This window comes from Coturnix japonica, chromosome 1, assembly GCF_001577835.2.
Source record: "Coturnix japonica isolate 7356 chromosome 1, Coturnix japonica 2.1, whole genome shotgun sequence".
In the NCBI taxonomy this organism is placed as follows: Eukaryota; Metazoa; Chordata; class Aves; order Galliformes; family Phasianidae; genus Coturnix; species Coturnix japonica.
In genome coordinates this window covers 88,332,678-88,619,397 of record NC_029516.1, presented here as the reverse complement: position 1 = coordinate 88,619,397, position 286,720 = coordinate 88,332,678, and the positions used below count along the sequence as shown (strand labels likewise).

Genomic DNA, 286,720 nt, shown 5'->3' with positions numbered 1-286,720 from the left:
GGTTCTGTTGTGTACAGAGCTCAAAGCAGCTCCTTTGGTATGCTTTTCTCAAGAAAAGCTGTCATTTTTCAGTCATATTTTCATCAGTTCCATCTTACCCCAGCAGCTAATCTTTTTTGTTCCATTTTCAGACTTGGTTACAACAGCTTGCCTACCCTATTTAAAGAATGCTGAACACCAAATGTATCTGATTAAAAAATTAACTCCACTAGCAGAAAGTCTTTTCTATTTCTCCACCCACTCTAACATGTGTGACCCATAACTGTACAGTACAGCTGCCACTCTGCTTTGTGCAGGCACATCCTCACAAACTGTTTGCAGAACAACAAGTTGCAGGTGCCTGTGAACTCGTCAGAGGTGGGTTTTGTTTGAAGCTGAGTAAGACATTACTCATAATTAGTTTTTGCAAGAGCTGCTGACACAGCGGCTTTGGAAGTGTAGCTGAAGGCATGGAAGGGAGTTACCCTCAAGTGCTTCACTGTAACTTCAGAACTGGAAGAAGGAAGCAAAATGCTCTGACCCAGATTTTGAATCTGAAGTACCAAATGCGTTAAGACAGGTTGGTTATGAAGAGAAGGCATAGCAGGGGGAATTGAGGTGACTTGATCAGAAGTCACAATCATCCTCATGAGGAAGAGATCTTTGATAGCTGAAGCTCTTTTATCTGGTAGAAAACAAAAGCATCAAGGCTTTCATCATGATGAACGCACTAGAAGCTGAAGTTGGGTAAATGTGGGTGAGAATCAGGAGGCATTTCATTTCATCTCTTTTTTTTTTTGTTTTGATTATTTTAGTTTATTGTACCGTGATTCATCACCAGCAGAGTTTACACAGAGAAGCTGTGTATGTTTGGTGGGTCTGTTCCGACGCTGACTCACATCCTGGTCCTTTCCCCTTGACACAGTTTTCAACACCTAGGCTTCTGCCTTCATCCCACTCTGACATGTAAACAGTAACATTTATCCAGTAACTGCTGCACATATATGAATTTTAATCAACCACTGACACACTTACATGAAGTGAAGCAAATGATCAGATTTGACAAATGGGATTTTAGCCTGGAAAGGATTTCAGGTTCGTATTAATATTCAGTTCCTCTCTAGGACTCTTTATATCAATGATTTCAGCACTTGTATGGCGATCTTGAGCCTACATGATTATCTCCTATAGCCCAAATGGGGAGCCTATTGTGCTCAGCATATAATAAAAAAACAGCTGCTGTTTCTGATGTCTCAGGCAGAGTGAACAAATAGCTGGTGGATGAGGATGAGGTACATCTGAACTATGCTCAGTAAGGTAAGGGGCACTGTTGATATAGCAGTTGACTAGCTGTTGGAGCCACATAATTGGGGTCAGTTTCACAGACGCAGCACATTTCTGTCTCTGACTGAATCCTCACAATTTGGATCACATGTTTTTAAAAGTTATGCCTGGTTTGTCAGCTAATGCATTTTCCCCTCTTTTCCCTCTGCATTCCTGAATCACTCCTGGACCAAGCTCCCCTCAGGTAAAGGTCTTTGTGCCTTTGATTATTTTATGGCATTTGCTGCAGCTGGGTTTTCATCAGAGGTCTTTCCCGGCAGACTAACAGCCCCATGAATGAAATCAGCAGGGAGGCTCTTCATTATCGCAATTCTGGCAGCGAAGTCTCTATACTTTTATCACTGTACTGGTATCAATTATTTGGAGCCACATTAAATAAATGAAGTCAGTAACATGAAAATGTCATGCCCAATTCATACAAAGGCTCACAAACTCTTTTTTAAAAAGCCCTCTTTTCTATGCCTGCTGCTTCCCTTATGAATTTTTTGTTAGCTTTGACCTTAGACATTTCTCAATCACTGCAAGCATGCCTAGCTCAAGATTGAATACACATCCATTTCATATGGGTTGAGAGGGGCAAAAATCATGAGAAAAGCAGATGGCATTAGGAAAAAATGACTTTTCAAAGAAAGTTCAGTGACCTCCATACAGATACGACTTGTTAAAGTCACTGACTTCTTTTTAACTCAGCACCTGCCTTTATATATTTAGTATTACATAATGCACTTGTAAAGGCAAAGCCTCTTCAGCATTAGATCTACAATATTTATTGTAGAGTTCTGACTCACCTTTCTTGGGTGTAGCCCAGAGTCACCAGTAATGACAATGAAATGGGACCAAATTGGATGGTGCACTTTGGATGTTTGTTGGGTCATAGCAGCAAACTGATTGCTGTTTTCTGCAACTTAAAGACAATCTTATTTATTGATTATGCTGAATCAGAATTAGGCTGGGCAAAGCCTGTTCTTAAAAATAAAATGAAATTAAGAAGTGTCTGAGATTTGGAGTGTTTTTGTATGGCACATCAAACCAAAATTAATGTTTTGTTGTTGTTGTTGTTGTTTTAAACTTATGTAATAAAAATATGTAAATCTCACCAATGCTATTAGTGTCAGAAATCCTAAACATAGCTCATTTTACTTATAATTTAGCTGACCTGTTTAAACAGAGAAGGAAATTTGGGGAACTGTGATAGAAAAGGAGATTTCTTGTGTTCTGCTTTGCACGTATTCAAAATAAAAAAACCCCAAACCCTGGAACCTTTGAGCTTATTGAGGTAAAGTTACAGATAGATGGAAGTAATAATGGATAAATGCTTTGTGGGAATGTTTGCAAACTCTGAAACTCCAATTCAGCCACACTCAAACATGTTTCAACCATTTTTCCACTAACATTAATCAGAGTGGCATTTGTTTAAATGAATACTATAGAAGGGGTAGTCTAAACTCAAATACTCTGGCAAACACGCTTCATTGAAACCTCCCTGAGAAGTGTTTTCTCTGCTTATAACTCATACTGCTGAAAGAATGGCCAATTACACACCCAAAATAAGGAAGAGTAGATAGAGAACATAATTAAAATAAATACTCCTTGTAAATAAGCCCAGTAATAATAACGTCTGATGAAATAATTATCCACCCTTTACCCCATGTTACAACTATTTGCATAGACACTCAATTCTTACACACCCTATTTCTGAAATTCACAGGTAAAAATCCTTTCCCGCTACAGACAGAGAAAATAAAAACAGTGACCTCAGGATATTAGAGTGAATACATCAGTTTATATCTGTGACTTCATTTGGACTGTTAGTAGCATGCAGATCTGAGCAAATGTTTGAGTTTCTGCAAAACTAGAGCCTGCCTTGTAAGAAAAACAACTGAAAAAATTTTGGGGGAAGCTGCCAGAAAATAAAAATATGGGTTGAGTTTGGGGATGAAATTCAAGTTATAGATCTGTAGTCAATGACTAGAAAAGGAAAATAAGCTTTTACCTATAAGAGATCATAATGTTTGGGTGCTTCTTTTAAAACTGATTTCATAAGGACAAAAGTACTGGGAAAGTGATTACTCAGGCACCATCTCTGAAAAAACAAACTTTCTACTGCAAGGTCAGCAACAGTAAGAATTTGGAAGCTTATATCACTTGAGAGTTTCTAAACAGACCATACAAGATGTCAATGCTCTTTGTTCAGGATGCAGAACTGAAGCACAGAGAGGTTCCTTGTCTCAGCCCTATGTCATATGATAACCAACTGGAAGGGCCTGAAATGAGAGACAGCAGTTCCATATTCTGCTTTACCATTCTTGTGTCTCTTGATGGCATTTTTCCTGCCTTCTCTAACCAATGTAACATAAATATGCAATCCATTCATACATTCCAAAGGGGCATTTTGTGATTACTTAGGCCATTTTTCATAGTATTCATACTGAAAAGGTGTCCAACTGCAATGGGACTACCAGTGCAAACCTTTTTTGTTGTTTTCTTGGTAGTCTTCTTTGCATGTGTTGTCTAGTGAGATATGTGCAGGAAGTGTAATAGCCCTTTGTCTAACATGCACTCTGGGCATCATCATGTTATTTCATGAAGTAAGACTGTCAGGTTTATACCACAATGACAAAAGAAAATGACATTTTGCTGCTGTTCAGGGAAGAAAACTAAAGACAGATGAGTCGAGCATGCGGTTCTCTCATAAGAAACTGCAGGTGACTATCCGTTTGGATATACTTCCACATATTCTTAAAATATTTGTTATCATTTTGCAGTGTGATTGCCCTGCAAGTGCTGGTCATTGGTGCAGGGGAAATACTGAAGCCAACCTTTCTGAAATCTATGAATTCAAACAAACAGCTAGATAAATGCAATACTATGCATTAAACATGAAATGGCACATCTGACTCTTGGAACAGGTGAAAAGTATTTCTAGAGAACCTTAGTGCAAGGCAGGCTGCCACCTCCATTTGTTTCTGATTGCTACCGCACTGCACAGATGCAATGATTGAGAATGAAACATGAATTTGGTGCTAGAAGTCCACTGTAACATCAATCACTTGAAATAAAAACGTCACGCTTATGATTCTTTGGAAAATGCTGCACTTAACTTCCAAACTGTTGCTTTTAGAAAAGGCTAATTCAGGGTTGGGTACATTAATGTCAATGTCCTATAAAAGTGCCAGCTAAAAAAAAAAAAAAAATGTCAGCAAAGACATTTTTTAAGCCTGTGTCAGCACAAAAGGGTGCCTCAGTTGTTTCATCTCACAACAGCTGCATGCTTTCATTGACATTTGTTGCCCTTTCTTTGTGCACTCATCCTAACCTCATAGGTTATTTCCTGGCCTCCCTTCCGTGACCTATGACCGATGATGACCTTTAGCTAGAGAATGTGACATTTTGTTCTCCTCTGGCTGACATGTGATGCCCTCATTATTCAAAGGTATGTGAAAATAATGACCTGCACTGACCTCTCAGTTTCCTTTCATTTATTGGTCTACACTAGGTGCTTGTTCAGCAGATTGCTGTGACTAGGTGCTGGGGTGTACAATTTCTTTTGAAGAAGGAAGCCCATGAATTGCACCAGTATTTTAGCTTTCTGTGTCTGCTGTTCCATTTGAGGAGATGAGGTGGTGCATTTGTGAGAAGAGATTATACGATTCAGATCCATTTGGGCACTGGGGCATCTCTGTAAGGCTTGCAGGTGTGACCAAAGAATTGTGCTCTTCTAGAATGAGAGATCAGTCCTGGTCAGGATGCCTACCTGAGGAAATCCCAAAAACCAAAAGCTGGGGAACAAGTTACTGATTCAAACCTCAGTTCTCAGTCATCTGAAAGAATGGATGACTAAATAACCTGAGGAATCCCAAACAGGAATGACTGTAGCTTTCCCAGCACCAATATTTCTAGTCTTTCCTCAGTATGACCACAGCAGAAACATGGTCACAAGAAATACAGTATTTCTTGTAACATGCTAACAGAGCTTTCTTGAGTAAGCCAATTTTACACTGTTCTTCAGAAATGCAAGCCTGACTACATTATTATTATTTTTTTTTTCAAAAAGCAGAAATCTCCTGTGAGGTGAGACATGCCCTCATTGACTGCAGTAAATATTTCCCATGCTGAAAGTCTAAAAGGAGGAACACACCATTTATGTGTGGGAGATTGTGATACCAATTAAGAATGCATTTAAGACTTAGAGCCAGCATGAATATTTAAACCTTTCCTTGAAGAAGGGATGGTTACTGCAGGTCAGAGATGAGGGTATGTATGGAGCAGCATAAGGAACAGATGGCTGCTAGAGACGATTTCTGACTATAAATAGTCCCTATTAAGAATATAGAAATAATCAATTAGGAATTACATTCTGCTTCCTGTTGCATGGGAGCAGAGCAGCAGCAGAAAATGTTAATGCATATGTCAGAGTGTATTCCTGGCTGGGAAAGAGATAGCAGGCTCTTTCCCACTGAAAGGTGGAAGCTGCAGTGGGTCTGGAGGTTAAGATGGAGGACTGTCAACAGTTCTTTAGAAGAGGTTTTAGATATTTGGTATGCAGACCAGGAAATGAATGGAAAATCAGGATCAAGTTTTTAACCTCATTTCAGCACTCTGTGCAGACTAATGCAGAAACTGAGGGCAGAGTCTTTTTGCCCTTATTAGTAAAGATGGAGCATTTCTTACTTCTTGGAGTTTTAAAAGATCTTCATGTGGAAGTATTTCCTCTAAAGCTGTACCAGTTACCAATAACCAGACATGTATGTGTCTGTGTATGTACCAATAACCAGTGTCCAGACATGGGCTTCAGACTTGAAGGTCTGATGTGAGCACAGAGACCTTCAGGTCAGGCATTTATCCTGAACTGCAATCCAGGTGAACAGCCCACTAAAAATTCAATCTACAAGATTGCAGTGGAGTGAAAAGGGGACTCTATGTTTAGATTAGAGATATGAAACACAGTCTATTTTGAGTTCAAACGCAAGAGTACTTATATTTTGATGAAACCTTCTACCTTTCTTGGTAGAAAGTTCTACCTCCAGGTATTTCTGTATGTTTCTATACCCATTAATATAATCTCAAAATTAGTATCTTCTCTCTACTAACATAATCGTTGTTTCACTTGAACACAGCTTTGCTGTATTAATCCCCAAAGCAAGTCTGAGCAGAAGAATGAAACCCAAGAATAGCTTATATAAAAGGGCATACATCACATCCATTTAGCTGGTCATTTCAGAAATGCCCCTGGTATTGCATTTCCAAGGGCTAGCTACTGAAGGACAAATTGAAATAAAAATAAGAGTACATAAGGGGGTCCTTGCTGGTGCCAAGGAGGCCTGCTCCAGCATGACAGTGCTCCAAACCCTGATGCTAAGCAGGGCTGTTACACGAATCCTGTCTTTCCACTTTGGCTGGCAGCAAGTTCTGTATAAGTTATACATGGAACGCTTTTAAAAGGATTCAGCTAACGAAAGAACCCAGTTTTATTTGTGACCCAAGCCCAGATCGGATGTCAGGTTGTTTATGGCCAATCATATGAATGAACTAACCTATCACGGCAACATAAATCAGGGAGGTTTCTTAGAAACCTTATAGAAATATTTTTATCAAGTGCCTGGAAAATTGTGACATGTCAAATCATGAGTTGTTTTTGACTGCTTTGACCAAGCAAACTAACTTGTTTGTACGGCAAGAACATGAGTAAGAGGATAGAGCAAAGGTAAATTTTTAAACCAAGGACATGTTTAGACATCATTGTCTTTGTTTATTTTCCCACAAGCACAGTCTCAGAAATATTCTATTTTTCATACCCTCTGTCTCATTTTCTTCTCATTGTTCAAGAGCTCATATGGCTTCACTCCCCCCAAGATCCATAAATCATATGATTAACTTTCAGTCCAAGACTGTTTTATATGAGCGAAAGAAATCTAATTGGAATACAATCACCCTCCTACTGCTTTTCACAGCTTTCTTTGCATCTCAATGTGATCTGAATTTCAGATATCTCTTTCTATGAGATATTTATTTTCCCCCATCATGTGTTGAACCCTATTGTACTGCTATCTTTTTCTGCCCTTTTAAGCTCTGGCTGTAAATTAACCATTTTCCAGCTGAAATAAATTCCTTTGGAGATCATAAACAGTATTTCAGCACAATAGCTTCCAGGCTTGTAGTACCAGCACAAACTGCCTAATACTCTGAATATGAGGGGTTAACATAAGTTTCATTTTCCCCTTTCTCAACACAGGGGCTTAGGGGAGAAGCTTCCTTCTAAGACAAAGTACAGGGTGAATGAAAGAAGAAGCAGAACTTTGCAGGTGCTGGATGAACTCCAGGTTGGGGAAACTTTTCATTATGCTTAAGGACACTTGTTTTGGTTTATGCTGATGTGCTTTAGCACAACTGAAAAATCCCACTGATTGTTCTTCAATTTACAGGCTTATCCTACTTAAAAAACAAACAAACAAACAAACAAAAAAACCTCAAAATTGTTTGTTACTGCCTCACAAAACAGGCAGTCCAAAACTTCTGAATATTAAGACTCTCCCTTCAATCATACAACCTAAAACAGCAGCAATTTTTTCCTTACTTTCTCCACTCCTACTCCCCATGGCCTTCCATGGGGCAAACAGGGCAGTCTATGGGACATGACTTACCTCTTTTCTCAGATGCTCTTGGTGTGAGGATTTGTTTGTGTATGTATGTGCTGCAGACACAAGCCTATCCTAAAAACAAAACAAAACAAAACAAAACAAAACAAAACTAAACAAAATCCTTGAAATCTAACCACCTTTACATATGCAGATATCAAATGTAAACTATTTAATTATTGTCACATGGCTCTGAATAGACACTGAACACAAAAGGTGTGATTACTGTGATTCCATGAAAACTGCAAGATTATATCTTTCTTTTCATATGCCTCTATCGTTTATACCAGGGATCTCAGAGAGCACTGGCAGTTTCCATCTTCTCTTCTTCCACCCAACGGACACCACAGTGCTGTTTGGACTGGAGTGGAGAGGTGTAGACTGGATTTCATCCTGATGTACAGCTAAGGCAAGAAGCCAGCTCCATGTCCCACAATTTAGACATATCTTGTCAATCCATTCAGCAAGTGAATGTCTTTTAAATAACCACATACCCAGCCCAGCTGGCTGTGAGTCAGTGGCAAAATAATTAATAAAGTTCCAAATAAAAACAAGGAATAAATAGACTTTCTCATTTTCTGGACCACCACATACATTGTTTCACAGTGCTGGAACTTTTCTCACTTAAATTTTTAACAGTCTGAAGGAAAGGAGGATGAGACTGTAGCAGATGGAGAGAAGTTACTGCCACTGACATGGTATGACACTTTTTTGTACTTGTTTTTGTTCAAAACACCTTTTTGTCTCTAAATTTTTAGAAAGTTATTTTCCAGTGTAGTGAAGAATGTACAACGAGGACTAAGACTGTATTTAACTCACCTCATTTCCCAACTCACCCAATCAGTAAAGGCTTCCCTTATAAATTTTTTTAATGGGAAATTCATCTGACAAAATGAAGACTCATGTTTTCCCACTGCTAAATGGAGCCAAAGTCGATTAGCTCAGAGGTAGATATCTACATTTAATCAAATTAATCCCATCCATGAATCTGCCTTCAAATCTTTCTTCTTCACTGACCCCTGTACAGTCACTACGTGACAGTGTCCACACTGGTGCTCTACTAGCTGTACTGGAAGGGACTTTTTGTTCAATATTCTCTTGGTTCTAAGTAATTCATTAAATGGGGTTGCCATGGGGATACAGTCTCTGGGTGGCCTTGCTTTCTTTCTCTCATCCACTTATACACAGTGTGCACTGTACAATACTTTATGCAAATAAGTTCCAAGCAGAGTTGCTTGTCATTAGCACAGACAACTCTAGAAGCGAAAACAAATAGAATTTGTTGGTGAGAAATTTGTCATTAAGGAATTTGTTTGCACCCCTGCAGTGATGCATAGTTCACTTCACTCTTGTCAACCTACCATTTCATATCTTCTTTTGTGCACACAGTGGGAAAATGTCATTTTTGGTACCTTTTCTCCAATTACAGGTTTATTGATATCATACCAGAATGCTGGAAAGCACAAGAGAAGGATTTCCTGTATACAATCTCTGTTCAAACAAGGATAAAGTGTAGCCAAAGAAGGAAAGACAAACAGAAGATTTAAAGTGTTGCTAGAGAAGGAAAGAACTAGATGAGAAACCACAACTGGATGTAATTAAGTGGTAAAACTGGAAAATGGACAACTACCAACACATATGCTCTGCACCAAGAAAACATGCGTACATACAACCTGACTTTGCTGAGCATGCTGTGCTTTAACAAAGTGAGTTTATATGACACAGCATGAAGAGATCTGTGAGTTTGAGTAGATACCCTATACATCTCAGCTGAGTGCTGTCCCACAAGTATTTGGAGACTGTGCTGAGTCTCTTGTACTTCCTTGGTATCTGAACTAGCCTGGACATCTCTATTCTAAAGTGCTGTGTAATGCACAACATGCACTTTCAGTATCTCTCAGTTCCCAGTTTCTTTGTTGGAATTCAAATCTGCTTAATAATTTGCCAGTTCAAGTACTGACCACCCAGCCAATGCTGATTTAGACAAAGTCACTACTAAAGCTCCCACTAGGCCTAGGCAATGTCACATCTGCTGCTTGAAACAGACACATTTTTAAACTGTGGGCAATACAAAGCCCTTGGTTTAATTTCAGCTGATAAAGGAAAGAAAGTATGCTATCCTCCATGACAAATTCAAAGACAGCTTTAAAAACGTTAGCCACACAGAAGTATTTGTGTTATATAAAATGTTCTTCATGAAACAGTGGGAGATCTGTCTGAAATTAGCAAGAATTACAAAACCTCCCACTCTGAAGGTGAAGGGAGAAGCAAGGTTATAATTACATAAACGACTATGGGGGAAACAGTTGTTCTGCATAAAGAGTAGGATCCAAGCAGCATTGAATTCCACTTGGAGACAGCTTTCCTCAAGTTGGTGATTTTTCATTTTTTCCCCCTTGATTTTGTGTCCTAAAGACTTGGTCTCTTCCTTGCAGAGATTTCCACTGTGGGTACTCCCCATCTGAACTCTTAGGGCAAGGGCTTCACTAGTTCTAATGTTAACCTGCTTTAGAGGCATTGCTCTTTTTCACACTCTCTCTACACCTTCAGTCTTTTGCACCCTCACTTTCCTGCTATGACTCTTGAATATGGACTTGTAACACCTGTAACACCTGCAGCAGAACCAGACTGCAGGGTTTATATATTCCGAGGCTCCACAACCATATTTATGCATGACAAACCAGGATTATAGTTCATTTTTCTAGGCCATGTGGCTACAGAAACAAACAAAAAATGACCTTTGAAGTTTTCTAAAATCCAACTGCATCTTACATCAGTTTGCCTTAACTGACTCAAGAAATATACAAACACGTAAAAATATGGCACTTGTGTACAATATTGATTAAATTTCCTAACCCTTCTGAAGTAATCCCTGAATCTTGAATCAACAACAAGTTGAGGGTTTTGTCTTACACCCGGTTTCCCCTACAGATCAAATATTATCTGGTCCCTTACGCTCTTCTACCCTCCCCACATTTACAGCGTTTCCTTTTTCCCATCTGTCCCCAAAAAGGGCACCTCTACTATGAAAGCATTTCCCACTTTTAACTTCTCTTTCCATTTGCATGTCTCTCTCCTTAATCAGTTCATAGTCAGACCAGCTGATCAAGCTCATTTTGTGGCCAAAACATTCCTAGTGCCATGTAAACTGTGGGGACACAGGGCCTGGGCTGAGAGAAGGCAACTTCCTGCAAGGCTGACTTCAGCCCAAGTTGAACCATCCTGAGGCTGTAGAAGATTCTGCTTCTCAGTATATGCCTTAACATCTTACTGTAGACATGTCCACAGTGTTGATCACAGTTGCTATTGGGGAAAACAAAAAACAAAAAACAAACACCATGTTTTTTTCTGTTTTTTTACCTTTGATTTTGTACATCTGAAAATTCAATGGTATGATGCTAGCAAAGACTGGAATAGCACAACAATTACTGCTGCACATTCAGATGAACTGTTAGATGCCTATAGTCTCAGACACTTCAAAGTATAAGCACAAGACAAAATTTGTAAACTATCATAATCACGTGCAATGAATGATCTACTTATTGTAAGGAAAAGCACAGGCCTGCCCTTGGTGCTGCTGGGTTGACATTTAAATAGCAGCCAAAGTAAGACCTGACCATGTAGTGTCTCCATAAGTATCATTAGTCACCTACTCAAACCCACTAAAATCAAATGGGATTGCTCTTTTGTGACTACAGATTTCAGGATCAAGACCTTACTGAGAAAAGAATCTCTCCTGAAGTAAGATCCCACTCAACTCGCACTAAAAGGCGTATTCAATTTCCTTCTATTTTAGCATGACAGAGCTTGTAGCATGTAAACATGAAGTCTGTAATTTTAAGGCACTAAACTGTTATTAAACCAAATATCTGAAGTATTTTAATTTAAAACATCAAAGAATACCTAGCTGGGCAATAAGCATTCTTGCTTTTAGTTAAAATGCAGTTGATGAACAAAAGCACAGCCCATGAAACCATGCAACTGAAAACCCAGAATCTGTGACCCAGCACTCCTTACAGTGGAGCTGGAGGAAACTAAATAGTCTATGAAGCCACGTCTTTCAATCTGCCATATTCTTAAAGGTACATTTCTGCCACCCAACAGCACCCCCCTCCCTCCATTCAAAAACACTTATCATCAGAGATGACCTGTCACCACCTCTGTGAAGTTCGGTGGCTTACCTACTTTTCTTTCTAAGGGATTAAAGAGTGGAAATGTCCTTCATAGAAGCACATATGACTTCAAGATGTTTTGAAGTTTTAAAGAGTTTTAAAGGAGCTATAATGCTTTCTTATGAAAATACATACTACCTGATTATTTTTTTTTTATTATTTTTTATTTTAACAATGTGGACTATATAAATTTGAATTAAGTGACTTTTCAGGACATTGATTATTGATCTGCTAAACTCTAATGGCTAGCCATTGGGATCTATTGTGTAAATAACCATTTTAACAAATGTGTTATGTCATAAAAATTCTTACAAAAGTACTTATGGTACATTTCATGCTGAGTAACCACTTTTCAACAGTAAGCACTTCAGCCAAAAATACATTTTTAAATTAAGCATCTTTTAATTTATATATGATGTAAAAAGAATACTTTTAAACCACTCAGCATATACTTTCTTGTACTTGTGTAATTTTAAAATGACCAAGCCATTTTCTTTTTTTTTTCATTTTTTTATCATTAAGAATTAAAACAATAGTAAAATAGATAACCGAATGGCTGAACTAGGCTTTTCAATGGTTTTCTGTGACAATACTTCTTTTTTGACAGTACTTACTGGCAAACATCTGCCCTTTGAACATGTGTTTAGGTCACTTATTTCCAGCAAAAGGTGAGCTACTGGTTATTTATGTGTGGAGTGACAATGTCAGTAGACAAAAGAGTGACTGCCATAATCTATCTGATGACAAAGGCATTTGACTGTATGGATATCTGTGATTCCATGATTCAAATGCACTTCCATGTCAGGCACCATTTTGTCAGATGGCCCCTCTGCTACCATCTTTCTCTCAGCAACAAAACAGTATAGAATTTTGGTGGGAATTTTTGGGATGACATGTACCAAGATAATGAAATAGGAGGCATTACTTTCAGAGCAGCCTTCGTATGGTTCTGTGATCCCATGAAGCCAGGAAGGATTTGCTGAGTTGGCTCTATACCATGTAGCAAAGAAAGTAGAGGAGTTATTTCCTAACACAAGTGATTGGCCTTGTCCTAGTCAGAGAAAGAAGAAAACAGGGAGGGTAGGGTTGTTTGGGATGAGAGGCACTGACATAGAAGTCTGCATATTCTGGATTTGTTAAAGTCAAGCTGAGTGAGGAGCAAGTGAGAGTACACAGATATGATGCTAAAATATAGCATCTGCATTCAAGTAAGCAGGTGTAAAATGAGGAAGAATGATGCTGGAATCTGGAATGCCACAGATCAGAGTGGAAACCACAGAGTGTAAAGCAGTTATAAGGGTGATACAGATACCATCCACACAAAGGTGTCCCGCGGGCTCACTCATTTTTTACAGCCACTCACCCAAACTGATGCACCAGGAAGAAGGTGTATCAAACATCAGAGAATGTCACAGGGAAATTATTTTAGAAAAGTTACTGCCATGGAACAACAACAACAACAAATCACATGTAGGAATGGTCACAGGGACTGTTCTCTTTAGATGTTTTGGGCATTGCTGCCCTAAAAGGGGTCACACAGCCACATGGACTCCTCACGTGCTTTCCACAGCACCACTGCTTGTGACACAGGGTGACCTCATTGCAGTTGGACCTCTGCCCTTTTTCTGGGGGATGTTCCAACTCTTGAATTTTTGTGTAGAGGTGGAATGTACCTGTATGTCCCTGCAATGACATGGAATGAAGGTCTCTTAATATGAGGCTCTGTGACACTGCACTGCAGGTCCCACTCTAAGGAGTGTATGAAAACAGAGCTCAGAGGATATGGGAAAGACCCCCGGGAAGTGGAATTTGCCCCAGCACTCTCCTTTACTTAAAACTGACTTGACACACTCAGCTAGCACAAACAAGAATGACAGGGAAGAGTAATTGCACTACAAATGCACTGCAAACCACAGTGGGGATGAGTTTCATTAGGATAATAAACTACTGATTGTTGCAGGGGCCAGCATGTACAGAATTAAAAGCAGAGGCGCAGTGTACAACCTGACTGCTTTTATTCCTGTTTTATTAACAGGAATTCAGCACTGCTTTTCTCTGTGATGCCACTCATTACCTGTGCAAGACTTTTTCTACATAGAAGCAGAAGACAAATACTTGCAAAGGGAATACAATTCCCTGTAACTACATACTGCATCTCTCACCACAGTTTTTAATCTCTAACACACTGGGAGCATGTGCCAAACAGCATGTGTACCTTTCAGAGATAACCTGGAGTCAAGGTGTCTCACAAAGCCGCCAGCACAAGCAACATGAACTTCAGCCTCACATGGCCCTTTCCAATTTGCCCACAGTAGCGTACATGTTCCCACAGCAGATGCCAGTGCCTTGTATTTGCTGGCTACACGGATACTCCAAGGGACTGCTTAGGGATGCAGCTACATCCATTTTGGTTTTGTGTAGCTGATGTGTCTGTTGTTATTGCTGTTTTTACTTGTTTGCTTTTGTGAAATAATGGAAATTCCAGTCGTAATTTTGGTGGGAGCTTAGGGCTGTGGTACTATCTGCCAATGCTCAATGCTGTGCTTTTTCTAACTCTCGCAGGCATTAAATGTTGAGAATGTGACTGACTAAACAGAGATGAACGCATCAAAAACTGTTTTAGAGGTATTCGGGAAAAAAGATAAATTTTCCATATGTCTTTACTACATCTGTGCTTGTCCTGCATTTATTTTCCCTTAATCTTCCAGGGGGGGAGGTTCCCTACGAGCATACCAAAACTTGAAATTATTATTTTACTGTGTTTGCAAAAAAAATAGAAAGTGTGGGGAACAGTAAAAGCAAGCCTGCTTTTAGACAGTGAGCTAGACTAAGAGGAGGTACACACATCCACCTAGGAAACAAAAAGAAGACCCCTGGCCCTTCTGTCCAGCAGGTTTAAGAGCGATATGCCCATTACAGATGTCCTGTGAACAAACTAACAGTCAATACTCACAGCAATTGAACATTTCAAACGAGAAATACATTGCTTTGGTCATAGAAGAAAAAGTTCTGGATCATCAAATAAATTATTTCCTATGGGCTATTTGATCATCTGTCATAACAGCATAACATTTTTTGTGCATTTTCATAATCGGTCAGGAATATTGTTCAGTAGTGTTTATGAATGTCTGGTGGATAAAGGGTTCGATACAGTAAAAAGCATATTTGATGCCAGCAGGTGTTCATGAGTAACCTAAGGAAAGGTCATCTCAGTGTCAAAGACTGCAAGAAATGTCACATGCCTTCCCCTAATTAACGCAAGCTTGGAGAGAATCCTCAGGGAGGACCTGAGATCAGAAGGAGGATACAATCATTGTTGTACCAATTATGCCTGCTTATTTGAGCGTCTCTCTCTTTGTGATTACCCCAATTTAACCAAACATGCAATTTCTAAGCCGCATCAGTTTATCATAACTGCTTGGATGAGTGTTCATTCCATATTTAAATATAGATAGACCCATCCTTGCCAGGTGCTGAGTTTGCTCAACTCCTACTGAAATTAGCAGGGGCTCAGCGTTTTGCAAGGATCACTTAGCAGCGCTCAGAATTGGGTTCTTTATGCGTCTTATACATCAAACCCAAATCGGTGCTCCTCTAATGTCCATTTGCAGAGTAACCCATATTTCTTTTCACTCATTTATTTAAAAAAAAAACCAACATATTAAATATCCACTCGGTGTATCTTCTAAATAAATGTTAGTGGCTGTCACTACTAAGATACTTACGCAAATTGAATGTATTCCTATTCCCTTTTGCACCGTACCAATATTATGTGGTGTACTTTAGCTCTCAGCTTTTCCTTATGTGCAGAATATTTATGGTCCATTTTGGAGTTGTCATCCAAGCACTTGGGGTCATTTTCTTATTAAACAGCAGAATATTAAAGCAATGGGGCACAGCAAGTGGTGTGTTTCTGTATATTTTGTCATGCCTCAGGCTGAACTGACATCTTCCATCCCAAACAATGTAACAATGAGTATTTGTACAAGAAAAAAAACACAACAAACAACAACAAATCAGTAAAACCAGATCATTTAGGAAATATAATGTTTCACTGTAAATTCCAAACTTATACAGGGGCATTTTTCTTGTGGGAGCTCTTCAGAGAGACAAAGTGATTGATTTTCATAAAAGTTGGCATGCATGACCAAGGGCAGATGGTGCATAAATTTGGGCCCCAGTTTTACATTCTGCTCTGTGTAGGTGCAACACTCAACTGCTGTGACTGAGAAAAAAGAATACAATTGTGAACAGATGCAAGACTCATGGGTACCAATGATCTGGCTATAGGACTAGGGCCCAGACTTGCATTGCAATAACCATTTTAAAGCCAGCTTTTGGCAACAAATATTCAAGTATACAAGCTATATAATTTTCCTGGCATTTGTGTACTATTGAGAGATAATGCAAAATTGGTGAGATGTCTCTGCTTAAGATATGCTTTGTACTATTATAAACTGTGTGATAGATGTTTATTTCATACACCCTGCTAAATATTACATCCCAACCATCACCATAGCTAAGAAAAACCTACAAAATATACTCCCTAGCTAAACTTAATGCAAGGGTGACTGGAAAGATGACAAAAGAGGAGGAAACAGAGACCTGGGCACTGTAGCAACAAAAAGGACACTTGGGATTCCACCAGAAGATAACCCAGACAATTCCCAGTGTCAGTTGGCTATTAATGGATCCCATGACTTTGTTATTACTGGATCCTTTGCCTTCAACTTTACATTTGCCATGTTCAGGTGGCTTTCTATCACTGTACCAATTAATGCATTGGTTCAAAGCATACTTATTTTGTTTCGGGTGACAATGAAAATATAGCATGCTCCCAGAACTTATGCCACAAAACTAATGGAATACATAAGCAACATGTACACAATTTCTTTATCATTTTGTTATACGTTTACTTACCTCAAGTGTATCCTATATTCATTGGGTAACAAGCCTAGAAACAACCATATTGTTTCTTATTCTTCTTAGGAGCATCAAAATGGTGTGCGATAATGAAGGAAAGGCACAGTGCTGCAAGGAGGGTGGTCAGAAAAAAAGAAGAAGAAGAAGGAAAAAAGAAAGGACAAATAGATGGGAAATGCTCAAAGGAAAATTCCAATGCCCATTGAGAGAGAACACTAAGAAATGTCAGAGAATGAATTTAACAGTCTTGGGACAAGTGGAAAAAGCATATTGTACTACAGATTGGGACTTCTAAATATTTACCAGATTTTTCCTCGAATTTTCAGCAATCAATCAAATATTTCAAAATATAGCAGCAAGTAAATCTCTTTCCTGTCTGATTACCTTGGGGTTACTGACTGTGCCTCTGTAGCAGAGCATAAATTTTCTGCTTAGGATTGGGGAATAATTAAGTACTCAGAATTACACTCTGATATACTATGACTATTTTTAAAGTGTTAGCTGTATGCTTTAATTTCTGTGATTCTCTGTCATAAGCAGCCCCAGAGTGCAGCCTTAACCTGTATTTCAGTTTTACAGGATCCTGCAGCACTTCCAGAAATGCTGAGAGCCTGGGCTATATCTGTCAGCTGCAATGGTAGAAGAAGAAATCCCCATCATACAGCTCATAAATGAAGAGGTCTTGCTGGACTAGATAACTGTACAGAGTGAAGGAAATACTTGATGAAGACTCCACAAATTCCTCATTATTTCTTTGTTTCACCTGCCTTAGGAATATTTGCATGAACAGATTTTGGCTCACACTGGGAGACACCCTCTCATATAAATATCTACGGTAACATAGCAACAAGGGATTTTGTGCATAAAACTATTTTTTTAACTGATACCTCTTAGTTTCTAAAATGATCAGCTCTGGTGGAAAAAAAGATTGAAACAGTTAGTTCATAGTTGAAACCTGAACTCATTTTCTCTCAAACATTTTCAACCGTGATTCTGCACAAGAGTTATTATGGCTTCACTCTTTAGTTATAAATGCTTTGAAAATAATTCATAGTTGACTTGATATTGAAACAATGCCATCTGTAAGATGATCTTCAGGTGGTCACTCTATGGCATGCTGTTTTCTACAATTCGTATTTTAAAATTAATCATGAAATCCTTCCACCATAGATTAAATAAAATATCATAAAGTATAAAAACAAGAGCTGTACCTGAGGCTTGAAAGTTGCTATTCCTGACAGCACTTCATCTTTTTCATACCCGTATTGGCTTTTATCCCGGCCCATCTATTCCTTAATGTAACTGTTATAAATTGATGTAAAGTGCCATTAAATATCATAAACATGAATCAATATTTCTTGGTTAAAAAACTTAGAAATGCTGATGAAGCTCAAGTTTATTATAGATGTCCTGAACCCACAATGTGCCTTTATTTTTTTTTTACCTTCATCATTTTTTCAGGTCTTGAGTTCATGCGCGCATACACATTCACTCTTCACAAATCAAAGAGGCAGTGAAAATTAAAATTACTAATGCAGAGCAAATGAAGCACCTAGCATTTTAACTAATTGTTTTAGGCAGGGTATCCTGTAGGTACATAGCTGTTATGTTGGATATGTATGTCCCAATTCAAACAAATTCCATATGGATCTTGTGAATATTAAGGATGCACACAGCACAGAAAGTTTGGGAATTATTCAGGTACTTGAAGTTAAGCATATGTTTAAATGCTTTGCTGAATCAGGGTTTTAATGAAGAAGCATGGCACGGTAGTGCTATTTGCCATAAAAATTCATCATTGCCACGGAACTCAGCTCGTTAAAGAAGATGCCATGATTTGTGTTTAGAATATGAAAGAAATACGATGCCTGCATGGTGCATTAAATACCCAAGCATACACATGCATTTAAATTCTTACTATCTTTTTAAGAATATTGTTGTGAATTATGTGCTTGTGTATGTGTGAGCATCCTTCATCGTAAAGTGACAGTTCGTTTCCACATCCAGCTGATGCTCTTTACATATTATTAGTATTATTTATTCTCAGTCTGAAGCTAATGATAGATTTCTTTGTCCTCGGTTGGTTTCGTGGCTTCTCCACATGAACCACCATGGGCTGGGATGCAGCCTGACAAGAGCACTTGAAGTCCCTCCCCACAGAAGAGCAAACTCATCCCTTCTCCCCAGCCACAATGGGAGGCTGTGGGCAGCACACAGCACCATGGATAGCCTGGTCCTGTGGGAGGGTGCCCAGGGGTGTCCAGATGGAGATCAGCAGCCTGGGGCTTGCTGCTACCTAAAAGGGATGGGGCTATGCCCCAGCCGGTTCCAGGAGCCTGGTGTGCTTCATGTTAGCTAAGCTAATGTGAAATGCTGACACTGTGGAATCCATCTGACTTGGTCAGTAAGGCAGCCTTCATGAGGACAGCATCCCTGCTCTGTCCTGTCAGCCTTCAGCACAGCTTTCTTCCTCTGCCAGATGCCAACTGAAAGACTGCAATGGACCTGAGCCTCAGGTGGGAATTTAACACCCTTTTTTTGTGGCTGCACTGCATATTAATGCAGAAAGAAACACTGTGACAACAGCAGGGCCTTGACATAGTGCATACCCCTCACACCAGGCTGATTAGAGTTCTGCTTTTCCAGGGAAGGCAGCCATACGGTGCTGGTGCAGCCTTGGGGACTGCCATGTCCCCAAGAGATGGGGCTGGCTGGGGAAAGGACTACCTGGGGGCTGCTGCCAGCCTTGCCTTGCCCTCAGGTCCAGTCTGTAGCCCACCAAGACAGGCACTGCCCTGACCCCATTCTGTTCCTTCCTATCCAGGCCAAGGGCCTCTAGCAGTGCCTGGGGATGGCCAGCCCTGGTCACTGTACTTGACCGATCCTGGCTTGTCCCACCAGGGCTATGGGTAGGGGCTGGTTGGCAAGAGAGGCACTGCAGTCCTTCCATGTTGGCCCAAAAATCTTTTTTAAATGACCTACATCCTGGTAAAACAATACTATTATTTTACATAATAGCAATACTTCTGACTGATTTTTCTGGGGACGGGGAGGCTGTGGCAATGACTTTGGTGCTGACTGAGCAATGATGGCATCTTTGTGTCATGAGACTGCATGTTTAGGCCACGTGTCCACGTCTGGAAATGAGACCCTTGAAGTGGAAGAAAGATAACATGTCTCTAAGTTTCATGTTATTGCATGTTTTTTGAAATCCAGCTATTTATAAATGTGATAGCCCTCTGTTTCTCCTGCCTCTTTCAGCAGCCCAGCAAAGAATGTGTGAAAAGCTCTAATTTCCCTTGAAGAAAAGAGCTAGTGTCTTGTGACTTCAGTTAAAAGCTGTGTTCACACTGTGGTCAATAAACTCCTGTAGACAACTTTTCCCCCTTGGAGTGTTCATATCGTGTTATTTTGTTAGTGCTTGAGAAGAATATTGCAGCTCAGCAAAGGCGTGATGGAAAGCTGTCTTATTTCTTGCAGTTCCACTTCAGAATAAGGATGCCAGAGCTTTAACAGAGTTTCCTGGCATTAAGTTTCCCTTCTCTTTTATGAAAACTTAAATATTCTTAGTTTCCTTCTGACTTGGAGCAAGATCAAATTTCAAAATATCCAAATCCTCCATGAAACAGCATTACATCTTTCTCTAGAGCCCCAGTTGTTGCTTCTTGCACTGATAAATCCCGCTAGTATCACAAAAAGAATTTTTTTTTCATTAAGAAAAGGTTGAAATGTCTCCCTGGACTAAGTTCATAATAACTTCCTTCTTATAGGCAGAAATACAGTTTGAAATACACAAGCTGATACGTTCCTGCCTTGGTGGTTAAACTACTTCTGCATTCACACTCAAAATCTCTGTTAGTTCCCAGTGAAAGGAGGCTGACTTCAGGGACCGCTGCAAGGGAAGGAGCAATTCCAAAGTGTCTCCTGAATGTATCTGCCAAACTATTATCCAGTAAATCGAAAATGACAGGAAGATCATGTACTCTGGAAGTCCAGGGCTCATGCTGATCTTAGCCACATCTCTATATTTCACTGTAGATCTCTTCTAAAGTAGAAATATCCTTCTACTTTAGTGGGCATGATGACAATGGGTCTATGGTTGGACTGGATAATCTTAGCAGTCTTTTCTAACCTTAATGTTTCCATGATTATAGGATTCTGTTTGAAGAATATGTTATTTATAAGAATGCTAGCAAAGAAAAAGCATGATGTTACTGTTCTCTCTGATGATACTATCCACAATGGAGACCATTGTATATATGCCTTTCTGTTGAACATCAGTTATGTCCCATTAGCAGAGGAGTGCCAGTTCACACTGTAAATCATATTTTCTAATATGATTTCAGAAAGTAAACATAACCACCAGTACTCCATCACGCCACTACCGAACAGAACAGCAGAGCAGTTCTGCTCATCTTACTGACCACATAAGACAAGATGGAAAGGAGGACAAAAGAAAAGTGTCTTAGTCTGATGAGAAGTTGCACTCAGATAGTAGCAAAAAATTCAGAGCAGGAACTGTAGCCACAGTGATTAACAAGGAGTTTCCAGAAGTTAATATGCCAGGCAAAAGGGTTGCTCCTTTGGAGGCTGAGCACTGGAGAGTGGAAGTTAAAATGACTTGTGCACCACTGAGCTGGAACAGGCTGCTCCTGGGTCATTGATCTGTTCTGCTCTGGCAGGGCACTGCTGTGGTATTGTTAATTTTCAGCGACATAACGACTTGTATTAGTACAAGAATCAGAATTAAAAGGCCGGAGACTAAAGGGAAGACAAAAGAGAGGCCAGCAGTAAACATGAAGGGTTCCAAAGACTGTGAAGCAAAACCAGAAACAAACAGAGCTCCTGAACAATAAGAAACTCATTGCTTCATGAATCAAATGAGCTAGGCCAGATCCTCAGTTGCCATAAGTTAGAATTCTTTCATATCAGGGAAACAAAGCTCACATCAGCTGGAAGAGTAGTTGAACCACAGTTTACATAGGCAGCGGAGCTGTATATAAGAATGACATTTTTCCCCCTAAAAGGTGAATGCACACAGAATTGTACAATACATTTTTTATAAATATTTAACATCTAAAGCACACTGCCACTGCAATACCTTTTTATGACCCCTACTATAATGATAAGCATGAAAAGGTGCATAAACCTCAAAGAGCTATTCATTTATCAGGAAGAAGGATGCCCATTCTGAAAACGAGGGGTAATATTTTATTGTTTGGATCTTCTGTAATAAACTTGAAATAATGCCCTTAAATTCCAGAATTTTACTGTCAGTGAGATAGTCATTAGTTCTTATGACTGAATTTCCATGCCATAACATTCATCAACATCCTCAAACAGTCTTCCTGTACTTTCTCCCCAGGATATATAGCAGTGGGTACACTGCCCAGGGATCTTAGTGACACATGCACAACCACAGTTGCACTATAGTAGACGTCCTCTTTACGTCTCCACCTCAGCCAGCTTGGGAAGACAGACAACACCTTGCCAGTGCTACATGTAAGCTGTCTGAACTGTGCATGAGGGAAACAAGTTCTGCTGAAATGCCCATCACATTTGGCATTTGATATCATTGCATTTGATAGCTCTTATACACACAGAGAAATAGAGAGCTAGGAAAGGAATTAAGCTCATAGAGAAGCTTTTGCTCACCTATTCTCTGACCAGCTGAGTTAGCAAAGAAGAGAAGTAGGACTGTACTTCTTTCAACATAACAAATGGAGAAAATAAGCTGGCACATACTGGTGGGGGGGGTGGGGGGGGCGTCTCTGGCTTTAGACTTGGCACTGAGTCGTTAAGTTCCTGGGCTTAATATAAAGTAGTAATTGCAGAGAAATAATATTTATTTAAAATATCAACAATCTTTAATTAACTAGAAGAGAGTTGAATGGAAGAATTGGAAGAGGCAGAGTCAGGCAAACTGGAAGAACGCAAAAGTTGCTGCCAGACTGAACTCAGTGGATACAGTGGTCCATCTGATTACAGTCAGTTGTTTAGGACCAAAAGCAAAACTAATCAGCTAGGAAGAGGCAAAAAGGAGTCACTACTTTGCATATAAATGTTAACCTTAGATTTTACTGCCAAAGAAAATCACTAACTCAGTTTTCTGGACTTCAGAAGAGAGACTTTTTTCTTCCCTCACACAGATTTCTGCACTTCCTAATTCCAATCTGTATTCAACACAATGAATGAATGAATAAATAAATAAATAAATAAATGCATTAAGACACTGCTCTGTTTGTTGTTGTTGCTGTTTGTCTGTTTATTTAAACAGGTTAGTATCTTACATGGTGTGAGAAACAGCACAAATCATCAATATCAACTCAACAATAACTTAGTAGCGCAGACTACCTCTCACTTCTAATAGATGAAAAAGAAAATCTGAGTCTTCAAGACCATCTGTAAGATGCCACAGATCTTAGATTCTTTCCTACCAGAAGCTTGAGGGTGATCTTTTACTTGCTGAACAATGGATGAGTGCTTAGTGATGCATAATGAAAAAATGAAGAGATTTTACATTAATAAATGACAGCTTTGCTTTACAGATTTATATGTAAAGCATATGCACTTGCTGAAATTCAGCCAGTTATACTGAGATTCTTTTTCTGACTTTTAATAATATGGAAAAAAAAAAAAAAAAAAAAAAAAGAACAAACCAACCAAAAAACAGAAACTACCCAATCTGGATTTCAATACACAAAAACCATGAAGCATGACAAATTTAGTTTCTATTCTATTGAGAAGTTATTCCAGTACTGCTCTGCAAAATAAAATAAAATAAAATAAAATAAATCCTACATGTAATTTGTTTCAATGATCCTCCTGACTATGTCTAGATATGTAATTTAAGTAGTGTCTGGGCACTGTATCTCAATTTCCTATAATGTTAAATCATTTGAATGTAGCGTGCTTTTTTTTTTTTCTAGGCCAGCTTACATTGTCCCAGACTATTCCCAGACAGATTCTGAGGGTTAGTGTGGGATAGATTGAATTAGCAACTGTCATATCTCACTGAACAGTCTGAATGCAGCCATCTTGCTGCGAAGACTGAGAGAGTACACTAATACGGATACAAGTCACTTCATGTTACTTACCATTGGTGCCAGGAAATGAGGATACAAGTAATCTTTTCGTCCACAGGGCTACTGAAATTGTGAGATATCATCGTAGCAGGCATTGGGGTCCACTGACTAGCTGTTATGGGCATTTTATATCTACGCAGTTAGTTATCTCATCTCCCACTTGTTCTTGTCTTCTGTTATACCTGAAAAGTCTCCATTTCATGTCATCAGCTGGAACAGAGCAGTCCTGTGAATGCAACCTCCAGAATTAGAAAAAAGGAAAATCCTCACTAATTCTCCTAATAACACTTATCTTTTTGTCTAGGTCCTCCTCATCGCCAACAACACATTTAAAGCTGTCCAAGACCAAACATGGCATATCAAAAGAATTATTCTTAGACTGTGTATTAGTAAGAGTCTAGTTGCCATTTTCCTAAAGAACTTGTTTCAGTATTTTCTTTTCTGACAAGAAAGCAAAATCATTCTCTTCAAATACTTTCTCTTCCCCAAATATGTGGAGTCCAACATGTGTTTAATAATAAATTACAATGTCAAAAGAAAATCAGAACCCACAGCTCTTTAGTATTTTGTAGGGTTTCCTGAGGCTGTCCTTCCTGGCTTCTAGCTATCACTCAAGAAAGCTGTAATTCTCCTGCAGATCCTATGTCATATCTGCCAGGCCTGTTGGGAAGTGTTGGGTATCTCAAGAGGCAGTATATGTTTGTGTGTAGGCAGCAGGAATTCAGATGGAGTTCTGATCACAGATAGAACCTGTTAAAATCACAGTGAAATTCATTTTGAAAAACACATCTTTAGTAAAGTCAGGAACAAATATTGAAGTTTCTCTGCAGAGCTGACAATATCCATGCCATACTCGTGTGATAGATTTTTGAACTCTTGTGCCAAGCAGTTCTCAGTCAATGTAGATCTCTCCCTAAATGTGTCTTGGTTTATGTAAAGGAGAACTAAAAATAAAAATTAAAAAAAATAAAATAAAAAAAATTACTTATTGCAGCAACTTCTTGCTTGAATGCTTTAAAATGGCAGATTCTTGGTAAGAGACATCTGCTAGTAATTGTGTTTCCAGAAAGGATTGGTTGTGATTTTACTAAAAAGCTGTGCATAAAACAATCTTGTTTCTAGTACTGATGAAATGCTTCGTTGTTTTACAGGTTCCTAGTAAATATTATGAACCAACATGTGCCTTACCATCTAAAATTAGTGTCTTTTACCTGAGATTTATAGGATTAAATCTGGTCTACTAAAGTCTTTATTTGTGTGACTGCTGCAATATGATTATAAATCTATTCCATCTATTAATAAACCAGCTGAACACTACTAGTTTTGTGAGATAGTAAGATATGTCCTCAAGCTATTCCATGAGATTTGGATAAAAAGGACATCTACGGATGCACTGGATATATAACATTCTTTCCTTGCATCTTGCTGTCACCAAAACTAATCTCCTTGAAAAGCTGAACAGTCATAGCCAAATTATTTATTTGGTGATTTTGCAAATACGAACAGCAGTCAGCACAGAGAGGGTGGGGAGCCAGCTCCTAAGCTTGCATCATTCTCTAAGTCTTCAAGGACATTTGAATTATCCAGCTATCTGAGTGCAAAATCTTTGGATTGCAGTCTATTTTACTATCAGCTGCAGAGAGAAGATTGTCAGTGCTTAAACAATAGGTAATACACCAAATGCTGCATTGAGAGCAGGTATAACTCATGTAGCAGACATCTCTGTAAGGCGCAGCTTTCCATTGCATCAAAAAATGATCAGTCCCTGGACCTAAAATTAGCAATTATATCTGTGTATCTGGTGCCAGAAAACCATTTCGAAATTAGGTGTGTCCATCTATACTTTGAGGCCCCTAGGTTGGAATAAAACACTGGGTTTCATGGTAATACAGTCTTTCTGATTTACACCACATGAGAATTTATTCAAGTTGTATGCTGAGGTAGGCTGTGGCATTTCTAAATATTTAAGTTCAAAAGCCAGCAAGGTCTGGAAATTAATCACAATTCAAAAAGACTACTTAAAGCACATTATCAGAAAGAAAAGGGAGAGAGAAGAGAAGAGAAGAGAAGAGAAGAGAAGAGAAGAGAAGAGAAGAGAAGAGAAGAGAAGAGAAGAGAAGAGAAGAGAAGAGAAGAGAAGAGGATAGGTAAAACAAGGACAAAATAGACAAAAAAAAGGTTGAATGACAACAATATTCAAATGTTGTCATCTGTGTGTTTGAAAGTCATTTGATTATGAAACTGCCAGCTTGCATTCATTTCTTATTTTCCTTTTACTGAAAACAGATTTTTTTGCCCTATGTACAACTTCGGTTAAGAAGAATCCCAGTCAAATATTAGCTGTAAATACAGAACTACTCTAGTTTTTTGATTGGTTTGCTATGAAGGGTTAAAATCTACTCAGACCTTTATTTTTTAGGATTTTCAAACACATAAAAGAGTAGGAGATTCTGATAAGGCCCTACTGTAGTTATCATGTGATATAACTACAGCTAAGGTCATGTCGACCTGCTCTTGTTAGAGTACATCATCTACTTAGGAGAAAAGAAAACAAATTGTGTCACATTTTATTCCATCAACTCTTGTAAATGAAAAGGATATTTTGAGAAACTGAATTAATAATACATTAAAATAAGTAGAAAGAAAGGCTGATAATTAAGCATACTCTGTAATTCAATCCCAGTCCGAGCAATGAATCTACTCTTTTGGTAACAGTTCTTTTTAATTATAGAAGTGACAATTCTGAGTGACTCAAACCTTCTCTGTCATCTTGCACACAGACAAAGCCAATTAAAGTGAAACCAAAGCAAAAATATAGTTTATTCATTTTGCACTCAGTTTACCCGATCACCTTGCTTCTCTTTGAAGAATGTAGAAAGGGGGCAAGACCCAGATCTGGTATATATTTGCTGTGGGTTTTTTTTTTCTTGTTTTGTTTCTTTTTTTCTTTCTGCTTGTTTGTTTTCCTGTTTGTTTGTTTCAGCATGTAAAGCTTTGTTGCTGTTGTTATCTTAAAAGAAGATCTTAAGTCATTTCACAGGCACAAGAATATTCAGTAACAGGATTTTCTTAATATGGTACGGAATCATCACTAACACTTTCAAGTAGCTTCAAGTATTCCTGAAGTTCACATTCTGCTCTATACAAGTAAAATAAAAATTAATGATAGTCACAGTGGCTTATTAGGAATGATTAAAACTTTGGCCATCCAGGTTAATTTAATATAAAGGCATTATACAACATGGAGACAATATATCACAGACCTAAATAAGATTTACTAAAACGTTTCTATTGCAAGTTTCTGGTAAAGTTCTCTATAAAGATCAAAACAATCCATCTTTTTGTCCCTAGAAACCATTGAAATAAAACAAAGTTCTCAATGCAATTCAGTAGAGATATATTTGCATCCATGATGATATATGAAATTACACCACCAGTGGGTAGGGTTTGAAGAATACAGAGAGAAAAAAAACAAAAATGAATCAGAAGTGTATCTTAACTGCTCTCTTGTTGATGACTACTACTAACCATTTGCACCAATGTGTATAACTGCATGTGGATCACTGTTCTGCTTTTCGATGTATCTAGGTATTAATGCTGCTAGTTTAAACTCGGGATTTGGCAGCAAGTTGCAAACTGTTAAATCATTTTAGAAGGACGGTGCTTCCTGGTAATCATTCTACTGACTGACCAAACAACTTTCCTTGAACGGAGGAATTCTCAGTAGTACAGTGGAACCAAAATTTGCAGCTGAAGAAGGGACAAAAAGGTTGAGAATCGGTGGCCAGTCCTTGGTGCACCCTTCTTGCTTGTATTTGTTCAAGTAGGGAGACTTTGAATAAAGCCTTGCTTTTAAACATGCCTAACCTTGACCCCTCACCATTAGATTTAAAGATTAAAACCCGCATATGATGAACAAGATCCATCAAGTTACCGTCTTGGATAATCTGCATCATTATCATATCACATGACTTTATCCTGTAAAAGCACCCTTACATTTCCTGGATAAGCAGCAGCAATTGCTCACCTTCAGTGTGTCTTGTACACAGTACAGAGGCACTCTTCATAGAACTTGGTGATGGCTGCTTCGTGCATGGACTGCAGAAATAAATAACAGGTTGCAGATGAAAGCCCACTTTTCTTATGGTACTCAGGAAAATTCTCTTCATTTGCCTGAATGATTTTTTTCAGCATAGCTGTACATATAATGTTGGATTCATGGAGGGGAAAAAAACAACAACACACTATTTCTTTTTTCTTTCAATTAGAAGAAGAAATTTGGATATAACATCCCATTCTATATATTTTCAAAATCTGATCTTACTTTGTTTGTCAGTAAACAGCAATAGGAATTTTCAGGATATTTTCTGTTTGTTTGTATTGAGAACATGCAAAAAGATTAAAGACTGAGAAAGTTTTCTCATTTCCTTTAGGTAAAATTACTCTAATAACAATTTAAAAAGAAGCCTTTTAAAACCAGAAGCTGGGTTATTTCACATTTAGTGAATGAAAGCTCCATTGTCATAAAGAGCTATTTGACCTAGTCCAGGTGAAGAGAATATTTTATTGCTAGGGTGCAGAAGGGTATTCACACCTTAGGAATGCATACAATATGCTTTAACCAGAAGCTCTGCTGAGCCATATCCTTCCAGAAATTCTTCATGACCTACTAATTGATCCCAAACCACAGTTTTGGAACTAGATTGTAGCAATAACCATTTCTTACTGTACACACATTCCTGATGATGCTGATATAAAGAAAAATCAATCAAGCTTTTAAGAAAGGTCAGGAATAATCCATTGCAGCTGTGGTTTTAGGATACAATACAAGTGCAACAAAGAGGAGCAACACCTCTATCAACATTGTGGATTTCTGGCTGAAACACTTTGTACTGTCTACAACATATTTGTCATTAAGAGGACTGATGTTCCTGGCACCCTCATTTACTGAGATGATACGAAACTAATTAAGCCACCATCACTCTCTGAGAAGAGGTAGGATTCACCGAGGCCCATGGCTCATCAGGTGCCAGCTGGTACCAGTATTTTCAGGGATCACACAATTTCTTTGTTTAAAACTTCCACAGAAATTCAGTCAGGAGTTTTAGCAAAGACTGTTTGTTTAGAGATAGACCAATAAATATCAATATTCTCTGCATATGCAGGAAAGTCAATGATCTGATGTGAGATCATTAGAGCTGGTTCACTAAGATTTGATGGGTGATGATACAGATGCCTATAACAATCACAGTGAATCTAAGTATTTAAAGCCAACAGTAAATTCAAGTTCATATCTTTAACTTACATTCTATTGAGTTTTGGTATGAATGTAAACTATTTTTTGTGCAATACTGTCTCTGCAAGTGGAGCTGTACTGTATGATTCATACGGGGAGGGATATACCACATTATCTTGGACACATACTCTTTGCATTTCAGAAATACTTCTGTCCAGCTACTGAAACCTAAGGAGATATTTTTCAGATAGGGGACTCATGCATTTTATGCTCCTGTTTTTTACTTCTAACTAAAAATACATTCAGTGCCTTCCCACAGCTAAGAACATGATCAAATACATCAATTATCATTTTTGCTACTAGGATTTCTTGTATTAATTAAATGAAAAAAAAATCTATAAAATACATTAGGAAAGCTAAGAATGCAAAGCACAGAAAGAAAAATAATGTCACAGGTTAGCAAAGGGGTAACTGATTTAGGGTTAAACTTTGCAATGATACAAAATGCAGTACAGGACATCAGGAGTGATACAGAATTTTTAGTGTTAGATCACATAATAAGACATAAATAATGGGTACAAAGATAAGTACCTGTGCTACATTTGATCTCATTATTATAATGCATCATTACATTGAATATTTAGTGCGGAATGAAAGGTAAGTAAAAAAATATTCAATGTGATCTGCAATGAATATTACACTTGACCAGCTGATCACTGTAGATGAAAAATCATGAGGACTGATATAACCTTATGTCTTGAACTGAAAATTCTAAAATGCTTTATGAAGGAGGTTAAATGGCCAAGTACAGCCATTTAGAAAAACAGTAAAAGTGACAGGAGAGTAGACTTAAAACCAAGAGAAAGCGATTCCACAGAACAAGTGGAGAATCTTCATTGCCCAGAAAAGGTCTTATATATCCCAACCTAAACTGAGCTGCTTTAATAATTTATTAGCTAAAGAATTATTTCCTGAGAGAGAAAAAACATTTATCTTAAACTAAGCAAAGGAGTTTCATCCCCTTATTTCTGAGATCAACATGCTCAAGGTGAATCCTGACCATTTTGAGTCCCGACTATTACTTTTCACATGGTGATCAACATCCTCAGCACAAGAGCTGCCTCTTTACACAGTAAATATTCAGATGGTGCTGTCAAAAAGATTCTTGTAAGATTTCAATACTGTTTCTAAAATGACTGAATTAACAGGTTTGACTGTAAAAATGGGATGTTCTTTCCCTTCCTGACCTATATCGTATACCTTGTTTTTTGACTGCACTGGGCTTGTGGGTGTAAATTGTAAACTAGGCAGGTTCCAACCTCCAGGGTCAGTGACTGTGCTGCCACCTCATCATGCTATGCAGGTAACTACTAAGTGTTCTTTAGAGGTAGCAACACCACCTCGGCTGAAAATGTGGATGTTTCTCATGCTGTGGTTGGAAAGGAATAGCAGCTACTGGGGATCAAAAGGCTTCTTCACTGTGCAACCTACAAACTACTCCAGTCTGTGAACCACTACACAAACTGAGATGAGTGGGAACTTGCCAACTGCCTGTTACTCGATGTACTGGGTTTGGAGCTTAATTCACCACACTTAGAGCTTTTATAACTCTTCTTATTTGCAAAAAGCAAAGATGTTTTGATTCTTTTCACAGGTGATAATGGAGGTGTTATGGCATAACAGAAAGGAAAAGAGCTTTATCACAGAGGATGAATCGGCTAGTTTTCCATATTAAATATCTATCCTTATCTCCATCTTTTGCTGTTCTACATCTACTTTATATTTTCTACAGATCATGTTATAGTTAAAATCGTATGTCCATGCTCAAGACTTTAAGTGCTTTTTGCCAGGATGTATGCAGTAAAGGAAGGTGAAAGTACTTGACCCCAGGAGATTACACTAGACACGCAAGTCAGTACTAAGATAAGAATCTTCAGAAGCCATCACAGAACTCTAGCTGTATGCAAAATGGCTTTCTGTTCCTGAAAATGCTTGAAATTATGAGGAAATATGTGTAAGACGTTATATTCTAATAATATTCCATAAAACAATGACAGAGGAACACACAAAAAATGCCAATAGCTTGAGGATTCTCTTCTGAAACACTGAAAACCTTAGAAGTGAACCACTGGAGTGCTAAGGACTCACTTTTTGGTGTGTTTTTGGTTACTATAAATTAAACTCACACTGTAGAATTGAACAGATATTTCTTCACCCCCCCACCATAAACCGAGAAAAGTTTCCTGGAGGAGCTGTCATTGAAACAGGTACTTGTTGGCACAAATTTCTGTGACTAGGCACTTCCTGATGAAAAAAAAAATAATAATAATCTTGGTAAGTTTCAAACAAATAAGCTCTGAAATTAGACAAAAAATAAGTGGACTTGGCAAGTGAAATCAGCATTGTTTCCAAGCACAATGCATGGAAAACTGAAGCGCCTACATTTGTTTTAAAGTGAAAGAGTAATTGAATAGCATGTATCTTAATCCAAACAGTATCTTTCTTGCTTTTAATCCACTGGAAGTGGAAATTTATATGCGCAAGCAGTTCTGCCCAAGTAACCAACCTTAAAATGCCTTTGTATTTAAATAGAGTGGCATCTGACATTTCTGTGTCCATGTGTTATCAGACCTCTGTTTACCCTCTGGAAAGTGCCAGCATAAGGAGAGAATAATGGAAAGTGAGAATTTGCCTGCTGGTTAGAGGACAGCTGGAACTCTGATTTACTATGAAAGTTCAGGATGTCCAAATTAAATCAGGACACTTGAGAGATATGAAGACCTAAATGTCCCCCCAAAGCTTTGGTCTAATGTGATTAAGCTGGCTGTTTTTGGTAATGATAGATACAGTCCAAATGGCAAAAAAATGATGAGTAGATATGATACATTTTTACTGTTGTATACTTAGCAGAATGTGCCCCCAGAAGGTTTCTGTTCCCTGCTTCCATTTTCTACTGAATGTCAGACATTTGTAACTTTTGGCACCTATAGTACAATCCTCACTGAGACACACGATGCCCTTAGCTCTCAGGAACACTGTGATCTTTTATTTTTACCCTTTGACTCTTCTGCTACCTTTAAAAAAAAAATAATGAAAAAAACAAAAAAAACAAACCCTGCTTGTTTTTTGTTGAGTGGATAAACATTGTTTATTACATTTATAATAATGACAAAACAAAATATGAAGATGTACAGCACTATGCAGTGCAGTACTGTACAAGTGTGCCATGCAACTGGAGTTTTGAATAGGCAATACAATTTCTCCTAAATATCTGAGTAGGACTGAGTTGGGACAGATAAGAAATTCCTCCCAGCTATTTTTCTTGAGGATTATTGGTAAATGGTAAGAAAATACAACTGTACTGCTTAGCTTCCACAAAGACAAATATTCGTCAAGAAATGAAAGGGCAAATAAAGTGTGCAATCTATAGTGTTGATACAAACTCAAAACAGATGAATAACAGAAAGAAAATCCATTTACAAGCTCATAATTTTTAAATTTCTGTATTTGTCTAATGTTATTTAAATATCACACACACATACACATTTTAAGTCAGTGAAAAGTTACCATTCATGATGAAATGGCTTTCTTTGGCATAATTGCCTCCTTTTCCCTTCCACCATGACAGATTGCATTTAATTGAACAGTTTCTGTTTTAGAAATGCCATTAGAAAGGCATATATTCAGATAGTCTCATTACAGTGTGTTGCCCTTAAAGTTCATTTCCTCCTTTTATGTTGCAGTAAATATTCTTTCGTATTCTAGTTCTGATTTTCCTATAAGGATGGGGTTCTTACCAAGAGTGAAGATTTTTTCCTAAATATGTACTAATCTTGTTATATTGCTTGATAATTTTTTGTTGTTATTTGGAGGTTAGCTTTTGGGAATTTTTTTTTCAGTAGACCTAGTGTCTCTGAGTCCTTGTACTACTGGATTTTCAAGTCTTTGTGGGAAAGTTAAGAGGAAAAGCTTGGATCTGGGTCTTTTTGCTTTTGTTTTTTCCAAAGAGGACTGTAAAAGCAAATTCTTGCCATGAAAATAATTCTGTCCTGAGAGGAGGTAAAAATCTTAAAATTCAATCAAGCAAAAAGAATCCTGATTCCTATTAATAACCTGGGATGGAACCAGCAACACATTGTTGCTATTAAACATTATTTCCTGCCCTGCAGAATTCACTGTTTAAATCTAAAACATTTTAATATCTCCTTTTTTTGCTCTTTTATTTGGTAGTGGAGTGGATCTAGCTACACAACAAATTAAAATTAGAATAGCTAATTATATAAAATAGAGTAACTCTGGAATATGGTAATCCTGGAAGGAGCAGGACAGACCTTTGGCTGCTGGGTGGTGCTGTGATAAATCTACATCTACTGAGAATCTGGCCCATTGTTTCCTGGTGACAAAATCTTCACAAATGTATGTGACTTTTAGCTGTTATGTGTGGATGCCACCATAAAAGTTTTAAAAACTAAGAGAGAAAGGAATGGTTATCATCAGTGACAAATCTAACACTTGGAGTACTCTGGCACTGCTCATTTTTCAGCTGTCTAAATGAGTTGGGATTTTTTTTTGAGATTTTTTTCAGTAATAATGCTATGTATGGAGAAAATATAATTAACATTTCATTACTATTCATCATATGGATCTCAAGAGAAACTTGAGAAGATATACATTATTTACCATCAGCAAACATTTGAAATGAGGTAAAAACAATGACAAAAACAAAGCAAAACAAACAAACAAACAAAAAAAGCACCACTACGCTCTCACTAAATATTCCTCCAGCACACAGATCTAGCAGTGTAAGCTGCATGGGACATAACAACACATTAATCACATAAACCTCAAACTCCTTGCAATTAAGAAGAAAACTGGGAAAGAAAATAGAGGAACAAATGACAGAATATTTGTTTTCTTTTTATGCTAAAACTTCTCCAAAACTTTGAGATACCAACATTAGGAACTGATTCAAGATACAAGAATACAACTGGAGTATTTAAAATCAGAAAGATTCATGGTCATTGATGAAATTTGCACATGACAGAGGTGCCTTTTCTGAGCATAGATGCTATTTGCCATCAACAAATTCTGTGATGTGTTTTCAGTTAAGTAGAGAGCAGTGCCTGACAACTCTTTGTCAGTCCAAGCTTCTACATTTCTCTGGAGCTATGGCAGACAGATAACACTTACAGGAGGAGACCACCATCCCAGTGTCAAAAATGTTAAAATATGTATTGAAGGTTTACATCATAAATGTATCACCATAATATTAAACAGAATCTACAAGTGCATGATTTTCAATTGTCCAGCAGATGCATAATGTGCAACTTTATTTAGATCTTAACACAGACACATCATGATACCTCCGCACCTGAGTTTCTTAAACCAATGCAAGACATTAGATATCAGGACTACCAGTCTAAGCAAATAGAGAGCCACCAATTCTTCCACAACACTGATAACAAAAACAAAACAAAACAAAACAAAACAACAACACACACACACACAAAAAAAAAAAAAAAAAAAAAAAAAAAGGAGAAGAGATTAATAGTGCAAAGGCTTAAAACTGGTAACACATTTGTAGTGTAACAGCACAATCAGTGAAGGTGCAGAGGACATGCTAAGCAGTTGTAATCACATGCTAACGTGGGCTCTGCAAGTGTAATTGTTGGTCAAGGACAAATTGTTGTAAAAATGGTAATAAAAGACAATTTTAGTACCCCTTGCAATGAACCTTCACAAAACCAATATTAGTCATACGTGCCATCTATGCATATTTTGTACAAAGCCAATTAACCTCTTTATTTGGAAACAAGAGCTTCGTTATTGTTGAATACAGCAGATAATACTTTGCAGCAGATAAGTTCCAGGATATGTGAGCAGAATGAGTTGTACTGGCAATGCCTATGTTCTCCCAGCACAGGAAGATTAAATGTTTAATTTTCTAAATGCTGTTATATATGAAGGTCAGGAAATTTTGGTGCTGGAAAACTCAAGACATCATCAAAGTGTTTGCAGTAGATTCTTTTTTTTATTATTATTATTATTTTATTTTATTTTATCTCTTTCCTAACCAGTTTAGCCCTTCCTGATCTGCATAGCTCAGTTTCTATTAAGGCAATAACAACTTTCAACTGGTTTTAAATTAGCACCATATTTGCCCTACCAGCAAAAAGACTGCTAAAAGAAGCAGTCCTTTTTTTATTTAAAAAGGTAACAAAGTTGCTTTGGTAGACAAACTATGCTGAGCCATCAATTCAAAGGATTAAAATATTTCTCTGAGATACGTAATGCAGAACTATACACTTTTCAATGATTTTTTTTTTTCTTATCGTAGTCCTGTCTTTATGATGAAGACTACTTGATGCAACAATTATTCATTATTTATGGTGGCACTGATGAAGATAATTAGGAAGAAATATTATGATCAATTAGGAATAAACATTATAACAGGGGAGTCAGAAGAGACCTACCGAAAAAAACCAAAACACCTTGTTGTAAGAAGATAGATAATAAAGATTATAAAACAAATCATGAGAAGGTAAACCATGCTAGCAAATCCTCCATTCTGGGGCCTGGGCTTAAGATCCATTCTGACAGCACCTCACTTTCAACCTTCTCATCCAAAAGAAGCACTGATTATTGTACTCAGCACAAGCACAGTGAGATGCTGAATGAGACTTAACCTTCTGTTCAGCCCCAACAAGACAGCACTAGCAAACTATAATCTCAACAAGGTACAGAACATTACAAGTGTCTATTATCTCTTTCTTTACTCAAAGAGCAGAAAGCTTCTAATCCCAAGTAATAAACTTAACTTTGAAAACAGACATGTAATTGAGTTCTGTTACACAACACAAAACAGGTAGTGCTCACAGTTACCCCTAAAAGAAAAAGGTCGATATCCAGGGATGTAGACAAAAGCTCCACTTTATTTTCAAGAGCATAAATTTCTTTATGAAAAGTCTGCAGAATAAAAGAACCTCTCCCTTCTGCATTCATAAAGTCCAAATACTATTTTCAGTGGATTAAGCTGTAAACTGAATCTCTTCTGTATTATTATTTTACCTTCCCCACTCTTTTTCCATCTTCAGGCAGATATTTCAGTGAGAACCAGCTGCAGTCAGATCTCCCATCAGTTAACACCTACTTGCTTGGATTTCTCTCTGTATTTATTTGTTTATTTTATGTGTGTGGGTTGTTTTTTTTTTTTTGGTTTTGTTTTGGTTTGGTTTGTTTTTTTAATATTTTATTTCTACTTTGGCCCAAACAATAAAATCTCCTTTCAAATCCTGGGAGAAAAGGAGGATGGGCTGTTAGTATCTTGTAAGTGTTCTCAGCTGCAAGGATGGAGTTTAAAGAGAATTGGCTGATTTCAGTACTGTTTGCAAATTATTTTGGAGTGTCCTTAATATGGTGTTACCAGTGGGGTAAAAGCACAGCGCTGATGTTACTGCATAAATGCAGCAGATTGAAACAACCCAATTAAAATGTCAGGGACTATCAGTTTATATATAAATGAGAACAGGAAAGAAGATGTTTATGAGATGCCAAGATACCATCTTTGCTACTGATAATAATAATACATTTTAGTAGGTGTTAAAAGTGTTTATTTTTTTTAATGTTTGAAATGTAACTCAGAAGTTCAATGTGTTTGTCAGTTACATGAGTGCTACAATATGCACAAAGTTTTAGAACAATATTTTATGTGATTCCCAAGGACCATAGAAGGGAAAAGAAAGCATTTTACGGCTCCTGGAAATTCAAACCATGTCAGAAACGTGTGTGTCCCTTTTAAAGACTTATGCAGACAGACTGATTCATGGGAGCCCAACCTTTTGGCCAACTATATTGAGTCAGAATTGCTTTGAGCCACGTATCAAATGCATAATATTGTTAATGTATATAAGTAACAGAATTTATTTTCCTGTAATTTTTATTAAAAAATATTTAAAAAGAGGGTAACAAAAACATAAAACTAGTGGGATATTTGACCTTGTTTTTATGAAACTAATGCACAAATATCTGATTTGGTGGCACTGGTTGCCGTTCTTAGTGAGGTCTCAAGGTGTTCAGAGATTTTTGATAAAATGTTACTCCTCCTGTCCTTCATCCTTGAAAACAGTTGTTTACAAATGTGTGTACTGCCAAAAAGCAATGACATGAATAAGGCATGACTGTGAAGCGAGGGGTATTTTTATCTGGTAGGACTTATAGAAGTCTAGCAAAGAGACAAGATCAAATTTTTCTTTGAGTTGAATATCTGATTGCAACTCTATACAGTCCATCTGAAAATTAACAGGTAATGCATTTATGTCAACAGAAAAAGGAGTTGCAAATATGTAAAAAATTAACAATTTTTTCAGCAATCTTGAAACATGCATATTTTTTGTTCTTCACAGAACTGCATTTAGCCAGCTCATAAAAATGTGTAAAGTTATTTCTTTATTTTGAGCTTGCCACAATTTAAGTTTCAGAGTTAAAACTGCTCTGCATGCTTTCCTCTACAGCATTTCACCATCACCTTCACACTCTATGTTCAATCCACACACAGTCAACTCAAGAGACATATCTCTAAAAATTCCATAGTAGTATTAAAAGTTTACAACTTTGTGGATCTGTATTACTAGCTGTCCAGGGTTTCATGTACTCTGTGGGCTGTTGATTGGACATGCCTAATTTCTGCCTCTATGTATTTATATGGCTTTACATGCCTCTATTATTAACATATCCGAGCAATGATACCTCCTGAAATGGACAGAGGATTACTCAGGATTTTAGTTGCTTGCTTTCTGAAAACCATCTCCACTTATACTTTGGCTATATCACTGCCATCTACTAAACCTGATATTCAACATCTTTCCAAGAAACAGGTTGTGAAAATAACGTGAAAGCTGATTTCAATTCTCCTCTTCCTTTCACTTACAAAGAAGAGACAGCTGGGTGGGTACCTTCACATGTGCTTTACGTATTGAAGCGAGGTGTTTCTCAGACTAGCCATGTTTTCAGACCCCTGGTTTCCTCTATAATCAGATGAGGTAACCAGAATTTTTCTGAAGTATGTTCAAGCATTAAGTTAAATTGTACACAGGAAGAATCTTTGCTCTCATATTAAAAGCAGCCATAAAAATTACAATTGACTTCCCTTTACAGAAAACAAACAAAACAAACAAATAAACAAACAAAAACCCAACAACAAACAAACAACCTGACATTCGTGATCTTTTCTTGCAAATTGTAGTAGAAAAGCATTCTCCTGTGTAAGTACCACAGATAAAATACATTCACCAGTGTACATTTTACCTTCTTTTATTTAAGTACTTTACAGAACCATTGCTGTGTCTGGACATTACTTACATTTAAAAATGTCCAAATTTTCCAAGCCAGAGAGAGATAATTGGTGTCACCATCTTCAGTTTATAAAAGGAGTTTCAGGACAGAAAGCATAACCACTAAGTCATTTTCTAAAGTTTCGCTGAAGAATGCTCACTGTTGAAATTAACTCATGGAATAAGCCTAAAGCTAACTATTGTCTATGGTTGCTCTACTAAAAATAAAAAAAGTAATGGGAATATGTATTTCTGTTTGTGGTTTCCCTCAGAATCACAAGGTAATCTGCGGTCATCATAAGGCAGATAACATTGATTAATGTTCTCATATTGCAATGGCACCATACATTTATGGACAGATTGGGGAACCTTTGCCAAAGTTCACTAAAAGCAGCTGCAAGGCAGGACTGTCTTTTAACCTCTCCTGTTTAATACAGGAACTTCTTGGCATAAAAACTGTGCTAGTAGCATACAACCTGCAGGGTTAGCATTACAAAAACAGATTCGGCCAGCAGGATATCTTTATTTCCTGAATAAACTCCTAACACACTAGATGAAAGTTATACAAGCATATCTGGAAACTGCAAGACAAAGCAAACAGAAGAATTGAATTGTTAGGGTACTCTAAATACACATATTTTTTCCTTAGTTTCTGATCTGTCAGTCTCCCTATTCATTTGTTACAGGTGATATTATTTGACATGGAAAGTAACTATCTAGTTGTCTACAGTGATGAAAGATGTGCAGATGAATCCTTATTTCTTCAGACAAATTGATCTCTGTACAGTGAGATGGAGATTTTGCTTAGCTAAGAAATGTACTGCTAAGGTACAAGAGAAATATTCTTGTTTTTTGTGGAGTCATTTCTGGTTAAAGCCAGGGTGCCAAGACTATCTTGTCTGTGAGCTGATAAAGAGTTCTGTGGGAGAGAAATGGTATTTTCCTTCTCTTTTAGTGCAGGAAAATGGAGAATTATTTAATAAGGCATGCTCATTAAGGAGGGTGCTTTTTACTCCTCAGAAGGCCTTTATCCATGTCAAATTCCATTTTCTGAGTTCAGTGATATATTATCAGTGTCATTTTCTGGAACAAATGATACTGTAAATAATTCCAGCAAGTGCACTTAATATAGATTTCCTTGCTAAGTGGTGGCGTCTCCCTCCAGGGTTAAAGGTAGAATACAATGCTGTTTATCCTACAGGGAAAAGAAATGACAAGATTTCTTGCTTCCTTTCTTGTCTCTGTATGTGAGCCATTGTGATCCCAGGGCACAAGGTCTATCACATGCCAAAGGGAGGATTCCTGTAAAGGGCCCTTTGTTTCAACAAGGCAGTATCAGTGGTTCATTGTACCATCCATTAATGCACCACCATCATCATTCTGCTTCAAAAGCTTTTTCTTTTTAAACAAACCAGCCTCCTTCTGGAAAAAGTTTTTCTGTGTTCAGCCGTGTAACTGTACTGCAGCGTACCCAGTAACAAGAAGTAAAGGAGTGTAAGCAGATATATATGGAATGTCAGAGCTAGAATAAATGATGTTCACAGAAGAGGCTTCTCATCATTCAGAGAAATCAATGCTGCCAGGGAGGCACTTGGATTGCAGAAGTCTGACTGTCCCCAGATCACTGGAACTGGACTTCCAGAGGTGATACAGCAATGGTCACATGTGCATTTATGCCCCTGGTCTCAAGTTTTTGGAGCTTGGTGCTTACATGTCCCTTCCTTTGGGCTCTTCCAGCCACATCCACTGCTGACGCCTGCTCGGTGTCCCTTCACAGAGCTGCTGTTTCTTCTCCTCAGAAGCAGCTAGGGCAATAGTTGTTGGAGCCTGCACATTTGCTCTTTGATGCTTCCTTCAGTAGGGCAGTAAGTGAGGGGTGTGCAGTCTTCTGGAAGTTTGGGAGAAAGTACTGCTGTCAGACATCAGATGACTGAGTTTCCCAGTCAGCTGAGCTGAATGTCACCATTTTACGGATGAATGAGAAATCAGTCATAGCTATGGTGGTGGTCTTTGAAGTTTATTTTGCTCTTATGCAGCTCTGGTCTAAATCTGATACTTTTGAGAAAGGAGAGAAGATGTGTTAAAATTATTGCTTTTCATTCTACTGAGAGCTTCCAGAAATCCTTTAGATCCCTCTCACAAATCCACGCATACCTTTGGTATTTCATTCCAGGAAAGACAACAGGAGGATCCCTAGGCAGCTGCATGTGAGCATGTACATGTACAGAACCTCACTGCATGATATTTTTGGCGCACAAGATAAAGACGGGAAGCAGATGCTAACTAGCTTAGCTCTGTAAATTACTCGCCAAAAGGATCCAGAAGATTATGGGTCCAGAACATACATTCCTAGCAAAAATATCTCCTGGGTTCAAAAGTGGAAGCTGTTGAAAGCTACTCCACAGAATCATAGAATCCCTAGAGTTGGAAAGGACCCTTAATGGTCATCTAGTCCAACTGCCCCGTAACAAACAGGGACATGCACAGCTAGATCAGGTAGCTCGGAGTTTGACCCAGCCTCACTTTGAAAGTCTCCAGAGATGGGGCATCCACCACATCTCTGGGCAACTTGTTCCAGTGCCTTGCCACCCTCACTGTAAGACTTTTTCCTTATGTCCAACCTAAATCTATCCTCTTTAAGCATCAAAGCAGGAATGTCTATAGATGATTAATCTTTGTATCATTTACAGACAAATGAAATAAAGCTGTGTTACAGAAAGGTTAGGCATTCCTATCACACAGAAGGAATCAGGCTCTTCTGCCTTTGATGCACACTGTTACAACTGCTAGATTTCAAACTGCAACCTTGAATTTTTTTTTGCTTTTCTCTGAAAAGAAACCAGATTTGTGACAGTGACATGAGTGCGCTAACATGGGTAATCTTTCCTAAAACTATTCAAAATTTCAGTAATGCTAACATGCTTTCAAATTCAAAATGTTGGCTTTCTCTGCTATTTGTTGAAAAAAAGTAAACCAACTTTGCTCCCAAGAACTGCTCTTCTGTATCACATCCCCAATTGGATGTAAACGAACAACTTTCAAACAGTGGCTCTAATAGAATCCTCTTCAACAGGCACATTTTAATCGAACACCCTCTTAAAAGGTGACAACCACAGGGAAACTGTCAACTGTGTCCTCTGTGTGAAATACAGGTATGAACATTTGAACAACTTTCACTTGAAAATTCAGCTTGATTACATCAAAATTAATACACAACACACAAAACAGCAGGTAGCCCTGTCTGTACTTCTGGTCTATCTATCCATCTGCCTTTTTTCAAATTATTCATTCTGAAACCATCTGAAATATGCAAGATCCATCAGTGTTGCACTGGGCTTATGCGCATGCATAACTCTGAGGATGTGAATTGGGTTAGTGACTTCACTGAAACTCTTCAACTCTTCACTGGCTTTTAACTTGGCCAGCCTGAATAAACTGCCAAGGCTTTATTTCTCTTCTCTTCTACCCAATGGACCAATTGGATTAATCTTGTTCAGGCTTAAGGTTTTTTGTTTTGTTTTTTTTTGTTGTTGTTGTTGTTGTTTTCTCTCTGATGTAATACCTGTCTTGTCTTCCTTCTAATCCTTTTTTTCTTTTCAACTTTTTATAAGTGTGTAACCTCTTAGGGAAAGTTTCTATACTCCTTAGCAGATTTTAATGGATTACTTTGACTATCTGAGAGTTTTATAGTACACAATTGGGCAATAATCTACAACCAGCACTCATCAGTGCCATCACAATGTGAATAAATATGTTCAACAACAACATCCATAATAAAGTTGAGAGACTATTAGCAGTGTCAAATACTCGTATATGCCCACATCAAAGACGTTTTCTTAATGGCAGCTTCAGGAAGTATGTTTTCATTTTCACTGTAATGAGGAATTAAGTAGTGTACAAAGGAAGTGAGGAAAATATGAAGGTTCTTTTCAGAAATTTTGAAAAGATAGGACTTAAAAATTTGACTGTTTTTCCACATTTCAGCTGCAAGCAAATCTCACTTTCATGCCCATCTAGTAAGTTGTGTGTTCCTCTAGAGTAGCAACCCAATGAGAATGTCTGAACGAAGAGCTGCAAGTATATGCCGTATGACTAGAATGGCAATTAACGTCTAATTAAGGGTATTACCGTAACTTCGGATTGCTCTTACTCCTCCATTATCAATCAAATTTAACTTCTGAGACTTTTTTTCTAACCATTTCAAAATAGACTGACTTTCTATACAAATTACAATTGGAAAATACAAGTGCATGGTGTGGCTAGCACATAAACCTCAGTTGATTCAAACTGGGTGCACTTTATTTCACTCTTAAAAAATAATTCACACTTTCAAAAGTAAAGGAGCTCTGAATAATCCACTTTTTATATAAGCAGTTAGTAAGCAGAGCAGAATAAAGATGCCTTAATTCCATGAAGAATTATGAAAAGATCATATCATACTATGACCTTTAGAAATGCTTCAGTGACCACTGTGTCAGGCTGTAAGTCCACAGTGGGAATTCTTCAGACAAGACTGGGCTTCTGGTTCACTTATATGCCTAATTTTGCCCCATTCATGTTAACATTTTTGTTATTGACTTTAACAAGGGAAGAACAAAGGCTCTGATGTGGAATAAGCTCATGGAAATTAATAGATAGCTATATCTACAATGAAGAACTGAGTTTAGCTGTGCATTTTTACTTCCTGGCGTCTTGATTTTCCAAGGTCATCCTTTAGCATTTGATGTTGGTGCCAATTAGAGAGAAGGTAGAGGTAGAATTTATAGCACTGCCATCAATAAAACTCTTACAGAAGCAAATGGGAAATATGTGCATGAATTTGGCTGAGTATCACTGTGGCAGAAGACAGCCAACCTACTGATTATTTTCAGTTTCTAAATGGGCTAAAAAACTCAAGAAAGCAGCGAAAGAGAAATATCTGCTCAGCAACACTTTAAAATAACATTTTCAAGTGAACTTCTTACAACAACACTCTGCGTAAGATGCAACAGTACAAATCTATAATATTCTTCTGCCATTCAAGGTCATGTTAACCTTCTTGAAGAAGAAGCCAAGAACTCCTTAAGTTAATCATCCTCTACATTGAAGCTGGTGCTTATTTGATTCTGAGGTTTTGTTCAAGACAGAACAAGCATGTGAAAAATTGGTGAAATGCAATATTCCATTTACACAAGGTCAGAGTGACCTAGGTTTCAAGTGAGGTCCAAAGTATTATTGGTCCTTCACGCAAGGAAAGTTTTCTGCGCAGTTCATTTAAATATTTAAGATATCTGTACAAAAGCATGTAAAAGATAATTTTATGCATGCTCTGCTTAGGAAGATCAAATAACTGTTAATACTAGATTAAACTTATGTGAGCATTAGTCTCCAGAACAACCTGGGTAACTTGCAGCATTCTCAATACGCAAGAGATTATTCAATGAGGAAATACATAGACAGCGACCACATCTAGCATAGATACAAACTGTCCAGCTGTGTGCGTTCTGATGTGTCTGCTGCAGACCTGGGTCACTGTTTGCTAAGACAAATAAGTGTACAGAAGACAGACAATTTATATCAACTTTAAAGCTAGAAAAAGGTTTTGAGTATTCAACTTTGCTCAAAATTCAGGTAACTGTATTGAAAAAGGGATCACATCTTGAGTAGAACAACCCTATATCAACTTAAGAAGAAATCTATGTGCTGGTATTAATATCTCACTGACTCAGACTTAAGCAACCAAAGTATGCATAAGTAAGAAAAGACACTGGTTTGAAAATTAACAGCTAATTTTATATTGTTTTCCAGAATAAGAACAGCAGTCCATAACTCTAGCAAACAGCATGATTTACATAATCACATTTAATTATACACTAAGTCTTAAATGTTATTATTAAAAAAGCATGTTAAGCTTCTCTTATTATAAGTATTTTAGCAGTAACATAATGTACTAAATTGTTATGTGTAGCAAGACCTTTTTTCATCATATTCTCCATCTGTCCTACCTGTCAACATGTCAGTAAATAGGAAAGGGACAAAGACTTTAAAGATAAATGGCCAGTTGAGACATCTAGCATGACTGATAACTGCACAAGGCAGAATCAGATTTGAGGTGATCTTTCTGTAAAAAAGCATTACCTACATTGAACCAGTTACTCACTCTTAGCTTTTAAATGTTTGTCAGCTACTGTAATTGAAAGAGGAATACAAGAGTTGTGACAAGCTGTGAGAGTTTTCCCTTAAGCATTTCCATAAGTCAGAGAGAGATGAGAAATCTTCAATGCACAGGTCTTCTAGTATGTTTTTGCTATCTGTGACTTTCCTTGAACTGAAGGTTAGTAGAAAGCTTGAAATCCTAGTTGAAGGAAGTGCTACACTGTGCCTTGAAGGCAGGTCCCTCACCGTGAAGACAGTCTCCATCCCCAGCTTCTTTGGGAGCACAGGTACTCCTGTACACCCGTAGAGCACAGTTTTCTCCACTGGCTAATGCCAGTTTAGAGGAGCCTCTTCAGCAGCTAACCCCAATCCCACACCACCTTGGAAAGGCTTGTGGTGTGAGCCAGCAGCAGCCCTTTCTACTGAAGGTGAATACAAGCTTAGCAGCTGTACTTCCTACTCTGCCTGCTCAGCCACTTGGTGAGCTTTTACTCACAGAGAACCTTGCAGAGAGGCCAAGATGTCTGCATCATTTGCCTTTAAATCCAGGGTTTGTCTTATGGCTGCAAGCCACTATATTATTTATAAAAGGCATACTGCTCTCCTCTTTTTAAATACAGCCCATCCTATTCCAGACACCTCTCCAAATTGAATATTGTCTTATGCACTTTGGTTGTGCGTGGAAATATACTGCTTCAAGGTAAAAGGAGTGGAATTGAATTATTATCCTGAAGGCTGTTTGTACACTTCCATGATCCACCCACTCATCTTACCTTGAGGGCAATGAGAATTGCATGGGCTGGTCAAGAACAGAGCAAAGTACTTGAGTGCTGACTGACAAGGTTGCCCCTCCTAAGTGTTCACTCTGAGCTCTGATCTCAGAGCACTATTGATACTCAGCACTGAAGCAGAACTGCTGACGTTCCCACGGGGTACCATGCAGAAGCCTGAACATCCCCAGAGTATTTGCAAATTGGAGCCAGAGTTCAAGGAAGAAGACTTAAAGCAGGAATTTTTATCTTAAATGAAAGATGTTTTCACTCTGGCTGCTATTCAGTAATGTACTTAAACATGCACCTAACTTTGAACATGAAAACCCTATTGCACACTGGAAGGGTAGAAGTCAGATGTCTGACTGAACTTTACTTGCTGAACTTAGTCCTATATCAAGATAAAAACATCTGAAGCATCTCTCTTTATTAAAAATATATTTTTATCTACCAAGAGCTGATATCTGCCATATATGACAGCAGAATACATTTCTGAATAGCAGTTTCACTATTTCAGTTTCCTAATGATACTGTAAAGCACTGGCTATCACACCAGTTTTAAAGCATGCACATATAGAGTGAAAGCTCCTTTACAAAAACAACTATCACAGTTTGCCTCACAACTCTTCGTATATTTGTATGTATTTAATTGATAAAACACAAAGGGTAGAATTCTGGCACCAGGAAAATGAGTGAGTGCTCTCCCATGCATTTCAGTAGATTTCTCCTCACATTTCTACACAGCAGTTTGACTGTTTACCTAATTTTTCTCAAGATGTGGTTTAAACTTTACCCAGTTCTCGCTTAACATCTTCCTTTACAAAAATGAAATAATAACTACGGTTATAAAATGAAAAACTGCACATTTACATTTACGGCTTCTCTTCATCAACTGGAAATATTTCTTTGCAAGTTTTAAAATCAAATTAGAATATAACCCGTAACTAAAATATTGCATTAAACCTTAGAAATAGTCTTGAAACAACTGACTGTAAAATAATCTGCAAAAGTAATTTTGAAAGAGTCGGTCATTCTTCAGAAGAAAAAAAGAAGAAAAAAGAAGTTATTTTTCACTTGTAATTGTTAAAAGCATTGAGATAGTGAGAGTGGCATGCTTCAAACCATGGAAGGACACACGGTCTCTGTGAGGATTCTTGCAGTTGTCACATGCTGCTGAAATGTAAAGGGACAAATGGGGATGGAGGCACCAAAGATGGTAAATTCAAGGCAATGTTTTAAAAGAAAATGTGGGATGGCTTCCTAACATCCAGCTGGCATGTTGTGTAAATCTTCCTGCCCTTCCTCCAAGTGCATCTCTCAGCAACTGGAGATGTATGTTTAGTGGGAGCGAGTGGCTGGGTCAAGTTGGTTGGAAATGGGGGCAATAAAGAAGTAGATAAGGTGGAACAGGGAATCAGGATTGGAACCATATTTTTCTAAGGGGATGCTATCAAAGGGTGGACTATCACTGCAAGGTCATTTTCTATACCTAATACCTAATAATTTGCTTACAAAAGCAAAGTACTATCCAATCTGATGTGAGGTATACCATGCATGTGGCACAAGTGGGGATATACTGAATAATGCCCATGATGTACAAAGCCTTAGACTCTGAAAATCCTGCACTAGGACTAGGCAAAGACAAGACCTCCCTACCTCTTCTGAAGTCACATTCTACCTCCAGAGTGGCCCGACCACCTTGTGTTATAAATTAATTGAATCAAAAATTCCATGTCTGGGAAAAGTCTCTCAGGGGGTGGGCGTCCTGATCTGCCAGCTAGACCTTTCTGCTGACACTTTCAAACAAGGCACCTTCAAATCCTAGTCTAGACACAGCTTTATGCAAGCACGAGATAAGAATCAGCCCCTGAATGGGTTTTTTGTTATATAACCGATGAAGCACAGGGAGTTAAACATTTGCAGTAGTTGGTAACATTCCTAAAGCATTACGTTTTCTGCAAAGTGGATTATCTTGTCTCACTTTTCTCTGATGAACAATCAACTGTGATCTTGACACATGAATTTATTATGCTTGGGTTAGACAAACTAAGCCTTAATAAGCTTCAGCTAGAAAACTCACTTTGTGTTTGTGGAGGGAAAATTCAGCACTCGGGTTGCCTGACAGGGGTACAAAAATTAAATCAGGCTTCTCTATCCTTATCTAGCGTAGCCTGGATGTCTTTATAGCAAAGATGTGATTTTATTTTATTTCTTTTTTTATAGGTTTTGTTAGATATTTGATTGCTTTGTTGGAACTGTTCCACAGTATCTGACTGAGCTGACCTCCAGATGTATCTCCTCCAGGGCATTATGTTCTGTTTCACATTATCAGCAGCGTGTTCCAAAGGTTAGGTTGTGAGAGCTGGGTGGGGCTTTTAACTCCTTTTTCCAGCTCCAAAGATTACAGCGTGCCTCTTCATATATGCCCGCGTGGTTAATTCTACCCAATAGTGAAAGAAAAGCAATACAAACTCAGCTTGATTTAATAGTTACAGTCATGATTTATGTGCAATGGTGTCGCTTTATTGAACATCGATTTGATAGATAATGGAGGGCATGTGCCCAGCTTATTCTGAAAGTTTATTCACTGCTAGAGATCCTTTGAGGAATGTGCAGAAACTTCTAAATATGTGGAGCAAACTCATCCGGTGTAAATCAGGTGTCTAAATTGACAATGGCAGTAATGGATAAGGCAATAATTAGCATACATAGATATTCTGAGGTTTGCAAAGTAATACAGTTACACTGCTGGAGCATCACTGATTTACACCAGCTGAGAATGCAGCCCCTGGAGCTAACAAGAAATGGTTATGTCTACTAATTACCGAAGTTGCTAATGTATTTCAACCAGAACTAACTGTTTTTATATCAGTGGAAAGTTACAGAAATGCTAGATGTAGGACATGAGTCATCTAGAAGTTTTTGTGATTTTTTTCGGTCAGAAACGTGAGGCTGTGTTGTGCATTGTGGCAGTCCTCATTAACATTAAATCCCAGCCTGACACAGATCAGCCTTACTCTCTGAATTAGATGTCATCACCACAACTCTCAGACTGGGGCAAGATAAGAGGTTGATTTTGTTGTTGTTGTTAAATCTTCTGGCTTATGTATGAACATTCATTCAGGATGTTTTTGAGACAGTTTCAGGCAGTCACACAGAAAGAAGCAATTAGTGACACCATTTTCAAAAGTGAATCTTTTATAAGTAGCAATAGCTGAAAGCTGTACTTTAAACCTGGTGGCTCAGATAGCTTCTGGTTTCTTATTTATGTAGAAGGTATTGAGTGTTGCTGTCTTTTGTTCTGACAGATTCATGTGTTGGATCACTGCAGTCACAGGTATGTCTTTTCAAGGGCTCAAGCCACTGAAGGTAATATCCTCCCAGACACGAGGACTCCAGCGTCTTTCAGAGTGTGGCTAGAAGTTGAGCTAGCATTCTTTCCCAGCTTCTGTTTTTTTCCAGGTTAAGGCTCTTGTCTACTTTAAAGTATAGATTGTATTTTATTTATTTTTTTTATTCCTGGATGCACAGGTTGTTTTTTTTTGTTTTTTGTGGGGTTTTTTTTGATGCATTACTGGTAACTGTTGTTAGTTAGTTGGCCTAACTATTGGTGGGACTTGACCGAGTAAGAACACTCACAGGAGTTTTTAAGAGCTAGGTCTCTGCCCTGCCCTGCTGATATTACTGATGGCAAAATAACAGTGGAACTCTTGGGAATTTTTCAGGCATTTCTCTATGTATTTGATGCTTGACACAGAGCACTGAGATCTTCTGGGAAACAGCTAAATATTATTTACTTCCCTGAGAGGAGGTTCCTTTCGTACAGTTTTGGATTGGAAGAAAAGCAAGTGAACTCAAAACTGTTCGCATTCTTAGAATAACTTGTTTAAACACAAAGCCAGTAATCCTGAAAAACAGATGGTAACGGAATCATGTAGGCAGTTCCTTTGCTCTCCACTCCAATTCAGTTCTAGAGTGCTGGGAGCCACATTACCTCAAGATTTGAATGTAGTTCATACAAATAGAAATAGTATAAAAAACACAGAGTAATATGTCTTTCAGACCAGCACCTAATTGTGACCATTCCTCCTAAATAAAAAGAGTTCTGATCATGTTGTTTTCACATTTTAAGCCAAAACCTGATTTTAGTTGTGTTAGAATCTCTTTATATTCCAAGTGACAAGTGATATCATTTTATAACGTTAATCCATTTTAACAATACAGACAGGATATCCTTGTAAGAACCAGACCTTAAAACTTGCTATTGACCTTTACAGTTTAGTTAGGTTGTTTTCATCATTTCACAGAATCACAGAATGGTATGTATAAAATACACAATCATATAATTTCATCTTGATTACCATCATTTCAGCTATGAAGGGTCACAATAAATTAGGAAAAGAAAAAAAAAAAAATTAGCCTATGCCAAAAAATCTGAGCAGACATTGAGTCTTGTCTTGAGCAGACATTTTCAGTTTTAAATGGCAAGGTTGGTTATAGGTGACTTGTTCTCATATTATTCAGAACTGCTGCGCCTTCCCTTACTAGCTGGAAATAAATCACGAGAGAAGAAAAAGTATTATTTGGTGTTAAGCCAGATTCTTATTTATTTATTTAATTATTTAATTCTTAAATCCATTTCTGTTTATTTCCTTGGTTTTCCTACCCACAGGGTTGGCTGTAACAGCATTGAAGTATCTAATATTTAAAAAACAAGTCATGGCCAAGTTACGGAGGTTGTCCACTAAATTTCTTACATTTTTCATATTTTCACAGAGAAAATAAACATACTAAGCCTGATTCTTCATTGTCTACACAGTGAGTAGTCATGATGTTCGTTTAAAATGAACACAACATGGAGGGGAAAAACCCAGTTTGGTAGCATAATGGATTTGCTTTGATCTCATCACAATAATTACACAAGAAGATGAGTGATGAAGAATCAGACTCATTACTCTTGAGAAGCAACTCTCTTTTAGCTAGTACTGCATATCAGAGACATAAAGCCCCTTGTTTATTACAGTGATTACTATTAGTCTAGTCGCCAATCCAGAAATCATATTCGATTATCTAATGTTCAGCAGAATACTAATCTATTTCCCTTCTTAATTCTTCCTCTGTGCTTGTATAGACAGGTACATTAATCTATTTGCCAACAGCAATCTCTTTATCTATGCAAAACTAACATGATTCTTCACTCTTATCAGTATCTGCATCTGCATATATGTGGAAGATAAAATAAAAATGTTTTCTCACCCCATTTTTTTTATCATTTCTCTGCTTTGAGGGTATAAGGTCATCTTTAATTGCAGAGTGAGCAACAAATATCTGACAGTTAAGTCTGAGTGACTAAGAATTGTACTTTTTGACAGTGCTAATATGTTCTTTTGTTTTATGTCTATCAATTTTTAGGAGTATAAGCATATTAATACGTCACTGAAGAATCATTAAAATGCCTAATTTTAGCAAGATCTAGTGTTGGTCGTTCATCAGGTAGCACCAAGCTGAATTTCTAAACCTGGAAGATACAAAGATACTGGATAAATCATGTTGAACATCCTGGGAAGGTAAATGGTAGTGACAACAGGACAAGTTCTTTGGGAGAAAGTTTGAAAAAGACTATCTGTGCCAATTCAATAGCTTGCTGGCAACAGAAACGGGTGGTCTTGTTCCTCCCCTTCCCTTCCTTCAGGCACTTCTCTGATCTGTCAAGCAGATTAAGAGCAGTAAAAAGGAAGAGTGAATCATCTTCTGGGGACCTAGTGACCTCACCGGAGGAATTTCATCATTATTTCTTGGGAAGGCGGGAACAAGACCACAGGGAGACTTTGAAGTAATTTAGCAATGGGAGAAGAAAGATCTAGAGTTAAATGACCATTAACTTGACTAGCACACTAGGTTTTCATGCATAGATTAAAGAGATTGGAAATTGTGCTTAAATTTTTATTTTGGCAGTGTTTGGCTGTTTGGTTCATTTGGGTGAGGTATCTAGAGCTCCTACTTAAGGGAGCTAAGTAAGTGAATGAAGAGAATTTTCTCATCTATTTGTCAGCCCATGAGTCAGCATGGTGAGAGGATGTGAAGAGTGACTCAAGTGCATCTTTGGATGACATGTTAAAGCAAAGTTCTGATCACTTGTGGTCATTATAGATCCCACTGCAGTAGCTGTATCTGTAAAGTGCAAATTCTGATGACTTTGGCCAGATGCCCAATCTAAAAATTACATTCTTCCTTCCAACATTCCAGTTGTGTTTCAAATGGACACAACAGTCTTCACTGTGTCTCCAAAACAACTATGTTGCTGTAGACCACTAAATTCTATAGTGATGCAGTAGATCAAACAATCGTTGTATGGTTTCTATATCAGCTTGTAAAGGAAGGCAGCACTTTGTGAGATGAAAGGCTGTATAAAAATGTAAACTACTAATACTTTTGAGTCTGCTCACTGCAACTTGAAATTTGGCCAGTGGCAAAAAGTATAGCCAGCTGAGATAGTGTTGAGTGGTTCCATTAACCATAGAAGTGAAACATTTCTCACAGCATGTTCAGTATCACGAATGAATAAGTTTGATGTAAAATTCATATACTTATATAAACTGTGTGTATGGGAAATTGGTTATCAGAGCCTGAACCTCTGATTAATCAGCTGAGGCAAGTGTCAGGTTAGCTGTGTGAGCACAGGTGAGAGTAATTTAGCTGTGCTCCCGGAAGGGGTGGAGCTTGACTCCACCTCCTCTAGACCTCATTTAAGGGCTGACCACCACTAAAGCAGCATCTCTTGGAGATTGCTCCTTGGTGGAGATTGTCTTAGTGCTTCCTAGCAGACTGAAGGCTTCCATACAGGTGAGTTTTTCCTGCAAATAACCCTTTGGCTATTTACTACCATCTTTTCATTATTGTTGTTGTACAATTGTGGTACAGGTTCTGTCTCCTTTTTGGTCAGTTTCTCATCAGATATATGCTGCAAATGTTAGTGGTCCTACAGGAGATGCACTTGTGTTAAGCACAGAAAAGTAAAGCAGTTCTTAGGCTTTTCATGCATGTTCAGTAGCCTACTTTTAGATCAGTCCAGAACAAAAAGGTGCTAGATGAAAACTCATAGGTCTGTCAACTCAACGGTGTGGTTTAGCTAGAAGAATTGCACAGTCTTAAAGGACACAGGATGTGCTGTCTATGTTAAAATAAAGCTGTTCTCTCAGTTGGTGCCAACCTTGAACACTTAGAGAGGGAACATAACAAAAGAGCACACCTATAGCAGTATTTCCCCAGACTCTCCCAGCTTCCAGCAGCATGCAGGTCAGTACACAAAGAAACAGTGCACAGTATGGGTAAACCAGTGGCACAGAGAAATGATATACAGATGTAGCTGATGCTGAAAGTGCAATTTGCATAATATGGTAATGTAGTATTATAGTCCCAACTACATACATGATCAAAGCACTCATTGTAAATGACAATGCAAATTAATTTTAGACTCATTATTATTAATTGAACCCGAATAGAAATCTGATTCAGTAAAAATAGAATAAAGAAACAAACTGAAACTCTGTAGGGAAACAATCATTAATATGATTATTCTCTCTGATTTATAGCTAGATACATGATCCTCATGCTTGTGTTTCTCCTTCTGCATTCCCTGGTATGATTTCAGATACAAATTCTCCATTATTCTGCAGCTCATGCTCTTGGTTTTTCTGTTGATGTTCATGTCACTCTCTCAGCATGCTTTCTCAAATGTATTATTAAGGTCTGCATGGTCTAATAGGTTGCCATTATCATGAGCTTTATTCATCCCTTTTCCAAACTAAATCAAATTTGAGCTTGAATAATGCTGATAGGGACATTTGCCTAAACTAAGTTTGTTACTGCAGTAATGGGGTTGTTTTTGTGAATTAATGGATCATTTATTTTTTTAAAAACAGAACACCAGTACGTTCCTGCTGCTCCTGCCCCTTCTAATAACTTTTTAATGGTGATATTTTGTCCTGATGCAATGGTTTCTAGTTTCTGCAGCAGCTTATTCCTGGAGAAAGGGTGAGGATAAAATACTGGGATCAAGACATTATCTAGCTCTGAAATTTCTGTCCTAAAGAGGACTTTAAATCATTTAATTACATAATGTAATTACTTCCCAATTTGACTAAATGTACTTTAAGCTAGTGAGACAACATTTATTTTTCTTTTTTAGGTTGTATTTGAAAGGGTGCTCTTCAGTGACTACAGAATTATTTAGCACGAGTGACTCTCATTAATAACCATAAGAACTTATAATTAAATCCATCATAAGGATATGAGTATCATTTATTGCACAGAGAATATTTTAGCTTTATCATCAACTTCATTTCAGTATAAGACTGGGTACTGATTGCACACAACTGTGGATGCAAAATAATATTAAATTTCCTCCTAAATTGAGGAAGAAAAAAAGAGAGCAGATAAAATTCATGATCTCATTTATGAGAACATTCCTCTCTGTCTGTCTTTGGTAAGATATTAACAGCTTCATTCTGGCATAATAAAGGAAATACCGTTTTAAGTAATAATTAATATTTTTATTTTTTCCTTATTTTTTTAATTTTCCTTATGATTAACCTTACGATTTGTTTACATGTTACTCTGTAATAAGTATTAATGAAACAGAATACATTATTCTTCCTTGCAATTCATATTGCACTGATACTTGTTCCTGAAATGAAGCAGCACAGAACGTCTCTTTCTATCATAGAGCATACTAGCTGAAAACCAACCACTTACTTTCCCAAAGTCACTTTGGAAAATGTGTTGGAGGGATGTTGTATGTTGTATGGATGTTGTATCACAAAGGTTGCTTTTGAACCAACACAAGCAATATATCATTGATCTAATACATCACCTACAGTAAGCAAAGATGGAATGAAAATGTAAAGACTAAATGGGGTATTTTTGTCCCTCTTTCTTCCTCCTTCCTCACGCTTTTATCCTGATTTATATGAGATGTTCTCGCTCTCTTTCCACAGAGGGAGATACAAGCAAGGAAAACCTGACTCTTTTCCCGTTTTCAAACACAAAAATATTCTGCTTGGGAAGTTCCCACTACTAATTATGCCAGTTGCATGTATGGATACTAATAGCCACAGAGCCTACCCAAAAGATTAATTTTGTTAATTTTATTCATGATAAATGATACATACTCACTGCAGTCAACTAAACTTGAGGCAGAGTACACAGATATTGATTTTTGAATCCCAGATCAAAATCTCCCTCTTTCCACCCCCCACAGATTTTACGCTTTTCAGAAATAGTGGTCACTGTTTCAACAGCTCTAAAACAAGATGCTGCAGGTAACCCTTGACAGATGCAATTTTACTGATGCTATGCAGCACAAGATGTCCAATCTTATTATGTTTCAAGAGATAGGAAATGCAACTTGGTATCTGAATGCACAAGAAGAAAGGAGCCTTTCAAAGTTCAAGGTAAGTGCCATTATTTTTAGATTGTTGTAGCAGGAGAGAGCATTTAATGCTCCTTTACTTAATTTAAAGATGAAAACGTGCTTATCATTTTTTGATGCTTCCTACAAAAGTCAACTGTGGAAACCAGTGCATTCTGAGATATATATATGACAGTCTATAATTAATTTATGTGTTTCTAGCTTTTCCCTCCTTCAAGAATAACACAGTGGAATTAGAGGAGCTCACTTTAAGTACTGTAAGGCTGCAACAAGGTCTTTCCTGAGCCTTTTCTTCTCCAGCCTGTACAGGCTGAGCTCCATCAACCCTTCTTCATGGGAGAGGTTATCAGCTTTCCGATCATTTCTGTGGCCCTCCTTGGGATCCACTTCATGTTTTTATTGTGTTGTGGGCTCCAAACCTGGACAAAGTACTCCAGATGGGGCCTCATAATGACAGAGAAGAGAGGGACAAGCACCTCCCTCGCCCTGCTGGCCATCCCTCTTTTGATGAAATCCAGAATACCATCGGCCTTCTGGGCTGTGAGCGCACACTGCTGGCTGATGTCCAACTTTTCATCCATCAGGACCCCAAAGTCCTTCTCCATAGGGCTACTCTTAACGAGTTCTTCTCCCAGTCTGTGCTCACACCTCAGACTGCCTTGGCCCAAGCACAATACCTTGCATTTTTGGTCTTGCCAAATCTCACTAGGTCCATGTGGACCTACTTATCTGGATTATTCCAATTCTTCTGGATGGCATCCATATTGTATCAGCTGTACCACTCAGCTTAGTGTCATTGTCAAACTTGCTGAGGGTACACTTGATCCCACTGCCTATGTCACTGATAAAGATGTTAAAGAGCACCCAAGATGGACCCTTGAGGGCCACCACTCATGATCAGCCTCTGTCTGAACAGAGACAGCCTTCCACCCAATTACTTGGCAACTGAATAGTCCATTCTTCAAATCCAGATTTCTTCAATTTAGAGATAAAGATTTGGTATAAGGCCATGTCAAAGGCCTTGCATGAGTCCAGATTGATAACATTAATTGCCTTTCCTTTGTCCAGCGATGCTGTTACTTTAGTTTAGAAGGCCACCAGATTGATCAGTCACAATTTGCCTTCAGTGAAGCCATGCTGGATGTCTTGGATCACCTCCTTGTCTTGCATGTGCCTTAACATAGCTTCCAGGAGGATCTGTTCCATGATTTTCCTAGGCATGGATGTGAGAATCACTGAAGTGCCCTGGGTGTTCTCCAGTAGTTTTATGTCCTTCTAATACTGTGGTGCAAGAAACTGCATGCAGTGTTCAAAGTGAGGCCTCACCACCACCCATTGGAGCAGAACAATCCCTTCCCTTGCCTGGCTGGCAGTGCTGGGCCTGATGCATCCCAGGGAGCAGCTGGCCCTTTTGGTTGCCAGCACAAACTACTGACTTACATTTGATTTGTTAGCCAGAATTTCGGATTCCTTTCATGGTGATGCACTCTAGCCTCTTGTTCCCCAATCTGTATTTAGATTAAGGGTTTTCCCACTCCAGACACAGAATCTGACACTTGCACTTGTTGAACTTCATGCAATTGGTGATTGCCCAGACCTCCAATTTGTCAAGATCTCTCTTCAAGGCTTATCTTCCCTCAAGTGAGTCAAAAGCTCCTCCCAACTTAGTGTTACTGCAAACTTGTTTAGTATGTATTCCAGTTCTGCATCCAAGTTATCTGTGAAAATATTAAAGAGAACTGGCCCTAGCAGTGAAGGCCTGCAGAACCCCACAAGTGACTAGGGTCATGAAGACCAAAGGGAAGACAATACAGAGCACAGAAGATGCTATGAGAGGAAAAGTAACTATGCAAAAGACTAAACAAAATAAACATATGTAGAAGAAAAAGCGTATGTTCACTGCCCTCAAAATTAGTCCATTGACCTTGTTTCCTGAGACCATAATTTATGTCAATCATTCAGCAGGATTTAAAAACTACATAAATATTGATGAGGACAACAGCAAACTCCCAAGATAGAAAGGCAGAAGACAGAAGGTTTTTTCAAGTCATACTGGAAAGTATGTACCTTTTTACGTTGTAGGGAATAAACCAGTTCCAGATCATCAAAAGCAGGGAAATTTTTTTCCCTGAGAACACTTGCTTATTCCTTCTTTACTTTCTTGAGCTTTCTCTGAGTTTCTGCTCATTAATGGCATGAGGATGGAGAACACGGGTCACTGGGGTCTGATCCAAAATGGTGATTCCTGTATCTCTACTGAGAATAAATATTAAATAAATAAATAGAGTTCCCTGTGACATGCAAAAGAAAGGAGGAAAGCCCTCCAAAGGTCAGAAAGCCAGAAAGCCCTCACAAGGTTTATTCTTGATTACCCACTCTATTATTTTTTCACATGACTTATTCCTGCATACTTTGACTGTCTCATGCCTTTCAGTCTCACAGGAATTTTTTCAAATAAAATGTGTTTAACCTTAGATTGCAGCATGACAAACTGCAAAGTCTCATGCTAGATATTCAGGTATGTGCTCATATCCTGGTATGATCTCATTTTAAGGAATGTGAGTGTGACTTTTCAGCATTATAAACTGAAATCCGAATCTAGTTGTAGGCTGCTGCGTATCATGTAAATACCATGTCTATGAATTTCAGCTTATGTCAATACATCTTCATAGCCAATGCTGGAAAGCACGACCAATTACTGCAGCTGCTTACAGAGCATAAGAATAGATTATTTAATTTTACCAGCCTCTAAGGATGACAAAGCTGAATTTTAGCTCAAGTTAAAGTTTTGCTGATTACTCTTGACCTTTCCAGGACAAAGCCATGAAGGTCACTGGAGTCACGTTTTTTTTCACATTCTGCTTGTCTTTGTCATTCTCCTAATAGTGCAGAGAACTAGAAACAAGAGCTGGGTGGTGTATTTTTTCCCCCTGCCTGGAAATCTATTTAGATTAGTCACCAGGTTTTCCAGTCTATGGTCATTGAAGGTCATTTGGTTTATAGCTGAAATTCTCAATTGAAACCTCATCTTGTAATCAGAACTTAAAGCCCAAGCGAGGTTTTGTATCTCCTCTGAAAAGGTAGGTTGTTGTATGATTAGCTTCAGAATGTTAAATGGACTGTCTGTGTAATGATGGGTAATTTTGGGGGGGGCTTAAATTGCACTATCAGAAGACTTGTCATGAATAATAAGTATTGGGCTATATAATAAAGAACAGTACTCTAGGCTTCTCCTAAATGCTAATTCTATTACACATTAACATTCTCACTGCTGTAAAATGGCAAAAGGCAAGCCAGCAAGTTTTAAAAATCTTGCACGGTGCATTTTTCTCATAGGCTGTTCTTAAGAGCAAGCTGTTTCCTGAAAATGTCTCTTAAATAAGCATCCACTTAAGGTGGTCATCATTATATTGTCAGCTTTGGCTAATGGCTGATCCACAGTCTCGCTTGCTGTCAAATACAGAGTATTTGTTGTGATCCATGGAGTAATGTGAGTTGGTATATAATCTTTACAGTATTTATAAGAAACAGTTCTTGGCCTTAAGTTCATCACCTCTTACCCCCTATGAAGTATCTCTCACATAGTGTAGGTTCATTCCTAAACGCAGCTCATGAAGTCTGGTGTCTAATATACTCTTTGCAGATGCAGATTAGTACAGAATCTATGAAATCTCCTTTTTATTTTAAACTCTGTTTGGCCAGTATGCAATTATTAACTAAATAAAAGTATATATATTCAGATGTACATCTCACTATACTCACATATGACCAATCCCGAAGACTGTGTGAAAGATTAAACACAGCCCTGCCACAACATTGTTATGAATGTTACTAATTTGTTTTCTTAGGGCAGATCTCCTGACCCATAAGTTTATCTTTGATTTCTTCATTTTCATTAGTCCTTAGGTTCCTGGCTTCAGAGACCATCTCGCTCATACCTTTCGCATTTTCAGCCTCTCTGTTTATCCCAGCTCATGTCTGACTTTCTGTGTGTACATTTGATCTCCACACTGTTGCTTAGATACAAGCAAGAGGTTATCTTGCATAGGAATCAGTGTCAGATACTACCCTGTGTGGTTACATCTCAGTGGATGTCTCCACTTGCCTCGTGGATAGCACACCACAGTCCACCACCAAGACCATCCTAACCTGTGACATCAGCTCATCACCTGCTTTGGAAGGCATTATTGTTGTTCTTTTGACATGTCTGGTTTCAGAACATCTCCATAGGAGCTAGTGGATCCACATCTTGGTTCCATCCATTAAGGAGTCTGAATTACCCTTTGGACGATCCTTTTTGATTTCTCTCTGGGCTTGCAGGACCTGACATAAACTAACTCTTAGGTTTCTCTCCAGAACCGCTAACCTAATGCTAGGTTACCTTTCTCTTTTATTTTCTTAAACCACCATATAAACTGAGCATCTCTTAACTAATAACATCTATATATTCTCTGCATGGATTCTGAAGTTCAGTGAACTCCTTAATACAGTAGATTCCAGCTCAGGAAGCCTGTCAGCATCCCAGAAGTTGCATACATTGCGAACATACACACGCTCCTGCTTTCTACATTTGTAAATTCATGAAGTATTCCAGGATCCAAATTATGACATTGTTGCTTTATGTTTCTCTGATGCAAAGATCATGGAAAACTACTGTGACTGAATATCTGAATGAAATCCATGTAAGGATTCGATACAGTTGAGACTTGTCTGCTTTTCTTTAGTCCCCATTGGCCAAACTATTTCCTGACTACTTTGAAGGACAGAAGAAAACAAAGGAGTTGAACAACTGTCTTTTACTCCAATCTATTTCAGAACACGAACATATTCCAGGGATCTGGGCCTGCACTTCAAATGCAGGTTATTTGGCTGAAACCTGACTGACTCTCAGCTAGCTAAGATCTCAGAAGAAAAGTAGTTTAGCTCACATTTAAAGGGCACCCTTCTAAACAGCCTCCTGCTTCTCTTAGGCTGGCAACCAACCATCAGCATATTAGTGCATGCATTTACTTTTTGATGAAGTACAGACCTTAAAAACCTAAGCTAGATAGAAGGTTCACAACAGACACCAGTCTCACTGAACAGAGAACCATGCAGTTACAGAAAAAGACTGCCTACAATGTACATGCATGACTGAGATATTTTCCTTCTTAACAGGCCAAGTAATTTCTTGGTTGTATGTGTCTATATGGTCATTTCTCTAGAAACAGCACAGGTAGCTGTGTATTCCCTTCTACCATTAGTGATTTAGTTGATGTTCCTGAACCTAATGTACTTTGGCGGCAGGAATGATAATAGCAGACAATTGTTTGTCCCCAGTCACTAAATTTTGTTACAAAGTCAAAATAAGCCTGTCTGCTTGACTAGTCTCATGTGTAACTAAATCAAAATAAGCCCTCACAAAGAATCATTTTCAAGCACTGTCTTAGTTTTTGTCTTAGGCTTGCAAATGGCTTTTCTGTTTTCTGATGTGTCAGATATCATAATGAAAAATAAATAAGCAAGGGAAACGCACAGGGAGATATTCAATGGGTAGTTTGTAATGAAGAAAAAGAATCTTCCGCTGCTTCTTTCACCTCCTTTCTGGTTTGTTTCTCCCTGTGCTTGCAATAGTGTCCTCTTCATAGCATGAGCATGAAACACGTTATGTTAATGCTGTAACACTTTGCAGCATTTTGGAGCCCAGTCACAGCCCAGGACCCCCACTGTGACAGATATTGTGCAGGCAGAACAAAGTCAGCCCTGGCTCTGAGGACAGCCCATCCCACACTCCACCTCTCATGGCCACAAGAGACTAGCATTGTGAGTGTTGATACATTCAACACATCTGCCATGCATGCAGATCATAGAGACAATGACACTGGGTGAGGCATTAGGGGTTTTGCAGAATTGCCTACTAGTTGCTAAAAACATCATTCAAGTGTAACCGCTTTTCAAAAGGTTGGAAGCTCACGTTTGCCACAAGAGGCCCATGTGAATTCGGCTTTGCAGGAAACCTAAGAATGTGCAAAAGGGGGGGGTGGGGAGGACATCTTAGGTCAAATATTTAATAGTCCCCCAGTCACTTAGGAACTCCCAACATTAATTTCAAAAATGAATGGGAATTGGATTTCAAGGACCTAAGAACTTACAACGGTTTTGCAAAGAGGGCTGGATTCTCATTTCACTTCTCAAAATATGACCTTTTCTGTTTAAAAAACATGCTGCCACATACAGACCTGCTACCTGCTAAATAACAGAGAGAAAAAAAAGCAAGAATTTGCAGATTAGTTCAGCACAGTGTCTGCCCATTGGCGATAGCAATACCAGGGTAAGGGAAAGGAAAAAAAAATTCATACTCTTACAACAGAACTTTTTGTTTGTTTGTTTCCTTATAAGCGAGTTGCAATCAAATTTAACTGGAGCAAAGCTAAACTTACAAACAAAATCCTGTCCTCCTGTGATTCTCAACTCTCTCACTGCAGCTTGACTTTACATGGAAATCATCAAAGAAAACTTGAAAATGGCAGAGGACCACTGACGTACCATTTAGCATCACTTTGCAATTTTTTTTCCACAAAAGCAAACTTGTTTGTGTTAGAAATAGCCAGAGGCATTTGTCTCATTTAAATTTGTTTGAATGATTTTTTTTTCTGATCAAAATAAGACATTACTTCTAATTTACTAAAAAAAATTAAAAAAATAAAAAATAATTTTTAAAAAAAAGATTAAAGTTCCTTCCTGATACAAAGTATAATTTCTGTCTTTTAAAGTAAAGATCATAATTAATGGCTGTTATTCCTATCTTCTGTGAAGTTATTTGGGAACTAAGTATATTCTGCAAAGACTTTTTTCCTCTATGAAACTAATTATTGTGTCTCTTAAGAACAGTAGTAACAGAGTGAGTTAACACATCGTAAATGGATAAATAAAACTGTTCTCTTCCTCACATTTTTTGTTGTTCTTGTGTAGGCTTAAGGTAATAATTCCTAACACCTCTTCCAGGGAAACTGTGTTGACCATGGTGAAGGGGCGGTTTAAAAGCAATTCAGACAATGAATGATCCAGCATCCCTGCTAAAAATCCCTCAGAAAATCTCTTGCTTTCCATTTTGTAACTTGCAAAGTCTATTTCTCAAACTGATCTCCATGCTCAGCTGATGCTGGGTTTGTACTCCTACTGTGTGGTGCTCTCCTGTTCTGCAGGTGTTTCCTAGTATCCCAGTATCCCTATAACATATTCCCAGTATCCCTATAACACCCTTGGGTCGCTGCATATGCTTTTGAGATTGTCTCCCAATCCACTAAAATTTACTGAAAATTTATGCACTTTTAATAAATCAGTGGATCCAGCCACAGGAGATTATTTTGCTTGGATGGAATAAGACCATCAAGACCCAGACTTGTATCAACCAGTGAAAATCAACACCACTGCTGATTTCTTGTAGCTGAGGAATTCATTTCCATAAATGTTAAATGCTGCACATTTTGGAACAGCCTCAAACTACTTGTTTCTTATTCAATAGCTGTCACATTGCTTTCCACTGATACCACAGCTACACCTTGCTTGATGGAATCAATTGGTGTTTCCCCAACAATTTCAATACTTCCACATGTAATAAAAATCTGCAGCCACAGAAAAATACCGTGGCATATGAAGTACAATTTTCATTCCTTATCCTTAGCTGGTAGAAATTTGGCATAGCTTCCTTGACTGCATTAAGGTAAAGTCAATATTAACCAGCTGTATATCTGGCCCTACATTTATCATTGAGTACGTTAGCATAGATCAGAAACTATCACATGTGTACATAATTGCATGTGCAGCACAGTCGACAAAGAGAAAATGTGTTTTAAAGAACACTGCAAGAATGCTTAAAAAGCCACAAGACCATTCCTGGCTGTTTTTACAGAGACAAAATTCTGATCTGCTCACCACCTGTGAAGGCAACACTAGTTCCTTTCAGCTGGAAAGGCACCCACTTGGTCTTTGTGTTTATGGCCAAAGATTTCAAGGACACAGCTTGCTTCTTAATTCATTTGATCCTATTGGCTAGCTGTCAACAAAAGTGACAATCCTGTACTTGTAACGTCATAAACTTCTAAGTATGATGTTGTAAACTGAGGACCGTGACTTTGACTTAAGGGCAGGAGCAGATGGCTTGGGCACTTATGATCTTGTTTTCAGGAAGTGAGACCTTGCCATAGTAATACTAAAAAGTTACTTCATTGGAAAAGACGGCAAGAAATCATTTTGCTGAAGTGCCCCTACTGTTTCTCCAAGTCTTCCTGAAAAACATAATTGATTTCTAAGCTCTGTGCAAGACTGCATATTTATTGCACTGAATGAAATATGGATTGCATGAATCCTGTTGGTGTGACTTTCAACCCACTCGAATATTATGAGTTTGACAGTTTGACTCTAACTCAGTTTATTTCCCACTTGAGAGACTGGAAAGGAACAGATGGGGATGTGCGAATGAAGAGGGAGGGGATGAGCATGCAGCAGCTTTAGCCGCTGGGCCTGTGTCAACACACTTCCCTGCAGCTAGGCAGGACTGGTGACCGCCATCCCAAAGTGATTTTCCAGGCATTTGAGCTGCAGAAGTGCACGTAACCCTTTGAGCAGGAATTGGGCAGCCCCAGAAGATAAGGGAAGGCCTGCTGAGTACGGGCTGTGCCAGATTTAGAGCTGGAAGGGAAAAGGTGACAGAGGTCAGCCTCACAGTTCTTGTAGGACGTTGGCTGTCTCTACTGATTGTCAGTGCCATCAGGCCTGTCCCTACACTAGTGCTGAGATAATGGATAACTAGCTGCATCGTTACAATATTTACTCCAACAGTTTGAACACTTTATTTTCACGTTAATAGCATCTCTATTTTTTTAAATGTTTTGTGTATTTTCAAGTCTTTTTGTCTACTTACCACATTTTGTGTCCTTCTTACATAGACTGCTTAGTCATATATTTACTAAAAATTAATGAAGAAGAATACTTGGCACTTCCCAGAGTCAAAATACTTAGCAAACATTAACTAATTAATAATGTATCCCTTATTTTCAGGCATGCTAGCATGCCTGAATGCTGAGTGAAATTCTGCTAAATCATCTCCCTGCATGTCCCTTGCTCCTCTACTAACTCATTACATGGTTCGAGGGACTGATCACTGAGTTGGTTATAGACAGTGAGGCTGATTCAAACTTCTCATAAGCACATGATTTCCGAAATGCCTCTATAATCCACCCCAGGCTTCTAAACAAGGCTCAGTGTGACACACAGCTGTGTCTGAATGCGTGAGGTAAGATTCTAAAATAAGCAGAATGTCTCCTCTCTCACAAAACACAACTACTGCCTGAAGTAGGCCTGGCTTCATGCAGGCAGGGATTTGGTGAGAACTCAGATTTGTTTTCCTGTTGCATATTCTGGTGTAGACCCTGTGCCCAGCACATTGCCTCTGGTGGGCCTAGAGGCCAAGGCCTTTCCCTCAGTGCTTCTACAGCCAGGAGGACTCTGACAGTTTCTGTCAAGATGGAAAATGAAGGCACAAATCTTGTCGTTACTATCAGCCGTGCCCATGCTTTATAGAGCCTTGTAACTAGTTTGGATCAAAGGTGTTTGTTTTCACTGCAGAGTTTACAGAGGCTGTGCCTTTATTTATCCCTGGACACCCTTATAAATGCTGGAGAGCAAGGCTCAGTTACTGCAATCCCCTCCTAGAAGGAGTTCGCCATAACTCAGCTTGTTCACGAGGCTTGCTCGCCGATCTGACAGCTTGACTGATGTTGCTCCCATCTCACTTTCCTTGATTTTTGCCAGCATTTGCATCACGGGCCGCATGCTGTTCATCTCTCCCCGCTGTCATAGCATGTCCCAAGCAGCCATCTCAAAACAAATGCAGGCACTGTGGAAACATTCTATGAAAATATCCCTTCCTGAAACTCCCAACAGAGACATTAAGTCCTCTGCAAGTCCCATTGCCTCTCCGAGAATAAAAGGGAAGAATGCTGGGGTCCATGGATTTGTTTTCATGTTACAAAAGCAGTAAGAGTGCAAAGGCTGCAGAAAAAAATGGATACACTCCACCACCTCTCTCTTAGATCAGGAGCACTGCTCTTATTCAGTACTACACCCAGACAAAATAGCTTTTAAGAATTTGTTTCCTCGAATGAGTGATGCCTTTCTAGGATGTACCATCCACTTACCAAGCACAACAAAAGGTACAGTATGCACATATTCATAGGTAACATTACTGAGGAAGGAACAACTTGTCTCTCCATGAGAGGCTTATCTGAATTCAGTACACCCTCTCCTTTGAATTTGCGATGTTTACAATTTGGTCAGACATTTTTTCTTCTACATTTTCCACCTCACTTGAGTGTTCCAAAGTCTAATATGAGAGCAAGCAGTGTGCTTTTTCTGGTCTACAGAAACCAGCATGTCCTACTTTTCATTTTCCTTAGGAATTTGCTTCTTCAGAGAGCATTCTGCAGCATCACAATGAATCCTCATTTTATGGAAGGTTATACTCCAGAGGTCAATTGATTAATATTCTATATTAATCATTAACGTTCTGATTAGCTCTTGTCATCCCTGACATTATACAACAGTCACTCTGATGATACTCATTGCTGCCTTTGTTCTTCAGGTTATATGAGCAGTTAAGGGCTGAGTCTGAAACTACAAAGATCTAGATAGCAAAATATAATTTAAGAGAACTGCAATGGCATCTAGGCACAGAAACAGCACCTCTCCTATGTCAGGCAGAAATTAAACCTCCTGCCTAAGAACTTATTGCTTCTAGGACTCCCAGACTAGCCCTTATAAATAGCAAACTTGTAAATAGTTTGACAGCCTTCAGAGACTGCTGACCTTGAATTCCCTTCATATGAGTATATCCAAAGATTCTGCAAGCAATCCATGGTAAGCAACTCCTATATTTATAAAACTTATAGAAATGGATAATGTAGCAGACCTGGCTTGGAAGCAGCCGCTGTCCTGACTGTTTTACCATTCTCTAGATGTAACATGGGGAGGAAGGAACAACCATTAGTTCATCCCTGCCCTTAAGGTACATTGCTCCTACAATGCTCCGACAATTACCTTAATGCTTTTTGTCTGTAATCCACTCAACCCCCCAGGACTCATAATCTAGTTTTTACTCCCATGCTACATGTAAAGAAAGGCAGAATACTCAAAAGTAAAGCAATTTTTCAGCATTATTCCCAACCCCAGCTTCTGGATCTATCTGTCCCAGATCCTTGGAGCTGTTTGTCTACCCTAAATGTCAAAGAATCAGACTCCTGCGAGCGCTCTCCTCTTTGGGGACTCTCAGCTGCCGTTCAAATGTCTGCAGGCAAGCAGCGGGGGATGTGACCAGGGTGTGTTTCCTCTATTTAAAGTGAACATAAAGCAGCCCTCTGGGCTTGTTGACAAGTGCCAAGGACTGGATCATAGACCAGAAAACCTAAGCTTTGGATCTCACGCTGACATCTGTGCCTCTTTCCAGATTTCCATAAAGCATCTCAGCTACTGACTTGAAAAAACACGAGCAAATATAACCACGTATGTTCACCCCAGATGTTAATTCAGATTGTTAACATACTTTGGGTCTTTCTCATTACATTAAATATTATCAAGATGTGTGGCTAGAAACTCCACTGATGTAAACTGGAACATTTCAATAAAACTGCTGATTTATAGTGGCAAAGAATTTGGTTATTTCTTTTATGAATGCCGTTAAAAGGAAAATACTACATTTGTCTGTGTTGTCAGCTTAGCACTGAATTGCTCTGGTGAGATACTTATTACTGCTTCTTCAGGCTAACTTTGCAAATGAAGTTTAATAGCAAAATGTATAATATTATCATTCATTTAAAGCAGAAATTATATGTGTTCTACTGGGTCTTGCATTTAAATTTGCCTGGGTCTTGCATTTAAATTTGCCTAATATTCTCCTTAGATAATTTAAAGTATATTTTCCTATGTTTACAGTTGACTGATAAAAGAATAATATTGGGGGGTCAGTGAAACTAGTAGTGGTGAAATTTGCTTGTTTGTAAAATGGAAAGAAGTGCGATGATTAGGTGGAAAATTGAAATTTGTGTTTTGAGCTTCTTGGCTTTTAAGAGTTCTGATTATGCAACATTAATGCCTCCAGCTTAAGCTTAGTGTTTAAATTGATGCATACAAAATAAGGGAATTGAGATCTGCAGTGCATTGCCTAGACTTACTGAGTTAAGACCCTTTCTTTGGGCTCTGAGTAAAAATTGTCTCTGGGATGTCAGGCACTAAAACACAGGGACCCTCCAATTTCCCCGCAGCCTCTTGGACCCCAGCTGCCTAGACAGTGACCCTTCAAGTCACAGCAGCTCCCATACTACCAGATTTCCTTCTCATGGAAAGCAGATAGCAGGCATCCGCATCTAAGCTGAACACACAGCAGGATCTATGAGGAATTGCTCCTGGGCTACTCAATTCAGCGGTAACAGTGCGGTCTGTTCCTGATGTTACAACAGCAAAACCTAAGATGGCAAAATAAGTTCCTCACCAAATAATCTTCATGAAGCTAAATAGTGCTGCTCACAGGACTAAGCATTAATACAAATAATAATGCTGAGGCTCCCACACACCATCAAAAACTATTTGCCAGTCTTAGAACTGCAGCCCAGTAGTACCATGGGAAATGAGGGGAAAACCAGAGCTTTAAAAAGTTGTCTAAGTGCAGCAGCACTTCACCTACTAAGACCAGAAAGACAAAATCTTTCTTGCATTTATATTTCAGATCCAGAGAAACACAGAGCCTTCAGCGGCAGTTAGCTTCACAGTTGCAAGTATGCAGAAAAACCAAATTTACAAGCCTAAAACATTAACAACATTTTTGAAACAGTAGAAATGCAAGAACTGATCCCAAAATGGCCATGGGTTGAGTTATTCTTTTTGGGCTGAACAGAACCTTCCTTCACGGAGGACCATCACTTAAGGACGTTTTGCAGAGGTACTGCAAAGTGGCAGTTGCTTTGTTATCAGTTTTGTTTTATTTCACCAAGTGATACAAAAACAGATGAGACTCTCAGTCCCCACCAGATGTAACAGAGATGGCTGAAGAGGGTACCAGTGCCACCTGCCTGCCCTGTACCTGTCTCAGAAGCAACTGCTACCATCACCAGTCAACAGAGCACAGCAGGCATCACACTGCACCTCCACCACTGGAGTAACGCAGCAGATTAGCTTAACCTGTTTCTTGTGTTAGCTTAGTTTGCCAGGCTTTAATCTGCACAACAGGAAATGCAATGCACCCAAACCACCCTAGGAAAGTGGGCAAAATCCAGCATGGCCCCCTGCTCAGATCTGTAACTTCACCATTTTTCAGAGGCATGTATATTTTACTGTACTATTACATCAACTGCTTATGGGGCTCCCCCTGATTGCACCTGCCTGGGTTTGGTACCAGTAAGAGCTTTTAATTAGAGCTGACATGGAACTTCTATCTGCAAACACGTTTTGTTCGTAACTATCCCTGCCTCAAACCTGAAGATTCCTCCAAAGCAAAGCTGTAATCAAGAAGGGGTTAATTATCCTTCTGAAGAGTAAATGTGCTTTGAGCTGGAAAAGGCTCCAGGAGAGGAAGAAGGAGATGTGAATTTGTCAGATGGGGCGGATTGGATGCATATATTTTAATTGCTGTGATTCAGAAGGGAGGCAGCATTTTGTGTCATGAAAGACACTGTAGGAGCGGAGAGCTGCAGCTTGCCCCAATCTGACATTAATACAGTGCAGAAGGAAAAGCAGAGCAGCCACCGGGATAACTGTCAGCCTCCCGCAGAGCTCCCCTTTGATCATGCTGGGCCCTTGCGGGATGTAGAGCGTTTTATGATGACGCTGCCTGCTCCTCATCCTTACTGAGCGGGAGGCACACTCTGCTCCTTTCCCTCCCTCTCTCCACATTGGCCTTTTGTGCCTCACTGGATGCACCTCCGTTCCTCCGGCACATTTTGCTGTCCTGTCAGTGCTGCCGTGGTTGTTTCTTTAGTGTGTGAGCAAGACTTAAGCACTTATTCAGAGTAATCCTTAATTAGATAAAAATTAGATGCTTCTTGAGCACTGCCATATCCCACTACAGGAATGCCACAACAGATGGATTTATACTGAGATTTGCACTTAGAAATTTCTCTGTACCTTCAAGAATAGGTGCCGTGACTCTGAAGAGCAGCCACCCAACTAGGCATGTAAATTACAAAGCATGTAATTTAAATGCTGAGATGACAAGTAAATCTTCTAATTAAAGGATTCTTAGGTACCTTCAGTGGTTCCTGCTGGAACCACGGGATACTCCTGAGGACACAGATGTCCTGATCCACTTCTTCAACCCTGTCCAGTTCCTGGACCTTCCCCTTGTCATTAATGTGAGCACAACAGAGCGCCTTTGGCTCATTCACATTCAAGGTCTCATGTGACACTCAGGGTTCACCCAAGGACAGAGCTACAGCAGCTTCTCTGTGTTCTCTCTGTGACATCACAGTGGCCACCATGCAACAGGTGTGTAGAAAGAGCCCCTAAAGGCTCCTCATGTCTGCTGTAGTCTTCTTTGCAACAGATCATTTCCATCCGTCTCTCATAGCACAACTTTCTCACTCACCTCTCACTCCTGTTGCTTGCTTTGCTTCGCCCTAAAGCAGATGAGAAGATGGGACACACAAGACACAGTCCATGGAGGCCATCTTTCGCACCCCAGGTATGCTTGCTTTTATGTACAGCTGAGCCAAATGTGAAAGCCAAGGGGAATTTTTGCAAGATCCCAGGCAGAGCTGATGTGGTGAATGTACACCCAGCCAACATTTCAAGTAGGGTCAGGAGCTTTTTCCTCACTCGCTTTACATTTGGGCAACACCAGCTTCTTGTGAGTTGTATTCACTCAGGCTCAGAATAAGACTAAGCTGTAGATACAAAGCTACAAAGATACAAATACAGCATATTCATGCAGCAAAGTTTATCCATTAGTAAAGGACACCGATTTTTTAAGCTTTTCCCCCACAGAATTCATAGGTTATTCTGCTTTTAAAATGCCTGCAACCAAAGTTTTGTTTCAAGCAACTGTATAAATGAAATTGTGGATTGTAAGCTATTATTTAACAATTACATTTTTATACCGTTTGAGTTTACATTTGGTTTTCTCCCTCTTTTTTTTTTTTATTTTTTCTTTTAACACAAGTTTTCTGCTCTGCAGATGTCTGCAAATATTATTCAGCAAAAAGCATTTGAGGGCTTTTTAACCCTCAAAAAGTATTCCATCACAACTTCTATTTGTGAAACTTACCACATATTTAAAAGTATTGGTAGGTCCTGCCGATATTCAAATTCCAACTCAAAATTGTAAAAATATTTTGACATATTTCTGTGAGTAGTCAACCCCGTTAACTTCCACTTAACATGCAATTATTCAGGAATATTACTGATCATTATGTGGCTTTGGGGAAAAATCAGTACAACTTAAGTGTCCATTAGTGAAAGTGAAATGGTAGTAGAACACCTACAAAAGCACATGTGGTATTCCCATGAATATCAAATTAATTCATTATGATAGCAGTGGTAAAATGTTGAACTATTTCCTATTTCATGACACAAGATTTATTTCCCAAGGCTGGAATATAAACACAGTCCAGCAATTGTGTAGGAAAGGGTTTGTCATGGAAAGGCTTGTGGAAGAGATGCTCCTGGCTGTCTGTGTTTTGGTACTGGTGGTGCTCATTTCTTCTGTCTTTGCTGGCATTTGGATAACACTTATCTAACAGATCTTTCTTTACTAAATTCTGCCCTGATAAGAGAGAGTTGCTCTCCTGTTGCTTGGGAGAGCAACACTTGGCTTAAAGTAAGCTGTTCCATGCGCGCAGTTAGTGAGAACAGGCTTACCCCAATGCAGAAGATAAGGACGTACAACAACAGGAGTCAGGGAGCATCTCTTACATTGCAGAGCACACACCAGACTGTGCCTCTCCCCTTCCTGGCAGCCTGCAGGAGACAAGGGAGCAACAGCCTACAGCCCATCCAAGAGAAGCTAACTTGGTTTCCTGAGCTGTCAACACACAGGTCCATGGAGTAGGTGGTTTCTGCCCCATGCTGGGCTTTAAACATGATTCACACAACTGGCTCCTGAGAGCCATGGGTATCTAATGCATTCCCGTGGCACGGCACCATGGCATCTCGGTTCTCGCAAGCCAGAGGCTGCTCTTCAGACGTTTAGAGTTTCTGACCAGGTGTATCCATGTGGCTGAGAGCCATGGAGCAAGCAGGGGAGAAAGACCAGGAATGTGACATTTTGTAACATCTCTCTAGTGTATCATGCCATACCTACCCCTTATGGGCAGATGAATTCTCATCTGTTGCTCACTCATCACAGTTTCACTTTGGAAACCAGAATGGCAATAGGTAAAATCCATATTTCAGGCCAGGGTAGGGCATATGTGGTCACAAGAGACATTCCTTGGAAGAACAGTAAAAAAGTCTGGACACTGATAGTCCACTTTATGATGTCATAATCAGGAAGCAATTGGAAAATAAAGGATTAGGACCTCCTGCCTTGCAATGGATCTCTCAACTAGATCTTCTGCAATGCCTCCTGCTTCCTGATAGACAGGAAAACCTCAGCACGCACATCCTCTCATCTGAAGGTGCCACTGTACCTTCTGAAGCTTCTCCTGAAGGCTTCAGCTGTGCAAAAATTAAAACATGCTTTCAGTCCCACATTATGCTGTCAGAACATGCAATGATGCTTGTCTGAGGCAGGCATTTGCACCGTAACCATGATGACTGAGAGGAGGGAAGTGGATGATTTTGCAAAATACTTTGACCTCAGAGAGTTATTTGCACAGCACAGCTTTCCAAGTTGACACAGCTGATAGCTTTTTATATTGTTTTAATGGATGCTTTCTAACCAAAAGATCAACGTTTTGCATGTCTCCTCAGGTTTCCCAATTTCTATTACCTAACTTGTGGCTCTGTTCAATGAAAACAAAAAGCCATAACCTCTGAATGCACAGTAAGACCTAAAGACATATTTCCAAAAAGTTTGCAAAGATTATAAACTCTAATATAGGGAAAAAAAAAAAAAAAGAAAGAAAGAAATATGTAAGGAGCTTCCTAAGAAAATGTTTTAAGGAGTGTTATTTAAGAAATCTCAACAGTCTCCATTTAAAAGCAAAAAACTTATTTGGGCAGTTTATTCAGGAAGTGAGTATCACACTTCAAGGCACTTGAGGTGTAATCGGCATGGTTCGTATCATGTTCCAGCAATGGTCTGCAGATTGTCCCTTGCTCTCCGCTTGCCCTCCAGTCCATCGCCATTCAGTGACCCATTTAGCTGCTCAGTCACTAATCTCCTCCTTTAGGAAATATCTCCCAGCTGCCAGGGCACTTCACACCCATTACCTGTTGTCATCCCCTGTGACATCTATTCGGTCACCCAGAGCATTCCCCGGTCAAGTGACACCCAACTGATTCATCTCTTCAGTTTTGTAATTAAAAGTTTGCCGGCCTTGCAGGAGGGAGTGCCTTTTGTTTACTTAGGAGCTCAGGGCAATTTCTCCTGTGGGGTCCTGAGACTTTCCCAAGACAGTGGTCTGCAAATGCAATATCCTGCTGGGCAAAGTGTTCCCCAGAGTGGCAATACCCTTGGGGGTATCTTAACCATGATTTTTTTTTCTTTGGGAAGATTTAGGAATTCCCATCCAGGGTCATTAACAATGTTTAGAGAATCTTTATTACTGTTACATCAAAGCCAGCATGTCCCAGACCAAATAAAAAAGAACAATTAGGAAATGGAGAGAAAAACAGCTACAACCTAAACCAACATGGTTACGTATTTGACCTTTGCAAAGTGACACAAATCTCTCACAGCATTCCTTTGGCCAGAAGAGCTCTGCAGGGTCCAAGAAGCTACTTTAAAACCACATACAGCTGTGAAAAACCCCAGATGCTGAAGAAAAATCAAGCACAGAGACTAACCCCATTTAGTACGGCTTAAACATTGATCTAATGAGTTGCTGACAGTACTAAAGAATTAGATGCATTATTATTAATTCAATCATTTATCAGGTTTTAGAGTGTTGTTTGTTTGTTGGTGCATATGTATTTTTTTATTTCCTTGGCTTGGCAGCAGTGGGACATAGGAATGATTACAAATAGGGCAGAAAAACTGCCTTCCCAAATGCAGGTCACATGAGACAACTCTGAACTCTCCCTCTCTGACAAAGTAGATACTTTAGGCAGGCAAAACACAATAAAATTCAACGAGGTAGATTTTAACAATGATTTTCATCTGTTGTCACACAATAAGTTAATCTAAATAAAGCCAGTGTCAGTAGAAATATTGTAGATCTAGTTATGGATGCACTTCAGGAGTGTTAAATTGGGAGATGTGAGGATGCTGGAGAATGGTGCAAGGAAAAGCCTTGAAATCAGCCAGTCTTTCTTTAAGGATCTTGGCTCAAATGTAAGAATGCACAAATGAAATTTGCTGATTGCAATATTAATGTTGAGGTACTGTTAATATAGGGGACTATTAGGATATCACATGGAAAGTAATAAATGACAAATGGAGTAATAGAAATTGGATTAAATTCAATTATACCATCTGCAAGGTCACATGCCCAGGGACAAGTAGCAGAAATCTCTTACAAATAGGGAACTTTCAAGTAGGAACCAGCCGAGTACCCTACAGACTTTGTTACAGTTGTTCTTTATGCATAAATACAAAGCCCTGATATAAGTCAGCCATGAAAAAGCAGAAAGGCAAACTGGAGCCAGGCTGGACAGCCAGAAAGAAAGGAAAGTGAAAACCTCACTTGGCATTCTGTGCATCTGATCATCCGTGTTCAGGAAGGATTACTTCAGATGAAACAGATGTGGACAATGATTGGGGACAGAGAACAGTCATGAGTAGGCTGGAAATCAAAAGAAAATATTTGAATGTAGAACAGAGAAATTCTAGAAAAATCTAGGGCAAAACTGTATCTTCTATTAAACTGATGATCAATCAGCTTATGAAAGGGATTGTATGGCATAACCGTGGTGGTAAAGGATTTGAACACAAGAAACTCACAGCAAAATCCCTAAATTTAATCAGTGGGGCAGGAGAAAATAAGGTCAGGAGAAAAGAAAGAGCTCACCAAATAATTATTGTGAGGGTCTCACTTCGAGGAGAATGGGGAAATACCCGTCTTTGGTTTGTGAAGGTGAACTGCTGTCAGAGGAGTGCAAGAAAAAGTGCTGAAACAACTTGACAAATTAAATTGCAATAAATCACCACGACTGGAGCCTATTCATCTCAAAGTTCTGAAGGAGCTAAACAAAATAGCTGAGCTATTAAACATATGTAATTTATCATTAAAAACAGCTAGTAGATCAGAGATTTGGAGGGGAGCCAGCAGTACTCAAGATCTATAAATTAAACAGGTACCCTGGGTGAGCCTAAGGAGCATTGCTGTGATTTTACCACTGCTGGCCAGGGCAGGAATGCTGCCAGCAGCAATGGTGGGGCTTTCGAGGGGCCACACGCCTCACATGAACCACAGCATCTGGGGTCAAAAACATTGCCTAGCTTAGATCTGGGTTGCATTGAAATACATGAGATGGAGGCTAAGGATGGAAGAATTTACCCTTCTAGAGATGACAAGCTCCCAGCATTAGCCCATGGCATCATGCAGTTCCATGCTATGCCAAGGCTCCCTGTAGAGACTAACTTATGGGCTTCTCTTACATATTGATTTCAGTAAGCCCTACTCACTATCAGAGGGCGGCTAGGATTTTTTGGTACTTCTTTACTGCAGTCTCTTCTATGGATCAGGATACCATTATGCAAAATGTTGTACAAACAGCAAACAGAAAGCACAGAGAGTACTATCCAATTATGTAGCAGAGACAGGAAAAGCCTGGGTAGACAGATGGTACTACACCACCCGGATCAAGAGGATGGGCAGGCAACCCTGAACACACAGTGTTCCCTGAGAGCTGTTCAGTAGTATTTGAGGACTGTACAGGGGTGCATCAAGTGCAAGGGAGATGGGGTTCAAAGCTTTACATGCTCGTTTCCTGTAAGCAAACAATGGTGTGACTGTAAAACAGACAACAATAATCTTTCCAAGATCAGACTTGATTACCTCTCTTTTTTCTTTTTTTTTTTTTGGTTTCACAGAAGTGCTATTACCAGCCCGTGATTTTTTGCCTTTTTTCTTTTTCAAACCATTTAAATATTCCCTGAGAGAGGTGCAGGCAATGCATAGCATATTAAGCCTAAGGGCAACAGGCTTTCTTTTTGAGTTCCTTTCCACAGACCATTTACAAGCAGTTAATGGCTTACAAGTTAAAAACTACCATTTCACACTCTCATGCATAGCAAAGAAGGGGCTGTAGCACAGTGGAAAAGAATCCAAATTTGGCAATTTATATCTTATGAGTATTAGAGCATATGCATTCATAGTTTCGTAGACAGATGACAGTTCTTCTGCTTATACTGGTGAATGCATAGAACTATTCTTGCCCTGGTCCAATTTATAAAAACTTACTCTGGGAAATCACTCTTTTTTTCTTCTTTTTTCTTTTCTCTTTTACATATACAGCTTCAAACATGCTATCTACTAAAGGTAGACATAAGTAACATTGGAGAAGGATGTTAAGTGGTGTGTTTTACAGCAAATACAACCGTGAGAATTTGAAAACAGAACTAGATGGGTCGATGTATCCTGAAAGCTTATCCCAAATCTCTTCTGAAAGAGTTGCATTGAACTGAAGATTAAATAAGCACTGTCAACACTGAATTTATCCTTCAAATGTTGGCAATTTCAGAGCTCTAACATAAAAAGAAATGTAGAGGATGAAGTGGAATTAACAAAGAGTTCAGCTGATGATGGGCTTTGAGACCCCAGGTGCCCTGAGCTGGAGGGCCGTGACTGTAGAAATGATGAACTCCCAGCCAACCCCAAAACAATGAAGGATTTGCTGTTCCACCTAGATGCATGGCCCCAAGGAATCCATCACAAGGTACTGAAGAGAGTTCTCCAGTGTCATTGCAAGACTTCTCTCAATTATTTTTCAATGGTCTTGGGAATCTGGAGAGGTCCCAGTTGACTGGAAGCTGGCAAATGTTGTTCTAATTTTAAGGAAGAGCAAGAAAGATGACAGGGGCAACTATGACCTCTCAGTCTCACTCCAGTGCTTGATAAAATTACGGAGAAAATGATGGTGGGAGTTATGGAAAAACACCTGAAGACAGTGAGGTCGCTGGTTACAACCAACGGGTTCATGAGGGGAAGGTCCTGTTTCACTAACTTAATTTCATTTTATGACAAGGTCACCCATTTGGCTGACCAAGGGAAGCCAGTTGATGTTATCTTTCTGGATTCAGTAGAGCTTTTGATACTGTTTCTCACAACAACCTTCTGGACAGAATGTTCTGCACGCAGTTGGACAAAGACATAATGTGATGGGTGAGCAATTGGCTGACAGCTTGAGCCCAAAGAGCTATAGTTAATGGGGTCACATCAGGCTTGCCATCAGTCACTAGCAGGGTTCCCCAGGGCTCCATTTTAGTGCCAGTTCTCTGTCATGATTCCACCACTGCAGCCTCACTTCGAATACACTGTGCAGTTTTGGGCTTTACTGTAAAGAAAAGGACATAAGTAATAGAGAGTGTGCAAAGGAGGGCTGCAACGATGGGGAAGAATCTGAAGGAGACGACCTATGAGGAGTGGCTGATGTCCCATGGTTCATTCAGCTCAGAGCAGAGGAGGCAGAGGGTGAGCAATGAGAGCTAAGTATGACAGCTGCAATTTAGGAAAAGGGAGATAAGGTAAGCACCTTCTTAGCTTTAACAAGATTGTCAAGCTAATTTCAAATACTATTTTGTACACAACGTCAAAAATAAAAACACCTTTATTCCGGTTGAAAAGATCCCCAACCACCCATGAAGGCAAAGCATGGTTTAAATGTAAGTGAAATGTTATTCTCTGCTCTAGTGGCATCAATGAACTTTTGCTTGAAAGAGAATTTATCCCCTAGCCTGCAAGTTCCGCAGTGCTGATAATTCCTGATGCACAGGCTTGTAAGATTCATTGACCTATTTAAATTCATTTCCCTGTTAAAAGGCCTGATTACCCCAGACCAGCCAAACTAGTCCCACTCAGTATCTAAATGCGACATCATCACTCCAGACTGATCCATTATCATCTGATAAGGATGCCAGGAAGCAGCAAACATACAAAGTGGGGAGGGAATGCAAGTGGGAAATATCTGACATTCAAAGAGGGTGCTTGAAGCTGGCTTAGTGAATGCTAATGAACAGTGAGTTTGGACCATTTCCTGCTTATGCTAATAAGAGTGTTGCTTTATCAGAAATTAACCAGGTTTAAATGCCAGACCTGTGTGAAGCATTAATATGGTTGAAGAATACACCTAAAATCCCTTTTGCTTTAAAAAATGTAGTGCTATTTTGGAACCAGGTCAGGAGACAAGTCTGTTGTAACTGACTCAGTTATAATTATAGTACAGATCAGGCCCTGACTCCACTGTAATTGTATAGTATGACAGGCTCGTGCATGAACGGAGAGTAGGAGTCTTGGCTAGAGTGAAACAAATTCTAATATCATAAGCATAACAGAGAAAATCATAAGTGCAGATTCATAGCTGAGGATGTAACAGGCATGGACTGATGCTGCTGACCTGGGAGGGGCCGGCTCAGCTCCATGCCACAGCTCCACAAAACAGCCTGGCTACAGTCACAGTGTTTGACCAGGATGGCAATGAGTAGTGGTGTGGATTTACCTTTTAGATCACTGGCAACCAGTGGTATTGCACGGGTAGATCTTTTACCTTACCACAGTAGAGAGATAACTGTGAAGGTGGGCAAGCACCCACCTCTCAGAGCTAAAGCCAGTGTTGTGTAGGTACCTCAGTGCTCACACAAAATGTGGGAGAGGTGATCAGCTCCTTAGACTGCGCTTGCATTGTGCTAGGCTCCCACACGCTCTCCTCCTCTGCCTTCCTGGCATAACCTGTGAGGCCCCAGCAGCTAGCAGGAGCCTGCAAAGACTACACCATCAGCACACATCTTCAGCAGCCACCTCCACAATGCAAAACATGACCTACATACATGGTGTGGGACAGGCAGCCACCAGTGACACTGCTTCTCCAGACAGATCCACAGGTTTCCATATATCAGGCTTTGATGCCTCAAGTTTCCATGTACCAGCCTTTGATGCCTCAAGCTTTGGTTCGAAGTACTCAGGGCACCAAGGAGAGAGGGAACTGCAGGGAGCCACCAAGAGCAGGTGTCTTCAGTACCTCACCTTGAACGTCCTTGGCTGCAGAGAGGTAGTGAATGCTCTCCCCAGAGTACATTCTCCTGTTACACCTTTCCTTTGGGATTTGATGATGATATCAGTGCCTTTTATAGAACCGGGCAGTGGTTTAAGTACTTCGATGGACTTCAGGAAACAGAAGTTCAGGGCCCTTCTCAGGTTTATGGATTCACATCTGACCTTTCTCGCTTCCCAGAACAGCATCCTTTAATCACCAAGCTCTAGGCTACAGAGAACAAACGGGTTCTCCACACCCTTCCAGTGCTGTGTGGAAGATACAATTCTCTTTTTTTCACTGTAGTCTTCCAAAAATGAGTGAGGAAGGGAGACATGATTATCCATTTCACATTAAACAGTTACTGGAGTTGACATTTGAGTGTACAACAGAAAAACAACAGATGGGTATTGGCAGATGGAGGAACATGAAGAAACAATGAGACATCTTCAACCACTCTTCTCTGCTTCAGAAACATGTTATTGTTTCCCCTACCATCTCTTTTGACCCTATCCCCATTTTCTAGTGCCACTCCATATGCTTCCTTTCTTTCCCTCCATATGTCTTAAACATGTGAAAAAAAAAAAAAAAAAATCTTAATTCTTCTGGCCCTATTCAGCTAATTTTCTCCCCATTTGCAGTCTGCATTCTGTTTCCACTAGACCATTGAAACAGCTTCCAGCACTACAAGCATCCACCAGCGAGCTCTTCCTCCATTCCATTTTAGGGTGACTGCACTCCCTTCCTGAAAACCACCTGTTCTCCAGCTTTCAGAAACACCTCACATTTCTTGTTTTACTCCATTCCCATGCTATGACACACTTCCACAGCTTCCACTATCTCTCACAAACTCAGCAATTTAACTTCTTCATTTCCACTTTGCCTTGCTAACGAACTTCCTTTACTTCGTCAGCTGAACTTCCTGAATATCCCACTGCAGAAAGTCATATGCCAACAAACTAAATCTCAAGCACTTTAGTTCCTTCTCTTCCTTAATGCTTGTTAAACATACAGGTTTATCATCTATTTTTGACTTACTACTTCTCATCCAACTTCTTCACTGTAGCTCCACCTTAAAATTCACACATCAACGTTTCATCCACCAACTACAACAAAGAAATGTAAGAGTACTTATTAGTTATAAATAAGCCATTTAATCTGTTTTTGCTCCTGATTCTTTACCTAAGACTATTTCTATCTTACGTTTCCCTTGGATCAAATCCCATTCTTCAAGTCCTTTCACTGGCTTTCCTATTAAATTCAAGTCTATTCCCTCACCTCCAAGGACTTGCACAACTTAGTGTTTTTCTGTGTCTCCTCCTAAGACACTTCATTCGCCACTTTCAAAGATCATGCCTTTTCCCTCTCTATTCTTGGAACTGGCTCAATCCATCTAATTTACGCTGGCCCGCCTTTGAGAAGAGCTATAAATCATACCTTCCTTGCTCTCAATATTAGAAATTACTAATAAAGACAAATTGAGGCCAGATGCAAGCAAACTCTCACACTTGTTTACTTACATTTCATTGTTTATTTGAAAAAATCATTTGTAATTATAAGCCGTAATAAGACCTTTGCCTCTCCTGATGTCCCTCCCAGCACCTGGCACATTTTGAAATACATATGAATTACTCTCACAATACTGTGAAACTGAACTAACATGTAAAACTTCTCAAAATTAATTTCCTCCAAAATGTGATACCTAAATTCAGTACTTCATTTGGAGCCTGGCATGCAATATAATTACAGTGGAAGGTGAAGTAAAGAGTAGTATGAACATTTTGTGTACCTGCTATTCACCATCTGTTCTTTGCAGTGACAGAATGATACAGACTCTTTTCACAGAGGGGCCTTTGATTTGATGGAAAAAGAGAGGGGTCTTCTTTTATCAGATATTACAGAACTATTTTTGATTTTTAAGATCTAAATTAAAGGAATACACTTAGCGGGCTGTGGTGTTGTATTAGAGGACTGCTAACGCTGGAATCCATAAATCAGTCTGTCGCTACCACTGAACCACAGGGCTGTCCTAGGATGATCACGAGTTAGTAGCAACAGTCCTTGACCATCCACATTCCTTTCTGGAGTTTTCATAGTATCAGAATCATTAAGGCTGGAAGAGATCATCATCACTAAGATCATCTAATCCACTTGTCCACCTACCACCACTATTGCCCTCTAACCACATCCTTCAGTGTCACATCCACACATTCCTGGAGGTGTTCACTCCAGGGGTGTGACTCCACCACCTCCCTGGGCAGCCTGTTCCACTGCCTGAATACTCTTACAGAATATTTCCTAATGTCCAACCTGAACCTTCCCTGGCACAACTTGAGGCCATTACCTCTCATTCTATGTTTTCTCTGGATTCTGGGCACTGAAACGGGAAGCCAGAAGCACTGGAAGTTATCTTAAAAAGATTATGAAGATGTCAGACAAATAGGGTCAAAGTCATTATGGCAAACACCATTATTGGACTTGCAGTGATCCCGTGAACATTTGCAGTTAGAGGTGGCAGTGGCCCTTGCCTCACATGTGGGCATCCTAACCGGGAGGATGCTGCACCGTGGGATGCTTCCTTTCCTTTACAGCGAGCACCCCCTGCCCCTGCTTGCTTGACACGGGGGCAAAAGCCGAGCGGGTAACCAGTCAGGTGGAGGTCAGCAGCCCGTGTCCCTTCACCTGCCCTCGTAGGGCGACGGCTCCCTGGGGGCATCCACTCGGCCCCCTCCCCGCTCCAAGTGAGCCATACGCCTCCGCCTCCTGCCCCGCCGTTCAGCGGCAGCTTCTATTCCTTTAAAAGCACCCAGCGCGGGGCAGGGGAAGGGTTAACCTCCCGGAGCCAGACGGTCCCCTGCTGATCCGGTAATGAGTAAGCACCGTCGCTGAATGTCAATAGCCGGGCGCGAACTCGGGTAACCCGTCGGCGGGCGGGGGATCGGCCTGACCCCCAGCCCCGGCCGCCCTACGTGCCGCTGGACCAGCGCGGCCCTCCCGCAGCAATGTGCCTGAGTCAGCTGCTGGGGGAAACGCGATCCGCAGCGCTCAATGGCTCCGCGTTGCACAATGTGCGGCCGGCAGAGCCCTGCTAACTTGGGGAGCCACCCAGTCTTTTTAGGATTTCCAGGAAGAGCTCTGGCATCTGACCTTCAACTGTTATTAAAAGAAATCAAAAGGTTGTATAACAGTTTGTCAGAGCTTTGCGTTTCTTGAGAGGAGTTGTGTTTCAGCAAATGCCTCTACATTTCTGAGCTTCCCAGGTTCTTTATTTCTTTACTTGTTTATCCTCTGGTAAGTATTTATTAATGGAAAGACTTATTCCTGCGCCGTACTTGTTTATCTTTCAGGGGTTTTGTTTTGTTTTTCAATTGAGCAGCAGAAGGGTCTCCCACGCATCACATCGCTCTGTCTGCGGGTTTGGGCGCTGCATTGTTGTGATAGCGATCTCCCAGCTGTCCCTTTTTGCCGAGGAATCCCTCCCTTCGGCTGGTTCTGTGCCTTATCACCACACTTTGTGACTGAGGCCATTAATCCACCTGTCCCCCGTAAGAGCAGCTCCGTTGGTGTGCGTACCAGAGGAGCCGGATGGCACGAACCGTAAGCCTGCCATTAATCCCGTTAGTAAGGGATTAAAGCAAAGCCCTGCAAGTAGGAAAGGCTGATTTGATTGTTTGGAACTATAACTTAGCTCTCTCTTATGGAAGCCGTGTTTGCTGCGAGTCACATTTCACGATTTGCATATTTAGTCTCTGAGGAAATCAAGGTTAAATATAGCAAGGAGATTCTGCCGGCTTAAACTGGTAGCACAGCTATGCCACTTCAGCCTGACAGTCGCTGGGATGTCAGGAGCAGAGCCCTTCCTCTTGCCTGGCAGTGGCTGCATCCTATAATGCTTCTTATATTGTTAGCTTATGCTTCACCGGTGACCTTTGCGTGCACTTTGCTGATGTACCAGATAGGCCACATACCTTATTTTAGTAGATGAGAAGCAGCAGAGGAGTTAGGCTAAAATAAATACCTCGCACCACAGTTTTCAGGAAAAGATTTATAAAAGCAAGGCAACAGAAAGCTGAACAGCACCATATATTCCCCGGGTGAGGCTATCGTACAGAGCAACATCAATCTCATTAAAAAAGGTTGATGCCGCCACTGTGTTAGAGCTTAGCATTCTGCTTCTTCCTCAGCCTTAAGAAAAGACCTATAAATTATTAATACTAACATCAGTGCAAGACAACAGATGGTAAAGATTACTTGGAAAAAACCTTCACTTTAGCATATTAGGGCCCTAGTTTCACAGCCCATTGGGGCTGTTTCCTCCCATCCAGTAAGGGAAATCCTGGGCACTGCTATGGGTGGCCTTGTGAGGGTGATGGCATTAGCCATTGGTCATGCCAGGAACAGGACCGAGAAGGAGCAATCCCAGAATTAGGAAGGCCTTCAGACAGCCCACATGCCTTCCTTGCTGAGGTGTGCTGAGCGCTCCGTGCTCCCAGGTGGGATCCACTGTGTTTTCACGCTCTGCACAAAGAAGAAAAATGCATTTATCAGTTTGGAATTGTTCTTGAGCCAGTGTTAGTATGAGAACTGAAGTATTATCTCAAAAATATGTTGCATTATTCAGTAATTTTGCAAGCAATGGAGTTATTGTAATGTTCTCTAAAGCCAGTAAGTGCAACTTCTTTATGTTTACAAATTTGTTAAAACTTATGTCAGGCAAGTAAATGAGGAATTTCAGAGTGCGGGTGTACTGCATTGTTTTTCTAGGTAGTGCTTGCTAACAGCAGAATGTGACCTTCACTCTTGTTCTGGAGCTATCGGCATGTGGCCCTCCTGCCCACAGGGCTGCTCCCTTCAGTTTTGCACAGTTCCGTGTCAGAGCCTCAGATGCTAGAGGACTTACCTCACCTTTTAGATATCTACACAGATGTCTTCTCACGGACCATTACTTCTGCAAATGCATATGCCCTGTGAGTATTTCACTGTGGTTAAATCACGGCTCAAAACACAACCCTCAGGTCCCTCAGTCTCTGGATATTGTGGAAAGTTTTCCACAAAGCTTAAATATTGAAGATGTAAGGTAGAACTTCCATTCCAGATTTATTGCCGTGGGCCCATGTGTGGTCAGCACAGGGCAGTTCTGTTCTTTCTGTAAAATGGGTAGTCAAGCTCTTCATTCATCAGGTTTTTGTCAACAGAATTTGAATCGTCTGCTCTAGAGAGGCCACCAGTTCATGGCTGAGGATGTGATGGGACTGCTGGAAGATTCCTTCAGCATTTGATTTGTACCTGTCTGTTTTCTTAAACTAGTAATATCTATTTTCCTGAATAAATATGGTTAGCTACTTCATATAGATAGATAGATAGATATAGTCATATTTCCTCACAGAATCGTGTGTTACCTTGGCTTTCAACATTCATTGTGAAGAGAAAAATGTCTGTGTTTGCACAGCTGCAAATCCAAAACTGTCCTGGTGACATTACAGTTTCACTCACAGGGACTTCAGCCTTGTTTGATGACCTGAGAAGTTGTAGAGTTGTGCTCTTGAGGAGCAATTCTGTGGTTTATCACAGTCCATGACTCAGGAATGAGATGATGGAAGAGCTGTTGCCAGATTTCAACAAATCATGAAATGATGGATCCTTCCTTCCTTCCTTCCTTCCTTCCTTCCTTCCTTCCTTCCTTCCTTCCTTCCTTCCTTCCTTCCTTCCTTCCTTCCTTCCTTCCTGTCCTTCCTTCCTTCCTTCCTTCCTTCCTTCCTTCCTTCCTTCCTTCCTTCCTTCCTTCCTTCCTTCCTTCCTCCCTTGCCCTTGCCCTTGCCCTTGCCCTATCCTTCTTTTAATGTATTTTAATCTTCTAATAATACAGTCAACAAAACCAAGGTAGTCAGTTCTTGTACTTCATTCTAGAATTATTTTCTCCCCCCAGAATTCCATCTTACAATCCCCTAATTTTGGTTTTAAAAGGAATTCCCCAATGATCTGTCCCATTGCCATTAAAGATGAATTCAACATTCAGATTAATATTAGGCATAGAAAGAGTTCAGATATTAGCATCTGGGAACTCTTAACATTCAAGCAGGAGAGATTTGGGGCTATTTCTTTGCCTCCTGGATGAGTTTCCAGGCTCTCCATCCCATCATTGGTAGCAGAAGGGTGAAATTATGGGCTCCAGAGGCAGAGACTGTTCTCTTCCCCCAGCCTGTGGAGGGTTACTGAGGTTCCCTGGGTGTGAGGGAGAAAAGCAGGAGAGTGTGTGTAAAAGCAAAATGTTGAGATACATGTAAAGGTGATCTTACAAAAGGAGCACTGGCTGTCCTACACTGATTCTCCCTGCTCTAAGCTGCAGCTGGGTGACAAGCTCAAATTCAGAGCTGTGGACTGTGTTAAGTCCCTGTGCATCCAGCCTTCCCCAAATATTTGCAAGTCCTGTTTACACCCAGGAAGGAAGAGGTCTGCAGTTCTTTAAATTATGAGATATAGTCCCTACTGAAGTGGCCTTTTTGATTGATGTGAACCAGTTGGTCTTGGGGAAATCAAACAGTGATGAAGGGCCAGGGAAGCATTTTTGGCCCAGCTGTTAGGTCTTAGGGCTCGAAAGATGATAGGAAGACACTTTGGCATCATGCATATACATATAGAGGGTTTGAAAGTCTCTGCCAAGTTTTTGTAAATATAGGATTAACATAGTTCAAAATAGTGAGTGCCATCTATCTCAAGAAATAATGTGGTACCCATACAGCTCTACATGTTATGCTGCTTGCATGATGTGAACGCTCAAGTTGTGATATGCACTATGTTTTGTCTCTGATCAGCTATAAAGAAATAATGCTGCTACTAAAGAGAACTTTGCAATGAAACAAATATAACTGAATATATTGCTATGTCTGAGATACCAGAAAACAAACAAACAAACAAAAAAAGGCTCAGTAAGATTCCTGAGAAGGGAGGGAAAGTGCTTGTAACTCCATGGAGGCACTAAATATTGAAGGGAGAAGTAGACCTTGGGAGGTAATGAGGTCATAGAGTGTCAGAGCTTGGGCTGGGAGATAGGTAGAGCTTCAAAGGAAGAATGCGAGCAACTGGGATTGTGGGCTGCTTTTACGTCTGTCCTTAAACTGGAAGATGAAAGACTCTGCACTCAAAGGACCTACCTTCCTGTTGCCTTTTACCTGCTGAGCTTATTTGTATCTATGCAAAGGGCATGTATGCTGCCAGGGTTCTTGTGCGCTGGCTTGTTGCCTGGCTGTATTGTATGATCCAGATTATATGCTGGGCCTGACATACATGGGGATTCATTCACCCTACCACATACTGCTGCTGATGCTGTCCACCTGCTGTGCTGGTAAGGGGTGTGAATCTTCTCACTGTCATGGGATCGTGTATGTGTAACACAGTGACCACAAAGGCAAGGGGCTGGAATCCTGTCAGATTTTCACATTTTCCATCATCCTGCCAAGCACCAAGGCATAGTGCAGCTGCCCATCCACCCTTGCAGCAGAACTGAGAACACAAGAACTCCATTGTTAGCCATACAGGTAGCCTTCTGGATGATGAAGGAACTTGTGTGTGGGAATTGGGCAGGAATGGGTGAGAAGGAGGGGTATTCTTTGGGGTCCCCAGTCATAGAATCATAGAACAGTAGAGTCGCAGAATCATAGATCATTAAGGTTGGAAAATACCACTAAGATCATGTAGCCCAACCATCAGCTCATCATCACTGTGCCCACTAAACCATGTCCCTGAATTGCCCAGTCCTTTCCTGAGAGGAAAAATCTAGCTATCAGAAGAGCATGGGAACTGTGTAGGGAAAATGCTGAAGGATGAGGAGTTGGTGGAGAGCTCTGTACAGTGTACTGTGCTTTCTTTCTTTATTATTATTAGTCTCATTTTGCTTGTGGGAGTGTTTATTATGAGGCTGTAGAAATGCTTGGGAATGTCAGCATTATATAGCGTGCATCAGGATTTACTGCAGTTAAACCCCAATTACTCCAAAGGTATTAAAGGGTCCTGTGTGGGTTATTCAGAATTCATCCGCACCTGCTTTAAGGCTTCTTTGTGCAGTCTGAGCAAATGATAACAGACTGTAAATGGAGAAAAGAGAAATGGAAAGGAGGAAAAATTGATATAAAAGAGAAACAAGATTCATATTTGTGGTCCATTACAGCCAAAGGCACAAACACCTAATCTAACCCCTGAGGTTAGTCCTAAATATCAGTGCAGGCAAGTCCCTGGGCAGCTGCCAGAGTCTCAGGGCAGATAACATCAGGACAAGTCGAGAAGAGGTCTCCAGTCTCGCCTGAGTTTTAATATACTATTAAAATAAAATGAGACAGCAATTAGTTTCTCCTCAGCTATTCCACAGCATAACTTCATCGGTCAATTAGTATGAATAAATAAATATAGCTCTTGAATTATTAAAATGCAAATAGAAGCAGCATCTGCACTTAGTATTTCACTGTTCCTTCTCCACTTTGCTTGGAGTTTTGACTCGGTTGGCATTAGAGGAGTGTGATTGTCTATTCTTAACTCTTCCCAAACTTTTAATTCTTCCTTAGGATGAATTTCTTATTCCAATAATACTCTTCTAATCTTGGCTCAAGATATACAGGTCAGATTATCAGAGCATCTGCATTCAGAGAGCAACGACCAAGCCTCCAGGAGCAATGGGGAGGTCAGTGATTTAAAAATAAATAAAACAGGGCGTTTATTTAAGTGCTTCAGTATGGACTTACTAACTTTAGGATCCCACTTACTAACATCTTGGCCTTAATCTTTTGCTGCATGAGCTATAGCAGAGTAAACAATGTCTGATTATCCTACCAGTTAATCCCCTTTCCTAGTACAAGAGGCAGAGACAAGGGTTGATTCGGGGTTAGGATATCTCCTGTGCGTGCCTGAAGGCCCGTAGCTGCCTTGGGTGGAGAGCCACTCAGCCTCTAGATCTGCTCAGGGAGGTGGAGCACCATGGGCTGTAAGATCCAAACCGCTGCCATTCTCACCTTTTGTAAGAATGTGTAATCAACACAGATTTCAGCCACCACCATTGTAGGTTTGGTTGTTTCCAGAAGAACTCTGAGGAAGCAAATTGGAATGTTTCCTAATTTGTTTGACTGAAAATGCCATAATTGGCATCTTTGGTCAGTGGAACTATTTCCTACAGATAACTCACTGCAGTTTTGTAATTTATCAAAGTATATGGTTGTCAGGTTGTTGGGTTGTCCCCTGAGAAAGGTATCAAAGGAACATGTAAAAAAGAACATGTTAAGTATGAAAGCTGCTATGAAAGTAATGACTCATATTTTATTATGTTGGTCCATGATGTCAGAGGTGGATGTAGGTGGTATGGCTGTAGAGATTGAACCTTCTCATAAATGTCCACTTACATTTTGGTGCCATGTGACAGATGGCAGCATAGGGGAAGTCTGACATAACAGTGTCTGACGAAGCAGTGTGTGTGAATCATAGAATCATAGAATATCCCAAGTTGGAAGGAACCCATAAGGATTATTGAGTCCAGCTGGCTCCACACAGGATCACAGGATCATCCCCAAAACTGTATGGCTGAGAGCATTGTCCAAAAGCGCTATTCTCCAGCATCTCATCCCCCAGTTTGTATGTATAGGTGGGGTTTCCCATTCCCAAGTGCAGAATCTGACCCTTGCTCATGTTGAACTTAATGCAGTTGGTGAATGCCCAACTCTCTAATTTTTAGATCCCTCTGCAAGGCCTCTCTACCCTTGACAGAGACAGCAGTTCCTCTCAGTTTAGTATTGTCAGCTAACTTGCCCAAAACACCTTCCAGTCAAATTTATGAAAACATTAAAGAGAACTGGCCCTAAAATGGAGCCCTGGGGAACCCCGCTAGTGACTGATTGCAAGCCTGATGTAACCCCATTTACTATAACCCTTTGGGCCCAACCTATCAGCCAATTGCTCACCCATCACATTATGTTTTTGTCCAGCTGTGTGTCTGCCATTTTTGTCTTTCTGAATCCAGAAAGATAACACCAGCTGGATTCCCTTGGTCAGCCAAATGGGTGACCTTGTCATAAAATGAAATTAAGTTAGTGAAACAGGATCTTCCCCTCATGAACCCGTGCTGGTTGTGACCAGTGACCTCACTGTCTTGAGGTGTTTTTCAATAATTCCCAGCATAATTTTCTCCCTAATTTTTACAGGTGCTGAAGTGAGATTGACAGGCCTCTAATTACCAGGATCTTTTTTTCTTGACCTTCTTGAATATTGGATCATTTACCACTTGACTGGGACCTCTCCAGAGTCCCAAGAGCCTTGAAAAATAGTTGAGAGAATTCTTGTGATGTCGGCCAGTTGAGTAGCCTTAGTACATGGAGCCTCATAAACTTATCTGCATCCAAACAGTGGGTGTGAGCACAGTGAGGTGGTGGGTAGCACATTTCTGCAGTGGTGACAGCAACAGTAGGTCATCCTCACTGGTGTAGATTTTTACAAGCGTGGCATCCAGGCTTTTGTTTATCACTTGTGAAAATGCATAACTAATGATGATGAGTGTACTGAAAAGTAGTGTTTTATAGCTGAGAATGTGCTGTATCAAATAACACTGTTTTGCTCTTTGCATTTGTTGTAGTCTCCATAGAAATAAACAGGAGGCATTACTTTTGGGGCAATCTATGTATTTGATTAGACTATCAATACATACAAAAGGAGTGTATAAGTCTAAAGAAGAAGAGCAACTTTAACTCAGTAAGCAATGGAGGACCTGAAAGCTGTAGAATATTTCTTTCCCTCCTCCTGAGATGCACCTGCACTCTGGTTTTGATTTTGAATTCTCAACGTAATGGCACACTTGCACATGAGAGTGGACTCTTCCCTATCTGCTTCAGGGATGAAAACACACTGTCCATGGCACAGTATCTCTAATGCATGTGGTGGGGACCCCAAAGTTCAGACCCAGGTGAGTAGCACTTTGCAATAAGAGCGGATTTATGAAAACAAGTAGTGCTGTGGATCCAGTACTGCATGGCATGTGCTCTGAGGGCTTCTGTTTCATGCTAGCTCCATCAAACTGACCTTCCGCACGTGCATGTGGACAGTTGGGTGATCTGTTAATCTGAATTAAAGCACTAGATTTTGGTGCACTATGCTTACAGTAGCAAGTTACTGCTGCAGCACAGCCTCCCCCAGAATGGTCCCCCAGCAGTGTTGTCTGCTTTGTAACATGTTGTGGAATGATGGGAAAGCAAGGCTTAGCAGGGCACCAGGGGGAAAAACACAGCTAAGGAGCATAGCCCAAGCTAACAAAGGTTGGTAGTGACCCACATCTGCCCAGGCAGACTCACCTCTGCAGCTACCCAGTCTGTGTTTTCCTACTGCTAAGTCTTCTGTGCTGATGACAATGCTGAGTTGCTTCTGTATGCACTTTTTTCCTCTTTGAAGGTGCTCGAGGCCCTCTTTGTGCTGAGTTTAGCTTTTCGGTTGGATTATGGCAATGGATTTTACAATGTTAATTTCAATGAGATTTATTTTTTCTTTTTCTTCTTTTTTTTTTTTTTTTTTTTTGAATTTGTTTGTTTAAATATTTATTTGCATTTTTCTTGCAAATTTTTTCTTTTTCATTCTTGTTCTGTTATTGCAAGTGTAAGATTTTCTCAGGCTGCAGTTTGGGCATGTTAATAAAACTCTTTCATATTGTACAGCTTTCAGGTAGAAATCATAAATGGGTTATGGCAGCAACCAGGCAAGGATGTGATTTGCAGTCTTGTGCTTGTTTTACAAGTGTTTCTGTCTGATCTGTGCTGGTGTGCAGTGTTTTCTCCTCTCTGCTTAGCTGCTGTGGCACGGGTTACTTGGATGTACCATAAATAGACACGCAGGCATGGCTTTTGCTTAATCTGATAATGAGAATGGGCCTCTAGTTCACTAAGTTCAAGTTATAGGCACATGTTAGTGGAAACTGCTACTTCGGGTTGCTGCAAATAAAGACAGAAGAGCAAATTGCATTTTGCTTGCATTCGCAAACATACCAGAGTTTTTGCTGAGAGCAAGAGGAGGAAGACAAGATTAAACCAGTCCTAGGGCAGGGCATGGAGTGGAACCAGCCTTGCACTTGAAGGTTGAGACCCAATTTTTGTGTCTGCAGGGGTGGGGTAGCCCACAGCATGCAGCCAGGAATACTCCTCTGTTTTCAACATCGAGTAGAAGTGCTCCTTCTCCACCTATGTGGGAAGAAAACCCAAAACATGCAAAAAGTCCTCCTCTGACCTCAAAGCCAATCTGGTGCAAAAACTGCACCATGGCATGCCCTATGGTGCCACATGGGCAGTAGAGGAGCCTGAAAACTGTCCCATGCAATCCCTCAACTGTGTTCATGGCCAAACTAATGTCAGCAGAGGTGAAGCAGAGGGTGATGTAATTCTAATAGCATCTGAAGTAGGTTTACTCTGACTGGAATGCACAGTTCTTACTGTGAGTGGAGAAAACTGCATGTACTTAAGTTGAGAAATTTCTGCATGAAACTGAAGCCTGAATTTTTTTGAGGGTTTTGACAAATTTGAGAGGCCACCAAACCTTTGTCTCCTCGAGCTTGAATGGGAACAAACAATTCCTTCGATGGCAGCTGGAGTCCCAGATAGTTCTGTGGAAGTGTACTGTGCAATGCTGCTTGAATTCTTCATATGTGATTTAAAAGTTGCCTCCTCTTTCTTGAAGAAAATAATATAGACTGTTGCAGAATGTTGTCTGATGGCAAAGGAGAGTTAGTGGTCTGAAACTGAGTGTTTGGCATGTTGAACTTTGGAAAAATATTTTGCTAGATAATAGATATTTTGACTAAGATAGTTTTCTTACTGCATTTATACTCCTCGTCAAGTTTCTCTAAGGAGTGATTAATCTGTCAATTCACAGGTTTTAGAAACCAGAATGGCTGTGACTGCAGGGAGGTATCTTTTTCAGTAGTTAGACTGCAAGAGTTTTCCTCCTCTTTCAGAAGGAAAGGAAATCTGGATAGGAAAGAGACAAGAGAAGATGGAGCCCATGAAAACAGCTAAAAGGAAAGAAAGAGAAGACTTTTAAGAAGGAAAACTTTACTTGTATGGAGATATGTAGGGTAGACTGGCAAGGGGGAAAGAAGCAAAAGTAATAGGTAAAGCAAGTGGAAGGAAAAAAGTGGGAAGATGGAATAAAAGAGTTTATAAAGATAGTTGGAATTGTTAATCTATTAGATGAGCTGTTAAAATATCATTTATTCTTAACTCCTACATTTGAGTCTACATTTTAAAAGTAATTGCTAGGGGAGTTAATATTCATTTTTTGGATGTGATTCAATTGGATTTCTCTGCTGTATATCTGTCAAAATTCTCCAGTATATATCTTCTACTGTTGTGTTGACCCTTTATTCAATCTGCACCCTGCAGAAGAGTAGCAACTGGTCATAAGGAAATGAAACTATTTGGAAATCAAAGTGTTCACAGAACAGAAACATTTTAGAGTTCACTGTTGAAGATGACCCTTTCCAAATGGAGATAGAAACACTGTGTTTCAGTGTGCTTGTATTTTAGGTACGATATGCATGAAGCATATGTAAAATGTAATTAAAATTATTCTTGATAGCAGGCTGATGATAAGTCATCTCCATTAAAGGAAAAGAATTAGGAGGGGAAAACCCCATCACCGTTATTCAGATATATGCTCTTTCTTCAGCTGAAGAGAAATCACTGTGTAGGGCTATGAGACTCATTTGCTGGCTGCGATTACTTCATTAGTATTGTTTCCACTTGTGTTTGATTTATTTGTTACATAGCAGAATTTGCTAAATAGTTTCTGTAACCAATTACTTGTTGTAGGAATGTGATACTCAAAACTAAAGCTACAAGTGAGATGACCCAGAGTAGTTACAGGCTGTGTTTTTGATCCCTGATTGGATTACTAGAAAATGGATTCTGATTCAAGTACATAGATCTAGACTGTTTTGTTTTCAGAAGCAAGGAAAAAAAAGAAAAAAAAAAAATCTACCAACTCTATTTCTTCTCCTAAATGGTCCTATTACTGAAGAAGACCTCTATGCACTGAGAGTGCACGTGCAGTGAGAGAAGTGTTCCTAAGGCAACTGCAAAATGAAATGTGAAATGGCTCTTTGTTTTCATGGTCTGTTTGTGTCCCGATTCAGGAATGTGCCTCCACCAGCCTTCTCAGTTTCTGATACACCTGTGGGCGTGAAACACTTGCAGCAGGGTAGGAGTATGCACTGAAGTTGAGTGCACATCCATTGCTAGGACCTTTTCCTTCTTTGTAAGCAAAGAAGGAAATAATATAATATTATTATTTATTTTTGCTATTAAAATAATATTTTAATAGCAAAGTAGTAACAGACAAGAACTGAGACTAAGGACTTCAGGTCAACATCAGCTGATTTATCCATGGCTCCTTCAAACCCTTGAAAATGTGCAATCTCAGTGAAGTTTGAGAAGTTGCCTTATATTCATAGTAGGTGTGTGTACAAGTAGTTATATATACAAGCCTTGAACCCCACTCCCACACAGCTAAATGAGATGGCTCTGGTAGGTAGCAGCTCTCCAAAAAGTGTTCTCCCAAACACTTGTCTTTTTTGGCAATTGGGTTTTTTTAAAAAGTGTAATAGGTGTGTGAGTGTATGATAAAATGTCCAAGGCATTTTGCAATGAAAATTCTCCCTTGCATGGGAGATCTTCATTCAAAATGCTAAATTAAGTGCAAGTCAAAGTAGTCTGCCTCTTCTATTGGTTCTGTTGTACATGGTCACTAATGGCTCCCTTTTCTTGAAGGACTTAAAAAATTAAAAGTTAAAAAATTTTATCTTTGGCCAGTGTCTGACTTTGCCTTTTTTTTTTTTTTTTTTTTTTTTTTTTTTTCCACCCTAGAATACAATGAGAAATCTCTTTTGAAAGGTTGAGTAGCCAGGTCACATTTCTGTGACCTTTTCTTCTGTTAGTGTTGACTCAAAATGCGGATCTGACATGAAAATGAAAATAGCTTGTCAAGATTTACAGTGGCGTGCAAGGTCTTGGAAATGGGTAAATGTGAGTCAGAAAGAGAGGTTCACATTGACTTAAGGGATTTTTCTTTATCATTGTATGTGATAAAAAGGTGCTGCAGAGCAAGGTATTTTTCTAAAGACACAAACTGTGCTTCCTCTGACAATTCTTTCACTAGATGATGGGAAATACTCTCAGCAAAGAGGAGCTAGCCCTAAACGGACAGTGGGTCAAATCTGTAAGCTTCCTGCTTTGATTGAATACTCAAGGAGCTGTCTGGGGCACTCTTGCCAGGCTAGGAGCAAGCAGGCAATTCTAGTGGGGTTTGTTCCTTATCTGCTGGGGAGTCAGCAGGGAAGACAACCCGAGTCAATATGACAAGACACTGAAACATCATGGGCAGCTATAAGCAGCATGGGATAAACATTAAACCACACAAACAAAAGGGAGAATTGGCTGTTTCCTTCTCTTTCATGGGCATAATTAGGTCTTTTGGTGCCATCCAGATGAATACTGCAGGATAAATCCATCTGTTTTTCTTTATGTATCCATATCCTCATGATCTTTGCTGGATTTGCTACAATATTGGTTGAGTTTTTAACATGGTTTTCTGACCCCAGTATGGATAATGTGTTGTTGAAATCACCTTTCCTAATAATGCTGTTACTTCTGTCACATAAAATGCAGAATATACTTTCTGATGCCCTGAGTATCAGACTCTTTCAAAGAAAGTTGTCCTCTATCTTCTGTAACATATTTGACTCAGCTTATTGCTAGATGCCAGAATTTTCTACACCTAATCGATGACTAAAGCCCTTATCTCCTTCATTTTTTTAATCCCTGCTGCTCGTCACATATGCATCATATCTATTAAGCTACCGCCCTCGCCTTGATGTAAAGGCCTTGAAATCTGCACATGACAAGCTCATTAACACATTAAAACACATTAAAAACTACTTCAGCTGCCCTCCAAGGTCCAGTCAAGCAAGGGACATCCTTGTAGGGATAGCTGTGAGTACGCATATCACACCACTGGACATAATAGCCCAATGTTCAGAGCACAGAAACTAATGAAATTATTGCTGGAATGGAAAATACAAGACTCAAAGGAGCTGAGTGTGGGATGTGTGTCTGCATGTCCTCCATTGGGTATGGTTTATGAACTTGTACTCTTTCTTACCTCGTTTGTCCAACTTCTGTATTTTAAGCACTTCGGATTTGTTTGTACCCTTGCACTGGGGTTAGGTTTGAAAAATGAGAAAACTCATGATGTAATTAAGTTTACTTAAAGATCTGTGTCCATGTTCAACAGCGTCTTTATTGACAGAGTGCACAGTAGCTGCGAGTAGAATAGGCCAGAAAATATAGGAATATTTAAATGGAAGTCAAAAAGATATAGACTGGGAGTGCAAGAGGCACTAGTAGTGTGTAGATAGTAGTGCTGAACTTAAATGATGATGTTTTTCTAGATGAGGTCATCATCTAATACGCCCTCCCCATTACACCAGTGAATGAGTGTATGGCCATGTGTGAATTCTGATGAAATATTTGTCAGTCAGGGGATGTTTCTTATGTTTACTCCTACAAGTACGGAGGCTAAATCACTTGTGTCAGGATGATATGAGTAAACTGAAGGTCACTTTCAGCATGCTTTAGCATGCCTGGGAGGCGCTGCTGATAAGGAAAAAGACAAAGAGGACAAAAGTAAAATTAACTTTTAATTTCCCACCAAACTATGACAGTCAGAAACAAGGAGATGAGTGAAATCTCTTGCAACATTCAGCACAGAACTGTATATAAAGCAACTTATCTGATTCAGCCCATCACTGAGGCAGAGTATGTAATGCTGTTTGTGCAAGTATAAAAATGTATGGATCTTAACATGTAACTCAGAAAAACTTTAGTGACACCTCCTTAGATGAATACATAAATCAGATCTATTCATTTCCTTTTCAGAATGCTTTGGTGGATGCTTACAAAGAAGACTTATTTACATGCTGATAGAAGGTATTACTTAGTAGAATTTAGCAGCAATTTTCTTGTTCTCACATAATTGGCTCCCTTACATGTTATACCTAATTCAGTTATGTAGTTTGCTGCTCTGTATGACTCCCAGGTTTATATCTGGAAAGCTTGGTTTTATCTGTTTTAATTTACAGCTAACCCAAATCCCCACCTGCCAATGTGCTGGTATCAGATAGGCTGCCTGAACCAGCCTCTAAAATGGATGGACCACTTCTAACCAGGGTGGCTAAAGCCAACTGCATCCCAGAGCCCTCCCATCCTCCCTTATTACTGGAGGAGGGCCAAGTGACAAGCGCTTCTGGCCATCCATAGTGGGTAGGTGCATAGCATACCAATCTGCACCCACCATTAATGTGATGGATGTAATGGTACGAGGGGATGGTAGGGTGTTTGTTTGAGTTATTTTTGTTTGGATTTGTTTTTTTGTTTGTTTGTTTGAGAAATGATTAATGCATCCCCTGAAAATAACTGGAAATAATGGTATTTAATGTATGGGATGAATCCATCCTCTTCCTCTTATAAATACATTTGCTAAATATGGATATGAACAAAGGCTCTCAAACTTCAGTAATATGTGTTACCACTAATGACATTGATCTGAGGCTTTAAAAAAACACAAGATTGCATTTTTCTGCTGTGAGTTATGGAAAGCTCATTCACTTACTTTGAGGTTTACCAAAGAACATGTTTGTGTTCAGAATCTGTCCCTCTAGAAAATTAAGTCTTCTGTTTATCCACAGAATGACATAGATGGAAAATGAATTTAAGTCTCCCCTGGCAGTCTTTTGGTTATGTTTGCCTTGGTCTGGTCCTGAGACCACTTTGCCTTTGAGAGCCTCTGGCTTCTTGGATTGTAGTTTTTCTGTAGAGAAGCATGCATAGATACAATAGTGTGGTGGTGGTCTCTGTAATGTAGGTGAGGAATTGCAAGAGACTCACTTACTGAACTGAGATGGCAAATTTTGTTAACACTTATTTAAACAGCCTGTGAACCCTATAGTCACCCTGTTTTACAATCTTGAATTATGAGCTGCTTGAAAATACATAGTATTTTCTGCTTAAATAGTTTTATGTCTGTTTATTCCTTAATTGAAACAGTGTGTATGTACCTGCAAGTACCTTTCATATGAAAGCCATTATTAAATACTGGTATTGCAAATGTGTCTTTAAAATGTATTTTATTGTGTTACAGAGTGTTTGTTGAGAATCTCTCCATTAAACAATTAAGTTTCCACGGCTTTTGGCAGTAACCAGTATAGGTTCTGTTTTGTCAGCAACAAATGGCACGCTGCCTGCCAATTACGGGAAGATCTTGCCTTGAGATGCAGGGGTCAGCCTATGTCTGACAGCAGTCTGAGCTTCACACACACACTTTAAAACTTGATCTCCTGAGGGGTGACTCTTTGTGCAGAAGGTGCTTGGGACACCCAAGCCTTTGCTTGGGTATGAATGGGATTACTTTGAAGAATCAAATACCTGCTTCATCCTAAGATCATGGATCTTATGTAAAAGGATAAAGACAAGTGCTCATATGAACCCAACTGCTGAATTTACTCCCTTTTAAAGGATCATAGAGAAATTTAGGTTGGATGGGATACCAAGAGATCTCCAGCACAGCCTTCAGCTCAAAGTAGGGCCAGCTGTGAGATCAGACCAAGCTACTCAAGGCTTCATCCAGAAAGCTTTTGAAAGTCTTCAGAGACAGAGCCCGCACAGCTTCTCTGGGTGACCTTATCCCCTGCCAACCTGTCCTCATGGGCTAAAGTGCTCCTTACATCCAAGCTTAATTTCTCTTGTTTCAGTTTACAGCCACTGTGTCCCACTACTGCTGAGAGAGTGTGGCTCCAACCCCTAATTCCTGCTCTGCTGGTATGAATGGACAAGCAGGTGGCCATCAGGGCTCTCACAGCCATCCCTTCCCTGCTCTGAGCAAGCCCCAGCCCATCAGCCTCCCCTCAGGAAATTGTCCTGGCTAGGAAATACCACTCTGTTACACTGCAGCTAAAGCCACCTCTTCTACCTTCCCTGCTGCAGCACATGTTTAGTACAGTTGCTTACCCTCAACGCTGTGTGCCCACGATTGTTGAGATGGGAGGAGGTCAGAAGGAAAGTATTAAAAAAATAATAGGACTTCTGTAGTAGAACACCTGTGCCAGCAGGGACAGCTCCTGCAGCTGAGTGGTGTGGAGAACTGGGTGTCCTGGCTTGGGAGCAGAAAGTGCACAGCCTAGCTCTGAAGCCTGAAGTAAGAAATCATTGTTCAAAGCAAACAAGAACTGTGTGCACGCAGCATAGGAATAGAAGTGCAAGATGTAAAGCACCCTCTGCATCACTGTGCTGGGATAGCACAGGAAAGTGCTCTCAGCATATATTAAAGAGCCAATGAAAGGTATAGTGAGTCTCAGCACCACTTGTTCATCCCTTGAACTCTGCTAGAATGCTCTCTAGGTAGGACAGCTGGAACTTCATGATCCTTGAGGTCCCTTCCAACCCGGGTCATTCTGCGACAGTAACTGCAGTGAACCATCATTTCAGATCTGGTAAAAATACCAAAACTTCTTTAGGGGCTAATCGATGGCAGGTATGGCTAATATAAGTTCTGGTAAGTAAAAATTCCTTAGATGCTCCCACAGTGTTTTGATCTCATATTGTTTATTTTGTTGTCATCATTGCTGTTTAGTGGAGTAAATGGTCTTCTCCCTCCCTGTCTATTCTCTTTGTGTACAGAGTACTGGATATGCTGTTACCTTCTCGCCTAAACTACTGTAATGCCATCATCTCCTGATCTACTATGGAATACAGTGTTAGAAAATTTTCATATTCCATTTCCAGGGCACCCTTTTACCCCCTTCTCCTTCATCCATTTTCCCCCCTTTTCTTTTGCTCTTTTCCCCTCACTTCTCTCTCTCTCTTTATTTATTTTTTCTTTTACCCTGGACAAAAAAAAAAAAAAAAAATTCTTTATTATTTTTTTCTTTATTTTTAATTCTTATTCTTTATGGCACTTTCAGTTCAGTGAGTTGTTTTGGCAGTAAAAGCTCTGTTTCAGCAGGAAGGAAAAAAAAAAAAAAAAAAAGGCAGGGCAGGACTGAGTGAGTTAATTTGGGGGGGAAAAAAATATCTTTCTATGGAAGTTTCCTAAAAGGAGCACTGGGGGCTTTGTTTGGTATTTAGGTTCTGAAAACACATGGAAATTATTTGAACTTTAGCTTTTTCCTGGCCCTAAAACCTAGAGGAGTCTGTTTTACACTTTTATCTGTCAACCATGGAAAGATGAGACCAGACAGCCAATTAGCAATGATGCGTATCTGTTGACTAGACATCATGGGACAAAACTATAGGTTGTCTGAAATAGCACAATTCAGTCTGAAATTGCATAATTCCACTGCCTGCCTTCAGTCTTTGTCTGCACTAGATAGGGATACTGCCTCGTTAGTGTATACAATGGACATGTGGGTATAATTACAAGTAGCTTTTGTTTGGAAAAAGAAGACAACTACAGAAACAGAAGCCAAGGCTCTTGCTATCCACAGGCAACAGTCCCATAGGAACTGGGAGAGGCCTTCCCGGAACTATCAAGGAATCCTACTGCTGATCACGCCATAGCTGAGTGCTCTCCCCTCATCTCAGCATTCTCTCTTGTGTACATTCTGAAAATCATCTTTCTCAGAACACCTGAGAAACACCTTAGAAATATGGAAGGATGGAAACTTCATGTAGAAATAATTGTTTGAAAATTCAACTGCTCTCCCTTTTTATTATGAGTTAGTTGTTAACTCTATACACACAGATAAAGACTAAAAAGCCATTTATCTGTTTTTTGCCACCATTGGCTTTTCAACGCAAGGGTCAGGCTACTTTAGCTATAAATTCACCCTAAAATTGCTTCAGAAAATCAGGGATCTTAAATAAAAATGCTGGAATTAGAGAAATGCTGGAATCATAGCAGATGTTTGGGAGTTGCTGCTTTCCAGCATTCCTCTGAGGGCCAGTGAGTCCAAATAACAATGGGAACTGCTTGAATAGAAGACCGCCATTATGCATTTAATTTACATCTTAATGTGTTGTTGTTGTTTTTCCTGCTCAAGTAAACTACTTCTCAGGGTGCACCTGTATAATGAATTTCCACGGGAATAGCCTTTTGTGATTTTCTTTCTTGCTATGTAAACATTAGAGGATCTTCCAGAGATCAGACTTAGATTAAAACAGATGTGGAGAATGGGAGGACTGTAGTGGGACTTTAAGCAGGAATTAGGAGTTTAGGGACCAGACCTCTCCTTTTCTTGGTCTTAAAAAATACACAGAGATTTTGTGTTACATGTGAAGGGTTCAGCTGGTGCATGTATACTCGTGTTGGCTGTGCAGTGACAGCTCAGTAGTGTCACGCAGTGATGTGTGTGTGAGAGAGAGCAATCAAGCCTTGTGTGTATACCCAGCATTGTATCTATCACAGATCCACCTGTGTATATGAGGCTTCCAGCAGTATGCAGACATTCAGACAGCCTTCAGCACTGGGCAGAAAATTGCCTACAGCTCTCAATCCATCAGTGAAATATATGCCAACTGTACCACACCATGCCTATAAGCCTCTGCTCAACTGCTGTGCACTAAACTTGTGAAGTCCTAGGAGAAATCAAGTGAATATGCCTTGTATATGCCAGTGGTGATGACCTTTCCAGCTAACACTGGCTACAGGTCTAACTGACCTTGGCAGCACAAGAGGGTCCTTTTTTGACATGGCTGAACTGTTCTTGAACAATTTATCCAGTGTGCTTGGTACAAACAGTCTTTTCTTCAGTACCAAGCATGCATGTCTTATCTTTCCACCTATTCTTTTTTTTTTTTTTTTTTTTTAAAGAATCTTAGCCATTGTGAAGCAGGCAAGGAAAAACATGTTCTCTGTTTATACTGTTTGTTCTCCTCCGTCTCTGCTATTCGATCGTGGACAATAACATTTCATGAATGCTTGTTTTTACTTACTTGTTGCTCGGATGATTTTAAAGGAGACTCTTCTTCTCTGACACTTTGTCTCAGGGCCTGATCCTGTGATAGAGATGTTGATGAGCCATTTGCAATTGACTGAACTGGGTTCAAACAACATCTACTGTTGTCTTGTGAGTGCAAGAAAAAATATACTTGCTATTCTATTAAAACAGCAGTGCAGTACATGAAAGAAGACAGGATTGAAGGAGAATGCCTAATAAGAGACCTCCCTTCCTCTGTTTTATCTTCTGAGAAAATTCTTCGATGAATACTGGGGAGAGAAGAGATTTCAAGTGCCCAGAATGAAGAATCCAGGCAGGTCTGCATCTTCTTTGTGTAGGGGTCTGTAGTGTCCATGGGGTTTGTTTGTTTGTTGTTGTTTCCTCCAATAGAAGAGGCAAATAATCACAGGAGTTTCAGGATCAAGATGAAGATCAGTGTTTTCTTCTCAGTGAAGAATTAGTGATAGTGTCTAAAACAGATATACTCACCTGAATCAGTTGAGACCAGTGCAGACAGTGACAAATGCCAGTATGTTTACTTGCAAGGTTTCCTTTTTCTTTTTCTTTTTTTATTTAAAAAAAAAAAAAAAAAAAAAAAAAAAGGAAATGTTGTGAAGGTACTGCACACAAAGAATTTCTCTGGGGAAGAAATATATGGTTATGAATATTAAGGGAGAGAATCAACTCATACATGCTCCAAGCTGCTCTCTGTTGCCTTGGCTATTCTCTTGTTTGGGGCTTTTTTCCTATCATTTTACTGTTTCACAAATGGTTTGGGGTGACTCAGAGGCATATATTTTTTTCTTTCTCTCTCTCTCTTTTTTTTTTTTTTGTTTTGTTTGTTTTAGCAGCCATCAGACATTACATTACAAGAGCTTTTAGACCTGTATTGCTTCCTTTTATTTTCTGTCCTTGCTGCTATTTTGAAGTTTTATGTATATTCTTGGTAAGAGAAATAGAAGGTGCACGTATTGTAGACAATAATTTAACCGTGCCATTTTAGGCCACAATCTAACAACGTGTAAAACAATATATAACGCTCATTTCAATAAGGATTTCCATGGAAGACATCTATTTCCAGTGTAGAACTCGAATCTCAGAAGAAATTTACCTGTACAGTCCTATTAGGATGTCCTTGTTTAAAAATCTGGAAAGTAAGGCATAATGCAAATAGAATCAGTTACGTTATGAATAATGTAGGCTATCCATTATTCTTTGTAAAAAGTTGAACGTGCTTCCCAAACCTATCTAGATACATTCCTGTTATGTGATCTCCATTGCAATGACTGCAATGGAAGACAACACTATGTAGCAGAAAGAGAGACTAGGGGGGATTATGTTTGGCTGGAGCGTAGAGACAAAAAGTGTCTGAATTATACCAAAGTGCTTCTGTGTCTTCACACTGATCACCCCCTTCACAAAATACAGCTGCCCAGTGCAGGTGGAGGGGCACAGGGCTTTTGTGTGTCCTTGCTCTGCTTCGCACAGCTGGGCATGCTCCTGGAGAGACTTGCAACTGCATGGCCCGGAGGAGATCTGAACTTGTGTCTCTGGGGACAGAGCTGGTTCACAGTTACCGCAAGCCTATGCCTCTCCATTGTTTCGTTATAAAACAGTCCCTTTGGCTGAGGTCCTGCAAAGATTTATACACATTCTTGATTCTGTACGCTGGGAATAATCTCACTGAACCACAAGCAATGTGCAGTTGTAAGACACTGCAGACTTTGCTTGTGAAAATTAGTGCAAAGATAAAATAGATTTAAATGTGTAGCTAATTATGCAGCCTTCTTATGTGGAGGCTGGGTGAAGGGAAGGGGAGCAGAAACTTTTTCTTCTGCTAAAGCGGAGCTTGAAAATTCTTCTGCAGTAAGTTGTCATTTTGAAACTGGTGTCAGGATCTGGTTTTAAATAAATTCCACTGCAAAACAGATTTGATTATAAAGGTTTCTAGATCGTGGCTTCTCAGTGGTTAGATGTTGAAACCTCAAGCAAACAAACAAAACAACAGCAACAAAACCCCAACACATTATTTCTTTGTGAATTACTGACTTCTTCCTTTCCCACTCAGCTTGGTACAGTTCCACTACCTCCCTGTAAGTTATATGTTGTAGAATCAGACCTTCTGGATCTCTAGAGAAAGTCATCTTTTGAGTAATCTAGGAGCCAGGGAAGGGATTAGAGAAAGCATGCTTTAGCATGGCTAGCACTTCCTTTTGCAGTATGTGCTGTACTGCATAGGGTACCCACTGACCTTGCTGAGATTGTCTTTAGAAGGGAGGAGAAAGATCTCAGTGAGGTGGTTGAAGTTGCATGTGACTGGGAGGCTGCATGGGAATTTTAGAGAGGTGTACTTGAGTATACTGGGTTATGCTTCAGAATGGACCTAAACATTCTTGCTTTCTAGTTACTGGGAAGGGGATTTCCATTGTGCATGTGTAAGTAGTAAAACTAGGACAAGAATGAAAAAGCGAATGTCCCACGTTCCTTTTTGGTTGCATCCTTCCTTTTCTCAGCATCACTTCATTCACACACACTATGCCTTGTAAGCCCTTTTTTCAGAGGGGCTGGTGGAGGTGAAGATATGAGAAGGGAGTTTCCCAGGCTGCTAAAAGAGGCTGCTAACCTCAGTCTTGAGCACTGAAGAGCTTCTGCTGTTAGGCTGTAATCTTTTGTTTCAATGAGACAAACTCTCCGTTACTTAATTGGGCAGAGCTCCCATTGAGTTATGCTTGGTTAACAACTCTGGAATCTGTCTCTGTGCAGTTGTGATGAGCATTTCAGCTCAGCCCAGCCAACAATGATCACCCCAGCTGTTGATTCTCAGAATTTCCCAGCTACTGTCATTGCGCACTATTTGGGGAGGGAAATTTCTCATTGAGCAGCTGCAAAATGTACTACACATACTGAAAGGCAGAGCCATCAGCTGGCAAGTGGGAATGAGCATTAGACAGAAGGCAGAGCACAAACCTCTCTCTTTTCCAGCCCATCTGCAGCATCATTGTCAAGAAAGTTTGTGTTTGGGATTCCTTCCCCTCCCCTCCCCCCCCCCCCCCGCCGCCGCAGCCCGGCGCCCACCTGGCGCCAGGTGCCCCCCGCCATCTTCCCGCAGCCCCTCCGGCCCGCCTATTTTTAATGAGTTTGAGTTGTTTTTGCAGTTGCCTTTGGGTATTTGTACCCTGCAAAAGGTACTGGTATTTGGAATGAGAAAGATCTTCTGTAGATCTGTCTTGATGGTGACAGAAGGTTTGGTTGTGTTTGGGTTTGTTTTTTGTTCGTTTCTAATGGAGCCAACAGACCTTGTTTAATACAGTGTTTAGCATCCCGGGGAGTTAGAGGTGGAGATAGGTGGCAGTGCATCATGGACTTCTGTTGTGAGATACGCTCCTCTCTAAGCTACAGAAGGGTAGAAGAGCACTGAGCTGTGTATATGCTATGGAAAGGGACTGTCTAAAACTATGTTCTCCAGGGAGGCTGGAGGTTTCACCTGATGCCCACTGTGCATGGCTTTCTAATTGTTACATGTACTTGCAAATCTGTATGTCAGACATGTGCAGTACACTGTACTGCTGCTACACCGTTACCATATGCAAGAGTCATTCTGTGCAGACAGCAGGCATTGGGCAGTATGGTCTTTTTAAAACAAACACTGATCTGCTTATCTAATGTGCACTAGCCATTTTTTATTACACTGAACTCAAAGAACACTATTCTTTCAGAAATCAAAATAGTTGAGCTATAAGACAGGAAAAATTAGATACTGCTCAGGCTTTTATTAAAACACCTTTAAAATCCTAGTTAGACTTTGAGATAAAAGAAACAAAACAACAAAACAACAACAAAAGGCCTGCAGGCATCTTGTTAAACTAGGGAGAGGCAATTAATGAACTAGGTGTGAAGATGAACTGAGATGTGTATAAGAGACAGATTATGAAAAGGGTGTTCAAATTACAGAATCCATAATATCTGGCAGAGAGTTTAGGGGTTTTAATTTCATAATCTTGGTTCATTTCTTAAAGAACACATGCGCATAATGAGGAGGAGAAGCTTCCCCTTGTGTAGCACTCTCTCAGTATCTTCTTTTTTTGTGTAAATATGAATTACTTCTGCAAGAAAACGTATTTGGATTTTATCACAGAATTATTAAAGTTATGGCAGATGTAATGCTTACATGTTATGCTTAGTCATTACATCCTCACTGTATATCTCCTTAAAGGTCATTCCATATAAATGGGCTTGAGGTTCAGAGGAACCAATGCTCCATCTGCTCTTCTGTGTTGCTGGTGACATGCTACTATCCTGTTCTCTATCCATGCCTGAGGATTGCCTTTTGAGAAGTGTCAGCCTCATGCTGATTGAAATTACTGTGGGGTAAATATCATTCAGTGAAGGAACATGGATCCTGTCACCCTTTCTATGGACCACAGTGTATTTATGTTCTTAAAAGACAGAAGTACCTATTGCTTGTGCAGCTGCTTTCTGGTCCTCAAAGGTGTAATGAAAGGGCATGACAAACATGTATGAATAGTATGTATAAAAGGCTGACAATATTTTGGGGTCAGAAGGAGATGTATATAAATGGGTTTCTATAGGGCAGATATGTACTTAATTTACTGGGTTCAGGGGGGATGCAGCTAAGGAAGTAATGCCCCCTGGGCATTTTGTTTGTTTGTTTGTTGAAAGAAAAATAAAGCTGTTATTTTGGCTTAGTTATCTGAATTTCAAGAGTTGTACACCATCTGAAGAGTAACTTATTAGAAAAACAAGGAATGCTTTTCCTTTGCTTGAAATCAGTCTCCCCAAATATCCAGCTGTTGTGTAAGTAGAGCCAAAAAGAGCAGATGTGGGAAGAAAAGAAACTGGAGAATGTATCATAAAATACATTATCCCATACTTGGAAACATGCTCCTCACATCTGCTTTTATCTGCTCGATATGCAGCCATCGCCAATTTAGATTATACTTCCTGATACTCTGAGTGGATAGATGTAAGTTCAGGCATAGTTTGGGATGGTCTGATCTCATCTGTGATACCTTTATTTTTATATACATACAGATGCTTTTATTTTTATACGCATACACCTCTGAAGCTGGTCCCCCCTGTGATGCCCTGAAATGTTAAATCAGGCAAAGCAGGATTACTTTAGCACACAAACTGCTACCTCACCCCAGAGACTGCGTGGCTCTGCTCTGTCTGTTCTGTAAGGTACAGTGCCACTTTTACTGGGTAGTAAAGAAGAAAGGGAGGGACAAGCAAATTACAGCAGTGCAGCCACTGGTGCTTTGTAGCTTTTATGGAGCCGCTGTGCCTGGCTGCAAAGGGACTCTTTGCTGCATTTCATTTTACAGCATCCACTTTGCGTCCCACTTTACTGCAGAATTTTAAGGAGTGTTATTCTGTTATCAATGTTGTTCATGAATTGCAGTTTTAATTGATGCAGACCTCATGTGGGGAGAAGAGCTTCTGATGTCTGTGTACATCACTGTTATAATTTTTGGTGCTTTTCTGTAGTAAATCTACTTACACTTCTGACAGTGCAGTTGGAGCAACTGAACAAACTGACTATATTGTAGATTCATACCAGTCTTTCAAAAAGCAAATACATATACATTTCCAAGGGAACACTCTAGTAATTGTTAACTTTTACTGGTAGCCGAAATGGCTCTGAGCTTTAATTATATTAATGCTTTATTATGTATGGAGTCTAGTCTTTGATATCCAGGACATTCCTGGCAGCTAAAGGTAGCTCAAAAAATTCAGGATCTGTCCCTGTATAATTAACTTCTCTACTTCCCAAAAATGAAAAGAAATAATTGGTTTTACCTTATTTACCCTCTTGGAACACTTAAAACAAACAAACATGCAAAAAAACAACACCCCTTAAAACCCTCCTACAGCTCAGTAGGAGGCATAATACAGATTTGCTTCATGTAGTAACCCCTTTGATTTCTTTTTCTTTCATGTGTGGAACTGTCGTTTATAATTCTGGTATTTGTTTGCACGTCTCTGAGAGCAGTGTTTACTCCCAGGAATTGTTTTGTGATGGCTGATTGCCCCAAATCAAGGATGGCTGGATAACCTTGCCTTTAGCTAAAATAGCTTGGTGGGTGTTTTTTGTTTTTTTTTCGCAGACAAAACACACTTATTGATAGAATATAAAAATTAAATGTATTTCTCCCTGCATAGGAAATAAAATGAGATCTGACCTTCAATAACAATTTGTAACATAGCATTCCCTAGCTTGTTCAGAAATCTGATTTTTTGGTTGAAATGGAAACTAAGAATTCATTTGCTTCTAGTTTTTCCCTACTTACAGCATACTTAGGGACCTAGCAGAGTAACGTTAACTTGGAGGACAAAGACCTGATAAAAAACTTGGCTTACAGTTTACTCACCCAAAATTGCAGATTTCCCCAGGCATGTTGATAAAAGTGACAGCTGCCAGAGATGTGACCACTTGTCATACATTACTTTCTGTCATATACATTACTTAATCATCCTCTGGGATATCCTACACTTATACCAAAGACTGTTAGAAGCCAAACGCTTCAATAGGAACCTTCATAAAGCCCCTGGAGACCATAAAAAATAGAGGGAGATTTTGCTGTTAGAGCCTTCTCTAATTTCGTCATGCACATGTGAGTTCCTTGCAGATGTGTTAAATTACCACGTCAGCCTGGTTACTTCTATATTCTACAACTGTTCTTTTATATAAAAAGTGAATGCTGATGCATCACAAAAAACATCCTTCTGTTCAGCTGAGTTTTTGTGCTTTTTGGGAATCTAACAAGTGTGGGAAAAATGTAGTGCTATAAACTGTAACAGCTGATCTCCTATGAGTTTGTGCTGAATATGTGCATTTTCTTGAGTCTTACAAATTAACACTGTATGTTTATGTCTTGTCTTTCTTCCGCCCTACCATCAATAAATGTACAGAAGTTGGTCAGGCTCAATATTGTAACTGCTATCGTTCTGTGAAAACTTCACTTAAATTGCCCTGGAAATGTGAAAGTTATTTAGCAGTGTGGACAAATGAAATGAAGCAGGTGCTTCAATGCATTTGTATAAACCAGCTTCCTTAGGAGGTTGGACCAACTTGCTAAGTCAGCTTCCTTCAACTACTTCAGCTATATATGCCAAACTAGGTACCCCATGCTTCCATTAGTCAATTGGGGGAAGAAGCAAGACAACTCTTTTTATGGCCAAATTTTATTGGATGTAACTCAGAGTCATTGCTCTGTGTCCAGGAGATCACTGAATGAATTTCAGTCAGGGATAGCAGATTGATTTAGTTGAGATTTTCTTCCCTGTTATTTTAAGAACCCAGAAGAATTCAAGAAATGTTTTTTTTATAGCATTAGCTATTATACATCATGAAACAAAAAATAAATATAGTGTATTGACAGGCTTTCCATCCTTCTTTTCCACCCACCAGTAAAACTCAGGGCATTTGAGTTGCTGTGTATCAATTTTTAGTATATATATATATATATATATATATATATATATATATATATATATATATATATATATTTCAGACTGTTGAACTTTCATTGTGGTCAGTATCACTGTAGAAAATATCACTGACGGAATTAGAAATGCAGTGTTTCCTTTTGAAACCTTAAAATGTGTATGCTGTTGGAATTTAGAGAACTTGAAAACATTCCACAGGCAAGAATATGGGCACAATGCTGCCATTCTGGGCAGAGCTCTTTGGATCTGTACTTTTCTAATGACTGGTGGGAAAGTGTGTATTTTATATATATGTGTTATATCTCTATCTATCTATCTATCTATCTATCTATCTATCTATCTATCTATCTATATCTTGATTGTTCCAGTCTCTTTGTGGAACATCTCAGGGGACAAGAGTTGTGCACGCTGAGTGGTTGCCCCTTTTGAATTAATTTCTCTTCCTGGAAGGGAGTATCTGGGCGTCCCAAGAATTTGGGCTATTGGAATTAATGACACTGACAGCATTATCTTCTATATTGACAGTGACTATATACATGTAACTTAAATCTTTAGAATACTTATGACCTGGGCTAAAGGGGCTGGGGATTTGGGTTTATTTTCTTTTTGGTACTATCCTGCTGTATGTATCAGCTGAATTTTCATCCCACTCAGATTATTCCTTCTTTAAAATTGGAAAGCTGGTTTGAGAATCTTCTGGTCTGAATTTTCATCTTTTGTATTCAAACTTCCTTCCAGGTAGCAGTTCCTAGTTGTCCTGACTCCTGGTGCCCCTGGAATGAGCTTGTCTCTGCTCTGCAGGCACAGGGAACAGCTGACAACTGCTCCGAGACTCCCTGGGTGCTCCCTGAAACCTGCCATGATGAATAGCCCAAGTTTCTGCTTGTGGTGACCTTAGGCAACTCTGGGCTCTTTTGGATTTTAGAGCTGCTTAGGGAGCCTCTGGGTCCTCCCTGTGATGCTCTGCTTTAGGCAGTAGCTGATCCATCACAATGTTGCCTTTAGTTCAGACCCATGGAACTGCATCTACATGACAGACTCAGGCAGGCCAGTCTTACTTGGGTGTAGGGATCCAAGTTGTTTGACCAGTGCAGACACAGCTGGAACTTCGTACTGCAGCAGTTTACTGGTAATTGTTTATTGACAGTGGAAAACAGAGGGCAGGGGACACAATAGAAAGGCTTGGTTCTGGCTTGTTCCTCCATTGGTAGATCAGTATTCCTATATCAGGAAGGGGCTATGCTGGTGTCATTTTAGACTGTAGAGTCCTTCCTGAAAGGAATTATCTGGAGAACAGATGTTGATGCTGGGACAGTCTGAGCTGTCCAGGTGCATTTTCTGCACAACAAACAGGTGCTTGTTTCTGGGGGTTGGTTAGATCTGCTATCCCACCTCTCCTCATGTGCAAGAGCACACCAAACCATTGCTGGGCTGGGAGCTTTAATCAGCATTACTTAACTCTGGAGCATGAGGTACCATTCCAGTTTTCATTTTCATCTGGTTGGTTTTGGTTATCCCCAGTGCTTGAATGCTGGAGATGAGAAATACATGGAGCTTTGCAAAGCATCTGCTGGAATATCTTTCTCACCAGACCTAAGCCTTTCAGATGTTTTCCACTGCATTCCTGTCTACTGATCATTCCAGTGAAAGCTTCATCCCTCAATCAGTTAAAACCTTTTCCTGGCTTCGTGTGTGCCTAACCTCAAACATGTCCTAGTCTAGTACAGACTAAAGTACATGTGTATCAACTTACAGTTGCATGTGTAACCCTTCCTGGGAAGCTGGGGAAAGTTCTCTAAAATGGGGATCTCGATGAGGAAAAATAATAAATTAAAAAACAATAGGAAACTTCACTGAGGAGGATAACTAACTGTCCTAGTCAATGACCTCTCTGAGAAGCTTATCAAGCAAATACTAAATAGTCTTTGAACTTGCCCTTAACACGGGAATTGATATAGGACTCATCAGTGCTTCAGAATTACAGTATACTTCAGGGAATTGTTTATCACTGTGATCCTCAAAAATAGCATGACTGGAATGGTTAGAGGCAAATACCAGCTATTTTGTCCTGGCATGGGCTGGGTTTTCAAACACTTGAGAAGATGAAAGCTGTATTCTATTTTGTTTTATGGATGTTACCCTTCCTGCTATTATCTTTAAGCATCTTGGAGACAATATTTGCATTTAGATTTTTGTAAAGATCATTTTCTGCATTTCCTTCTCTCTTTCTCTTTTTTTTTTTTTTTCTTTTTTTTTTTTTTTTTTTTTTTGCTTTTGGCTTTGCATAGGTAAGGTATACCCAAAATGATGTACCTCATGGCTTGGTTGAGGCCTTGAGGCTCTGTGGCTCCAGGTTTTTTCATGTGCTTTACTGAATTCCATAGGCTAAGCTCTTAACTTTGGTCTTCACAGAATCACAGAATTGTAGGGGTTGGAAGGGACCTCTAGAGATCATCGAGTCCAACCCCCGCCCAAAGCAGGCTCCTACACCACGTCACATCAGGTAGGCGTCAGGCTGGGGCGAGTTCCCTTTGGATCGTCTGATTATCTCCAGAGACAAGCGAGACCCACCACCTCGCCTGGCACCCTGTTCCAGTGCCCGTACCCTCACGGCGTATAAGAAGTTCTTGTGCACATTCGTGCGGAACTTCCTATGCTGTACAATGTATGTCTTGGTCTTCTTGGAAACTGACTTCATATTCCACATGTAACTGAATAGTAATAAAAAGAATATTTCACTATTATAACTTGTCTTTGCTTTCAGAGGATCTCAGAAGTTAATTCACTGATTGCTGAATCTATCCGCATCTGGAGTGACACTGCTGCTAAACGATATGCGGAGGCGAAATACTGCTATGCCTGAAGTTCGCACTTACATGTGTGAGACACATCATCGCTTCATGCATCATGGCTAGACCGTTCCAGCATAAAAATAGAAGGAAAAGGAGAAACTAATTGCAAGAGGCAGCATCAGGAGAAGCAGCATCCTCCTTTCTGAAAATGGAGAATTTTAAGTTCTCCCTCCTTCTGTGTGATTACTCATTTGGAGAACAGGTGTTTGCTATGGACTGGGCAGCCTTCCAGCTGTGTGACATTACTGACATGCCCTAATCATCACCCAGATCTGCCTACGGTTTCTGCCTACATGCTTGAAATGCTCATTTTGTCAGTTTTTGCATCAACAAGAGGCTGGAGTCTGTGTGAAAATGAGATGAGTGCACTGCTATATCAAACAAGGCTTGCCATTTTCTTCATTCAGAAGGCTTTCAGTTGAGTTAGCAATGCCAACAAGGGGCTCCCTGGACTCAGGGATCAAGTTGCAATGTGAAGGTATTTTTTTATTGAGCAGTCCTGGGTTAAATCATCTTCAGCAGCTAAAATAAGACTCATATCTTTTTTCAAAAAGGTGGGTTTCTGAGTGCCTGAGTTCTGGTGAGTGACTCAGGGGGAGATTCCACAGATAATCTTAACATTTCTGTGTGGTCTTGTGAAATGATATCTGTAACCCCTTCCCCCTCCAAGGGGTCAGTACATCATCACGTCTTAGTCCAAGGGTTTTTGGAAGGGTTACAAAAATAACTGCATTACGCTCACTGAAACGTGACTGACTCGCTTGGAAATAAAACCTATGCTAAGAAACCATAAGAAACAGATGAGCTATGGCTGTCCCAGATTTTTGGATGTTCTTTTTGGTCTCCCTTTGCACTTCAAAAGCATTATGTAATTGTCAGAATGAATCAATGAGTTACGCGTATACAGAGAAAGCTAGAACAGAAAGGTTAGGAGCTTGGGAGCAAAACTAAAAGATGAATAGAATTTTTTTCTTCTCTCTTTTTTTTTTTTTTTTCCTGTTAGTCCTGCAATAGATGTACTTGACAGAGTTATGCCTTGTTCCCTTCCCTCTTGTTTCCAGAGAAGGGGGAGTCTCCTGGTCCCCAGCACAGAACCATGAGTTGGGGCAGGCTCTCCTTGGAGCAAGGGTACTGAGGTCACAGTTCAAATGAGACTCACGGGCCTTGGGTCTGTGGCACAAGAGTAGCAACATACAGTAATGCAGTGAAAAACAGTGATAAACGTTCAACTCTGGTAATTGGTTGTGCTTTCAGTGTCCCTTTGAAAAATAAGGTTTGAAAGAGTAGCTAAAGACTGGCATATTTAGGTTTTGGTTTCCTCTTAAGTATGATTTTAAAGTATCTTGGTGGCACAGGAGCTGCTTCTGAGAGTTCAAATGTTGCCTGGATAATCGGTGCTCACAGAAAAAGGCCTTTATATTCCCTTAAGGGACAAGACTACCTGCCTAGCTGGGAAACTGATTAATTGTTGCTTGTCTGTAGTTGTAGAGTTATGGCCTGCTGGCTTTTCATGTTAGATCCTCTGCCTTGCCTCTCCTACGAGGCCATGAATGTGAGAGGAGGATACTTGAGTTTATCAGTATGAGGCTGATACAGAGTGAAATGAATGTATACAAATGTACTTCTCCTTTTTAAACTGGTCTGCATCCACAAACAAGCAGATTACAGTAAAGCATGGCGGTAGATCTCTTTATTTTTTTTCATAGACAACAGTAGTCATGAAAAGCAAATTACTTTCCAAAAGGACTGCTTTGCTAAATGTGAAATTTCTATATACACGCCAGTGAGAATCCAACGCTGATATCCTAACAGGGATGGAACAAAATATTTGTCGTCTAATGGTGATGTTTATACTCTGTTCCCACAGTAGCTGCTCAATATGTGGCTCTGCTGATAAGCGTTCAGGTTCTCTTTAGCAAAGGTATATGCTGCATTCTCCCTATGACACAGGATGAGGAAAGCTTTTTTCAAACATTAAGGCTCCTGTGTTCTTAAAAATATTAGGTTTTGATGTTTCATATAGAATTCACATAAGATGATCTCATTATAAAAGGAAAAGAAAGAACCTTATGGCATTATATTAGTTATGTGAAAAGACCCTTCAGAACACTATCTGGTTCTACTCCTCTTTATATGCAGGTCCTGTAGTTGCTGTTTTCTTTTTCTTATTCAGAAAAATCCCCTTCTCTTTATTTCTTATCTAGGCTATGCCCCACATAGGTTAGGCTGTGGTCCTGGCTGTGCTTTATGGTGACATCCAGATGATGATCCCACTGCAGAGTTCAAACTTCCTCAGCTCATAGATATTCTTGGGGACTGATGAAGGCTGTGGGAGCAGGGTAGAGAACTGTCCTCCTCCCCTTGCAGCCACTGGCATTGAAGGAAAGCCTCAGTGCTGTTCTTGTGCTGCAAGGCAAGGCTGATGGAAACACATGCAGTCCTTGTAATGAGACTGCAGATCCTTCAGGCAGATTTGGGAACCAGAGGAGAAACAGGGCCAAAAGGAGAGCGAAAGGATGTAGGAAGCTCTTCCTTCCAACACCTTTTTCTTCCTGGGCATTCACAGGATCTTTGTGCCTGGTGAGCAGAAACTGAAGTAGATGTGGACATCTCATTCTCATTCTTTGGCTGGAGATGAGCAAGATATATTTCCAGCCTGATTTGAAGGCAGGTTTACCCAGAAATGGTAGTGAGCTAAAATAAACCTCATGCTCCATCCAGGCTACCATACTTTAACTCTGCAAATATATCCACAAGGCCAGGAGGGCAGGTGTGGTTCTGCAGCTTTTCCTAGTCATGCGAAAGCCATATGTGCTCTAAAACCACATTCCATTTTTTTTTAATTCTTCCCTTTTTTTTTCTTTTTTTTTTTTCTTTGCAGTAGGTGAGGATAGGAACTGTAATGAGGCATTAACACCAGACACAGGATCCTCATGAAGTGTCTCCCACTCTGAACTTATCTCCTTTCCTATCAATATTTTCTTCTGCATGTCCTTCTTAGCCTGCTCTCCTTACAGCCCAGCTGGTACTATTCATAATTGGCAGGCCATTCGGGGCTTAGGCAAAAATAGATAGAAATTAAAACATGACTGACTGACCACTCTCTCCCCTGCCTTGCACCTTCTGTAGATCATTCCATGTGTGGAAAATGAGTAGGAAATTATATCATTTGGAGCTGGTAAGGATTTATGTATGCTTTGCAGGGATGTAAATGAGCACAGAGAGTATGTGGCTGGAACTCTAGAAACAGAACCAATGGCTTCTGTTAGGATTTGTGCAATGGTTTAAAGCTCTCTGCTTTTTGTATATTTTGTTCATTTAAATTATTTATAATGTTAATAATGCATCAATCTTTTATCGCAGTAGGACACTATCATAAAAGTTAAAAATTAGGTATGTTATTACTCCACCTGCTAACAAAAGGAGACTGATTTTTCTAGATAGTGATATCTGGAAAGTATACTAATAATTTCAGATAGTGACTCACTCAGATAGTGAACTGGAACTGAAAAAGCAGAGGGGTTGTCAGACTATTATGATCTCTGTGACAGCAGTTGCAGAAACCTTAACAGTGATTTAATAATGGAGAAGGCTCTAAAACCATAAAATAAACAGCTTACAACAGTCCCTACCTGTAACAAGACTGATTAATAAAATGCTCATGAAATGTTGATTATTAAGATGAAAGTGTAATAATTGATCTGTTTAATTATCATCCAGCTTTCAGAACTGACCGTACAGCCTTTAACTCTATTTAGAAAGGATGATGGTGAGAGAGAAGGCTGCCATAGAGACCTACCCACCCATCCTTACTGCATAGAAGAATAATGTGAGGGATAAACCCCAGATCCAGCACTATGCCTGAGGGAGTGTCTAATAGGGTCCTACTGAATACACAGATGACATGCTTCAGGTTGACTTGATACACCTTTTCTCCTGAAAAATGGAAAGTTCTGAGAAATTTTCAGCATGATTTTTTTTAAAATCTGTTTTATGTACTGTGAGGTGTTCAGATGTCTGTACCTAGCTAAAAGAGCAAGCAATTCCTTTTCCAGCAGGAGGTTGACAAAGGAGTCCATGTTAAATACTCTAGATTGCCATCCTGTACAGGGTCAAAGCTCCCCTAAGTCTACATTTTGGTAGCACTTCTGCACCGATGGCTTTTCTTAGAACTGACATCCAATTTCTCTTAAATATCTTTAGGTCCAGCTGACCCAGGAGAAAGAAGTCTTAAGAATTTGTCCTTCATCCAACTATTGCAAAAACAAAGTGAAGAACTCAACTCATGCAAGTAAATTGCTGGGTTTGGTATAAATGTCTACAGACATTATGCTCAAAAAGCAACTGAAAGATGTGTGGCCAGACTTGTTCTGATTCTCCCCTCCCTTCTCCTAAGAAATATGGCTTAGAAAAGGATTTGTGGGATGGGCTTTGAATGGCTGTTATCAGAGCTTTCTGTCTTTACACACACACTTTCTCATACATGCTTACTGACATATTTGTTATACTCGCTGCGTAATTGCTGTTCTGTACTGCATGGAGACCTTGATCTGCCACTGAAGCAACTACAGGTCCAGTGTTGAAAGTAGAAGCTTCTTTTTGAAGACTGACATAAAAGATCCTATTTTGCAGAAGGTAATGGATTTCAAAGCCATAAGGAAAGCTGTCAGTAGGATCAGGCTGAATATTGCCCTAAGGCACGCACATATCTTTTTCTTTTCTTTTAACTAATTATTACCGACTAAAGCTTCTCAAAACTTGGAATGTTAGGAATATCCTCGAAGTGGATTTTCTGGCAGGGGCTGGTGTAATGGATCAAAGATGGGTAATAGATTCATTACTGCATGGACCAGCATCAAAGAACTGAGAGACATGTTGTGATGCAGAAATCGGCAACAATGTTTTGATTTGTTGTATAATCTACTTTGAATGCCTGTCAGAGCTCTGCTGTGACTGGCTTTGTTGAGCAGTGCTTACTGCATAGTTGACTGGTTTATCATGAAGTTGAAGGTATATATTTTATGTTTGGCTTATTTTGAACTGAAAAGCCATTTTAACATGGAGTTAGCTTCATAGTCTTTGTTGCAAAGGAGGATGGAAGTTTGAAGATGTGTGCACTTTCAATAGAAAATGAGGGTTCAGTGTGTTTGACAGTAATTCTTTTTACTTGTTTGGAGAGTGTACTGAGTATGATAGATTATTGGACTGAAACAAAGGATAAAGAAGGAATTAGTGTCTGGTGGGGCTCTGTTGTTAAGTTGATGACTGACTTGTTTTGGGACTTGGCTTCCTTACAGTGTTTCTGATGCTGGGGAAACAGTTTTAAATAGTTTCTCTCTCGGTTTGTGCTTAGTGTTCAAGCATGCAGCAACATTTTGAAAGGCAGCTGTAATCCAAACACTTAATAGGATAATTCAGAATGGAGCTGGTACAACCTGAAGAACTTTCACAGAGGAGAGAGGGAGGTGTGTGAGAAAATGGATGAACTAGAGAAAATGCAACAAAATGACTCCTATGTGTTCCTCAACATCGTGTTCTTCTGCCTTTTCTACCTTTTAAGTTGGTTGCCCTTGGTCCTGGTAAACTTACTGGCTTGGTTCCTGCTTTTCCTGCATGCTAGGATGCCTGCAAAAACTATGTTAAATGCGTGAGAGATGGGGAAAATATCTTTGTATTTTTTAGTAGGGGGTGAATACCTGAAGTGACTCCAAGTAAAACACCTTGTAGACTCATCAGTTCACTGCCACACCTGAACTAATTAGCCTCATTCAGATTGTTTTATTTACTGTGAGGAAGTCACCAGAAATTTTAATCTCTGCGTGGGAAAATGTTTAAATTACTCAGGCGACACTTTTCTTGGAGTTATTGTCATCTATTCTGTACATAATGTCAAGAGCAAACTGATAATTGTAATTTTTGTTAACTGTTTGTATGCTCACTTTTTATACATTAAACAATTTATGGTGTTTTACCACAGTCTTATAAATAGGAAACAGCGGCCTAAAGGCAGAAGAGAGATGCTGATTAGAGAATGATAGAAATACAAATTTAAAGCAGCCACAGTAGGGCAGAAAATTCAAACATGAAAAAGTGCATCCCTTTTATTACAACCTAAGTCTTAATTACATAAGCTAAGTCTTTTATTACATCCCAGGTTTAATTGCAGAAAACAGGGGGTGGGAAACCTAAGGCTTCACAGACATATTTGTCAGAAGCTCTGGAATGAGGTTCCTGTTGGGGGAGAAAGTAGGAAGTAAGCTCTCATGAAGAACATGTAAGAGAGACCAGGACATTCTGCCTTGACTGAGAAGAGCCTTGACTTCTCTGTCTACCAGACAGGGCCAGGCAGCAGCACATCAGTGAGAACAGGCCAGAGCTGACTGTTAAGTATGATCTGATGGGGTGCTTTGCTGATTTCTCATTTTGTTTATTTCTTTACTTTCATCAAAGACTAAGTATGATTTGGTTTTCTGTAATTCTGCCTGATAAATGTAGCCTTCAGATAATCTGTCTGAATTATTTGTAAGAGGATGAAGCCTGCTAAACTATGACTGGCCTTTTTATATTTTTATAATGGCATTTTTATTTTGGGGGGTGGATTGGTAGCACTGAATGCCAAGTTTACAGAAGGAGTGGTTTTTTTGTAGGTGTCAGCAGTGCAGAGGGAGAACAGTCATGAATATGCATTGTAACAGGGTCCGAGGAAAAAATCTCTTCTGTTTCTGGTTGGATTTTGCTACCAGTTTGTGGGCCTTGGGAATTCTTACCTTTTTGGCTTCAGAGCCCCTTATTTCATCCCAGACCAATCCTGGCTCTGAGTATGCCTACAAGCAGTGTTTATCTGCAGGTGGGAATTCATGGTTGAGCAGTTTTAGGACTTAAGAAAGAACTAAGAGGTCCTAGTAATTAAAAAACCCAGTTTTTCAAAGCTTTAATCATGTAGGTTTTTGAATTTACAGGGCACGGGACAACAAAAGGGTGCCGAATACAGCTCCTCTCTTCTGAATATTCTTAAATAACATCAGTATTTCTCTTCTATGTATGGGGTCTCTCTCCTGCACAAGGCTTTATCCACAAACTGGCTCCTGCAGGCAGCCCTTTTTTGCTGTAATTTCTCCTCACTCTCCCCACACCTGCCACTGAGGGACATGTTCTGCCTTAGCTAGAGTATAAGGTTTATAATCAGCCGTACTAGTTTAATGTGCTGAATCCTGGCCTTCACTTGTTGTCCAAGCTTATTTTCTTTGCCTCTAAGTCTACTGGATTGCCCAGCTAGTATGAACTGAATCTGTTCTTGTGAGATCACTGAGTCTGAATAATTAACACATCCCTTTTCCCTCTCAACTTAGTATGAATTAAAAAAGAGGGCTTAAATGTACGTTAACTGAAGGGAGATTCCTTAGAATTTCAAGAATAAGGTTGTTGTGTCTGTTGTAGGTTTTGTGCTTGTGTGTGAGTTCTGGATTTTTTCCTCTAACAGTCTTCATTTTATATTTTGAATTCTTGCTCCAAACTTAGCAATCCTATAGAATTTCTGAATAACGTCATTAAGCATTTTGTTTGATTAGCAATATTTTCTAATAACATTCTTTAAAATCCTTGGCTGTTTTGTTGTAAGTTAAAGTATCTATATCTCACAAAAAGGAGTGAGCTGTAGAGGTGATTAGACCTACCTCTTCATATTCCTTATAAAAAGCATCAGGGTCCGTGTTTAGAGAAGAATAGGAGAAAGTCTGGAGGTAGACTTCATTCCTAGGCCTAGCTGATTGGGCCACTCTGCTGTTGTGCTTATGAAATGGATTTGGAAAACTTCAAAGAATTGCAGAATGGTTGGCTTGTGAAGGAACCTTTGGAGGCCATCTAGTCCAGCCTCTTTGTTCATTGTTCAATCAGGGACACCTAATGCAGGCTGCTCAGAGCTATGCCCAGGCAGCTCTTGAATATCTTCAAGGAGGAGACTCCACAATATCTACCTCACCTGCACTTTAAAGAAGCACCTCTTCTCAGAGGAGAAGTTCAGAGGAAACCTCCTGTTCCAGTTTGTGCCTGTTGCCTCTTGTCCTGGCACTGGGTGCCACTGAAAAGAATTTTCTTTGCACCCTCTCATCAGACTTCATTCCATATGCGAAATCTTCCTCTGAATGCTTTTCATCTGCTTCTTCCAATGCAATTTTTATAGAGGTTATTTGTGGTCTCCTTTTGTAGCACCTTGTATAAGGAAGTCCAGAAGGTCACAGGGAGAGACCAACGAGTGACTCAGAAAAACAGTGTATGTGGAAATGGAAGAAGATCTCAACCTTGTGGTTTGCCATGGACTCAGTTCCCAGCTGCCAGGAGTATTAGATGACTGCCCATGCTACTCCAATCCCAGCTGAACTAATGAGGCCAAAAGCTTGCTTGCTTTATTCCCAACTGTCAGTTAAGAAAACAGTTTGTCTCTGCCATCTACTAGTCATCACTGCCATCTACTCCAATTCAGAGGATAGCTGGATTCTCTACCTGTACAGCACCAAAGTTCAGTTATTGGTTTATTATGGATAAGGAAAACGAGAAATCCTTCCGTGTTCATATTACGCAGTTTCTACTTCTTACAAAATGCATTTGCAGCTGCAGCATGGTGAAACTTAGGCGGTTCTCTCATATTTGAAGGCTTCTGCTTTTTTTTTTTTAATGGAATGTATTTTACCCTCAGCACATATCTATTTGCCAGAAATAGTATAAAGCCATCCTGTATTCACCTTGTGAAAAAGGTATGGAGTGAACTTCTGTGTCCTCCCAGACTGGGACACAAAGCAAGACTGGATGACACATTTGAGAAACAAGGCAGTGTTTCCATGTCTCTGTCTCCTTTGCATAATCTGTAATATCTGAATTAAGTTTCATGACATATTAACACTTTGAAGCTGAGCCTAATATGCTGTGTTGTATAATACATTATGCATGACTTGGGCATCAGTTGTGCTGGAGCTTCAGCAGCTACAGACTTGAGAATGTCTCTTTCAGTGACAAAAGTCTTAAATAACACTGAAATCAAATTCTGTTGGCATCATTTTATTTTGTATTCCTTGTCCCATTACAACCGCTTTTACTTACAAACTCATGTTCAAGCCATCTAACTTCCTCTTCTCTCCTCCATGTACTTGTCATAAAGTACCCGTTCCACATCTTTCTTATTACAAATATTCCCATGGTGCTGCATGGTAATTTTAGTTTGTAACATCAGAAGTGTTAGGATTATGTTAGCTTTGCTGAGCCTGAGCACTATGATGTGAAAAAGAACAATGATGAGCATTAACACTTACAATAACAATGTACTATGAAGAAGAGCGAGAAGCAAAGAGAGGCAAACAAACCATGCCATGTTTTTGTTTTTTTTTTTCCTTCTCCTATATTCATATTTCATGCTTCTAAACACAGCTAAGATATAACTTTTTTAATGTATCTGATGTAGCCTTGTAAACTATACATTAGTCTGACATTGGATACAGTATAAATATAGGCAAACTTGCAATCAGAGTTTCATTGTTCTTAATATAAATCATCTTAAGCCCAATCACTTTGTTTTAAAATTAGAATCCCAGAATATATTAATTATGGAGGCATCCCCAGACAACAGGGTTGTCTATGGGGGATTTCTGCCCTTAACTCTGATTAGTGTTAATAGGAGTCATCCATGTAAACTCCTAAAGGACCAGAACAAGAAATCATTTTCTGCTAGTTATATTTTTATTTTGGGGTGTAGAACAATACTGTGTGTGATCTGGAAGTGATTTGGTAGAGGACTCGATAATTCTAGTCTGAAACCTTTCCTGGCTGTGGTGGATTCTGGCTCCAATAAATGTATTAAAACACTGTATATTTTTAAGATTACATATAAACTGACTTGTTGTTGTTAGTTTGTTTTTATTTTTTTACCCCAGTTATGACATTAAGGCATATCTTATTTTTCTGGAATTACTGGGAAAGGGACTGCTGGCGTTACACAAATAAAATCTACATGACCTGGTGTTGTTTGAGCTAATTAACCACTTGTTAGGATTCTCCCACCTCAGATTTACTCCGAAAGACCATCTACCTTGGAATGAGCAACAGGAACAATTATCAGAGAGAGAGGTTGCTTACACTAGAAGTTAGATAAACTTGATAGTTACTGGACTTCTGTTGACTGAGGCTTCTGGGATGGAGTGTAAGCTAAGCATGCAATAATTAAAATAGTTTCTTAGTGATGTAGAATTTATGGCATCTTTTGATAATTCATCTCAGTAGCTAATTATACTTAAAACACTGCTTTTTATCTCCAGATTGAACTTGCAAATATTGGATTCTGTTGCATGTCTGCCCACTAATTTATAGTCTTCTGAAATATCTTCTTGTCTAGTCCCTTAAAGATGATAATCTTCTCTTTGAAGCAAAATACATTTTGTTCAATGTCTTGTTGAAAGGAGACTTCTCTTTTTCCAGAGCTAAATCATTCTTGTTGCTCTTCTCTGCACTCCTTCCAAGTTTGTTTATTTATTTATTTTAATTAAAGGTATTGTAGTTTCCTAAAGGCCTATCTGCTTTGTTCACAGAGATGTTATGTTTTGCTTGACTTCAATCAGATTCATGTCTGTGAATGTCCCCAGCCATGTAAATGGCACACGTCTTTGATCCTGCCCTCACAAAGGTCCAGTGTCCTTGATGAAGGGATGCAAAAAACTGGCAAGCATTAGCCAGAATCTACCAAAGGGCTTTATTGTTTAATATCATTCAGAAACTGTACCCAGAAATAAAGTAGGATCTGTTCCAAATGTTCATCTCTATTCTTAGCAGCAGCTAAACCTCATGATCATCATGGTAGACCCATGTGATGGGAGGGCAGCATTGCAGGGTTGAGGCGAGAAGGTGTGTGAGGTGTAAATGAGGGCACCTTAAGGAGAGGATACTAGTCTGAAACAGCAAAACAATAAGGCATAACATTCTTGTAGTTATGCCAGCTGCTCTGCAGCCACAGAAAGGCTAGTGGTACTGCTATCACAGTATCTACACAAGACAAGTAAATCTGTCAGATTTTGTCAGTCCACTCTGTGAAGTATGCAGATCAAACTCTAGGATTAGATGAGTGATGACGCTTTCAAATTGGTGAACTGAAGTTTGTGGATAAACAAAGGGATCTAAATAGGCAGTCATGGGCTTTGCACAAGGAAGCTCAGAAACTGCACAATCCCAGTTCCAGTTTCATGAAAGAAAACAGTTCAAACTCTCATGACTCAATTCGTTCTTTTCCCTCCTGTCTTTCTACAGTAATTGAAAGTTTCTTTTTTTGTATCGTTCTGTTAACAAAAAGGAAGGAAAGCTGGGTGGGGTGGGGAATATGAAAGAAAAAAAAGGGAAAGAAAAGCCAACCATAGAGGAATGTCAGATGATTCACATTGAAAAGGTGGTGCTGATGAAAAATAGGAATAGTGTTACTGCGATCCCTCCGTCTGTGAATAAATTCTTTCAAACAGGCTGTAACAAATGCTTCTTTGCAGGAAATGGCAGTGTAATTCTAGTATTTGTTTTACTTGAGTTGTATTTGAAAAGTCGTTCAGGAAACCTTTACTTTCTTCATCTTCTTTCTACACCATGTTATTGTGACAGAAAAGATACAGCATTGCATTGGCTGTATCTTCTAATATATTTATGTTCCTAGGTAAGATGCATAAGTACATCTTCTGCTTTTACTTGAGGTGCAGAGTATAGTACTTTGCCCCTCTATTGAGGTCTTCACTTCTGTTTCTGTTCCTGATCAAAGTTTTATGTCAGTGCAGGCTAACAAATGAGTGGCACACAAGTGGAATGCCTTGGATAATTTCTGTGTGGATTTGCCGTCCTGTTTGCGTGTTATCATACTTATGGTACCACGCATACAGGCCATGCATGGGTACTGCTCCAAAGTCAAAGCATGACCAGAAAGTTTTACAACTTCAAATCAGCTGCAGCAGACCTCTGAGAACCCATAACACCTTCGTAAAGTAAGACTAGTCTCTGTGAGAGGGTAGACACTTTCCTACTACTATTTTATTTTTATCTTATTTGTTAAATAAAATAAAACATTGCTGTAGGCTGAATGGCTTTGGTATCATCTCAAGAAGTGATCTCTGTAAAGGCAGGCCCCAGAATATTGCCTACTTTCTGTAATTGCCTCTGCTTATTACAACTGAGTCATTCAGAAGAGCGTGCACAACAAATGTCCACGGTATTCAGAAGGTGCACAAAGTCTAACGTTTGTTGTTTGTGCTTTTTAATAGTTAATGTAACTCTATCAAGCTGGGTGGTGGGCTTTCGGCAGGGAGAGTGGGAGGAGTGGGAGGAACCCCACACTGCGCTTTAAAGCTTCACTAACAAAGAACTTTACTCAAGGAGGAGATGTTAATAAGTAATGAAACAAAGGCTCTGTTATAGAGATTAAATGTGCATGTGTCCAAGTACAAAGTTCATGTGGCAAAGTGCAGCTGTTGCTCCGCTCATGGCCCTTCACAGCCTCCGGACCTTGGGTTCAGAGTCTGCCTGCCTTCCTGTCACAGGGCTGGCTGGGGCACGGCCCGGACGAAGTTCGAAGTTCAGTGTCTGGAGGCCTGCTGGCTCTGTCTGCTCACTGTCTGGCACCACTGAGATGAGCAACGGTTGTTTTAAGATTAAAAGCACAGTCAACAAAAACTTCCCGTTCTTGTTTGGATGTGTCGGATTTTATTAAAGAAGGAACATTTTGGGAAGGAGTGGTTGGATTGTTTAAAATATAATGTGCTGTACAATAGACTGACCTAAACAAAACCCACTGAAGGGACGTTAGTAGAAGGAGGCATACAGGAAGAAGTGCCTGTTTTCATTCTTCTTCTTCCCAAGATTTCTTTACGTGAGGTACAATGAAGCAAAACATCTAATCCTCTGTAGTTAAGGAGACAAAACTGAACTCTTTTTAAAGAGTTTTATTTTGTTTAAAATTAAAAAGGGAATCTGTTGATCCACGGGTTTCCTTCAGATCATGGTAACTGTATTGCACTCCAGGGGTGAAGAGAGCATGGTATCCAGAGATACTCTGCTTACAAATTTCCCCCACTTTTTTTTTTTTTTCTCCTCCTCCAAAGGTGATGCTAACTCAACTTTCTCATTCAGAAGGACTAGATAGGCCCTCTTAAAAAACACATCTATGCAGTTTTCTTCAGGGATCATAGAATGCCTTGGGTTGAAAGGGAGCTCAGCCCCAACCCCTGCCATGAGCAGGGCTGCCCCCCACCAGCTCAGGCTGCCCAGGGCCCCATCCAGCCTGGCCTTGAGCACCTCCAGGGATGGGGCACCACAGCTTCTATGGGCAGCTGTGCCAGTGCATCACTGCCCTCTAAGTAAAAGATTTTCTCCTAACATCTAATCTGAACCTCCCCTCCTTGGGCTTAAAACCATTCCCCCTTGTCCTATCACTATTGATTTATCGGAAAAATTGATTTCTCTGCTGTTTATAATCTCCCTTTTAAAATACTGGAAGGTTGCAATGAGGTGTCCCCAGAGCCTTCTCTTCTTCAAGCTGAGCAAGCCCAGCTCCCTCAGTCTGACTCCGTAGGAGACGTTTTTGATGAGCTGTGATCATATCAAGGTTCTTCTACTCAAGCACATTCCAAGCGAGAATGGAAACCACAGCACTGACACCTGAGAGCAAAGGTTGATACAAATACTCATGAAGGAATACATATTTCATGCAATGCTGTAGCTGTTTTGCAGATGGAGAAAAGTCTTCTATCTGCTGCCATATCCTCTCTCAAGGAAAGGATGGGAAACCATGGGTGGTAAACCATGTCACCAGTGCTCAGTGCCCATGGCATGCTGTAGGCCTGAGCAGACTGCTGCTGTCTCACTGCCCCGAAAGGAACATGGATATTCAGAAAGCTTTCTCTGACAACAGAGGTTAGCCCTGTTTGTACCATAGCTTGTGTTTCTCTGTGTTCAGTACCTGTAACCACTGAGAGCCACAATTAAAACCATGACACAAGGGAAGACCAGAGTAGCCAGAAACATTCTGCACTAAAAAACTTATGTTTAGATATTATGAAGTTTTTCCTTTCCTGCAAATGTTCAGGAGTCTTATCAGATGCCACAGGACAGAGGAGCCAGGTCTAACCTTCCTCTTTTGATCAATTAATTGAGGTTAATCAGAAGCAAAACATTTTCTGATGATTAGGAGCCCATGGTGCTACAGATAACACTCCAGGCTGAGTGTTGCAAGGTTTCAGATGGGCATATGAGCTTAGTGGTGATATTACCTCCATTCCTGGACCTTCCTCCAACATTTGGTAATATTTTTGGCAAGAAAGGGTATGTAGAAGGAGAAACAGCAGGAACTGTACCTCTGCTGTTCCATTCCTATCCTGGGATAAGGAAACCTAGTATTTGTGGTTTTTTTTCCTATTACTTTGTTGTCTCCATACAAACTGAGATCTGAGACTCATAGTAAGTAGGGACTCTTGTGGTTCAAATCCGTAATTAGTTTTGTCTGCACTGATACATATCCTTGACATAGCAACACCTGTGAGTAATGATTTCTGTGGCTGCTACTGCCAAATTTTCACCCTATTCCATTTGTCACATCTTTGGCATCTCTTTGCTAGACTTATTATACCTGGCCTTGAAGACTGTTTACTAAGAAACTCTGACTAGTGTCACTACTCTCCCCAGCACTATAAACTACTGCAAACATGAAAGGCGAGGAGGAGATGGTGAAATTAACAGGTGTAAAGCATGTATATTGCTCACTGCACTATTAGAAGTCCCTTAGATGACACAGTTCTGCTAGATGGTAACTGCAAATTTAATCCTTGGCGGCTTGCCTCTTCCTAAAAGATGGCCCTATCAGGCTATTACCTACTGTGGAGTGAGTTTCTTTCAGTTTTTTTCTCGTGGCATTGGCCACATTTTGTTAAAAATATATGTATAAGGGAAGGTATACTGGGAGGATGAGAAGAGTTAGTTTGTCTAGGGCGGTAGGCTGAAGTTTGGGTAACATAGTTCAAATCGGGCCAAGCAAAACTTTGAAGGGGTTTGCAAGGTAGCAACTATGCTGTTTGTTGGCTCTTCTGAAGTAGATGGGTGAATGTTTGTGCTTCCACCTCTCACCACAGCACCTCCCAGTTTTCATGACCATGCTCATGTCAGTTGGTCGGAAAGAAAAGCTTGAGTTAGAGACATAGTAATGAAGAGGAAAATGATTTGCAGCTTGTTTGCTTTAGTTTGGTTGGTTTTTATTTTGGCCTACTTCTATCTGCTTGTGTTTAAAATTATTTATTTACCTTCTCAGCAGATAGGTAGTTTGAGAATCATTCCATCTATTGCTGGTCTGAACCAGGAACCAGACCCTGGAGTAGGACTTTGCTGGTACTGGTTGGCTGCAGATCTACTGGAATCTTAGCACTGACAGAGAGCTAGTAGGTAAGTAGAAATCAGAATTTATTCAAGGGGCTGAGGCACTTAGCAGAGAGGATTACTTTTGCCACTTGCACATCTCCAAAGAAAATACTCCATGTAAATGGTGCGTGCATGCAAATATGATTTGGGTTTTTTTTTTTTCCTATTTTGAAACTTACTTGCAGTAAGACCATGTGCCTGTCAGCTGCTTTATTTACAGTTTACACACTCTTTTGCCACTTTCCCACCCCTTCAAGTAAGACTGTCAGAAAAGCCCACCTTCAATTTAGCTTCCCTCTTCTCATTTAAATTCAGATGTCTTAACAAAATAAAGAGGAATTTCCTTTGGCATGAATGCTGGTAGAAAACAAACAAGATTAGTGCAAAATAGGATTGGCGCAACTGCCCTTGGGGTGCCATGTTCTATTTGTTTCAAATTTGTTGTTGTTGCTCCTGTTCTTGCTCTCCTCTTCAGAAATATTCCTTTCTGCATGTCTTCTGCTATCAATCTTGTCTGCACTCCACGCTGGCGTGGTGGAGCAAGAGGGCTTGTCTGCAGCTGAAGTTTTACTGCTTTATTTTGCTGGCATAGTGAAGGCAAACCCTCCAACTCCCTTCCCCCCTCTTCACTCCTTTCCCAGTGCAGGTTATGTTATATCAGTAAGGGGCTACTTGTACACATACTTAGGATGCTTTGTAAAGCAAACTGATGTTTATTGTTTGATGCCGTATTTATGCAGTATGACTATACATTAAGACTTTCAGTGAGTTAACTACTTAATTTAATATAAATATATGTATATATAGGATTTTTTAGAAAGATGCTGTCAAGAGAAATACTTGAGTATTTCACTGCTTTATACATTGGTGGCAGTGAAACTAAGAGTGGAGAGCACGTATTTACAAAATCAGAAGAGGAAGTTAAAATTAAGAGGTTCTTATAAGCATACATACATTAACCGTGTAAGAACTTTAACAAACTTCTTTAAATAATTGTTCAATAGCCCTTCCATTCATGATGCACTTTTCACTGTTCAGAACCTCATGTTCTTGTGCTTCAGCCCAATTGCACAGCCTATTCTATGTAAAACAATGACTGCAATATTTCCTTAGAGAAAAAATCCAAAACAAAATAATCAAATTTGTATACAACCTGTTAACTAAGGCGCGATATTGGCAAGAGTTGCAAATCTCTTCATTTCTTGCCAATATTTCTTTTCCCTTATTCTTCCTTTCTTTCTCACTGTTGTACTCTGGGATCGATCCTTTGCTCCCCGGAGTGCTCACTGCTCAGCTGTCAGCATAGTGTTGACCTGTGAAGAATATTCCAACTTTTTAGACATAACTGAAAATTTATGTACTAAGTTCAACTCAATATATTACATGACATATCCACGGCAGTGCAGACGCCATCATGGAGACAGAGAGACTAAGTGTCTGTCTTGCCAAATATCTCAGCAGTCCTAGGACAGAATAAGCTTCCTAATGCATGGACTGTATGACAACGAGATGTGCTGACTATTTGATGTATGTGTGTACAGAGTTCCTATTAAAACCCCTGCCACAGAATGAAAGTTTGATACAGCTGGATATGTACTGTGTTTCTATCATCTGCTAGAGATAGAAGGGAGAGCACTGTGTGCTTGTCAGAGTGTGAGCAAGTGTTTTAACTTTTAAGGCATCTGCTTGCACATGTAGGGTGACTTATAATGCAACTTGAACTAACTAGCTAGCTAGCCTTTGTGCACTTACACAAATTATATATATTTTTTAAATATTTATTGCATTTCAAAACTTAGTACTGTTTCTTACACTGAATGAAGAAAATACCCTTTGGAAATAAACTATAGCATGATTCAATCTGGCTGAGAGTCTTACAGGTGAGCATTATAGAAGCAGTGCGTATTCAGAGTCATTGCTATGGCTAAAATAGCATTTGCTGAAACACACACATAATAATCTCTAGGAATGTATGATAGATTTAAAAATGTGTCTGATTTTTTATTCATATCCACTTTGTAGAACTAATTTAAGTAGTAATTAAATTGTTTTTGTTTATCTGGTTTCAGTTATTGGATAAGGAAGTGGAGTGAGGAGAAAATAATGTGTTAACTTTAGTGTTAAGATGTATCTTTTAACTTAAAAACTAAACAAAGGAGACAATGCCTTGAATTAAATATAAGCCAATTGATTTGTCATGGATTTCATCTGAGCTTTAGGTCAACAAGACTTTGATTTCTTTTTCAAAATACCAGATCAATTTATGTGAAGGATACGCTGTAGGTTTGAATTTTAGTTTCAGTTCTCTATATTGAATATACTTTCTGTGTGGATGATGGTAGCTTGGAATAGCAGTGATGTAGGGCTTGCTTACCTTGGATGGCTGTCACCAGCTGCGGCACAGCTCTTTACTGGCCAGGGGCTTTTTTTTTTTTTTGCTTTTCTGTATTTATATACCACTTTTTCTCCCTAATTTGCTATTGACTTTAGTGGCAAGGAGCTAAAGGAAAGTGTCTCTGAAAAAGCTGTCCAATATTTCTCATGCATCAGTTCAGTTTCTGAGCTGAAAAGCCATTCCAGTATTCCAGATTTTAGCCAAGACAACAGGACAAAACTCCTTCCATTGGGAAGCAGGGAGAAAAAAGGAAGCCATGGGACTTTTAATGATCAAGCAGAGATGATAGGACCTTGGCATATGAAAAACCCTCATGTAGTAAATCAAAGCAGGCTGTCCTGAGTGTAGTAATATTTTTATGCTAATAAATTAGTGTCATATGTGATTTGTCAATAAGATGTAGAATACGCTATCAAAGAAGTCAGACAATATTTTTCTTTCGTGTAGAAAAATAGGATGAGGTCATAGCTAAATCCTCAACAACATTTTTTGAAGATAGTTGCTGTTTGTCTGATTCACAGCATTCTTTCATTCATTTAAATTCTTATCTTTCTTATATACATAAAGCAGATGTAACATTTTAGAATAGTTTAATGACAACTGTTACGGCAAGGAGCTGCTCTGTTGCAGTGGGGAACACATCAGTTCAGGGGCATGGTGCTCCTACAGTGGCTCCAAAATTCAAGAGAAGGCTCACGGCTCATTCTAACCTTTCTTCTCAGAGAGATATGCTTCCCAGCTGCCACTTTTGATTTCTTATGTAGAAGTGCTCGAATTTTGGGTGGGATGGAATTTCAACTTGGGCCTAGGATGTTGTACTATAGGGCTCAGGACAGCTGTGGATCACTCTGCTATTTGGCTGGTTGGTTGGGGCTGTGACAGCCACCTCATCCCATAGTCCCTCCTGTGTGTACAGGCCATAGTCCTTCATGCTGATATGTATGCCATCCCTCACAAAAGCTATTGTACAGTAAGTTGTACTACTGCACACCAGCCCCTCCAACTCCAAGTCTTTCTTTGTTTGTCTTTTTCATCTGTGGCCATACTTCAGCCCCTTAAATCCAGAAAATGCTGCATACTGCCCAGGAGCTGATGAAACATGTGCTGTTTCCCCTCAATCTGATGCAGTCCAACATGACAGAGACTTGTTTCTTTTCCCAAATTCTTTTGTTTCCCAAACCACTTTGTTCCACCAAGAATGTGCAGCTTCTCCAGAGATGACAGCACTTTTGAGGCAGAGAGGCATTCAGGGCCTGGATTTTTCCTGGTCCTTGCATGAACTGTGCGAGGATGGAAAGCTGCCCACATTCATGCGCTAGCAGTCCAGTAGCGTAAAGGTCTCTGACTCAGCAGGATGAAGGCATTAGCCCAAGGTAAAGAAAACTTTTCACTGGGGAAATCCAAAGGGGCAGGATTTATTCTTTATCTATTAATCTGTACTTTTCATGTGGCTGCTGCTCCACACAGACAAAATCACAGATGGAAGTCCAGTCTGACAATTTGGCATTGCTCTCTGCAGTGACAGTCAGCCTTAGGAAGGTCAAAGGCTTATAAAAACTCAGAAGATTCATACTAGTGCAACATTATTTTAATTCATTCCTGCTTTTAAGAGATTCCAAAGATGCATATTAGTAATTAATTTAACAGTGGTATGCAGATATAATGCTCCTAAAACTTGCTGGCTCAGCAGCAGCAGAAAACAGTAGCCTTCTATTATTATCTGTACAACAGGTATAATATAAAGAAAAGTGTTTCTGTGTCTTTCAACACCCAGTCAGTTTGGGTGGGTAGAAAGCTGGTCTGTTTATTTAGAAAGCTGGTCTGTTTTATTTAGAAAATTATTTAGAAAGCTGGTTTGCTTTACTTTTCCTGGAAAGAAGTTCTGCAGTTGCAAGTGTCTTGTTATGGGAAGATACTCTTCCACTGATACTTGTTTTACTGTCCATTTGGATTTCCTTGTAGATATTGGTAAGGTACATAAATATTAACCTGTTTTTTTTTTTGTTGTTGTTGTTTCTTTGTTGTTTTTGTTTGTTTGTTTGTTTGTTTATTGTGTTGTTTTTTTTTTTAATCCTGAAAGGTTTTTAAACTTTTCCACCTCACTCTCAGGCCCATTGTATCCCCTCTCCAAATCATAAGGGCCAAACTGGTTTAACCTAAAATCTGTTATAAGAAATTCTGATGCAGATAGAAGGATTTTTATATGGACTCAGCATTTGCAAGAGAAAGTCCACTGCAGCAGGCTGTCAGGTTTGTGAGAACCAAGGGAAAATGCTCTCACTAGCTCATTGTGCTTGCTGGCTAATGCAGACTGTGCATCCATCAGCACTGGGCTGGTAGACGGCCGACCCATTTGCAGCATGATTAATGCAGATACATACTGCATGTACCATTCACACAGACACATCATCTGCCTCATCTTCGCATTATCCTCTGTATTTGAACTTGGATAAAACCTTCTTCTGTAGCAGTACATTAGGTCCCCAGCAGATGTGATATTTTCAAGGAGTTAGCTGGTGTATGACCACCAGTGACTCAGAAATGGGTCTCTGAGGCATAGCCTGACCACATCCTTTCACACATTGTACTGTACATTTTCAGAACCATCTCTGTTGTGCCCTGTGATCGTACTTCTCATAGGTTTCTAATTTCTGTCCATGATTCCTGGCCGATACTTATTCCTGTCTCTGGCTGCTGACCCTTGGTTTGACTTTCTGATTCCTGGTTTTTGGCCATGAATGTTTGGCTCCTTTCCCAGTTCTGGACACGAGCCCTAACCTTTGGGCTGAATAGCCCATGCTCTGGTCTGTAATCCTAGAAGGCCACCAGGTCATCTGTAGTAGACTGTACTCTATTCTATAACAAATTAAATGTAAAATACTCAATCTGTTAACTTTTTAGGCCATCTTTTTTTACAGTTATGGCTACTTATTTTTAACCTTGTCCTCCACTGGTATTTTACTAGATTGGTAAACATGACTTCTTTTTCTCTCATGTTAATAGCCATTCTTTCTTCAGGGAGAATATGATCATGTATCTGTCAGTAGAGTAGGTGAACAAAACCATCAGTGAGTTTACAAATGTCAGATTGGTGGCTACAAGTCTGATAAGATCCAGAAAGAAAGGCAGTAGTGTCAGTGTATTGTGAACTTCTGTTTTGTTTTGTACATGAAATATTATAAACCTTATTGATATACACTTAGTCCTCTTCTGGAAGTTTGTACAACACACAAAACATAAGAGTTTGAGCATAAACTCAAATGCATAATGTTTGTTATAGCCTTGTCATAGAAAAATCAGTAGGAAAAAAAAAAAGAGAGAGAAAATTGACAAAGTATGAGGGAAAATTCAAGACCAAAGAGGGAGAACTGAAGTCTGTAATGTATGTCAGCGTTCAGGTGGGAGAAGGGTCAAGTTGCTCTGACAAGAGAATTAATGGATCGTGAATGCCAGGCTGGGTTCTAATATGAACTTACGGTTACGGCTTAGCCAGCTTGAAGGTAGCATGGATTAGGCAGCAGAATGGATACAAGTGAAAACACAACTGCTTTTGTAGATGCTAAATATGTTATACACATCTTGGAAGGACTGCATAACATAGGCATACATATATACACACTCTCAACAGAAAATAACAGTTACAAGGTCTGTGTGGCTCATCAGGGATAGAAAACTCCATGTTGATGCAGAGTTTTGCTTTGAAAAGTATTGATAGGTATCTAAATTCAAAGTAATACCTGATCCATCTGCTCTGCTACTGTTTCAATGTATGTGACAGTTGCCAATCTCAGAAAAATATTTGCTGTTTTGCTTTAGCCTAAAAACAAGTTACAATCCCTTGTTTGTCACTGTCTCTAACATATTTCTAGCTTGGTAATATGGTGTTTCCTATTTTAGAGCTCAAGTAAGACCTTTGGATTTGGAGATGTTCAGATGAATTTTTTTTATTCAACTACACAAATGTTCTTGCTTAATATAACTTTTGTTCTTTGACAAGAAGAAATATACCTTATGCGGCTAATTGTCATGGATGTATACATATATTTATTTACTGAAGCAGGCTAGATTAAGTAAGGGATAGTGAGATGTTTGTGGAATTCAGCTAACAGTGACTCACTGGGACTCTGGTTAGTGTAAGAGAAGAGAATGTTGGAAAAAAGCAAGTGCAGTCTATTGCTTTGGTGTGTTTATTCCAAATCTGTTATGTTCATTAGCATGATTTTATATGCTTTGTTACTCTGTCAGTACAGAGTAAGGAATCTGGTGAAATAAAACAAGTTCTTCAATCTGTTGTTCAGTTAAAATTTGTCACTGTAAAAGCTAGAGCAGAACATTAGGGCATAGCTTTTATTTAAACTGAGAATTTTTTACTTGGTGTAAAGCTCCTTAATGGAACTGCCTGTGAACTGGTGTGACATTCACTGTGTGTAATGACATCAGTTTTCTTTTTCTTTTTTCTTTTTTTTTTTTTTTCTTTTTCCTAATGAATTAAAAATGGAAAGTACTTCCAGTACTTCTTGGTAAGTACCAAGAAGTCGGGTCCCTTGGTATTGCAAAGGTCCTTCCTTCATTAGAGGCAGGTAATTTTCCTTACTCATACCGGCTGCCATTTAAAATCCCACCAACTACTTAAATAGCAAGATATTAATGAGGGATGCTACTGGAGTGTCGACTCTTAATTTGATAGTGTTTGATTCATCTGTTTCAAAATCGCAGAGAGTGAAGCTTCCATTATCTTACATCAGAGAGGATTTTTATAGGCAAGAAGATCTAATTCTTGCCTGGTTTCCCTTGATAGCCAATTGCCTTCCTTAAATCTTCACCATTTACTTCTAGGTTAGTTCCCTGGCTTCACTTTAAATACTTTCTCTGATTCCTTGATATTCATACACTGCAGTTAGTTATATATAGACTCTTCTCATACTACCCCCATCCACTTAGCTGGTGAGTAGCCAAGTAATACATATTTAGCACTTTTAATTTTACCTCATAAATCAATCATTTTAGCTCCAAAATCAGCTACTTCTTTTTCTCTTAAAAGCATCATTCAACACAAAGAGTCCATTATGTATGCCTGTGAATAGTATATTAATTGTGCGGTTTCAATTATAAACAATGTGACATAATTAACTTCATAGTATTGCTCACTTTGAAAATTGTACAACTACGATTTCTATAATGGTAGTTACAAGATGACAGCATTAATCTTAGCACTGTTGCTCTGAATTGTTGCCAGTAAAGCAAAGGCCTCTTAACTCTGCAATTACAATAGAGAGAAGGTGTATTCTTTTTTGCAGATTTATTGCTTTAAGTAATTTTTCAATGCTTTTCACCTTGTTTTCCATTGCTGTGCACCAGTTGTATAAGGAAAGGTTTACTTTGGGGAGTAGATTTATTAATATAAAGAGATAACACTATTTTTTTTTCCTTAAAAATAATAATAATAAAAATCTGTGTTATATTCTCTATCAGTTTTTCTTTAAATTACTTCCCTACTGGTTTTGCTCTTTTACAAACGCTGTTCCTTTTCTCTTGGGAGGAAGATAGAGCTGGTGTGAATAGCAGGGTGCGTAAGAAAAGAGAATTCAAGTCAGAACCAAAAGGGAAAATGTGAATACAATGATAATTATTTGTTTCAGATTAGAAGACTGAGCAGACAGAGGTCCAGATTCCATACGTACACACTGTGCCAGAGCTCTGTTGGAGAAACTGGTAGGGAAAGAGCCGAAAAAAGGTATTGCTCTAATTTCCAATCTGCAAAAGTGAAGTGCAGACAGACAAAGCTCTTTTCCCGGTATTACAGAAGTCTGCAGGAGAAGCAGGAGTTTAAGCTCCTGCCTCCCAGCTGAAGCCGATCTACAAGACTGTATTTATTCTATAATCTGTTTTTATGCTCTTATCTATTTAATCTTCCTCTCGCACCAGTTTTTATAAGTATGTCTCCACAGAGAACCTCCAGCACAAGAAATATTTCTGCAGATGAACCCTGATGTTTTATAGTAACGCTGTATAATCACTGCGTGGGAGGCACTCGGAGTTAAAATAGTGCAAAATGCCGTTAGGGGTAAATCGCTTCAGTGCAGGGAAGTCAGGTTAGCTATCTGCTTATTGCTGCCTTTTCATCCTTCGCAGTCAGCAGCAGTGGCTCTTTCAGCATTACATAATGTTACATATGTTGAGCCAGATTGCGGGCTTCTGCCCGGGGAGCAGCAAGCACTGCCCCCTCAGTGGGAGTCAGAGGAAAGCCCTCAGGAGTCCCGCTTGGGATTTTCCAATGCTGCTCTGTGGGCATGAGGAACTTTGGCCTGCTCTCTGTGCCTAGATGCACACATGCACCACCTCCTCCCATAGTGTGCCTCTCCTCTCCATTTTTCCCTTTATTCCTTTCTGAATAGAGGGGATCAGTTTCAGCTGCTGGCTGGCAGGAGGGGATGCATGAACAGCACCGTGCCCTGCAGCCATCCCTCACATTTGCTGCGGGAAAATGCACTGTGGGGGATGTTATTCCATGGCTTACAGCTGCAGTAAGGAAATACACTAAAATTAAAGGCCAGGCATGGGATTGATGGATTTGGTCCTGTGCGACTCACTCGCTCTGTCAGTGAGCATACCAGTTACTTCACGGGTTATTTGTTTAAGCTGAAGATTCCACTTCTGCTTAATTGCACTGTATGTGCACCTCAAAAACGGCTGCAGTTCCAAATTTATAAAACAGCACTATACAGAATATAGGCCTATCAATTTCACAGTCTAGTTTCTGATTAGATTTTACAGCACCTCTGACGAACTGCATAGATTTTCCCCATTAAAAATGATGACAATTCAGTTCTGTCATTTTAAGTGGAATTAAATCCAGCATTGCCAAGAATGATAATATCCTTAAAAAAAAAAAAAAAAATAAAAAATCAACAACCCACGTACAAAAAGAAAACCTTGCAAGATGTTGTTATTTGTGTAAAGGAAAACCTTGCTCTTCAAGGTAGTGCAACTGTTACCTGTCACTGCAGTCAAGAAACTGTGGGTCTTGACATGAGAGATCAGCAGAAACAGTCCATTTAAGCTAGGCAAGTGAAATAATTTTTTCAAGCACAGCTGTGTGATGTGTCTATTGGCAATCAAAATGCCTATGATAACTAGTTCAGAAAGTAGTTACATTAAATATTAAGCTCTTTATGATGTTTATGCGTTGTTTTAGAAGACACTAAAGTGTTTTATTTTAGATGGGGAAAAAAAAATTGCAAACACTGAAACATCCCATTCTTCACCTTTTTTTTTGTTTGTTTTTAGATGCGAACTTAAAAATGGTACGTGGAAACGCCCTGATATGAAACTAACATTTCCGTTTTCCTTACTGTGAATTTTAAACTTGAGGGGAAGGGGCTTATTGCAATTTAAAGCAAAGTCAAAATGTGAAAATAGACATAAAATGACATTCCTGCTGGTGGCATGGCTTTTTTTTTTTTGCATTTGAAGATGCCAATATATCATGTATTATAAATAAATATAATAAATATATTTGCATTTGAAGATGCAAGGTATGTATTCTTTTCAGTTCCTATTTGCTATAGTAATCCTGTTGAATTCTCTTGAAAAGAATGGCATGTTTCCCACTGACTTTCTTAGTGACAGGGCTGGGCCTTGATGCAGTACCTCTTGTCATAGCAGCAAAACTTGTTGCCAACAGACTGTCTCAAGGGAGGAGATTTCCAGTAACTGCTCCCTGAGAACTATTCTAAAAATGCATCTTTTTCTGTCCAGCCACCAGGATAATGATATACTCCATCCCTAAAGAGAGGGGCACTGACTGAACTGCATTGATGGCACCAGAGGTCCCTGCTGGCTTGTTCACTAAACAGAACTGGCAACTGACTCTGAAGATAAAAGTTCTTGACGTTTTTCCAAGCTGGTGGAATGGAGCTGAGTGACACTTAGAAATAAATAAAGGAGGGAATAGAATGATCTTGAATGACAGAGGAGCTTTTATGTGAGGCTTTCATGGGGGAGATGTTGGACGTAGTGTGCCAGACTTGAGTCTAAGGAATTTGCTGGATATTGCTCATTTTTGCTACCAGTGGTAAGAAATATGGAAGAAAACAAGAGGAAAAAATTCCAAATGACTTCTTTATACCCATGTAAAACATTAAATAGATAAATTTATTTTTCCCTTTAAATGACTGCCTGCGCATTGCCAGTCTCTTTGGAAATCTGTTAGAAGAACGTTCTCTCTCCTGATAGGAAAATGTACTTCATGCAAAACATTTGTCATTTGTCTGTTATTATAATTCATGATCTTATCCTTCATTCTCTTACTTCTTTAAGCAAACAGTAATAGTACTTTTAACCTGAGACTTCAAAGGTAAAAATATTGTGAAGGGGTCCACATTCTTTTCCTTCTCGTCTCTGATCTCAGCCAAAGCCTTTGAACATCAAAGCTGCTCAAAGTTTGGGGCAAGTTCTTAAGGATTAGGTTACTAGAAAGAAATTCATTGAATTTTTATGTTCGCATTCAATGTGGATCAGAACAAATATTAATATTCAAGAACAGTTTAATTTAATCACTTACAACAATTAAAACAAGTTGCTGCTTCATCTTTTTGCTCAGTACAAGGAAGCCCACTCATTCCATTGTATTGCTGTGAAAAATCCTCGACTTCTACCACTCAGAAATTGCTTGAAATTTTTCCTAACCTAGGAACTGAAAAGCAATTAGAAGTTTAAAATAAATTCCCCAAACAAAGAATGTTGCCATTTTAATTACAGCATCATGCTGTAATATGAGGCTAGCACTTTAAGAAAAACGGATCTTGTACTCTCAGTCTATTACCACTAAGCAATTCTCGTCTTCGCATTAATTTTTGTAGGTTGTCATCTAAATTAAATACTTCTCAGCCCTGTCAGTTTATCTCTACACATATTCTCATTACAGAAGTCACTAGAGCCAAAGTATTTTAATCTTCAGTATAATCCCTGTAGGACCACATTCTTAGCTACAACTTTAGGGGCTCTACAGTTGGTCTTTTTAGAAGGAGCACTCCTTTGTGCAGTGTATCTTTCCCTTTTAAGGACTTTATATACACACGTAACTTTTGCAGCCTGTTCTGAATAAAAGAGAAAACAATCTTCCTTTTCAGTTTCTAGGCAGTCACAAGTTCTTCTTTTCCCTATTACTCATCTCCTAATTTCTGTGTTCTCAGGAAATGTTCTGACAACACTGTTTGGGTAGGTTTATTTTCGTGGTCATTTAAAGGCAAGTCCTGGGGACAGAACTCTTCAATGTTTTCATTTAAAAAAAAAAAAAAAAAAAAAAAGCATAGGAAAATATTGGTTGTAAAACTAAATCAAGTTAGTGCTGCAACTAAATCCCTCTTCAGATCAGAGCAGATATGTTTGAGTGATTTGAGTGCACAAACTTCAGTGCTTACAAGAATCAGCAGTCAAGTATTCAGCAGATATGTATGCCATCAGTGGGTTAGCAACTCTGCCATGCAACCACTTCTACCTTAGGTTGTGGTATGTTTTCTTATGGAGTGTTTTCACTAACTTCAGTATCACCATTCAAGAAGTAAAGCTTTGAATAAGGTTGACTGATCAAATAGGTTGCTAGGACTACTGTTGTTATTTTTCTGGGGTGGCTTCTGTGTTTGGTTGTTTTAGTTTGATTTTGATTTATTAATGAATAGTCCAGACTCATACAAATAACTGAGAAACAAACAAACAAACAAAAACCCCTGAAACCATCATAGAATTAAATGGCTTCTTAATCCTTGGCAGTTAACAAGCTGACAGCCAAAACACATTAACAAGCAAGAACACATCAGAATACAACACAAATCTGATGTGGCTGTAGCATATTCAGACCACAGCTATAAACTGCCTCTGTTGGTCCTGTTGCTCTGATCACCCTGCTGGAAGGCTCTGTTGGGTCACACATTTGGGCTTCCTTCAGAAGAAACTCAGAGCCTGCAAAGAAATAACACATAAAGCTGGGTTTCCTTTCAATATGAGGAATATAGCCAGGGAGAACAAACATCTGGATCTGGGAGATGAAAAGGGTTCCTGAATCTTCAAGTTTAGATATGCCGACTCTTTCTGAAAAATATACAGATAGCAGAGGCTTAGGATGCCCTCTTGTAAGAGGAAATGAGCAGAAGCCCATCTCCTAGCATTCATGTAACGGCTCCAAGAACATGAGTCGATGCTACATGTCTTTACGTCTGATTTCTTCTGGAGCCAGTGACAAAGCTTCTGTTAACTTATCTTGGTAGGATCAGCCTTGTGATTGGTATCTCTTGATAATATATCAAAGTTCATGGAAAACTTGGTGGGGCAACAGCAGATCCAGCTTAAATAGATTTTGTGGTGTACTAGAAGCTACTGTGAGAGAGCAGCAGAGATGAAGCATGAATTAATTTGTACATAACACTGCACTGGGAAGAGAACTTGCTTTGCAAGATGATATTTGATAATTGGTCTCATTGATAGATCAATAAGCTTGGTATTAAAATAATCTAGTCTAGGGAACATAAAAGCATGAATGAGTAGTAAGCAAAGCACATTTATTTTGACTAATAATAGGAATCCTTAATCTTTTGACTGCAATTCTAAAAGAATTGCTTGCAATCGAAACCTACGTAAGGTTTTTAACCAGTGAAGCTGGGTTGAATTGTAAAGATGGGTTAGAAGTTCAAGTGGATTTGGGTGGATGGCAAGAGTCAGCCATGAACAGCTCTGTTTTGTTTGATTGTGACTGAAGAAAATTGATGCCCATAGAAGCTTCTGTAGCCACTAGCTTGTCAATATGGTAATAGTGTAGTCTGAAATTGCTGGTTGGTTGACAAATAGATCTGTGTCTTGTCGGCATAGAAATGAAAACCAGCATCAAGCCAGTGAATAATCCTGCATACAGGCAGCTTTGGAATGCTGAATATGAACAGGGCCAAAATGGAGCCCTACAGAGTAGAAGAAAAAAATGCTGTAGGAGAAGGACACAAATTACCCTTGAAAATATAATGCAGGTAACTGTTGGATAAATATGATTTAAGCCAATTTAGAACTGTGCCAAAAAGGAAGATAAAGTCCCTCAGGCATTCAAGAAGAACATTAAGATCTAGCAAAATGAGAATAGCTGTAGAATGAGAACCTGTCTTTAGGAGAAGGTTACATCTCATTGCTACGTTGCTGAAAATTTTAAATACAGAAAAACCACCTAAAATAAAGAATTTTATTCTGTACTCACAGAAGAAGCCAATGACAAATCTTTCACTTGTGCCGGTGATGGTCTGTTATAGTGATGTAAAATGAGACAGTAATTCGTTGAAGATCTTTATGTTTTGTGTTGTGCGTGGGCATAGCTCTTTCTACACTATGGCAAACAAATGTGTCACTTAACCTCTGAAGAGATAGCAATGAGTAGATCACAGTAATTGTGTGAAACATTCCAAAAAATTGATTTTTTTTTTTTTAAATTTGGGAAAACATTCCATAGGTTCTTTTTTAATTTCTGGTTTACAGATTTTCTTACTGGAAGCATACTAACAGAATTGGAAAATGTTAATGAACACATTCACTGATATTTCAACTTACAGTAGAAAGACAGAGGAAAGAACAAAGGGAATCTTTCAACACAACCTGTAACAGAGTAGCTGTACAATAAAAACAAAGGTCGAGTGACTTCCTTTTGTTCATGATAAAGACCAGGCAAAACTTACCCTTCAATTTAACTTAAAAATAATGATTTTTTTTTTTTTTTTAATTCACATGCAAGTGAAAACTAGGAAAAATCTGGAGAGTCATGGAAAACAATTATATGGTTTTTTTTGTTTTTTTTTTTTTGTTTTTGTTTTTGTTTTTGTTTTTTTCATGATTTACACTGTAATTTACTCATAAATCCAAGTCCTGGATATGACTGGAATCATGGTAGTCTCCACCACTGGGAAAGAGACTTTCTGTAGGGAGTAGTAAGGGTTATTTCATATTATTATTTTTTTTTTTCTGAATTTTTCTTTCTTCATAATAAGTCTGGAAATCATATGAAGTAGTTGTGTCAGAACAAGCAAAAAAGCACCAAGAATTCACCTAATTTGTTGCACCACTTACTAAAATAATTTATTAGCTTTCTTAAAGCATCCGTATGAGCAACATCAGTCAGATAGCACGAGCAGTATATTACAAAGAGCTGGAACACAAAATGACTTTGGAGAGCTGAAGAAATGTCTATGGATTTAATTAATTTGTCCTATATCAACCTAGCAAATTTAACTGTTAAGTAGTTGTTAAATAATTGTGAAGCATTTGTGTTTTCAAGAGCTGAAATCTGCCCTAGGCAATCCACACACACCCCCTTCTTTTCTTCCAAATATACTTTTGAACTAACATTCTTCTTCATTTCTGCTAGGTATACAACGCTGCTGACTGGTAAAACATTCAAAAGCTATTGGAGATAAAGAATACAACATATTTTTTGGGGTGCCTATAGGGCGTCATCCATATATTCAGTCTTCTACTAAGAAAATTAGCAATAGTGCTGAAGAATAGTGGATTGAGAGTTTAGGTGTCACTGACAGAGTAAATACTTTAGGGAGGGGAGTAATTTTAAATAGCATTTCTCACAAAAAACATTAATCTGCTTGTATTTTGTATGAGATGACAGTATTCTGCTTATACGAAAATAATAGGAAAAATGAGGCACAGCATCAGATTAGACACAGATCAACTTGAAAACACTTGAAATATGTATTCTTCTTCCTGCTTGATCACTTGTTTCTTCAGAGATATATCTAGCAGGCTGGGCTGGAAGGAAGGAGCAGGAATTCTTAGGAGCACAGATTCCTCTTTCCTCTGTAATAGGAGTTTCCATGTTCCTGCTCTTTGGAGCATTGTATAAAGAACAGGATTAAGTCTTCCTACACAAATACACATGAAATGACACAATTTTTTCACAAACTATAATTACCTCCATTTAACATTTTACATTTAAGACGTTGTTTTGGTCATTGTACTGCAGCAAAGATTCAGTCACTTCAAAAGCAGAATTATTTACATATGCTACCTGCTATTTATATACAGAAGTTTTCCGTGATTTTACCCCTTCATTATCAAAGCAAGAGCAATCTTAAGCCAATTCTTTAAAATACATAGAAAAGTAGAAAAAGAAATTTATCACTTCTGTGAAATGAATGTAACTTATGTGTACAACTCTATTGCTATTTGCTTTACAATGAGTTGAATCACCCCTATCCCTCTGCTAGCTTTACATCACATGTGAAACAATATTAGTATGATGATCAACAGCATTAAAACTGAATTTGTGTATCTAACATCTAGTGAAACTAATGTCTCTTGGTGAAACCTTCATATCTGTATGTAAATAAAACACTACAAAATTTGATCAGCTATGAAAGCAGTGATGTAATTTGATAAACTAATTTCACATAATAAATAAAACTGAGAAACCTACATGTGCTTATATGGCCCAGTGAATGGAATTTGTTAAGTTTTTGGATACACAGTTTAATGGATTTTCCTATTAGTCTGTGGCAGGTAAACAGAACCAGTAATCAATTGTCACTAAATCTGTGATATTAGGTAGCTGTGAGGCAATTTTCTTGACACACTTTAATCCTTAGAATTAGGACGGTATTTTAGAGTTACCTTTTAGGTACCTAATTCCGAATTACAGAAACCATTTTATTTTTTTCAGAATCTTAGAGTCTCAGTCATTACTTTTCTGAAGGCTTTTATGAGCGATGTGAGGAAATGTCGGGTAGTTGTTCACATCTTTTCTCTTTCCATCATATTTTTGTGCATTACTGAAAAGCGTTAAGTGGAGGATTTTTTTTTTCTTTTTTTTAAAACTTCATTTTATTATAAAATAAGCGTATGATAAAGGCCTTCTGTACACTTGGGTTCCAGTAATCCTTCCTTCGTTTCCCCCTCCAACTCTCAGATTTACAATAAATAAGTAAATAAAAAATAACCAGCAACTTAAAACAGAAAAAAAGCTCTACAGAAAAATATAAGATAGTACTTTGGCATTTAGAGTTCTGCCGGTGTACTGTTTCATCAGCAAAACTTTCATTCTTCTGCAGTATGAAGTATGTGATTGAACAGTCTGAAGCAACAGCCCATGTGCCATTTCAGAAATGTCCACCACATCCATACAGGGTGGGCAGCTGGGGGAGGCAGGCACAACTGGAGAGGCAGCTCTCTACAACTACCTGAAAGGAGGTTGTAGAATGGGGGGTGTCAGCTTCTTCTCCCAGATAACACTGATAGGTTGAGAGAGGAAATGGCTTTTAGTTGCTCTAGTGCAAGTTCAGGTTAGGAAAAATTTCATTCCTGATTGTTGAGGCACTGGAACAGGCTGCCCAAGGAGGTGGTGGCATCACTGTCCCTGGAAGTGTTCAATAAACATGTTGATGTGACTCTGAGTGACATGGTTTAGAGGGCATGATGGTTTTGGGTTGACAGTTGGACTGGGTGATCTTCTCAAACCTTAATGATTCTAAGGTGTGCAAGATGGTGCTGAGTGCCCGAACTCAGGCTGCTGTACCCCACCTGTCCTTCCCTTGTCTCCAAAGTAAAATGAAAGCAGTTACCTAACAATTAGAACAGAGAGAAAGAACCTTCTCTGTCCTAACCAAAATCAGATAAAATAAATCTGGATTTTCTTGTTAAATAAAATGAATTATATCTTGTTTTTCTTATAAACAGAGAAAAAGAAACAGAAATGAAAACTTTGATTTATTTGCTTAAGCATGTATTCCAAGTTAGTGGTTAGGTCAAACCACAGCTTCAGTTTATTAAAACAAATTCTAGTTTATACTGTTGTCTTTTCAGTAAAGGTCCTCTTGTTCCTAAGCTAGTATATAAGCGAGTGAGTATATTTGATATAAAAACTCAAGAAACACAGTTATCAGTTCAGTTCTACTTGAGTCAGAGCACTTAAGATCATTTGTATTAAAGAAAATTAGAATTGTAAAATGCAATTAAAATCTTAATCTGTTGTAAAAAAAAAAAAAAAAAAAAAAAATAAAATTGCTCAGTACCTGTATTACCATTAAGGGCAAACAGAGGCCACTTTAACTTCTCCTTTTTTGCTGCTTCCTAATGGCCACTTGTAGAATGTTATTCCCTTGCAGTGTGGTGCTGGCTGCCAGTTCCCCATGTGTATAGTTTGTATGTACTCTTAGTTTTATCTTAGAACATATTGTTTCAACAACATGGCTTGTGTCATCATGAGAACTGCAGCAAAGGGTTATCCAGATTTTATGATAGCTGGCCAGAAAAATGGTGCTGTGAAATAACGCTGTTCTGACAGTAGCTTCAAAACACTGAGTTTAAAAGCAGGAAAGATCTGAAAGTTCTTATTCAATTTGTTATTGTTGACATTAGGAACATCTTGGTCAAAGAAAAGAGAGAAAAGCAGGAAAAAATACACTCTGAAAGGAATATACATGCTCAGAGTCCTTCCAGCTACAAGCATTTTCTTCTCAGATGTTACCCTTGCAATGTCAATGACCCACAAGTAGTAACAGTATTTTCACACTGGCTCTTTGATCTGCTGTCCTGGTACTTCCTGGTGTCATCTTGGAAGTGGTAACTGGAAGCTACTTGTTCTCAGGACATACCTTCACACTATCAGTAACGATAGTGACTCATCAGAGTAACATTCTCAAAAGTGCAGTTTTCATTGTGCGTGTGGGATGAAATTGCAGAAAATTCACAAGTACAGGATGTGTTCTTCTGGGTAAAAGCACATGCCTTTAGGTCTGGTAAAATACGAACAATCGGTGTACGGCAGTCATATCAACTTAGTATACACCACTTTGACGCTTCCAGGAAAGGTGTTACAGAGGCTGAAAGCAGTGTTTGTTTCCTGTCAGAAAATATCAGACCCAAAGTGTTAGTTCCTGTTTATGGCTCTAAAATGCACACATGCACCAGAAATGCATATGGGGGAGTAAGCCTAGCCCTAGTTCATGCCTCCAAACAGATACAAGACACTAGAGGCATGGCCGAAACTTACCAGATGCTGCAAGCATATGATTCCGCAATGAGAGCTTATATGGTACAGATGTCCTTAAACGTTTTGGTAATTGAAAAGACTCTAGCATCTGGTCCCTTGCTTATTACTCTTAGATCAAATGGCCACGATCTGAAGTCTACTTCTAATAAGTGCAGGAAAAAAAGAACTCGAGATGCTAAGAATAACTAAGTCAAATGGTCTGCTTTGAAATGCTTGTAAACATATGACTAAACTCTGTGATGTAAAACAAAAACAAAAACAAAAACCAGAAACAGAAAACAACTCTGGTAGGAAATTAAATGAATTTAAATAAGCATACTAATATCTTTGTCGTGTTAAATGTGGACAGATAAAGTATTGTTTTGTGGTACGCACTTTTGATTTATGTGAAGAGTAAATTACTTTTCCCAGCTGGACCCCCAGTGATTGCAGACTTGTGGATGCTGTAAACAAAACAAGGCACACCCTATGGTACAGCCCACAGAAATCATCACTGTATCACAGGTTTTCCTCAGATAACACCGGCGGTGTTCCAGTTGATTTCAGTTTGTCCTAGACAGTACCACAGAAAAAAAGGGAGACTTTTTCCACTTTCCCACTTCTCATTTATGTATGAACACTATTCACACAGAGGAGGAAGTTACAATTGCTATTTAATTAGGGAAACCTCCTTTGAGTTCAATTACTGAATAAATAAGAATCATAGCCATTCTTTTATTTTGTGTGCCTACGCAAGCTCTGGAATATTAGGTGATTTAATCCTCTGTGAAGGGACCTTCTGGGTCCGTGGGTAATCTGACATACTACATGAATTGAATTAGGCTGAGTCAAGGATGGAATCTCATTATTGTCTGTGTAAGGCTGACAAACTATTTCAGAGTAAGACTTGGTCTGTAAATGAATTTCTGTAAAGCTAGCTAGCTTTCCAACCGTGTCCCAAGCCTTTCATATCGTGATTGGATGCCATACAGCAAGGCTTTAATTATTCTGATTGAAAAAGGTACTTTCAGAGCTGTTAGTTCTTTGAGAGGCTGAGAAAAGAAAAATCAAAATAAGAACACTGGTAGCTCACCCAAGCTCTTCAAAGCACTTTCTGTAATTTAAAAATAGGTTAGGATTACCATAAAAATGTTTGGGAATAATGTAGTAGTGTTTTCATTTTTCTTTTTGCAAATAACATGTTTCTTGTTGCTGCATGGCACGGACCTACGTGCTTTGTTTTATCAAAACAAAGTTTAATTACTGGAATTGTAGCTTTGCTCAGCATTTTAAATGCATTGTTGTAACCGTCAAAGTGATAGAATAAAAAGTTGGGGGTAATCAACGATTTATTTGACAGTCACCTGGATTATTTTTGGTACTGCAGGGGTGCAATAGCTACAATTCACTTTGCTTTTGATAGAACTCACAGTAGATCAGAAACACGTATTTCAGTCTTGAGATGTCTGGTTGGCAATTGGAAAGCGTGAATGCGCTTGTGTGTTTGTATGATTGTAGACACTTATATATGTAAACAGTCTGCTGATATTACCAAATGTGAATTTATGCTTCACAAAGGGTGGTAAAAGCTCTGCAGGAACTGCTCGCAATTCTGGGAAATGAGTTCTAATGGAATATGTATTTCTTCCAATGCTGATCCAAAAGCAGCATGTGTTTTCTTGTCATAACTGTCCTTCTGTTTACAGAGAACCTTCTAGCAAAGAATTCCACTCAAAGACAATGATCCTTTTTCTGATGTCTCTAGCAAAGTCAAGTTTTTGGCCCCGCCCCAGCCAGTAAGTAGGCAGATGAATTGGTAGATGCACATCTTTGATGCTCCAAGAGTGAGCGGGTGCTTAAGTTTGGTAGAAGACTGCACAGGCAGAACCAACACGAACACAATGGTACTTTGAAAGCTCTGAGAGACTGATTCCACCGTGTGTGGCCGTATTTCCTTTTCTTGTACAGAGTGTTTATTTCCTAACCTGTTTGAATTCTTATAAGTCAGGTAAATAAGAGTAAGGGGCACAACTGAGTGCAACAGAAATATTAACTGTTGGCGGTAACCTGCTAAATTCATACGTTATAGTGTTTAATACAACCACAGTTGACTGAATCGTATAGAAACTTAATTCCTCAGCTACCTTTATTTCATCTACTCAAAAGTATCTTCAATATTTCACACGGACATTTTTTTTTTCTGTTGCTTGTTCAAGATGCCTCCTTTTGTAGGTCTCTCGTCTGTGCAACGTTCCCTAAGGTTAAGAATGAAAGAGGTCTCTACTACAGACATTCTTGATTGAAATAGCAGCTAAATTGCTGCAGTAATGAGAAAATTTCCTTTCCCCTTGATAATTCAGCTGCTTAACAGTGAAACATTTTTTGAGATAAAGATTTTTAGAGGAATAAAAAATGAAAGATCATTTCTTTACAAACAGAATTTGTTAATGAGGCTCCCGTGGAAAGGAACAGCAGAACTAGTTGTTTTACTGGCAGCATGGTCTGGTGATATGGTGAGACATTCTCCCAGAGAAAAAGAGGCCGTTGTGTATAAAATGTGACACACAGTAGCTTTAGCAAACGCTGCTGCTTTTCTGGAAAAAAAGAAAAAAAGTGGTTAAAAACACATGATGATGAAGTTAACCTAAATCTTTCATTGGCTTAAAAAAATAGGTCAAGTAATACATTAGTAGCTCTGCTGTAAGCGCATACACAATCCACGCATTCCAAAGGAAAAGGGGTTTTCTCCACATTCCTACGTGCACTTCAGCCGTGGTATCTGTGAGCTCAAGCATTTGGCTTTTCACAAACAGGACTCCCTTTTGCTTTCCTTAAGCAGAAACTCGTATGTTCTTTCATGATATCAGCCTGTTACTAAACCACACTTGGGTACGCCACTTATTTTACATGAGTTTCAGAACCAAAATATTGGCATACGTTAGTACAGATATCATCGTGCAGCGTATAAATGATTTGTAAACAAATGTTTCTCCTTGCGATCCTTAACTTCTAAGAGAAGTGTCACAAAGAGTTCTGCACACTGTTTAAGAAATGCTTTACACAGCATCACGGCTCTCTTTAAACACAGGCTCTGCTCTGTCCATGGATGACGTGGCTGAGGTCATGCACTTTCTGTAGTTCGACTAAACAGACAGTCTGGTGTGGATCTACTGACTCTTCGACTATTCTTTGATGGGAACGGAGTCTACAGAAAACCTTGACTGCTAACAGACTCATAAGGTACTTTCTCACAGCACAGTCCTGCGTGGATGCCCTGTGCCAAGATGGAGGACTAGTTCTCTTTGGAGGCCCTGTCCCAGGTTGTTCTCACGACCTGTTCACTTACTGGGGCGTGGGTCACTCCATGTTTTCATAGGCTGCCACAACCCCAATTCTCAACACCTGACAGCAGAGGAGAGGCTGCTTCCATCTGCGTGAAGCCCCTGGCAGTGGAGATGCACAGGCCGCGGGCTGAGGTGTGTGCTCGGAGCTGCGAGGGCCAGGCCGGGGGTCAGCGGGGCCGGGGGCAGGAGAGGAAAAAAAGTTTTACAGTGGAAAGGCTGCAAAAAGAAGCTCTAAAGCGGTAACCACAGGAAGCCTCCCCACGTTATGCTTAACAAGCAAGGGGGGTGGGGGGAGTGGGGAAGAGAAATTAAAAAAGGTGTTATTTCGAAGCTTTTTTTTATTAAATATAGGTCCTGCGGTGAGTTCGCTCCCGGGGCTTCACGAGCGGCCCAGCAGCGGGAAGGCGGCTGACGGCCACCTGCCTGCCCCAGCGCCCGGGAGCGAGAAGGGTTAAGGAACTTGGCGGAGGAGATGAATGGCGAGGGGGGAGGAGGGAGGAGGAGGGGCCGGGCTGCGCCGCGCCGGGCGAGGTGGAAGGCGGGGAAGATCGCGGCTGCGGGTTAGGCTTTGAAAGTCAGCCTCACAGGCATTGCAGCAGAGCCCCGAATCGCGGAGGGGAGCGGCGCAGAGCTCGGCTCGCTGTGTACGTGTTGCGGGGCGAGGGCGCGGGGAGGCTCGGTGCGTCTAATAGTCGGGGACGGGGGGCTCCGAGCTCGGAGCCGCCGCTGTCCGCGCTGCCGGAGCCCCGCTGTCCGCGGTGAGGCGAGGCCGGCGGGTGAGCGCGGCGGGCGGGGACGGGGCGGCGCGGCGCTGCGCTGCCGGGCGGCGGCGGGGAACAATGCCGGGGTGAGCCGGGAGCGGGGTGGTCGCGGCGGGGAGCGCTTCCGGTGGGGCGGGCTGGAAGTTACCCGGCCGCGGGGCTCGGCGAGCCGGAGGGGCGGAAAAGTTAGCGGCGTTTAGCGCGGGGCCGGCCGCAGCGCCGCTCTCCGCTCCTTCTCCCCTCGGCGTGGATTATTTCGGGAGTCGCAGCCGGCCGCGCAGCGCCCGAGGGGTCGGGAGGCGCCGCCCGGGGCAGCGCCGGGACGCGGCCTCGCTGCCCGCCCTCCCGATGGCCGCCGCCTCCCGGCCCCCGCTGCCCCGGTACGGCCGCTGCTCGCTCCACCTCCACCTGCGGGCGCGCAGCTCCCTGCCCGCCGCCACGGGGCTGCGTGCTCAGCGCCGGCGCTCTCGCGGCCCCGCGGGGACGTCGCCGTTCCCCTTCCAGACCAAAGGTTACTGTGCGGGCGTGTGTTGTTGTCCCCGAAGCCCTTTAAAAGGTGATTTCTCCCTGCGGAACGCGCTGTCGGAGGCTGCTCTGTGTAAGTGTCAGCGGGTAATTAACTTGGAACGGAGCGAAAGCTGGGGAAACGTGGTGTCGGAGCGTGGACGGAATAAGAGGAAGCTTCCTCAGTGCACGCAGCCTTGTGTCTGTGCCGCATGTCTGTTTATTATAGGCTCTTAATTTTAAGAAGAGTTAAGCTAAAATGCTTGACACGTGTTGAAGATGTTGGAAGGGAAAATAATATTAATGAAGCAGCGCGATTCCCGTCTTTGGCGGTGCGGTGATGTTGGAGAAGGTGACGTGGAAGTTGTTCTCTTCTGCCTCATCTGTCTGCAATCCAGGAGCCGGGCTGCCCTGGGCTTCCTTCGGAGGGAGCTGGGCGCAGCGCTGGGTGCTCACTGCCGCTGAGTGGAATTTAACTGAGTCATGGCACGGTGCGTGTTTAGAGGTGCTGTACCGCTCCGTTTAACGGAGAGGGCAGATGTGGTCTGCGAGACGCAGGGAGACTCCTTGGAGAGCTGGGGCGTTCCGAGGGGAGCAGCAGACCCACACCGACCTGAGGAGCGCTGCCACGGGCCCGGCTGATCGCTGCCCGGTGGCACATCCAGAGGCCCCGTGGTACGGGCTCACCCGGCTGGGAGCGCTTGTGGCTTAGAGCTGATCCGATGGCATCTGAGTAATTGCTGCTCCGCGGGCAGCAGGAGCAGGCGCTCGGAGAGCAGGAGTTCGCAGTCAGAGCTGCGTTCGAGCAGGGCTCTGGCTCTTGCTGCTGGGACAGCTGTCTTCCTGAGCTTGTGGCTGAGGAAGTCTGCCCTGTTGCGTTATCAGCACTCGTATGGCCTGAGATAGCCTCCAGAATAAAGCAGCTGGTGGCTTTTTTTTGTGTGTGTGCTTTAAATCTGTAGATGGATGGGTGTATGTTTTTGTCAGCAGGAAGGAAGAACTAACAAGTAGGCACTTGTTACCCTTAGCTGTGTGTTTTAGGCAGGGCTGGAAGCTGGCCTCCTGTTGGACTGCCCTGCCTGTAGCTCTTAGTGATCTAACCAGGGGGATCCCGGCAGTGGCTTTTTTGTTTACCATGTGTGCACAGAGTAAAGGAGCTGTCAAATGCCAAACCGTGCTGCATTATTATTATTTACTTAAATAACTTAAGTGTGTGTCCCCTTCCTCCCCCTTCCAAGTAGATATGGGATAAAAAAATATCAAATGAGACACGCCTTCCTCTTTGCTCCACGTTTCTGCTTCTAAAGCCACAGATACACTAAACGCAGCTGGAGAGCAGAAATGACCAACGTTTATTATAGTCATAGAAAATACATTCATAAAGAATTGAAAGCGAACTGATATTTTTTAATTGTAAACAGGTGATTGATAAGGGTTGGTGGTATCACCTTGATGGTCAGTAGTCTGCTGTACGTAGGATGAGTTCTGTAATGTGAAAGACATTAAAGACTTTATATTTTTAAAACTGATTCACTAAAGGTTGTAGAACTCAGATGTGGGTTAGCCTACTGGTAGGTATTTGCTTGTAGCTGTTATTTAACATTGGGCTGTTTTTTAATTCATTGGTAAAAGCTTGTTTACTTGTGTTAAAGCTTATAGCTCACTTTTTTTTTCTCCTTTTTCTTTTTCCCTGTATTTGAACGTTGGCAAAAGGTTTCTGCAGTGCCAGCTGTATTATTGTTAGCCATGAGAGCACTGTTAATTTTACTGGTGACAGTGCAGGACACACTCAAAGATAAACTATGCCTCGCATTGTGTGGAGCACATGTATAAACTTGCCCAGGGCAAAGCTGGGGAGTTACATTTCCCACAGTCAGCTGCCTTACTCAACCCTTGTGCTCCACACCTCATTGCAGGGCTATCATGGAGAGGGCTCTAAGACTGTAATGTCTCGTTAATTTTAGAATAGCTCTTACGGACTGGCCTGAACCTTAAAATCAATTGGTTTGTGCTTTCATTTCTGGATGAGAACATACAAGGAATGCAGAGAGATACTGACGAGAGCACTGAGTGTGGGAGCCCCAACCCTCAGAGCAGGGTTTGGACACATGGGAGTGGTGGCCAGTTGGTCACACATGGGGACCTGAGGGACTCTCCCCAGCTAAGCAGGTTTCCCAGCCACTTGGTGACAGGCTGAGTGCTTGGCCAGGTTACAGGTGATAGGTGGGATAAATATCCTATGGATGTAAAAACAGGATAAATACCCCCTGGGGAAGAGAAGTGTGAATTTTGAAGTATAGATCATTACTGCTCAGCAGGGGTTTAATGACAGGCAAGTGGAAAGAAAGATAATGTAGGTAGGGAATGAAGTCTGAACAGGAGGGAAATTTGAAGGAGAATATGCAGAAATGGATTTAAAATAAATAAATAAATAAACTTGTCAATCTTTCTGAACCATCTTAAACCAGAGATAAAAGGGTAATGTTAATAGCATTTGTGGTTTGCTCTCATTCTGCTAACAGGCCAGCTGATAAGAGCACTAACCACCTGTGTTGGTCTGCCCACAGCACGTGTGAGGGAACTATTTTAAGTGTGATGTGTCTTTTGGGTACTATGGTGTTAGCGTTTTAATAGTTAGATTAGAAAATGATGTGCTGATGTTGGTGAGCAGTGTTTTAAGTGGGCATCTGTGATCACACAAACTTTCTTGAGTTCTTTAGCGGGATGATATGCCTGAAGGAAAATTGGAATAATTCTTTTTGCTTGAGATATATGCATACATTTTAGTGTTTCTGGATTGTTTGTTTCAGATACACTTAGGAATTTGACTAGACCTATATACCATTTGGAAGACTTAATTTCATAATTTGTATGGCTATCTGTTGCAGGTCCCTTGCCTTAATGGTTAAAAGTGATTGGGAGCTGAGTCTCCTGCATATCTGCACACGGAATGGGAAGCAGCAGTTGTTAGCCATCTTATTTTGAGTCAGATTCTCCTGATGTGTTCTTGTACTGAAACTGTTACTGGAATTCACTACTCCTTACTTACCTGCCTGGAGAGGAGTTCTGTTTTCACACAGTTCATATCTAAATATCATTGTCTTTAGTAGAGAACAACCTAGCTAATGGGCAAAATCACATTAAAAGTAACATATTGTCTGTTAGTTACGGTTTTGTAAGAGGTTGAGTATACCATACAGAAAATCAGTGTTGAGAGAATGCTTTGGATGGCATGTTCTTTCTGTTTGTGAGAAGGTAACCACAGTAGATCAAATAGATGCTAGGTGTGAAATGTATTTGAGCCTTGACTGCACCTGTTGTTTAAAAACAAAGAAGGGAATATATAATTGGCCCCAGAAGAACATTTAATGAATTTCTGTCTCACATGGCACAAGAAGTATGTAACAATGCAGGAAAACAGTATTTCTATCCTTTGGGCCTATCCCAGGTGGTTGTTCTGTACTGATTATTAATGTAATTGCATATCACACTTTCCACAACTTACGGTGTTCTTGGTTGTTGCTCTGTGCCCTATTATAAGGTATGCAGTCCAAGTCATCCAGCCATTAACTTTTTGGGAATGATATTCTAGCAAAGCATTTCTCAAATGTCATTGAAGGAATGACATTTTTCCACCAGAAATAACATTCTTTTGCTTTTTTTTTTCTCTAAACACTTATAAACTTAGTAGTAAGGTGGAGCAGTACAAACAGATTGCTTAATGCTGCCCTAAAGGATATTCTTTGTATACATTGAACCTTGATGGCAATACAGTGTTCTTGTTTTTGTTTTGTTTTTAATTTATTGTCTTTTTTTTATGATCTATGTATATATGTGTGTGTGTGTATATATGTGTGTGTATATATATATATATATATATGTAATATTATGTGGTATATAACAAATACTGAAGTGGCCTATTCTTCTGAAGGTGATTTGAGAATATGGGTAAAATACATATATTACTTCTTTCTACTCTAGGGAAGTTCTGCTCGTACTTCTGTTTCTGTTTGTTTTGAATTCATTGATAGCTTAATACTTTATTTTCCTAATTTGATCAGAATGTTGCAGCTTGCTACTGTGCTCTGGTGCAAGTTAGCTTATTTTGTGATGTACTTAGGAAAAGAATCTGAAATAGTCTCTGTTTGTAGTATTTCAGGGTATTTACTTACTTTTCAGCATAATGGATCCACTGCTTTTGTTAGATCTTGACATTGGCTGTAGCCCAGCATACTGCTGTTACCTTTCACTGACCTGGTATCTTTGAATAGGTCTTTTTTTTGGATGATGACCTTTCTATCAACACCTGTATCTTTTTTCTCAGGTAGCACATCACAGTGGCCAGTTAGATGTTGTCTCTAAGCTGGCTTTAGCCCAAGTGGCTTTGTAGAAGAGGGCAATGCTGTGAGCTGCTTGCAAAACTCTCATCTCCCTCTCTACCCCACAGCCCTGGTAGCCGCTTGTGGGAGTCCTCCATTCTGGAGAAGTTTGATGTTTAAAAAGTTTTGTGTATTTTTGTCTGTGGACTTTGTGAGAACAGAAGCTAATGGTGAGGAAAAGAGAGCTCTTCCCTGTGCCTAAAGAGCGAAGGAGAAAGCTCAAAACTGGGAAGAATTCTGTTTTTGTTTTGCTTGTATTTGATTATAGTGAAATTTGACTCATTGCGCTTGTTGAATATGCTTCTCAGGGTGGTAAATTGGTGACAGAGAATTTAATGTGAGCATTGTTCTTGTGACAAGCCTCATTAAAGGTTAAGTAGTACAAATAGCAATGACCTGGCCTACCCATAAGTTTTTATCTTTTAGCACAAGTTACAGGCAGTGGAGAAGTAATGAGGAAAGCATGTAAGGTGGTACTTGTGATGGTTATCAGGTTTGAAAGTGAATATTCTATAGTATTTCATTCCTGAATCTTAAAAGAAAGTTATGTGTTTTTACTTGCTTTAGTTTTTTTCTAACAAATTTTGGGAGGTTGCATGCCACTGTTGTATTGTGGTCTCACCTTTTCCTGTTAAAGGATTCTTAAAAAATCTTGGATTGAGACATGCACAGGTGTGAGTATGAAGTTGTTGCTGGTACATAGAAAGGAAGACATTCATATTGCAGCTTTTTCTTTTGAATGAAGTGAATTAAATACAGAAGTGTGTCTTTTGAATCAAAACTGAATGCAGACTTGCTTCTTGCAGAAATAACTCTCCAGTTACCCAGAAGGTACAAGTCCAGGTTATATTTGATTTGCTAATGCTCCTGTCTGGAAAACTTTGCTGATGTTGGGAGCTGTGTTTTCCTTTTGAGATATGTCTAAAATGAAGCATTACCTTCTTATTACACTAATAGTAAGAAGTCCAATACGGATTGGAAGAAAGGAAATCGGTATGTAGATTTTCCTAAGGTAATTTTTGCTTTTCCTTTCAGATAAAGCATGGAATTGCTGAGGGAGAAAATTAGTGCATCCTTGGACTCCTGAAGGAAGAGCCTTCCTTATGGGACCATTTTCAAGGTAAATAATTTCCTTCAGTTATTTCCTTTTTTTTGTTTGTTTGGTTTGGGTTTCTTCTTTGTCTTGCCAATCTATCATGCAACTTTCTACCTTGCATAGGTCTTCTAGGGTTGCAGTGCTAGATGGTAGATTTTCAAGTTAATCCTTCTGTTTTAATGACATATATATATATATATTTAAAGTATGTGTGCCATTGCAAGAGAAATCACTTCTAGTAGCTTTTTAACTTGTTTTATGGAATTTGCTGGTAAGTCCTGAAGATTCAGCCTACTTGTTTAAAAGGTAGTTGCTGAATAGAGAAGAACCTGGTTTACGTGCAGTTTCAGACTGAAAGAGAAGATTAGATAAAGCTTAGAGCGTTACAGTGTTTCATTTTTTAAATAACACAGATCCAAACTGAGCTTCTGTAGCAAGGGACTGTTACAGTAAAACTATTAGATATTACATTACAGTGGCTTGTAGACATTTAACACTGCTGTCATTTTGTTTGGATGTACTCCCTTGATTCCTATTTTCTAAATCCTATTTTCCTTTGATACTGGAGAATAATTCCCCGAGTGTTGTCCGGTGATTGCTTATGTACATGCACTTTGGTCTGTGAGTAATTTTATTCACTTGAGTAGCCTCACTGTCCTCGGTGGGCCTACAAGCATGCCTAAGAACTTGTGAATGCTGATGAGCATAAAGAATACAATTTGGGCATGTAATGGTTGACAAGCAATTGTTTTGTGTCTGGCCTCTCTTAGGACTCATTTGCATTGCCTCCAGTGGCAACTTTTGGGAACATTAGAAAGGGAAGGTCTAGAATACTGGAGGCAGTCAGATCAATTTCCAGCCTGCAAAATTTCTAGGGTATCCACTGCAATTACACAGATGGCAGATAGAAGGGTGCATTTTCCTTTTAATAAATTTATGTGTTTCTTTACTTCCTTTTGTATGTAGAATTGGTCAGTGTTCTGCAATTTGAGTGTCTTTAACACAGTGAAATATAGCAGAATCCTCAGAAAATGTATTTTATATTGGGAAGCTTTGAGTTTATGCAGAAATCACTGTTCTGGAAGTACTGGGAAATCTAAAAAGATCCTTCCCCCCTCCCCCATAGGCTTCCTATTTCCTATTATTTCTTTCCTAATATCCTCAAAACAATCTAACAGTGTTACAATGCTTCTTACTTGTCTGAGAAATCACATTCATGTGAAAGTCAATTGTGTTTCTTGCTGATCTGAGAATTGGTAAGACAGGCACTTCAGAATTAGAACAAAATTAATAACAATTTATGTCTTAACTGTTGTTGTGGTCAGCAGTTGATGATAGCTTAGGCAGCCCTGCTGGAGTTTCCTAGAGAGTTGCTTTTGTGTCAACAAGGTTTTTAAAGTGTTCCACCTCTTCAAAAATAGTTCTGAGTACATGAAAGCTTTATTTCAAATTGTTACCTGTGTTTAAATCTGATTGCATTCAGAGTTGCCAAAGTGTACGCTCTAAGTAAGGGTCTTATACTCGTATGTCAGCTTGTCAGTGAGGTGGTTAAGCTAAAGATTTGAGAAAGGATTTGTTTCAGTGTACGAGTGGCTGGTAACCTTTCAGAGTTTGCATTCATTTTCCCATTTCTAACCAGCATTATGAAACAGTTATTGTTATATGTGCTGTGGGTTTGGGGGGAGGGGAGTGAGTGGGTGTGGAGTGTCCATGGGTTCATTTATTGTTTATAAACATTGCTCATGGAATACCTGTCTTGATACACAGCTCTGCATTATGTGCCATTGTAAGCAACTATAACGTGGAGGGTCGTAGTTATCTTGACTGAATATTTGTTTTTATTACTAGAACTGGATTTCTTAAGTCAGAACTTCTTGAGATTGTTGTAAAAGTCATGATTGTAGGTCACTTGGATTCCTCCAGAAAGGCACTGCTTTGCAAATGGGACTGTTGGTGCTGTGTTATTTTTTAGAAGCAAGGGTTGCAGGACGGGAAGGTAGTAGCGTTGTCTGAAGCAGAGTATACATAGAAGAAAAAGCTGTAGTGTTGAGCTAAAATTTATGAACTATGTCCTTATTTTAAGTTTATGTAGATCTATATATGTATTTTTGCATTAGAGGTCAAGAGATGCAACTCATGAAATCATACAGATGAGAGTTAAGAACCAGAGTAATTGAAATTATGCTGTCAAAAGAACAAGGTGGTGACTCGGTAGGAAAGCTGGCAGAAGCGGCCTTTAATTGAAGAAGAATTGGTCGCTGTAAACCAATTACACATTATTTTTAATGATAGGTTTCAGAAAACAGCAAATGAGTGTAGTGTGATCTTGACTGATAATATGTTCCTGTCTTGAAAGAAAAAAAAAAAAACCTGAGGATATGAAGTTACGAAGAAAAGTTTCACTTTCCCCTGTAAACAGGGGAAGGCAGAGTATGGAAAGAGGGTCTGCCTTTGCTGTGAAGCATTTGGGCATGTTTTATCTTTGGAAATTAACATAAGCATTGCTTCCATTTTGTCAGGCTAGTGAATTTGGTAAAGGAACCGGTAACTTGAGAGGCAGAGGTGTTCTTCATTCTCTCTGTAACTTGGCAATTCTGTATTTTACAGCAAACTTTTTAGTTTAACATATTTGAACTCGTACTAGATAGGGTTAATAGGCTAGAACAAAAGGTCAGAGCATAAGGCATTAGGCTTAATTAAGGGAGAGCAGGAGTGGCAGGAGTATGTGACAGTTAAATGGGTTTCCCACAGACTAATGTCTGTTACAGTGCAACCATGCCTCAACTTAAGTGGGTTATTTTGTGCGAAGGGCAGCAGTGATTAGCAGTTTGACATGCCAGACGTTTCTGGCCAATCCCATCTGTTTTGGAGGTTAAAAAAGCACACCTTTATGAGCTGATAGATTGATTTGTGTGCCTGTCTGGTAAAGATTAGAAGTCCAAGGCCAGTGCTGTAAATGCCAGTTATAGAATATTGTACTTTCTTAGTTGTTCTTTGTTTAAACTGTCAACTATTTAGTAATGGGGATAACAGCTATAAAAGTGACCGTACAATAAGAAGAACTGCAGAGATTCTGAACCAGAAAGGTCTGAGTGGAATGCTTCCTCTTCAGGTCTGTTATCAATTTTGGCCTGTAAGCCTTGGTCATTTTGTAACGGAGCTTGGAAGGGGAATCTGTCTTCATGTGTTTCTACATAAGGTTCACAGCTTTTCGTTAAAGTGATGGTTATAATGTATTTTTCCAGCCTGACTTAGTACTAGCAGTTTTTCAGTTCCTAGCACAGTTGGAGAAAAGAGGATTTCAGTGCTTTAGAGGATTCAGTGTTTATACCTCACTTTGTTACATCCTGTTTCCTTCCCATTCCATTACTGAACTGTGATGGTATAAGCCTATTTTTTTTTTTTTTTCCTGTTGCTGTTGGTTGTTTTTTTTTTTTTCTTCTCTGTTGCTATCATTCTGTGGGTAGGATGGTTGGATTTTTGTTTTCCTGATTGTCCAGTGAGGTTGCCTTATAAGCTTTAAGTATAATAGATGGCACAGTAAGTCTTGACTGTTTCTTGTCATCTTTATGACTTTGTAAAGTCAAAGTTACATTACTATTAATATGAGACTATTAATAAATCGTTGATGCAATAAAACTGTTTTTGATAACGTTCAAGGTTCATACATAGTTGAAGGTGATTATCCTATTTTAAAATCAAGTAGAGGTTAGACAGTGTTGTAAGATAATGTCTATGGCCCCAAATGATAGCATCATTTCCAGTGGAGTCTTTCTCACTTGAAGTAAATATGTGATTTTTAAATTAAATTGTTAACTGTAAGTGCACTTTATGGTAGCTTGCTGATTAAATGCTGATTCTTTGAGAAGCAGTGATATATAATGTACTTTTTAAGAACTAAAGCTCTCATTTTAAAGAGCTGTTGATTAAGCTTTCCCCCTGTTCTCCATTTAGGCAACGACACGTACCTAAGCTACTGAGAAATAAAACTGCATGAAAATAAGATTTGACATCTTATCTTTATGTTCCTACATTAACTACAAATTAGCCACTTGTCTGAAACTTTTTTCCAACTTGCAAACACCCTTTCCTTTCTCTTAGGTTGTAGTCACCTTTTGGTCTGTTTGTGGCTTATGAAAAACTTGTCCTCGCTTTATCTAGCTTTCTAAGAGCTGCCTTAATATTCCTTTTTGTTCTTGTGAAAGTCTCTTGTTTGAAAAGCCCAGGGATAAGAAGTATTTTCAGTGTCCTTTAGGATGAGGAAGGCATTGTCATTACCTTGCAGTTTATTTAGCAACGTGGAGCCGGAATGGGCATACACAGCTTCATGTTCTCTATGGAATAATATCTATTTAAATGATTTGGATCTAATACATATTTACATGGAAAAACATCTTGCCCTTCTCTGTGGAGAGAGAAGGTGAACAAGCATAAATTTTATAATACTCATTGCTTCCCTTGCACTAAATCATACTTAAATTGCAGAAGGCTGTTGGCTTTAGAGTGGTATAAAAAGTGCTTGGCTAGTAAAGTGAGTGTTCAGGGAGATTTACCTAATTTAATACTAAGAAAATGTCAGCTGTTGTGCATTGATATGTGATTGCTTAAATCCAGAAGCCTTGCTTCAGATTTCCATATACGCATATTTGTAACATTTTCCTGTTCACAACACAAAATAGAACACTGAAATGACCCATTAGTGCAGTGTACATGCATACTATATTTTGGCTAATTGCAATGTTATTGATAGTACCTGACCCATCATGTAGTATTTCGGGACTGAAGGTAGATGCTGTGGCTGATGTTTTGCTCTTTCAGGGGTAGAATGTACCTTATCAAGTTTCTTGTAATGGTAGTTATTAAAATCTTTGTAATTGCTGCCCTTTTATATTTAGCAATTCCTGCCCTAATCGTAGTTCATGCTCCATAAGAAAGGTTGTCAGATAACATGATAAAGATTGTATTTGGGGCTGGAACACAGGATATTTTCTCTCTCCATATCTTAAGTCTAGTTTTGTTGATGAGAATGGAAGTTCAAGCAGTGTTTTTTATTGAGCTTAGGCTTCTCTCTGAATCTTCTCAGTTCATGAAGTACAGTAACATAAAGTCATTGTGGTGGCTTCTCACCTTTGATAGATGTATGCAAAACCATTGGTGTTTATTGATTACAACAGTACACTTTACCAAATATTCTGTAATTGTTGGTGAGTCTTGCATCATTTTAACATCATCTCTTATATTGTGCCTTTCAGTTAAAATACTATAAAATATTTGCGTGACATATTCATACCACATAAAAACAATTTTAAGCTATCCATTGTCTTCAGCTTTGAACTGTCTTAAAAGAGCAAACAAACAAAGCTGTTCTCAGTTGTGAGTGTTTCAGATAACTCATCACAGAACTCTCCCCTTCATTTTTTTCCCTCTCTTGCCATATAACTGATGAAAAGGCAGGCACTTGGTTGGTATCTTTGGCTGGGATAGACTGCGGACTGTGTAGGAAGGATGCTGTACCACATTTGCATGAACTATGGATTTCCCCTTATTTTAGATTTTCATACTCTTTGACCTTGTAGTTGTTGACTTTGGTCTGGAACAATTTCAAAGTCATGTAAATGAATGTAATTAAGGTATTGCTTATCATCTTGGAGGGTTCACACAGAGGCTTATTGGCTAGAAAGGTTTGTTTACTTAATATGGAAGGTTAATATAAGGTTAAATTTTACTCTGTAAAATGGCTTCATAATGTTTTTATTTAGCATCTGAAGAAAATAGTGCTTGAAAAGGCAAATAGTAGTTTTATCTGACCTCCATATGTCTTCTGTAGCTTGCATTATTGGGAAAATTTATCTTCATTGCTTAGTATCATTGCAGTCTTCCTTTCTCTTCATTCTGTGAAAGGAATGTCTCTAGCTTATTTGTCAGCCCTTATGTAGGAAAGGAACTATATTATGGGAAAAACTACAGAAATATTTGACAATAATTGCTATAAGTAGACTGTCCCCTTCAACTTAAGTTTTCTATTTCCCATCCCCCTTCTTACAAGAATGGGATTTATGCTTTGTCCTTCAGGAACTTCTCTTGTTTTATTCCTACTGCTGCCAAAATAAAGGTGAAAAGCAGTATAAAACAAGAGGAAAAGATCATCAAATTCATGGTTTCTGCCTTCTGCTCCGCAGAGAATGGTGCTTAGGCCTATATTCTTGTCTGTACTCTTCAGCTTCATTTGAATAGACTTGCTTTACTTATCACTTACAAAAATAGCATTTGCCTGAGTGTTGCTTTTTTCCCATTCAGTTTTAAGTACTTCTGTGGAGTTAACAAAAAGTTTACATGGCAAGCGTCATGTATGGAGCTCCTTTTTGATACCTTTTTCGTCTCCTGCTTGTGGCCTTTGTTTCTAGCTTATGTGCTTGAGGTGGTTGATGGCAGAACATGCTTGGGTGCTGCAGACCTGTACTGCACTGAGTCCAGGAAGGAAAGATGAAGCTGTGTGAAAATTGGAAACACCTTTTTCAGCATAATTCTTTCTGGAATAATTTAAACAGAGAGAGCTGCTGGCTTGTCTGCTTTATTTTTGTAGAGAACTTCTATCGTTTCTTCCTCCTGTAACAAAAGTAGTACCTGGGCTACTTGCTGTTGAGTCTCCTAGCTTTTTTCTTCTTACTAGAATGCTGTGTGCTAGATTATTCAACAATGAGAGTAATGTCCTTTAAAGGCTGATCAATGCAATGAATGTTGTAACTGTCTATACTTCTAGCTTGTGGATAGCCTATAACTCCCTATAACTAGCCTATAACCCTACCCTATAACTCATACCCAAGTGTTCTAGTCCTTGCTTCCAAAACGTGCATATAATTGCTTAAATTTATTTATCTTAGTTAAATGGAAGCATTGATTTCAATAAGGTTAATATCTCACCTGAATTCTAGAGCTCCCTACATAATGGGCAAGAGATAAATGAGTATGGGATGGGAAGGCAAAAGCAACTGAAAACTGTTCTTTATTTGTTAGTTTGGGTACTATTTATGGAATATAAGGCAGGGATTCATATACTTTGGTCACTTAGTTTTTGCTTAGCTAACATACCAAGAGCAAACCTTTTTTCTAACTTTTCAACAGTAGCCACATAAGAGCACAAAACTCTTTGAAGAGTTTTGAAGAAGAATAATTCTTTGCTGCTGGGAGGTTAAGATGATTTCTTGGGCATCAGTCCTGGACCTCTCAGTTCTGGGCTACCTTAAGTTTTATTCAATGTAAACACTGAACAGGTGCTAGTGAACTCTGGTGATACCATTTTGTAACCTCTCTGTACTCTCTCAAGTAGGTTCAACTGTAGAGATGAAAAGATAACAAGGTTGTGCAGAATCAGGTCTGCGGTGTTTACTCAACACTGATTCGTCTTTGGATTGCAACATAAAACGTGCAAGTTTGGTATCTTTCTTTACGTAACTCTTGAACATAGCCATCTTAAGCTTATTCACCAACCTTTTCTTCTAGCACAGTCTTTTTTGACATGTTCAAGGTCCTCATTACACATGTAAACATAGTCTGATTTTTCACCTGAGGAGGATAGGTGGTCAGTTTCCTGAACTACTTTTTCTGTACATAAAGGCTTATTGCTAGTCATTTTCTACTGTGAGTTCTCATAAAAAGCATGTACTTGCTGTGCTTCTCAAACTTTCCAGCACCACCTAATTTTCTGTTTTACATGACCTAGTTCTGGTTTTTGTTTTCAAAGTACTTTAGTATGCAGTAGAGATGAACGGTATTTGGACATCGCCTACTGACTGGATGGTTTGGTTTATGCTGTGATAAAGTTCTAGTATTTTCAGAGCCTTGTCTAGGCAAATGCTAGCTGTATTTTCTTTTTGCAAAACTGAGGCATTAAAGCAGCTTTTTTAGGTATATTTGCTGATAATTGTACAATTTCTGTGGCTATTACTTTACGACTTTGCTGTTTTTCTTTCTTTTTGAGGAAAATCGGTCTGTGCTTCTCAAGATAGCAGGAGCACAAACAATCAGATTTCCCTTATTGTGGCCTTTTGGGATTATTGTAGAGCATTATGTAGTCTAGCACCTGTAGAGGAATAACTGCATACATCAGTACAGGCTCAGGGATGACCTGCTGGAGAGATTCCTTGTGGGGAAGGACCTAAAACTTAAACATAGGAAGTTCCGTACAAATAGGAGGAAGAACTTCTTTACAGTGAGAGTGATGGAGCACTGGAACTGGCTATCTGGATAGGCTGTAGAGTCTTCTTCTGTGGAGATGTTCAAGCCCCATCAGGATGTCTACCTGTGTAACCTATTATAGGGGGTCTGCTTTAGCAGGGGAGTTTGTTTGACTTAATGTTCTTTTGAGGTCATTTCTGACACCTGTGATTCTGTTCTCCTGCTTAAGTAGATTTACAGCCTCAGATACTGATAACTCTTTGGGTAATATTGTATGAATTTAACATGTAAGCATGCTAGTAGTCTTTTTCTGTCCTCCTTACGTCACTGTACGGGAGAGAAAACACACATAGATCTGCCATCTGATACAGTTCTTGTTAATTTACTCTTTGGTGCTGTGGTAGACAAACTTCTTCTCTCTTTTCTCCTATAGCAGCATGGCAAAATTGAGTTTGCTGTTATCTCCTCACCTGCTGAGGACACTTTCCCATCTGGTTTTGAGAGCATCTGCAGAGTTCTGAGAACTCTGCTGAAATGTGCTCGACTGCAGAAAGAACAATGGTCTTATTTTGTCTTCTCATTTTATACTTTAATTTGAAGAAATACTAAAATAGAGAGGAAAAATCATAATCATATATTTCAGAAGGCGGTGATTTTTTTTTTATTTTTTTATTTTTGAATCAGATCTGAGATTTTACTCTAGTTTAGCCAAAGGAATTTTTGTAAAATCAGTAATCTGTCTCATAGCATCCATTCTATTTAAAATTCAAACCTTCACTGTTAAATAAATGACTCTACTAACCCAGTATTGTATGGAAAGATGTGTTACCATTATCAAAGTAAATTTATCTACTCATTAATTTGTCTAGAGCTGCTGATAGCATGTTCACTGGGAAGTGATTTGAAAGACTGTAGTTACTTTGTTGCTGAAACGTAACTTAAAATATATATGTTTTAACATATTAACAACTCACTGCAATGGTCATGCTTAGTTAAGAACAGCGTCCCTTAAGTACTTCCATTCTGTGTGTTTGTGGTATAAAAGCATTGCTTATAGTAGTAGAAGAGAAATAGGAGTGGGGACTTAGGGATTAAGTTACATTAAATAAATCTGCTTGCAAAAATGGGAATTTCCAAAGATTTTGCAAAGGAGCATGTGGAGTTGAGCGTTGTGTGTGTATGCCTTGCTCTTTCTGTGCATGCATACTGAGTTTAAGAAACGCATTCTGAATTTCTCTGTTCTAGTCATCCTGAAGGGCCCTGAATAGTCGTAGTGTTTGGGCTCTGTGCTCACAGTAAGGTGATGCTAGACTGTGCAAAAACAGAATAAAACCTTGACCTGTCCCCTTGTGAATTGCTGGGATTTAGCTGGCTGCCACACATTAGGAGACTGAGCAAAGGCCACCCAGATTTGAAGACATTTTGCTTTTGGCAGAGAATTTGGTCTTGCTCAGGTTCTTGATTTCTGTCATCAATCTTTAGTCTATGCAGCTGTCTAAACTGTTATCTGCAGTAGGAATTTGTGTATGCAGCATCTGTTCAGTATTCCATGGTCCAGAGTTTTACTCTGAAGACTATAGGAGACCTATCACAAAATATGGGTGTCTTTATGTGAATGAAAGAGCAGAAAATGACTGGCTATTTCCAAATAAAAAAGCCCCTTTGGAAGTATTGATAGGTTATTAATATCTTATTGACTACAATTACCACAGATAAGGGAAGGATCTACTCTAGTTAGCAAGATGTGGCCACTGGAGAAACTGACCAGCCTTGTTCCTTGAAATATAGTAAGACTGTAGTGATGCTTGTTGGCTGACATTGAGAAATGTTGTGTATTTACTGCAAGTGCTTTTAGGGTTGACTGTCTGAACACATTATTCCTTACCTGAGCCTAAGACAACATGTACAGTATAGAATTGAGGGGAATGAAGTAAGTAATGAAGCAGACATAGACTGTTAATTGTATATGCTGGATAAGCAGCTTGAATGTTTAAGGGATGGTCTTTTTGCCTTACTGAGCTGCCAGTAGTTCACAGGATTGCATGGGCTGTAATTGCCAACTATTAATTGCTTGACCAGTAAATTACTTCCTTCAAATACTGTTGTTTGTTTGTTTGTTTTCCTTGGAGAAGTGCATTTTAACATCTATATTCTTGAGATTTTGATTAAAATAATACAGATGTTGAATTTGCTGTGGCCTTCCAATTTTTCATCAGTTCGGGTCTACATGTAATTGTCAGGCTGTATACTAAATACTAGCTTTGCATCTGTTGCTCGGGCTATTATATCACAGTGCTGGCTAGAGGCTTTGTAATGGTATAAGTGGATGCTTAACCCATATTGGGTTTGCAAGGAGCTTCACAAACTACGGTCAGGGTTTAATACAGTTATCTACCATGCTAAGTATTTTTTTCTGTCACTTGAATGTGTTTTTGAAAACCAACAAAACACATTGATTCAGCAGTGTTTAAATGCAAACGATGATATTGATTCCAGTTTGGAAACCTGATATAAGTTGAGTACAGTTCTGTATTGTAATCTTTTATAAAGAAAAAAAAATAAGATTTGTTCCTTTTTTTTTTAAATCTCTGCATCTTAAAAATCTGTCCTAAGCTGTATGAATATGTAAGGTGAACTGCTTGTCTGCTTTCTGTTAAAATGGTAGCATAAAAATATGTTAATGGCAAGGGCCCATAGAGTCGTTTTTCTTCCTTACGTGAACTCATTATGATCAACAATTGGAAGAGCATGTGGAAGGGTAAGTTTGTTTAATATGAAGGTGGTTCCAGTATCAGACCTTCTTGCCATTGGCCATCAGTTAACTTTGGAACTGTGCATTTGAATTAGCTTTGCTTGTTTGTATTAGTGTGGTGTATTCCTAAAATTAGTACTGCTCCTAATCAGTCTTCCCTCGAAGACCAAAAGAGCATGATCTGAGAACTCTCTGGTATCAGATGAATGTTTCAGGCTTTTAAACACACTTTCTTATTAATAATTTAGAGTGACCTGGTCTTGTTCTCCTGTCAGTACAAAGATGACTTGCTTTTTCTGGTCATCTTTCCCTTCCAGCTGGGCATAAGACAAATGCATAGAGACAGAAGTAACAGCAAATGGAGATATGGAACTAGAGGTGATTGGTGTTGGTTTGCTAGCAGTCGAAGTGTTTCATTCAACTTCTTTATAAGTGTTCTGTAACTTGCTGTTTTTCAGGCATGTACAGCCAGCGGTCTCTAAGCCTTCTGGTGCAGGACAAAAAACCAAACAAACTCCAAAACCCATCTACTTAAGGGAGGTTCTATTTCAGAGAAATAAACTCCTTGTGACTTCTGTGTGAAGCTACAAGGTAGCCTATTCTTGAGTCTGCACTTGACTGCTACTATAAAACTGTTTGGAAAGTAGGCAGCTGTCTGTCTGCAAGGGGGACATGGGCGGCAAGAACACACTTGGGCAGTTCTTAGCTGCATTGGCTTCCTTTTGCCTTCTGGGTGCAATTCAAGGTTTTGGCCTTGATTGCTTTCAGGCCATAGTGTGATTTGAGCACTGGCTGAGAGGCTTCCTCCTTTTTTGAAACAACATAACAATTAATGTCAACTGGGATGCTTGACCTAGATCATCCTAGTTTTTAATGTCAAGTAGCCGTTGGCAGGAAGTTCTCTGAGAAGGACTTGTGACCATGGAATGAATTCCCAACCTGGTCTGATGGAATCAGTTTGCTGAAGGGGCTCAGTGCCAGGCCTATCATATTTCTTCGCCTGTGGAGATGAGGGATTGTTCAGTGCTACTCCCGTTTTCCTTTTCCAACGAAGAAAGACAGGCTTTATAGTCGCTACACTGAGACTTTTCACTTGAGCCATATAGGAAGACACACTAAGGATATTTCAGAGAAAACCCAGCATCCTTATGTATATTCACAAAAGGGCTTTTTCCATGAATTTTCTTGAATGTTCTGTGTGGAAGCAAAAGTTGCTTCCTCACAGAGAACAGATTAAAATTATGGTAACTTAAATTTAGGTACATGTTGCTTTTTCTTCAGCTTTGTAGAAGATGCTACAGTTCACTGCCAGTCACAGAAAGCTTCCTTCCTGCTGGGAAAGGAGGTTGGTCAAAGCATTAGAACCATCACTAAATTCTCTAAGCTTAAAGAACCCCCTTTCCCCCCCCCCCCTTCCCAAGCCTCACTACTGAATGGATGGTAATTGGTCTACCTTGCCCTCTGAGAGGCTGTTTGGTACTTATTAATAGCTGTGCAATTTCTAAAGCAGTAGGTCAGTGTAGTGAAAAAAATATTAAGGAACAAGCAATTTTAAGAAGGGCTGGGTGTCTTATATGACAGCTACTGTGCCAGAATATGAGTGAGTTCTTGGATTATAAATGTATTGGTAACTTTGGTCTGGAAAAATTCGCTTCTCATACAACTAGAGTGAAACATGAGTCAAATGCTCTGTAGCTGATCAAGATAACAGTGATTCTAAAGGAATTATGAAGATGTAGAAGAGATAAATTTGACCTTAAAACCTTGAGTTCAAGGACCTGGAACAAATTTTTGATAGTAAAGCTATGCTGTATCTCACTATACTCTGGTGAGAGATTGCATAGTCTTACAGGCTAATAGAATTGAACTTGAATATCTGCTTCAGACATGATAGAAAAAGTCTTACCAGGTTCGATGTGTGGGTTTTTTCTTTCTTTTTTTTTTTTCTTTCTTTTTTTGGATTTTTGTTTTCTGTCTTTTTTCCAGTCTAGTTTCTAGGGAGTTTCTGGAACAATGTCTAGGATAAGAAAGGGGAGGAATTATAAAATGGTTTAAGTTGGAAGCAACCTTAAAGATCTAGTTCCCGCCTCACTGCTGTGGGAAGGGTTGCTGCCAACTAGATTGTGTTGTCCAGGGCCTCATCCAACCTGTCTTCCCAGAATGGGACATTTAAAACTTCTCTGTGCTGCCGACCTTTTCCAGTACCTCGCCACTCTCTGAGTAAAGAATTTCTTCCTAACATCTAACCTAAATTTCCTCTATTTTAATTGAAAGTAATTTTCTCTTGTACACAATCTGTTAGAGAGAACAAACTCAGTCTTCATTCTGTTTGTAAGCTCTGCTCAAGCAGTGGAAGGCTGTAATGAGGTCTTTCCAGAGCCTTTTCTAGTCTAAATGAGCTTAGCTCCCTCAACCTTTCCTCATTAAAAACAGGTGCTCCAGCCCTCCGATCATCCTTGTGGCTTGCCTTGGGACCCGCTCTGTGTCTTTCTTGTGTTTGGGGCCACAGACCTGAATTCATTACTCCAGATGGGGCCTCACTAGGGCAGAGTAGAGGAGGATGAGCACATTTCTTTCTTTGCTGGCCACCCCATGTTCGATGCAGCCCAGCACACAATTTCCCTTCTAGGCTACAAGTGCATGCTGCTGGCTCATGTTCATCAATTTGTCTACCAGAACTCCCAAGCCCCTCTTGAAAGGGCTGCTCTCAGTAAGTTCTTCCAGTCTGTGCTCTTATCTGGAAGTGCCTTTACCCAAGCGTAATACCTTGCCCTTGTTGAACCTCCTCAGGTTCCTGTAGGACCACTTTTCAAGCTTGTCTGGGTCATTCTGGATGGCATTCCTTCATGCTATTGTATCAGCTGTAACATTTAGATTAGTGTTATCTGCAGACTTGCACTAAGTTTGTGTAATTGATAAAGATGTTAAAGAGTTCCAGACCCATGACTGACTGTTTGTGACTGACTTCCACCTGGATGTCACCACAACCCTCTGGCTGCAGTCATCCAATCAATTCTTCATTCACCAAACAGTCTAACCTTCAAATCCTTATCTTTTCAATTTAGAAGTGCAGGACCATGTCAAATGCATTGCTCAAGTCCAAGTACACAATATCAATTGCCCTTCCTTTGTCCACTGATGCTGTCACTGTCATAGAAGACCACCATGCTGGTCAGAAGCAATCCACCCTTGGTAAAGCTGTGCTGACTGTCTCTGATCACCTCCTCATCTCACATGTGCCTTAATATATTTTCCAGGAGGATTTGCTCCATGATGTGAATAGAAGACATTAGAAATGCAGAAATAGGCTTTTTCTAGAAAAGATTAGGAAATAGAGAAGTAGAATTAGATAACTTGAAAATGTTCCTACTTGTAGTTCTTCATGATCCAAATAAACATGAAGGTTGTATAAGGAAAACTAACTGGTAATGCAGATGATCAAACTGTTCAGGTGGCTTGATCCAAAATCCACTGAATACTTTCTATTTTCTGTAGATTTTTAAATACACACACACACACACATATATATTTGTAAAGTAGAACAAAAGGAAAAAATGACTGAAGAGAGGTCTTAAATGGGAAAACTATAAGGAAATAGACCAGAAGAAATTATAAATAAACCTACTAATTAATGTCATGCAACTAAAAGCATTTACAGAGGACTGGTGTTACCTACCCACTAGAAGGTATTTACTGTATTGAGTGGAGAGCTCTGAGAACCTACATGATTAGTTATTTTGTTCCTGATTCTTAAATGGAAATGGAGATGATTATGGTGGAACTGTGACATACCATGGGATTTAATTCTGCTGTCTTAAAGATATCTGTATTTTGAGAGGAGAATTATGGAGAAGACTATATATGTTCAGTGGCAAAGAATGGGAACTGTGTAGAATTTCTAATAGACAGCAGGCAGAAGTGGGAACTTCTGGGGTGTGATTCATTTGACCTCCTTTAGCTACATCCTGTAGGATGACTTCAGTAGAAGAGTCTGGACCTGTTCAGATATTGACACCTACACTGTAAACATCTTTATTTGGTTGAGTGAATTCTGGCTTGGCATCCACATCTGAGGATGGAGGGATGAAGGTGTTCTGTTATTACAGCTTGTGGTTAAATGTCAAATGCCCTCCATCCTAGTTGAGTAAAGACTTGACTCCTTTTCTTAGTGGAAGCTGGTGTTCTGAAGCCTCCAGAGATCAGAGATTTCAGACCCAGGTAGGTCTGAAATTCATGCTGAAACACTTCAAGAGCACTGTCCTTGTGCTGTTTCTTCAGTTTTCCCAGAGAAGGGTAGTGGGGGCAGTAGAAGCAAGCATGCTCTTCTTGAGTTGATGTGTATGAACACCAGCAGTGGATTTTGCTACAGGATTGAGTTTTGCAGAGTAACTGGCATGAAATGAGTGTGCGTGGTTTGCACAGCTTTGGAGCAGGAAACAGCTTCCAAGAGTTGGAAGTTGCAACCTGTTGAAGGATCCTCATCTAGCAGCAACTGATTTATAGGTCTGTGTGCATAGGTGTGATGGGTGGTCAGACTGTAAACTCTACAGGAGCATTATTACTTGAGAGTAGAGCGTATGTACTGGTGACGAGCTTGGAATTTACCTGTAAGTTGCCAAGCATGTTTGGTGGGCCGTGAAATTAAATGACTTATTTAAGCTGGTTCCTAGGTGAATGTAGTTTTGCACTGTGTATTTAAATAGGGTTCCATAAAACACAATAACTCTTGTTTTGCTGTTGATGGAAATGGGTAATTTGACTCAAGTTTTGGACTGTAAGCAATATACAGATGTTACACATCTATCGCTTGTTACTGTCACATCTATGCAAATCTGCTTCAGTAACTTCAGGGCTTTTTAGATTCTTGTTTGTTATTGTGCTGCTGAATACCTAATCTTTATTTTACTTACAAACTGTATTTATTTTTTATCTTGAATTTTTGTGAAAAGCATTCAAGTTAATTTTTTCAGGCAACTTCTGGCAGGGAAGTAAAATCAAAACAATTGTTTTCATTCAAGTTTTATTAAAATCCAGTGCAGTGGAGTAATCCTTTAAGAAAAAGAGCACTAATGTTAGCATTACGGCTTCTGTGAATGATTTTACTTAAGTATGTTTTAAAAGGCAGCCTTGTTGTTTGTAGTAAAAATGAAGAGACTCAGATCATTCTAATTATTACACCTATTTTCTTGGAGCGCTTATTGTCTTCGTGTACGTTCATTTTATAATGTATGCATCTGGTAATGAAAATAATAATTAAATTCTTTCACAATGAAACTGACTGGGGGAAGGGTGGGGATAGAGAAAGCTCAAGTAATACTGGCAGGCAGATTCATATGCAGTAAAGCTGGCCAATTCACTAATAAGGCTGACTCTTCACCTGACGTATTTTTAAGCCTAAAGTTACATTTTCAGTTAGTGGCTCTCATTTTTTAATCAGTGCTCTGTATTTGGAAACACTATTTTTGGTCCGTTTTCTGCTCCCTTCCCCCCAGCTCCTTCCTGCTTCTTCTCCCCACTCTCATGTCTTCTGCCCCATGTTCATGTTTGCTTTCTGACCTTCAGCTATCAAGGAATCTCTCTTATGCTGGGGCTGTAAGCAATCTTGATTTGAAACTGGTTGAAGATGCTTTTGCTGAGAAGTTTGGAGACGTTTGAGGAAATGGCTCTGTTACTCCAGAAAGCGAACAGGGTGGTAAGCTGTTTTGTGGGACAGAAATCTGATCAAGTCTTTCAGTGCGCGGAAAGGTGGCGATGTAATCTTAGAGCTGAGTAGCAAAATCAGCCTGGTGTGGATTGAGATCTTGCTGTTTGGCTGAGGGCGTACGTGCTGACTGAAATGTGGGAAATAACGCAACAGTCATTTTGCAGCATGGCTGATAGAAAATATTTAGATTAAACCTGATTTACTTCTTTATTTCTTAATCTCCCTGTTCTCTGTTTTGTTCTTGCTTACATTTTCATTTATTTAGAATGATGTCCTTTCTTCATGTTCTTTTGGTATAATTTTTTTCCCTGATTCTTTGCCTTCTCTTTTAAACCTGTTACTTTTTGCCAGTTTGATTACTGTTAATTCAAGTAGTACATAAACATTACTTTTGAGGTGCATTCAACCGGGTCTTCGGTTTAAAACTGAACTTAATGTGACAGCATCGAATGTTCTGAGAGCGTAGAACAAACTTCTGATGGCGCCCAAGCTCAGCATAGCCCTTGAGGACTGTATTTGTGTTGTTTTTCAGGCCCAGATTAAATCTGAAATAGTGTTGCAGTTTTGAACTGTGTAACAGTTGTACTTGTGTAACCCCTGGGAGGAGAAAGGATGTGGGACAACTGTCTGTCTGCCACAGACCTGCCTAGGCTTGTGGGTTTCAGCTGCATGGAGTGCTCTTTCTGGGAGGCTTTGCTACGGAAGCCATGTCTGGATCCCTGTGCAGCCTATGTAAAATGTGATTTGGGAGAAGGCTGGTTTGATTCACGTATGAGTGCTGCACACTTGGTTCAATTCTTGATGTGGTGTCAGATTTTTCTTCTTTTGAGATTAATCGTTGTGTTGTTTTAATAAAATGTATGCACAACCTACTTTATTAAAAAGCAGATGGTGTACAGTATTAAAGACCTCAAAGATGCGCTGAAAAGATGGCATGTTAAGGTTTCCCTGTTTTTGAAGCTGCTGCTTTGTTGTTAATTTGGAAACTAATTTTGGTCTTTCTTGAACTCAATTAAACATTTGCTTCAGTCATCACTTGTAGTGGCTTATTCCATTACCCGTAGCCTTAAATACTTTGGCAAGACTTTTTCTTGTATTTTCAATTACTTGCTTTATATAACTCTTAACAACCTGTAAGTCTTTTCAAAGTGTCCTCTTTTCTGATGAGAAACAAACCCTGAATCTTTTGATCTCCTGTTAGGAATTTTCTGAGGTCATATATTATGTTTCTTACCTATTGTTGCCACTTGTACCCTCCTTCAGATCAGAAATGACAACGTGCAGCTTTCTCTGGCTTGTGCCACAAGAGTTGTATCCCTAAGATTGCTTTTTTTGAACATTAGCATGGGTTATTTATCTGGAAGGCAAATGGAGCATGTCTTACCAGAAACTTATCTAAAAAAATAACCAATAAAGGCAAAAAACAAAACAAAACAAAAAAAACCCTCCCAAACCAACAACAAAAACCCAAACCCAAAGTATCTGTAATAGCCAAGTTTGGTATGGCAGGATCTGAGGGGTTGCACCTGCGTATGCCTTCCATGAAAATTTTCTATGGGAGGCAGGGTATTACTGGCACCTGAAGCTCATTGTGAATACATCAAGCTACGTTCTGTAAGAACCTATTTTTTTTTTCCTGAAGTGAGTCATATTTTGAGTGTAAGTAGAAGACTGTCTATTCAGTGTGAAGACCACATTTAATTAAACTTCAGTGGATGTAAACAAAGTATTAAGCAGTATTTGTTGCAAATGCTAAGATCTGAATTACAGTGGGACTTTGATTAATGCATCGAAACACTTAATGTTGGAGTGTGATCCTTCTGAGCCTGCTTGACATACAGCCTTGAACTAGAGATAATCACTATGGGATGATGTGTAAACTTTAAGGATTTAAATCCTTTTCCACAGTGGTGTGTTTTTGTTTGTTGTAAATTGCAACAGTAATGCAACTTGTTGATCTCATTTGCTGAGGAGGATAATTTGCTACAAGTATTCAGGTGTGTTAGAACTATGGTACATACCATCTGATGAAAGGGAAAAATACAATTTCTGAGGACACTATCGAGCTCAGCTTTTATAGGTTGTAAGCCTTAACCATTAAAACCTTGTTAAGGTTACCTTAAGTATGGAAATGCTTTCTTTCAGTAAATTGGGGGAAGAGAGCAGAAACAGAGGACAAGGTATGCATGTGTAGGCTTTGTCTAATTGGTAAGGAAGAAAGAGGCCACCTACTTCTACTGTGTGTCATGACTATATAGCAGTAGACCCAGCAACCAGGCTTCAATTACTTTTAGGTTGGTGCTGTGCTTTTAGTGAGCCCATTACTCTACTGCAGAATCTCTTACTGCCTGTCTGATGGGGGACCTTAAGTGCGTAAGGAAAGGTGAAAACTGATCAGAGATTTTTGGCTCCTTGCAGTGTTTTGTGTGGGAGTTGGTAGTGTGGCCTATATGATGCATGCCTGTTAACATAATCAGTAATTTGTTGCTGGAGAGTGATGTTATGTGTCATGCTAGGGGCTGTAAGAAAGTATGACTTTAAAAGTTGCTCGCATCTGAAGTGATGCAGGAAATAAATCTTAAAGCAAGCAGCAGAGGAAAGTTTTCTTGATGGGTGGATTAAAGGATTTTGTATGTAATCTTAACCATTATGAAAGACTAGTAAATCCTGTTTGCATGTGGGTCTGTAACTTTTAATGAGTAATTAGTCAAGTTTAAGGATGCATTTGGTGTGGGTTTTTTGTCTGTTTGTTTTTGTGTGTTTGTTTTCCCCTGCATCACTGATACTCAGGCTTTCAGAACAAATTATATTCTTGCAGGGCACCTGGTACAGTTCATCTAAAGGAAACACTGGGCAAAGGTTTTAAGTCAGTGCTTTGCCCCCAAAGCACCCTTCGTTCATCTTGAAACGATCCCTTTTCTCCATAAGCTCACTGCCTCCTAATGGATGAGAAGATCCTGTGATGGTTGTAGATGGTTGTTTTCCTTCTTGTAGATCTCGAATTTCCTCTTGAGTTTATGGGCTCAGCTTTGCAAGTTTTGCACGTCCCTTACCTCTCCCCTTGTAACTGATTGATCTACTGGCTTCAGTGCTAGTTAAAGAGGACAGATTTCTTCTGCTCAGGTTTAGTTGATGCTGTTTTTTATACTTACTGATCCATGTGTTAGTTGTAAGGCCTGGTGGAGAATTTCATAGGCTAAATCATTTTTCTCTGTTTTTAATTTTGAAACCTTCTGATTTAAAAACAATAGTAAAACCATGACTAAAAGTTTGCAAGAATGTTATTAGCAATCCTAGTCCTTATATTTTGGAAAAGGTGGTTTGCTTCTTTTACAGTAGGGCAAAAATAATGGAGTGCTTCTACTTGTGTTTTTAACAAAGAAGAATCTACTGAAGATCTTACAGTGACCTGGTTGGAATAGTCAGAACTGTGGTAAAACCAGTTCTACAGAATCAAGTTTTGTTTTTCGTTTTGAAAGAATCAAAGATAAATGTCTTGCATGTTAAGGAGATGAGTTATCATAAGCACATACATGGATAACATGGCAGCGGTCCAAGAGCATTAGTGTGCACAACCTGATGTGGTGGCAGCTAGCAGTCACTCAGTGAATGTTAGTCCATGTGGAGAGTGCTCCTCAGGGGACTGTACCTTTTCTGAAAGGAATCCCACCGCCATCCTTAGTCCTGACACATGAGGCATCTGGTGCCAGTGTTGGCGTGAAAATGGTTAATCTGGAGAATGAGTACCCAGTGCTCAAGGAAACAAAACCTGTTGTAGAGTGTCTGGACCACAGATAATGGTGTCTGTAGATGGGTGGATAACTACATAAGGACAGAGAACATGTGTGTTGTAACAAACATTGTTAGGAAATATGGTCGCGCTGACATAGGACTGGCCATGTTAATAGATACACTTGTTAATGTATGTGAACTTTGCTACGTGAGTTATTGCATGGTAACTTAGGCAGGTTTTTTGGATGGAGTTGATGCTGCAGGGTTTTCATGCAGCACTAGGATGGGAAATAGGATGTGAGAGCAATTCTTCTAATCATTGCCCGCTTCTTTAACTCCTTCTCATATGTATGTAGCCACATGGGAAGGTCTGCAGGCCAGGTCATTTTTTCCACTGGATTGGGTATAGTCTGCATGCTAAAGTTGAGGCTTTCCAGTTTGGTTTACAAAATAAGTAAAGGTTTTACATGAGTTTCTGAACTTGCTTTGAAGTATACAGATGCTTGTTACACTTGAAGACCAGGTTCCAAAAGCCTTTTGGAAGATCTTGCTTTCTTTTTCCATCATTATCTATTTACTCCTTTTGCTTAGGGCAGGAGTTAGATTTCCTGCTTCCTTGCATTATTACATGCTTCTTGCAAGTGTTCAGGCTTTTACTTTATTATCCTTTGGAGACTCTTTCACAAAGAAATGAGCCTTAATGTCAGGTGGCAGTGAGCATGAACATTGCAGAGCCAAATTGCTCCTGCTGTGAGAGCCTTGTAGGAAGAGAATCAAGGGAAGGAAATTTTCCATGAGGTTCTTTCAGATGTTTTGTCTGTGCTCTGTATTCCAATGATGAATGTGGCAGATCAGAGGAGAGTGCTGCTTCATGAGCACGGGAGGTCCTCTGGGAGAATCCAAGGAGTGTAACCACAGTATAGAGCCACCTGTGCAGGCACACACTATGTAAATTTTTTTGGTGGTGTTAGGCTTTTGTGGGCTACTGTAGTGTTTTGCTCTTGCAATTTTGCTCTTCTGAGCTAACAAATTGGCTCTTCTATTTTTTTTTTTTTTTGTTAGTATTTCAGTACTTTGCTTTATACTTGTTACTATTACCCAACACGTTGTACAGAGTAGGGATCTACAGTTTTCTGTCAGTTCTCCCATTGTGTGGTTTCCCATTAACCGCTGAAAATTGAAACAACCTGTAGGAGGACAATTGATACTTGTTATACAATTTTTATAAAAGGTGTAAGTGTAATAAACAAAATGCTCCATCTCCTCTGTCCTTTTAAATATTAGTTTCAGCTTATGTTTTCCCAATATGCCATCTTCTGCTCATCCATGATTTCTCAGTAAATAGTAGCTCTCATCTTTCTGCTGCACAGGTAATAACGTAACAATGCTTTTTCCATTTCTATGGTCTTCGTGTAGATTTCTAATAGCTTAAACCATTTTTGTGACGCTATTGCACGATTTAAAAAGCTAGAAAGAATACTTTTAAGTTGTTTGTTTGAGGAAAATCATTCTTCTCAAAGCACTTTCATTTGGTAAATAAATCTGTGGTTTAGTGTAGCTTTATGCCACTTGAAGAGTGTGTTTCATGTCTGTTTGGCATGCAGACGTATTGTTAGTCATCCATATCTGAAAATAATTGAAAAGCTACAAAGGTCTTGTAAGTGTTTTGGAATCTCCGATGCGTTTAAAAAGGAAAGAAAAAATTTCAGAGAGCTTCATATTTCTGATTGTTTAAATGAATTACCCCTGGGGGTTGTATCACTCCTAAAATACTATGAATTGGGGAAACTTGAATAGGCTGTTTCTTGTTTTGGAAAGGGGAAAAAAAAAGCAAACAAACAAAAAACAAACAAAACCAACAGAGATAATTTTACAGTATGAGGTAAATACTGAACTCCGTGTCTTCTGGAAAAGCAGAGGACTTCAGTGTGGTCTGTGTTTTCCTGAGCTAGTAGTTTTGCAGACCTGCTGTAGTGTAAGATGTTGCAAAGAGTATGGAGCTGTCGTTCATTTGTTGAGGCAATGTGTTTTGTTTTAGGGATTATGTACGCTGTAACACAAACAAAGGGCCTTGTTTCTATAAAGATCAGACTAGCCTTTCTCAGAAAATGGTTGGGTTTTTTTGGGGGGGGATGGGGAGGGAGAATGGGAGGTCTAGTAGGCATGCAGTAAAGTGAGAGTCCCTGGCTGAGTGTAAGGTGAAGAAGTTAAAACCTAAATTTAGAATGTTGTGAAGTTAAAAAACAAAATAGTAAGTGAATGCATCTGCTAGATGTATTTTCAATGCTTTCACTATCTGGAGAGCAGGAACTCGAGGCACAGTATAACCTAGATGTTTGTATCATTGAAGATGAAAATGAAACATATTGGGAGAAAGAAATGCAATTGGTGGCTGAATACTCCAGTGAACTTGATAACCAGGAACCACTGCTGACTCACCTTGGCTTCAGCTATTCTGTTGGACACCTGGCAACAGTGTTGCAGTGTGATCATTGCTGGGACTGTGCAAGTGTGATTCATTCTTTTGTTAGGTTTGTGTGGTTGTCAGCTTCTTTTCTTAAAATGATGTGGAGTACCAGTGGAAGTATGCATGTCTAACTCAGATGGACACATGTGGCAATAAAGCATGTTGTATGCAAGAGAACATTGCCAGACATGTCTGTTTGTTTGTTTGCTTTTTGTAGCTGGGTGTATTTCATGTATTTTTTTACTTCCTAATATTTGAGATTTGAGATGGAGAGGAGTATTTAAACAAGACTGTTTGAAGGCGAGTATTTAATGTAGTGTGTCCGTGACAATAGAAACCAATATCTGAAAACCAGAATACAACATTTCTTACCCTGTGTGTGCAGTATTTCTTTAGCAGCCAAGTGCTGGAGGAAAAAAAAAAAATAAATAAAAAATGCAACAACCAACTCTCACAATAAAAAACAAAAACAAAATAAGTGTCAATTCTGCTCCCTCTCCCGCCTCCTCTATCCTGCACTCTGAAGTATAAGAAAGAAAAAATGTCAGAGAAGACTTGAATAAATTAGCTGGGGTGGTGAAAGATAAGGTCTGAGACCCGGTTATCGTTCTTAACTGTTAAGAAATGTAACATAGCTCTCACTCAAGGTAACTGCTTGCCTACTTTCCACCTTACTTCCCTTGCTTTTGATTAGAAACTTAGAAAAGATTGTGTCTGTCAGAGCAGGGAGAGGAACCTGAGGACCTGATTCTCCACTGGTTGCCTTCAAAGACTGAGAAGTGTGACCTAGACTTTGAGGTGGTAGGAGTTGAACCTAATTTTATATTAGACCTTTCAGATATGGGTGGTGGCTACAGAGACTGAAGGCTAAATTAGAACCTGTTTTTAATAGGGTAGCCGAGTAAAATTATTCACAAACAACTGATAAAGGCAACTTTATACTATTTAAAGATGTTTCCAGACATCACTTTGCTCTTGAATGCACTTTGAAAATAAATAAATAAATAAAAATCTTTTTCTCTGCAGACATCCAAAAAGCTGTGCATGTGAATGCTAAAAATGACCTTGAGCTGGAGAACTCAAAGGTTATTGGTGGTTTTGTACTGAATAAAATGAACCAGCACAGCAATGTGAAAAACCTGCATTAAAGTCCAGGTCCCTGATTTAGCAAGACATACATATATTGTACCTGTTCTTCTGTGAATACCTGTTCTTGATCAGTGTACAAGTTAAATTCTAGAATAAACAGAACTAATGAATGTATGTAATATGAAGTGCTGGTGATATTCTTTGCTGGTTAGCTGAGATTTCTGCAGTAGGAAATGAAACCCCTGAAATGAACAGTACTATCTGTGTGAGTTGTCATCCTTCTTGTGCTGAAGTGCACCTTGTGGACAGGAGTCCTCAGATCTGGATTTGGAAGGTAGTGCTTTTGGCAAAACACCTTGCTTTTTTGTTGTTGTTGTTTTTTAATGTATTTTTTGCTGTGAATGTTGGAAGTTGTTGGGAGAACTGAATTAAAGCTCTGGTTTTGCTAGCTGGGGAGAGAGTGGTAAGCGAACTTAATGTAGAGGGTTGACTAGATGTTAAATGAGATCTTGGTAGAACCAGGTAATTTCCGTTCTACTGACATAAACTTTGATGATCTATTAAGACCTTTTCTTTTCCCCTGTGGATTTGGTAGGAATTGAAACATCCGTAATGTTCAGCACTTCTTGTCCTTAACTGCTACTTTTAAGCAGTAGTTGTACTGTTACGCAGTAGGAAGCTAAGAATATAACTAGTATATACTAGAATAAGGAAGTTATTATCAGTGTATTAGTCTCAAGTATACATAATATGAAGTTTCTCTGCCTTCACTTCTTTATATGTTTTCCATGACTTTAATTACAATGAGTAGAACTTAATTAGGTGTAACTAATGCTTCATAATAGTGCATGTGTGCATTTTCAGGCACATTTTAAAATTTGATTCTAGGATCTGGCCATATTCATGTTTTATCTGTTATTTCAGTACTTAGTTTGTGTCTGTTGATGCTTCTATTTTAATGATGGCACACTTTTTTTTTTTTCTATATTGGTACTACTTAATAGTACTAGCACTGTGATAACCAATTTATCCAATTTTCTGTTTACTCAGGTTACTTAAATATAAGTCGTGCAGATTACCTAATTTGCACTTAACAACGGCAGGAGACATGTGACTTTTCTCCATCACAGTGTATTGAAGTATGATAATTAGAATCATAGCTTACAGCTTCTGTCTCTAGTAGACCCTCTTGTACTGTGCCAGACCTTGGGCTGCTTCTGATACTACAAGGAACACAGGTCAACAACATTGTATGGCATGTTCTTGGGGCAGTTTTACAACTGTTCCTTTTTAATAGTGGTACCAATGCTCCCATGTCATCTTTGCATTAGCGGGTATGGTTTTATTTAATAATAGCGGCTTGGTGATAAAAGATCTGTTTGTATGAAACCCTGACATCTTCTATTTATTTTGGTGCTCAGAGCTACAGTACGTACAGAATAACTGCCTTATGCTTAAGGAATATTAATGTTTAGTCAGAATCAGCACTTAGAAAATTCTAAGATTAAGGCTGTATGTACAACCTGTGCTCAGATTGGGTTTTAAAATGCTGTCCTAGTCCATTACTGAGTTTGCATGGCTACATCTGTGTAAGGAGCCAAGTGGATAGCATTACTTCAGAGAACAATATGCCTCTGTGAAGTAACTGACCATGAGAAGTTGTAGCCACAAAGGCCATTTTTATCAGTAGGTTAGAAGCGTATGACTGTCCACCTTTGTAGTTGTAACAGGGTTATGAGCGCTATTTTCTCTACGTGCAGTTGTGCGCATTACTGCTCAAACTCTTGAGTTGTGGTTGGATGCTGAGTAACCACACTTGCTAACTTTTGTGTGAAGTTCTTAAGACCGTCTGGTTTATGAAGTTTTTTCTGGACTGTTGTGGCTGTGGAAGAAATATGCTAATTTGTATTTTGGGGTTTGGGTTTCTGCTTTTGGCAGAGCCACACAATCTGTCCAATACTTGGCAGCAACTATGACCTGGCTTGGAACCTTTCATTCCATCTTTCAGTCACCCTGTTCAGCTGGAACATTGCAACACTGCTAACTTTGTTTTTTTGTTTTGGGAGTTTTCACACCTGATGTTTGGAAAACCCATCATATGGCTTTGTGTTGCTACATGTTGGAGAAAATTTAAGAAACCACTGATGTTGCATGTTCAGCTGTGCGTGCCATAGAAGTATTTCTTAATGTTTTCTGCAAAACTAACATGTAACATAAACTACCTTAAGTAGGTCTTACCAAATCCCTTTTCCTAGTAATGATGAGGTAAATTGGAAAGTTTTCTAGGAAATACAGTTTAGGACCCAATAATGGAAAAAAAAAAAAAAAAAAAAAAAAAAAAAGTAAAAAATTGTGAAATAGTTCTAAGTGACCAAAGTGGTTTGGTTTGTTTGTTTTAATTTAACTACAACTGGCTGTCTGTATGGTGTTCTGTTATTCAAAGGACACAAAAAGGATACATTTGTGTAGAACAGTCAATATACCACATGTGTGGATCTGATCAATCAATGTTTGCCAGAGGTCCCAAAATGGATGAGAAGGCCTGCATGGTACCCATTCCCATGTGGCTGTGAACCAGAGGCAGTCTGGGCCCTTCCCACAAGGCAAGCCTTGAGAACATTCTGAGTAGTGGCAGAGGTTACTCTGACATGAAAACACTGTGGGAACACCGTGGCTCTCTGTCTAAGCATAATAAACACATTAGAAACCTTGGTAGGGCTATGGAAAGCTTCTGCATTGTAGAAGTTCCTCCTCTGCTGATATAGAAGGTACCGTCACTGGCACTGCTTGAAAACTAATGCTTAAAACGGCTAGTTGTTTAACGTGGTGAATATTTTGTGAGAAGAGCTGTGGTTCTCGGGAATGGTGATGTGAATTGGTTGCAGGAGTAGGTGGAGGATAGTGTTATAACAATTGTCACATAACTGCCGAAACTGTTCCTTCCTCAGCAAGCTTAAATATTTAGTTCTTGTGTAATAGAGCATAATACTTTAAATACCCACTATACAAAAGCAGTCTAACTTGAGCTGCCAGCATTCAACCAGAAAAGAATTAGAACACCCTCTGCTGGTATGAATGGCTCTGTTTTCCAGTTCTCCTCAAGGACTTCAGGCATTTATCAGGCGCTTACCCTGGAAATAGTAAAAGACAGTTTAAACTGTGCTGCTGCCTTCTTTTTATTAACCTGAGATTATTTTTGACTCACTTGTATTTGTTGTTTTCCTCAGAAATTTGATAGTTTGTATAATATTCCTGCTAAAGCAGATGTGAGGAATGAGAATCTATATTGTTTGCTAAGTAGCAATACAGAAAGTTGTTCTTCCTTGTTAGATGTTTCTTATTGGAGTTGGAGGTTGTGTGTGTATGTTTTTGAGAAAGCATCCATGTGTTAACTGTGTTGATAATCCTGTCTGAACGACTCCTCCAAATGCACTGGGCAAGCTTGTGGTTTCATGGAGCAACTATGTGTTCCTAGGCCCTTTCTTAGTGGTTATCTCTGTGCTTCTGCTCAAGCTTTTAGAGAGCCTCTGTGTCACTTGTCAAGTGATGAGCACTCAAGAGGAAAGAGGCTGGCTGACTTTTTTTGTTCCCCTTACACTCATGTTCTGAAACTCTTGCTAGGCCTGACACGTGCTAATATCCTTCCTTACCAGCTCAGGGTGGCTGAGAAGGAAATCACAGGGTAAGATGAGGAGTGGACACCCATAAAACACATCTTACGCATGTCCAAACAATCTTCTGTAGCTCTGTGGGTGCTGCTGCAGACACCCCAAAGCAGTCCTTTGCCCCAGCATTTCCTGAGGGCCCGAAGCTGTGTGGGGCTTCTCGGAGCCGTTCAAGCAGCTTGCAGTGGCATAGAGCTATGGAGAGGGGCAGCTGCTAACACAGAGCCTGCTCAGTATTAATAACAGCACCATTCTTAGTAAATGGTTGCTTACATAATTTTGTTATGAAAGAATGCTGCTGGTTGAACCGCTGAATCTCCGCCACATGTGAAAGCAGCATCCCTTCAGCACTGCCTGCTGCGAGAGAAGGGTTAAGAGCAGACAACATCCAGTCAAAGACCTTGTTTTTAATTTTGCCTCTCACACGGGCACAGATCCGGCTAAGAGCAGCCCAGATTAGTTCGGAAAAACCTTTGAAGAGATTTAAGATGTCCTTCAGCCAGTTTGAAGGTTTTTGTCTTGCAAATCCAGTACAAGGGCGCCTGCAGGCATCTCGACCCTTGCTGTGCTGCTGATGCAGCTCAAGGTCACGCTAACCCGCCCTGTGACATTCAACAACAACAAAAAAATTATGCGGTGAAACTGCTTCAGCGTTCAGCCAACCAACAACTTCCTCAGCTCCTCACTAAAGGAAGAAGGGGGTATATGTCTATATATTTTTTCTTTTCTTTTTCTTTTTCTTTTTTTTTTTTTTTTTTTTTTTTTCTGGCTTCGTAGATTTTTGCTGCAGGAAATAATCCAGGATTTCTGGTGTGTGTGATGACAAGGTCATTTCTTAATTAGAACACATGTAAAGAACAAAGCTAAATGGCTTCAAAACAGCTTTGTAGTTGATGGAGAGGATTTAAATTATTTAAAGAGATAGTCACCCAAGTATGATGGAAACGGAATTCTAAACACATTAACTCTTTCAGTACTCCGCAGCTTCCGTATGATACTGAAAAGAAAATGTCAGATTTGACGAGCAATGCTGCAACTACTGATAAATGAACATATTTTTTTTTGCATCTATTTATAGTTGAGATTGCGTTACGCTCTCCCTTATCTGAGTTGGGAAAGCCAGGTATTTATTCATGACTTAGTTATGGTGAAATATTCTGTGCTGGCCAAGGATTGAGAGGTAGTTATGGGAAACTGCTTCCTAGAGATCAGAGCTTTCGTTTCTAGCATGCTCTATGTTTTAGTGACTGCACTGATGAATACATGCCTGACTTGCAGAGCGAGCATGCATTTGGTATTGCTTCCAAAACACTACTGGAAGAAATTTGGACTATATTAAAAAGGTGGATTTGGGTTTGAAAGGAGAGAATCAACTAAATGGCAACTTCACGTGGCTTCGAAGTATCAATAGCCGTTTGGAAAGCCTGGCCGTGGGAGGGATCTTGGGATTTGAATTTCATTCCTTACATGTTTGACTCAGAGCACCTAAATGCGAAGGTGCTGGTTGAGCTATAGCTTGAGGTGTTTGCCTTTTAACTGTCGATCCCCATAGTTGTTAATCCACGATGTGACGTCGGGGTCTGCTCTATGAGCTTCCCGTGCCTGTGGTCGGCCACTCCGCATGGCACCACCTGCAGGAAGGGTGGCCAGCAGCACTCTCCATGCCTGGCTCTGCAACAGCAGCATGGAGTAGGTAGGGGCTTTGCTGGCAGACTGAATGCGGGCTGTGTTTGCACGCAGAGATGCTGCTGCGTGATGCGTCAGACACCTGAAACGTGGAGGGATAAGTTGTCTTTCTCTAGCCAAAAGTTACACGCACTAATCTGCAAGTTAGCTGTTTCAAGTGTAAATGGCAAAATGGCATCAAGTATACCAAGGTTTTGCCTCTTGTTCTTTTGTTGGTTTTGTGGATTTTCTTTCTTTTTTCTTTCTTTTTTTTTTTTTTTTTTTCCCTGGCTAAATCTTGTGCAGCTGGAGCATGAGGTGCAGTAAATGTCAAATGTCAGGCTGAAACAGAGTATGCTTGCTGCAGATGGATTGCCCTGGCTCCTGGAGCCTCCTTAGGAGAAGGGGGGAAGCTGCACTTGGCAGCACGGTCAGGGAGAGCAGGCACTGCAACTTCTGTCCTCTCTGGGCTGCTGCTTCTCTCTGTCTGCACTGCCCATCTCTTGTGGGAGGGAAACGGTGGAGGATAACAGGCTCCACACAAGAAAAATGGATGGGACAAGACGGATGTGCTGTGTGAAGTCTGTACGCCCTTGCCCTTGCCTGGGGTGTGCTGTGCCCTTAATATTATGGGAGACCTAAGCTCACCTGCTAGTAATTTCTAATTTACTATCCTAATTCATCGATTTGTTATCACTAATTGTACTTCATTTACTTCTGTGTAGTTTCCAGTACCTAAAGGGTTGAAAGGTTGCTGTAATTGGCACCCGCAGCTGCTCTTTCTTTTGACAGGGGATAATTTTGCAGCCAATGCTTTGTGTGACAGCTGCCTAATTGGGCATTCTCCCCTTGTAGCAAGCCTGCCTCCTCCAGCCTCCCTGCTGACAAATGGTGGTGGATTATAGATGAGGACACGCTGACCCGTTCGACCTTGCTGAGACAGCGGGGAGGGGCCTCCTGCTACTTGAGGGAAGCTTTGGGTCATTTAAAGGACAAGGTCATGAGCCAGGTGGGGAAATGACATGATATCACATGACAATAGCCTGATGACATGGTCAGTATGTCAAGGACAAACTCATCAGTATCGATTATGCTGCTTTTTCGTAGCGTATCTGTGAAGCCATTGATATTTCAAAACTATTTTGCTAATTTATTCTAGGTAAAGTGCCAAACGTTATTTTCAGGGTTATTTTTAGGAGTATTTGTACAGTATTTTCTTCTAAGTACTGATCACATACAAAAGCAGTGTTAATAAAACCCTGTCAATAATGACTTAGAGGGTTCAATTTGATGGTTTTAATAAAATGTGCATCTGCAGGGACTGTAAGAAAAATACCAAGAAGGAAGAAAATCTCTGCTTTTAAAATTCAGCCTTTCACTTTCAGTTCCTACTTGGAAGGCATATGTAATGATCTTTGTGATAACATGTGTGTTCACTTGTATGTGGCTGACTGGAACGTGGGGAAAGCCTTTAAATAAAAAGAACCAAAGAGAAAAGCGAAATAGAAATTGGGTGTTTAAAGCACAACTCTTCCACTGGCTCAGGAGTGCTACAGTGAAGATAATGCTTAGCCTATTTTAAGCACTAATACAGTATCCAGCTATGCCAGCCAATAAAAACCTGCTAAGTGGGTTTTAGAAAATATGTTGTGAATACAAGTGACAATATTTTGAGAGCATCTTTGCGTTGTGTTTCGATGCTAATAAACTTGAAGGTAAATGAACAGCTTGTTTGACATTTGCATGTTAGACAATAATAACATGCTTTCTTCAGGAGTAATTAGACTGCTGGGTTGGTTATGTGAAGAGGTGAAGATAAATGCAGTCGAGAAGAAAACTCCCTTGAAGTTGTTGAACTTTAATGGTATAGTTCTGTTTTAGCCCCTGCCCAGCAGTCTGTATTGCACACATGCCTGTGCAGCACACATGCACACACACATGCACCAGCACATAGGCACGTACGGATACACGCAGCAGGAGCAGAGTTTCTGAAACAGACTGCTAAGTATAGAGGAAGTGTTCACTTCAGCACACGGTTTTGCCTTTCTGTGAAATCTGATTTGGTGCTGGATGCTGTTGTGTCTGAATCTCGTCAGTTCACCAGGATGTGATTTTACTCCCCTGAGGTAAAAAGCCGTCAGTGGTAAAGTGTGATAAATTAGTTCACACAAATAGATGCGCGTGCGTGTGTGCGTGTTTAATTCTGACCTTGCTGTGCATGTGTTTAGCTGCTCTCAGTGCCCCAGTCAAGCTTGGTGGAGGTTTAATCCCGTGCCCTTGTACACGTATACTTGATTAGTAGTTGTGGTTATCTCAGCAGAAGACATTCCGCCCTCCTCCTTGTATTGGTCGGGACCCGGGCATTGGGGAGTCAAGTCGAAGGAGAAAGAAAAGGGATTTTTGCATTAGTATTCTATGAAAGCCTTACTGTCTGCAGAACAAATTGATTGCTACAGCGTACCTGTGCTTGGCACCACTGCTGTGAAAGAAAGGTATGGTTGTAATCTGTTTTATTGTATTACATATTGTGACACTCCAGGAATGCTTAACATTCGGCTCTTCTGTGGCACGTGCTAGAAGTCTAAGTAAAGAAAAATATGTGCATGAATGAAAAGTATGTGAGCCTGTCATATCTGCAGCTTTGTTTACTACTAAGAACTCAGTAGCCCCTGCTAACGAGGCAAATTTATTGTATATGCCAATGGCAACATAAGAAGATTGGCAATGGAGTTCTCTGTTTTATTTTCAGTTATAGCTGTGTCAGTAGTCGCTACATGACTATACAGATAAAATTCCTGATAATGCTTTAAGGTGTGTGTGGGGGGGGAAGGGGTTGGTTTAACTTATATTTCTCACTTATCATCTTAATAAATTTGAACATTGATGTGTTTGCCTCTTTAAATGAAAATACCTTTTTTTTTTCTCCCCACTAGATTTTTTTATCAGCTGCACTGGTCCTGCATCTGGGGGCTGGGAGGGAGGAAGGTGGTATGTGAGGGAATGTACAAAGGCAGGAAAATCTTAGATGTGCTGGTGCGATAAGCAGAACTGGAACATAGCTGAGAAAAGTATTAGAGTATTTGAGCCTTCAGTTCTCCCACCACACACCCCAACCATGTAAATATGCACCCATTTTTTTAGCAAGAAAGCCAGTGCTGTTCATTTTCTCAACTCCATTGCAGACTTCACACAATTGATTCCCTGGTTTTATAGACGCTTAGCTGATCTGAGTTGTGTTTGCAAAGTATGAAGTGCTCCGTTAATAAGATTCAGGCTGTTTCATAGAGGGCTGTGATTAGAGCTTCATTCTTGGCATCACTAAGTTGTGTTTGTGATTATTTGGATGTTTGTTTGTGGTCATTCCAAAACATCTGAAGTATTTGCTCTGGTTATGTAGATGTTTCCAACTAATCAAGTTCAGGACAGGTGGCAGACTTGTCCTGGACATTCAAATCTGGATGCGGAACTAACCTAATAACTTGATGAGAAAATGAAAATCTATCTTTCCCAGTGTGTTGTCACTATCTGTAAACCACAGAGGTATCTGTGACATTCTCTCTCTGTTCATTGTCCCAGCAGGTGACAAGTAAATGGGTTCCTTTAAGGAAATGGAAGGCTTGGAAAATGCTGTATGCTGAAGAGCAGTCATGCACTATAATAGTTACTTCCGTTTTATGGCCTTGCAGGCTTAAGATTAACACTTTATAGATGCATGGTATATTTATGAGTTAGTTGCTTGAGCTTACATTTTACACCTCGCAGGGACTGTGAATACAGCCTTATGTATGTAAGTCATTTATCATCTAGATCCTTTGACAGCTAAGGAAATTTCTGAGAATCCCAGATGCTATGCTGTGATTGTTTGTACTCAAATGACTAATTTAATTAAAACTAATTAGTCAAAACTTATTTATTCACAGCAAATATTTTGTGAGTGAGCTGTATTTCCCCCAGAGTTCTTTTGGAAAGCCATGTAAGTGCCTGTTGTTAACACATGGTGATAGAAATAACTACAAAACTTTCACAGCAGATTGTAAAATAAAGGGAATGGGTCATTTTAAACAAAATTTTGAAAGTTAATAACAGCGCTACTGCAGAAACAGCTAAATTGCACCTGAAATTCCACATTCGCTTCTTGCAGACTAACCAGTTAGTGGAAAGTTCTGAAGGAAGTGTTAAATATGGAGCGGTACTGTGTTCCGATGCAATTAACTTTGGTTCGTAAATAATTCAACCTGTGACTTTAAACTAAGGATTGGAGGAAAACAAAATGACGTGATGAAATCCAAGTCCTTGAAAACATTTTTACCAGCCTGTGACTGTTTTGAGACTTCCTATAAATGCTTTTTATTTATTTATTTATTTTTAGTAGATCCAGTTGTGGGTGTTGTGGTTGTATCTCCTCCCCTTCCCTGTAATTTCCCCCCCCATCATTCGTCTATCAGTGGTGATGTGAGGTAGATTCTTTAGTTTGCAGATAAAAGAGGGAAGAGTGTGTTTTTGATATCTCAGTTGTCCTAGTGTTGTGGACTATGTCAGCATGGGTAGCATGTGATTTGTCTGAGTTTATTTTCTTAAAGGGGAAGTAGAAAGCTGTTTGCAGAACGAGAACTTACACTGCCAGCTTTACTGAATCAACATGCTTGAAAACAGTAAAATCTGCATGATGATTTAGGAATACAATGTGCCCTGGAGTGGTCTGCTCTATTAGAATACCACTCTTACGATGGAGGCAGGCAGTTGATTCCACCATTGATTGACTATATAGCACAGTCTTTCCTCTGGAGTTATTTAAACAAGTTTTAAGCAGGAGTTGATGCTTGTGCGTGTTGTTGGGTGGGGCAGATTTTAGTAGATGATTTGGGTTTAGGTGCTTTTTGAACAGTAGCTGTGTCCTCCCTAAGCCTATGAAGTGCCAGTTGCCCACATCCACCCCCTGTCCTTCTGTTAGCATGCTTTTGCATTGGTAAAGAAGAGGAATTTGAGATGTTGCATAACTTTTCTAAGTAAATAGATCATGTGTGTGCAGATATCAAAGACAGTCTTAGTCAGTGCTGTAGCTACCAGATTCCTCTTCATGCTGAAGGCAGTTGTGTAATTAACAGCCTTGTGTACTGAACTGAGACCGCTGCTAAGCCTCTTGAGGGAATCATTTTGTCCCTAAAAATTAAGTGTTGCTGACTTCCCATTAAAGTGATGGGGGAGGATTTTTATAAGTCTTAATAAGATGAATCTGAGCATTATTTTTCTTGACTTCTGTACAAAGCATCTGCAGTAGTGGATGTGGTTTGAGTGATTGATTGAAATGGAACCATTAATAAAAGGGTTGCTTCCAGGGCCAACTGTGCTAAGGTAGGAAAGTGAAAAGCTGTGCTTACAAACACTTTTCTATGTTTTTAAGATGTTCTCTTAATGTAATTGTTGAAAGCGTTGAGACTTGTCCCTGTTACTAGCATGAATACCCTATTGGGGTAACAGTAAATGGTTTAGATTAGATGAGGTGATGAATATTCTTTGCTCCATCTCTTCTTGTGGAAAACTTTGAGCTTGTTAAAGTTCCAAACACTTAACATAATTTTAATTTTATTTTTTTACCCCCTTTGTTTGAATCTTTGCTTCTGCAGCATCAACCTTATTAATTAATAATTAACTAATTAACTGCTTATGAGTAGATACAGGATTTGGAATACTGCTACTCTTCCCAACCTTTGTGTGTTCTGCAAAGCCAGCAGCAGTCATTCAAGGTATTTTCTCTCACTCTCATGCAAAGGGATGCTACAATGGATATCTGAAAATTCTACAAGTGAATTTCCATGGTAACCATGTTTGGGTTTTTTAAGTGATATTAGTCAACTTAGAAACTTCTTGTATGAGTAGAACTTTAAGATCAATTTTAAATGCATGTTCTTTGAAGCCAGTCTTGTTATCTCCAGAGATGGAATTTGAGATTATAAGAACTAGGGGGAGAAATATTAATCTTAGTTATTAAGAGGTGAATATTCTTCCTATCCTTTTGACTCTGTTTAAATGTAAGGCAAACTCATTTTGCCAGGCTGAAGTTCTCGTCACTTGTGCAGTGTCCACAGGAACCTCAATCAAGTTTGGTGTGATTCAGTGTTCCAGAACCTGGGCAGCACTGAGAAGTTCTGTAGCTCTTAAAAAAGACACCTGTGTGAGTTTACTTGCTCTGTCAGCTTCACTCACCTCTCCTTTGCAGCTCTATGGCATGGACTGCCAGAGTTGTGTTTGTTTACTTGTACATGTAAATGAATGCACAACCTGTTTCTAATCCATCAGAGAAATCCAGTGCTGAATGCACTGTTAGGCCCACAAAAAGCAGACTTTGGCAGCTTTCTAACACAGAGAAATAAAAATGGATCTGTTGGGGAAGGAAGTGCTTAAGGAGTTGTATACACATTTATATGTACTTCAGTTTGAAAGGGCCTTGCTTCTGGATAAAAAAGACTTACTGCTCTTGGGTTATCAGCTGCTGCTGCAGCCCTTCTAGCTCCAATAAACAATACATTGGCCACAGTAGACAGATCTCTGAAAAAGAGGAGAAAACTTGTGGAATGTACATTGATATTCGTTAGGTGTTCTGTTTTGGTCAAAAATAGGTGTGTTTTCTTGCACTCTAATAGTACCCACAAGCTTCCAACATGGTTTAGAGGCATAGAGTGCACTTGATGAGAGATTCTGGTGCGCCGTGGAGGAGTGAAATTACTATAGTCAGTGTGCAGCAGCAGCCTAGTATCAGATGTTTAGATGTCAGATGATTGAAATAGGTCTTTGGCAACTGAGATGCTTCTTACTTGTTGTTAGTTTGCTTTTTGTTTGTGAGTGGGCTTTTTCCTATCTTACATGTAGGTAATATAGAATTGAATTTTTTAGTTCACTTTAGTCATGAATAGTTTGGGATTATTTACAGCATGAGCCTGGAAAAAAAAATAGGTAGATCATGAGAATTCGTTTTATAGTTGGGAATGGTGCCTAATGTCTGCAGCTTGATGGTGGAGTATAGTAAAGCTCTTTGTTTTTTAAACGGAGCTCCTAAATTGCAGTTATATTAAAGGAAAAACTACTGCTGAGGATGCTCAGCTTCAGGCACTTTCTTCTCAGCTTTTATTTATTTATTTTACCAGTACTGTCATTTTGAGAAAGAGAAAATCATTTCGTGGAAGGGTAGTTCAGATGCACATTTTCCATAATTTGCAAGTATGGACTCTTGCAGAATTACAGCTGACACGACAATCAGGGAAAACATCTCCTATTAACAGTTCTGTGTTTCTAAGAACACTTCTAGTGCTCTCCAAGGATTATGAAGTCACTATGTCAAGGGGTTCTTAGAGCATCCAGTTAGCTATGTTGGAGTGCAAGGCAATTTGTAATTAAAAATGACTGAGCTTTACTGTGCAAAAATTAAACTCGTGATCAAATTTGCCAGTCAAACAAAGAAAAATGTTTAATGAGAAGTTTTAGTGGCACTACCTGGAAAAGGCAAGATCTTACTTGAATATCTTTACCAAGTAGTTGAAAGTTTGTGCAAAACTGCTGTAAACACTGCTATCTTTCTCATGATTGATCTGTAAGGAATATGGATGGAACTTGCCCTTGAAAAATATTTATTTGCTTTATGGTAATCAAAGGCAGATAAACTGATTAATTGGAAGGAAAAAAAAAGAAATGTATGTTACATTAAGATATATTAGCAAAAGGCTTATGTTGTTCATGCTCCTTTAAACTGTGTTTAATCACACAGTTGACAGAAACAATTTGCTTTCAATGTTCATTTTGCTTCTTATATGTAAAAGCAAATTAGAAGAACAGAGTTTGGTTTATTTAAAATGTTCATTTTGGAATACTTTAGGGGTTACAGTCTGAATATATTTTGGGGGTTGTAGTCTGAATTCACGAATATGTAAGATGTTTTACAATAGTAATTATGGCATACTCTGTATCCCAGCAAATGTCAAGCACAGATGAACCTGCTCCCATAAACCTGGCGGAATATAAAGAATGCAAAGTAGAATTAGCATCCCAGTAGGTTATTTTTGGTAAGCCAAACTGTTCACCTTTAGAAAAGTGCTACAACTGAAATCTTGGGTTATATGATTTAAAGATAAGAACAAAGGAGCTTTGGAAGAAAGAAAGGCTAAGTTTTGTTTGCAGTGAAGCAGAAATCAGACCCAGTAAACCCAATCTCCCTAATTTGATGACTGGGAGGAGAAAGTATGCTTTAAAAAAAGAAATAAATAAATACAGAGCACGTGCAGAAATAAGCCCGCTGTTTGGGTTCACAAGGCTATCTCATTAAGGCAGCTGAGACAGAAAGCTTTCTTTGTTTCATTGAACTAGGTCTTGAGTTTATATTTAACTATTCCTTGGGACAGGTACTTTCTCTGCTTTAAAGTTCCTCTTCAGAAATTTCCGTATTCGTGTTGGCTTTGGCACCAGTCTTTGTTGTGATTAAATAAATAACCAAGTGTTGTCATCCCGATAATCAGTTTTTGCTAGGAGCAGTGCTTCCTTCCCCTGTGCTGGTCTTTCTGGTCAGTCTTCCGTGTGTGCTCACAGGAATGAATACAGCTTGCAACAGGGTAGAGATATCTTTGTTGTACCAGCCAATGAAGGGAAAGAGCTCTTTTTAACATTTTACGAGCAGCAACACAAGAGAAGTGTGTAAAATACACTTTTGCAGTGTATTTTAGCCCTTCCTTACCCCTTTTTCCATATTGTGTATGGTTTTCAATGTTTGGGTTTTTCTTTTTCTTCCAAGGGGAATAGAAAATGTATTTATTCTGGAGACCAGTTCTGTGGCTTCTTCTAATTATTGGCCAGTAGAACTCACATTTTTGATGTGCTTAGCATCTCACAGGTACAGATACATAGATCTTTAAACTTTGTATAAATTATGATGAGGGAAAGAGAACAAATAGAGATGGCCGTGGATTTCTGACGAAAGGCAAGCGGCATGCGTAACCTCTGTTTTGACACATGGTTTGTTGGAGCTACTTCAGTGGAATTTGGTTAATTTTTATTATAATGACTTGTGAAGTGCAAGCCTCGAGAGTGCAGCTGTTTTGGTTTATTGTCATCTGCGGAGCAGTGCAAAAACATAACGGATTTCCTGTGCGAGGGGTGCCTGTGTATTTTGTTAAACAGCTTGTGCAAATATGAGCATGGAAGAAGGACACAGTAAGTGGTTAGGCTGTGTGAGCAGAAATGAAGGGGTTACTAATGCTTGTAGAATTCAAGTGAGACATTTTAGACCACATCTAGTGTAAGAGAAGAACAATTGAACTTGAAGTGAAGGCCTACATGGGCAGGGTCTTGAAGGAAATGATTACAGTAACGACTCTTCTCTGTGTAGTGCAGAATGGTGGTTTGTTGTTTTTATGTAGATGGATGGGGGGTTGAAGACTAAATGCAGGTAACTGTTAAGGAGAAAGGAGAGGATGAGTAACATCTTAGAAAAACAGTGTGCAATGTCAGCCTTGTCATCAGTAAGTGGACAACAGTAATATCAGAATATTTATAGTACCTGATTACTTCTTTTTTTTCTAGGATGGGGTAAGAAAACCCATCACCTCTGTTTTGGCGTGTTACCCCTTACCAGCTTGTTTGACTCTTATACAGTGTTCAAGCTCTGATATTATCAGAAACTAACCCCACAAGTATAACCAATTTTAGAGGAGAACTAAGTCTAGTCTCTTAAAACATCTTTACTTCTAATGGAAGACTTGTTTCTATGAGCTAATAGGAAAGTCATCCATTAACTCCGTTAAAATTGCTCTCCATTTGCCGTTTCTACATTCTGATTTAATGTATTTATTTTTGGCAGGGTGGAGTGAAAAGCAGATTCATAGAGCTCCAGCACTGATGCTTTCAAGGTATGAGTTTCTGACTGTGAACTTGAAAACAAACTTAATACACTGCATTTTTATTTTATTTATTTATTTATTTGTTCTGCTTCACATCTAAATCATGCTAGCTTTGGTCCTTATCCTTCCTAAGAATTCTGAGTCAGGTTATGGTTTATTTCACGTGCCTGGAAAATTTTTGGTCTGAGATTGTTAGGTTGGCATCTGCTGAAAGCATCCCAACAAGCTGAAGACATGATCAACTGACTACTGGAACTTCTGACCTTCTCTTGATAAATGATTTTAAATTGTATTTGGTTGTTTTAGAAGAGTAGGGGCATTTCCCCTCCCTAGACTATTCCTTACTACTTTTCTTTTGTTGCCCTTTTTGACTTGTACCTCTGCTGATCCAGTGTCATTCACTTCTGTTAATTTGGTATTTGTGAGTCATCTATCAGTTCAGTTAGGTTGTGCAGGTATGTGTGAGCTTGAACTTGTGTTGAAAGATACCACATTGATGTTGTCTTTATTAAGTTGTTTGGTATCGTTCACTGGCCAAGTTTAGCAGTGGAGGAAGAATGAAAACCTTTAGCTTTATGGCTTTATTCTTTTAACCACTCTAAAAACAAAACAACATACAATATTTAGTAAGAATGTGTGCAGCCAGTGGAACTTATCTTTTATCTTCTGGTCACTGACAGTGCCTTACTGTATGCTGATTCAGAAAACACTGGAGTTGCTTATTGATGGTATATTGAGCTGGGAAATGATTCTGTCAAGGAAAGATGGCTTTATATAATACAAAGGACATGGGTTGTGACCCATCAGCTGTGCTCAGATCTCTACCAGGGCAGACTAAGTTGAAAATAATATCTAGCCTGATTAGCTAAATTGACAGAGTGGTGGTTTTGTATGCTGTTAAATAATGACTTTATACTATACAGTACATAGGAGACTTCAACTTACATGAACTGTCCTTATTTACTGTGTTTCTGACATAGAGTTGCTATTTCTTTTTTTATGACGGTTTCCTTCTCTCTGTACTTTACCAGTAGGCATTAAGTAAAACAGCCTAAAACTGCAGTTCCAATTCTGGGTTTTTCCTGTATTGTTCCTCACTCCCTCTGCAATGCTAGAAAGGTTTACAGAAAAGAATTAACCATCTTCCCCATATTGCCTTTGTTACTGCTAGCTTAATTTGTTAGGCTTCCAGCATGTGGCAAAACAGATCACCTGCTATGGCAGTTGTGTGTTGAGGAACTGGCAAGCTGGAATAATCATTCTGATCTAGTTTAGAATAGGAAATCTTGTTCTGTGCCCTGAATAATAACTGATTATATTACAGATTGCATTCAAATCTTGAACGTGACAATGCTTTCATTAAGTTGTAGAGCTCCAACTTGACTAGTCAGGGCTCTAATACTGGTGATCTATCACTGTTTTTCAGTATGAAGTATGTCCATTTATCATGTGCCTAATTCTGCAATATTAAGATGTTGCATAGAATTTGATGCCTGTGGTGCAGGGATCTGTATGTGTGCATAACTTTTCCTGTCATTTTGTTGTCCTATTAAAATCTGTGGTTCTAATTTGTCAGTAAAATTAAGTTTATGAAAAGAAAAAAGAGTTGAGTTATTGTTTCACCATTTGTCTAAATGTTATTTCGACTTAAGGAAAAAGTCTAGATTTGAAATTTCACATAAACATGAAAACAGACCTTTTTTGTTTTTAAACTGACATAAAAATAGTGCCTTTATGGATTTAGACACAGCAGCCAGCCAGTGCTTCAAGATGATCAGCTGCTGTGGATTACTTTACTGAGCTGATAAGAAAGAAGCACTCTCTTCATTGTGCCAGCTGACATTTTGGTTTTGTTGTTCTACTGGCTAACTGTTCATTCATTGCAGTTAGTCATTACCCTCTTTTAAAAGACAGCACACACCAAATAGCTTGCATTTACATCTTTAGGCTCTCTTTGCTGAGAGCATTGCCTCTGCCCATTAGAGTCTTCTGAAGGGAAATAGAATAGAATTTTATTTATTTTATTTCAGACATGAAATGTCTATATTGTCACAGCAAAAAAAAAAAAAAAAAAAAGAAGACTAAATCATCCACTGCCCATTGATAGTAGTTTACTTACATCCCTTTGACTTGAAAAGCATACAGTTTGATCCCAAATTCAGAAGTAGCTGAAGCCCCCTGCTCCTGTGGGGACTGTGGGGGGTGAACCTGTATTTAGCAGGAGGAGATTAAAAAAAAAAAAGAGCTGCTGACCTGTTTTAGTTCAGATTAATCTTCGTAAAAAAATCAAGTGGAAAGTTGGTAATATAAGAAAAGGCCGGCTGTGATATTGCAATTGACTTATTTACAAGCTCAATTGAAGTGGAAATAATTTTTGTGCATCAGACTTCTTTGGTGTGCGTTAGACTTCAAATAGGCTTGATTTAAAGTGTTGTTTAACTATACCACGTACAAACAGGTACATTTCTATGAAAGATTTTGGATGTAAGATTGTACATTTTCGTGTGTGTTTAGTTCGCAGAGGAAGTGTCATTAACTTGCAGGTGGTGGGTGAGCCTCTGAAGTTCTTAATCTTTAATCATAATCGTTGCTTGACATTTGTGCATATGTGTATTTTTCTTTCCTCACATTTGAGTACAGTGGCTTTCTTAGCATTTTTAGTGGTGGAAAGGTAAAATTTGCATTTTAATATACCTTCTTCCATGTTGCTCAAAGGGGTTAAAAAAGGGTTAGCAGAATGTTATTGCTTAAGGTCTAAAATTTAACTCAGTTTGATCTTAAACAGAGACTGTTTTAGGGTATCATGGGTCAGTATCAGTGTTAAAACCCCTAAACTGTTGTGCTGAGAAGCTTGCATACCAGGCTTCAGGAGTGGTTTCTGGCTGTGGTAACTCAGGTGATACTGTGGCACGAAAGAGTGGCAATGTAATCTGTGTAAAGAATGTTATTGAAAAGGAGCCTTCTTAAGCTGACATTGTTTTCCTGTCCTATTCCTTTAAGCCCCTTCATTAGTGACTGAGCCAACCCAATCGAATGGCTAATGTCATATTTGTACAGAAAGTAGATGGAGAAATCATTAAATGTGTTAAAACAGAAACATGGTGAAGATGGATGTGTGATGACAATGTTTTACTGCCATGTCTGAGATTCCCATGTAGAAGTTAAGCAGTTTATCCCTAAATGAGTTCCAATAAAAGCTTTATACCAACATGAACAAACCTATTCATAGGCATAGCGCTATCTAAATGTAAACTGCTCCCAGTCATATCTAGATTAACATCAGAGCGGTGCTGGATAAGCCATACTGTTCTTCAGGTTACTAGTTAATAGAAGGAACTCCTCATCTTTGTGATGGTGATGCAGGTTTGAATGTTGTCTGACTTTGTGTTGCTCAGCATGCGTTTTCTTTCTCCTGTTTGTGTCAGAAGGTGTCTGTTGCGCATGACCAGCAAGATAAATATTTTTCAGCACATGCTTCAATCTTGGAGAATGTATTAGTGGGTGAGTGGATGGAGAGGTCATTATATGACTTCTTCCATTTCTATCTGTTCTCACTCAGCTTCTGAGTTTTAATGTTTCTTTTAACTGTTGCTATAGTGTTTAACCTGTTCATTTGCACAGTATTCAGTATTACCTTCCTAACTTCTTTTGTTAATGTAAACAAGCAGAGGTCAGCTGTCCTTAAAGGTAGGGAGTGCTTAAACCTAGGATGCACCAATGTAAAGAAAGCGTAGTGGTATTTCTGGTAAGTATATTAAGAGGGGGGAAAAAACAGCAAACAAGCAGCACCAGGAGCTTTGATCAAATGCCAGCTCTTACATCAGTCCTCTTTGTAATCTTTCTTGCTGATCTGTGACCTTGACCTTGTGCTTGTGTTTCTATGTCAAATCTATTTTAGGGATGGACAAACTAAGTTCAGTTTAGTAGGATTTATACTGCAGCTTCATAGGGTGCCTCGGCATAATACAAAAATACTTTAATTGTTCTATTTGTGTGTATAAATTATGCATACATGTAGATGGGTAATATGCGACTTTGAAATTCTGCTTCGTAAGGGCATCTTCATCTGACCAGTAAAGTTGTCTTTGTTCAAGAAATGGTCTGTCTAGGTTTCTTCTTAGGGAGCCTCAACAGGTGGTAGTGCTTCTGTTGTTTGCTTTTTACTAAAGCGTGGTTTGACTTGAAAAAGTAAGCTGTGTCCTTTGTCCTACACGCTTTTCCAGTAGTCAGATGTCCCCACATGGAGAATAGTGAAGCAGCCGCTGAGTGGTGGCGTTCTGGGAGGTTCATTTGGTGACACTCAGTCCCTTAGTACCACTTGCCCATTAGGAGCTTTCTGTAGGAACACTTGTGTCAGTGGAAGGAAGGTGATGAGCACGCAGCTGAAAGTCCATGGAGTTATGTGCTTTGGCAGCAGCTTCACTCTTAAATTAGGCAAATTTCTATAGAACCATGTTTTTAAATGCATCTAAATGTGCAGCTTCTGAACCAGTCTGTTTTGTGTGTTACTGGATTTAATCATGGTGGCTGAGATTGACTTTTTCCTACAGAATCATGAGACTTGCTAGCAGCAAGATAATGATTTGCTGGTGCTACAAGTGTTCAACAGGGTTCTTGGGCACAGGCTTAATTTTAGACATATGGTAACATTGAAGTGAAGTTGGTTTTGTAACTGGCGTTGTAGGCATATGACTTAGTGAAGTTGTTGGTTTGACATGCACTTTGAAAGGTGGTCCCAAATTAGCTGATGCTTATATTTAAGATGTTGGGATTTTTTAATAAAAAAAACAAACAAACATTTTTTTTTATTAACTTCTTTTCTGCTAGCTATGTTCTTGTATGTAGAAAAACACATACTTTGTTCAAAATGAATTGCACATCTATGTTGTTTTGTGTAGTTTTAATGTGGGTATGTATACTACTTCACTTTTTTTGTCTGGTAATGATAGTCATTTCTTGTTATTTTGCAATTACTTGGTTTATATAGCACTTATGAAAGACAAACCTAAACATGTTAGTAAAACCTCTTTTCTACAATTTCATAACAGCATGGCATCTTTCTGCTTAACATGTTTGTCATTTTTTTTTCAACATAAAATTTGAGAAATAATTTCAAGATGTTTCCCTTTGTATTGAAGGGTAATTGACCATTTCCCCTTGCCAGCATTACACTGTTCTTACAGTGGCTTTTCAGTAGCTATACGAAGTAATAGTTTTCATTGTTTTTTAGCTAAGACAGTATTTTAGTTGTTACAGTTTGACTTGAGGTTTAGGTCAGTGTAACTCGTGGCCTAGGCTGAGTTGTAGCACAATTCCTAAAGTCTGAGAGTGTTGTTAACTAGTCATCTCTATACATCTGTATGACTTAAAAGGCTTTCAGTATTTTAGTTGGAAATCAATATGAGTATTTTCAGATAAACTCTGGCACAGTTTAAAGATGAGGAATTTCTGTGACATTCTTCACAGAATATTGTTAGCTTTTTCTCCCCAAGTTTCACTTAAACTTGTTCTTATGTTATAAAGTCATTTCTGTTGATGCTATTGCTACTTAGGAGAAAAAAAAAAATAAATCAATTCTGTAATTGTAATTGAACTAGAAAAAAACCTTATAGTTAATGCAGGCTTTTCCTTTTCCACTTAGCTGAAATTATATGAGCCTTTTTTGTGTCCTTAGCCTTTGGAAACATGACCTACAAAAGGCTCATGTCTCATTAAAACAGAAACAATATTGTCTTTTCACTTAAATGAAAAAATATATATTATATGTATATATATGTGATTCCTATATATAAAAAAATACCTATAAATCTCTATATATCTCAAATATATATATTTGAGATTATACATAGGTCATTTTGGAAGTACTGCCTCCTTTTATTACAGTGGAAATTACAACAGATACAAAGAGCACAGTAACACTATTTGAGCAAATTCTCAGCTACAAAACGCTATTTTTCAACATAGTCAAGGCCATCAACCATGCATTTTCACCAGTGATAAGCAGGAGCCTGTATGCCATACATGGGAGGAGGAAATCTGTTCCAGCAGAGTTGACTCACTGTTTCACAACAGCTGTGATGGTGGTGTTGGATGGAAAATGTGGCCCACGCAATAAATTTTCATCATCCCCAAGATGTGAAAGACAGAAGTCACCAAATCTAAATCATGCAATTGGTGTGGTGGGACAGAGTAGCCAAGATTGGCAATGTGCTCCCCAGTCTTCAAACAGATAGGGGGCCTGGCAGTTTTGTGTTGCAGGAGAAAGGTTGTCTTCTTCTCTGGCCTGACTCTGGAAGTTCAAGCCTTCAGCTTAGACAGTGTTCCAATGCAATGCAATGGTCAGAGTTGGTTTGTCTGGGTTTCAGGATATTGAGAAGAATCCCCCTTTCCTATCCCAATAGGCAGCACACATCCTTTTACCCACTGAATCTCAAACTTTTTCATCACCTGTTATTACTCCATGGACTGCCATTTTGACTCCAGCTTATCGTGGTGGTGTCACATCTTCTTACCAGTAATGATTCAATCTGTGAAACTATTGTCTTTAACCTCATATTGGTTCAGTAGGTCCTGACAAATGTCCTTATGGTGTTCTTTCTGTTTCTCTGTGAGAAACAGTGGGACCCAATGCATGTAAAGTTAATAGTATTCAAATATTGCCACCATTGTTTTCAATGCACTGAATCTAATATTCAGCTTTGTACACAGTTCCCTGGTAGTAATATGCTTATTTGCATGATTGAGCTGATTATGCTATGCCAGCTGTGCATGGCCAACCAGAACATGGCATGTCTTTCACGTTGCTATCACCATTGCTGAAATGTACCACCTCCAGTCTGTTGCGTGACAATAAAATGTACTGAAATATTGTCAGGAAGGTTGAGTCTCTATCACCATACCGCCACTATCTGCCTCTGGCATCATAGTTCAGCATAATAAAATTGGAGGCATTACTTTTGGAGCAGCCCTGTGCATATATAATTGAATACTGTGTGAGTGTGATCCTATACCTTACTATGGAACTACTGTGTGGGTTGTTGTTTTTTACTGTTCGTTGAAACCCATTCTGCAGAAAGTTTAGAATGTATTTCCTTTATAGCCAGCTATGAGACATTTGATCCCAAGTGGAACAGATCTCTTATTTTCAGTAATAACTGCCTTGCCTTCAGTCAGGCATAGCTTGGCCTTTGTACAACCAGTTATTGTTTAAAATAACATAAAAATGACTGAAGTCAAATTACTGAATACATACCGTTACTCCACCAAATCCTTTGTATGGTGATATGGTTGTACTGTCAGTTACTTCCAGCACCTAGATGGTCCGTAATGTGTGGAAGGGTATTATGTACTTGCAGTAATCACAAGGCAAAACCACGATTATCCTGAAGTTACTGTATATTAATCACTGTATATTAATCAAATAGCATTCTTGGGGAGCTTACGCTGTTAAGAGGAAAATCAGTTGTTTGTTATGGGAAGGTGGTAGAATAGAAGTCTGGTTGTTAGTAAAGTAATTATGAAGTAAGTGATATACAAAGATTGTGAAGATGCATCCTCTGTCCACTCTGCTGTACCTATCAGTATATTTTATTTAGTATCTGTATCCCGAAAGTAGATCTTGATGCATTTTTTTGAGCCCGTTTGCTTTTGGTATCTTTGGTATCTGTTGAGAAACAACATACGAGGCAGTCCTAAATGTTGAATATTCACAAGTGGTATTTAGAAATTGATATCCCTATTACTAGAGCTGGCAAGTGTGCGTGTTTTTGAATGAAAGCAGATCCTGATCAAGAAATGAACTCAAAGGTACCTTTTGCATAACACTTACTGAAATAAAAAAGAACTGCTCCTCCAATAGTATCTGTGATAAGAAGTATATGTGTTTGGGTCTCTGTGGAGGAATTGACTGAAGTTTACATGAAATACTCAGTTACAGGTGTAAATCAAAAGTGACATGGGTATCTGTAAGCTGTGAGGTAGCCAACAGTGCTAGGGCTTTTGGTCTTACTTGTGAAGATACTTTGTGTGTCAGTTTGAGGTGTGCCAGCTTCTGCATCTCTCCTCGCATGTGCATAAAATGTCTCCCATCTGCTCTATTGCCTCCCTGAAGAATATCTGCCTAAAAAGGAAAAGGTCTTTGTTTCCACACCTTCCTTAAAAGACAGAGAAATACTATATTCTCCCTTAACGTACAATGTATGTCCCATAGCTCCTTGTTGCCATGCAGTGATGTGGTGTGGTCTGGGTGGAGAAGAGACCTGAAGTCTGAGGAGCAGAATGATGCTGAGCTTGGATGTCTGAATCCCATGCTTCACACCTGTTGGGAGCAATGTATAAACTGCCACCCCTTTTGTGTACAACTCAGAGACCACAGTTGAGATCTGCACTTGTTAATATTTACATTTTAGCAGGCCTTAAAACAAAAGCCAGAGTAATCCTGAATATTAAATAGCCTTCCAGCACAGTTCAGTTATTTTCTCCATTCAGTTGTTGGTTTGCTAACAGTTGTATTATTTTCCCTGAGAAATAAGCATTTCTTGTCTGCTGTGGTGTTAGTTCTATGTTTGCACCAATTTTGTATGATTTAGGTCTTTGCAGTTTGTGTGCTTCAATAAAATGATCTCTCTTTTCATCCCTTCAAGTTACTGTGTCAACTGTTAGAGGATCAGTCTTCTGCAAAACTTACCAAAACCTGACTGTTTAAGCAGCTACAATCATGTGAAGGCTTTGTCTGGCCTGATTTGGCTTTCTTCCTTTCAACTCAAACCTTAAAATTTCTACTAATGACAGAAAGTAAGGTTAGGCTGTATACAGCTTAACAGAGCAAAAAAGAGCATAGCCAGCAGATTGAGGGAGGTGATCCTGTCCTCTCTGTGCTGCTGGAGACTCACCTGGAGTACTGTGTCCAGGTGCTGGATTGCTGGTATGAGAGAGACGCAGACCTGTTGGAATGTGTTCACAAAAGTGATCCAAGGGACGGAACTACAAGGACAGGCTGAGAGAGCTGGGGCTGTTCAGCCTGGGGAAGAGAAGGCTCCCAAGTGACCTGATAGCAGCCTTTCAGTAGCTAAAGGTGAACTGTGGTAAAGAAGGGGACAGATTTTTACCAGGGTCTGTTGTGACGGGAGATGGAGAAATTATTTCAAACTGAAAGAGGGGAGATTTAGGTTGGTATAAGAAAGGAATATTTTACAAATAATGGTGGTAAGACAGTGGATCCAACAGGTTGTTCAGAGAAGTGGTGGATGCTTCATTCCTGGAGATATCCAAGGTCAGACTGGACAGGGCTCTGAGAAACCTGATATACTTGTAGGGGATCTCTGTTCATTGCAGGGATTTGGACTAGATGGCCTTAAAAGATCCCTCCTAATGATTTTATGAAGCTATGAAAAGACTCTCCTGCCCTGTCGTTACCCAGAGAGGGTATTTTAGAGGGTGAATGGTGATTCTGCATGCAGCAGGACTGTGGCTGGCAGAATGGTGAGGAGCATCCTCGTCCTGGCTACCGGGGTTCAGCTTCTCTGGAGTCCTTGGAAAAGTCAGGCAGCAACCTTTCAACCTGCAACATGATCCACATCATGCCCTCTCCTGCTTCTGCTTTTTAAAAGCATTAGGCTGTCCTTTCCCTGTTTAAAATCTCTTAGTGTAAGTAGGCCCCATCAACAAGTGAACAGTATGCCAAGCTGTTGGGAAGGAGCTGGTGTTTGCTTTCTCTAAGTGATATCCTGTGATCATGGGGAAAGTGTTAGGTTTCCATGAATTTATTATTAGAAAAAAGAAAGAGGAAAAAAAGGCGTATTGATTCATAAAATCTCTAGTGTGCAACTGTGCAAGTATTCACCTGTTGCTGAACTTTGCTCTATAATTTAATTATTTTTGCTCTTTTCTCTTTCTCTTTTTTTAAATAAAAGGGAAAGGAAAACTTCAAAATGTCTTTGTGGACTAAATAAAATCTGTGAAGAGGTCTCAGCTGCTCCATTCATCCCAGTAGATTTCTGAAATAAAGCAGGGATTTAGCAAAACACTTAATACTCGCTTCTCTTAAAGTACATGCTTAAGTGCCTTTGAAGTACCTCCACGTTTGTGCCGCTGTATGCATTTGCTGCAGTGGGTTGTTGAATCATGCCTCCTTCACTGCTTGTAACCTTAGCAAAAAAGACAACAGAAGTGCTTGTACCACTGCTCTGAATGAATCCTTCCTGTCTGCAGAAGACCAAGGAATGGAGCTCAGAACAAAATAAATAATAGTGAGACAGCCATTTTTCCTTTCTACGCTCATGTTTAGTCTACTGTAAAATTCTGCTGCAATATCCATTCTTAGCACATTTAGGAATCTCTGCGTAGAACTTAATTTCATTGTGCTCTGCAGATTCTCACCACAGACAGCTTGTGAGGCTGCAGAATCATTTGAAATCCTGTTTTAGGTGCTTGCTCAGTGCTGTTATTGAAGCTGTAAAGCAACTTACAGCCTTTAATATATTTATTCTCAGTCACATTTTTTGAAGTTTGCATCTGTTATTACTCCATCTGTGAAAATAGGATACAGAAAAATAAAACCAGAAGTCATTCAGCCTGACAGGCCTGAGGAACCTTTAAAATGTCTTAAAAGCCTGAATCAAATCTGTGAAGAGGCCTCAGCTACTGCATTCATCTCAAGAGATTTCTGATACAAAGCAGGGATTTAGCAATATACTGTACCTAAGCTATGTATGTGTATACATATATGTCAGCAAAAAATTATTGGCTCAGATGTTGTTTTAACCTAGAAGGGTTTGTTCTCTGATTTAATTATCTTTTGTGGCAGTAATTCTTCACGTTAACCAAAGGATCTTAGAGTTTATTGCTATCTTGCCACTGAAATCTTTGCAACTGCCAAGTGTATCTGTAGTTTGCAAACAAAGAAGAACTCTTGATAGCTGCAAAAGTAAAATTAATATTCTGGACATCCATTATTTCTACAGTTTGGTGTATGTTTTAATATTGTCTTATCTCCCTCACTCTGCCTACAGATTCTCCCTGGGCACTGTTTAAAAGGATGTAGGACTGATTTCCCATGGTATGCTCCACTTTCGGAGTGTCTCACCAGGTTACAGCATTTGTGTTGTGAGTCGTGCTGCTGCTTTAGTTCTGTCTTGGTAAACATGACTTAATGAGCTGTGATCGGTGTGTGGTTGTGTTGGTTCTGAAAATAGCTTCTGCAAAACAAGCATTTTGTTTATTTGTAGAATACGAGAACCTGTGAAGAAAGAGTCAAAACAACAAAATATGTCTCACGCACAGTAGCTGCCTGGTCAAGAAAGCATATCAAATTTGATTTATCAATCCTTTCACTATAGTTAAACACAGTTCTAGAGATTCATGCACACTAGACACTTCAAATCTCTTTTCCTCTTTTCCGGGATTGTATTTAATGCACATTTCCAGGGAAATTCTTTGGTTTAGTCTATATGTTTTGAAAAGGTTACTGAACGATTGTTTCCAGCTAAACATTAATTCCCAGAGCTGATTCTGATTCCACATGACCACGCTTGAGATCAGAGAGTATCAGAGATAAGCGAACCAGGTTCAAAACTCGCTGGAAACACATAGTTGTAAGATTGTTTTCAAACCATTTAATTTAGTTCCAGGCTTCTTATACAAGTAAGGTATAGGTTTAGAGATTCTTTTTTGGAAACATGATTTCTGTTCTTGACGGGATGACTTCACATTTGCATGTTGCACATTAGGCAGGGTCTTTTTAATGCTGTAATAGCCATTGCGGTACTAGATCACAATAGCCTCTTTGAAAGAGTTAGTGATGTCCTCTTCCTCATGTTATATGCCTTTTAGATTTCATTCTCTTCAGTGAAAGCTCCCTTGCCTCAATCAGACTTCTGTAGAATTATGAATATTTCCTTGCCCTTGAGGAATTTCAAACATGCGTGCAAACAAACAAACCAAAAATACCGTGAAAGTAGGAAGTTGCTGTTTAGAGTACCTACATGTAATCTGTACTTGCTACAAGTGTCATCTCTTGCTACATTCTTTTTGAGTACCAGAGGAATTGACGTAAATGAATTGCCTTTTTAAAAGTTAATTTATTTTTTTTTAATTACTTGTAGTTATGAATAGTAATATCTTGCCAAATAGCGGTTTATAACACAGGGTGCATTGGTTTGAGGCTTTAGCTTAAAGATGACCTTACAATGTGTGATAGTGAAAATAATGCAATTTTATATTCTTAAGCACAAAGCAGGGTATCAACTGCTAATTATTCCTGTCTAAGAACAGCGTGCTGTGAGCTTTTGAAATGTGAAAATGTATCTGCAGATAAACTGTTTGTTTTTGGTAGCTGGAGAACTTTATTTTCTGGATAAAATTGTATTTCCAAATATTTGAGAAAATAGGCTTAGCTGTTTAGGCATTGCACTTGTTGGATGCTTGACGTATGCATGAGAAGCATCACGTATGAACCATATTTTTTTTCGAGGACTTGCTGTCTGTTATATTTAAACCATTTGGGATTGAACCTTTTTGAAAGTCAAAGCAGAGACACGGGATTTTGAAGGAACAGTGAGTTCATAGGTATTTTGTGAGAGAACTTCTGACTCCCAAGTATGAGCTGCCAACTTTCAATTCATTGTTTAGGTACACGGGTATACTCATTTACACTACAGTGTGTTGCTGGTGTTTTAGTTCTCTGTGTTTTTTTATCTGTTTACTTGCTTGTTTGAATAGTTTGTGGAACTTTCCTAAATGACTTGAAGTCTAGTAAGAACATCTTCATACAGGAGTGTATATAAGATGTTAGCATTGGGGCTGTGTAACTGTGGTTCTAATTCTAAACTTATTTCAGATCTGATATTTTTCTAACTTCTAGTTGCCTGTAGCTTTTGAATTAAAAAAAAAAAAAAAGCCTCTGAGAAATCAATCATAAAGCATTCGTTCACTTTCAAGATGCATGGCTTTCACCTTTATATGTCCTTTTGAAAACTTGTGTTTACGGATTTAAGTATGCTTTTAGTCTGTGAAAGAAAATTGCAGAGCTAGGTATGTTGAAGGGCACTTAGCTGTGTTCATATTGAGTATTTGTGCCTATGTAGTACTGAAAGAGAAAAGAAGTAGGTGTGTGTGGTATAATGATCTCAGTACTGAACTGTTAACTCTGTGAACTGTTCATGCTGTCGTTGACTAGTGTAAAACTAAGAGATACATCTAGTGTAAGAGCCACTGCGTTTTTTAAAACTACACGTTACAGCATACTGCCTCATCCAAGTAAGTATTGAGTAGAGGTGATCTACAAGAATGACTTCAAAAACAAAAAGACTTCAAAGAAGGGCCTGCTTTTTCACCACTTTACATCGAATACGTGGAAAGAATGTACAAGTAAATATCTTTCAATGAAGTTCTAGCAGGAATGTGTTAATAATTGCCTTTTCCTCCCTTCCTATTGCCTGACTCTTCAAATTACTTATGGTAGTTGGGAGTTGGAAGAACAGAAATGTGCTCGTATGTGTTGCTGCTTATTCAGGTGTTTGACAAATTCAACATGAACCTGAACGTTGACTTTTAGATGCATTTTTTTCCCTCATTAATTTTCTTTCAGAGTGATGCTGTTCATGCCTTGTGTGTTCACATGCTAACGTAAAAATATTGTTGGAACTGTGAGGTAGAATCCAGAGTAAATTTTTCTGAGCAATATTTAGATTTTTCTTTCATGGTTACTAGTTTTTAGTTGGAGTTTTATAGCAGAGAGATTCAGTGATCACTTCTAGTAGCTACTCTTAGGATAGTTCACTTTAGCTTAGATTTTACATAATGCTTTCTGTCTCAGAGTGATTTTCACAACGTTCTTCAGATTAGGTGCTGTAGACTCATTGCATTATTCAATCATTAATTTCTTCTAGAGTGTGATTAATGCTTGTACATCTTGGATCTCTCTAGAACTGTATGTGGAAAAAACATCTCTTATGCAGTTTATTTAGATTTTACCCAAATTCTTTTTCTTGACCACTGTTTTTTGGTTTTCTTTTTTTTTCCCCCACTTAGGTATTCTGTGTTCTTGATGGAGATGGAAAAAGATGAAAACCAAACTAACTTCCTGGAGAAAGCTGAAGAAAGCAAATATGTAATAGAACTTTACTGCCTTAGAAGTGTGTTTTGAGTGCTCTTCCTCGACATCCGTCGTAAATATTCTGTATCTCAACACAGGGACATGATTGGTTTTCAGTCAAGATACACTGGAAGAAACCTGCCTGGAATGTGACTGTGTTGCTTCTGAAAGTTTGTGAGAACACGCTATAGACATCTATCTATTATTTATTAACTCTGCATCTCGATTCAGCTGCAGCAAACTGGTCTTTGAAGTGAATAGAAACAGAGCCCTTTTGGATACTTTTATTGAACATGACTCATGGAGAAGAGCTTGGCTCTGAGATGCACCAGGATTCTGTTGTTCTAACTTACCTAGAAGGATTACTAATGCATCAAGCGGCAGGAGGCTCAGGTACTACAGTTGACAAAAAGTCTGCTGGGCATAGTGGAGAGGATCAAAACTTTAATATTTCTGGAAATATATTTCCCAGCTGTCAAAGTAATGGTCCAGTTCTTAACACAAGTACATATCAGGGATCTGGCATGTTGCACCTCAAAAAAGCAAGGCTGTTGCAGTCTTCTGAAGATTGGAATGCAGCGAAGAGAAGGCGGTTGTCTGATTCCATTGTGGATTTAGACGGAAAAAAGGAAGCTTTGTTAGCTGGCATGGTTGAAAATGTGCCTAAAGGCAAACAGGATAGCACATTACTTGCCTCTTTGCTTCAGTCATTCAGCTCTAGGCTTCAGAGTGTTGCTCTGTCACAGCAGATTAGACAGAGCCTTAAGGAGCAAGGCTATTCCCTTAGCCATGATTCTTTACAGGTGGAGAAAGATTTACGGTGCTATGGTGTTGCATCCAGTCACCTGAAGACTCTATTGAAGAAGAGCAAAGCAAAGGATCAGAAGTTGGACAACAGCTTGCCTGATATAACAAAGAACCTGCCCAAAGAGAGGTTTATAGAATCTCCTCATGCAGTGCAGAGCGGACCTAAAGTAGTAAATGAACCACTGTCATGTGCTGCAAGATTACAAGCTGTGGCAAGCATGGTAGAGAAACGATCTAGTCCTGCTGCTTCACCAAAGCCCAGTGTAGCATGCAGCCAACTAGCTTTACTACTTTCAAGTGAAGCTCACTTGCAGCAGTACTCCAGGGAACATGCTTTAAAAGCACAAAATGCAAATCAAATAGCAAGTGAGAGACTTGCAGCTATGGCCAGATTACAAGAAAGTGCTCAAAAAGATATTGGCCAGTTCAGTTTAGCAAAAGGAATGACAAGCCATCTCAATGGTCAAGCAGGATCATCAACCAAAATGGTATCTAGCAAAAGCAATATGGCACCGTTTCAGAGTTCGGTGGGAATCACACATTCACCACCCAAAAATGTTGGATTCAAAAGTACCTTGGAAAGGAATAATGTGAAAACCTCTCCCAGCAACAGTTTGCTCTTACATCTCCTGAAAAGCCAGAATACCACCAAACAATTAAAAGGCCATGAACAGAGTGAGAGAGCCAGCATTTTTGAAGAGAGTAGCACACCAACAACTATTGATGAGTATTCAGACAACAATCCTAGTTTTACAGATGACAGCAGCGATGACGAAAGTTCCCATTCTAACTGTCTTCCTATAGACTTATCTTTTAAACAGAGGACAGACAAACCAGACACAGGTCCACCGGCGTCACTGGATAACCTGACTCAGTCCTTGCTTCATAGCTGGGATCCAAAAGTTTCCTGTCCGGAGAGCAAGGAGGACAAAGACACTCCAAAAGCATCTAAGCTGAACCCCCATCAAAAAGTAACACTACTTCAGCTGTTACTTGGGCATAAGAGTGAAGAAAAGGTAGACAAAAGTAATGAGCCTCAGGGACCACACAGTGCTGCTGATGTGGCAAAATTCACTGTACAAACTGGTAAAAGGACTCCTGTTACTGACAGTCCCAATGCAAATCGAATGACTCCACTAAACACTCCACCTTTGCTTGCTTCTGCAAAAGCAGACTCTCCTATAAATCTCTCTCACCCATCATTAGCCATCAAGCGTAGCTCACCACCATATGCCTGCAGCATCCAGCCAGACAGGCTGGTGAATCCTGCATCTAAACATTTGATAGACCTTTCAAAAAGCAAAGAAATTCAAGGAGCTAAGCTGAGCCGAAACGACAGTCCACAAAACTCGTCAGCTTTCAGTGCCAGCAAGCTGTTGCAGAATCTTGCTCAGTGTGGTATGCAGACTTCCATGTCAAGTGAAGAACAAAGATCCGGCAAACATCTGCTGGTGGGGAACACAGATAAACCCGTAGGCTTGATTGATAGATTGAACAGCCCTCTGCTTACAAATAAATTAAGTACTCACGAAGAAAATAACAAAATATTAAGTTGTCATTCTGTACCCACTGAACAAGGACTTCCAGGTTCGGAAATAGAAAATCTCCTTGAAAGGCGAACTGTCCTTCAGCTGCTTCTGGGAACTCCCAATAAAGGTAAAAATGAAAAGAAAGAGAGGGTGCTTTTAAGAGATGAAAGTTCTCAGGAACACACAGATAAGGCTTTGAATGAGCAAATATTGACAGTGAAAATAAAAACTGAACCGTCTGAAGAATCAAATGTCCCTTATAATTCAAATGCACAACAAATAAGAGAGTGCAAGGGTAACAAATTTCAAGGATTTGTTCATTCGCTACAGAGAAACACAGCTGCTTCTCCAGCATCTGAGGAGATGAAGTCTGAGCCTCTTTCACCTCAAGATTTTTCTTTTTCCAAAAATGGCCTGCTAAGTAGATTGCTGAGACAGAATCAGGATAGTTACCCTGCAGATGAGGTGGACAGAAGTCATCAAAACAATGAGCTGGCACACCTGGAATCAAAGAGTCTTTGCACAGTACCGAAGAAAAGGAAGCTTCATGCTGAGCCTTTGGAAAGTCCGTTAAAAAAGATGAAAACTAATGTGTCTCATGCTGCAAACAATCACGTTTCTCCTACAGAGGCACTGTATGGGCCTTTGCTAAACCAGCAAGAACTGAAATTTGGCAGAAGTGATTCAGAATTTAAATATGCTGTAAGTCATGGTTCAAATAATGAAAGTGATAATAGGAGTTGGTCTAGAGATAGTAAAGGCTTTAACGTGTTGAAACAGCTGCTTCTCTCAGAAAACTGTGAGAGAGACCTGTCGCAACATAGGAATAACTTACTAACTGAGAGCAAGAAAAAAGGAAACAAAAGCAACTCAACAATTAATAAACCCGAATTCAGCATTTCTTCAGTAAATGCGTTAATGGGAAGTCCTGTGCAACAGAGCAATTGCGTAGATCACAGAACATTTCAGTATCCAGTAAAAAGTCCTGCCAGTTCCCCCTTCCCTGAACATTTGGGGAGACTTGAACCTGACCAGTTTAGTGTGTGCCCCATGCCCAGTGAGAAAGGTCCCATTAGATGGGTGATCACAGGTATGGACAAGAACGATTATGAAAAAGACTCTCCGAGACTGACCAAAACCAATCCAATCCTGTACTACATGTTACAGAAAGGCGGCAACTCTGTTAGTAGCCAAGAAGCACATGACAAAGAAATATGGAATGAACCATCGTTTACTGATAGTTCGACTCGTGTTACAATCAAAGAGGAGTTAACATCTGACGGAGAGCTTAAAACTCCTTTTAGTAACTTAAGAAGCCCTTACAACAGCCATGTGGGAAATAAGACCTCACATCAACATGGTGTGAACGGAGAAGTGCACGGACTTCTGGAAAAAGTGCTAACAATCAAAAAAGAGCCAGAATAAACTACAGCCTCACCAAGGAGTTTACAATCTGTGCTTTTGAGTGTTTGTTTAAAAAAAAAAAAAAAGAAAAAAGAAAAAAAGAAAAAGAAAAAAACAAGCATTAAAAAAAAAAAGAGTACGAACTTGACTACTGTATAAATTGAGCATGATTTTAGAAAAGCATGGTCTAACTGAAACATGTTTTCATTTGATAAACTTTTTATTTTTATGGTGATGTTATTTAAAATACATGTAGATAAAATTTGCTTTACTGTAGACTGTCACAAGGAAATTAGAAAGGTTGTAATTTGTACAAGACATTTCTGTATGCATCAAATTAAGTTATGAGTACTCTTTGATCAGAGTCTTATTTGGAATTGCAAGTCTTTGGTATAACATAAAGTGTAAGCGTACAGCCTAGGTGGTGGTAATGCTGCGTTTCCTCCCTCTCCTGTAAAGTAACCCTTATTTTTTTTTGGAAGCCTGAGCACAGAGACGGTGTACTTTTCTTGGAATGTTTAATATGCTTTGTGAAATTTTATGAATAACTTTAAAGAAATGGAGCAGTCCGTCCAAGGCATTAATTCATCACGCTGGAAAAACCCATGTCAGTGTTAATAATTGACCTGCACTGAAATGTAATTTTTAGTGCTTCCAAAATTTTTATTGTTATTTTTAAATCTTGCTTGTGGTCCTGACAGATTAGTGGTGTAAAGCCTATTTTTCTTCCTTGCCCTGCTTTTGACAAAGGCCTTCCTCAGAATCCTTAGCCATAGTTATGAGTTCCTAGCTACAGTTAAGGGTTTTTTCTAGGTTTTTATATAAAAAGCAGATTTTCATATATCGCGCAAGTATCACATCAGTCTTCTGTCAGTACATTCCTCTCACTTCCCTCCTTGAGAAGGGAAAGTCAGAATGCCTCTTGGAGTACTGCATTTCATCAAGCGTAGCACATAGATTTGGTGAGGAAAATGGTGGAAAGTTTGTGAACCAGATAGATTGTTTGTTGCTTCCTGCACAAGAGAATGCCAGCTGTGCTCAAGCAGCACGTCAGACTTCCACTCAAGTACAGGATAGAATTTTTCATTAAAAACGTGTTGGCCTCTTCCTACGACTAGGGGAGAGAATCCATATTCTGCCAATATTTATTACTCTCTGAACAGCTGATTCATGGTTCAGTGCACTGCCTTTTCTCTGCAGAAAATCTGGTTTCAGAATAATTTCTCAGGTTGCACTGAGGATAAAATTGTGGTTTTGTCATGTTTTGTAATGGATAGTGGGATATGTCTCAGAAATCCTCCTCTGCCCTTTTCCTCAATCCCCACCTGCGCAGTGATTTGTAACATCTGGCAATATCAGTTTGAGATGGGAGTAACTGAAAATTGTGGTCAGAGCTGAGACACCTTAGAAGAATTGCTGACTGGGCGAGCGCCAAGCAGCACTGTTAATGCTGTCAGTGTTAACTCCATTTGGAGCCCTTACTACTCATGGGGAGAGGAAGAGGACGAAATCTGGTTCCTCTAAATTATGCACATTAATAGTTTGGCTGGACTTTTTACTTCCCTGAAAAAATGTTCTCCATCACTTTTAATATAATTTCTAATTCCCTGTGTTATCAGAAAACAGCTTAGCAGTCAGTTTGCACAGATAATGAAAGCCACACTTGTGTTTTAATATTGACCATTTTCACCACGGAGAGCTGATGACATGACAAAACTGCTATTTCTTCTTTTCAGCTCATGTTTGCAGATGGGGCATTTTGCTCTTTTCCTTTCTGCTGTTGTTGCAGAGACCCTTTCCCAAGCCTTCTGGCTCACTTAGGCAGAGAGAGCAAGCTGTTGTCCCCTTCCCATCGTCTGCCCACCACCTGGGGTCCCTTCTTTTTATTGCAGTCCCTACTGAAAGGGACTTATCTCTGCTGGCTGGAAAATGCACCACAATTCTGTTGAACCCTCCTGTGGATACCTTCTTTTAGGGAACACAAATGTTTGGCAGTATCCAATGTAAAGCATTCCCCCTGGTTTATATGAGAAGTAACAGAGCAACTTAAAGATATATTTTTATGTTATTGGGTGAAGGATAATATATTAATGGGCTGTAGAAAGAGGATTTATATTTTAAAACCTTCATGCAAATCTAATATCATTTTAAATGTCATTGTCTGAGGTATAATATAGAAATAAATTTTGTCTTTAATATTTGCATTTATAAGTGGCCCAGTGACTATTCAAATGTCTCCTAGAGTAATCATTAACGAGATAAAGTATATTTTGCATTGACAGTGGAAATGAATTCTTTTTGTATGAGTCAACCCAAAAGAATTATTTAAAAAAAAAAAAAAAGATGGTATTTGTTCCATCCGTTAAATGTCTCTTAAAGTCTTAATTGATTATTTTTCTTGAAACAACGTGTAAATAGCTAGGGAATATATACAATATAGAATAATAGATGGTCCCCAGAGTAAATACAGGGCTATAATTTACTTGAAGGGCTCCTCAGAAAAATGTGGTTTCAGTGGACGTGAATGAATGTGTTTTGTCATTAAAACAAAGATCTGAGGAAAAGGTCTAACTAACGCTGGAGTCTAGGAGTGTTCTTACCTATGTATTTATTCTATGGTAGTCTATTGTTGTAATATATGCTTTTGAACATTTAGTTTTTAAAGTTTTATAAAACATTTAAGTTAAAATGTTAAGTTTGACCAGTTAACGATTTAGCTTTCTTTTAACTGGAGTTAATGGAAGGGTATTGCAATTCTCCCGGATGTCAGTAAATTATAACACACAAGAATTTAATTTCAGGTCATGAAGTTCATAGAAGAATCTTGCCTGCTGTGGACATTGCAATCTGAAAGCAGTGTACAGCATAAAAATGAGGCCCTTGAGAGGAAAAAGCCCGCTAATGCTGCTCTCCAGTCAGCTGCTAAGAGGGCAGCAGTCTTTTTATGCTCAGTTCTTCAGTGCCACCAAAGTGGCTCCTAGGGAAGAGAGTTCTTTTTCAAAATCTGCCCCATCCACACTTACAGCCTTCAGGCCTGAGGACTGAAGGCTTTTCCATCATTTTCATCTTATAGCATGGGATGGGTGAGTAAAAAGGACCATTGTCATCCTTGGGCTGTTTTCCCTCTCAGTTGTTCCACCAAAAAAGGGTGATATGGGAGTTGGTTTTGCTGCACCAGCAGAAGGACCAGTAAGGTTTGGCTGCATTTTTCCAGGCAACTCAAAAGATCCTTGATTTCCCCCAGTCCCTGTGGGATGTGTGAGAAACCGAGGTCATCTGCTGAGTAATGCTCGGTGATCTCAGCAACACCAGTCTCCTTGGTTCAGTAGATACGTACTGCCAGGATACGCGTTTAAGCTGTCCCCAAAATGCTCCCTCAGCCTGTGAGAATGGAGGCTTCAAAGACAGGTCTGCCAGCTCAGGAGGGTGATATTTCAGCTAGGTCTTCAGACTGTGGGCTTGAAGAGGATCAGGGCTGTGTCCGACACAGGCAGCAGCAGCTGCGTAGGTGAGAGGTGCAGGACTGTTAGGTGCAGTCATGTGAGCTCAGCACTGGGGGGAGGGAGGAGATGACACTGCATCTGGAAATGGGTAAGACTGCTGAGGGAAAGCTGCCTCCACCTCATGGAGCAGTGAAGAGGCGAGTTAGGAGTGTGTACGCTACTTAAAGTTGTAGCTGCGTCCCCTTGGGACTTTTACCAGAGTCAACTTTAACCTCCCATAACTCAGAGCAGCTGCAGAGGCAGCAGCTGGGTTGCCAAGTGCCCCGTGCCTTGCTTGAGGTTGGACCTACAGGCCTCTTCATCTGCTGTGTTAGTGTAGTACTCAGGCTAGGCAGATCTGGGGTTTGACCTGTAATTGCCACATAGATATGCCTTTTGATTCCAGAGGGAAGTGTAAGGGATCGAGAGAACCAGATTTCCAACATCTCCGCTGCCAAACATGAGGAAATGACAGGAAGGTGACACACAAGCATACAATCAGAGCCGTGTTGCTAGAGGGCTTCTGCACTGATACCACTTAACCTGTCGGCGCAGTTTGAGAAGTTTATATCTGCTGTAAGATCAAAAAGGGAATTCAGCCATAACTTTCACTTTTCTTAGCCATTTGCTCTTAGTAACGTTTTTAAATTTTTAATTTACAAATCTTTTTAAACAAAAGAAATGAGTGGTTTAAATTTACCCTATTAAGTGTTGGTGAAAGTATTACAGCTCTCATTGACGTCAGTGACATGATATTACCAGTTTGTTCTCTGCCACATCTTACAGAGAAGTAAACTGGTAAGTATATATTATATATATTTATATATAATGTAAATAGATTGACTTGTTACACCTATAATATGTTGAAATCGGTTTTTAAAAAGGTGATGTAAATAGTGGTTTCCTTAATGAAAAATACATATTTTGTATTGTTCTAATGCAAAGGAAAAAAACACAAAACAAAAGAAAACCTTTTAATCTTTTTTTTTGTTATGTATATTCCATGTATAAGTGTAAATACGATCACATAGGTTTAAAAACTTTTGCATGTATGTATACAGTTGCAAGTCTGGAAGAATGTATAGAAAAATACTTTTATTTAAAGTTGTGATTACCTGCTGCATGAAAAGTGCATGGGGGACCCTGTGCATCTGTGCGTTGGCAAAAAAAAAAAATGTCTTAACAAGTCAGGTCAGTTCAAAACACAACAGTATTCCACTTCTGGACATGACTTCTGCTGTGGTATTTTAGCTTTGTGAAAGAATGTGCTTCAAATCAAAAGGGTCTGGGGAAAAAAACAAACAAACCAACAACAACAAACAACTGCAAACTTACTTTTAAAACGTGAAGTACTCATACAACTGTCATCAGACATGTATGTTGGGATTCCATTCTGCGTTACTGAGATGTTGTACCAGGACTATTCCGTTGCTGTAAAACAAAGGAATATTGATTTTCATTGCCACACATATAAGAATTTGGGATTTTACCACAACCAATTTTATCGTGATGTATTTCAGTAATTTATCTAACTGGTCTCATATATTTTTTTCTTTTTTATTAGAAGTTAATTTCCTCATGTGATGTCACAAAACTGTACATACTGCAGTGTGAAGTTTTTTTAAAATCTTTCAGTGTTTACTTCCTGCAGAAGATTTGAATAAATGAGAAACAAAAAAAAAGCACTGTCTCGATGGTTTTCACATCTGCTTTATTTCACGGGTCATGTTGTTGTCGGAGTGCTGCTGAAATCAGCAATCAGAAGTCGGAAGCCTTTAAATGAGAATTATCATATGAAAATCAGTTTAAGCTAATGCCGAAACTTCTTCAGATTGCCTGGGCAGGGCACAAAAGGTGCGCTTTCCAATTAAAATCTGTTTGGCCCACATCACAGAAAGGAGGTTTCAGTTGTGTTAAGCATCGGATCTTAAGGAAATATAGAAAAACAAATGTAATTTGTCTGTGAAGACTGTACGAAGATTCAACACTGCACTTGTGTCACATACTGATGCTTTTAAGTTAGGTTATGACACCAGCACAGTTGGTAGGTTGCAACACTGGTGTGAATGGTGCTTCTCCAGAGAACTTTTATTTGAGGATATGTAGGCACACTGCCCACTTGTATAGTTGCAAGCAAGCAGTTGGGTCGTTACTTTCTTAGATAACACTAACAGCGATTTTCGTGGATCATCTTTTGCTTTCCCATCTCTTCAGACAGATAAATATCCATTGGGTTCTTCAGGAGCTTTCTGGCAAGTATAAATCATAATACGTAAGTTCAATCTAAAATCAACAACAAAGAATTCAGGTAGGTTTTCATAAAGTATGTGGCAATGCATGTTGATTCATTGGTATCAGAGATGGAATAGGATTCAGATATGGTCTGCCTTTACAAACATCTGTTTGGATGTGTTGTCTTGAAGTACATAGGAAGTGACCACAGTACCAGGCCTGCTGGAGTTCAAGAAGCATTTAGACAGTGCTGTAAGAGATAGGGTTGATTTTGGAAGCGGTCCTGCATGCATCCAGGAGTTCAACTTTGTGGATCCCTCCTAACTCAGGACATACATGAACCTATGTATAACGCCACCAGGGATATTCAGTTGTTCTTTGGAGTGAAAAGATCCTTACACCCAGCTTCTGCTTAGCTTCTCTGTGAGTAGCCTCGCACCTGATTTCCGAGATGAATGGCTAAGCCAAAATATAGCCACATCAAAATGCAGTGTGCCTAAGGAGCCAATCTAGTTTTCTAATAGCAGTGCAGCTGGGAAGTAATTTCTGAAATACCTATGTCCTTGCTGGCTTGGTTCATTTAATTTTGATTCTACCAACCTAATAAAAACAGTGGTATGCCTTTATTTCTTGTGAAGATGTCCTAGGGCAGTTCCCTTGGGGCACCTGAATATCACCTTTTTTTTTCTTCTTCTTTTTTCCATTTCTCTGGGTGAGTTTAGGCTCTTGTAATTTCAATATGTTCATTCAGGATGTACTGTTAACACCACATAAGACTTGTTTTATGTCTACCAGAACAAACAGGCCTGTGGAGCCAAACGTCTGGTATGCTAAACAGCCTTTAGAGTGATGAGAATGTTGAATGGGTGTAAATATTCTAGGAGGAACCTGACTCCAAGTGAACATTCACAACAAATGCTTAGTGATTCATAATAAACTGCTCAAAAGTGCCTCAAACCACCACTCTTTGCAGGCAGGCCCACAATGGTGCAGAATCTCCTTGATCTTTCTTGATGACATGTATAAAAGGTGCATTTGATGTTGACAATTTATCACAAAATTTAGCCTCTGGATAAAGAAAGTTTTTGTTTCAGAGATTTAAAAATGTGCAGGGAAAAGGTAGCAAACTACTTGCACAGGACTTAGCAGTCCTATCTAATGCTCCTCAGTGAAATTCGCATTGTGGACACCACAGATGGGTGCTGAGGTTCAACAAGACCGAGTGCTGGTCCCTGTGTTTTGGCCACAATGACCCCAGGCAACACTACAGGCTTGGGGTACAGTGACTGGATGACTGCATGCCAATGGCATTCTGGCTTGTATCAGAAATAGTGGCGCCAGCAGGAGCAAGCAGGGGAGTGATCCTCCCTCCCTCTGTACTCAGTCCTGGTGAGGCTGCATTTCGAGTACTGTGTTCAGTTTTGGGCTCCTCACTATAAGAAAGACATTTGAGACCTGGGAGTGTGTCCAGAAAAGGGCACTGAAGCTGATGGGGGGGTCTGGAGCACAGGCCTTATGAGGAGCAGCTGAGGGAATTGGGATTCAGAGAATCTGGCTAAGAGATTCTGGAAGAGGCCCAGGGGAGACCTTCTTGCTCTCTACAGCTACCTGAAAAGAGGTTGTGGTGAGGTGGGGGGGTCAGCCTCTTCTCCCATGGAACTAGAAGTAATAGTCTCAAGTTGTTCCGTGAAAGCTTCAAGTTGGATATTAGGAAAAGTTTTTTTTCTGTGAAAGAGCATCCAGGAACTGGAATGGGCTGAACAAGGAGGTGGTTAAGTTGCTGTTCCTGGAGGTGTTCAAGAAACGTGTCAGTGTGGTACTAAAGGACGTGGTTTAGTGAGGGAAATGGTGGTGGTAGGTGGATGTTTGAACTGCATGATCTTGAAGGTCTTTTCCAACACTGGTGACTCTATGATTCTATGACTCAGAAGGTAGATCATATGTAGGCTTGTGCATTGTGGAAGCCTGTATCAATAGAAAAACTTTTTTGTGGTGGTAATACAAATAGACATTTACAAATAAAAGTGAAGCAAATGGTTCTTGATTGACCTTAAGCATTATCAAGAAACATGGGATTTTTGAAACAGAAGAATACTGTGAAAATATTTTTCTGTATAACACTGCTCAGCACGTTAGAGATGTGTAATATACCTGCAGGAATGTCTATAGGGACGCAATATGTGCCTCGAGCAGTGGCTAAGACATGCAGGTGATAATTGTTGATAGGATTTTATTTTCTTTTGATTACCAGAGTGACTGAGAGGGAGCATGGCACATTCTCAGGGCATAAAAATCCTCTCTGCTGGTAAATATCAATGCAGCTAATGAAGGAGCATATGCTGATATGAGCTCACACAGCCCAGTTGGCTTTTACTTTTTAAGGGCTGCTCGCTTTTAATGAATAAAGAGATTTTTTCACTTTTTCCAGATTACTTTTCTGATTAAACTACTCAGAATTGAACTGAATGCAAAACAAACACTATTGGTTTGTGACGGATCCCTTTAGATAAGTGTGATGACTGTCTCCACAATTAAACTCAGTATGTGCTTTTGGTGCATCTCTTCCTTTGGAGACATGGAGAAATACCTCCCATCCTACTCTCTAAGCTAAATGGGGCTCTATTGCCCCAGCCTTTACTGAAGCTGGTGTCAGTTTTTAAGTTAAACCTTTGTATGCTAAGAAACTGAAAATTTCTGTTCAGATCTCAAAGGTAACTTATAACTTATCAAAGAATCATAGAATTATTTGAGTTGGAAGGGACCTTTTAAGGCCATCTAGTCTAACGCCTCTGCAGTGACCAGGGACACCTACAGCTAGATCAGACTGCTCATAGCCCCACCCAGCCTGACTTTGGATGTTTCTGAGGATGAGGTATCCACCACCTCTCTGAGCAACATGTTCCAGTGCCTTACCAACCTTATTGTAAAAAAATTTCTTACTTATGTCCAATCTAAACCTCCTTTTGTTTAGTTTGAAACCATTTCCCTCTGTCCTATCATAACAGCTCCCCATTTAGATACTTAAAGATCACTATCAGGTCACCTCAGAGCATTCTCTTTTCCAGGCTGAACAGCCCCAGCTCTCTCAGCCTGACCTCATAGAGGAGGTGTTCTATGAGCATTTTTGTGGCCCTCCTCTGGATACATTCCAGCAAGTCCACGTCTCTCCTGTATTGAGAACTCCACATCTGGATGCAGGTGAGGTCTCACCCACAAACTTGCTCAAGAGTGAACTTGATCCCACTGTCGATTTTGTAGATGAAGATATTAAAGAGCACTGGTGCCAGGACTGACCTCTGAGGGGCACCACTTGTCACTGATTTACATATGGACCTTGAGCCATTGACCACCACATTCTGAGTATGATCTCAACCAATTCCTCACCCATCAGTCTACCCATCAAATCCAAATCTTTACAGTTTGGAAGAGAAGGATGTTGCTGAGTTATCTGTCAAAGGCCTTAACTAAAGTCCAGACAGATGACATCAATGGCTCTCCACTTGTCCACTGATGTAGTTATGCCATCATAGAAGGCCACGAGGTTGGTCAGGGAAGACCTGCTCTTGATGAAGCCATACTGGTTATCCTGTATCACCTCCCTCTCTTTCACGTGCCTTGGTATAGCTTCCAGGAAAATCTGTTCCATGAACTTCACTGGCACAGAGGCGAGGCTGACAGGTAAGTAGTTCCATGGGTCATCCTTTCTTCTCTTCTTAAAAATGACTGTGTTATTGCCTTTTTCCAGGGATCTCACCTGGCTGCCATAACTTCTCTAACATCATCAAGATTAGCTTGGTGACTATGTCAGCCAGTTCCCTCAGGACTCTGGGATGCATCTCATCAGGATCTATAGACTTATGGATGTTCAGGTTCCTCAGGTGGTCATGAACCTGATCTTCACTTACAGCAGGAGGGGCATTGCTCCCCCAGTTCCCACCTTCTGAACCATCCACTCAAGGGCTGTGTGTAGAGCAGTTGCTAGTGAAGACTGAGGCAAAAAAGTTGTTGAATACCTCAGCCTTCTCCTTGTCTGTTGTTACCAGCTTGTCTGTGTTGGGGGGAAGGGCAGTGCCCTCCTGGATTTTCCTTTTCTGGTTGATATACCTATAGAAGCCTTTCTTATTCTTCTTTGCACCTCTTGCCAAGTCCAGTTCCAGTTGAGCCTTGACCTTCCTGACCCCATCCCTACCAAGTTTAACAGCATCACTATACTCCTTGTCCCTGCTTCCATTGCCTGTGTGTTTTCTTCTTGCTCTCCAGTCTGACCAGCAAGTTGCACTTTAGCCATAGCAGACTCTTCCTTCCTTTCATGACATCCTGCACCTGGAGATGGAGAGCTCTTTTGCCCTAAGGAAAGTGTCCTTAAAGATCTGCCAGCTCTGCTCAGCTCCCTTGTTCTTGAGGACAGATTCCCAAGGGAAACTGCAAATCAGCTGTGGGTCACCACTGGGACACTAACACCTCCATTCTGTTGCTATTACTTCGTCTGCACCTTTGTAGTGCCAGCAAAATACCATCTTTTTACAAGTTCTACCAGACTGGAAACCACATCTAAGTATCACTGCCAGTACCAAGGAGCAGAGTAAGAGGTGAACAAGCTATTTTGGAGCTGCTTGTTCTGGTGCTTGGCCAGTCATATGCCATAACTTGGGAGAAGCTTTCCCAAGAGTTTCTGAAGGAAGGAAGTTCCACCAATACTTTGACCATTAGAATACTGCAAATTCTCTCCTTTTTTTTTTTTTTTTTTCCTTCCCAAAATGTTTTACTCATATTTGGTTCTGAAGAAAAAAAAAATAACCCTTGTTTTCTTTTAAATCTCACATGCCTTACAGTTAGCTTTGCATGTGATCTGCCTTTGGTCATGCAGGAAGTCTGTGTTGCTTTACTTGCCGTGTGCTTCAGCAGTGCTTGAATGTGTCTGCAGAACTGTCCTGTGTGTGTGCTGTGGCAAAGCAGCAGCTGCTTACTTCATGTGCCACAATTAATGCAAGGAGAAGGCAAAGAAAGAGAGGAAAGGAGAATCTTAGGTTAGCAAGCTATAACAGTCTTATTCCCAAGAGCCTTTTATGTTTGAATCCCACCTCATTTTTCTCGGTGTGGTTGCAGGGAGGAAATCTTTATCAGCATCTGAAGCAAGAATTGGATAAAGCCAGGAAACAAAAGCCTCACACATCTCTTTGTGCCATAGGTAGTCAACTACTTGTAGTCCAGTTTCACCGCTTACATCTTATAATACATGGAAGCTTTCTACTTCCTGGTTCAAAACACATATCTGGTTTTGCCTTATATTTTCTTGTACAGAAGTACAGAAGGTTGTTTGTTTGGTCTGAAAGTAGGCTTGAAACTCTGAAAGAAATTAGTTTAGCTAATCCCTGCATGTAGTAACTCCTTTTCTCACACTAGCAAATGTTAACTTTTGTGCTATGCTATTTTTTCCCTTCCTCTTCCCTACTGTTTTCAGTCCTTTTATCTTATTTTTAATCTATCCGGTAGCCCAGTCATCTCTCATGAATGGCAGAAGAGGCAAGGGGGAAAATATATATATGTATATATATACATATTTTTTTTAGACAAAAACTTGCTTTGAAATAAGCATTTGTCTGAGGTTCTACAGTATAATTATATGGAGTAATGCATCCTGCTCTCTTCTACTGACAGCATTCACCCAAGGCATTATGTAATTCCTGTGCACTAACAGAGGCAATGACCAGTAGCAACATCTACCCCCAGTATCTTTCCTTTCCTTTAGGATACTGCTTCCTGTGACAGAAAGAAGCAAACTGTGAGTGACAATGCCAGCTGGTTTTGTTGTTTGTTTTTTTTATCCCACCAAAAATGTTGCGATTTGAGAGTTTAAAAGTGACACAGAGTAAAAGGTACAAATCCAAGGACTGGATAAGACAGAGCAGGGCTATGAAGAAAGACAGAGTCACTTATTTTTCTGTGAACCTGTCCCCAGCACAGTCTAGTTGGCTGCCTGTGGCCTGCTCCCATGCCGTGCCACCACCTGCTCCCCAGAGAACACAGCAGTAGTTGCTCCCTGTGGGCCAGGTGCTGCCACATGTATGAGAGGTGACACAGAGAGCTGTGGGCTGCTGGCGGCCACTCGCTGCTCACAAAGCCTCAGCAGCTGCTGAGGGATCAAGAAGGCACTGAAATCCCCCACTGAAAAATGTGAACAGCCCAAGAGCCATCCCAGATTTCTTCATGGCATAGGTTAGCAGTCATTAATTTAAAATCAAAAGCAAGAATGGTCTAGAAGCAGACAGCAGTTACTGTGCTGAACCTTTCGAGCTTTCATCAAAGGTCTAAGGATTAATCCCAGTTACATAAATAGATGACTTTTCTTTTTATATCCGGTGGCTTCCGTAGGTTTTTTTCGTTATTGTTCTCTCACATCTGCTTAGCACTTGAAAACTTCATTCACTTTGGTAAAAAAGGCATTATTGCCATCTCCTTGTCATCTTTGTTTTTCTTCTTACATAAACACTGATGCTTTGCTTATGCTAGAAAAAGACAGCTCGCCGTCCCCTGTTTGATTTCAAACTACATCTGTAATGTGACGCAGTTCTGCGTGTGGAATGTCTCCTGACATGACCGGGAACCTCCTGCTTGGAACAGAAGCCTCCTCTGACCCAGCTGTGTGCTGCTCATTGCCACTGGAGTGACGTGGGATACAGAGCACTGTATACATTTCTGTCTGGTTCAGTTCTTGTATCCATCTCTCAGCTTGGATCAAAGGGATACAGAGATTTTTGGCAGTGCAAACACAGGCGGCAAAAGTAGCAGCTGGCTTCCAGACATCCACTATCTTCATGTCACTCTGCATAAAAGGCAAAGCTGTGCCAGGTAGCCACTCTGAGCATGTGCCCTGTTAGCCCAAAGCAAACACGATTGCTCTGGAGCCAAGCTAGTGCTGTTTGTTTTGATGTGGGATGTGATCACCATGCTTTGCAGGAAAACAGAGGATTCAGTATACAAGGTCAAACTCTTGACAAGTGTAGCAATATCTGCATCTACAGGGCAGAGTAGAGCCCCATGATCTTTGAGCAGCTGTGCTCACCCTTTGGAGTTTGAGTTTGCTCACTTCCTCTGCTTTGTTCACTGATGGATTTTTCTGGTCTGGAAACCAGGAAGAAAAGAATTGGATGAATAATAGTAGCTCCTGTGGGGATAAATCCAGTCCATGGAGTGAGCACCCCAAATAGAAGGTAGGGAAGAAAAAAGCCTCAGCTTCTGTCAAGAAAGCTGTCATGTCCAGGAGACAATTAGAGCAGTAGTTTGGTCAAAGAAGGAGCACTTGAAAACATGTTCAATGCCTTTTTTAGATGACGTGCAAATTCTTGTCATGGTAGGTATAAGAATACAAAGATGGTAACAGATATTCAAAAAGGCTATTTATGCTGGGAAACACTGAGGCAATCTCCACCAAGGAGCAATCTCCAAGAGAAGCTGCCTTAGTGGTGGTCAGCCCTTAAATGAGGTCTAGAGGAGGTGGAGTCAAGCTCCACCCCTTCCGGGAGCACAGCTAAATTACTCTCAACTGTGCTCCCACAGCTGACCCAACACTTGCCTCAGCTGATTAATCAGAGGTTCAGGCTGTGATTACCAATTTCCCATACACTAGGTCTCATCTGGGGTCTGGCAAGGGGTAAACAAGGCATCAAGAAGGGGCCACAAGAGTTGGGCTCTTCTGGCTGCTGCTGCTTGGTGTGGTGGAGCATCTACAGTGAGTGCTGTGGTACCAGGATGCCTTGCTGAAGCTTCTGAGCAAGGATATTACAGAGTCAAAAAGATACAGCTCCTGTAAAAGCCAAAATCCCTATTCACTGTTTTCTTTTTCTGCAGCAGAAATTATACCTGCTGCATCACTCTTTTCTCAAGGTCAGCAACCATCACTGCAATCCTCCTGCCATGAAAAAGGGTTACTGTAGTACTTTTGCTACAGTACTGGGAAATAAAGAGGAGGAATAATGTAAATCAGACTGAGTCTGCACCCTGTCACGACTGGCGGCATCACCTGCCACCAACCTCACCAGAAGAGGACAGTGAGCAAAGAGAGTCACAGAGTCACAGAATCACAGAATCATAGTGGTTGGAAGGGACCTCCAGAGATCACCAAGTCCAACCCCCCTGCCAAAGCAGGCTCCCTACACCATGTCACACACGTAGGCGTCCAGGCAGGTCTTGAATATCTCCAGAGAAGGAGACTCCACCACCTCCCTGGGCAGCCTGTTCCAGTGCTCCATCACCCTCACCATAAAGAAGTTCTTGCGCACATTAGTGCGGAACTTCCTATGCTCCAGTTTCTGGCCATTTCCCCTTGTCCTGTCTCCACACACTGCTGAAAAGAGCCTGGCCTCAACACTTTGCCCTCCACACCTTAGATATCTATAGACTTGGATCAGGTCCCCTCTTGGCGTTCTTTTCTCAAGGCTAAACAGACCAAGTTCACTTAGTCTTTCTTCAAAGGGAAGATGCTCCAGGCCCTTCACCATCTCTGTGCCCCTCCGCTGGACTCTTTCCAAGAGATCCCTGTCTTTTTTAGTACTGGGGAGCCTAGAACTGGACACAGTACTCTTGTGTCGAGAGTTCTCTGTTAAGCAGACCTAAAAAGATTCTCCTTGTTTTAGGGAGACGTCAGTGCTAGTGGAGTATCAATTGCATGTGGACCTAAGATAAACAAGAGAATATCAACTGCCCTATGTCAAGTTCTGTTGTGTTAGAATGCACAGCTTGTGACTTGGCCTATTACACAGAATACCTAAATATGAAGATTCCAGTTAGTTGGGAAAATCCCTGGATGTGATGGAAGTGCTGTGCTCTGGTAACCTGTCAGAAATGTCTTTGCAATTGAAGGATCACAGAGCACAAGGCAAACTCCTGTCTCTTTTGCTTCCTGTCTCTGCAGCACTTACTTAAACCGCACTCTGAAACCCTGCCCTCGCTTTGGTCATCTCACCCGGGATCCTGGAGTAAAACTAGGTTAACATGTGCATACAAGAAAAATATTTTGGAAATGCAACTCAATTGCAAGGCACTAAATGAGCAAGTTTAAAAGCCAGTGAGGATAAAGAAAATGTTCAGTAACCGAGAGAGTAAGTGAGGTGGAAGCAGGGCAGTGGCAGTGATTTTTACCTGAAACTCAAGAAAGCTGACCCCAGGCTCTCGGCTGCATTGCAGATATAACCCCTAATAGGCTTGGACAAGCAGATAAGACCTTGTAGCAGTGAAAGAGCCCTATTGTGATGATATCAGCTTGTGGGAGCTGGATGACTGTTTTTCCTCAGCTGGGCAACACCTTACTTTGTTTTCCCCAGCATAAAGCTCTTTCACTTAGGCTTAGTTCCAGTGCTCAAGATTTCAGTGTATTTTTAGCACACTGTTTGTTTATTATCTGCCATATATTTCTTATATCTACAGAAGGGCATGTTAAACATGAGGCCTTCTGTCTAGAACAGGTTTTGTTAAATAACACAGTCAGTGCTTTTGTGCTTTTTGATTACGTAGGATGGGGAAACTTTCCTAGGAAGAATAAAGAATAGGAAGATAATCTCTACAGCTGGCTGTGTCTCCAGCTAATCCAAGATGCTTGGATTTATTTGCAAAATGAAGAGTTTCAGTGCACAGAATTACTTCAGTGTTTCTTTCTGTGGAGAGTAATGTGAGTGAGCATGTGTCCATACAACACATGAAGAAGACGGGTAAAAGGACTCATGTAGTCAAAAGAAAAAAGAAGGGAGCTGACAATGCAAGGGCTGATATTTAAAACAGCAGGGGTATACAATGAGCATTCTTGTAGAGTGGCCATTATTTATTAAATACAGAGTGATTGGAGCTATACAAAATATAACAAGACATGCTTCAAGGAATTCACAGCCTATTACAAACTCAGAAACAACACTGAAAGCATATAAAGTACATTAAGTGCTGGTACAAGTTAGCAGTAGCGAAGGAATCTGGCTGAAGTCATTGTTGAAAAGTATTCTGAAAGGAATAAGTTCAGAGGAGGAGGGGGGAAGTCATCTGAGGTGAAATTCTTTGGAAGACTGAAGTGGACCTGGCACCAGTTCCTCTGCGTGGGGTGGATTTTATCCCTGACACTAGAGAAAGATGACTTCCCATCTGAAGTGGCTGTCAGGGAGAGGAGGGCAAAGGGGAAGCAGGTTGAACTGTTGAGAATGGGCGTATGGTGGGACTTGTGGGTGATTTTTGAAGGCAGCAGAAGAAAAGAGAAGGTGGAAGGGGAAGAGAGGAAAATATGCATCTGTGGAAGTACAAAATAATGGAGCTTGCCTTGGAACTAGTCAAGAAACACTGTTTACAGGTGATGCTGAGATGATTCTCAGGAGTTCATCCTCAGCTCATTCTCAGCTTTCAATATCTTGTGAAATTTGGTAAATTGTAAATAAAGTACAAATAGAGAAGGAGGAAGATTCATTTTACGGTAAATACACTACCCAAGTATTGGCATTCTTTATTTGTAAGGAGGGATGTTGTATGGTAACTTGAAACAAGAGTGCTTATCTATAGTCTGTGCCATGGAGGTGATTCGAAAAGAGCCTTTTACTGTGGGGTTCCCCAGTAATCCCTTGAATATAAACATCCAGTGAACTCAGGCATAAACATGGGGAAAAAACTGAAGATTGTTGAGTGAGCAGAACAAAACACTTCCTTTAATACATAAATAATTCTTATATATGTGTTGCAGTGTTTGCGCACCTTTGGATAACAGGTCTAATGTTCTTGGAAATGCTTCTGGTGTCCAGGCCAGTTCACAGCTAGGGCTGGTGTATTTGCACAGATATGCAGGCAGAGCAGTACACTGCTATACAGACTGGCCTTGAGGGTTTAGCAGAGAAGTGAATGTCATCTGGATTTGAAAAATGAGCAGTAGTGAGGTAAAATCAGGCAAGGCTACATGAAGCAAGCTGACTCCAATTCCCTGGGTGCTCCTCTTGTTTATACTCTGCTGCTTTTAGCTAGCAGAGAAGTGTCGTCTGGTGTGTGGGTGGTCTCTGCACTGCAACCCAGGGCCAGCTTTTGCTTGGTACTGACATTGCCATCTTATTGCTGCAAATGGGGAAAAAAAAGAAAAAAAGAAAAGAAAAAGAAAAAGAAAAAGAAAAAGAAAAAGAAAAAGAAAAAGAAAAAGAAAAAGAAAAAGAAAAAGAAAAAGAAAANAGAAAAAGAAAAAGAAAAAGAAAAAGAAAAAGAAAAAGAAAAAGAAAAAGAAAAAGAAAAAGAAAAAGAAAAAGAAAAAGAAGAAGAAAAAGAAAAAGAAAAAGGAAAAGAAAAAGAAAAAGAAAAAGAAAAAGAAAAAGAAAAAGAAAAAGAAGAAGAAAAAAAAGGAAAAAGAAAAGGAAAAAGGAAAAGGAAAAGGAAAAGGAAAAGGAAAAGGAAAAGGAAAAGGAAAAGGAAAAGAGAAAGAGAAAGAGAATGCAATTAGACTTTATAGAAGTAAATTTGGAGGAATTTTCATATTTCTGGTTGCAAGGGACAAGAAAATCACAAAATGCAGCTGATACAGCTGTTGTCAGGCTTTTAAGCTGAACATGGTTTTACACAGAGCCTGATGAAGTAGATGACCTTACTATCCGTATAACTTGTGAATGGACCTATATGCATCTTCTTTCTATAGTACAATGTGCTCACTGTGACTGCTCACATATAGCAAAGCCACATGGCTAAAGGGAGCAGATGAGCCTGGTTGTTCACTGCAGTGGAGAAAAAGGATAAGATGGTATTTCTTCAGGTCTACAGGCCATATGTTTCAGGAAAGAATTATTTGTTCTTTATTAAATGACCTAAGAACCCCTTCTGGCCTTGGTTTTCTGAAGCTATGAATCCTTCACCTTTGCTTTTCACCCTGAAGGTTTGTTTCTTTTGGGTATGAACTTTGGTTCTTTGCTGTAACCTAAGGTGTGCTGGGAACACCTCACCTCTGCACAATGACCTTGCTTTCTTTTCCATGGAGAATACTGAGACTTAGACTAAATAAGTGCATTTAGATATGACGATTGGGACTAGATGGTCTTAATGATCTTTTCCGACCTTAATGATTCCATGATTCTATACAAATTTGGGTAAGTTGCATTTTGTTCTCCAAGTATTATATTAATTCAGTGAAAGTAACCATCTTGACAAAAAAAAAAAAAAAAGAAAAAGAAAAAGACTTGCTTTTTCCAGCTGTCTCTTATAGGCTTCTTTCACATTTTCCAAGGATGCTCAGAATCCCTATGGCCCTAAGTAGAAAAATGTAAGATGTAGAGGGACAGTCTCTAATGAGTATTCATGTTCTATGAGTAAAAGATGCAGGAATACTCAATGAAAGGAAACATTTTGAAACAGTTTAGATTTAATTGTATGCCAGGTGACTTTTCACCTGTTTAACATGCTAGTTAATGTAAATATATGTTCCATGTTTCTCCTAAGCAAAGTCTGTTTAGAACAACCTACACGGATCTGGAAACACAGTGCTGCACATGGGGGAAAAAAGATTGCATCTGTGGACTGCTGTCCCTGCCAGATTACAGGAGTTTATTACTCTTAGGGGAAAGCTTAATAGTCTGTTAATTGAGAAGACAGAAGATCTTTTACACTTGGCTGCACACTATTATTAGGAGCACAGCAATAAAGGGAGCAAAGCTTACCCTACATATTCAAGCAAAGTTTTGCAAAATATGTTTAACAGGATAGCGATGCATTATCCATGCTACGGTAATGTGGTTCTCTTCTGAGTACAAAAGACCTCGTGGTAATAAAAGCATTGATTACAGTAAGGGTTCTGCTGGTTCTCTTCATTGCCAGATCAAGGTGTAATTTCCTTCATGTTGTGTGAGGACCAATGCTGTTAGAAGAGCTGCGATGGTTCTCGTGCTTCTGACTTTATCCACAGGTTGTAGAGTTGTCTCAAGCCATGGTAGTGTAGAGTTAGGCCTAACTTGCACAAAATAACCAATTTATCCAAAATCTTGCTAAACTTTCAATCCAGACTACTAGTTTAGAGTGAACGCTGAGCTCCTTATAGGCACAAAACAATTTGTTCCAAGGCCAGGCTCCAACAGCTGGGTCTTGAAGTATTACACCAACCAGACCTCAGCCTTCTGCCTCAGCCTGATGACTGCAGGAGCTCCATAGGAGGTGGTGGGACGGGCCTGGCCTGGGCAGCTTCAAGGCTGTGGCAAGTAATGGTTGTCAGGTGGCTGGTTGCAGCATTTTTCCTGGTGCAAGGTACCAGCAGTGCATTTGGTGGTGGTGTCTGAGTGCACTGGGAGATCGATGAAATGTTCTTGTAGGACATGCACATTCCATTGACATCATTTTTAAGTTCAAAGGCAGGAAAAGAAACCACGTGACCCAAAATGAAGAACAGGGACTTATAAAACCTGCCTTTTGAATATGTTTTTTAAAAATCTGCAGTAGGTCTGTTGTGTTTTGTGACTAGTAACAAGTAGTCCTGTGCCTCCTGATCCACATTCTGTCAACTCTGGCAAGAGCATGTGGAGTTTATTTTGGACTCACTTGGATTACGTTGAGCCATTTCACACCCTCTTGCCCTGGCACCGAATGTACCGGTACACAGCTCCAGCTGGGTCACGCTGCTGCTCTGACCAGGTCAGACATGGTGCAGACTTAAAAAACAAACAGGTGTCTACTATGAGAATGTGCTGCTGTCAACAGTGTGCCCTCCTCTCCTGGGAGCAAGAAGGTCGCTGTGTGGCACTGCAGGAGAAGGCTTTGGAGGCCAGATTTTGCAGAGTCGACTCGGGGTTGCTCAAAAAGGTGTGAATGGGGCTTCAGAAGAGTGGTGCTGCCGAATGTAACTCTTTTTCACAAATGTCTTGACTAAGTCTCACAGCCGGTGGAATCATCACTGTGTCTTGAGGTGCTGATAGGAAGAAAAAATCAAATAACGCAGCTAGTAAGGCATCTCTACCATGCCCAACTCTATGAACTACTGGAGAGCTGAGATAGATAGATAGCCCAAGGAAGCGTGACAGCTGCTAGAGCTGCCAAGGAGAAATTTGGAACAGGACACTCACAAAATATAGGAGGTGGTGCACCAGCTGATACTTCATGACCAAAAACTTTACAGCCCCTCTCTCTTCAAGAGTGAAGAGGGGAGGGGGGATGTGCTGGGTGTAGGGAAACGTCAATAAGGTCACCATTGTCACCAGTCGTAGAAGAAGCCCAGCAACTCCATGAATTAAGCCAGTCACAAAAATAGAAATGTGCCCTACAAAAGGCGCGTGTTCATGTTTGAAACTCCTGTTCTCTTTTTCATGCTGGTGAAACTTAAGTCTACATAGCTATGTCTGCAGAGGAGCAGGAAAATTCCTTGCAAGAAAATCTTGTGATAACAGTTGGCATGCTTTGCAGGCCAGAGATGCTGACAGAAAGCTCTTAGAAAGTGAACAGGAACACTGAACGAGAATATTAACATCTGCCCACCAGGAATGAAGTACTGGGGCTGCATTCTGCAACTGAAATGGACTGACAAACCCTGCAAATGTGAAGTAGTCAGAGGTTTGCTGCTTTCTAGGCAACTTGACAACCCTATTGTGTAATACTCTTGGTGGCTGCTCTTTCCCCGTGAGCTTGATCCATTGCTGCAAATTGAATGAATGCATAGATAGGCTGTCAGCTGGTGGGATTTTAAAGGAGGAAAAACCAAACAAGAAGAACAGCAACAAAAGGACACCAGTTCGCTATTAGTCTTATTTTACATATAGTTTTTAAAATATATTTAGATGTATAAGTACTTAACTACATAAAGCCACACATGCCTGAAAGCCTCTCAGGGGCGACAGCATGCATGGATGACACTGTAGCCTGAGACGCTGCTTTTTGTCTGCATTAGGAATGACTACAATCAGTAATGGAAATTGAAGACAGGAAACCACCTACCTTGAGAAGACATTTACTACAGATGGAGCCGTGCACAATAATTCTGAAAACCAACCAATATTTAATGTTCAGATAAAATGAAGATAAGTCTGAAATTCAGCCACTCAAAGGCAGTTTAAAGTAGGTCAGTGAGTTTAAACCCAGCACTGCAGTTTGAATACTCACAGAAAGTGTCTGCATATTTTTCAAAACCCAGGCGCTGCCTAAAGCCATCGCTTTGCAGCAGATCCAGAAGTTGACTGAACATCCGGAAGTCTGATCCAAGACTTTCCAGTGCTGCAGTAACATAGAAAATGAGACTAAATCATTATCCCTTTTTAAGAAGTGCACAGTCAGGGAAAAACGTATAAGGGTTAAGCTTCAGCTGACACAGAACTTGCTTCTAACACGAGCTTATTAGGAGCAAGAGTATGTCTCTGTGAGAGCAAGACAAGCATTAAGTTTGGCTGTGGCCTTTCAGTCACAGCGTTACGCTCCTCTTTGGGTTTTGTGCAGCATCAAGAGCAGTCTTGTCCATCACTGGCTTCTGTGAGCAAAGGCAGAGTCTACATATAGCCAGGGCTACCAAAAGCCTATCTGCGTGTGACAAGGTCAGTACCCTGTGGTAGATGGTGGAGAACAAAAGCTATTCAGCTTCCAGCAATGGTGTAGGCAGTATGATGTAGGTAATGCCTACCTGAGAACCCAGCAGGGCACCTGGAAATGTAGGTTGGAGCAGGTTGGGGTCACCATTAGGAAAAATATGCTGCAGGGTCCATGTTGCCTCACATGGACTCAGTTCTTTTAATAAAAATAGAGTTAGTGTTAATGTGCTGCTGGAGAACGCTCACATTGGCCAGTTGCTGGGGTTGGCGTGTGGCTTCTCCCTTCTTGCATTTCAGAAAAGTTGGTATTTTTTCCCTCCGGAAAACACAGAAACTCCTGTTTTTGACATGCTGTTCCTCTGTGGGTCTTCAGACCAAAACAAGAGAATTGGTCAAAAAGCAAAAAGGAAAAAAAAAACCAACCCCAAATAAAGTGATGCTTTTGCTGGCTAGAATCCTTAATCTCTCCTGAGAGCGCAGGAAAGCATGTAGACTTCCATAGCAAAAGACTCAGGTTGGTATTTAAATTTATTTAAGAAGAAATCAACCTAAAAATATAAGTGAAGACTGATGCTGTTTTTTAGGTTAGGCCTGCCTTATTTAGTGAACCTCGTTACATGTTCAATGACATAAAACCAGGTGGCAGTTGACACACTAAACCAGTCTAAACAGGTCACAGTCTGCTCCAATGTCAATCATTTGCCTGAGGTCAGGAAGTAAAAGTAGGCCATGACTTCATTTCTAAAAACATCAGATTCATTTTTGTTCCTCGTTAGTTTTGTTCGACTCTCCTGTTAAAATGCAGTGGTCACGTGCATCCTGCCTGAGCAGCTGAACTTGAGAACATGTCTGCAGGAGGAACCCATGCACTGGATTGCTGCTGCTCCCTGCGCACTGCCCACCCTTCCTTCTTCTGGCTGCAGCACGGTGGTTGTTTATTATCCCTCCTGCCTCCAGCAAAAAGCATTTCAAATTTCACAGAACAACTCTCTCAAACAGCTCTCTTTGTGTATACCAAAGGTATACAGAGTCATGAAACACGCTTACTGGGATGAAAGTCTTAGCTAATACACTGGTATGATGGCCTTTCCTTTGATGCGGTTCTGCCAATATGCATTACCTGATAGACACCTGCGGTGCCTCTTTTTCAGCAGGGTAATTACAGTAATACCTATCTTAGCTGAAGTAGTTTTCTGGAAACATAGCGTATAAAGCAGCCACCCAAAAACAGAGAGAAAACAAGAGAGCTTTTTTAAAACTGCATTTTCTAGCAAACAAAAGCATAGATTATATCTACTGGACAACGCTTAACTGTACAGTTCTATCAGGTTCATTCCTTGGTTTCCTATCTGCAAGTAATTAATCCTTAGGAAAAAAGAAATATATTTCTTGAAATATCAAAATACGAAATAGAGTTATTTACTTTCTTTCCACCTCCATTTCAGCTGTAAGGCCAGAAGTTAAAGAGCAGGGTTCTCCTTTTTCAGTCCGATGCTGTAATAGAGTGAAAGCATTGATGTGGCAGAAGAGAATTGGCCTGAGATTTTTGCACAGGGGACATACCCCAACCTGGGTTTCTTTTAGTATGCAGCACCACTTTCTCTGCGTGACACTTCATCTTGTCAGTGATGCTTTCACCAGGTATTTGGAAGGCTTCTGCAATAAAAATATAGATGACTGCTGAATCAAGTGAAAATCCAACACTATCCTTTTAGATAAGATGATGAAGAACCCCTGACATGAGACTTTCAGTGATGATTTCCTGTTGCATATTAAATAAAATCACTTCGAATCATATTCCAGTTTTTAATTCCAGGCAGCTGCGTGGATCATCAACATTCCTAAAGGATCTGAGGTAAATTCAATTACTTAGAAATGTTTCACCTGGTAGAGAAAAGTTGAGTGGCAGACATTGCATTATAGGATGTTTGTTTATTGATTTCTGAGGAGTTATCCTATTAGAGTTCTTTTATCCTGCTAAAGACTGCCTCGCACGCTTTTGAAAAACTCCTCATCTCTGAGCAGCCATACTGAAGGAGCCACTCATGTGGCCTGAAACAGAGTGAGAGAAAAAAATAACACACCAAACCCTTTTACAATTTGCTGCCAGCTGGGAAATAAGGTTTAAGTTTGACAAGGGTCAAAACTGGATTAAGTATCTGAATATTCTTCTCAACAGAAAAAATAGAGAACAAACAGAAAACTGCTGTGAGAAGGTTTGGATCTAGGAAAAAAAAAACCCAAACAAAAATACTGCCATGAGAATGTTAAGGCAGGAATTTTCTTGAAACTGAGATGGAATCTTTCCAAAATCTGATACAGCACAAACTGGCTTTTAATGACGTTTTCCATTACCTGCTGCCTGTATCACAATTCTGTGTGAATCAGTAAATGGAGTATAACATAATATAAGGTCTGCATATGTGTAACTTTGATGTTGGATAGGTAATTTCATTAACAATTATAGAGTGATTTGAAAGCCCCAAGTTGGAAATGTCAGCTACTGCTATGAGACGGGCACCCCATGACTTGAGCGTGCCATTTCTATTGCATATGGAGATGCTAAGTTCTCTTCCAAAACTACCATTGCTGAAAGAGAAGTGATAAATACCATATACGTCCTGTCAGTTCCCAGACAGAGGTGGTCGCTTGCTGGCCTGGGTGGCAGGAGATGGAAGTGCTGTTCAGGCCATAGGCTTCAAGTGGGGCTGATGGCAACTGGCTCAGTAAAGCCTTTGAGTTATGACCATGACTTTGGAGATGAGTCCTGTGATGCTTTTCATCCAAATTTGACATATTTGCATATGAATTATTGCTTGACCTCTTCTAAATAATCGTTACCTGCCATAGAATGGAAAGCAGCAATTCCATCTCCTCTCCTTCCCTGTTTCCAGTAAAAGAAACTCTTGGTCAAATGGAATACTATTTCTTTTAGCACCAATGTGATCTCTTTCATTCAAAGTGTGCCTTTAGTATGTGTTTACAAGCTAGAAAACAAACAAATGATTTTTCCAATTCCGTATGTCTGAGTACTAACCTGAGCCTGACCATAAGTTAAGAAAAGACAACCACAAGCAAATCTTAGAGCCAACGAAAGAGACTTTGTGATTCGCTGTTCTATAAATGCCTTCTGATTTTGCAGAAATCACAGTGCCAGTGCTTCTTGTTACCCATTAGGCTGAGCTCACATGATCTGTTTTAAAAAGTGCTTTTTAGACTTGTATATGAATCTCAGATACATGCTAAATATGTTTGTAGGAGTGCTTGGTGGAGGCTGCAAACTAAAACGAGATAATTGTCCCAGTCAAATTGTTGATTACTCATTTTTCTGTCTTTCCTTGATAGGAACTCTCTCCAAGGTTATGTATTTTAGGATCATAAGTGTAATTGTATCCTCAGAGCATATCAGTTCAGTTTATGTAGAGAGCATCATGGCATGTGTCATATGAATTCACTGTTTGAGTGCTATGCTGGTCTGCTGTTGTTGAGACTATCAGTAGTTTCTAAGTGTAAGAGAATGATCTTTGTTAAGATTTTCAGTCGGTAGGTAGAGATCATCAGACCTTTTCCTTGGTCTTATTGTGCTATTGATAATATGGTCTTTAATGGAAGCGATACCTTCTCAGTGTCATACCTGTATATGTTTTCAGTGAAAAGCAGTAGTGACTTGAACATAATGAATGTATGAGGAGGGAAGATGTTGCTTTGAAAATCTATTTTGAACTTCAAAGAAATGTAAGCAGAAGAAGTAGAATATATTAAGTCACTGATCACTTTCTGCAGAGCCCTTAAAAGTCAGTGGGACTTGCTGGATTAGATGCGATCAACCAAGCTTAGAATGAAAACTTAGAATGAAAATGTCTTCATAAGCAAACAGAAATTATGTTTGATGGTTGTGCTTGCAAAGATATTACATTTCATGGAGACTCTTAAAAACATTACTTTTCCAACAACTAGATGTAAAAAATATATCCTAATACACTTTATACCTATTTTCCAGGGCCCACGCTATTAATTGCAGCCCTCTGATTCATCCAAGAATGAGAAATTCTAGCTGGTGTTCTTTCAAAACTATTAAAGTGCTGTATAAGTGAGATAGTTATTAAGTTATTATTGTGTATTAAGATAGTCTCTTGGAACTTTTGTGCTTGAGGGCAAGTTACTGTAACTGCCATTGAATCAGGTTTTTGTTTATTTCAGTTTATGTTGCCCTTTAGGTGTGATAGGGGCAAATGCTTATTTCCCATTTATTGTGCAGTGTCAAAAAACTGATTTGTGCTGTTAAGCCTACAGGTTAAGGCTTCCTATTCAGCAGAATATGTACTATGGCCTATGCTGCTTTCTCATGATGCAGGGCATCTTTTTGTGTCTCTGTGTGCCCTCATGACCAAGTCAGACTAAGGGAGACAGCAAATTATGAACCTTTACCATAGGGGTTTTTCTTTTTCCTAGGGTTACTTTATTAAAAGACATGTTAGAGTGAAGAGGCAGAGGAGCCATTTCAGCCCATTTTCAAAAGTGAGTAAAAACTTTGATATTTTTCTTGTCCGACTGATGGAACTATTTTGGCAGTTCATTCATGATTGAGCATTCTTCATCACAGATCTCACTGCAATCTATGGCAATCTATGGTGGAAAATAGAAAAATAATAGCACAACATACACTGTTTTACCTTGTGTACAGGAAACTGAACCTATATTCAAACTCATGAAAATGAATACAAACCACTATTCCAGCTTTCCTTGAAGAAGCCCCAGGGGCAGCAGTAGACCTTAATCATCCTGTCATTGGACCCACACCTTTTCCTCATGGACCATGTGACCTCTGGGCAATTGCACCCCTTTCCAGTCCTGTTCCTAGCCCAGTCTCCTTGTGGTTGTGGCATAACCCCTCAGATGGACCCTGGTCCCTGTCCAACTCCTCACTTCATACTTGTGTTGTCAATGTGCCCCACTGCTGTCTGTGGCTCTGCCATCTGCACTTTGGGTCTAGAGGGTGAGGGCTAACAGTAACTTGGGCTGCGTTAGACCAAGTGTTGCCAGCAGGTCAAGGAAAGGGATCTTTCCTTCTTTCAGTTCTGTTGAGGCCATGCTTGTAGTACTACATCCAATTCTAGGCTCTCTAGTACAACAGAGACTGGACTGCAAGCAGCAAAGAGCCACAAAGGTGATGAAGGAACTGGAGTACATCTCCTCTGAAGAAAGGCTGAGAGATCTGAGATTTTTCAGCCTAGAGAAGAGAAGGTTCAGAGGGCATCTCATTAGTGTATATAAATACCTGAAGGACAGATGCAATGAGAATGGAGCTAAGTTCTTTTCAGTGTTATCCATATACAGGACAAGAAGCAATGGGCACAGACAGGAACACAGGGGATTCCCTCTGAACAACAGGAAGCACCTCTTTACTATGAGGATCTTGGGGCACTGGCACAGGTTGTCTAGAGAGGCTGTAGAATCTCCATTTTCTTTGGAGATATTCAAACAGTGTCTGGCCAACCTGCTCTAGGTGCCCCTGCTTAGGTGGAGATGTTGGAAAATATGACCTCCAGAGCTATCTTCCAACCTCAAGATCTCCAGAGTAATTCTGTGTGAAAGGGCTTACCCCTGAGGACAGATTCCATGCCTGACATAAAACAACAGTTCTACTCCATCTCTCTCAGCATAGTTGTGTGTAGAAAAACAGCCGTCACATCTTAAAGAAACCTCACTTGTCTTGCCGAAAACTGCAATTAGCTATTTTGAAAGCAGACATCAAAATGGACTAATTCAAATTATGAAGAGACTACCTAAGAGGGTCTCTGTTAAGCACAGCTTACATGATGAACTTCACAAGAACCTTATGGGCTCAAAAAGCAGGAACATTATAGAAGTGTGTAACATGACTCAGACACTCCTTTGGGACATGAAAGATGCATGGTAGAAAGATAAGACTGAGGACATTCAATCCTTTTTTGGCCCATACAACAACAAAAATATTTCCGCCAAGATGTATATGTGGAGTGCTACCATTTCCATCTTTAACCCCTATTATAGATCTTGGGGTAACATTTTGTGTATGGAAAGATGATCTGGGCAGTTGAATAAGGTCTTTTTCCTTAAGACTCTTCACCTTCATGCAATGATCAATATTATGAAATAGAAACCTTCTTTATAATAATGCTACGCGAAGATATATTCCCAAGGATGATCTCTAGAGGTCCCTTCCAACCCCTACAATTCTGTGATTCTGTGATGATTCTGTGATAGCTGCTAGCATGCTTAAATATGGAAGCAAAAGGCTATTGTCTGTTGTCCTTTGACTATTCACCCAAATCTATCAAAAAGAAGAAGTGGTGAAAGCATTTAAGAATGCCTTAATTGCATATCTGTGGAAAAAGAAATATGATTGCCCATTATGTAAGAGCAATCTGGCATGTTCCTCCTATTTATACTTTGGAAATATTTGTTCAGATTGTTCATAACATGAGCTCATCCTTCTGATATAGTGGTGCCTCATGATCAGGCAGTTTCCAGACTGTCTGTGGTAACACTGAGATCATTATTCTTGGACAGGCAAACTCAGGAAAAGCGGAGAGATTATGAAGAGTTCAGTACTCAGCAAGTTAAAAGATTCATCTTTGTTCGGTGTGTCTAATAGTGGACGTTTAAGGTTGATTATAAGAAGAGAGAAAGCACTCATTACTTCTTCCCCCAGTATGTGCTCCCAGCTTCCAGTTCTTGTCATTTTCAGTACTTCTTTAGATCAGAATTTATATTCCAAGTGCTACCATTTGGACTAAACTGTATGATTTTTCTTGTTCAAGACTCAGCAGTCTTCAAGTCGTCAGCAAGCCAGTCTGATCTGATAGAATCTTTAACTTCATTCTCCATGTTAGAGTAGTTTCTTGTTCCCAGCAGAGACGATCAAGGATTTATACTTGCATCTAGCCTATTCATTTTTCTTTCCTTGGTAGTGCTTCTTGGGTTATGACAAAAGGATGTATCTTCACTAGAGAACTGAAGGTCATGAGCTTAACCTCATGAGACTGAGCGCCCAAACAAGGTATCATCATTTGCTAATGAATACAGGTTTGCATGCCTATTTTCTGGAAGCCCTCAGGCTATCCTCAGTTTCCCTACTGTCATCCAGAGATTCTTGTCTTCCCATTAGTATACAGAACAGGCTATCCTCAGTTTCCCTACTGTCATCCAGAGATTCTTGTCTTCCCATTAGTATACAGAAGGTAGATGTCAAGAGGTCATTGTATGAGCAATCTGAAGGCAGCTGTTTCGCTTCACAGCCAGAACTGATGAGGCAAGGTTCAAAGTGATCGACATGTTTACCTTGGTAGCACTCTCTCCAAATCAGCAGTAATTAGGATGAAATGTCTTTTGTGCTTTTGGGAAGAAATCTTGTTTTGATCATCAGCAGAATCATATTTGGAATGAAGGATGTATCCAAGGCTCTGCCAAGGCTCTGATATTTACTTCCTACTCTTTTCCATAAATGCTTTTGTGCAGTGGTATACAGTAGGCATATTCAGCAGTCAAACAACTCCATTAATGCTGCTAATGCCAAATGTTGGATATTGACTAGCATAGTTTTGTAACAAACACCAAGCTTCTAGGTTGCAGCTTCAAGTAGCAGAACTGCCAATGCAAGATCATTTCTGGGTTTGCATCAGGCTCAAACTTGTCTTCTTCCCCAGTCTGCTAATATTAAGAGGATCACTTTGAAGATGATACTTTAATCTTTTCAGAACACCCTGAAAATCTTCAGTCAAAATGGCAAGGTTGTCAGGAAAAGGCTTTGGATTTGGAAGTCTCTGTTAAATCTTTCTAATATAGCCTCAGCCTCTGAAATGAAGCACCACGGCAAGATATTGGCCACGAGAGAGGAATGGCTAACAAAGATGAAACCATAATCATGTTCTGGTCATGTAAAATTTGCATGTTGGGTATGTAATGATACCAGTTCATTCCAGACAGGCTTGTTTTAACATTACTGTGTGCACAGATAGTGAAAGTGGAAACAGCTAGAACTGATTGCCAAGCAGGGATTATCAGTTGCATTGGACAACTGACAATTTATTGGTTAAGTTCCACTACAGAAATGAAACCAAGATTCCTTAATGTTTACAGCCCTTACTGTTTATTGTGAATGTACGGAAGCTTTGGTATGTTTTCACAATCTGGGATGGACTCTTTTCTCAGCTATTAAATTAGAGGTGGTATACTTGGCCTGCTTATCAGTCTAAGAAATTTCAGAAATGAAGGTTATTCAGTTGCAGGACTCTATTACATCAATGGAGTTGATGGCAGTACAGTAGCATCTCTGCTTTAGCTATAATATAATTCTTGGCCTGATCTGTAACTTACTGAAGTTAAATGAAGAATGACCACTGATTTCATTCAGCCCTGAACAGGGATGTGAATTAAAATCAGAGCAAAGAGAAAGATAAGATGTCATTTTTATATCTGCAGAACTTCAAGAAGCTTTGTCCAAGAAGTCAAAGTCACTTTCATTTAGCAGCCTTTAGATACTAAAGATACTGCTTATCCTAAATAAGAATAGAATTTATTTTTTTATCAGCACTGTTTTAATTGGTTAGATTACAACTCTTCTTAATATGAGTATAGAAGGCATAATTACAAACTTTAACAAAAACCTAGCATGTATTTCAGATGTGTGGGTGTGGTACCTGGGGACATGGTTAGTGGGTGTGGCGGTGATGGGTTGATTGGTTGAACTAGATGATCTTAGAGGTATTTTCCAACCTTAACAATTCAATGATTCTATGATTCTATCTATTAGAAACTACTTGACTGAATGTATATTTTTTCTACCAGCATAATTTCTCAGAAATTTGTGGGAAGAGATACAAAACTGAAGTTAGATTCTGTAAAATACCATGACCAAAAAAAAGTTCAGCCTTATATTTTTTTATGTGTGTTTAAATTCCATAGCGATTTCAGTCTACAGATTTGAAAATGCCCAGAAGACTATATCAGCACCTTATCAGTTTCAGTGCATCCAGTGTTTTCTTTGTATATGTCTGTCTCAGTTGATATATTGCCTAAAGGTAGTGGAATACTATTGCAATTGGAACAAGTTCTTAAATTTAAATTTGGAAAACACTGTTGCTGCATTTTCTATCAAATTCAGCAGAAGTATGTGGAAGAAGTGATATAACCTAGATTCGCATTTGCAAAAGGATTAATAGTAATGTTTTGTATTCAAAGGGACACAGGATATTGAAGTTACATAATATTTCAAAGCTGCTGAAAAAAGCAACTTGATAATGAAGGTAATATGAAGTGAAATATCCAAGGTTTAAAGTAACTCTGACGGAATGATGCTGTTAAAGTCACTAGGCATGCTGCTTCTCTGGAGATAACTTTAGCAAGTAACTAGGCCAATGAACTGAAGCTCTCAGCTTCATCTTTAATAGATAAGAAGCTAGGTTTGCAAAAAGACAGTGCAGCATAGTTAAGGGCAGGATCTGATAATGGCACTAGCCAAAGTTCTCTATTGGATGTCTTTTCCATGCCCCTGCTTAACCATATTTATATTTACTGTGTTCAGTTTTGGGCCCCTCACTGCAAGAAAGACATTGAGGCCCTGGAACGTGTTCAGAGGAGGGCTACAAAGCTGGTGAGGGGTCTGGAGCACAGGCCTTATGAGGAGCGGATGAGGGATCTGGGATTATTCAGCCTGGAGAAGAGGAGGCTCAGGGGAGACCTTATAGCTCTCTATAACTTCCTGAAGGGAGGCTGTAGTGAGCTGGGGGTTGGCCTCTTCTCTCGTGTAGACAGTGATAGAACTAGAGGCAATGGTTTCGAGCTGCACCATGGGAGATTCAGACTGTACATTAGGAAATATTACCTCCCGGAAAGGGCGGTGAGGCACTGGAATGCACTGCCCAGGGAGGTGGTGGAATCGCTGACCATGGGGGTGTTCAAGAAATGTTTGGATGTTGTGTTGAGGGATATGATTTAACTGGGAAGTATTGGTAATGGTTGGACTGGATGATCTTCTAGGTCTTTTCCAACCTTGATAATTCTGTGATTCTGTGATTCTGTGATAGCTGTTTCCTGCTACCCTGTTCTCCTACCTTTTCTCCACAGGCTCCAAAACAACACAAAAGCTGACAAGTTAGACATGGAATCCAATAAAACCAGTTGTTCAGCAGTCAGGCAGCAAATCGCATTATAGTAGTACCAAAACTCTAGAGTGGTAAAAGTCAAAGAGTATAGAGAACTAAGAGCTGTCTCAGAGTAAAGTAGGGTTAAGGCATGTCAGCAACAGAAGCAACAGAGCAGGGAAACAGGGCAAAAAAATCAAACAGTTAAAAACTGTTTTTTTTTTAAAAAGCCATTTTTAGTTGATTTCCACTTCACTAAATGACAAAAGAGCCCTTGGAATTACTGTGATCAAAACATTTAATAATTCATGTATTGACTTTTTGGAAAAGCTTGCTCACCATTCATATGTCTGGTAAATGTAATCAGTGACTTGAACTACCTGCTGCTTACTTTAGATACATACAGTGATGAGATTGTCATAACTCAAGCGACCTTATGACTTTTCATATATTTTGGGATAGTGTAAACATGGTGCTGATACTGTGGTGAACTTTATTAAATACTTTATCTATCTCCAGCGGTTGCTTTAAGTGAACGGTAAGTGGCACAATTCTTTCTTGTTCCACCAAAAGGGATGAAAGATTTGGAAGCTAAAATCTACCTGAAATGCTGCATGCACATACAAATCTTAAGAGGGTGCTTTCTCATTTGTAAGAATGCCAAAACTTTATTGCAATGCCTTGGAAACACCACTAGGCATTGATTCTGAAAAGTGGTGGCACAGGTTCAGCTCCAGTAGAAGTGGTGGAGTCAGCTTGCTTTTGAGGACTTCAGTCGTATATCAAGTGGGCACTGGAATTTTTGTGTATCCAAATGAATAACTACGGTATAGGACTATACAGAAATGCTTAGCATACAGTAATATGTGCTAATCTAATATATATTTCACAAATGAATGTGTTTTTTCTCACAAGAAATGTTCAGAGATTGTTTCTTCTGAGATGCAGTTACTACAATTTCATACTTTACACAAATGATCTGGTTAAGAGGATGCCAGCTCTTTCGTTACAAGTCACGAGGACTGTCACATGCTCCTTCCATTGTGCCTGTAGCTCTTTCCCCTTCTCTGGTTCATGCTGCGTAACCTCCTTTCTCTCCTACGTCATACGCACTGCAATCCTTTTCCTTTTCTAATTCATGCACAGCAATAATCTCCTGCTAACGCACCAGCTCTGACTAAGAGAATAAGCCCTGTCACCTCCAGCTCAAACAGCTTCCTGCATTATACCACATGATGGGAGATTAAAATGTATTTCAGTCTTAGAGTTTTCATGCTGCTTGCAAGTCATTCAGGTCCTTCTTTGCAGGTTGTGAAGTTGCCCAAATCCCTCCCTAGGCTTATAACCCCAGGGTCAGTTGCCTAGCATGACCTGATTGCATATATGACCTTCTAATGACTCTGTAAGTTGCTGGTGAGGCCTGTACCCTCTGACATGCCTTGAGCTTCCAGGTAGCAGTTGTTGTGACCCTCAGCTAAGATGCCCTGGTGCAGCTCTTAGCCATCAGAAGTTGCAAAGTCCTTTGCAAAACAGATTGCATTTTTCAATCACGTTGTCTTAGGATGAAGCTGATTACTGATCTTATTTACTTCCCGACTGTTGTATGTATGTTCACATTTACATTTATGTACTTAGGCTTCTCTAGTAAGCTTTCAATAGGTACAGTAAATATAAACTTTTAAACAACAATTTTAGAAATAGCACAAGCATATGTAGCATGTAATAATACCTATATATGGGTACTCTGACATACACTCGGGATGGGATCCCTGAAGAGCTTGTGTGTGAGTACTGGGTTACACCAGGTGCCTCTTAATCAAATTGTACAATCACAACATCTCTAGTTTTTCCATTAAATATTTCTTCTCATCTTTCATTCTTTAACAAAATTATTTATTTTCCCTAGACTCTGAAGAACGGCAAACAGGTACTCTAGATTGCACAGTTCTGTAGTTGGGCTCTTATGCGTCATGCATTCAGAAAACCATGAAACACTGTTTTCTTCTGCACAAAAATCTCATAGGTTTTATTTTTAATGAAATAGAATGATATATTGAAGCCAAAGTTGTGTAGTCTGTCTGAGCTCATACTCTACTACGCAACTTTTAGAGTGATATTTTGCTCTGTGGTATGCCAACTGTAAAGTGAGAGTATTTGTTCTTACCTTCTTAGTAATGCAATTTGAGGTGAGATAAGTACAAGGGATAATTATATGTTATTACTGTGATAGCATTGTTCTTTTTAATACATGGTTTTATGCAGTACTTTCTAAGAATCTTACTGCTATGCCATTGTAGCATTCATTAGCCCTTCTCCTGTAAAATTATGACTTTTTCATTCTTTTACAAGCTGGCATGATTTCTCTAATATAACTGTCTTTCAGGCTGGGGACCTTCAACTACTGCTAGGCTGAAAGAGGGAGAATGGCTTTCTCTTGCAGCAGTCTTTTCTTGGCAGGCATGTGAAGTGGATGCAGTCTGAATTGTAGTTGATGATTTTTTTTCTTTTTAACCTGAGTTTACCAGTTTCTATATTTAAAAAGCGTAAGTGTATTTGGATGTCATAGAAATAATTTATCACAAGTAGTAATGTAAGGCAGGTCAAGAGCATAGAATCCTTTATTTCTGTGAGTTGAGTTTCCTACCACCAAGAAACTGGCTAGCCAAGACACAATTATTCCTTCACTATTACATGGCTTTAAACAACTGAAAATTCAGTGGCACTTGCTTACACATGAAACTGTAGAGATTACTAGGCACAGCATAGATTAGAGGTCTGAGGCATAAAGCTTTTGCCTGAGTTTTGCAATGAAGTTTGAGACAGTAGCGTGCCAGATGTGTAATTTGTAACAATAGCAAAAGGTTGTGTTTGTTATTGTGACTAAAATGCAATGTGGTACAATACAGGACACCAGAGTTAAGTGATATAGCATACAACCAAAACTAGAAGGAGGAAGATGAACTGTGTTGTCTATGCAGTGCCTGGTTTTATTATCCTGATTGGGACTGGGAAACTACATAGCTTATTCAAGCTGGAGTGACTTTTCTTAGAAGCATTACTTAGACAGAAGCAGAGCATGCTTCTTTCAAGGTGCCACATAAGACTGTGCTTGAATTTTATGGACTCGGATATATGCAGAAGCTTGATCATCTGCTCTGACAGATGAATGGAAACCCTATGAATTCAAAATAGCTTCTTTTTCATTGCAGATGGCAAAATTCATTACAACAGAAAGGACTGTATGGTTGAATGAATCATAACATACAAGAAGACTATATCAGAGATCTACATTTCCTGATTCCTACTCTATGAATATGTCATCCCTTGAATCCTTATGTTGTCATAATGCACCATTCAGGATTTGTTACATTGGTACAGTGGTAGTATGCAAGAAACCTAATCAGAAAATGGAAATCTTCTTCTTTAGCCCATTAGAACATCATATGAAAGATAGTGAGAGATACCATTGCACCAAGTTTTAGAGATATATTATTTTGCTTGAATTTATGGAGAAATGTTATCAGTAGATTCATCAAATGGAGAGCAATGTAATGCAAGGAATATGAAGCTGATAACAAATACTAGAGCAGAGACAGTTAAAGCAGAGTTTTAGTTGGTGGTTTAAGTGATTCGGGTTTAATACTTGGACAGACAATTGTGGACTGAAGAAAAAGTAAGAAATTATAAATACTGTTTTCCCAGGGTAAATACTTAAGTTCCTGGCTGCAGAAGGACATCTGGAATGTTACTTGAAATCCCAGATGTAAAATTAGATTGAGTATTTAGGAGACTGAGGCCATGATCAGCCAATGGCTGCAAACACAATAACATATGCTTAATATGCTACTACCCCTTGCCTGGTGATTCCTGAGGCTGAATCAGAAGAGTTAGAAGCACTTCATAAGGGCTAGGAATTCTCATGAATTGCCTCTGTACAAAATTAGTCCAATAGCTTAAATTGCTGTTCAAAGCTGTTTAACTTTTAGATAATTGACTGCTGTTGTACTTATGTCACTGCAAAGCAAGTAACAAGATACATTTTAATGTTGATCTATGAGATGTATTGTAAGCAATAATTTTTTAAAAGGAGAAACAGTAATCATCAAATTTTTCTTAAGTACACAGAATGTACCAAAGGCTTCAACAGTTCTCAAAGTGATTTTTATGCTGTGATGCTTAAATTTTCAATCAGAGTTGACAGGGACAGTAAATTAATTAATGCTGGATTACAGTGGAATTCCTGGAAAAGTAGACATTACATTTAGGTTGATAACAAATGTGACTCTCATGATTAATGCTACCATAATGAACACGAAAGGTATTAATGAAGATTAAATTATTGGACTGCTTCAACCAAAAGATGATAGTTCAGCACTCGCACACAAAAACAAAATAGAATAAAAACTAAAAAGCAGTGGGACGTGAAAAAACCCAGTGTCGGCCCTTAAAATTCGTGTTAGCAAAATGATGACAGAATCTGACAGAAACTGGAGAGCCAAGACTGTTCCCTTAAAAATGCTGCAGTCTGATCCTTTCTGGTGATGCAGGCATATATGCTTCACTTGCTTGAGGGTCAGCATGTGTGATTTGATGGGTTTGTGTGCACTGTTTTTAGCGTAACCAAATCTCAGTCCACCAAAGGACCACCAGCATCATCAGTAAGTATGGAGAAGAAAGTAACTTCAGTCTGCCAATATCAGAAAAAAAACATTCAGAACCTGATATAAAAGCAGTGCAAGTGATGTCTGTGGGTAGTACATGAGAAAGTTCTTGTTAGCTTCTTCACATATTATCTCCCTGGAGACTTCTGCCTTAGCAGCATTTTCACCTTTGTCTCTGGTTCTCTTCAATTTATTTAAAGGATTAGTTTTAATTGAATCAACAGATTATCTGAGGACTTATTTTAAACTATAACTTATTATAGTCTAGGTGGAATTGTGAAAATGAAGCGTGCTTTTAAAATATGCATACTTATTTAAATTACTGGTAAATGTTTTCAGATACGAGGAGTCGTGGCAGATAATTGATCAGTTCTTAGTGTTGATCTGATGGAGCCAAAACAGACATATCCACTGGGAATCATATAGGAGAGGCAATGTTTGGAGGTTGGTAGGAAGGAGAGAATTGCAATAGAAATAAGAGGAAGATTGATCCAATACACTGAGGGGATTGTTACAGATTAAGATATATGGAACGGGTCACAATTTCATTCACTTTCCCTACACTTTGTCTGAAGGCTTGAACTCAATTTAGCAAGATATATCCTCTTCAGTGCAAAAAGGAGGGGTTGGGAGGTTGGCGAGGAGTCAAGGACATGGCTCAGAGTGCATGGTCTAGCCTTGGTTCATGAATTGAGCATTCTGCCACTGCTGACCATCAGGTCACAGTGACCCTAGCTCCTAACTATCACAGTGCCGTATTGTTTGTTGTGTAACCATGTGGGCATGACAAATGTAATCTACTGTCAAAAACAAAGTTGTGTATGTTGAGGTAGGGATATCCCTGAACCAAGTCCTCTCTGGACCTGACTGCACTGTTTTCCCTTGCAGCTCACCTTGCTACCTGGAGTCCCTACACTAATTGCAGAGTGAATGTATCACTAAACTAATAGCTATCTAAACCCTTTGTGGTCTTACATTTCACCTGTGTAAGTATCTACTTGCACAGTTATCTCTGAGAACCTTTTTTGCTTGCACCCAGCATTCTCAGAATGCAGTATTTTTGACAGTTTTTCCCATTTCCCCAGTCACCATGTGAAACACAGCAACGTCTGTGATGGTGAGTGAGTGCTGGGAGTTAAGCCTCTCCCCAGAGGGAGCTGGTAGTCTGGAAAAGCACAAGGGACAACTAACAGAGCTACAGTAAAATTAACAGCAGAATCCATTTATGGCACCATTTTCAGAATATGCTTTTAACATTTTTACTTTTATCTATGCCATTTAAAAGTGAAGGAGTGGTAAGAAGAATTTCTGCTGCAGCATTCAGAGAGGTTAGAATGACTTACATGCAATTTGTGCTTTATTTGATGAATGTAGCTATACTCTCTCAGACTCTCTTCCAGACTGTGAAATCTGCAGTGTCCTTTGTTGCATTTGTAGTTGAGAGTAGTGTCACTTCACTGTTCCTCATTTCAATCAAGTTCTCTGAGAGATTTTGATTTTAATTCTTGTTTTTGAAGCTCTATTGTTTGTATACAAAAGGTATGCTACGTTATATTGCATTATAACCTGGGCAGCGAGTGCAGTCAAGACATTTACCCAGTGCCTCTACTTTTTCCTATTCTTTTATAAACCTCCCTTTCAATACAATTATAAACATGATTGCAAATGTATATTTAGAAGTTAACTCACAGATTAAATTTAAAAGCATTTTGAAATTGTAGCAGGTGTTTTCTTGGCTCAGCAAATCTCCTGAACTTTACTGTGCGCAATAGCAAATATAATTTGGGACATACAGGAGATTAAAGATATGAGATAGTTCATCTGCAGCTCCCATAAATACTTCACTGAATAACTCTAGTGGTCTGTTGCTGAAATTCAGTCAGAGGGAGGATGTTAGTAGAGTGGTTTTATTTCTAAACAACAAAACAACTTCTGGGTAAAGCACATTTTTTTTTTTTTTCATCTGTGGTTTCAGTTATTACAGAAAATTCCCTTTCCCCTGGGAAACAATTACAAGAAATGCTTTTATCTGATCACAGCTGTTATGCAGGATCCCTTGTTAAAAAGGGAAGCATCAAAGGAGGCCTCTTGCCATAGAAAGATGAAGGCAGCATACAGTTGGTGGCACTTGCAGGTCATAACTGGATACTGTAGGGCTTTGCTTACATAGACTCCTGGAAAGGTAAGTTGTTGGAACAGCAGAAAAACCACTCAAACTTCTTCATTTCAAACTGTGGTGTCGAGAACAAATGGTGTAATTGTCTAAGGCTGAAATCACAGCTGAAAGAGGTTTCCTAATACTGCTGTTACCCTCTCCTCCTGGTAAGTACTTCAGAGTAGGCCTCAAAAGATTGTTTCTAGCAGCATTGCCAGTTCTGAGTTGCTGAATGAAATCTACTGATGGAATATATTTTTTTAAGGTAAAAGCACTTTTATCTTGTTTGTAATTTACACCAGAGATTTGCATTTGCACCAGAGGTTCTAATTAGAAGTATTGTTGAAATAAACACTTTCTCTCTAAACTGTAATGTTTTAAGAATGAAGGATTTCTATATTAAAGCATGGTACCTAAAAATCAGCAGTGAACTTCTTAAAATATGTTGAAAATCATAAGCCACTTTAAAGCATATGTTTAAGTATTTCTGGAGCTTTCCAAGGACTTGCCTTGTGCTGAGGAACCTAGCTGCCTCCTGAATGGCAGGGTACAAAGCCTAGGACAGAGTACCCTGCTGAGAGGTAAGATGCATAGCTTGAGTTCTGGAGTTCCAGTGTGATTATACCTCTCTTAATTCACTTGTATTATACAGAGTAACATTTCATTTGTCTGGGAAGTATTATGTGGTCCTGCAGCACAACACAGGTGCTCCTACAGAAACATTGGGATAGAATATCCATTTGACAAAAAAAATTATGATGGGATGATATGTCACCCCTTTAGAACTCCACAGAGAAATAGTATGACTTTAAACAACAAAAAAAAATCAAATGTCATTGGATTTTTTTCCAACTCACCACATCCACTGACCTTTGCATTGATTGTTTTCTCTCTCTCAGCCTTTGGGATGGAGCACGCACAGCATGCAGAGTCCCATGTCATGTCGGTCATCATTCTCTACTTGACATTTCTTGTGGTCCTGAGTTGATGTGTTCCAGATTAATGAGGCATTTGTTCTCAGTCAAGAAGCTATTTAAGAATACACTTTAAATTGTAATGGGTCACATATAATTAATTGTTTCTACGTAGCTTACTCATATTTTTGGATAGTTTAAAAAAGGTTTTTTTCTTCCACTGGGTACTGCCCAAATCTTTTCAATATTCATACCAGTTATCACTCAATAATTTTCGGTAGTGAATTGTCTTCATGAGAAGTTGTGAACTTCTTTGAGAAACTTGCCTGAAGCTCTTTTCCACAATGACCTTCAAATTTCTTTTGCTGTAAAAGAATAAGAGGGCTAACATACAAGCTAGTTGCAAAAGCTATGTTCTTAAGCTATTTTGTGGGTTTTTAGAGAGAATTTATTGTCTACTCATCTCACAGTTGGTTCTGACAAGAATGCACAGCCATTTTTGTGTTGTTCTATGCTCATTCTTCTGCTTTAATTGAGGTCTTCTCTCCAGCTTGGCTACATCTTTGGAAGCAACTGTACTTCAGTGTCCAATACATTCCAGTCTGGAATGAGCTGTTCCCTACATGTGGGTTCTCCAAATGAGGGGAAAGGGATGAGCCATATGTTTTCAGTTGTAAAGCTTGCTTCAGTCTTTTTTCACAAGAATTTCCCTTTGTTGCTGTTTTGAAAGGAAAAAACTTCAGGGCTTTGAGTCTTGAGAGACTATTTGAAAACTCTCATGTTATTCCTGTTTTATTCCATTCATTCCTCTTGGTTGTGTAATACACAAGTTTGGCACTTGTAACTGTGGGATTAATGGTGGTCAACATACCTTATTCTGAGCTCAGAAGAGAGTTTGAAGTGGGAAGACGAGGTTTTCTTCTCTAAATTAATCAGTCATTAATATTAACTAAATCCCATAGAATATGTTGTTTGTGGCTACAGAGGTTACAGATTAATCACCTATGTAAGGATTCGGGTTTAGAAGAGTAACGTTGCATGTCACCTTTGTCTGCAGCTGTCAGGTAGATCATTTGATCATTCTCTCACAAGATGCATTTTCTTTTGATTAGATGGCTCCAGTCTATTAAAATAATATGCATGAAAATGCTACACCAAAATGATAATAAAGAATAATAATAAGCCAAAAAACTTTTCAGTGTTGTCTGTGAAAAACAGCATGCTATTCATTGCCTTGTCACTGATTTTTTTTATGGGTTTTATCTGAAATATACCATGGGGGACTGGCATCTAGCTATTATCTATTTATGTTTTAGATAAGCAGAAGCAACATTATGAGAGAAAGTCAGTTTGTTCCAAGAGATCCATTTTCTAAACTTAGGGGCTATAACATCAGGCTGTGTGTTGTCCATGGGTGACTGTTTTACATGGTGACTGAATCTGTGTTCTCTCCTCTTCTTGCACAGAATATGTCAAAATATGGAGCAGCTCCTCCATAAGAGCTTTCTCTGTAGGAAAGAAATTCAAATTACTTTTTTTTTTTTTTCTAGTTTCTAGCATGGCAGTATGTTCCTGCAGGGCAAGGAACAGAGCTTTATCAGTTGAGTTTACAGTAAATGGGCATAATGACTGAGCAGAGAATTAAAAGGTAGAATTACAGATGAAACATTGTAGAGTCTTGACAAAGCGCACACATGATGAAAATATCCAAGAACAAGTATGCTGTGTCATTCAGGATTCAAGTGCTCACAAGTGATGATGACTCACTTTGCTGAAATTTTGGAGGTTTCCACCCTTCCTTGTTCTGCAGTGGGAGGTTCATCATCCCTGATGCAGGGGCTGTGTGTCTGCATATGTGAAGGCATATAAGCTCATGACAGGTTCCTTTGCTTTGAACTGCTGCATAGTATAATAATGCACAGCACTGTAGATTGAGACAACAGGGAAGCAGAAGCACTTGACTGTTTTGCCAGCTAAAAGGATAGATGGGATGTGTAATCTTCTGTTCTTCCTAATGCAACTCAATGATGATTGGGGTTCAGAGATCTTATTTCATAAAGAACTACTATCCTATTGGTCAGAGGCTGAATTTTGCACTTGGAAGTGCTTTTGTATGGGGTGCATGTGTGTGTAGGGAGTGTGATGATAGCATAGATGAGTAAAGAAACTATCTGAAGTACTGGCTTTGAACTCTGTGGCTAGAATTGCACTACCAGTGAAATCCAACTACAAGAGAATAAAATATTTTTTATTTACTTTGCCAATAATATTTGTTTACTAAAAAGAAAAGTGACTCTTTTTAGCCTACAGGTTAAGACACAACAAGAGCCTATTTGAGTTAGCCTGTAGAGAGGCAGAGCTGAGACATGGAACAGCTATGATTAAAAGCAAAAAAGAATATGTGTGGACAGAGTAGCAAAAGTGAACTAAAATGGTGCTTGTGACACTGAAGTTGAAAAATACACTCCATTTAAAATCATAATTTACAGAGGTTTGATTGCCAGGTATTCAATTTGGTTTTGGAATCACTTAAATTCAGACTCTGTTCACGAAAGAGTTATGCTTTGCACAAATACTGTTAATGTCAGCTATATTGAGCGGTCTGCCTTTCTTTTGATATTAAGTATAATTAGAATTAGTAAAATGACAATTATGTCCAAAAGGGACCTCTTCCAATAAAAAGTTATGCTATCTTATCTATTACAAGTTTCATAAATGGTTTCATAATCAGATTTAGTCATCCCTTCCTGCACATGGATGGCCTGTAACCTACAGAATCTGTTATTAATTTAAAGGTTTGGAGTTTGAGCAGAGCTTGCTGAGAAGGTCACATCAAGGTAGTTGTATGGCTCTTGTTTTTATTTTTTTTATTTTTTTCTTTCTTTTTTTCTTTTCCCCCAAAATGCCTTTGGAAAGAGTGATGTAAATATGGATGAGCTGATCCAAATAGACCCTGTCCTTAGATGACTATCAATAGCTGGACTTCCAGACCTCTGAGACTAGTCAAGAAGTTCTGCCAAAACAGTGAAGCTGTGCCACTGAACTATACTTGAAACAGTTGATGTGTCATAGTCAATTGCTAACCACATAAAAAGAGAAAATTTATCTCAGAATATTTAAAGAAAACCTGCATTTGCCCTAGTCCTTATCTAACAACAGTGTAAAAGGGAACAAAACAATGAAAGAAAGATGATTATGGAAGTACTTGATGAATGACAGATTAAATGAAACAAAATCTGTAGGAAAAACAAAATCAAAAGGGTAATTTAAGATAAACTTCTTAATAGTGAATATTTGCAGGTAGATGGTGAAGTGCATGTTATTTTATAGACACAGTAGTGGAGATGATTCTATGACAAAGGTGAAGTGTGTATTCCATCCAATTGAAAGAAATTCAAGAGCTGTGTTATATTTAAAACTGCATTTCTCAAAACTGAATCCAGGGTGTGGGTTGGGTGGAACAGAGTGAGAAGTTATCTACAGTTATGTTCTGAGAGTGATCAGATATAAAGAACACTGTAGTGAGAGCTCATCTCAATTTTGCTGAGGTTTGTATCAAAGATCAAAGTCAAGGGATTGGCCAAAGCAACACTTTCAGGCATACTGAGAGATTTGTGCTTGCAGATGCATCGACTTACTCGCTGAGCTTCAACTTCTTTGTAAGTGAAGCAGTACCAAGCTGATCTTCAGTAAAATGACCACTGATATCACACTTATCTGAAACTCACATTATGAGAAACGTTATTCTTTAATGACAACCCAAATTAGAAATTGTTGTTTCTCAAGGCTGCAATCATACCAAGTTCATGCATTACAATCTGTTATTTTTCAAGCCAAGGGTGTTTCTTACTTATCATACAAGACTGTACTGGCCATTACACGGGACAAAGAGTAAAACCAAAATGTAATATTTTTATTTGGTTCTCCTCTCTCAGAAACCTTTTGAACCACACCAATTAGTGTCAGTCCCTTTGCACTTACTGAATACCCCTCAGGGAGCTCTGACAACACAAACCTAAACAGTGTTATACAAAATCAAATCTATTTCATATTACCTCTGTTTTGTATATTTTCCACCTGTATAGTTGCTCTGGTCAGCTTGCGAATCTTACTCTTCAGAGAATGAAAATAACAAAAACACCTATACTTGACACCGTCACCATTGACAGAACCGGTAAACCTGATCTTGTGTGAAATAAACTGTGCAAAAAGTCTTGGTGGAAAAACATCTGCAGTAAATATTTCAACAGGGAAAAGATATTGTCTGGCAGAAAAACGTAGGACACGTTCACAAATGCAGCATGTTCCTGTTTAACGGATACACGTGGCCTTAGGGACCCATGTGGCTCCATTACTCGTCCAAAGTTCAAAATAAAGAGAAAAATAAGTTTTGACAGTTGCTTCTGAGAGGAGTGATAACAGATCAAAGGACTTTCTTTTATTGCGATATTTTCACTATTATGGAGCAGAATAACTTTGGACTTTAGCTGCTACTTGAAATCTTTACCTTTTAATAAGTGAACTCTTTAAATGTAGCTCAGAGAACAAAGGTTTCTCTTTTACAGTTAAACTTTTAACCCTTGAGGTTGAATTGGTAGAGACCAGAGGGAAAATCCACTGTGTTTTCACTGAACTTTTTACCCTTTGAAAAAAACTGAACAAGTTTAAAGTTCATGCACTGAGCAAGAGGTCTCTACTGGGGATTTCTGGTATTATTAACTTCCTGACCTCGGATAATTAAAAGGGAAGAGCGGAGGCAGTGCAGACTTTGACTCAACTTTGAACTTTTAACCTCTCAAAGAACATTTTTAGTGTGCAAGCGGTATACACAGTAAACTCTCTTATTAACTTTCTTTAACACACAGACACAAAAAATGTCAGTGGGCCAAAATTATCCTCTGTCCTTGATGTCATATTTTTATTTGTGTAACAGTTAAAACTCAAGGGAGATATTGTTTGGATAGACAACATGACACGCACAACTATTTTCCAGGAACTGGCAAGTACAGTAGGCAAGCAAAACGGAGAAGAAGTCATGAATCTGCTAGATACTGCAGGAGGATTTGTAATTCAGACAGTGTTGGGCTTTACCTTTAAGACGTGTAGCAGTATTTTAGCATTGCCTCTGAGCAACATTTTCCTTACAGAGTGAAGTATTTTATTTCTTTATTTGACTGGGCTTTTACTTCCTCAAGCTTTAAACATAGCAGTACTCAGCAGCCCAGGAGATTATGGATTTATTGAGTAGAAAATAACCAAACAAGTAGTTATGAGGGTTCTGTATGTGAGAGCAAAAATCATACATTCACATAAGTGGAAGAAAAATCTTTGCTTCTTGTCTCAGCAAGACAAAGATTATTTGTGGTCAACTCTTCATCAGGGATACTATTGACTGAACTAGACTGGGGAACAATGTGGAAAGTAGTAAAGACTTCATTTAAATCTCCCAGTATTAGTATCATTGGAGTATAAAGCAGAATTATGTTGAATCCATGTAGCTGGATATAGAACAACTTAGCTGGAAAAATAATAAATGCAAAGGATGCTGAATGAAAATTTTGCCTGTAGGACAAAGCTATAAGCTTCTGGGGCAAAATCTCAGTAACTGTCATCCTCTCCATGTTTCTGCCATAACAAAAGAAAGAACACAAGGGAGTTAATATCTTTTGATTTTCTAAACATTTCTTCTATATCACGGTGTTCCCAATCATTGCAGTCGTTTGTCTGCTCACTGAGGAACTCGGCAGCGCTCAGTGAGAAATGTAAAATTTGTTTCATTTCTGTTTGGATGTAGAATAACAGTCTGAAAAATAATGCAAAACAACTTCTGGAAGCAGATGTGCTTGAGTGTGGAATTGCTATTTTAGGACTTATAGAAGATTAGAAGGATTTGTTTGAGGCTGGCTGGATGTTGCAATAAGGATGGATGCATGCAACTCAAAGTTGTGAATTTGTATGATTTTTCAGACTACTTGATTGAAGCCAGCTGAGCACTGAGAAAGAAAAAGAAACAACAAACTTCAACAACAAAGACACAAATCAAAGAGTTATTTAGGAGATCACCCTATAAATCCTGTTGAAAAGAACTCTGACAAGTGCAGGTCTCGAAAAGTTTGGCAAAAATACACATTTGCTTTGAAAGTCATCAAATTAGCCTGTTGTTTATAGTTGTTCTTCTACTGCTTAAAAACACTGGCTATGCTATTGTGTAGAGTGACACAATTCAAGTAGCTCTGTAGAGCGAAATAGGAAGTGTCAGAAGCTGACAGTCACACCCTGGGTTTGTATAGGTGCGTTTCAGACTAGCACTGATCTAATCCCACGAGCTGGACACCCACATCAGCAGAAGCACATCCGTGTGGGTGCAGGCATGTACAAAATGGGCAGTGCCTATAGTGGTGGATAGAGGAGTGGTAATCCTTGAGAAATCCGTGGTATGATCTGGTAGCTGGGAAAGAGCTACCTCATAGCCTTGCTTCCAGATGTGTGACTGTAAGTGTTGATGTGTGAGAAGAATAAAAAAATGGCTATTTAATATTAATCTTATGGTACCAACAACTGGGGACATCACACATGTAACTTAGTTTTCACAGAGATCTACACTTGGTTGTATGGAATCCAAATCTATAGGAATGCTGAATGACACTTGGGCACAGTGGCTAGAAACTCAAAGGACCCTCAGAGGTTTCTGATGTTTTCTGTTTGGAGTACGACTGTCATAGCAAGCCTGAACACTCACTAGGAAGAATGTGGGCAATATTTCATGGGGCTAGTAAAAGTAAATATGTGTGTCCACCAGTCAAGCTTAAATTCTTGCTGCAAAATATGGTCAAGTAAGAGCATTTCTAAAGCAGGTTACTGAGATTTTCTTTCTCTTTCTCTCTCTCTCTCTCTCTCTCTCTCTCTTTTTTAAGCACAGACATAACTGCACTTTTGCTTGATTCAGATCACTGAACTGTCTGAAGTGCTTCAGTGTAAAGGTTTTCCAAAAAGCATTTGACTTGTGGTATGCACTTGGCACAGAAAATTTCAACTGGAGCTAGACAAGAGAAATTTGGCAAAGTTACAGGCAACTGATAGCAGGGTGTTTATCATAACAAGCATTGGGAAACCTTGCTACCAACCCCTCCTGCAATTTCACCATGAGTGCACAGGCACAGGATGTGTAAAATCAGCATGAGCGTATATGCATGTAAGTGTGTGGATGGATGGAAAGTGTCAACCTGCATGAGTTTGTATACTGCAGAGCTACTTGTGTGAGAAAGTATCAGAGCCTGTCCCTAGGCAGGGATTAAGAAGGTAATTAGGCATACTTAGACACTGGCGGCGCCTCCCCCTATCAGACCTCTACAGATTTATCTGTCTCTGTGCCCACGAAAGCAGTGAACTTCTGCTTTCCCTCAGATTTCAGTGGTGGACAAACACCAGTCACTCCCTGTGGCAAGTCCTTCAGCTTGGCTGACCTGTGTTTGCTGTACCTTGGAGCAAAGTGCAGACTCATCTGTTCTCGCAGACTTGCCTCTTGAGCATGAAGAATATGTTCACCTTTTATTGGAGATAGAGATGCCCATAGGAAAATAAATAAATATCTAGCAATAGGGATACTTAGCACTCACACAAGGCTTCTTTGGGAAGTTTGATTAATCGTCAGAGTAACCATGTGATATAGGGATATATTGCTGGGACAAAAGTACACTGTATTTTTTCCAGGATGGAGCATATAGGTGTAATGGGAAAATATAAAATATAGACCTAACAACTTGAAGGCTTTATGATCGTTAATGGCTTTACGATCTCTCGCCTCCAACTGAAGCAGTAGTTAGACCAATTACCAAGTGACACCAAGGTGGTAGCGTGGTAAAATGGCGATTTATTGAAGCACACACGACCTTATATAACCTACGTCCACTTCGTCTACGCCTACTGTATTACACGTAGCAAGATTCTTCCAGAATATGGGGAAGGGCCTGTCACGTCACAGCCCGATAACATCCCCGTATTTCGCCTAATACAACACAACTATACCTCTTGTAGACAAATGGATAGGGTTAGTTAAGTGGTTTACATGCACTTCAGGAATAAACCTTGTCAGAATAACGTTTGGATAAATTTTGTTCTCAATCCTGCACCCTCCCATGAAGAATGTAAGTTGTTTTTCTTTTCCTGGTATTCTGCATAGGTGTGTAGTGGACAGTTTGTTGCAGTTCAACAGCAGAATTCTCACCTGGCCCTGCACACTGAACCATGAATAAAAGAGGAGTTCTGGTAAATGTCAAATCCTACACAATCTGCCCTTCAGTCCTTCGAAGCCAAGTGGTCAAGACTGAAACGTCTTGTGCAGAGAGAAGGAAAAGAAAACCTTCTCCTCCTTGCAAAGAGGTTACTAAGGTTTAGGTCTGGTCAAAGTGGGAGACAGAAAGGAGAAATAACTGAACTACAGTCCCTGCAAGGGTATTTAGGTGGAATACACCTTTACCTACTGTGGCTGAATGGAAAGATGTAGCTCTAAATAACATGTGGTTAATCAGGGTACCTCCTTCCCACTGCTGGAGCGAGTGGCTGAAACCCTGTGCCCATCTCTGGCAAGATTCCTCTGTCTTCAGGGAGGATACAGTTTCACCTGCTATGCGTGAATTGACTGGTCTACTTAGCCATGCTGGGTGCACTTTTGAACCAGTCACACCACAGTAGTTTTAGCATGATAGCTGTAAAAACTGGCAGGGAACATATCCATCCCTTCACCGTGTGGCTGTGTGCTGCTTGCAGCAGCTGCTGGCTGGTCTGAGTGCAGCCGTGGGTGTCTGACCGACACATTGAGTGCCAAATGCCAAATCTGTAGGTGGAACCGAATCGTGCCCAAAGTCCCCTGCAGCAAATTTTCTGTGCGTGAGTCACTTCACTCCTCACACTGTGGTCATAGAATCATCTCATAGAATCACAGAATGGTTTGGGTTGGAAGGAATTTTAAAGCCCATCTAGTCCCAGACCCTGCTGTGGGCAGGGCTGCCCCCCACCAGCTCAGGCTGCCCAGGGCCTCATCCAGTCTGGCCTTGAGAGCCTCCAGGGATGGGGCACCACAGTTTAACTGGGCAGCCTGTTGATGTCATGGGAAGACTCTAATTCGAAGTGCCAGACAGGAGGGGTGACTGCAAGAAGGAGATCCTGCCAATAAGAAGAGGTCAAATGGTTGTTCAACAGCCTGAAATCAGGCTCCACTGAAGGTGTGCATTTGTATCCAATCTGTGTTTCTCAAAGATGAGCTTGAAAAATTCCACCATGGATTTCTTCTTGTTCCTTAGAGGTTGTTTTCTTGGATTATACGTAAGAATGAGAACATGTAAATAGTTGTCTATAGTGACTAGTACTTAGGATGGAATGTTTTTCATTCCTTGACTCTGAATAGAAGATGTTGTAGTTTATACAAGAATAAAAAGGGCGTGATGTCTGCTGAAAAGTGCTTGCAGTCAATTTGAGACTTTATAGTGAAGGACGGCAAGACAATGTGGTGAATAGATGTAAGCTGAGCAGGCATTTTAATGGCAAAACAGACTGCGTGCTCATCAGAGCCTTCCTTCTTTTAGGTGAGCTGGAAAAGTTGTGTCATTTTTCTTTTTTGAGTTAGGCCCATGGGATTGATCTCACTGAAAACAAACAGATAAATGTATGCAAATCATAGAAAATGTTTACTTAAAGATCCAAGCTCATGCTCTATGGTTGTACTTCTTGTAAGCCAGCACCATGATGGAGAACACCTCGCCTGTTTGCTTTACTTGTGCCATGACTGTATCTCCAACAGCCGAAACAAAGAGCTTCCTAGTCAGGTTGACAATCGCATTGCAGTCTTTGTTGGCTAATCCGGCTACTGAGAGGAAACCTTCCTCTCTTGGTATTGTCAGAAAGTGATAACATGTAACTCTGTTATAGAACAGTCTTTCCCATCTCTACCTTAACATTCTACCTTAAATTCTACCTTACTGGACACAGAGTCATCAGGATTGCTGGGTACTGTGCTTAAGGAGTGTTTCTTTGGACATGTGATTTTGAACATTTGTTACTTGTATCCAAGAAGGTCTAATTTCTGGATGTGCCACAAAAGTCAAATCAAAATACAAAACAGTGGTGAAGGTACAATTAAATAAGAAATCATGAGCACTACAGAAAAAATATGGACTCCTCAGTGCTGAAAAAGCACTGATGGTAGCTCAGAAATATACGCTTTACTTCCCCTTGTAAAAGGCCTTTATTATTCTGGTGGAATATATCACTGTAGTGAGTTAATATTTGTTCACCATCATGTATAGTCCAAAAGAAAAAGAACTAGTGAGTTCTGTAACTTGTCACTGTTTAAGGAATCACAGAATCACAGAATCACAGAATTGTAGGGGTTGGAAGGGACCTCTAGAGATCATCGAGTCCAACCCCCCTGCCAAAGCAGGCTCCCTAAAGTTGAAGTAAATTGTGGTAAGCACGTCAACAAAATCAGAAAGGGTAGCTGAGATTCTGACCAAGTGAAAGCACAGCAGGAGTCATCATCTGATTTCTCATTTGTTTTCTGGCTGCTTCCCAGCTTTCCCCACCAAGAAAAGCAGATTTCCTTCTAAAGCATATTATCACCTAAGAAAAAAATCCCTTCGTATTTGTAGTCCCAATTGTAAATGTGACTTGCTTTCTTTATTAGCTGATGCACACTACACTTAACAAAATGAGTTTATGTTATGTCTTAAGATGTTCTTGTTTACAAGTGCACTGTTCCCTGCAGAAGGGTAATTTTAATGTCGTAAGAAACTTCATGCTGTTTCCAACACTGATAGCCCTAATGTATACAGCCCTCCCTAAAAAGGAAATGAAAAAAAGGAGGAATGCAAAAAGCTCTGCATGAAAGCCAGGTTAGGACCAGGCTGAGCTGCCCTTTCTCTCTGGTGGTGATGGGCACAGAGCAGCGCTCTCCTCCTGCCTCCTGCCATTTTCTCCTTTTAGGGTAGCAAATCCCAATCTGCAAAGTTCACAGTGGCACAGGAGCCACAGCCAGTTCCAGGAATCTGCTGCCGCTCCCTGGGTCAGCTCAACGTTGCTTTCATCAGAAGTGTCACTGCGATGGAGAGAAGTTGTTAGAAAGAGTTTCGGGAGGCACTGACATAATCAGGTCAGCTGGAGGTGCATAAACAAGAGGGGGGGGGGAGGTAACAAAACCCATGGAGAAATGCATGTCTCTCCACCCTATCCCTGGGAGACACGAAGTGAAAAGGCTTCGCTTTCACCTGCTGGCATGGCATTTTTACTCTCTGCTTTTGTCTTTTTGGCTGTAAGACGTTTTCTTCTGACAGACACAAGGACGTTTTCATCTTATTATTATCAAGCCAGGCAGATACTTTTTTAGCAGGCTGCTTTGTGGTGATGTGCTCCCTGCTGCCAGGATGTCTGTCACTGGGAGGGAGGGGGACTGGGCCTCTCTGGAGGATCTGGGGCCACTGGGGAGGGGAGAAAAGGGAACTTAAAGGAATGCCATGTTTTGCAGGGACATCCAGGGAGCTTGTGTCTCTCTGACAATGAAAACATTACCGGGCTTTTGTATTTTCTCATCTTGTGAGCCTGTTGAAATTATTTCCTGACAAGCAGAATCTGAAGAGAGCTGGGAAAATATGTTATACAGTTTGCATCTGGAAGTGGCACATGTGGAATGAAAAGTTTAGCAGCAGGTTACTCTTACAAATGAGGCTGAAAAACATCTTTTTCAACTTGTCTTCTTTAAAAAATTAATGAAATTTACTGGAGAATTCACTTGTTTGATATGACATCAGCTATATCTGAACTAGGGCCTACAGTCCTGGCTGGGAGACAAAGCACCATGCATTTGTCAGGCATTTAGAGTACATACATGCTAACATACATGCCAGTATTTCATAGAATCAAAGGATATTCCAAGTTAGAAGGGATCTATAGGGATCATCAAGTTCAACTCCTGGCTTCACATAGCACCACCAAAAAATCAGATCCTATGTCTGAGAGCACTGTCCAGACGCTCCTTGAACGGTGTCATTCTTGGGGTCATGACCATTGCCTGGGGGGCTTGTTCCAGAGCCCAGCCACCCTCTGGTGGAGAACCTTTTCCTGACACCCTCCCCTGCCACAGCCCAATGCCATCCCCTTGGGTCCTGTCATTGTCACCAGAAAACAGAGCTTAGTGCTGCCCCTCCACTCCCCTCATGAGGAACCCATAGGCTTTAATGAAATCCCTAGCTATGTTATTTTAAGATAACTGATTTCATGGGGAAGAAAGATGATGGCAGATTTTGTCCTTTATGCTGTCACTGCTTCTGAACAATTTGTTTTCCTTTTGATGTAGGAGGCTTGGAGAAGATGACAAGGTATCTCCATCATCCAGGTCTACATCAAGCATCCAGATAAACCAAAAAAGGAAGCGACTCTGATCGAGAGAAAGTTGGGAAACTCCTTTTGTTCATCGCAGGCTGCATCTTTATGTTCCACTGCTGCGCTGAGCTGTGAGAACTCACAATTTAAAGGGGCTGGTTTAAGGAATGAAGTTCTCCTCACAGAACTCTGAAGTGCTCTAAGGATAAGCTGCAGTTATCTGGTTGGCCACTGTGATCTTCTCTATCCACCAGTACTGAGCTGATCACTGTCTGTGACATTAATGGGCAAAGATCTGCAGGAGTTTTGGATAGTAAAGGTGTATGTTTGGTGGTCCTGCTAGGCAGGGGGGTTGGAACTACATGATCCTTGAGGTCCCTTCCAACCCGGGTAATTCTGTGATTCTGTGATTCTGTGATAAGGCCAATGCTTTTCTAAGTACAACTTCCCGCTCTGGCAAGAGAATGGCAGTGTATTACTCTCTGTATTTGGATTACTATCATGCTTTCCACCTACTTACACTTCACTTGCAATTTAGGATAAGTAGAGTCATCATCTTCATTTTATGCCCCAAGCCTTTGTCTAATACAGCTGTGTGGTGTTAACAGCTGCTGGTTTTTATCATAGAAGTGGCTGCATTTTAGGAATAGGCAATGAGATTTTTGCTTTCCAGCTCGTTCAACTGGCTTATGAAGCATTCTGTAGATCCAGGTGTGTAAATAGTACTTAATAATAATGATCTTAGGATAATCATTTGGTAAAAAGCGATGAGGATCCACATTTTGATGTACAATTTACCATTTGTTTATTAAGCAACCTTGGACTTATGTTTCTGAGCCACACTGAGCAAAAACCCAGGTCTAAAAATTAGATTATTGTTCTGCAATTCAGAGATTAAAATATAAATACTCTATCACTTGTATTTACATTCTTGCAGCAAATCAGGTCACCCTGACCTCTGAGCTCTGTTTTCCACAGAATGGGCCAAATCCATTCCCAGTGTGACTCCCTTGACTCCAGCACAGTTGCACAAGAGATGATTTTAGCTTATTAAGTATGTAGAGTAAGTCTGTTTTGATTAGGGATTAAAAAAATACTATTTGGGCAGAGTCTTTATCTTGCTGGCATGATATATGCTTTAATTTTATTTATTTTTTTAATGGATATTAACAGGAGCTGGCATAAATATTGTTTATATCAGAAAAACAGAGAAGGAGAGAAAGATAGAAATGGAAGAGAAAAAGGAAATGAAAGAGAAAAGGAAAAGGCATACATTTAATGTACTTTCTATCCATTGTGCAGAACTAAGGCTGAAAATGATATCAAAATTTAGGAAGAAAAGCCTAAACCAGAAGAAAAAATAAATACTACATCTTAGCAATGTCATTCTCTGGTGAAAGCACAGATTTAGTTCTGCTGCAAACGTAAGAGAGGATTGCATCCCTGTGGCTTAGTGCTCTCTCTCTGAGCTGGGTAGCCATTAGCATGGAGGGGGGATACGTTCACCCAAGCACCGCACAGAGAAAGTCCAAAGTATGAGCACCAAGAGCCTGCTAGGAGGAGGGGAAGGAAGCAAAGGGAAACAAATCTTGTGTGCTCTGTGCAAGTGGGTCACAAGCAGGGAGCTGCCTGCCCTGTGTGGGAGGTGAAGGGAAGCAGTGGGGAGAGGGCTGGGGCTGGCTGGGAAGACAAATAAAAGGAATTAGATTATTTCTGGAGTGTGGGATTGAAAGAAAGGTCAGGTGAGGTGCCTGGGAATAGGCAGAAGGACTTGGTGCAGAGAGGAGATGGCTGGAATCGCCCACGCCATGTAGCACGAAAGCTTGCAGTCAACAACTGATTTAATTCCCCAATCCCTACACGACAAAAACTAGCTGAGACAGAGCTGTCTTTCTGTTATGTCGTCTCCAATTACTTTGCCATAGCCAGGGTGCTGCAGTGCCCCAGTCCGGGTCTGGTGGCAAATAAATCTGATGGACTAGCCCTGTGAGCATTAATTCTCTGGGAGTAGTGGCAGAGTGGCATTGCCCTTTGTACATGCAAGGGCCAGGAAAAAATATACTGTAGCAGTTTTCTTCCTGATGTTTAGCCTCAGCTCCTCCCTGCAGGTCATTAAGCCCCAGGAAATACCCTGTTACACTGTCATTATTGCTTAATTATTTTCAGCTCTGTAATCTAATTTGCAGTTTGACTCTGTGTTGATTCTAGCTGGCGTATCATAACCTTTACAGTACAGGAAGTGCAAGGCAGAGCTGGCTGTACTGGCGTTTAAATCTTTTGGTGAAAAGGGCCTTTTTCTAAGCCTACAGATTCAGGAAACTCATTTTCCAGAGAGTCTGAAGCCTTTAACATTATTGAGATTTCACTTTCTCCTACTTTCTTTTTATGATATCTTACAGAGTTTACTGTGCAAAACTGAGTAATAAAGGTTATTTTATTGAATATGTGCCATTACTCCTTAGCTCTAAAGGAGGGTGTTAGAAAAATATGTCACACAGAGGTGCCGTTAACATATTCCTTTTATTTTAATTAAATCTAACAGATACTTCAGGTGCTCTGAAAACAAGGACATTGTAAACTGATAGCTACACAGGGAAGCTCTCTGAATATAGAAATTACAAATGAGATAATTCAAGTAATTTAAAGGCTGATGTTTTATTAAATAGATGCAGTCTAAAGCAGATAGTTTCTTTTCAACCAGAAATAACTGAGTTCACGTAATATCTCCTACCTCCTCAATTTCTTTAGAAATCTCCAAGACCCAACAGGAAATTGGAACTGCAGGGAGCCATCAGCTTTGAGATTCGTCTCATCAAGTCTCCCATTCTTACGTCTGGAATTGTTTTGATAAGAAAATGACAAAATGCAGTTATAATATGTACAGTTTGATGTATGGGGTGCTTTTGAGCTCAAAAGTTGTCATAGATGCCTACAGGTCACGCGAGCCTTCAGAAAAAAAGCATTTAATCTGAAATGAAGCAAATGGTGGAAGAATGGGAAGGGGTCTCTGAAGTCTCAAGGAAAAGCCATCAAAAATGGCACAGAAGGAAATCATCTAGACTAGCAGATGAGAATAGGGAAAGCTTATGGAAATTAGTGATCAGGAGTCCAAGGACTGTGTTTTGGGTAAATATCTTAATGAAGTATTGGAAACAAGATTGTATTTTGTTTTTCCTGAAGCCTTTTTTTTTCCAGTCCTTGTATGTGTGCTTCTGAACCTCAGCTTTAATCTAGGTTAAATGAGCCTTGCCATTTTTTTTTTGCTGCAGGTCTGTTATGTATTAAGATGCACTGGAATGAAAGAAGGGCCTGATCCTGCATCCTGAGGAACTCACGGTATTGGAGGTGCAGGGGAAGGATGGGAACATCTGTGCTCTCTGCACTGAGGGACCACAGGTCCATGAAGATGCTTTGAATTTATGCTAGATGGTTTCTTTTGAGAAATTGCCCATAGCTGATGCAGAAAATACTCTTTGTCTGCAGTATATAAGAGAATGCAGGCAATTTATCAGGGTGAGACTCCCTGTGTAGTTCATATACTCTGTACAAAAACTAGAGTCCAGCCTTGCTGACAGAGTCTGGCAAGGAGATTTCCATGAAGTGAAGGTGGTATGCTCTTCACTGCTGGACTCAGCTGTGTAGGGTGGCTATAAAACACTGCAAACTGTTCAAATTTCCTTATATTAGGAATGTGGATTGTGAAAATGTACAGAAGAGTTATGAGAATGTACGGCTGAGTTATTTCTGCTCCTCACTTCTCTGTCATATAGCTGAGCCTGCAAGCTCCAGCATCTCAGCTGCCAGGAGAACTGTTGTTATCACCACAGCAGGGCATTTCGGGGGCTGGTGTTAATACCCTGAAGTGACTGGTGCTCACTAACAATTACAGTGAAAAATACAATAATACTCTTGAATTACCTCACATTTGTTCAAATGCATGTGCGTAGAGGGGAAGGAAATTTGGGATGATGATTGGCATTTAGCCTCCCATACTCATATGCAGAAAAATTAATGTGGTGTTCAGTTCACCCCCCCTCACACACACAGCCCTGTGTCACCATAAAAGTAAGCCTCCAGCGATATGAAATAGTCACAGTATTGTAGTTGCACAGTTTTTCCTCTCAAAAAGCCTTGTGGCAGCCAGGCCTGGCCTTTGAATTGAACGGGTTATTCTGGCAACAGAGCTAACTGAATTAATTCAGTGTAAATGGGGCTGGAATATTCCAGGGTGTGTAAATAAAACTACACTGCTATTTAGAAAAGTTGCATTATTCCAAGTGCTCTCTTGGAAGGGAAAAACATTCCTCCAACAGACATCCTGAATACTGAACTTAGCTTGACTGACTCAAAAAAAGTATAGTAAGTTTTATGGTCTCAGCCTGTATGCATTTTTAGACTTAGAAATTCTGACTGAAGTCAGTAGAAGACCTTTGATTCATTAGTAATGCAGGATCAGATCCTCTCATAGGTGAAAGACATAACAAAGGCTAAGGAAACGGCAACTTCCCCTTTCTTCATCATGCCACATGGTGACTTTTTTCTGTGATCAGACACAAGTGCAATGATTGAGAAAGAAAGGTCTTAACACTTATAAGAAAGGCTGAAAATAGAAGATATTCTAATGACAGCTAGAAGAAGGGAATAATGTTGATATAATTGGAGTAGACAAAGGATGTTCACTTTGTGACACATTCTGAGAAACATCCAGGAGCATTTGTTATGCCAAAGCAGGTTCATGGTTCAGTGAAAATGCCATCTTCCGTTGGGGAAGTAAGCAGAAGAGGCAGCACTCCCCGAGCAGACAAGGGAACAAAAATAGTTCAGGGTTCCAGAGCAGATGATTGTGTACAAGTGTAGATGTATTATTGTGATAATAATGCTATGCTAAGTGTTCGTGGCATACCATTTTCCTTTAGTGGCTGATTCACTGAGGAATCATTAAATACTAATGCTATTTTGTAATATAGGGATGTTTCAAAATCACTTGAAGACAGCAGTGTTAGGATGTCCTACCTCCTCCTCATGTCGTTGGTACTTAGGAACCAGAGCATACTTGTATGTTTATTTCTGTATTTAAAATACATGATAAGAAAGCATGGTGAAGCCTGTTCCTTCCTCAAGCAATGTTTGATGACATGGGAATCATTCAGATTTATCTATTCATATGCTGACAGATCTGCCATAGCAATCTTATTGTAACTGTATGCTAGAAATATTGGAATCTTTGGTTTAAAGAAAAGTTGTCTGGAGAATGTGTAAAATACTATTTATTGGGAAACTTCTATCTTCCTCACTTAAACAATGGCAATTGCCATGAAGTTCTGAGGTAAGGGGAGCAAATTACAACACAGGGCAACAACAGAAGCCAGAAGAAGCCCTTAGGCTTAAACCACTTTGTCTGACCTGAGTAAGGCATTTCATATGTCTTATTTCATGGTGCTCAAAAGTGTGTATGCATCGAGATATCTATATCTCTGCTTATATATACACATATATTTATAGTTGTATATGTACTATTTCAGTAGTCTAATATCCATGTATATTTACACATATATATATTTGTTCAGAGATGAATTACGCTCCTTAAAATGATTAGGTTAAAACCCTTGGGGAAAAAAAAGTGTCAGTCCTTGCTGTTATAAGGAATTGAACCTGCTTAGCGTGTATGGTTTGAGGAATGGCAAGGGCAGATCATCTAGAGAGGGAAAATCTGCTGAGATATATCCTCAGAGAAAAAGAAACATCTCGCCATGAGCCACCAGGGCTGCACTAAGACATCTTTCAAATAATGTTTGGATTCTGACTTTAAAATGTAAGCATTAGACCGGTATGTAGCATCCAGGAATATATATCGTTGGTCTGATTCACCAAGCTAAGTTCATTGGCCATACTCCTACTGACTGACCTCTTTTGGGTGCATACAAATTGCATTAGTCTGGTACTTCCAAGGTGATCGGGTAGAACTGCTCTTCGCTATGTGTGGCAAAGTAGTTAATGTCCTCGGCTGGCCGAGGGGCGGCCCTGTCAGGCAGTAGCGATGGGTACCATTGTCCTCCACCTGGCGGCAGCTCTATGACATCACGGAGGCTCAACAGAAGGGCACGGGCAGCTCGCTCAGGGCAGGTGAGGAAGGCGGAGTAAGTCCGTCCGCTCACCTATCGGCTGCCTCCCAGACAACAAATCCAGCCGTGATCTTTCCACTAGGCAGAAAGCTCTGGCAAGGAAGAATGTGGTGATCCAGGTGAGTGCTTGCCTAAACGCGTGGCGGTTGAGGTCTCTGACTGTGGCGAGTGCCTAAGCCTGTTGCTGCTGGTGAAAGGCAGCAGCAGGTCCACACATGTGAGGTGTGAGCAGGTGGGTGAGCTGCTCAGTGTGGCAGTGAAGCTCGAGGAGGAGGTGGAGAGAGTAAGGAGTATTAGAGAGTGTGAGCAGCACATAGATTGGTGGAGTAAATCTCTGCAAGAACTTGCAAGACACCGGGGCAATACCCCCCAAATGGTGGTGGACTGCCTCCCCTGACAGCGACGAGCAGAGGCAGGAGGTTTAAAGGAAGAGGAGTGGAAAAAGGTCCGCATCCGGACCTGCCTCGGTTCCCCAGGTGCCCCTACATAACGGGTTTGAGGCTGTGGAGCCTGATGGAGAGGTGAGTGAGGATGCGGTCTGAGGTTGTCGAGTCCGAGGCGGTCGACTCCGCAGCTCCAGGGTGCCCCGGCCGGGAAGGACAGAGGCTGATTGCCGTAGGCGGCTCCTGCTGAGAGCAGCGGAGGGCGCTGTGTGTCGGGCCGGCCGTACCGCAGGGAGGGGTGCTGCCTCCCCGGGCCGGGTCAGGGCTGTTTCTGGGGAACTGCCGGGTCTGATTCACCCCTCTGATCAGTGTCCTTTACTGGTAAAGGACATGAAGTAAAGCTTACTTTACTTCATGGCCGGCAGCCATGAAGTCGCTGAGAGAAGCCTGAGGACTATCAGAAAGGACTTCAGGGGACTGGGGTGGATAGTGGGTGGAGTGGGCATACAGATGTGTTGTCCTCCATCCCTGCAGTGGCAGGAAGGGATACTAAGAGGAGCAGGAAAACCCATCTCATAAATACATGGCTGAGAGGCTGGTGCAAACCCAATAATTTCTTCTTATTATTATTATTATTTTATTTTTACTATGGGGTGGCTTACTCATCACCCAGCCTGATGGCTGTGGATGGGTCTCAGCTTTCTCAAAGGGGGAAATGGATCCTAGCCCAGGAGCTGGCAGGGCTCATTGAGAGGGCTTTAAACTAGATGTGAAAGAGGAAGTGGATAAAACCAGGCCCACTAGAGATGAGCCTAGGAGAACGATGGTGGATTTGGGGATGAAGAAGGGTGTGCAGCTGAAGTGCATCTACACCAATGCATGCAGCACGGGCAACAAACAGGAGGAGCTGGAAGCCATTGTGCAGCAGGCAAACTGTGACTTAGTTGCCATTATGGAAACATGGTGGGATTGCTCCCATAACTGGAATGCTGCAGTAGATGGCTATAAACTTTTCAGAAGGGACTAGCAAGGAAGAAAAGGTGGTGGCATGGCTCTCTATGTTAGAGAGTACTTTGATGTTGTTGAGCTTGGGGCTGGGAATGATAAGGTTGAGTCTCTATGGGTAAGGATCAGAGGAGCCAACAAGGTGGACATCCTGGTGCAGGTTTGTTATAGATCTCCTAACCGGGAAATATGAGGGTGCTGAGAGAGCTGGCAGAGGTGATAACCAAGCCAATTTCCACCATCTATCAGCATTCCTGTTCAACCAAGAGGTCCCAGAGGATTAAAGGCTTGCCATTAGATTAGATTAAAGACTCCTATTTACAAGAAGAGATTTAAAGAGGATCCAGGAAACTACAGACCTGTCATCCTGACTTTGATGCCAGGGAAGGTTATGGAGCAGATCATCTTGAAGGAGATCACATGGCATGTGCAGGACAACTCAGGGATAAGGACTAGCTAACATGGATTCATGAAAGGCAGGTGCCACTTGGCCAACCTGATCTTCTTCCTATGATCAAGTGACCTGCCTGGTGGATGAGGGAAAGGCTGTTGATGCAGTCTGCCTAGACTTCAACAAAGCCTTTGAAACTGTCTTCCACGGTATTCTCCTGGAGAAGCTGGCAGCCCATGGCTTGCACGTATACACTCTTTGCTGGATAAAGAACTAGCTGGATGGACAGGCCCAGAGAGTGGTGGTAAATGGAGTCACATCCAGCTGGCAACCAGTCATAAGTGGTGTTCCCTAGGGGTTGGTCCTGTTCAGTATCTTTATTGATGTCCTGGATGAGGGCATTAAGTGTACCTCAGTAAGTTTGCAGATGGCATCAAGTTGAGAGGAGGTGTTGCTCTGCTTGGGGGTAGGAAGACCTTACAGAGGGTCAGCCTAGGTGGCTGGGCTGAAGCCAATGGGATGATGTTCAACAAGACCAAGTGCCAGATCCTGCGCTTGGGCCACAACAGCCCCAAGCAACTCTACAGGCTTGGGGCAGAGTGGCTGGAAGACTGTGTAGAGGAAACAGACTTGGGGGTATTGATAGATGCTCGGCTGAACATGAGCCAGCGGTGTGCTGACATGGTCAAGGAGGCCACCAGCATCCTGGCTTATATCAGAAATAGTGCTGCCAGCAGGAACAGAGGAGTAACCAACCCTCTGTATTCAGCCCTGGTGAGGATGCACTGCAAGTACTGTGTTCAATTTGGGGCCCTTCACTACGAGAAACACACTGAGGCACTCGAATGTGTCCAGAAAAGGGCAACAAAGCTGGTGAGGGGTCTGGAGCACAAGTCTTATGAGGAGTGGCTGTGGGAGCTGGGATTAGTCTGGAGAAGAGGAAGCTCAGGTGACCTTATCACTACCTGAAGGGAGGTTGTGGTGAGTTGGGAGTTGGCCTCTTCTCCCAAGTAACTAGCAATAGACTGGAGGGAATGGCCTCAAGTTGCACCAGGGGTGCTTCAGTTTGGGCGTTAGGAAATACTACTTCTCCAAAAGGACGGTCAGCTGCTGGAATAGGCTGTTCAGGGAGGTGATGGAGTCACCATACCTGGAGGTGTTCAAGAAACATTTAGATGTTGTACTAAGGGACATGGTTTAGTGGGAAATATTGCTGATAGGTGGACTGTTTGTCTGCATGATCTTAGAGGTCTTTTCTAACCTTGGTGATTCTATGAATCTGTGATTTTCTAGATCTTAGAGAGGCCTAGAAGAGTCTGCTTGCTGTCTATTCAGCTGAGCTGATTTTTCTGTGAGTTCTTGAAGTAGAACTTTTTGTGGTCCTCTGAATCAGTTTACCCTTTGTGAGATAGGTAACATGTTTGGGGTTGGAACTGTATCCTCCCAACCAAATAGTGAGCTAATGAATGCCCTGAGCTCCTGTGCTAAGAAGAATTCTGCATGATGGGGCTCTTACTTTCTACTGCATCTTTCTGCAGACTCTTTCCAGAAGCTTCTTCTCTTTCTTTTGAAGAAGAAAGCATTTGCTTCTGAATTTCCCAACTTTCACAGAATCTTAAACTGTATCACTAGTAAGAGAGGCTTTAGCATCCTGTAGTAACTATTGTTTCTTTGTAATAAATGGAAAACTATTCAACATATTTCCCTAAGTACAAGCAGCTGAAGTTTGCATCACTTTCAGTGTTTCAAATTTTCTATTGTTTAATTTTCTTCATGAAATCTGTATGAACATGTGGACATACAGGATAGCTCTGTGCATGTGATTCTTACAGAGGTGAGCCCTTAGTAAGAAATACTTAGCTCAGAGAGCATTAGAGCTGAAAAATTGAGTAAATCAATGTATTCCCTACTAAACAAAGAAATAACACTTTGAAAACACTTGCTCTTTCTTATTTGCCCACTTGAATATATCCCAGCAACACTGGTACAAAGCGATGCCAGGATGTAGGGTTATTTCTTATGATTACACTTCTCTAGGCTTCTGCAAACAGTGTTTCTTCATGATAAGCCAAACTTACCCTTGGAGTTAAGACCACTTTAGTCAAAGGATGCATTTGGCCCATTAACTTTAGCCTGCGATAAAGTCAAGGGCAAAAGAATACTCTTATGCAAAGCAGAGTCACTGGACCTGACTAATCACAGGATACCCCTGTCTTCATAGTAACTCTGCATGGCTTTTCAGCCCGGTTTAAATTGCAAAATTCTTGCTTATGAGAAGAAATCTTATTTTGGTCTATCACTGCAAAGTGGTGAAATGCAATTATGTTTCCTAAATCTTTTATTAATTTTGTATGTGTGCTTGCTAAGCAATAGTAATCCTAATTACAATTTCATAAGTTGCCTATGGTTAAAATGGTACGCTGTATGTGAAGTATCCAGTCTACCCGTTTAGGCTTGAACATTCATATGAATTACTTTAAACCTGCGTATTTCAAGGGAAAATAAGTTCAAAATATCTATGTGGGACTGAAATGTTATTCACCTCAGCTGTGTAGGATTACTGGAAGTTAGTGGGACTGCTTGGTTGAAAATGACATTATGTATCTGCAGGCTCTCAAATTTTTAGTGGAATAATATACTTTTATTATATGTATAAATCCAAATGCTACTATTATTGTATCATTCTAGTATTTGGAAAATATATATATATATCTTTTCCATATATACTGAAATGGGCCACACACACACACACACACACACACACACACACACACATATATATATATATATCTATATCTATATCTCAACAACAAACCCATAATAGAGTATTTCATTGACAGAATTAAAGAGATTTCTCCATCAAATTGAAGGTTTCCTCCAGCAGGTCGTTAGTGTAGTTTTATTTAGATTCATCATTGATTTTAGCAGTAAACACATTTTAGTGTTTTATAAATATATATGTATCTACGTAGACGGGAGCAAGAGGCTTCATTCATACAGAAACACAGCTCATCACTGTATTTAATTACAATGTTCTGAACTGAAATACATAGCCAGTGGGAATAGGACTATTGATTAAAAACCAGGGTAGCTTCTGTTTAGTCTGTTGGAGACTCTTCTTTTTTCTCAATTACTGTGTGAAGGAGAGGTCATTCTGATTACATTATTAAATTAGGTTAGGAAACAGTATTTCTATCACTGAATTGCATGTGATCCATTTCTTAAGAAAATACACTGTAGAATTCTTTCAATCTAAATTCAGAGCATTTGCTTTGCCTAGCACAAAAAGGTTTTATTTTACCCTTCAAGTTCAGCACTTCAAAAACAGAGATGCTTACAGCATAGAATACTACAAGCTTATTATTTGTATGAGTGTAAATATTCTGTCTTCTGCTATGAATCTGCCTTCAAATTTAGGTCAATTTGTTGTAGTATTACAATGGATCTTATAAAGCATAACATATACAAAAAGACACGCACTGATTTTATAGAAGGGACTGTCTTAATAGTATCTGAGAATTATGCGTTCTTAGGGGCAACAGCTCTTATTTGATTGCCTAGAAATTTAGTAATTAATGGATTGTGGTTATGTTGATGCATGAATGGTTAGACTAGGTGATCTTAGTGGGCTTTTCTAACCTTAATGGTTCTATGAGAAACCTGAAAGACTTTTAAAGAAGGTAATCAAGCTTTGCCTAATGCTGGTTTTCAATGAGTTATAGATAAATAGAAAAGAGAGGTGGGATTGATCTTGAAGTGTTGTTCCTTCTGCTCTGACACTGGATCAGCCCTACTTGCAGCGGCTCTGACAGATGTTTGTCAGGTTTGTTCCTAAAAACTGCCAGCAGGAGACTCCGTTGCCAGCCTTGCAATCTGGCTTTACACTTAAAAAAAGCTTTTCGTAATGTCAAACTGAAATTTCCTTGGTGCAATTTAAGGCCATTATTTTTTGTCCTCTTCACAATGGATAAGGAGAAGAGTTTATTTCCTTCCATTTCAGTAACAGTCTTTTACATATTTGAAAGCCCTACTCTCTCAAGGGTCATGTTTTTCGTGCTTCTGGTCATGCCAGAAACGTGTAGTTAAATTCCCACTGACTTTAGGAACTGAGATATATCTACATTATAAAAATCTTGGATTTACAATGCATCTAGATTTAATATAACCATTTTCACACATGCCATGTAATTGGCTTTTTAATGTATAAATGCATTTGTCTAAAAAATAACAGTAGTACATGTTAGCAGTAACCTTGTGTACCGACACTGGTGGGAGCACTTGGCCTTTGACTTTTGTGTTTTAGAAACGTATGTGGGACAGATGGGTATACTCACATGACATAACATCTGCTGGTGAGTCAAAAGCATTACAAGGACATAAAATTAATTACTGAATGTGTTTATAACCCCTCAACTAGCGTAGCATATACAGTAGTGCACAGAGCTAGCTGAGATTGCCAAAAACAATTCTGGAAAATGTGTTCTTATTCTACTTGAACAATTTAAGATGTTTCAAATTCAAATGTTTCTGCCATCTCTGGCAGCTTATGCAAATCTGAATGAAGAAATAATATAGAATTATAGAATGGCTTGGGTTGGAAGGGACCCCAGAGATCATCAAGTTCCAATCCACCTGCCACAGGCAGGGCCACCAACCTCCCGATCTGCTACTAGACCAGTTTGCCCAGGGCCCCATCCAACCTGGTCTTGAATACCTCCAAGGATGAAGCATTCACACCCTCTCTGGGCAGCCTGTTCCAGCACCTCACCACTCTCTCTGTAAAGAACTTCCCCATGACATCTAATCAAAACCTTCCCTTCTTGAGCTTAAAATCATCCCCCTTGTCCTATTACTGTCTACCCTTGTGAAAAGCTGATTCCCCTCCTTTTATATAATCCCCTTTTAAGTACTGGAAGGTTGGAGTAAGGTTTTTTTATTTTTTTATTTTATTTTAACTGGGTAATTTAAATGAGTGAGCTCTGCCTAAGTCACCAATCTTAGTAGTGAGTGGGTTTTCTTTGGATATTCTAGAGTCTGAAGAATAGGGTTTGTGTTGTGACCTTTTCATAAGACAGTACTGAAAAGATGAGTATTGGGAATTGAGTTGTATGACATTAATGCTCTGGAAGAGGAAGAGCTGACACTAGCAGGACACCAAGGGAAGGTCTGTCACGGATGAAACACAGTCACAAAGGCGAACTGTACTACCTCGTTCCAAGGAGAAAGTGACAAAAAATAAGTGAGAGAGAGACCTTCAGAACCTCTCCAGAGGAGGACAACAAATAAGGAGGGACATTAGAAACAGCTTTGGTGGAGACAGTCAGTTGGAGAAATGTTCATAAGACAGCACTAGAAAGATAAATCAGGCCAAAACCAGAGGAAGTGTTCAACTCTTATTTTACCACAGGTCCCAAGGCAGAAGAGCCATAAAGAAGGGGAGGTAGGAATTTCCTTCAAACTGTTGCTTTCTAGGGTGGCCTCTGGGAATTAGCAGCAGACTAGACTATATGGACTTCTGGAGTGTTGACAGCTGCTAGAAAGGAAGAGTTCAGTAGACAAAGATACTCACAAGGCACTTTGTTAGGGGAGACTGAGAGACAGCTGGGTGTTTGTACTTCAGCAACTGGAAAGGGTGAGAGGAGGTAAAGGATCTTCATATTAGAGCTGGAGAGCTAATTAAATAAGTTCAGCTGAAAGTTAAGGAATGAAAGAAATAGAAGAAAACCACAGCAGGTTGCCTTGAGGGCTCTCCTATGCTGCACAAGGAACAACAGCCTGCAATAATACCTTTATCTTGAAGCCCAAGCTGCATAAATCATCTTCCCTTGGGAGCAGCATTGGAGCGTATGGGTTTCTGGGAGCTGACTTAAAGCATGATTCTTCCTATGTTTCTTTTTTTTCCCCCTTTCTCTCTGTATTGCTGCTTACCTGTATTTTTAGCCAATTATATTTTTACTTGTCCTGGTTCAAATATACTAGTCATACAGTCTGAACTGAAGGCAGACCTTTGCACGTTCCTTCATGCTGATATTCTTTGAAGAGACAGCAAATTCAAGAGCAATGATATGTTCCTAGGTATGAGAGTAGGTAACTCTGACAAAAGTCAGGTGCTCTTGTGCTGCTATTGAGTCAAACTGACAATTTTTTTCCCCCTCAAAATTAATAAGACTGTTGCTTTTTGCTATGTGCAGGCTTTTGTTAGGGAATAATTCTAATGTTAATATGACAAACTGCTTAGATATCCTGCTAAATTACAGTGTTATTCAAATCTAATGGGAACCTGAATAAAATTTTGTTCAGGTTCTGGTTTGCCATTTTATTTTAATTAGTATGGTTATAATAAAGAAATTTTTCTAAGTTTTTGATTGCAATCTAATGACTTAGATTTCACAACCTGTTCATTGACTGATGCCTCATCTTCAGCAAATTATGAAAACAAAGTGAAGGTTAATGGATTCTTTAGTGGTGTTCCCTATCCAGGAAATCTTCAAGGAGAGGGAACGGTGGCTGACAGTACTACCTGCTTCAAGATACAGAAACAGGTAATAGCTGCTGTCTTCTTGGGCTTGCCTTACATCAGGACTTTCCTGTTTGAGTCAAGTACTGGGCAGAAGCTGGTATTCAGATGTTTTAGGTTGCATTTTATTTAGTTGCTTCTTGAGCTAACACCTGTTAACTGAAGTCTTTTGTTGACTAGATTTCTGCAACAAGCATTAAACTTTTGGTGCTTAAGATCTAGCTTTACAAGTACAGTTTCAGCTCCAGTTCTCACTTTTCTCTAGCTCTGCCTCAATACTAACCCCTCAGTACAGCCAGGAGTGATGCCGCAGTGAAATTACTTTGTTTTGTTCTGGGTTAGAAACACACCCAAGCATTAGCATGTCTCAGGAACCCAAGGAACAGATAAAAAGTGGGGGTGGAAACAGGCAGTGGAAAGAGGTGAAAACTGGCCCTGTCACTGGTATCAAGATTTCACACTTGTGCCTGTTAGGATGTTTTTCGTTGATGCTCTTAATGAATATAACATTGTAGGGTAGGGAGCTTTTGCCTTTTCATATCATTTTCATGCTACTTTTCTTGACTTTTCATGTACTGATCTTCCTATAGATCTTCCTTCATCTCCAATTACAACTATTTCCTAACATTAAATAATAATGCTAATATTTTATGTTTCAGTGATGTGAAGCGGGGCTGATTAAAGGATAGGTAAGCAAGGACAGCACAAGATTTCTCAGTGTATCTAGTTTGCAATCTCCTCTATAGCAAGTTTCCCTTCAGATGTTTTACACAGTTCACTGATGCACATGGAAAATTATGTTGCTGTAGTTAATAACCTTATTTTTTTTTCTATTAAATTTATAGCCCTTACTGGGAATTAAATGTGAATAAGTCACTTGATGTTTTTGCTCTTATTATAAAATCCATATGTTTCCTGAGGTCTCCAAATCTTGTCATCTGACTATAGTGATAATCGTTTTTTGAGAAAATGACTATCTGGTGAATAACCAACAAATTTATTACTGCCTAAAACTGTAGAGGACATACTTTCTGTTGAAAGCTTAGCATTTTCCCCAACATGCCTGTACTCAGTATTCTAAGCACAGTCCATTTATGTCTGTTATTTGTTGTTGGTTTTTTTTTATTACAAATCCTGACACTGTCATTTATCTTTATCACATCTGATCTGACATCAGTGATATTTGAGAGCATTAGGTTCAGGTCTTTTTCAGTCTTCCCCCTGGAACGACTGGGGAAATCTGGTGTCTTTTAGAGATTCTTTCAGAGTAATAGCAATGCTGCCTTTCTAACACTGAGATATCCTTGTTTACCGGTACATACTTCTTTCATTTAATCAGCGGTGCAAAGTCTAACTGGAGGACAGTCCTTTGTGCTGCACACCAGAGGTCAGTTCTGGGTCCAGTGCTGTTTAGCATCTTTGTTAATGACCTGGATGATGGGGCAGAGTGCACCCTCAGCAAGTCCATATGTGTTGCAGAGCTGGGAGGAGCTGTTGATAGACACATTGTGCTGTCAGCCAGAGGGACCTCAGCTGTCCAGAGAAATGGGCAAACAGGAGTCTCAAAGTTCAATAAATTCTTGAATCTCAGGCACCCATACAGTCTGGATTCCAAGGAGATGGAAAGCAGCTCTAAAGAAAGTTATCTTGGGTCCTGGAGGATACCAAATTCACCAGTAGCCGGCAATGTGTCCTCACCATAGAGAAAGTCAACAGTCTCTTGGGTTTTATTAGTAACAGCACTGCCAGCTGGTGAAGGGGGTGCTAAGGCATGCTGACACATATATCTGGAGTGCTGGGTTTAGTTGTGGACTATCCTGTACAAGAGAAACAGGTTCATACAGAAGTGAATCAACAAAGACGATTAAGGAACTGGAGCGTCTGTTTTTTGAGGGGCTGCTGAGTGAGCAAGGACTGTTGAGTCTGAAGGAGAGAAGGCTTTTAGGTGCTTCCTGAGGCTTGGGCAGATTTGGTAGATGTCTATAAACACTTGATGAAAGAGGGAGCCAGTCTCTTCTTGGTGGTACGTCATGACAAAGCAGGAGGCAATTAGCACAAGCTGAAATAGAGAAAATTACATTTAATGTTAGAAAGAAGTTTTCTTTTGTGAAGGTAGTTGAATACTGAAAGAAGCTTTCCAGAGAGACTACAAAGTCCTACAAAACCTGAAAGCTTCCTGCAGATGACCCTGATCTGAGCAGAAGATTCATTTAGGTGATTAGATTCTGTGATTTCCTGCCTTGGCTGTTCTGTGTGAGCCTGTGTTTCTTGTTCTTCTTCTCAACAAGCACTACAATAGGCATTGTCTGAAGGTACTATCTGTGGTTAAAGCTGAGTGTTTTGTTTGTAATATTTCTTCTTCCAGCAAACTTTTGTGTTTCCAGAGGCTTATTGTGTTATTTTCCAAGTTTAATCCTAGTGTAAATGAGTCAATTATTTTCACGTCCTCTTTGCTCTACTTGATTCTCAAAATGATTTCATGAGCCTATTAATAATTGTGCAATATACAAATTAAAGCCTTTCACATCCTGAACTTTGCCTAACATAACCCTTGGTTCTGCTTTCAGAAGTGCATTCTTAAAACCTGTAGCTCGCACACAACTTGGGGTTAGCAGTGCTTGCAAAAGATGAGCTTGGATCTCTCAAACATAACAGAGCTTCTTGGTTAAAGGTCAAGGTAGATTCAGGATATTACTGTATGTATGTTTGTTAACCATGGTACAGCTCTGAGTAAACAGCTTATTCTTTAAGCTCCTGTCCTTGTGTGTTTCCAACAGTAGAGTCATATAAGGGCATAGGGGTTGGTGCACCAAATACTAAGCTAGTTCTGATGGAGCATCCTCATGCCATCTTGTGTACAGTTTTTAAACTGCATCTTGGGTGTTGCTTTCATACATAACTCCAAATTGAATGCTGAGTGCAGCTACTAATCCCAGCTAATTCTTTTTTGCCTTCTGTTGTTAATTAATTACTCTAATACAGAGGAAGTCCTTTAAGCCTAAAAACAAAACAACAACAATGCTTGTATCATTAAAACAGTGATATTTTCCCTTCCTCTTTTCCTTTCCCACTTAACTTAGAACAATTTTAGTAACACCATCTTCCTCTGGCTGATTTTCCTGCAAGCTTGATTCATTCTGGAACCGGGTGATTAACCTGATATGCTCTGTGGGTACTTTGTCTTAGTCTGCTGATATTGAGACTGAGGTACGTCTGGGTTACATGGTGAAGAAAGTCTGTCACTACTTGACTTTGACAGGACTCCTATCAGCTACTGACAGAGGCGGTGTGCCTTGAAGATCCTTGTCAAATCTGTTCTTAAAAATCTCTGTTATGCTTTCTGGCTCCTCTTGAGCTACCCATATTTGGCTGAAATCCTTCTCATATTGTATATCCCCTTGACTTGTCTGTTCTTGAATCATGTCCATTTCTTGGCAAGTTTTACTTTGGATGTCTTGTAGCTGTTTTTATATTTCTGATTTAACCAGTCAAGGCAAAAATGTTTTCCCTGATACCTCAAGCGGAGACTGCTTTCATCTGTCATTTTCATAGCATTTGAGCTACTCACTGAATTATTTTCCGTATTTACTGCTGGTAGGATCACTGTGTGAGAATGATGCTTAAGGGATGGCCCTGACCAATGTTAATCAGTACAGACTCACTGAGTGAAGGACCAGGCTCATGTTACTTTCCTAACAAAAGGAAAAAAAAGTGAATTTGAAGTTACCAATGTAATGGTTCCTATAGCTGCTACTCAGCCCAGCTGATCTGTAGATGGGAAGGCAGGAGGGGAAGGAAATTTGCAGTAGTGAAAACATGAAAAGTAAGAATGCTTTGAGAAGATGCTTTTGACAGAATTTACTCCCTCCTCTTCACACCCCCAGTTCATCTGCTGTTGTCCTATGTATTAGCAGGCACAGAGTTTACATACGGCCAACTGGTTCACTTCTGCTGCTGACACGTTACTCTTAAGTTCCTTTGTAACCTGTTATCCCTCCCTAAATCTGCTGATAGGAGTGTTCAGCAGCTTTAATCGTTATTTGATATTCGTGTCATTACTGCTTAAAATGTTAATCATTTAGAGCATTTGCAGCAACTCAGTAAGTCATGGAAGTCCAGTGTGGGAAGTCTTCAGAAAGTACCAGTTCTAAAAATGGTTTTCCTTTTTTTTCCTAAATGCAAGAAATAATAATAATAATAAGGCCATGATCTGACAACCATCCTTTATCAACAAGGCTGGTTTTGCTTAAGGCTTCTGTATTGTGAACTTCCTAACATATAGCTAGGAAAGTCTGCTTCTATAAATATCAGAAGGTGGGGTGGTGGTTGTTGTTGGGCATTATTAAAACAACAAAACCAGTTAGCAAGTATTACAGCAGCTTAAGTTCTCAAGGGAGGAAAGATGTAACAACCAGTTTAGAAGAAATACAGTGATACATTCCCCATCTATTCTGTAGTTCTGCAGATCAGGAGTGCTCTCAACTGTGAATGGAGTTTTAACTAAAGTGACTGCAAACCAGTGGGACTCCCAGGACAAAATCCAAACTAACCCTTTAAAAATATATTCAAAAGTGATCAAAGATGAATATGCCTTGCATTGTTTGGCATGGAGGAGTCTTTAAATAGCAACCAGTGGTAGTTATGAACTTGAGTATCTTTTGGCATCTGTCTCACATTCTACTGAAATTATCACCCCATTAAACTGGTTTTAGAGTCACTTCTTAACTGAGTTCAGGTGCTGGAGAACAGCCATTTCATTTTCATCATTCATCTGGTAAAGCAGCAGAACTTTCACCAATGTGTAAACAGCTGAGAAATGCAATTGGACTGGTATATTGAAGGTATTTGGTGATCTTTAATCTCAGCATAACTGCTGCCCGTTAGGGGTGCAGTAATGTGCTTGACAAAACACATGAGAGAAGACAAGATCCTTAATGAGTTTTGGCTGAGTTGGGTATGCTGTACACAGTGTTGTTCAAACTGTCTCAGGCTTCCTGTCAATTAACAAGGAAGAAAATGCCACAAAGTACGCTAGCTGTCTGTCAACCCGCAGAAAGTTTTCTCAAAGACAGTCTTTGATTTGTGAGTCAACCACTATTAAGATGGAGTAACAACCCAGTCTAGAAGAAACAACATGGAGCACTGTTCTCCTGTTACTTCTAGTATAAAAACATTAATCTTGAACCTAAGGCTCTAGTTTATCAGGACTGTGGTTATGCATCTCTGGAAGCCTGAAAGTGTTGTGGAGACAGTTATGGAATTTGGTTTCTGAAGAGTGTTTGGAGTAGATGATGGTGAAAGAATACATGGAGATGTTGTGACTGTATCTTAGCTGACCTTATTCATGGAAATAAGAAGGGTTTTATTTTTAGAGGGCAAGCTTCACCATGTAGGTCTCTAACCTGTCTCTTCCACTTAGCAGACTGGCCAGTCTGCTGGCCAGTAATGTCTGGGAAATTTGCAGAGAAGTTACTTGACCTGTATTACACATGGTAAACAAGGTAGGTAGTCCTGGTTAGAATAGTGGGCAATGGCATTTCAGCTCTCTAGAAGGTGCATGGATTTTGTGTTGTGTTGCTATCAGAGAAATGTCATTTGGAACAGTTTTGTGCCTGAAAGACCCCTGTGGGAAGGCACAGTGATCAGCCTCAGATTGACAGTGCAGTGCCTTCTCCATTGGAAGGCAAAATTGCCTCTGTGTTTGATCTCAGAAAATATAAGAGAAGTCTGAATACGGGACAGCAATTTTTAGGGAAAATGTCAAGGAATCATTGCAACAGCTGTCCTACACAGCCCTCTCAGAGCTGCTGAGTAGTCATGACAACTGTAGTTGTCAAGCATTAGCATGGGATATCATTCCAGAACTGTTCTGCAGACCTTAAATCATGCTATGGACTGACAATTGCAGAACTAGTAGTGTTGTATTAGGCGAAATCGGACCCTCGGTTTGTAACGTGATAGGCCCTCCCCTGCTGGGTCATGCATATGTAAAAAAGATAAGGATGAAACTGGATACCTATATAAGGGACCCTCACATTCCAATAAACGCCATTTTACAGCTCACCATAATGGTGTAACAAACAGCCGTGACTTGGTCGGGGCCGTCGATACACATTCACAAAGGGACTAGACTTTCCAGGTTACCAGATCGAGGTAACATAGTAGATAAGAAAATACACATCTGGAAGCCTCTAATCTACAGGTGATAACTAAAGATTCAGTTTAGTTGCTTAATAGTGTTATATGTAATAACTGATTGCTGAGAAAGTACAGTTACTCTAGAGACTAAATTGCCTCTATTCTAATAAAGACTTGCTTGAGTTCTTCCATGAGTCAAGATAAAGACTGAAGATTTGCAAAGATAATAGCAGAAGATAGACTTTCAAAAAGGTTTTCACACATGTTTTCTAAGTGTATTTTCTGCATATGGAAAAAATGCTCTTCAGAGCTCCAGCTTCTCTGATTTGGTATTGTTGTGAATATTTAAGCATTTATATGGTTTGAAGTAATAGGTTCAGAAATGAAGACATGAATAGTATTCTTGATTTATAGGTAAAAAAACAATCAACAAACAGAAAATATGTTTTAAGGGATGAACTGCTTCTAAGGGAAGTCCATATGAAGATACTAAGAAGTTTTCATCACTTGCCCTGTTTCTCTTTCTTGACACAGTGTGCTTCTTTTCTTCCCTCATTTACTCCTGATTCCTGTTCTCACTTTACTGCATATTTCCTTCATTCCCTGTGCTTGCTACAGTGCAAACACATGGTGAAGCTACTGTGGCTTGACAAGTTAAATGGCATCAGCTGTGCCATCACTGTTCATGCCCCTGCCACAAGCCAAATGCAAAGGCAAAATTCTGTCACATATCTGGGAACACACAAACCAGACTTTGCACCAGCACAGCTGTCATGCAGCAACTTGATCATAAGCCTTCTTGTGTATCATAAGGTTCTTGTGTGGTAGACACAATAATGTGCAATGTGGAAGTCAGCTCACTGCAAGCTCTAATCAGAGTGGCCACCACATACATAATAACGAAGCTGACAAACTTCCTGTAGCTGTGATGCTCTTTGAGCTAGTGGTCTCAGGTGGCTTTGGGTTTTGTGAGCATATTGAGGGAGAAGCACTAGCTTCCAGGGAATGCTCACTAGAAACCTTCCTGTGCAGAAAGGTTAGCATATGATAACAAAAAATCTGAAATACTCCACAAGTCTCACAAGTACTTTTCTTACCATATGTGCTCTGCATGCTGCAGAACTGAAACATCACGCTTTCTAAAGATTACGCCAACGTCCTGAGCTACTCAGGGTCAGTATTCCTTTACTGAACTGGCCTGCTACCAGGACAGTATAGCCTGGTCAGGGCAGTGTTCTTTAAAACAGGCATTAGCTAGCAGTGCAGATTACCCTGGTGGAATACAGGCTGAGATTATGCATTTATATTTCTCCTGGTAGCTGAGCTGGTTTGTTTAGAGCTGACTTAAATTGAGTGCAGAAGACTGCAGTGTATCACTAGATGCTCTCAGTGTGCTTAGTCTCACGGTGTATCTTTTAGACCATCCCATTCTTAGGATGGGGGAAATTAGGCGCAGCAAACTACCCGTGCCACTGTGTCTGAGAGGCTCAAGTTTAATTCCCCTCTGGAATCCCTCATCACTTTGACCTGCAGAATAAATCTACAGAACCTGCTTAATATAGTTAAAATCCCAACGGCAGTTTAGTCATTGATAAGGCTTTACAAAATGTTATAACATTACCTACCTGATAATTTTATTCCTGACTTCTGATACAGTGAGAGAGATACACTCATGTACATCCAGCACAGTCGTGGGAGTAAGCTCCTTCAAGAATATTGGTGACAGTATGATTTTACAGACTGGGTGTTTTGTTTTTAAAGGGAGGAGAGAAATAACCACAAGATAAATAACTCCTCTCCTCCACTTTCCTTGTGCCAAAAAAAAGCCACCCAAAAAAAACCCAAACAACAACAACAACAACAACAAAAAAACACAACAGAAAACAAACCAATAGTGAAAAACAATAATAATAAAGATCAGCAAGTATAATAACAGAAAACAAGCGGAGTCTTTTCCAATCTTTCTTTTTTTTTTTTTCTTTTTTCTTTTTCCTTGCTCGCTTTTGCCTCTCAGGGCGAGCGAGACTGCCTTAGGACTCTCCTTTTCTCCTTGTCTTGATATGATTAAAGTAGGAGTGGCAGTGTGTTTCCAGAGGACTGGAGAATGTTATGAAGATTGTGCTTGGAAGGGAGGGTCAGTGTCACATTAATGTCAGTCTGTGGCACAACAAATGTCTCATGCGCTGTGTAAGACAGAGGGTCTTACTTTAGCTACAGTTATTAACTAGCCAGAAAAACTAGGTACTAAATTGTTGTTCTTGTGGAATGGAACTTCTTAATGCAAGAAAATGCTTCTAAACTATTGCCAGTCTCATTTTCAGACTCAGTAATTCCCAGCTTCTCTCTGTATTTACTATTCCACTGTCTTTTAAACTTGGCCTTAAAAGTTCACATCAGTATGCATCCAGGCCATTAGACCTCCATAACAGGATTTTATCCCCTTCCCCCAGCCTCTCTTCCCACTTGTGACTTCAAGAAATTTTAAAAGTGCATTTGGCATGCTTTCTAACCTTGACTTTTGAACATTCAGGCCAAGCACTCAATCATTACCATATAAGTTCGTACCCTTGACATGCCATGAGTAATTGATCTCAGCTCTCAATTATTATGTTAAGCTTATATGGATTTAGAAGGATGAGATCCTTCCTAATTAACCTCAAGTTTTTTTTATAAGATTACACTCAAGATTGACATTGACAGTTTGTAATGTCTCTAAATTTCAAGGAAGCTCTTCATAAATTGCCGCGCTAAGGCTTCAGTTTTATTATAGAAACAGATTACAAAACCCACCAAAAATTATCAAAACAGGAAAGAATTTTATTAGCAACTGTAACAGGGATGGAAGATGTGTTAGACTCTATGGGGACAATGTTTGAAAGAACACTAATGAAAAACATTCAAGAAAGGCTGTTTTTCATGCTAATTAATATGAACTAAGCTTCACTCATCAAAAAAATAAAGACAAGGTAACATAATAAGTGGGTCTGCAGGTGGTAAAACACATGAAGCCTATCTTCCCTGTCTCTGAGCCTGGTGATTGGATTCATTTGCATCTGAGAAGGTCTTTAATGAAGGGCTTGCTCTGGGATGAACCTTGTATACTTGGTATACATTGTATACATATACATATGGTATATATACAATGTATATATCTTGCATGGGAATTCTATGCTGTACTCTAAATTCTGTTATGGTTGTC

General features: G+C 39.7%; 1 protein-coding gene and 2 long non-coding RNA genes across 13 annotated transcripts; all 3 read left to right on the top strand.

Annotated features, from left to right (window-relative positions):
* Nucleotides 1-69,516: 69,516 nt before the first annotated feature.
* Nucleotides 69,517-116,971, top strand: LOC107322426. The gene is made up of 3 exons (XR_004309342.1): nt 69,517-69,745; nt 95,298-95,348; nt 114,877-116,971. It is a non-coding gene; the product is annotated as an uncharacterized LOC107322426 (long non-coding RNA).
* Nucleotides 116,972-148,130: 31,159 nt separating this feature from the next.
* NRIP1 (nuclear receptor interacting protein 1) lies at nt 148,131-237,261 on the top strand. Of its 11 annotated transcripts, none has more exons than XR_004309341.1 (5): nt 148,131-148,476; nt 154,512-154,596; nt 184,677-184,830; nt 193,663-193,711; nt 237,195-237,261. XR_004309341.1 is itself a non-coding variant. In XM_032448496.1 (5 exons), exon 5 carries the CDS (start codon nt 208,088-208,090, stop codon nt 211,553-211,555), a length of 3,468 nt encoding a protein of 1,155 aa, XP_032304387.1. In that variant the 5' UTR covers nt 148,204-148,476; nt 154,512-154,596; nt 193,663-193,711; nt 197,131-197,203; nt 207,731-208,087; the 3' UTR covers nt 211,556-214,109. The 11 variants fall into 11 exon arrangements, 9 of the variants coding, with proteins under 9 accessions (XP_032304387.1, XP_015735892.1, XP_015735865.1 ...); XM_032448496.1 differs by lacking the exons at nt 184,677-184,830; nt 237,195-237,261 and adding exons at nt 197,131-197,203; nt 207,731-214,109 and having other exon boundaries at nt 148,204-148,476; XM_015880406.2 differs by lacking the exon at nt 237,195-237,261 and adding an exon at nt 207,731-214,109 and having other exon boundaries at nt 148,204-148,476.
* Nucleotides 237,262-263,383: 26,122 nt separating this feature from the next.
* Nucleotides 263,384-268,061, top strand: LOC107322390. Its single transcript, XR_001558923.1, has 2 exons — nt 263,384-263,676; nt 266,235-268,061. It is a non-coding gene; the product is annotated as an uncharacterized LOC107322390 (long non-coding RNA).
* The last annotated feature ends 18,659 nt before the right edge of the window (nt 268,062-286,720 follow it).

What these genes read in the sequence shown, in the direction of transcription:
- NRIP1 (XM_015880412.2), top strand. Translation starts at nt 208,088, where the DNA reads ATGACTCATGGAGAAGAGCTTGGCTCTGAGATGCACCAGGATTCTGTT.